The sequence below is a fragment of the Schistocerca americana genome, chromosome 1 (assembly GCF_021461395.2).
Source record: "Schistocerca americana isolate TAMUIC-IGC-003095 chromosome 1, iqSchAmer2.1, whole genome shotgun sequence".
Taxonomy (NCBI): domain Eukaryota; kingdom Metazoa; phylum Arthropoda; class Insecta; order Orthoptera; family Acrididae; genus Schistocerca; species Schistocerca americana.
Window position 1 is genome coordinate 1106315338 of NC_060119.1, and position 288358 is coordinate 1106603695.

The following is a 288358-nucleotide window of genomic DNA, read 5'->3' on the forward strand; positions in this document are numbered from 1 at the left end:
CAGTAGGTCCAAGATGTTATCTCCACTAGTCGGTTCTCTGTTTAATTGCTCGAGGTAATTTTCGGATAGTGCCCTCAGTATAATGTCACTCGATGCTCTGTCCCTACCACCCGTCCTAAACATCTGAGTGTCCCAGTCTGTATCTGGTAAATTGAAATCTCCACCTAAGGCTATAACATGCTGAGAAAATTTATGTGAAACGTATTCCAAATTTTCTCTCAGTTGTTCTGCCACTAATGCTGCTGAGTCGGGAGGTCGGTAAAAGGAGCCAATTATTAACCTAGCTAGGTTGTTGAGTGTAACCTCCACCCATAATAATTCACAGGAACTATCCACTTCTACTTCACTACAGGATAAACTACTACTAACAGCGACGAACACTCCACCACCGGTTGCATGCAATCTATCCTTTCTAAACACCGTCTGTACCTTTGTAAAAATTTCGGCAGAATTTATCTCTAGCTTAAGCCAGCTTTCTGTACCTATAACGATTTCAGCTTCGGTGCTTTCTATCAGCGCTTGAAGTTCTGGTACTTTACCAATGCAGCTTCGACAGTTGACAATTACAATACCGATTGCTGCTTGGTCCCCGCATGTCCTGACTTTGCCCCACACCTGTTGAGGCTGTTGCCCTTTCTGTACTTGCCCAAGGCCATCTAACCTAAAAAACCGCCCAGCCCACGCCACACAACCCCTGCTACCCGTGTAGCCGCTTGTTGCGTGTAGTGGACTCCTGACCTATCCAGCGGAACCCGAAACCCCACCACCCTATGGCGCAAGTCAAGGAATCTGCAGCCCACACGGTCGCAGAACCGTCTCAGCCTCTGATTCTGACCCTCCACTCGGCTCTGTACCAAAGGCCCGCAGTCAGTCCTGTCGACAATGCTGCAGATGGTGAGCTCTGCTTTCATCCCGCTAGCGAGACTGGCAGTCTTCACCAAATCAGATAGCCGCCTGAAGCCAGAGAGGATTTCCTCCGATCCATAGCAACACACATCATTGGTGCCGACATGAGCGACCACCTGCAGATGGGTGCACCCTGTACCCTTCATGGCATCCGGAAGGACCCTTTCCACATCTGGAATGACTCCCCCCGGTATGCACACGGAGTGCAAATTGGTTTTCTTCCCCTCTCTTGCTGCCATTTCCCTAAGGGGCCCCATTACGCACCTGCCGTTGGAGCTCCCAACTACCAGTAAGCCCACCCTCTGCGACTGCCCGGATCTTTCAGACTGAGGGGCAACCTCTGGAACAGGACAAGCAGCCATGTCAGGCCGAAGATCAGTATCAGCCTGAGACAGAGCCTGAAACCGGTTCATCAGACAAACTGGAGAGGCCTTCCGTTCAGCCCTTCGGAATGTCTTTCGCCCCCTGCCACACCTTGAGACGACCTCCCACTCTACCACAGGTGAGGGATCAGCCTCAATGCGGCCAGTATCCCGGGCAACCACAGTCATAGTCCGATCGGGGGATGTGTGGGACGAGCTGGCCGTCCCCGACAAACCCCCATCCGGACCCCCACAGTGATGCCCATTGGCAACAGCCTCAAGCTGTGTGACCGAAGCCAACACTGCCTAAAGCTGGGAGCGAAGGGATGCCAACTCAGCCTGCATCCGAACACAGCAGTTGCAGTCCCTATCCATGCTAAAAACTGTTTTGCAAAGAACGTCTGAACTAATCTACAGAGAGCGCAAACAAATCGACAAAATTTAAACGGTTATTAAAATACAAGATTGCCTAGTAAATGCAGTAATGCTGCTACTTGCGCACTGCTGACACTGCTCGGCGGCGGAAGGAGACTACGCGAATTTACACTATTCAGGTACTAAAACGCGATGCTACAACTCTCAAATACTATAATATGCCCAAAATTTATGAATTAAACAATGCAAGTACCAAAAAAAAGCAAAGAAATTAAGAATTAAACTATGTAACAAATGAGTGAGCTAGGAGTATACGACTTGCTGCTGCAGCTGCTTATACAACGGCGGCAGGGAGTACTGGTAGGGCACTTAGAGGGAAAATGTCCTGTGGGGAGACCAAGGTGTAGATGGGAGGACAATGTGAAGGCTGATTTGAGGAGCCTAGGTATTGAAGGTGAATGGAAGGAAATAGCCCAAGACAAGGACAGATGGCGAAAATACGTTGCTGCGGTAATGGACTCTTGAGTTCGGTATCACCAGTGTGTGTGTGTGTGTGTGTGTGTGTGTGTGCGCGCGCGCGCGCGCGCGCGCGCGCAATGCATCATCTGTTGTAACTTGTTATGTCATTTTTCAAAGCTGACGAGCTGTCTCCCATTCTTCAGTATGCCCATAAATCTGAATATTTAAGAAATATCTAAATCTATACTCTGCAAATCACCATCATGTGCATGGCAGAGGGTATGACTCATGCATGTGCCAAATTTTTAAGAAACACTTATACTTCAACAAAGAATATAGCACTTACCTTGTTGATATATTGATTTACCTGCGTATTTTATTTGAAACAAATGCACTACTTCATCTAGCTTCAGAGAGTGTTACATTAAAGCACTTGCAAAGAGCATTTATCAAACCAAGGAATAAAGTCAATGAAATACAAAGCATTTGTAACTTTTAACACATTTATTTAATTAATTAAAGTGAAATTAAATGGTTCATTTAAGTCAGTCCCATAAAAACAACAGTCTTTGCATGGTCAGAGATCTCATCCCCTAATTAACCCCATGTTGAAATATAGAGAACACTCAGTCTCCTTCCATCATCTTGTCTGAAATTAAGAAATTCTAATTTCAAGAAGTTCATGTTGACCATATTCATATTGCATGAAAACTGACCTATCCATTTGAAAGTTCTTAGGATTTTAATTATTGTACACATTTCTGACTCACTGTTGTTGTGGTATATCAGCAGTCCTCACTCTCTGCATTATAACTTCTTTGTGTTGTTTTCCTAAGCTACTTCACTGTCAAATTCACTGTTGTCGTCATTTAACATTTTTCTAATTGTGTGTCCCACTTCGTTTAATTTCAGTGTCACTTTGAATTCTGACTTTTCACTCATGAGGTATTAATCACAGGGTTTCATGTAATTGTCTTCAAATGTAACTACCCTTTCTTCTGAAAGGACTTGTCAAATGGGCTACAGCTATCAAGCAAAAGCAATTCACAAGGTTTCTCTCTGTCCAAATGACAGACTTTGCTTTTCCAGAAGTACACAGCTCATATGGTTCATTTTTCAAAGAAACTTTTACACCCGATTCATTTTGTCAGTTTCTGGTGAAGGTAGCACTTGTCTTAATGTCTCCATTCCTCATAGAAAAGCTGTAGGATGAGGCACCATCAGTGACATTTACTTCAACTATTTACTTTGGCGGAATTGGTTCAAGGTATGTCTTATACATTGTTCCACACATTCCAAAAAGTAGTATTTCATATTGATATTATTTCAATCTTGAGCTGCAAGTTTCTGAAGATTGTGGAACATGCAGAATGCTTAACGTAATTATTTCTAGATGCCTTTTTGACATTGATATTCTAATGGAGCCTTTATCTTATAACTGCCAAGTTTCCTTTCTTTCAGCTTTGTACCACAAGGACTGTCAAATTATTGATCATCTCTAATTCGTAAAATCCGGAGTGGAATACATACCTTTGAAGGTGTAAAAGTAACAGCCGACTTCAGTTAAGGTGCTGAGCAGTCAGTACGCACATAAATATCAGAGCTAACTGATACAGAACACAGTTATACATGCAATTTTTGACTCAGTACCGCACCTACACTTATTGTCAAAAATAGGATCATATGGGGTATCAAATGAAATTTCTGACTGGATTGAGGACTTTTAGGTAGGGAGGACACAACACGTTATGTTGGATGTAGGGTCATCACCAAATGTAGAAGAAACTTCGGGTGTGCCCCAGGGAAGTGAGTTGGAACCCTTGCAGGTAGTATTAATAGTAAAATCAGGCTTTTTGCAGATGATGCAGTTATGTATAAGGAAGTACTATATGAGAGAAGATGCACAAATATTCAGTCAGATTCTCATAAGATTTCAATGTGGTGCAGAGGTTGGCAACTCCTACAAATACCTGGGTGTAATACTTTGTAAGGATATGAAATGTAATGATCACATAGGTACAGTCGTGAGTAAAGCAGGTGGTAGACTTTGGTTTATTGGTAGAATACTGGGGAAGTGCAATCAGTCTACAAAAAGAGATTGCATACAAATCACTTGTGCAACAGGTTCTCGAATATTGGTGAAGTGTGTGGAACCTGTACCAGATAGGTTTAACAGGGTATATTAAACGTATACGGAGAAGGGCAGCACAAATGGTCGCATGTTTGTTTGATCCATGGGTGAGTGTCACAGAGATACTGAAGGGACTGAACTGGCAGACTCTTGAAGACAGATGTAAAGTATTGTGAGAAAGTGTATTAAGAAAGTTACAAGAACCGGCTTTAAATGACTACTCTAGCGATATACTACAACCCCTTATGTATTGCTCATGTAAGGATCTTCAGGAAAAGATGAGAATAATTACTGCATGCACAGAGGCATTCAAACAATCATTCTTCTTCCGATCCATATGTGGATGGGACAGGAAGAAACCCTAATGAATGGTGCAAGGGAACGTATCCTGTGCCATGCACCTCGCGTTGGTTTGCTGAGTGTAGATGTAGATGCAAGGCTACATTTTTCTGGCCAAGTAATTTGTACCAATGATGCAGCTAGACCAGGATGAAGAGTTGTATTTTGTGGAGTTGGTGAGGGCAGAAAGAAGGTGAGGCAATGGAGGGGAAGGGTTTGACAGTGAAGTGACTGACTACCTGTGAGGGAGAGGCAACAAAGGGACTGGATAGCCTGGATACGAATGTGGCACCTATAAGTTCACTCTGATACAGATAGGGGGACGATTTGAATGTGACACACGTTGAAAGGGAAGAGTGGATTTGGAGGAGAGATGAATAGTACAGAGGAAGACGGAGATTGTGTAAAGGAGGGTGTTAGTGAAGGGTGAATGTAGTGGCAGAAGGAAATGGGTGTGCACATGTGGGACAGGAACGAATAGAAATTGTGGCCAGGATGTTTGCAGAACTGAAGGATGTTTTGCAAGGATAATTCCCATTTATATAGTTCAGAAAAGTTGATGTTGGGGTAGAAGGTCCAGATGGCATGAATTGTAAAGAAGTGTGTTCTGCCACTGAGTGGTCAGCTCTACTCTTGGGGTCTGTTTGATGATGGACACTCATTCTGGTGGGCAGATGGTTGGTAGTCATCCCCACATAAAAGGCTGTGCTGAAGTTACAGCAGAGGTCGTGTGTGGTATGACTGTTATTACAGATGGGTATGCATGTGACAGGACTGGAACAGGACTTGCTGGGAGGATACATACAGTCTTGTGCATGGGTCTTCTATAGCGATATCACATGTGACAAGGGGTTGTGACTGGTTGTAGCATTAATACAGACCAGATTATTTTCTATATAGGATTGGCCCCCCCCCCCCATGAACCATGGACCTTGCCGTTGGTGGGGAGACTTGCGTGCCTCAGCGATACAGATAGCTGTACTGTAGGTGCAACCACAATGGAGGGGTATCTGTCGAGAGGCCAGACAAACGTGTGGTTCCTGAAGAGGGGCAGCAGCCTTTTCAGTAGTTGCAGGGGCAACAGTCTGGATGATTAACTGATCTGGCCTTGTAACACTAACCAAAACAGCCTTGCTGTTCTGGTACTGCGAACGGCTGAAAGCAACGGGAAACTACGGTGGTAATTTTTCCCGGGAGCATGCAGCTTTACTGTATGGTTAAATGATGATGGCGTCCTCTTGGGTAAAATATTCCGGAGGTAAAATAGTCCCCCATTCGGATCTCCGGGCGGGGACTACTCAGGAGGACGTCGTTATCAGGAGAAAGAAAACTGGCGTTCTACGGACCGGAGTGCGGAATGTCAGATCCCTTAATCGGGCAGGTAGGTTAGAAAATTTAAAAAGGGAAATGGATAGGTTAAAGTTCGATGTAGTGGGAATTAGTGAAGTTCGGTGGCAGGAAGAACAAGACTTTTGGTCAGGCGAATACAGGGTTATAAATACAAAATCAAAACGGGGAAATGCAGGAGTAGGTTTAATAATGAATAAAAAAAATAGGAGTGCGGGTAAGCTATTACAAACGGCATAGTGCATGCATTATTGTGGCCAAGATAGACACGAAGCCCACGCCTACCACAGTAGTACAAGTTTATATGCCAACTAGCTCTGCAGATGACGAAGAAATGTATGATGAAATAAAAGAAATTATTCAGATTGTGAAGGGAGACGAAAATTTAATAATCATGGGTGACTGGAATTCGGTAGTAGGAAAAGGAAGAGAAGGAAACGTAGTAGGTGAATATGGATTGGGGGGAAGAAATGAAAGAGGAAGCCGTCTGGTAGAATTTTGCTCAGAGCACAACTTAATGATAGCTAACACTTGGTGCAAGAATCATAAAAGAAGGTTGTATACATGGAAGAAGCCTGGAGATACTGACAGGTTTCAGATAGATTATATAATGGTAAGACAGAGATTTAGGAACCAGGTTTTAAATTGTAAGACATTTCCAGGGGCAGATGTGGACTCTGACCACAATCTATTGGTTATGAACTGTAGATTAAAACTGAAGAAACTGCAAAAAGGTGGGAATTTAAGGAGATGGGACCTGGATAAACTGAAAGAACCAGAGGTTGTACAGAGTTTCAAGGAGAGCATAAGGGAACAATTGACAGGAATGGGGGAAAGAAATACAGTAGAAGAAGAATGGGTAGCTCTGAGGGATGAAGTAGTGAAGGCAGCAGAGGATCAAGTAGGTAAAAAGACGAGGGCTAGTAGAAATCCTTGGGTAACAGAAGAAATATTGAATTTAATTGATGAAAGGAGAAAATATAAAAATGCAGTAAATGAAGCAGGCAAAAAGGAATACAAACGTCTCAAAAATGAGATCGACAGGAGGTGCAAAATGCCTAAGCAGGGATGGCTAGAGGACAAATGTAAGGATGTAGAGGCTTATCTCACTAGGGGTAAGATAGATACTGCCTACAGGAAAATTAAAGAGACCTTTGGAGAAAAGAGAGCCACTTGTATGAATATCAAGAGCTCAGACGGAAACCCAGTTCTAAGCAAAGAAGGGAAAGCAGAAAGGTGGAAGGAGTATATAGAGGGTCTATACAAGGGCGATGTACTTGAGGACAATATTATGGAAATGGAAGAGGATGTAGATGAAGATGAAATGGGAGATACGATACTGCGTGAAGAGTTTGACAGAGCACTGAAAGACCTGAGTCGAAACAAGGCCCCCGAAGTAGACAACATTCCATTGGAACTACTGACGGCCTTGGGAAAGCCAGTCCTGACAAAACTCTACCATCTGGTGAGCAAGACGTATGAAACAGGCGAAATACCCTCAGACTTCAAGAATAATTTAATAATTCCAATCCCAAAGAAAGCAGGTGTTGACAGATGTGAAAATTACCGAACTATCAGTTTAATAAGTCACAGCTGCAAAATACTAACACAAATTCTTTACAGACGAATGGAAAAACTAGTAGAAGCCGACCTTGGGGAAGATCAGTTTGGATTCTGTAGAAATATAGGAACACGTGAGGCAATATTGACCCTACGACTTATCTTAGAAGCTAGATTAAGGAAAGGCAAACCTACGTTTCTAGCATTTGCAGACTTAGAGAAAGCTTTTGACAATGTTGACTGGAATACTCTCTTTCAAATTCTGAAGGTGGCAGGGGTAAAATACAGGGAGCGAAAGGCTATTTACAATTTGTACAGAAACCAGATGGCAGTTATAAGAGTCGAGGAGCATGAAAGGGAAGCAGTGGTTGGGAAGGGAGTGAGACAGGGTTGTAGCCTCTCCTCAATGTTATTCAATCTGTATATTGAGCAAGCAATGAAGGAAACAAAAGAAAAATTCGGAGTAGGTATTAAAATCCATGGAGAAGAAATAAAAACTTTGAGGTTTGCCTATGACATTGTAATTCTGTCAGAGACAGCAAAGGACTTGGAAGAGCAGTTGAACGGAATGGATAGTGTCTTGAAAGGAGGATATAAGATGAACATCAACAAAAGTAAAACGATGATAATGGAATGTAGTCGAATTAAGTCGGGTGATGCTGAGGGAATTAGATTAGGAAATGAGACACTTAAAGTAGTAAAGGAGTTTTGCTATTTGGGGAGCAAAATAACTGATGATGGGCGAAGTAGAGAGGATATAAAATGTAGACTGGCAATGGGAAGGAAAGCATTTGTGAAGAAGAGAAATTTGTTAACATCGAGTATAGATTTAAGTGTCAGGAAGTCATTTCTGAAAGTATTTGTATGGAGTGTAGCCATGTATGGAAGTGAAACATGGACGATAAATAGTTTGGACAAGAAGAGAATAGAAGCTTTTGAAATGTGGTGCTACAGAAGAATGCTGAAGATTAGATGGGTAGATCACATAACTAATGAGGAGGTATTGAATAGGATTTGGGAGAAGAGAAATTTGTGGCACAACTTGACTAGTAGAAGGGATCGGTTGGTAGGACATGTTCTGAGGCATCAAGGGATCACCAATTTAGTATTGGAGGGCAACGTGGAGGATAAAAATCGTAGAGGGAGACCAAGAGATGAATACACTAAGCAGATTCAGAAGGATGTAGGTTGCAGTAGTTACTGGGAGATTAAGCAGCTTGCACATGATAGAGTAGCATGGAGAGCTGCATCAAACCAGTCTCAGGACTGAAGACCACAACAACAACAACAACAACAACATAGGATTGGCAATGGAATACCACTGGTGAAATGATGGGAAAAAGTTGTGTGTAGATAATTGTCATTTCCAGGCATGATAGAAGGTAGTCAAAACCCTAGCAAAGAATGGGTGGTTGTTGTCCTAGTCTGAGTGATATGGAGTAATTGGAGGCAGAGGGAGGGGTGGTGCTGCTTTGTGAATGGGTTATTGTGGTAGCTGGAGGGATCTGTTTACAGACTAGCTTTGGAGGGTTGTGGCTACCTGTGACAGCCTTATTGAGACATTCTGCATACTGAGCAAGTGATTGCTTGCTAATGGAGATGCAGTGTCTCAGGCAAGCAAGTCCATTACCATCTGGATCCCTACTTGCACTGTTGACACCACCTCCCTATATAAATCAACATCTCACACTCCCATAGCCTTGCTACCTTCACACAAAACAACTTGTAATGTCCCCCAAACCCACCACATCATTCTCCAGAAATACGACCAATCATATTCTTCTTTGAGAGGAAGACAGACAAACCGATATCCTATTTCATATCCACATGTGTCCTATCCTCCAACCACATCCACAAACCAGCTATAAAATATCATCATCTTTTCCCAAAATCTCTCAGGATTGGAACAACTCAACCTAATTCTTCACCAGGTCTTCAACTACGTATCATCATATCTGGAAATGTCCGCCTCCTTAGCTGGATGGTCAGCGCATCTGGCTGCCATGCAGCAGGCTGGGGTTTGATTCCATACCAGGTCAGAGATTTTATCCACTCGGGAACTGTGCACTGTGTTGTCATCATCAACACGCAAGTCGCCTAGTGTGGCATCAACTGAAAAAACTTGCAACTCGGGCCGAAATCGCCCAGGTGCAGACTCCCAGCCACCAGTGCCATACAACCATTTCATATTCGTATACGGAAATAAACATTCTACCTTCAATCCTTCACAGTGCTCCAAAAGTTGTATTCTGCTGTCCAATTAATAGAGGACACATCCTGGTCCTTACTTACCCCATACCTAGTTCCCAGTCCTTGCCAGATGGGTTATATTCCTGTGGAAGATCCATGCTCAAGACCTGTACCCAACCAACAGACCCTATTCTAGTACTATGATAGGGTAGAATACGCCTATAACACAGGCAGGGTCACATGTGGAGGCAGTCTTGAGATATACCAGCTCTGCTGTAACTTCTGCACACCCTTTTATGTGGGCATAGCTACCAACCAGCTGTCTGCTCAGATGAATGGCCACTGCCAAAAGGTGGCCAAGAGCAGAGTTGACCACCCAGTAGAAAATCATGCCTCCAGGCACAACATGATACCCAGCTACGCTTCCTCTAAAATGAGCTTCTCAGAATCACTTAAATGGGAACTGTGCTTACAACATATCTTCTATCCTGCACTCCTTCTTGGCAGCAATTCCCGGCCTGTCCAATATCCGCATTGACTTTGCAGTTTCTACACTGATATCCTCCTTTCCACAGTATACCCCTGTTCTACCCCCCCCCCCCCCTTTTAGTCCACTTCATTGTGTGACACCCACAACTCCTCCTGCCAGTGCCATGGTTAACTTACCATCATAACTTACCCTCACCACACTGCTATGCTCCCTTTGCCTCCCAGCTGTCAGCAACCCTTCACTCCCTCTCCCTGACACATTCCTCCTTTCAAAGCCAACAATCCATCAACCCAGTCAAGCTGCCAGTGCTGGTATAATGTAATTGGCTCTGACAGTGTATCCTATGTTGTGTATAAGAGTGGCATCATCCAAAAGCTTAGCAAAATTTTGAACAATGTTTCCGTGCTATCAGCTGCCCAGTGCCTCATGAGTTTTTACACTTACAAACTTAAATAATCTGAAAAGTTTGTCATGTCTTGATTGTTATAATCCATCAAGTTGTAGAGTTTATTTTATTTATTTATTTATTTTTTTCGGCATCATAAGCTTCTTCAAAGTAAACATTAATACAGCACTAATACCTGGAGGTGTAGTCTGGTTATTTTATTTTATTTTTCTTTTCAAGACACCCTTTTGTGTACAGTAATTCCAATTTTTTTTTAGAACTTTTAAAAAATTTGTTTTGCTATCTTGCTTTTGCTTGTCTTAAGTTACTGCTAAAATCTGTTGCACAATTTTTTTTTTTATGTCCCTGACTAAGTTTCTTTCAAACATACATAGCTAAACAGTTAATTCACCAAATCTTTTGGCAGTGTCTTTAGTTAATAACAGCCAGGTAGTCTGAAGTCTCAGATAAGCTTGGTAATGTACCTAAAAATTTTACCAGCATAAAAAAAAAGCTGGCGAAGAATATTCATTCCTAGCTACAGGTTCATTATGTAACTCATTACACAGAAAGCCTCTGAGCACTATGGGACTTAACATCTGAGGTCATCAGTCCCCCATTACACAGACTTTTCAGCCTTGCTATGAGAGGTGATACACTCATCTATTGTCCAGCAAAAGGTGAAGAAATCAGTGAAAATCTGTAGCAACCGCTCTATTTAGTTGGCTTCAAATTGCTGCTTTAAATAATTCCATGCATCATATCCATCATTCTTTGTTAGCAGCATCATTAATAGCTCTTGTTATAACAGACTTTGTGGTAAAAATGATAATATTACCTGCAGAGAAGGAAAAATCTTTTCTGTCTCAGTTATGGTTATGGCCTAACTATCATATAAAACACTGAGTTTACAAGACATTTAATTTACTAAAAAGAAAACAATTAACACAAATCTTACAACTTTATTAACTGTAGTGCACAATAATGTTATAATAATTAACATTTTGTAGTATCATTTACATAATTTCAATTTTTAAATATTTTACATTGATATCATTGGAATGGGAAGTTTGTTTGTGAATATGTACTACCAGTATTAAAATCAGGATGCATTTTCATGTTAATTAGAATACATATGAGATGCAGACAGAACATAATGAAATAACTGTTCATACAGAAAAATCTGCTTGCCAAGGGAATTAATTGTCTTTCCTTTGACAAACTATTTATTCTGTTTTATTAATGATATATGAAGACAGCTGGTATTAGAATATGGCTCTGGAATGCAATCAGTACCATGCCACAAAACAGCACAAATCACTTCACCATTCAATATAAATATCCCAAAATAACAACAGATTAGCATAATAAATATTTCAAAGGAGTAACTCTTCATAATATTTGGTCTTTTGCCATAGCTATATATAAACACAGCTCTTGCACCTCTGAGAACTCTGAAGAAAACGAAAGAATAATGGTTAATCATAACTGTATACCCAAATATCAAAATATTTCCATTCGGAACATGCATATGAGAGCAGATGTTCACCTGAGAAAGGTTTTATGCACAGACCTTAAAAAAATTCTTCAGCAGTCTCCCTAGGGCAATATACAGCATATTTATAAAATACTGACATCACATAATGCTTGTGGTCTTTAATGGTCTCAATACAAAACAAAGTATTCTTTAAAATACATGAAAAAGGAATGATTACTTAAAAGCAGAAAATACATGGCAGTAGCTGGACATCTGATGCCAAAACTGCCATCAGAATTACCATGTAAATCAGTAAAAATGTGATTTAACAGCAAAACTGGTATAATATAAGATACAACACCGGAGGAATGTGAAATAGGTCACTGAGAAGGACAGGTAAATAACAGTCTCAGGTTCACAGAAAACCACTTGTATACTGGCACTTCAGTACAAATTGGCATGCCCGACAATTTTTTTGAACCTCAGTATATAAACAAAGATTGCAAAAAAAAGATATATAAACAATCCCAATACACAGTATTCAAAACCACAAAAAAGTTGTACGTTTCCCAAATGCAAGCTGCCAATCATTTTCAAAAACTAGTTTGATGCACAATAGTGGGCCGTAATCCAAAGGGTCTCGGCACCGGTGGCTTCACACAGAGCAGATCAAACCGCTTCTTCAGCACCTGCCGTAGTTGCTGCCTCTTCTCTGTCAAATGGAGCATCCTTGCTTTGAACTCTTGTATCTCTTCTGGTGGAATATAACTTTCTTCTCCATCATCGTCATCATCGGAAGAACGCAATTCCTGTCAATACAAAAATTACTCATTAATTTTACTAGTTTCCATAAAGTATCAGCAAAGCTGCTGGAGTGGGATGTACAAAAGCTTAAATTGAAAACAAAATTAATTTCTTCAATTGAACTTCAGTCATGCAGTGCCTATAAAGCCTATGAATAGGGTGAATAACACAGTAACAGTGAAATCCAAGAAAAACTATACATAAAATAAAAGCCCCTTCATGAGGACTCTCGAACAGAGAAAGAAATACATGCAGGTCTAACAACTGCTAACAGAACACTTTACAATTTTACTAAAATTTTAAGAAAAAGTGCACTTTGCACCAATTTCAAAATTTGTTTATATCAATCCACTATAACTAGTATCATTACATGGACCTAAAGCTTAAATTTTAGGAAATAATATAGCAAAAAAAAAAAAAAAAAAAAAAAAAAAAAAAAAAAAAAAAAAAAAAAATAACTATCAACATTCAAAAGAAAATAGCAAGAAAGATTTTTGAGTTGTGACAGATGAAGATAGCAGAGAATGAAAGATTAGTAAAAATAAGAACTATTGGTGTTATACAAACACTGTGGTGATATCACAATGCTAAAGGCAATATAATGGCAAAGATACAAACATAGAAACACTCTTTGCGATCAGAAATTTGCTGGACTAGACACCACCCACCAAGGCGCGTGGAATTTGGTGAGAGACTTTTTCAGGGTACAACACTAAATTCCCACACTACTAGGACAAGATGGAGCAGTCCAGTCCTGTGAAGAGAAGGTGAAACTGATGGCCACCACACTCTCAGCATCTTTCTAGATGAAGATGAAGGGAGAACTCTTCAAATCCGACACTTGAAACCGACCATTTGAACGTATCATAATACATGAAATCACATAAGCCATCGAATTATTGGTACGCAAGGTGAATGGAAGACAGATTTGTTGGAAAATGCAATGAAATACATCTGTAAGGGGAAACACATGCAAGACACTAGTGTGACCAATTCTTGAGTATGCTCCAATGCTTGTAGTCCTTAACCAGTAGGCATCAGTTCAGGCTTACAGAAATCATGAATGCCGTCCTCAGCAACACTTCCCTGCCTTTGGAAGGTAGCTAACATCTTTATGTTCAGAATGTTAGGGAAAGAGCAGTCTCTTTCACAGAATTGCAGATCCATCAGCCTGCTGCACTCTCTCAGCAAATTGGTAGAAAAAGTAATTAAACAATGACTCACCAGACATTGTATAACAGTAACACCTTGAGGCCAGAGCAATTTGGATTCAGGTACTACCATTAAACAACTACTTTTCTATGTTGTGGCACACACAAAAATGGCTACAACACCAACAAGTTGACAGTGGTCATTTTGCTAATACTAAGAAAGCATTTGATTGTATCTGGCATAATGGTGTCATATGGGAACTAAATGTTACTGAGTTCCCTGGTAGACTTTTACGTCTCATACACTCATATGTCACCAACAGACTTTTATGTTTCATACACTCATATGTCACCAACAGAAGTTTCTAAACTGAAATTGAGGGCAAACACTCAGCACTACATGGCATGCAAGTGGAAGTATCCTCTACATGTGGAAGTAGCCTCTACATTAATGACTGGTAGCCATACATGCAGATGGCACTTTATCTTTCCACAGGACTGGAAACTATCAAACACCAATTCCCACCTACTGGCAGTGGGAGTGTTGAACCTTCATTGGAGAAACAATGAGTTAAGGTAAATGTCAGCAAATGCGAGGCAGTCCTGTTCACACAGACCAAGCCAACTGCACAAGTGCCAATTCTGCAGATAGAGTACTACTCACACAACCACTAAACTTTTCTTAGGTCAAAAACATCAGAGGCTGGCTGGATTGGAAGCTCAGTTGCAGGGATTACAGCGGCAAATAGTGTCCACTTGAGGCTCTAAAGACCATATCCAATTCTCAAAAGGCAAAGCACACTGAATAGGAGGGAGGCTAGGTCCATGTTTATATGGCTCTTAACTGACTGCTGACAATGTACAAGGCCCCAGTTTGGGGATAAGCAGCACCAACATACTTGAGCCACTTCATAGGAAACAAGGTACTAAATTAGAAGCAATGATAAATGGTACATATACACCTTGGACATCCACCTTGCATTCAACTTTGATCCTCTCAGAGAATTACAAGAAACTGCAGGTGAAAGTATTATCTTCCAAAAACACTCTTTCATAGGTGAAACTAACCAATTATGGCCAGCAGTTTTTATATACAGACAACACACATCAGCAAGTCCCTAAGACATTTACAATTCTTCATCTTGATCTTGAAAGACACTGTGAGTGTGGTGGCCATCAGTTTCAGATTCTCGTCATAGAAGTTAACTGTTCTGTCTCTTTCTCGTAGTGCAGGAGTGTAGTGTCGTTCCCTGATGAAGTATCTTGTCCAGCAAGTCTCTGATCCCAAAGTGTGTTTCTAGCTTTCTCATTATGATGCCTTTAGCATTGTGGCATTACATTTTTTGTACAACTCCCATAGTTCTTATTTTTGGTAATCCTCCATTTTCTGGTATCTTCATCACCTTTACCGGCCTGTGATGAAACTCAGCAGAGAATTTCTAAAGATGCCAACAACACTGTCACACAAATAGACCCTACACACCTAATACAATGAGAAGGAAGTTTTATCAGGCACTCTAATGTAAACTGGTTCATAACAGGAGCCGTTAGTCTGCGGGAGCAAGCCCATGAGATTTTGCAGGTGCTGATGATCACAATAACATACTGACCAACTAACTGTTAACATATTGCAATACCAATTATGAGGTGTTGTGAATGGCATATAACTTACTTTCTGCTATTTGCCCTACTGCCCGAACAAAGTCTCAGATGCTTTTTGCCTCACTGCAGCATCTTTTCCCATCTGCCATTATGCTTTTACAGTCACTTAGTCCATTATCTTCAGGTGGGACCATGTTAGTGGGAGACTGTTACAGACATATAGATAACAGAATAGACATGCATCCTGTGATCCTATCAAATTCCAGCCTGAATTTAACATTCAAAAACTTAAATTCTGTCAGAATATTGCCATTCTCTTCTGGCAACAGAGCAGAAAAAGAAAGACTACTAGCTGTGGAAACAGTTGGTGTCAATCTGTGTATGTAGTGCAAAATGGTACTTATGCAGCAAGCCTATCAGCTTTTCATCTACTTTAGTTTCAGTGCAGGCTGTTACAGCTACTTCCCACACTACACAACACATTTTGTTAAAATTCAACATATTTTCAAGGTACCAAAGTTTCTCCTAACAAAAGGACAAGTTCTAAAAACAGAGCCATTTTCTTGGTCGTTGGGTGGCTACAGTTGCTGGCTATTCTTCATCTGAAAGTGGCACCTACTCTCCACTCTTTTCTAAATGATAGCTTGAAGTTCAGTAGTAGTGTCAACTAAAGTACGTGGAGGAAAGGGCAGTGCACAGTAATGACTGAGGTGGAACTAAAGGGAATCAAAACAGCAACCTGGAGAGAAATGGCTCCAAACAAAGGGCTAATCAAGGGTAATAAGTTCTTGAACTAGTACAATGAGGAAGGTGGTTGCTTTACTCAAAACATATCAAACTCAACCTCTGTGATGCAAAACTGTGTCCATATTAAACCCTACAATAACCACCAACAGCACCTCCACTGCACATTCTCCAATTCATAACACAAAAAAAGTGTTTACAGCCTTGGTATCCATAGATATTGATGTGTTAAGCAAACTGCCTTATCCAATGTGCAAAATTTCATGTTCAGGGAATCACAAAAAGGCACTGTTTTCCCCACTTAGTCCACAAATGGATCTCAAGAGCTATATTGTTTCAGGCTGATGGTACACCTTTCACAAACAGTGACTCGCCACAAAAACCCTATTATCCTCGTGCTATCTTTTGTTGTACCCTGAAATATTAAATTCAATCTTTCGGAACAGCTTCACACCAAATCACAACACAATTCCTAATTTCAAATGTTGCACAGATGCGAAAATGACAGGTACAAAAAGAAATGAGTGTAGAATTGAAAAACAGTTAACATTGTTCAATATAGGAAATACAGGGTCTGATGGGTGCCCTTTATGATTCTATACTGACTATGCAGAGGTCATATGCCTCATCTTTTAGCTTCAGTTTACTGTAGGTTCCTGTAATGACAGAGTGTACCATGTGACTGGAAAAAGATGCAGGTAATTCCAGCGTATAGTGTACAGAACACTGAAATTGTTAGACCTGTTGGTCTAGTGGCAAAGCATGTGCCTGGAACCTGAAAGGTTAAGATGTCAATTTCCTATCAGACATTGGAATATTTCAATCTACCTCCAACTCATCTTTCATTTCTTAATGACGTGAAGATTTCACAGGAATGACACGGCCGCTGGACTGAGCACTACTTGTAATAGTGGCTTGTACTGAGGTGTCATGGTGAGATGCTCCCTGTGTTTGGATCACTGGTGTTTACTTCGTCAACCATGCGCCTTTGCCTACCAGATATTTTTGAGTCCTTACTAAATTTGCGATGTGATTGAGGCCACATGCTGCAGTTCATTTTGGCATGTTCTCTGCTACTTTGGTTGGTCTGTGTAGCAAACCTACATAATCCTGATAGACTTCAGTGTAATGTATGAACCTTGGTGAGCTCGACATTTAGCAGGTGTTAACATGTAGTGATTGTTCGCGAGAAACTTCCACACTGTTACTATTAAGTGTAGTTTGTTGTTCTTGCTACATCATTCTATTGTCCACAGTTACACCAATGCATTAAGGATAGATCAGCATCCTGAACTTGTTAAACCTAATGGTCATTTGATAGTAATTCTCACTTTGCATTATTCGTGCATGCACTTTTAAATTTAGGTATTTCATATTTCTGAAGTTAAACACTTCCACTCAAGTGTAACACTTATGCTCTACTTCTGTGGTGTTTTGGGGGAGGCTTGTGCGGTCTTTCACTTGCTACCTTGTTTGTGTTCTGATTGTATGTTTTAGAATAAATACTGGTTATGTACTGTGTTCACAAATGCAGACAGTAATGCCTTTTCATAATTTGCCAGTTAGTAGTCTAGTGCAATGGTATCTTCTGTCTATTTACAGCAAGTCAAAATTTTATTTGTCATTTCGCTATTGGTGAATATTCAATCTCAAAATCATCCACACTGGATTTAAATATTTTCTTTGCTTTAGTATTTGTGGCTCAAAAATGATTTCTGTTGCATGTTCGCGCGCGCGCGCTGGTTTTTGTGTGTGTGTGTGTGTGTGTGTGTGTCGTTTAGGGGACTGTGTACAATGTCATTCACTTACTATGTAAATCTAATTTGTATTCCGTACGTTCCACAACCTGTTCTTAATTGATCTCTCACCTGGGCACCTAAAAGTAAAGCTCTTGTTGATAACAAAGGTTTATGTTCTATTAAAGAATTCTGCTCTGTCCAATTCATAGATACGCATAATAATTTTTCTTTAAAATATTTTTATTAACATCCTCCTCTGTCCGCTTCACAGACGTGTATAGTTTGTTTCTTTTTTTAAACATGTGGTTGTTTCACCTGTGTTTTAGTATTGGTCATAAAACATTTTACTTTGTCTGCTTCCTATATGTGTACATTCTTTTTTTAAAAAAAAACTTTGGATTAATGGTTTCCATATCTGCTTCACAGACGTGTGTAATTTGTGGTTTCACTCATGCTTTGATAAGTTTGGAACATACTGTTGAGTCTGCTTCACAGACAAGTACAAATTGTTACCTTTAAAAATTATTTTGCATTTATAGTTTTACTGTTTGCCACTGACACGACAGCACCTTGAGAATCAGCTATCTGCTACTATCTGGAACTATTGCTAAAACCTTTGTTAAATTCTTGTGCATTTATCACAATCTAAAGATTTATTTTCAATTTGCTGACCCTTGTAATCAACAGTTTGTCCATTGTGGTGAATCATTCATACTTGTTTTGATATCTGTAAGATAGGTCTCCTTTGTAAATAAATAATTATTTATTTAAAATTATTCTATTGACGGTCAGCACTTTACTACTACTACTTCTTCTTCTTCTTCTTCTTCTTCTTCTTCTACAGTAGTGCAACAGCCCTTGGTGAGCGTTGGCTTCTTCTACAATCTTCCTCCACATTTCTCGATTATTTGCTGCTCTTTTCCACTCCCGGACTCCCATATTGGTGATATCCATTATTACCTCATCGATCCATCTTCTTCTAGGTCTCCCTTTTCGCCTAACTGAATGGATCATACCTTTCATCATTTTCTTTGGAATTCTATCCTCTGTCATTCTCTCCAAGTGTCCAAGCCATCGTATTCGCTGTGATTTCACAAATTTTACTATGTCCCTCCCTTGTATTAACTCTTGTAATTCGGCATTGTAGCGTATTCTCCAGCCTTCTTCCTCCCTTATTGGCCCATAGATTTTGCGTAGTATTTTCTTAGTGCATTTTTATCGTGTTCTGTCAACGTCCATACCTCTGAGCTGTATGTGATAACTGGGCGGACTAGGGAATTATATATTAGCAGTTTAGTTTTTCTTGTAACAAGGCTATTTTTGAAATAGCTGCATATTTGCAAAGTAAGCTCTGTTTCCTGCTTGTATTCTTTCCCTTATAGCCTTTCCAATACTGTTATCATTTGTTATTAGGGCTCCCAAGTAGTTAAAAGAGGACACTCCATTGAAGCATTTCCCATTGATGTTTAGGTTTTTAGGGGTTGTTCTGGCCTCAGATTGTGACATTACCATATATTTTGTTTTGTTTTCATTTACTATGAGCACTTTACTACACCCAGATCCTAGTTCCCTACCAGTTAAATTTATTTCTTACTGAATTGTGAACATATGTGTGGCTCATATGTGAAGGCTTTTGTGAAGACCAAACAACACCTACGTCAGAATTATGGGAAGCACTGATCTTGTGAAACTCAGCTTGCTCTCTGTCTGTTCACGAGATCCAGAGGGCAGTCATTAGCAGATACCAGGTTGATAGCAATTCTTATAACTTCAAATAGAATGCCTCTGATACAATACCACATCATTGTCTCAAACAAAATACAAGCACACACAGTATTCCTATTAAAAAGAATTTAGAGCCATTCCTAATGAAGAGGTACCGTCAGAATCAAATCTGGCACACCCCGAGGAAGGACACTGTTGTTGGCAATATACAGTGTGTGTGTGTGTGTGTGTGTGTGTGTGTGTGTGTGTGTGTGTGTGGAAATCCCCGTTACAAACTTCTAGGAGTTGTATAGGGCAACAGGTACATAATATTTTGAATAGTAACCTGTGTCCAGAAACGTACTGTTTCCATTCTATGATGGTTTCAATTCAGATGTGTAATATGTCCACGCTTGCTGAGGGAAAGAGAAAAGTCTCAGTGCTGCTTGTCTTGGTATGCAATGGTGTTGACAGGATGATGTGTACCGTCAGAAGATCGCCTGATGTCACTTTACAATGGTGCACCACCCCACTTCTAGTGTGCGGTTTGGAGACATCAACAGATGCTATGGTGAAAGGTGGATAGGCTGAGGTGGTCCAACGGGGTGATTGCCGCAATCGCTGGATTTAACTCTTATGTACTACTTCTTGTGGGATCGTACACAAAGTTAAATTTACGAGACTTCAGTAGACACAGAGGATCTGCTGGCATGAGTTTTGGCCCTTGCACTAGAAACTGAAGAGACATCAGGTGGGATAGAGAGTGTGTAGCAGAACATGTTTCATAGGTACAACGTCTAATGTTGGAGATCGCCACATAGAGTTGCTGTTGTAATACATCAGTGCTGCTCTGTATGTACAGTATGTTGGCTTCTTTTTTGTTCTGGATATGTTTTAGTGTTAATACGAACAAATGTGCTCAAGTCATAATAGATATTTCAATGTGTTTCCTTTCAAACTGTTACCTAATAACTGTACTGTGTCGTGTGTAATCTCATTCTCAATCAGAAGTAGATGAGTTCAAACATCCGAACCGAAACTGTCATAGAACGGAAACAGTGCATTTCTGGACATCAGTTCCTATTCAAAATATTATGATGAACTCACCCCCCTCTACAAGTCCTAGAAGTTTGTAATGGGAATTTCCGAACACCTTGTATATAAATGACTTGGCAGGTAACATCTCTAGCCCAACAAGGCTTATCATCGTTATATTCACATACAATGCCATTGTGTGGAAGGAGGTTGAAGTTAGAAATCTGTTATGAAATGCAGATACAGTTGCAGATGATCAATGTGTCATGCAAGGACTGAAATATGTGCAAAGCTGACATAAATAACTGTAATTTTATCCATATGAATGGATGGAAAGATCCAATATTGTTTGCTCAGATGATCAGTAATCAGTCACTGAAATCAGTCAGAACCTACTGGGATATGGGGACTGCAGAAAGTGATTTAAACATTAATATAGCAGTCCAAGTAACTTTTATTGAATGCTGCACTACATTCAAAGGTACACATACATGACAATTTTTCAACACAGTCATCAAGTCTCTCTAAACAACGGGCAGAAGATTTTACCAATTGTTAAATTATTCGATGACAGAAATCTTCTTCTTGTTCAAGCATATGAGCAACTGGCATTTGGCCAAAACTTTGATTTGTTTGTGGTGGCTGATCTGCAGTGTAGCCCGAGGTCCAGGTTACATAGAAAGGTTATAATTTGGTGAAACAAATGAATGAGACTGCAGAATAAAGACTGTGGTATCAGACTGACCTGTAGTGTAGTCAAATTTTTAAATTTGCACCATATAGAGTTGGTGGGCTTCAACTAAATGCCGGTTGTATCACACTTAATTGCTTGTGCTGAAAAGTCATTTGAGAAGTGCTGTGTGAACATCATCGGAAAATTTGTGATTCCTGCGAATCAGTTTCTCAATTACCTGGACCTTATAATCTGTGGTCAATGCCTTCCTTCCTGATTCAGCGACCCCAATATCTGTGCAGCCTTTGTCAAATTGTTTTGCACCATTTTACAACCGCTGGATACAACATTGCTTTTGCTCCATACACAACCAGAATTTTAATGGCGAGTATGGGTGCTTCAGATGTTTTGACCACAAGAATCATACTGTCCCACACACTTGAGCTTTGGAGTATGTTACCAGTTGCCACCCCATTTCACGCACACGTTGTGCTGTATTTATTGCCTGTACTGTCACACATCTGACAATGTGCTGCTCTTGTTGCTCAATGGTCTCAGTGTGGGATGATGTGTAATTTACTTTTTGAAGTCTCCTCATATCTAGAAGTTTCTGTATGGAGCACTCTGTGCCCTCTGCTACACGTGGTAAAGTGAGTTGAGGGGTACAAATGTTAGGTCGAGACCTCCCTAATAATGTGGAATAACCACAGAAACCTTGACATGACGAAGGCATATGTCCTACTTGATATAGGGGGAGAATCTTTTTGTTCTGATCTTCAGTTCAAAGATTGGATTGGTGCAGCTCTCCACCCAAGTCTGTTCTCTGCATAACTACTGAAAACTATGTCCAACTGACCCTGATTATTGTAGACAAACTATTCCTTCTTTTAGTCAAGTTGAGCCATAAATTTTTTCTCCTCAATTTCATTCAATACTTCATCAATTATCTGACATCTTATTCAGAAATCGTCTGTAGAAACAAATTAAAAAAACATTTGTTCTCTTCTTGACTGTACTGTTTATTATGCACGTTTTACTTCCATACAAGGCTACACACCAGACAATCCCTTTCAGAAAAGATTTCAAACATTCAAACTCATATTAGATGTTAATAGCAAAACACTGCAACAATGAGTCTCATTTCCTAATCTCATCCCCTCAGTATCCTCTCATTTCATTCAGTTATATTCCATTAGCTCTGTTTTGATTTTGTTGAGATTCATTTCATAGTCTCTTGGCTCAGTGGTAAAGTGCCAAACTACAAATCCAAAGATCTCAATTTCGATCTCCATTCAATTCTAGAATTTTTGTCTTTCACTTATCACTTCTTTCACCTCTGGTAATGTTTGCTGAAGTGAAAAATGCAGAGTTGCACAATCGGTCAGAATCCACACGAAACGGTAGGTCCCCAGACAATGGGCTGGATCTAGATCTAGGCTTACATCTAAATGGCTACTCTGCAAATCACATTTATAAGTACCTGGCAGAGTGTTCATTGAAACACCTTCACAATTCTCTATTATTCCAATCTCGTACAGCACGTGGAAAGAACGCACACCTATATCTTTCCGTACGAGCTCTGATTTCCCTTATTTTATTGTGGTGATCATTTCTGCCTATGAAGGTCAACATCAACAAAATATTTTCGCATTTGGAGGAGAAAGTTGGTGATTGGAATTTTGTGGGAAGATTCCATTGCAACGAAAAACGCCTTTCTTTTAATGACATCGAACCCAAATACTGTATCATTTCAGTGACACTCTCACCCATATTTCGCGATAATACAAAACGTACTGCCCTTCTTTGAACTTTTTCGATTTACTCCAACAGTCCTATCTGGTAAGGATCCCATGCTGCGCAACGGTATTCTAAAAAGAGGACGGACAAGTGTAGTGTCGGCAGTCTCCTTAGTAGATCTATTACATTTCCTAAGCGTCCTGCCAATAAAACACAAGTCTTTTGTTAGCCTTCCGCACAACATTTTCTGTGTGTTCCTTCCCATTTAAGTTGTTTGTAATTGTAATTCCTAGATATTTAGTTGAATTTACAGCCTTTAGATTTGACTGATTTAGCGTGTAACCAAAGTCTAACGAATTCCTTTTAGCACTTATGTGGATGACCTCATGCTTTTCGTTATTTAGCGTCAATTGCCAATTTTTGCACCATTCGGATATCTTTTCTAAATCATTTTGCAATTTCTTTTGATTTTCTGATGACTTTAATAGTCAGTGTCATCTGCAAACAACCTAAGATGGCTGATCAGATTGTCTTCCAAATCGTTTATACGGATAAGGAACAGCAAAGGGCCTATAACACTACCTTGGGAAATGCCAGGAATCACTTCTGTTTTACTTGATGACTTTCCGTCAATTACTAATAACTGTGACCTCCCCGACAGGAAATCACAAATCCAGTCTCATAACAGACGATATTCCATAAGCACGCAACTTCACTACAAGCCGCTTGTGTGGTACGGTGTCAAAGCCTTCCAGAAATCCAGAAATATGGAATCTATCTGAAATCCCTTGTCAGCAGCACTCAACACCTCATGCGAGTAAAGAGCTAGTTGTGTTTCACAAGAATGATGTTTTCTAAATCCATGTTCACTATGCGTCAACAGACTGTTTTCTTGGAGGTAATTCATAATGTTCAAACACAACATATGTTCCAAAATCCTGCTGGATATCGACATTAACAATATGGGCCTGTAATTAAGTGTATTACTCCTACTACCTATTTTTTCTTGAATAATGGTGTGAACTGTGCAACTTTCCAGTCTTTGGGTATGGATCTTTCATGAAGCGAACGGTTTTATATGATTTTAAGTATGGAGCTAATGCATCAGAATACTCTGAAAGGAACCTAACTGGTATACAGTCTGGACCAGAAGACTTGCTTTTATTAAGTAATTTAAGTTGCTTCAGTACTCCGAGGATATTTACTTCTACGTTACTCATACTGGCAGCTGTTCTTGATTCAAATTCTGTAATATTTATTTCGTCTTCTTTTGTGAAGGCACTTCGGAAGGCTGTGTCTAGTAACTCTACTTAGGCAACACCGTCTTCGATAGCATCTCCACTGCTAATGCGCAGAGAAGGCATTGATTGTTTCTTGCCGCTAATATACTTCACATACAACCAGAATCTCTTTGGATTTTCTGCCAGGTCTCAAGACAAAGTTTCACAGTGGAAAGTGTTATAAGCTTCTCGTTGAAGTCCGCGCTAAATTTCAAGCTTCTGTAAAAGATCACCAATCTTGGGGATTTTGCACCTGTTTAAATTTGGCATGTTTGTTTTGTTGTTTCTGCAACAGTGTTCTAACCCGTTTTGTGTACCAAGGAGGATCAGCTCTGTCCTTTGTTAGTTTATTTGGTATAAGCCTCTCAATTGCTGCCGATACTATTTCTTTGAATTTAAGTCACATCTGGCCTACACTTATATTATTAATTTGGAATGAGTGGAGATTGTCTCTCAGGAAGGCATCAAGTGATTTTTTATCTGCTTTTTTGAATAGGTATATTTTTCGCTTATTTTTCGAGGACTTGGGGATTACAATATTCAATCTCACTATGACAACTCTGTGTTCCCTAATCCCTGTATTCGTTCTGATGCTCATTATTAACTCAGTATGTTTTCACAACTGTTTACTATTTGCATCGGCTCATGAACTAACTGCTAGAAATAATTTTCTGAGAATGCATTTAGCACAATTTCGGGCGATGTTTTATGCTTACCTCTGGAATTAAACATGTATTTTTGCCAACATATCGAGGGTAAATTAAAGTCACCACCAACTATAATCGTATAAGTCAGGTACATGTTTGAAATCAAACTCAGGAACTATCAACATCAATTTCATGATGAGATAAACTACCTCTAACAGCAACAAACACCCCACCGCCAACTGTGTTTAGCCTATCCTTTCGGAACATCTTTAGGTCCTTTGCAAAAATTTCGGCTGAGCTTATCTCCAGTTTTAGTCACCTTTCAGTGCCTATAACGATTTGAGCATCAGTGCTTTCTATTAGGGCTTGGAGCTTTGGTATTTTCCCAACACAGCTATGACAATTTAAAACTGTTATACCAATGGTTCCTGTATGTACGTTCTTCCTGTGTGGGGTCTGCACCCTTTGTGACTGAATCCCTTCTTGTGTTTTCCCACGACCCTCTAACCTAAAAAAGTGCCCAGTCCACACCACACAGCCCTTGCTACCCATGTAGCTGTCTCCTGCGTATAGTGGACACCTGACCTATTCAGTGGAACCCGAAACCAACCACCCTTTGGTGCAAGTCTAGGAATCTGCAGTCTACACGATCGCAGAACCGTCTGAGCCTCTGATTCAGACCCTCCACTCGGGTCTGTACCAGAGGTCCTCAATTGGTCCTGTTGACTATGCTGCAAATGGTCAGCTCTGCTTTTATCTTGCAAGCAAGAATGGCAGCCTTTACCGCTTCTGTTAGCTGCTCAAAACCAGAGAGAATCTCTTCTGATCCAAAGTGACATGCATAATTGGTACTGACATGAACAACCACGAGCAGTCATTTCAAAGGTCAAAGGAAGGCAGTGGCATAACAACTCCAATAGGAGCTTGTCTAGTAAAGCACGGTTCTCAAGACAAAGTTTGGTTTGAAACTTCCTGTCAGATTAAAACTGTGTAGCAAAACCTTTGTCTTTTGCAGAAAGTGCTCTAAATGCAAGGATAGCACTCCTGGATGAAAGGATACAGTGTAGGCATGGCTTAGCCAAGCCACAGCCTGTGAAATTTTTACTCAGCGATGGAATGTGCACTGATATGAAACTTCTTGGCAGATTAAAACTATGCCTGACTGAGATTCAAACTCGGAACCTTTGCCTTTCTCAGGCAAGTGCTCTTCAGATTGATGACTGCTTTAGTAATATCTTTTTGAGACAATATCCATTCTGTTTGACTGATCTTCCAAGTCGTTTGCCATCTGGCAGAATTACAATGTCATCAGCAAGCTTTGAAGTTTTTCTTTCTTCTTCCTTGAGATGTAGCAGTGGTATGTCTGTCCGCTGTCCACACTCATCATGCCCCTTGTCCACAACTGGCTAAATTAAAATAATGAAAGAAAGCAAGTATAAGCATAACTAGCTGTATAGAGATGCTGAGTTGCGATAGGCAAAATAAAAAGATTCACACAATCATAGGTTTCGGCCATTAAGGCCTTTGTCAGCAGTAGACACACACACAAACACTCACGCAAATGCACTCTGAGACTGCAGATGTGTGTGTGTGTGTGTGTGTGTGTGTGTGTGTGTGTGTGTTGCTGACAAAGGCCTTAATGGCCAAAAGCTACAACTGTGTGAATCTTTTTATTGTGCCTATCGCGACTCAGCATCTCCGCTATACGGTGAATAGCAACTTTCCTTCTCTGGTATTGTTATATTCCATCCTGGATTTTCCATTGTTTGATTATAGCTGTATAGAGAATTTTATTAGAATAATTGTGGTGAAAAGTGCAATACGATCTGAGTAGCGAATCACATGATATTCAACTTTTAATTCAGTTGATTGATCTACATTTACAAGTGCCAGATATGAGAGGGACTGTTTTTGATTTATGACAAATTCACAGATTTAGGCAATGTCAGACAATGTGCAAAGCTTATGCCAGTCACAACGCCATTGCTGTAATTCATGTAGGTCAGTGGAGTATCTTTACTTATATAATGTTCGCTGCCTCAGTGTTGTGATGACCCATTTTGGTACTGATAGGGAGAGGATTCTGTTATTTTGTGTTTGCTGCAAAAGTGCCAGCATTTCCTAAACTATCCTAGTGGAGTGGAAGCATGATTGGCATCACAGGTACAGGTTTCAAAACAGATGGCAGATTAATATTGTGTATTCTGGTACAAGTAACTTTCTCATACATATTGGTAGTGTCTGAGGGAAGTTATAAGTGAGTGCATTGTGAATTTTGATTGAAGCATTTGTAACTTGCTGTAACGAATGTTCATCTATGACAATGGAGGACACTGAGCCTTGACAATGTATTCAGCTTCTTGGGCCTTCACAATATATTCAGCTTCTGCCAGATTTGTCTTTGATTTACTGGTGTAACAACTTCCTCAGAGTGTAATTTTCTTAGCACAATCATTCTCTGAATTCATATAGTGGTGTACAATGTCCTGGTAGCTGTCCTATAGGTAAGATCAGGTAAGTTTGACACATGGGAAAAGTGCGGCTGGACATTAAAAGATACAGCAACAAAAAGAGTGGTACATTGATGGTTAGGGTTTGGACCGCCATTATTGTCTTGTAGCAAACCGGATGTGTTATTGATATGACTAAGAATTCAAATGTACTTAAAATATATGAGAGATATGGAAATAGGTTACATCCTGAATTCTAGTATGCTTTCCAAATTTTTCCTTGGTTTCCTTCATCGCTTGTTAAAGTTACACAGCAAATAACATCAGTGATAGCCCACTACCCTTTCTCACTTTCTTCTCAACAGCTTCCCTTTCCTGTTCCTCAACTCAATTGCTGATAACGTTTTGCTCCTTGTATTTTATCCCTGCTACCTCAAAATTCCTACGATTTTATTTCAGTCAATATCATCAGAAGTTTTGTTTAAAACTGAAGATGTGATAAATGTAGGTTTCAGAATTGCCTCGTGTATCCCTGCACTTTTACAAACCTCAAAGTGATCTGCCCCAATAGCAGCTTCTATCAGACTTACCATTTTTCAGTAAATAATTTGTTTTAGTATGAGGGGCAGTCAAATGAAAACTTAACACCCACTGCAATGGGACCGTAGAATGATTCCATTCAAAAGTAATCACCACGCACATTAAAGCCTTTATCCCAGAGATCAGATGATCAATTCCAGTTTCAAAGAATGCAGTATGCCACTAATGGATCCACAACCACACCCATTTTTGCACTTCCTCATCCAACAAAACCCGATGTCCATGCATGTATTTCTTCAGGTAGCCAAAGATGGGAAATCCACACAGTGCAAGATCTGGGTTGTAGGCAAGAAGTTGGAATGTTTGCCAACCAAAATTGCTGCAGCATAGCCTTCATCCAATTGTGAGGGATGTTTCCACTACTGGCTCTACCATTTGCCCTCAGGCTTGAAATGGTGACACTACGTTGATGACCTTCTCCTTCGACTGCAGGAGCCTTTTGCTCAAAAGTCATAATGCCCAGGAATGCTGTCAGATGGAATCATCCTGTTGTACAACAACGCCTGCCTCCACACTGCCACTTTGACAACGGTTACACTTTCAACACTCAACATCCTTGATACAGCCCAGATCTTTTGCTGTGCGATTTTCACATCTTTGGCTACCTGAAGAAAGACATGCAGGATGTATTGTTTCAGTTGGATGAGGATCTGCAAGTGTGGGTACTTACATTTTGGAAGCATGACATATTAAATTGATGGTTCGGTATTATTCTCACCTTTTAGTGCCTGTCTTCTTTGGATTTTGGATTATTACATCTTTCTTGAAGTCTGAGGTTACTTCACCTATCTCATATATCGTGCATTTTAAGTGTAGTAGTTTTTGTCTTGGTTGGTTCTCCCAAGGATCTCAATAATTTTGAGTGAGTGAATATCATCAACTCTTAAGTGTTCTGTCAAATTCATCTCACAGTGTCACATCTCTCGTATTACATTTATTTACTTCCTCTTCCCTTTCCATAATACTGCCTTCAAGTTTCTTTCCTTACAGCAGCTGTTCTATAAATTCTTTCCATCTTTCAGCCTTCACTTCTTGGTACACTACTGGCTAGCCATTTGAGCCCTTGATAATCATACAGCTGCTTCTCTTGTCTCAAAAGGTTTCTTTAATTCTGTTGTAGGTAGCATCACCCCCAGGATCATGGACCTTGCGATGGTGGGATGGCTTGCATGCCTCAACAATACAGATAGCTGTACCATAGGCGCAACCACAATGGAGGGTTATCTGCTGTGATCCCAGACAAACGTGTGGTTCCTGAAGAGCCGCAGTGGCCTTTCAGCAGTTGCAGGGGCAATGGTCTGGATGATTGACTGATCTGACCTTGTAACATCAGCGCATGACCTTGCTATGCTGGTACTGTAAATTGCTGAAAGTAATGGGAACCTAAACCTGTAACTTTTCCCACAGGCACACTGTCCTAGTGTATGGTTAATGATGATGGCACCCTCTTCTGTAAAATAATCTGGTGGTAAAATAGTCTGCCACTTTATTTCCAGCAGGTTCTACTCAGGGTGATGATGTCATCTGGAGAAACAAAACTATATACAGGTCAGAGCATGGAATGTTAGCTCCCTGTATTGGGCAGCGCAAGTAGGTTAGAAAACTTAAAAAATGGAAATAGCATAATTTTGCACAGAGCATAATTTAATCATTGCTAAGAATCTTGCTAGAAGGTTGTATATGTGGAAGAGAGCAGGAGACACTGGAAGGTTTCCGATAGATTGTATAATGGTGAAACAGAGATTTCAATAAATTGTACAAAACTTCCAGTGCCAGACATGGACTCTGACTATTGTTACGAACTGTAAGTTAAAACTTAAGAAACTGCAACAAGGAAGTAAATTTAGGAGATGGGACCTGGATAATCAGAAAGAACTGGAGATTGCTGAGAATTTCAGAGGAAGCATTAGGCAACAAGTGACTACAACAGGGAAAGGAATAAAATACAAATGGAATAGGTAGCTCTTTGAAAGATGAAATAGTGAAGGCAGCAGAGGATCAAATAGGTAACAGGACAATACTTAACAGTAATCCTTGCTGGTCACAGGAGATACTGAATTTAACTGATGAAAAGAGACAATACAAAAATGAAGCAAGCAAAGGGGAATACAAATGTCGAAAAAATGAGATTGATAGGAAGTGTAAAATGGCCAAGGACAAATGACTAGAGGAGAACTGTGAGGATACAGATATTAGGGGAAAGATGGATACTGCCTATAGGAAAATTGAAGAGGTCTTCGGAGAATAGAGAAATTACTCTATGAATATCACAATCACTGACTCAAAACCAGTACTAAGCAAAGAACAGAAAGCTGAAAGGTGGAAGGAGTATATAGAGGGGATATACAAGGAAAATGAACTTTAAAAGGCAATATTACAGAAAGGGAACAGGACATGGATGAGGTGGGAGATATGATACCGTGAGAAGAATTTGACAGAGAACTGAAAGACGTAAGTTGAAACAAGGGAGTAGACAACATTCTGTTAGAGCTATTAATAGCCTTGAGAAGCCATCCATGACAAAACTATTCTACCTAGTGTGCAAGATGCACGAGACAGGCGAAATATCCTCACGCTTCAAGAAGAATGCAATAATTAAAATTCCAAAGAAAACAAGTGCTAACAGGTGTGAATATTACAGAACTATCAGTTTAATACATCATGGTTGCAAAATAAGATGAATTTTTGACAAAAGAATAGAGAAACTGATGACAGAAGCCAACCTCAGACAAGATCAGCTTGAATTCTGGATGAATGTAGGAACATGCAAAGCAATAATGACCCAACGGCTTCTCTTAAGATACGTTAAGGAAAGGAAAAACCTACATTTATAGCATTTGTAGACTTGGAAAAAGTTTTTGACTATGTTGACTGGAATACATTGTTTGAAATTCTGAAGGCACCGGGGGTACAACACAGGGAGCAAAAGGGTCTTTACAAGTTGTACAGAAACCAGACAGCAGTAGAGCGGGGCATGAAAAGAAAACGGTGGTTGAAAAGGGAGTGAGACAGGATTTAGCCTATACCTGGTGTTATTCAATCTGGACAATGAGCAAGCAGTAAAGGAAACCAAAGAAAAATCTGAAGAAGGAATCAACATTCAGGGATAATAAAGTTAAACTTTTAGGTTTGCCAATGAGATTGTAATTTTGTCAGAGACAGCAAAGAACTTTTAACAGCAGTTGAATGAAATAGACGGTGTCTTGAGAGCACAACAAGGATAATGGAATGTAGTCTAATTAAATCAGGAAATGCTGACGAAATTAAATTAGGAAATGAGAGACTTGAAGTATTAAATGCATTTTGCTATTTGGGCACTAAAGTAAGTGATGAAGGCCAAGGTAGTGAGGATATAATGTGTAGACTGGCAACGGCAAGAGAAGAATTTGTGAAGAAGAGCAATTTGTTAACTTCGTTTATAGATTAAGTGCTAGGAAGTCTTTTCTGAAGGTTTTTGTCTCAAGTATAGCCATGTATACAAGCGAAATGGTTGTCATTCCTTCGACAACCATGCCTCCATCCTTGCTACCCTCCCTGTTTTCCTTTCCCTGTTGCTTCATAACCTGAGTTGTGAGTAACTGAATCCACTTTCCCTTCTCCCCTTTCTTTCCCCTCTCTCCTCCTTGATGAAGGAACATTTGTTCCGATAGCTAGGAATGTAAATTTTCGGTTCTGTTTTTTGTGTATCTATCGGCTGTAATGAGCTGAGGTAAGTACTGGCCAGCCCCTGTATCTCTTTGTTAGAAGATAAAATAGATAGCTCTTGTAACTAATGAGGAGGTACAGAATAGCATTGGTGAGAAAAGAAATTTTTGCACATCTTGACTAAACGAAGGGATCTGTTGATAGGACATGTCCCGAACGTAAAGGATCACCAATTTAGTATTGTAAGGAAATGTGGAAGGTAAAAATTGTAGAGGGAGACCAAGACAAGAATACAGTAAGCAAGGCTCAAAAGAATGTGGGTTGCATTAGTTATTTGGAAATGAAGAAGCTTGCACAGGATAGGGTAGTACGGAGAGCTGCATCAAAAATCTTCAGACTAAAGACCATAACAACAGGTGGCATCTTTCCTGAAGTGACACAAGCTTCTAGAGATTTGCTTTGCTTCTACAGCCATTCCTGTTTTGCAATTTTGCATTTCTTATGAACCTCCTTTTTTTAGACCTCTGTATTCTCTTTTACTGGCATTTTCAAATTTTTCCTTCCGTCAGTTAAATTCATTTTATGTGTCAACCAAATATTTTTACTGGCCTTGCCTTTTTGCCTATTTGATCCTCTGATGCCTTCTCTACTTCAACTCTCAAAGCTACCTGATGGTCTCCATTGTCTATTGCTCCCTTTGAAACAACAACCAATTGTTGTTTCAATGTATCCAGATCCTATCTCCTTAAATCATAAGAATCAAATTTAATTGTAATTCATACCCAAAATAAGTCACTTACAAGTACCTAGTCTAAGCAATTCTCAAGTACTGTTTATTGGTCTGGCACCCTTACCAAATTGGACTAATGAAGGAGAAATTCAAAGACCAACTGTACAATTCTTCATGGGTTGATTTTATTTAATAAATTCAGGAAGACAAAAACAACAATAATCTTAGTTCACTGTTACCCACACTGAAACTGAGTTTATTTAGTGGTTTTGTTCCCTGTGATTCTACTAAACCCAATCAGTACCCTTAAGTAGTAGTAAGAGACCATTTAATAGTTCCTTATTAGACACAATTTCTTCAAACTCTACCAACCCAAATGTTCTGTGTAAATGCAATGTTCAAAATTTCATGTAGACTTATTCTACACATTTTGTAACACCACATCCTCAAGGCATTCAATGATTAAATACAGAATTCACTTAAAACTTATACAATTCATGGAATATTTAATAACAATTTGACAAGCCATTCTATTTACTCATTAGGCCTACATGAATGAAGCAGATAGTTACTTATCTATAGGAGAATGAAAAATTCAAACAGTGCAGTGTGATTAGCTTGACCTACCTCAAGCATCTGCTGCAGGGATAGTAACTGCACACCATTGTGATAGCTCCCATTCTTCACAGTGTTGTGACTAAGGGTGCAAGTGTGAGAGTCACTGAGCTGATCCGAAAGGTTGTCTCCTGTTGACAAAAGTTTCTTTAGATTAGCCAATCATTCAATACTACAACATAGCTACTTTTATATCAACAACTCTCAGTCACAGGTGTCATTCAGAATCCAGATTAAGGAAAGCATAAACGACTGTTTGGAACAAGCAACACTGGTACCTTTAGAAAAAAGAAAAAAAAAACTGGTGACATATTAGCCATAAGATTATTCAAGAAATTAATTTATTCTGTACATTTCATTTTTAGCATATGGAAAAACTACAGAAAAATATTAAACACAAACAACAAAAAATAAGATAGAAAAGATAAAATAATGAGATAGTATAGAACCAGTACTGGCCAAAAGAATCAAACTCCCATCCATAAAACAGCTACAAATTTCTGATTACTTTACATATAAGTTAACACGTTATATGTTTGATGTTAGGTGTGTGGGTGAGAAAAAGTTTAAGAAAGGTTTGAATTATGTTTAAATGTTTGTAGGAAACTGCTAAGTGCTCTCACTGTCTACACTGTATGAGTATACTATGGATTGGAGGGGGGGGGGGGGGGGTGATTTGCACTCTGTTTGCTAGTTTTTTTTTCATTCATCTCAATGTTTATGGAGTAATATTTCCTGAACTGCTTGTCTTACAATGATGATTCTGCAGATACATACAGTAGTATATATGTGGATACTGTTTGCAAAAGATGTTGTGAATACAGTTAGTAGCACCAGCATCATGTCTGATGCTGAAGTTTTACTGCATGAACAGCACGAAAACTTTAAGTTACGATTATACCTCTTAATGTGTAGATTATGACAGTACTTTAAATTTTTAAACTCAGTCAATAATTCTATAAAATGCTGGAACTGCTCCTAGAAGCATTACATGGGCAACGTGCAACTAGAACTGAGCACAATGAAGCACAAACCGGGTTAGCCATTTAGTAATGGCAGATTACAGCAAGTGATACACAGAGATGTAAAGGGCAATTCCTTAATGGAACACATTTTTGCATTTAGAGGAGAAAGTTGGTGATTGGAATATCATGAGAAGATTCCATTGCAAAGGAAAACGCCTTTCTTTTAATGACGTCCAGCCCAAATCCTGTATCATTTCAGTGACACTCTCACCCCTATTTCGCGATAATACAAAACGTACAGCACTTCTTTGAACTTTTTCAATGTACTCCATCAGTCCTATATGGTAAGGATCCCTACTGCACAACAGTATTCTAAAAGAGGACGGAGAAGCATAGTGTCGGCAGTCTCCTTAATAGATCTGTTACATTTCCTAAGTGTCCTGCCAATAAAACACAGTCTTTTGTTAGCCTTCCCCACATTTTCTAAGTGTTCCTTCCAATTTAAGTTGTTCATAATAGTAAGTCCTAGGTATTTAGTTGAATTTACGGCCTTTAGATTTGACTGATTTATCGTGTAAGCGAAGTTTAACAAATTCCTTTAACCACTCATGTGGATGACCTCACAATTTGATTTTCTGATGACTTTATTAGTCAATAAACCACAGCGTCATCTGCAAACAACCTAAGATGGCTGCTCAGTGTGTCTCCCAAATTGTTTATACAGATGTTGTTGTGGTCTTCAGTCCCGAGACTGGTTTGATGCAGCTCTCCGTGCTACTCTATCCTGTGCAAGCTTCTTCATCTCCCAGTACCTACTGCAACCTACAACCTTTTGAATCTGCTTAGTGTATTCATCTCTTAGTCTCCCTCTACGATTTTTACCCTCCACGCTGCCCTCCAATACTAAATCCATTGGTGATCCCTTGATGCCTTAGACATGTCCTACCAACCGATCCCTTCTTCTAGTCAAGTTGTGCCACAAACTTCTCTTCTCCCCAATCCTATTCAATACCTCCTCATTAGTTATGTGATCTACCCATCTAATCTTCAGCATTCTTCTGTAGTACCACATTTCAAAAGCTTCTATTCACTTCTTGTCCAAACTATTTATCGTCCACGTTTCACTTCCATACATGGCTACACTCCACTATACTCGATGTTAACAAAGTTCTCTTCTTCAGAAACACTTTCCTTGCCACTGCCAGTCTACATTTTATATCCTCTCTACTTCAATCATGATCAGTTATTTTGCTCCCCAAATAGCAAAACTCCTTAACTACTTTAAGTGTCTCATTTCCTAATCTAATACCCTCCGCATCACCCGACTTAATTCGACTACATTCCATTATCCTTGTTTTGCTTTTGTTGATGTTCATCTTATATTCTCCTTTCAAGACTCTGTCCATTCCGTTGAACTCCTCTTCCAAGTCCTTTGCTGTCTCTGACAGAATTACAATGTCATCGGCAAACCTCAAAATTTTTATTTCTTCTCCATGGATTTTAATACCTACTCCGAATTTTTTCTTTTGTTTCCTTCACTGCTTGTTCAATACACAGATTGATTAACATCGGGGAGAGGCTACAACCCTGTCTCACTTCCTTCCCAACCACTGCTTCCCTTTCATGCTCCTCGACTCTTATAACTGCCATCTGGTTTCTGTACAAATTGTAAATACCGTTTCGCTCCCTATATTTTACCCCTGCCACCTTCAGAATTTGAAAGAGAGTATTCCACTCAACATTGTCAAAAGCTTTCTCTAAGTCTACAAATGCTAGAAACGTAGGTTTGCCTTTCCTTAATCTAGCTTCTAACAAGGGTACCTCCCCATCGCACCCCCCTCCGATTTAGTTATAAGTTGGCACAGTCGATAGGCCTTGAAAAACTGAACACAAATCAATCAAGAAAACAGGAAGAAGTTGTGTGGAACTATGAAAAAATAAGCCAAATATACAAACTAAGTAGTCCATGCGCAACGTATGCAACATCAAGGACACAGTGCGCTCTAGAGCGCTGTGGTCCTGTGGTTAGCGTGAAGAGCTGCAGAACGAGTGGTCCTTGGTTTAAGTCTTCCCTCCAGTGAAAAGTTTACTTTCTTTATTTTCGCAAAGTTATGATCTGTCCGTTCGTTGATCGACGTCTCTGTTCACTGTAATAAGTTTAGTATCCTTGTTTTGCGACCACACCGCAAAACCGTGCGATTAGTAGACGAAAGGACGTGCCACTCCAATGGGAACCGAAAACATTTGATCCCAAGTCATAGGTCAACTGATTCCTCCACAGGAAAACACGTCTGATATATTCTATACGACACTGGTGACGGCATGTGCGTCACATGACAGGAATATGTTGTCGACCCACATAACTTGTACACTTGGCGAATGGGTAAAAAGATTCTTCTACCTTGCCCGATTTAGGTTTTCTTGTGGATGTGATAACTACTCCCAAAAATGTAATGAAAACATAAGAGTTTGTCACATAAACTGAAAATAAAAAATTAAAATTTTCACTTGAGGGAAGACTTGAACCAAGGACCTCCCGTTCCGCAGCTGCTGACGCTAACCACGAGACCACGACGCCCTTGAGCTGTTTTCGTCCTTGATGTTGCATATGTTGCACATGGACTACATAGTTTGTATATTTTACTTATTTTTTCATAGTTCCACACAACTTCTTCCTGTTTTCTCAATTGATTTGTGTTCAGTTTTTCAAGGCCTATCCACTGTGCCAACTTATAACTAAATCTGAGGGGGGTGCTATGGGGAGGTTCCGTTGTAAGATAAGTCGTAGGGTCAGTATTGCCTCACATGTTCCAATATTTCTACAGAATCCAAACTGATCTTCCCCGAGGTCGGCTTCTACTAGTTTTTCCATTCGTCTGTAAAGAATTTGCGTTAGTATTTTGCAACTGTGGCTTATTAAACAGATTGTTCGGTAATTTTCACATCTGTCAACACCTGCTTTCTTTGGGATTGGAATTATTATATTTTTCTTGAAGTCTGATGGTATTTCGCTTGTCTCGTGCATCTTGCTCATCAGATGGTAGAGTTTTGTCAGGACTGGCTCTCCCAAGGCTGTCAGTAGTTCTAATGGAATGTTGTCTACTTCCGGGGGCCTTGTTTCGACTCAGGTCTTGTACAGATAAGAAACAGCAAAGGGCCTGTAACACTACCTCGGGGAATGCCAGAAAACGCTTCTGTTGTACTCTAAGACTTTCCCTCAATTACTACTAACTGTGACACCTCTGACATGAAATCGCGAATCCAGTCTGAAATCGCGAATCCAGTCACACAACTGAGACGATGTTCCATCAGCACATAATTTCACTACAAGCCACTTCTGTGGTACAGTATCAAAAGCCTTCCGGAAATCCAGAAATACGGAATCTATCTGAAATCCCTTGTCAATAGGACTCAATGCTTCATGCAAGTAAAGAGCTAGCTGTGTTTCATAAGAATGACGTTTTCTAAATCCGTGTTCACTGTGTGTCAACGGACTGTTTTCTTCGAGGTAATTCATAATGTCCGGACACATTATATGTTCCAAAATCCTGCTGCATATCAACATTAATTATACGGGCCTGTAATTTAGTGGATTACTCCTACTACCCTTCTTGAATAGTGGTGTGAACTGTGCAACTTTCCAGTCTTTAGGTATGGATCTTTCACAGAGCGAATGGTTGTATATGATTGTTAAGTATTGACCAAAAGACTTCCTTTTATTAAGTGATTTAAGTTGCTTCACTACTCCGAGGATATCTACTTCTATATTACTCATGCTGCCAGCTGTTCTTGATTCGAATTCTGTAATATTCACTTCGTCTTCTTTTGTGAAGGCATTTTGGAAGGCTGTGTCTAGTAACTCTGCTTTGGCAGCACTGTCTTCTATAGTATCTCCAATGCTATCACGGAGAGAAGGCATTGATTGTCTCTTGCCACTAACATACTTCACATACAACCAGAATCTCTTTGCATTTTCTGCCAGGTTTCGAGACAAAGTTTCCTTGTGTAAACTATTATAAGCATCTCACACTGAAGTCCGTGCTAAATTTTGAGCTTCTGTAAAACATCACCAATCTTGGAGATTCTCATCACTTTAAATTTGGCATGTTTTTTCCGTTGTTTCTGCAAAATGTTCTGACAAGTTTTGTGTACCAAGGAAAATCAGCTGTGTCGCTTGTTAATTTATCTGGTACAAATGAACAATAAGCTACTCAAAACACTTTTAGGACATAAACACAAGTTGCTATGACTAAAAGAATACACAAATAAGATGCTTTATAATTAGAGAGACATAACAGTGACATTGCTGTGTGTCCTCTTTTTGTTGATGGAGCACAAATACATTCTCATGGTGAAGGTTGAATAAACAAGAAAGCAACCTGCAGAAGACTGCTGCTTTGCTGTTACCGCCTCACCCTCCTCCTCTGAAGGACTCCTTTCCACAAGCTCCTACTGTGAAACACACTACAATTCCATAAACTCTTTGATGGTCATTTCTTGGCTGTGGTCTTCTCATCAATATCATTGTTATTCACTTCTAGTCCCATGCTCTTGGCTGAAGACACAATCTCATTGACTGCAGGCTCCACAGTTACTAACTCAAATGCTTCAGTGTCAAATTCGTGAATGCACTCTGTCCAAAACTTCTTCCAAGCAGAATTAAGAGTTCTTTGAGTAACCCCTTCCCATGCCATTTCGGACATCCTGACACAGGCAGCAATGTTGAAGTGAAATTTCCAATATTCTCTGAAAGTGAGCTTGGGAGCTTCAGTCAACTCAAAGCAATGCTCAAAGAGTGCTTTAGCGTAGAGCTCCTTAAAAATTAGGTTAGAAATAATCTGCTGGTCCATAGGCTGGAGTAATGGAGCGGTGTTGGAGGCAGATATTGGATCTTGATGAACTGAAATTCTTCAAGGAGGTGTTCTTGTAGGCCTGGAGAATGGACAGGAGCACTGCCCACTACAAGCAAGGATTATGGCAGATTCATCTCATTCAAATATTTCACCAAAGGACCAATCACTTCATTGATGCAATCACAAAAAAGATTGTGTGTCACCCAAGTCTTTTTGTTTGACCTCCACATTGCATTTTATCTGCTCTTCTGGACATTACACTTCTTGAAGGTTCATGGAGCTTCTGAATGTAAACAAGCAGCAGTGTAATTTTCAAATTGCTGCTTGCATTGGCACAGAATATCAGTGTGACACGGTCTTTCATTGGCTTGTGTTGTAAAGGTATGCTTCAACATCTTTTTCCACAACAGACACCTCTCGTTGCAATTAAAAACCTGTTGCGGCAGATAACCCTAAGAACACACGAGCACCTTGAAGATGCTGATGAAGTTCTCTACGGCCTATGTGTCAGAAGTGGCTGCTTTGCCTCACTGTGCTGTGGATGCCAGTTCTTCTCTTAAACTTCTCGAACCACCCACAGCTTTCCTTAAACACTTCTTCAGACGCTGATGATCCTGGTATCTTCTTGACGAGGTCGGCAAAAATCACTCTCACCTTCTCACAAGGTGATGTTCTCATTAATAGTGTCACCTTGCAATTGCTTTTCATGTATCCATATAAGGAGCAACCTTTTGAAATCACCCAGAATACCAAGCCGTTGTTTAGATACCCTAGTCACTCCCTTTGAAGCATTTATCTTCTTAATCTTGTCCTTGTTCTTGAGGATAGTGCAAATAGTTGATGTAGACCAATAGTATGTGTGCTAAATCAGCAATGCTCACACCACATTTGCATTTTTCAATGATTTTACGTTTCATTTATAAGGTCAATTTCTTTCTCTTATGGTCATCATCTTGAGGCTTTATCTCTGGGAATATTTCTACAAAGGTTATTAAAATTTGCAAAAAAAAAAAAAATACAACATTGTGTGTGAACACAAGTTTAGAAAAATGTGCGATCACAAGCTGCAATAAGATGGTAGCAGAAATAGCACTAGAACCATACCCCACAGTACGTACTAAAGACATTGTTCATATGCTGCTTCTGACAATGAAGGGTGTTCAATTAGTTGAACATTTCCCTGGCCATGTGTGAGTGGTTGGTGACGTCATACTAAATCATCGTCACTCGTTATGGGAAACATCACTCGTAAAGTGAGTAATTTAAAAAAAATATGTTTTGCTCATTATGTGCAAAGCGTGTTACGGGAGGTGCTCGTTAAGCGAGGTTCGACTGTACTGCTTATTCCTCACATAGCATGTCCAATTTTGAAGTCCCAGTGCCAACTGCATTTACGTTAAAATGACTTGTTTATACATTCTCCCTCCCCAGTTAGTGTGTTCAAATTTGGTGATGTCAGTACTGTTTGGCTGCTGCAACTTTGCTGCTGAAAGTTCTGGGAGTGGTACGAGTAGGACTTTTGCTATGAGATGAGGAAACATGCAGGGATACAAAGTACTGTTCGGTGCTGGCAGCTCTGTGGGTCCTACAAATAATTTGCTACGGTAGAAATGATGTGCATAAATTGTTCATATAGTTTGGCGGTAACTCCAACTTCTGTAGCAACCAAACAATAAATTGTATGTTTCTTAGCATGTAACAAAGTCGCTGGTATTCTTCATTCATGTTTAATGTTTGACCATCCCTCAGTGCGGGATTTTTTTGTGTCGAATGGCATACCTATGTGTCATGGACAAAAAGACTGTGAGATAGTTAACAAATGAACCAAAGCAGAAAATTATTAAGGAAGTTGACAAAAAATCACATATGAAACAAGCTGATATTGCATAAAAACTGAACACTCCTTCGTTAACATTAAATACATAGTGAACAAATGAAAAGCAGTTGAAGTAGAAAGTTTGGAAAGACTTAATGGCAGATGAAAATAAGTGCATAACAGTCAGTTTTCAGAACTGGGTAACAAGCTACTGATGTGGATGAAATAGGCTTGTGCTTTGAATCTTACAATTGATGGTACTGTACTTCATGCTGAAGCAATATATTTGGCACGAAATTTGGGACTCACAGATTTCAAAGTGTCCACTGGTACTGTAAAGTTTAAAAACTGATATAATTTAGCTTAAAAATGTGTTCTGGGTGAGGCTGGAAGTGTTAACACTGACACAATTCAGTCATGGAAAAATATTTTTCCATCTATCATAGAAAGGTACAGCCCCAAAGATGTTTTTAATGAAGATGAAACGGACTTTTTTTTCTTCACTTTCTGCCTGATAACTCTCTGGAGTTGAGGGAACAGAAACACCATGGCAGAAAATTTAGTACAGATAGGCTAACTGTATTATTACATTATAATGAAATTGGAAAAGAAAAGTTGGTGCCATTAATAATTCAAAAAGGTGAAGAGCCTGTGGCACTTTAAAAATACGTGGACATTTCCAAGTAAATATATGTCATTTGTGAAATTCTTGCATGCCTGGGACACCAAGATGCATGTTACAAATGACAAACTCGTTCTGTTTATAAACCAATGTGCAGTGCATCATCAAGATACGTTGTACCTATGTAATATAAATGTAGTGTTTTTTTCTCTCAACTAGCTACCTTCAGCCACTCACCCAAGGTGCTATAAAATGCCTAAAACAAAAATACAGACGATTATTGTACAGAAGAGTGTGGCCTGTCTTCATACTACAATGAGAAAGGTAAAGAGCTCAGATGCTACACATTTTGGAAGAAGCACCTGGGTTTCCATGTAAGAAGCATAATCTCAAACTGCTTCAAGAAGGCTAGCTCTCATAGGATACTTACAGAAGGCATCATATCGCAAATAAAGGAATTGCAGCTGAGCATTGGCAGCATATGATGGGGTAAGAAGAGACAACTGACTGCCTTAGCTTTGATGCATACGTCGATGCAACAAAGATGTTTCCAACTGTCAGTCCATGACAGCTGATGGAGTCTTGCAGGAGGAGATGGCAGTAAAACAAGAAGAGACTGAAGAAGACTACGAACCAGAAACTTTGCCAGTTCCTACATTATCTAAAGTTATTGAAGCAATGGACACTGTTAAGTGTTACGTGATGAGTTTTGAAGTCGGCGAAGAAGTGATGAATGTATTATGAAGATGGACAATACAGTAGAGTCTCGATTATCCGATCTTCGGTTATCCGACCTTCTGTGTTATCTGACCCTTTCACCGCACCGTCCGTGCGCCAGCTGACGACAGGTCAGTGACTAACATGTTGTTTGTTGATACTCAGTTCATTGTCACCATCTGCTACTCATCACTCCTCAGTGCTAACTTAGATCTGCAGTGGAGTGGACGTGTTGCACTTTGTTTATTGTAAAAATTTGTGGTGGTGGCTTCAAAACAGAAAAAGGTGGTCGTTTCAAAGGAAGAAAAACTTAAAACTTTAAAAAGAATAGACAATGGTGAAACTTTATTAAAAGTGGTGCAAAATGATAACGTCGGGAAAACAACAGTTGGAGACTGGAAAAGGAACCGCAATGAAATTGAGAAGTGGTGTTCTCAGAGAGCAACCTCGGCTGTTTTGGAAGATCGGAAAACCATGAAAAAATGTGATTATGAAAAAGTAAGTGAAGCTTTGTTCCTAAGGTTTACTCAACATAGAGGTAAAGATATACCCATGTCGAGAACTATTTTGCAGGAAAAAGCCTTAAAGTTTCGTAACGAACTAAACGAAGGTGAACCTGATTTCACAGCTAGTGTAGGCTGGCTCGATAGATGGAAGAAAAGATACAGAATTCGGCAACTTAATGTCTGTGGTGAAAATCTTTCAGCAAATTTTGAAGCTGTTCAATTGTTTAGGAATAAACTTCACAAGGTATTGGACAAGGAAAATGTAATAGGTGATCAAATTTTTAACTGCGACGAGACTGGTCTTAATTACGAAATGTTACCGGAAAAAACATTAGCGTCAAAGGCCGAAAAGGCAGCGCCAGGCTACAAACGTAGCAAAGAAAGAGTGACAATTCTTGCATGCAGTAACGCCACAGCAAATTTTAAATGAAACTATGAGAGGCATTTAAAATGTATTTAAAAATGCTTTACCGGTGAAATATTACAACCAAAAAAATGCTTGGATGAGCTCAGACATTTTTAAAGAATGGTTTTTTAACGAGTTCGTGCCACAAACTGAGAAGTTTTTGAAAGCCAACAACTTGCCCCGCAAAGCACTGTTGCTTCTAGACAATGCCACTCGTCATCCTAATGAAGGTGAACTTCAAGATCAAGATATAAAGGCCATGTTTTTGCCTCCAAATGTCACATCCTTATGTCAGAATATGGGCCAAGGGAACTTACAGACACTGAAGAGAAACTACTGCAGCAACTTTCTTTCCTCTTTAATTAATGCTATGGACAAGGGAGAAGATACGCCGTATTAATTTGAAAGACGTAGCTTATGACGTGGCCCAATCTTGGGAGAGTGTTGGAGCAAATACAATTGCAAAATCCTGGAAAATTTTGCTACAGGAAAATGAAGAAAATTCTCCAGATGATGAAAATCTACAGCAGCAGACCGAACCAGAAAATAGTACCCTGCTTTCATTGTTACGAAAAGTTCTGGGATGATGATGACGCCACAGAATTTGAAATGACAGACGAAGACGTAGTCAACGTGGTAAACAAAAAAAGAAGAAGACGAAGAAGCGGATGTAGTGGAGGAAAGTGCGCCCAAGATTTCTCACAACGAAGGACACAAGGCCTTAGAAGCTGCTTTAAAATATGTAGAGCAACTGGAGGAAACATCGTTTACCAAGGTTTTACTTCTTAAGAGACTATGTGATATAGCGGCAAAAAAACGGCAAACAGCAGGCAAACAAAAGACAACTTCTTCACATAGTGTACTCCCTGCCGCCGTTGGATAAGCGGCTGCCAGCAGCAAGTCGTATACTCTTAGCTCACTTATTTGTTACATAGTTTAAGTCTTAATTTCTTTGCTGTTTCTGGATACTTGCATTGTTTAATCCAGAAATTTTGAGCATATTATAGTATTTGAAAGTTGTAGTATGGCGTTTTAGTACCTGAATAGTGTAAAATCGCATAGTCTCCTCCTGCCGCTGACCAGTGTGTCAGCAGTGCGCAAGTAGCAACAAGTGGCTTATTTAGCATTCATATAAGTGTAGTAGTCAAGCTGAAAATTTGTTTGAGTGTCCTTAGCGCACTTGTTTAGTTCAATCCGTCAATTCATTGTGTAGCTTTGTAATTAGCTGGGGCAGATTCGCATTTTATTATCTGTGACGTGTTAAGTCGCATAGTCGTCTGTGGTGTGCGTACTGTAAGACCTTCGGTACACACACCATCAGATTATTTGACTTGTCGCTCTAACAAAGTAGGCGAGTGTCAGCAATATGTCTCATGGTCTTATCGTGGCGTGTTTATCTTCTGCCGTTAGGTCAGATGATACAAATGCCACTTGCACGCTTAGAGTGGCAGATGGACGGTGACCAACTTTAAACAGAACTTGATTAATTTTCACACTCATTTATTAAAATAATAACAAGCATAGAAATTACTTGATTCTGGATGCTGTTTACAATTGACAATCTGAAGTTCCTTTGGTCTTGGTACGTTAACCTTATTCTCACATATCTCTGATGCTTGACAAAGTGTCTATACATTTCTCTTCATGGCTATGTACAGGAATATGAGAATCTTATTAGGCGCAGACTGAAACTTGTCCATAGACTGGTACAGACTAATGCAGACTGACTAAACTGAGGTCTGTACACTCGTTATAATACCTCGCGCGTTCAGGTATCACTGTGCGAGTGTGATCCGTGAGGAGAAAAGGTTCTAGGTTAGCAGCAATCTCATTGGCTGCGTTACAGATTAATACACAGATCGGCGGAAGCAGAATTTGGTCAACCTCTAAGACAGCGCCATCTCGTAGTGCTGAGATGGACGAGCGCTGCGCCTGCGCTGTTGTGCTTAGCAGGGCGCACTCTAGTGGGAAAGTTGTGTACGCGCAACTATATACACAACATCGTCTGTCATTTGTTTATTTCTTTCAAATAGTCTTTGTACGTTACTGACAGTACAGTTAGCCTTCTGCCGCCGAGCAGTGTGTCAGCAATGTGCAAGTAGCAGCATTACTGCATTTACTAGGCAATCTTGTATTTTAATAACCGTTTAAATTTTGTGTCGAATTGTTTGTGCTCTCTGTAGATTAGTTCAGACATTCTTTGCACAACAGTACTTAGCATGGATAGGGACTGCAACTGCTGTGTTCAGATGCGGGCTGAGTTGGCATCCCTCCGCTCCCAGCTTCAGGCAGTGTTGGCTTCGGTCACACAGCTTGAGGCTGTTGCCAATGGGCATCACTATGGGGGTCCGGATGGGGGTTTACCGGGGACGGCCAGCTCGTCCCACACATCCCACGATCGACTCCGGCTGTGGCTGTCCGGGATACTGCCCACATTGAGGCTGACCCCTCACCCGTGGTAGAGTGTGAGGTCGTCTCGAGGTGTGGCAGGGGGCCAAAGACATTCCAGAGGGCTGAACGGAAGGCCTCTCCAGTTTTTCTGATGTACCGGTTTCAGTCTCTGTCTCCGGCTGATGCTGATCTTCGGCTGGACATGGCTGCTTCTCCTGTTCCAGAGGTTGCCCCTCAGTCTGCAAGATCCGGGCAGTCGCAGAGGGTGGGCTTACTGGTAGCTCCAACGTCAGGCTCGTAATGGGGCCCCTTAGGGATATGGCTGCAAGGGAGGGGAAGGAAACCAATGTGCACTCCTTGTGCATTCCGCGGGGAGTCATTCCAGATGTGGAAAGGGTCCTTCCGGATGCCATGAAGGGTACAGGGTGCACGCATCTGCAGGTGGTTGCTCAAGTCGGCACCAATGATGTGTGTCGCTATGGATCGGAGGAAATCCTCTCTGGGTTCTGGCGGCTATCTTATTTGGTGAAGACTGCCAGTCTCGCTAGCAGGATGAAAGCAGAGCTCACCATCTGCAGCATTGTCAACAGGACTGACTGCGGACTTTTGGTTCAGAGCCGAGTGGAGGGTCTGAATCAGAGGCTCAGACGGTTCTGCGACCGTTTGGGCTGCAGATTCCTCAACTTGCACCATAGGATGGTGGGGTTTTGGGTTCCGCTGGATAGGTCAGGAGTCCACTACACGCAACAAGCGGCTACACGGGTAGCAGGGGTTGTGTGGCGTGGACTGGGCGGTTTTTTAGGTTAGATGGCCTTGGGCAACTACAGAAAGGGCAACAGCCTCAAAGGGTGCGGGGCAAAGTCAGGATATGCGGGGACCAAGCAGCGGTCGGTATTGTAATTGTAAACTGTTGAAGCTGCATTGGTAAAGTACCGGAACTTCAAGAGCTGACAGAAAGCACCGAAGCTGAAATCGTTATAGGTACGGAAAGCTGGCTGACGCCAGAGATAAATTCTGCCGAAATTTTTACAAAGGCACAGACAATGTTTAGAAAGGATAGATTGCATGCAACCGGTGGTGGCGTGTTAGTAGTAGTTTATCCTGTAGTGAAATAGAAGTGGATAGTTCCTGTGAATTATTATGGGTGGAGGTTAAACTCAACAACCGAGCTACGTTAATAATTGGCTCCTTTTACCGACCTCCTGACTCAGCAACATTAGTGGCAGAGCAACTGAGAGAAAATCTGGAATACATTTCACATAAATTTCCTCAGCATGTTATAGTCTTAGGTGGAGATTTCAATATACCAGATATAGACTGGGACACCCAGATGTTTAGGACGGGTGATAGGGACAGAGCATCGAGTGACATTATACTGAGGGCACTATCCGAAAATTACCTCGAGCAATTAAACAGAGAACCGACTCGTGGAGATAACATCTTGGACCTACTGATAAACAGACCCGAACTTTTCGACTCTGTAAGCGCAGAACAGGGAATCAGTTATCATAAGGCCATTGCAGCATCCCTGAATATGGAAGTAAATAGTATTATAAAAAAAGGGAGGAAGGTTTATCTGTTTCGCAAGAGTAATAGGAGGCAGATTTCAGAATACTTAACAGATCAAAACGAAAATTTCTGTTCCGACACTAACAATGTTGAGTGTTTATGGAAAAAGTTCAAGGCAATCGTAAAATGCGTTTTAGACAGGTACATGCCGAGTAAAACTGTGAGGGACGGGAAAAACCCACCGTGGTTCAACAACAAAGTTAGGAAACTAATGCGAAAGCAAAGAGAGCTTCACTGCAAATTTAAAAGCAGCCAAAACCTCTCAAACAAACAGAAGCTAAACGATGTCAAAGTTAGCGTAAGGAGGGCTATGCGTGAAGCGTTCAGTGAATTCGAAAGTAAAATTCTAGGTACCGACTTGACAGAAAATCCTAGGAAGATCTGGTCTTACATTAAATCAGTAAGTGGATCAAAGCAGCATATCCAGACACTCTGCGATGATGATGGCACTGAAACAGAGGATGACACGTGTAAAGCTGAAATACTAAACACCTTTTTCCAAAGCTGTTTCACAGAGGAAGACCGCACTGCAGTTCCTTCTCTAAATCCTTGCACAAACGAAAAAATGGCTGAAATTGAAATAAGTGTTCAAGGAATAGAAACAACTAAACAACTGAAATCACTCAACAGAGGAAAGTCCACAGGACCTGATTGGATACCAATTTGATTCTACACAGAGTACACGAAAGAACTTGCCCCCCTTCTAATAGCCATTTACCGCAAGTCTCTAGAGGAACGGAAGGTTCCAAATGATTGGAAAAGAGCACACGTAGTACCAGTTTTCAAGAACGGTCATCGAGCAGATGCGCAAAACTATAGGCCTATACCTCCGACATCAATCTGTTGTAGAATTTTAGAACATGTTTTTTGTTCACATATCATGTCATTTCTGGAAACCCAGAATCTACTCTGTAGGAATCAACATGGATTCCGGAAACAGCAATCGTGTGAGACCCAACTCGATTTATTTGTTCATGAGACACAGAAAAGTTCCATGCGGCTTTTCGCGGATGATGCTGTAGTATACAGAGAAGTTACAGCATTAGAAAATTGTAGCGAAATGCAGGAAGATCTGCAGCGGATAGGCACTTGGTGCAGGGAGTGGCAACCGTCCCTTAACATAGACAAATGTAATGTATTGCGAATACATAGAAAGAAAGATCCTTTATTGTATGATTATATGATAGCGGAACAAACACTGGTAGCAGTTACTTCTGCAAAATATCTGGGAGTATGCGTGCAGAATGATTTGAAGTGGAATGATCATATAAAATTAATTGCTAGTAAGGCAGGTGCCAAGTTGAGATTCATTGGGAGAGTCCTTAGAAAATGTAGTCCATCAACAAAGGAGGTGGCTTACGAAACACTCGTTCGACCTATACTTGAGTATTGCTCATCAGTGTGGGATCCGTACCAGGTTGGGTTGACAAAGGAGATAGAGAAGGCTCAAAGAATAGCACCGCGTTTCGTCACAGGGTTATTTGGTAAGCGTGATAGCGTTACGGAGGTGTTTAGCAAACTCAAGTGGCAGACTCTGCAAGAGAGGCACTCTGCATTGCGGTGTAGCTTGCTGTCCAGGTTTCGAGAGGGTGCGTTTCTGGATGAGGTATCGAATATATTGCTTCCCCCAACTTATACCTCCCGAGGAGATCACGAATGTAAAATTAGAGAGATTCGAGCGTGCGGAGGGTTTCCAGCAGTTGTTCTTCCTGCGAACCACACGCGACGAACAGGAAAGGGAGGTAATGATAGTGGCACGTAAAGTGCCCTGCGCCATACACTGTTGGGTGGCTTGCGGAGTATAAATGTAGATGTAGATGCAAATATCTAGTCAGTCTAATTTGATTTGTATTGTATTAAATGTTTAGCTCATTTGGCCTACTTTTAGTTCAATTTTTGTGTTTTTTTGTAATATTTTCCGTGTTACCTGACCTTCCCGCTTATCCGACCTTGCTGCGGCCGGTTTAGGTCCGATAATCTAGACTCTACTGTACTATATTAAAATTAGGACAAAAGAAACAGTCAACTATTGATATGATTTTCAGACCTCTGTGGAGAGAGAACTACACATTGTATCTTAATCTATTACAGTGCAGTTAGGCAGTGTGTGTGTTTGTTTGGAGCTTGTGGGTGCTCAATGGTGAGGTTATCAGTGCTATAACACTCATTAAAGCAAATGAGTGTGGCTAAAATCACAAAAATTGTTCCACACTCATGCACTCGAACCGACCACACAGTCACTACCTAATATGTGCTGAACTGACTGAGAAAGAGTAAAAGTAGTTTTACATGAAATGAAAACACAAGTAAAATTATGAAGGATTGTGGTACAAGAAAGGCACAGACAAATGTGACTGGCTGACTACCTACAAAAATACCCGTGAGTCAGTCACCCTGTTAACACATTACAACTATTGCCCTAAAATCTTGGGAAAAGTAGTGGACAATTGACAGAACTTTACAATTTGAACCACATTCATTTGAACGTTACTTAAAACAGAGGGTGGACACATTGTCAGAAAATAAAACACAATTCAATAAAATGTGAAGCACAGTGATCTGTGTGCCACAAGCACCACACATTGGAGGGTCCTCTCAGCAGAGCAAAATGCCATGTCTCATAGGTCTGTGATGAGGGCTGTGGCCAGTGCAAAGACGAATAAGGGGGACCTTGTCCCGTCGACATGGTAATAAGGACGTATGCCACGGTGGCATTGTGGGCTTTACTGAACTGAACTTATTGTCAGTCACTTACAGCCACTCATCCTCCACCAACACTAAACTCTGGAGTACAACAGAGAAGCTTTAGGGTGTGCGGGGATGGCATACTGAAACAGCTGAGGATCATGACATGCTTCCTTGGCTGCTAGATTTGCCTTTCCCGTTCCACGTAATACCCATATGCCCAAGTATCCAGCAGAAAGGCACCTACTTCCTCAGTCATCATAGCTGGAAGAGGGCATTCTGGATTACTTTATCTGCTGGGTACAAACGATGTAGAGACTGAAGGGAACTCAAGGAATTTGAACAAACAAGATTTTAGCACTGGAAGGACATTTCATCTGTCCCAGTGCCCACAAGATCACATATAATTATGCGACGAAGACAGTGAAGTCTTGAAGCAGTCGGACCTTGAGGACAACACAATCCAGGAGGACAACAGAGGAACCAACAGATGCCCCGTGTTTAGACCCATCCACAAAGACAGCTATATAGTTATGGTGCTCAGACAAAATGTCAGAAAACATCACATTAAAAACAGACGCAGGAGTGCAATCTCTCCTGTACTGGACCAAATCTAAAACTACTCTCGGTCTCTGAAGTAACCAGACGTTTTAAAACCCTGGATTGTAAGCTGTACTTGTCTCGCATCAACTCCACCACACGCTGCAAGCAAATCGCAAATGTCATTGTGGCTCATGGCCGGTTGAAGAAAAGGCGTTCCGGAGGTGGAGAAGCAACAGTATGGTATGTTGGTGACGTCAGAGATGTGAGGAACTTTCTTGCCTGATGCACCATGAGGAGCTGCCACCTGACAGTGAGTGGCAGTTCCCATGGCACAGCACTGAAACTGGTTATGGGAATGGCTCTATAAGCACCTGCGGCCAGCCCAATCCCTTCATGGTAGATAGCGTCAATGATCTTCAAATAACAAGGCCTTGCCAATCTATACACTGTGCACCCATAGTTCAGCCACAGATACGCGAAAGCCCTATAAAACTGGATCAGACGTGCCCTGTCCGCTTCCCAAGACCTGTGGCTATGACACTTTATGATGGACAATGTCTTCACGGTTCTCACTTTCAGGTATCTCAGGTGTGGCAACAATTACAATCTGTTGGACTGGAGGAGGGCATCCTGGACTACTTTATCTGCTGGGTACAAACGACGTAGAGACTGACTCAATGGGACTCTAAAGTGTAGAATGGTGTCCCTAATATGCAAGTCAGGTAAATTAAAAATACCGCACAAATGATTATGGCAAAGAGGGTAACACCTAATACACTGCCCGGAAAGATACCATTCTTCTGCTCAAAATGATTGAACAGCGTGTCACAGACTTGGGTTCTAAAAGACCGCCGAGGCAGGAAAGGCCGTAGGAAGATGTGGAGGCAACCACAAAAGCCCTCTTGATGCAGTTGTGTGAGAATACTTTGTCTCCAAGTAGTACTGTATGCCTTTCTGATATCAAAGAGTATGCTGATACAATGAAATACTTAGAAAAGCCTGCTGAGTAGCCGCCTCCAGCTGGTGTCAGGTTGTCGACTGAGGACCGAAATCTCCGAAGTACACAGTGAGAGCGGTTAAGCAGTTGCCTGGTCTCTAACAACAAGAGCAGACGACCGTTAACCATTCATTCCAGGGTCTTTCCTACACAGCTCATTAAGGCGATACTCCTGTAATTGCTGGGACATGAGCGGTCCCTTACTGGTTTGAGGGCAGGTATCAGAACTGCCTCCCTCCACAAATTGAGGAAACTGCCTGTCTGGCATATAAGATAAAAACATTCGAGGAGGATTTCCTTCAATGCCACTGACAAATGTCAAAGCATGCAGTACCGTATATGGATGTGATAGGGTGCAGTGTCACGAGTCTCAGACAGCGCAGGTTCCAGCTCCCACATGGAGAAAGAGGAGTTGTAGGACTCAGAACTGTTGGATCTGCAGTAGTCCAGCTTGTTCCTCTCAACAGTTGCACAGTAGTGACGAAACGCTGGATCAAGATTTTGCAAAATGCTCTGCAGTGTCTGAGTGATGTCTCTAGGCGTTGATTGGAGATACCCGTTTCAGTATTGCTGCTATTGATAAATGACCATGTTTATTGGAAATCTTCCAGATGACTTCCCAAACTTTAGTAGGACAAGTGGAACAGGCGATAGATTCCAGGAACACTTGCCATGATCATTTCTTGCTCACCTTAATGACACATCAAGCCTTGGCTCTTGCAACTCGAAAGGCTGTAAGGTTGTCCGCTGTTGGGTGGCATTTAACCGGTGAAGAGTCGCAAGCCTGTCCCGGATCGCTGAACGACACTTGTCAGTCCACCACAGCACAGGTCGCCTCCTAAGATGACCTGACAACTTTGGGACAGGTAAGTCAGTGGCATGACAGATCACTCTTATGATGTAGTCCGCCTATTCCTGGATTCTGTCGCGGTGTTTGAACACAGCCAGCTGTCTGGACAGCATCCAGTTAGCCCTGCTGACAATCCATTTCGGTGACATCAGTTCAAGCAACCCTCCATCCACTAAGTGAAAGCAGAGTGGGATGTGGTCACTGAGATGAAGGTCATCAATAACTTCCCACTGAACAGGCTTCAAAATGACTGCAGCAGGACAATTGCATGGACAAACACAGGTACTACTGCTGACACTAGCACCCTCCATTTGTGTAGCAGCATCAACTTTCTGCACAGTTAGGATAAGATGTAGGATATACTGATAGCCTGTTGAAATGACAACCTCATTAAATTACTGTTTCATAGTGTGAGACACAAAGACAGCACAGCTACGACAAACTGAATTTTATTCTTCTCCCACATAAAAGCGAACAACAGTTGAGAACATAGACAACAACACAGAAACAATCTAGGTACTGATACAAGCAGCGACTGACAATAAGTATGAACACAATATGCCAGAAATCGCCACTTGCACTGCACTTATAAAGTGGACATCTCTGGCAGATGGCACAGTGGCTGCTGTGTCATGCGTGCAAGTCATGTGGCCCACTGCAGGCTGTCTCTGGTAGCCGTTGGTAGAATATTTGAAGTGCAGTGCGCCGGCAGCCTGGTTCCACAATGTGTATCCAAGTTTTACGAGGTGCATCCAATGACTGACTAAGAACATAAAAACTTCACTAAGTAAGAAATATTTATTGGATTATTTACAATGATTCAATGGTTACTTTTCAATATAGTCACCACCAGTGCTGAGGTATTAACTTTTTCCACCCAAAAATGCTTCACTAGATGGAAGAGATGAAAGTCGCTTGGTGGCATGTTCGGGGCTGTAGGTTAGATGGTCAGAGATCTCCTATCCACAGGGATTCAACACATTCCGTGTCACCATGGCTGTGTGGGGTTTTGCACTGCCACGCCAATAGTAATGCCTCTTGTCAACATCCCCCCACCGTATCTCTCATTCTAGATCCCCTGCCCACAGATTTTTCAAAGTCTGACAATGCCAATCAGTGTTTATGGTCTCCTCTCCACCATATTATTTTTTTGATAGAGACAGTCTGCTTGATTTGGTTTTTACTAGGACTGTGTTTGAACATGACTCGAACTGTTCGAAGAGTTTCTGTCACAGTCTGGGAAATCTCAGGTTCTTTTCGTTCTTTTGATCAGGCTGAGACCTAATGACTTTTGTTGGTACTATCGCAACGACCTGTCTTAGCATTTTTAAAGGACTATGGATTTTAACAAAAAACTCTGAAACACGCAGTGCAATATCTTCTAGGGTGCAGATCACATGTAACAACGAAAACTAATAAACAAATAAAAGATTGTAATCACGATTCTGTGAAATTCTCGAGCTTCTGACCATCTTACTATCTGGTGACACCTGATGGCACATTACTTCCAAGGTGATTCATTCCACTGTAATTCATTCTCATGACAAAATTTACAACCACTTTATTATGATACATTTTTTCTGTTAGACATTTAAGTCTTGATTAGCTGTCTTGATTATTTTATCTGAATGTTGCTGTCTTGTTTTCAAACTGATTAAAATCTGGTAAAGCTTTTATCTGTTTTTCAAATTAGTGAAGAGGGCTTGAACTGCTTATTTGCAATCTACTGGCAAAATAATTACTACCTCTCATAATCATATACAATATTATACTGGGTTAAGTCAAGCAATATTTTTTGGCAGACACTATTTTCGTCTTTATCTGTTAGTTTTACTTACATCTACATCTACATGGATACTCTGCAAATCACATTTAAGTGCCTGGCAGAGGGTTCATAGAACCACCTTCACAATTCTCTATTATTCCAATCTCGTATAGCGCGCGGAAAGAATGAACACCTTTATCTTTCCATATGAGCTCTGATTTCCCTTATTTTATCATGGTGATCATTCCGCCCTATGTAGGTTGGTGTCAACAAACTATTTTCACATTCGGAGGAGAAAGTTGGTGATTGGAATTTAGTGAGAAGATTCCGTCGCAATAAAAAGTCTTTCTTTTAATGATTTCCAGCCCAAATCCTGTATCATTTCTGTGACACTCTCTCCCATATTTCGCGATAATACAAAACGTGCTGCCTTTCTCTGAACTTTTTCGATGTACTCACACAGCGCAGCAGTATTCTAAAAGAGGACGGACAAGCGTAGGTCTGTTACATTTTCTAAGTGTCCTGCCAATAAAACGCAGCCTTTGGTTAGCCATCCCAACAACATGTTCTATGTGCTCTTTCCAATTTAAGTTGTTCGTAATTGTAATACCTAGGTATTTAGTTGAATTTACGGCTTTTAGATAAGACTGATATATTGTGTAACCGAAGTTTAACGAGTTCCTTTTAGTACTCATGTGGATGACCTCGCACTTTTCGTTATTTAGGGTCAACTGCCACTTTTTGCACCATTCAGATATTTTTTCTAAATGGTTTGCAGTTTGTTTTCATCTTCTGATGACTTTATTAGTCGATAAACAACAGCATCATCTGCAAACAACCTAAGACGGCTGCTCAGATTGTCTCCCAAATCGTTTATATAGTTAAGTAACAGAAAGGGCGTCTAACACTACCTTGGGGAACACCTGAAATCACTTCAGTTTTACTTGATGACTTTCCGTCAATTACTACGAACTGTGACCTCTCTGACAGGAAATCACAAATCCAGTCATATAACTGAGACGATATTCCATAAGCACGCAATTTTACTATGAGCCGCTTGTATGGTACAGTGTCAAAAGCCTTCCGGAAATCCAGGAATATGGAATCGATCTGAAATCCCTTGTCAATAGCACTCAGCACTTCATGTGAATAAAGAGCTAGTTGTGTGATTCTTCAGTTTCTCCTGGCGTATTTGTTGCTCGAACAGTCCACGGGTGTACTGCCAGTTCATAGTGTCCAACGGGCACAACATTTCGGCGATCAGACATGTCGCCATTGTCAGGTGCGCTGACGAACTGAGCTTCTGAGGGCAGGCGGCAGATTTAAATTCCCATCCCCCCGTAGGCCGCTCTCTTCGCCGTCCGCACCCGCTCGCCGGCGGTCGCGAAGACATGGGTGTCGGAATCTGTCGTAGTGTCAATGTGCTTGCTACGTCCACCCTGGTCGCCAGTTCGTACTTCTTGCTGAGAGTCCTCTTAATTACATCCAATGCCGGGTCCCAAGCCTTGCTGAGATTGTAGCCGCAATCTCGGTTGATAAGATCTTACCTGGTGCGAATTTCTATAGCCTCCCTTATAACACTGTCCCAATATTTAGAGGTCTGAGCCAGGATCTTGGTACGCTCATAATCCATCTCGTGTTTCTCAGACAAACAATGCTCTGCTACCGCTGACTTATTTGGATATTTCAGTCGAGTGTGCCTTTGATGTTCTTGGCAACGATCTTCGATGGTGGGTACTGTCTGTCCGATATAAGTCTTCCCACACTCACAGGGAATTTGGTATATGCCGGCCTTCCTCAAACCGAGGTCATTTTTCACACTTCCCAGTAATGCCCGTGTTTTATTGGACGGGCGAAAGACGGTTTTAACTCAGTGTTTCTTTAATATACAGCTGATTTTCCCCGATAGTGCGCCATTGTACGGAATAAAGGCAGTTGCTACCTCTTCTTCCGTGACTTCATCCATCTCCACAGGTGGGACGGAGAGAGCGTCTAATCTGCCATTCCGAGTACCCATTTTTTCGGAACACCTTTTTGAGGCAGATTCTCTGGGTCTGAGGTGCTGCGCGCCCTGTGTACTAGTGTTTTTAGTACTCCATTCCTCTGAGAAGGGTAGTGGTAGCTGTCTGCATGCAGGTACAGGTCAGTGTGCATTTTCTTCCTGTACACACGGTGGCTCAGGGTACCATCAGCTCTTCTCTTGACCATGACGTCCAGGAATGGTAACCTTCCTTCTGCTTCAGTCTCCATAGTGAATTTGATGTTTGGATGTATGGAGTTTGGGTGTGTAACGAAATCCAGGAGCTTGTCCCTACCATGGGGCCAGATGACGAACATGTCATCGACATAACGGAAGAAACAAGTAGGTTTCCAATTGGATGACGCCAAGGCTCCCGCCTCGAAGTACTCCATGCACAAATTCGTGACCACCAGTGAGAGTGGGCTGCCCATTGCGACTCCATCGGTTTGCTCACAGTATTGAACAGAAAATACGATGAGGTCAAGACATGCCTAAAGAGTTCGGCGGTCTTCTCGTCAAATTTCTGTCCAATAAGCTCGACTGACTCTCATAGAGGCACCCTGGTGAATAATGACACCACGTCGAAGCTCACTAGGATATCAGTGTCTTTCCGTCTGAAGTTGACGTTAAACACCTAGTTAAAACTGTCTTTTGCCCGCCCAATAAAACACGGGCATTACTGGGAAATGTGAAAGATGACATCGGTTTGAGGAAGGCCAGCATATACCAAATTCCCTGGGAGTGTGGGAAGACATATCGGGCAGACAGTACGCACCATCGAAGATTGTTGCCGAGAACACCAAAGGCACACTCAACTGAAATATCCAAATAAGTCGGCGGTAGCGGAGCACTGTTTGTCCGAGAAACACGAGATGGATTATGAGCGTACCAATATCCTGGCTCAGACCTCTAAATATTGGGACAGCGTTATAAGGGAGGCTATCAAAATTCACACCAGGGAAGATCTATCAACCGAGGTTGCGGATACAATCTCAGCAAGGCTTGGGACCCGACATTGAATGTAATTAAGATGACTTTCAGCAAGAAGTACGAACTGGCAACCAGGGCGGACGTAGCAAGCTCATCGATGCTACGACAGATTCCGATGCCCATGTCTTTGCGACCGCCAGTGCGTGGGCGGCGAAGAAAGCGGCCCACGGGGGGAGGGGATTTAAATAGGCCGCTCGCCCTCAGGAGCTCAGTTCGTCAGGGCACCTGACGATGGCGACATGTCTGACCGCTGAAATATTGTGCCCGTTGAACACTATGAACCGGCAGTATACCTGTGCACTGTTCGAGCAAGAGCTAGTTGTGTTTCACAGGAACAATGTTTTCTAAACCCATGTTGCCTGAGCGTCAATAGACCGTTTCCTTCGAGGTAATTCATAATGTTCGAACACAATATATGTTCTAAAATCCTGCTGCATATAGACATTAATGATATGGGCCTGTAATTAAGTGTATTACTCCTGCTACCTATTTTTTCTTGAATAATGGTATGAACTGTGCAACTTTGGGTATGGATCTTTCACGAAGCGAACGGTTTTATATGATTTTAAGTATGGAGCTAATGCATCAGAATACTCCAAAAGGAACCTAACTGGTATACAGTCTGGACCAGAAGACTTGCTTTTATTAAGTAATTTAAGTTGCTTCACTACTCCGAGGATATTTACTTCTACGTTACTCATGCTGGCAGCTGTTCTTGATTCGAATTCTGTAATATTTATTTCGTCTTCTTTTGTGAAGGCACTTCGCAAGGCTGTGTCTAGTAACTCTACTTAGGCAACACTGTCTTCAATAGTATATCCATTGTTGTCACACAGAGAAGGCACTGATTATTTCTTGCCGCTAACATACTTCTCATTTGACCAGAATCTTTTTGGATTTTCTGCCAGGTTTCAAGAAAAAGTTTCCTTGTGGAAACTGTTATAGGCGATTCGATTTGAACTCCGCGCAAAGTTTTGAACTTCTGTAAAGGATCGCCAATCTTGGGGATTTTACGTCTGTTTAAATTTGACATGTTTGTTTCATTGTTTCTACAACAGTGTTCTAACCCGTTTTGTGTACCAAGGAGGATCAGCTCTGTCGTTTGTTAGTTTATTTGGTATAAACCTATCAATTGCTGCCAATACTATTTCTTTGAATTTAAGCCACATCTGGTCTACACTTATTTATTAATTTGGAATGAGTGGACATTGTCTCTCAGGAAGGCGTCAAGTGATTTTTTTATCTGCTTTTTTGAATAGGTATATTTTTCGAGGATTTGGGGATTACAATATTCAATCTCGCCACGACAATCCTGTGTTCACTAATCCCTATATCGATTTAGATGCTGGTTATTAAATTAGGATTATTTGTTGCTATGAGGTCAAGTGTGTTTTCACAACTGTTTACTATTCGCGTGGGCTCATGAACTAACTGCTCGAAATAATTTTCTGAGAATGCGTTTAGCACAATTTTGGATCATATTTTATGCATACCTCCAGAATTAAACGTGTATTTTCGCTTACATGTCGAGGGTAAATTAAAGTCACCACCAACTATTGTCGTATGAGTTGCGTACGTGTTTGGAATCAAACTCAAGTTTTCTTTGAACCTTTCAGCAACTGTATCACCTGAACTGGGAGGTCGGTAAAAGGATCCAATTATTATTTTATCCCAGTTGCCAATGATGACCTCTGCCCATACTAACTCACAGGAAGTATCTACTTCAATTTTGCGCCAAGTTAAACTACTTCTAACAGCAACAAACACGCCGCCACCAACTGCGTTTAGCCTATCTTTTCGGAACACTGTTAGGTTCTTCGCAAAAATTTCGGCTGAGCTTATATCCGGCTTTAGCCAGCTTTCAGTGCCTATAACGATTTGAAAATAAGCTTTCTATTAGCGCTTGGAGCTCTGCTACTTTCCCAACACAGCTACGACAATTTATAACTGTGATACTAATGGAATGTAGTCGAATTAAGTCTGGAGATGCTGAGGGTATTAGATTAGGAAATGAGAAACTTAAAGTAGTAAAGGAGTTTTGCTATTTGGGGAGCAAAATAACTGATGATGGGCGAAGTAGAGAGGATATAAAATGTAGACTGGCAATAGCAAGAAAAGCGTTTCTGAAGAAGAGAAATTTGTTAACATCAATTATAGATTTAAGTGTCAGGAAGTCATTTCTGAAAGCTTTTGTATGGAGCGTAGCCATGTATGGAAGTGAAACATGGATGATAACTAGTTTGGACAAGAAGAGAACAGAAGCTTTCGAAATGTGGTGCTACAGAAGAATGCTGAAGATTAGATGGGTAGATCACATAACTAATGAGGAGGTATTGAATAGGATTGGGGAGAAGAGAAGTTTGTGGCACAACTTGACTAGAAGAAGGGATCGATTGGTAGGACATGTTCTGAGGCATAAAGGGATCACCAATTTAGCATTGGAGGGCAGCGTGGAGGGTAAAAATCATAGAGGGAGACGAAGAGATGAATACACTAAACAGATTCAGAAGGATGTAGGTTGCAGTAGGTACTGGGAGATGAAGAAGCTCGCACAGGATAGAGTAGCACGCAGAGCTGCATCAAACCAGTCTCAGTCCTGAAGACCACAACAACAACATACCAATGGATCCTGCATCTATGTTCTTCCTACCCTTTGTGACTGAAGCCCATCTTGTGTATTCCGAGACCCTCTAGCCTAAAAAACCACCCAGTCCACGCCACACAGCCCCTGCTACCCATGTAGCCGCCTCCTGCGTATAGTGGACACCTGACCTATTCAGCGGAACCCGAAACCCAATCACCCTTTGGTGCAACTCGAGAAATCTGCAGCCTACACGGTTGCAGAACCGTCTGAGCCTCAGATTCAGACCCTTCACTTGGCTCTGTACCAGAGGTCTGCAATCGGTCCTGTCGACTATGCTGCAAATAGTCAGCTCAGCTTTCATCTTGCAACCAAGACTGGCAGCCTTTAGTACTTCTGTTAGCCGCTCGAAACCAGAGCGAATCTCTTCTGATCCAAAGCGACACACATCATTGGTACCGACGTGAGCAACCACCTGCAGTTCGCTGCACCCTGCGCTCCTCATGGCATCTGGGAGGACCCTTTCCACATCTGGAATGACTCCACCCGGTATTCACACGGAGTGCACATTGGTTTTCTTACCCTCCTTGTCAGCCAAGTCCCTAAGGGCCCCATAAAGTGCCTAATGTTGGAGCTCCCAACTACCAATAGTCCCACCCTCTGCGATTGCCCGGATCTTGCAGGTTGAGTGGTTTCCTCTGAAACAGGACAGGCGAAAGCATCCGGCTCAGCGACAGTGTCAGCCACAGATAGCACCTAGAACCTGTTTGTCAGACAAACCGGGGAGGCCTTATGTGCGGCTACCTGGGAAGTTTTTCGCTGCCTGCTTCGCCCTGGGGCAACCTCCCACTCGACCACAGGTGAGGTGTCAGCCTCAGTGTGAGCAGTAACGGGGTTGGACGTCCGTTGGATCCCCACGGCCGGCCCACAACAGTGGTGCCCATCCACTGCAGCTTCAAGCTGTGTAACCGAAGCCATGACAGCCTGAAGGTGAGAGCGAAGTGTCACCAACTTGGCTCGCATCTGCGCACAACAATCACAGTCCCTGTCCATACCAAAGACCGTGGAAAACTAAACTATGCAGATAAATGGACTATCGGCACGTGCTGCGCAACTCTAATGTAGACCCTTACGAAAACGCACGAACTGTGTCTAGTAAAATGCAGATATTCAAGAATCTAACTACCGAAGCACTCAGGTGAAACTAAATAATTTGCCCCTGATAAGGAACTTGTAATACGTCACAAAATTGGTTTACTTTGTGACGCAAATGAAAACGCTAGAACTGTGGCTATTAGATTTTAAATTTACACACAGAAACTCAAGAAACTGAACTATTAAAGCACACAGATGATATAATAAAATTCGCTCCTGGTTAGGAACTCATAAAAGTCACAAAAGCGGTTTATTTATCTGTCGCTGCGTCTGTCGCGGTCGGCTACTACTGCCGGACTAATTGACATATATGTTTCTTATATTCATATATATTGCATGAGAATGCATATTGTAAATATGTTCAAACCCAGTACGAGTTTGTTCAGTGGTAGGATTTAATGCACGGGTTTCTGGTCAGAAATAAGGTGGAACTTAGACCTGTACAAGAAAACATGAAACTCCTCATACCGATGTGCAAGAACTGCCCCGAGTCCATACTTAGAGAAGTCCATAGCGAAACGAGGTGGTGGCCCAACTGGAATGTAGCAAAACATGGAGTACAATGTAATTTTGATTTCAAAAGTGTAAATGTATGCTCACAAGCTGGCGTCCAGTGCAAAGGAACATTCTTGTGGAGCAACTCATAAGGGGGATGGGCCAACATAGTTGCATCCAGAAAAAATTTGTAAGGTAAGCAACTTTAACAAAAATGGCTTGGAGTTCTTCGACATTTGTAGAGCAAGGCAGAGCTGTGGCTGCAGTGACATGAGGACGTAAAGGGTACCATCCCAAGAAACCACTAACCCCAAATACTCCAATGAATGGCTGAAAAATGTGTGACTTGGCCAAGGTGGATTTCAATACTGCCAAAAGTAAGACTGCAAACAAGGTGTGTATGTTACGTAAAAGCTCTTCTGTGGACGTAACTGTTATGACGATGTTATCAAGGTAGTTGATACGCCCTGGAACGAACATCAATCAATCTCCCCAAAAAAAGCTGAGAGTTTTGGAGAAAAACTGATCCCCAAGGAGTTTATTTATTTATTTATTTATTTATTGATTTATTTAACCTGGCAAGATTAGGGCCATCAGGCCCTCTCTTACATCTAACCAGGCGTTCTACTTATTTTACGTTCATATGTTTTAGTAGGCATGTTAAACTACATCTAGTACAAAAAGTGAAATAAACAATTTGAACGGTACACCTGGAAAAATACATACATATAGAGTTTATATTCTTAGGTCACAAGTACTGTTATAATTAGACATTATTGCAGAGACAGATTTTAGATAGGAGTGCTGGCAGCAGGGAGTATGAGGGAGACTCATGGTGAAGGGAGGAGAAGAATAGAGACATGATGAAACATAATTAAGGAAATATAAAGGAAAAGAAGATTGCGTGGCTAATAGAGATAGATGAAGAGGAAGGCATCTCAGGAGCAAGATAGGAGACGCTAGCTCTGCTATTTGACAGATGAGGGGATTGTCCTTGTACATTGATTTTGTGGAGAACTTTATGAGGATGATAGTAGGAAATGCTTCAACTTCTTCTTAAAAGCAGCAGGAGATCGAATTTTGCGCAAGGTAAGGGGCAGTTTGTTCCAGAGGCGGACAGCGGCAACTGAGAAGGAGTTTGCAAAAGTTTTTGTTTTGTGAGTGGGCACAGTTAGGATACCAAGTAAGAGTGACCTCATGTTTCGATTATGATGACATGACAGGTTTTTAATCTCTGAAGCAAGGTAGTGGGGTGCTTGCGCGACGAGGAGTCGGTGGAGTAGACATAGAGTGTGGTAGTCACGCAATTTGTCCGGCCGCAGCCACCCTAGCTCGGAGTAACGCACACAGGCATTCATGGTTAGCTCTAGCCGTCTTTTGTTTTCACTACTCATGCCTTGTTGAATCACATCACAATAGTGGAGGTTCGGTAGAACGAGTGCTTGCACGAGCTGGCGTTTCAAGTCCTGTGGAAATATGTTCCGAAACTTATTGAGAGCATAGAGACAAGCAGACGTCTTTCGGCACACTGCGACTGTATTCTCCGCCCAGTTGAGATGCTCCTCCAAAGTTACACCCAAGTTCTTCATTGTTTTCTGATATGGTATTGGAGTACCGTCGAGCAGAATAGGAGGTAGCCGTTCGCGGAAATCTGAACTTATTAATTTCTGATGGGCTATTAAGATTACTTGTGTCTTTTTTGCTTTTGTTTTCTGATATGGTATTGGAGTACCGTCGAGCAGAATAGGAGGTAGCCGTTCGCGGAAATCTGAACTTATTAATTTCTGATGGGCTATTAAGATTACTTGTGTCTTTTTTGCATTTAGTTTAAGCCCCAGGTTTTTCGCCCATGTCACTACTGAAGACAGATCATCATTCATCTGAGCGATTGCAGTGTTTACATCTTCAGGTCTGGCGCTTAGGTAGAGCTGGAGGTCGTCGGCATAGAAATGATATTTACAGGAGGACAGAACCGACGAAATATCGTTGACATATAAAGAAAACAAAAGTGGTCCTAAGACTGATCCTTGTGGCACTCCCGAGGAAACATGTTTCCAGGACGATTTTTCATTTACGCAGACAACACATTGCTGTCTGTCTTTTAAGTAGCTTTCAAACCATCTCATTGCACTATCAGAGAAATTAAGCTGTTGCATTTTTCTGAGCAATATGTCAAAGTTAACAGTGTCAAAAGCTTTGCTAAAGTCCAGTAGCGTCAATATTGTTGCCTTTCGATTGTCGATGGCATATTTCAGGTCATCAGTTACTTTAATTAGAGCAGTGTTTGTGCTGTGATGTTTACGGAAACCGGATTGAAATTTGTCATATAGGCTGAATTCATGCAAGTGTTCAGTGATTTGGTCATGAACAATATATTCAAGTGCTTTTGAAACAGCAGGCAGTATGCTAATTGGTCGGTAATCACTAGGCAGTTGCGGGTTTTCGATCTTAGGGATGGGTCGAATTAGGCTTCTTTTCCATGCAGTGGGATGTATTCCGTTCACGAGGGAAAAATTAAATATGTCAGTTAAGACAGGTACTATGATATCGGCAACATTCTTAATCATGGTTATACCGATACTGTCGTTGCCTATTGCATCAGAAGAGATTCTCATTACTGCTTTTCTTGCCGTATTTGTTGTTACATGTTTTAGATGAAAGGTATCGTTGTTAGTTATCCTGTTTGGGGATTCTTGTGGACGGTAATTATCAGCTGTGCTGGTATTCAGAGGTGCAGAGAAGAATTCATTTAATTCGTTAGCTGACACATGAAAAGTAGTTTCCGATTTTGCCTTTCCGACCCCCAAGCTACGGAGATTCTTCCATAGAGTCGTGGGCGTCAGATCGCTGCACACGAGGGAGCGAGCGTGCCTGTTTTTAGCATTGCGAATGCATTGTTTCACTCTGTTCCGTAGCTTTCTATATTCTTCGAAACGCTCGGGTTTCGGATCTGCCTTGAAACGCCTGTGGGTAGCATCCCTATTAGTCATCATTTGACGTAATTCAGCTGTCAGCCATGGAGCAGGAGATTTTCTTACACGGATTGTGCGCACAGGTGCATGATTGTCATAGAGGGCAGTGAGTTTATCACCAAGTTCATTAATTTTGCCGTCGATTGGTCGATTGTGGGTTTTCTGATTATTTGATGCCATGAGATTTCTGAGCAATCGGCTGTTAGAGCGTCAAGGTCAATATGTTTCATGTTCCTACAAGTTACGTAACGCGATTTGATCCTTGGGCGCTGCACAGAGTAGGCCAGGAATATTACATCATGTGCTGAGAGGCCAGGGGCCGATGTTTGGCCAACATCTCTTACTTTGTCAGTCTGTTTCGTTGCGATTACGTCTATAAGAGTATGACTGTGCGCCGTATGGTGTGTAGGTTGTATTGGAAGAATGTTCATGCTATTGCAACTAAACAATCTTCTTAGGTTTGTTGCGGAGGGAGTGTCTCTTAGCAGGTCTATGTTCAAGTCACCCATTACGATGACATGTTCGTATTGACACTGAAGTGAATGTAATTCCGACTGGAAGGAACTCATTGAGCTTATTATTGGCGGCTTGTACACGACGCCAGTCAAGAATTTCCGACTTTGTATATTTATTTCAATGAACATGAATTCAGCCTCTTTTTCTTCAGGAGGATTTGACGTACATAAGACTTTCGCTTTGAGCTCTGTTCGTATATACGCGCCGACCCCGCCACCTCGCTTTTTTGATCTGTCTGCCCTAAGAAATGTGTACCCTGGGAGATGAAAAGATGTAGAGGATATGTGTGGTTTCAACCACGTTTCGGATAAGAGGATTACGTGGTAGTTTAGTTGGTTGAAGAGGAGGCTAAGTTCTTCGTAATGCGCAGGTAAAGACTGGATGTTGCAGTGAGCTGCTAAAAGCTCTGACGCGTTCCGTTGAGCAGCCTGCAGTAGGGTGGCAGACTGGTTTGTCCCTTTGTTAGGCACTACCTGCCGCGAGGGGCACTGGCCGCTGCTTCCGCCAAGTGACATAACACAGGGGTGTCCGAGATTTTGCGCGCCCTGTTTGTGACACCGCGAGTGCCGAAAGACAGGCGACTGCTAAAGATTTCCTGAGGTTGCGGGAGTATAGAAAATGGATTAGTGGTATTCGGTGCAAGGAGAATATGACCGAAATAGTGACGGCTGTGTGTCACTGTGTATCCTCTGTCGTAAGAGGAGAAATGTAATTAGCGTATTTGAAACAGCTTAGGGTGGAAATAAGGGAGAAGGGAGTGATTTAACAGGCCGATGCTGCCAGCAGAGAGAAGTAAGCTTAATAATTAATAGATTATCGTAGGAAGCTAGAATTACATTGAAATTTACTAAGGTGATACTGGTAGTGATTATCGTAGGAAGCTACAATTAGATTGAAATTTGCTAAAGTGATACTGATAGTGATTTTTGTTATGAACAATTTAAACCGAAGAGATGGGTGATTAATGAACTAAAGGAGAGACTAATAATTGCAATAGAACTATTTCAGAATGGAACAGAATAAACTGAGAAAATGAAACAAGTATTAGCAGTAACTAAAATTAAGTAATGGTTGGAGCTACAGACACAAAAAAAATAGTGAAAAGTTAATACAGTTACAAAAACAATTAGTTGAAGGTACAAATATGGGTATAATTAAAAAATTAATAAAATTACAAGACTATATCTGAGTATTGGGGCTGTTAAATTGCAAATGGTGTTAAGTTTGCACTTTTGGCTCGAGTAGCTTCACTTAATACTATTCAGTTCTGTCATGTTTGTGACTGTCTTCTTTCCAGCTGCTGTCTTAATGATTACTCAGCCATCCTGAGTCCACACATTCTGAAGACCGAAATGGGATATGGCACTGTTTAAAATCTTTAGCCGTTCGTGTGTCAGATCTTCCCTCATTGTAAGCCCTGTCCTTGCTAACTTCTTCTTCTGGGTAAAGATCTCTGCCCTTTTTCGGTATGAGACAAATTTAATTATTATTGGACGAGGTTTGGTGGCACCTGGTAGTTTTCGTCCCACCCAATGGCTCCTGTCAATGTCTGCCTTGGTCACTTCAACGCCTAATTTTTCACGCGCAACCTGTATAAGCAGGTTGTCCGTGTCTTCTTCCTTATTTTCTACTACTCCAAACAGTCGTAGACTATTTCGCCTTTGGTACTGTTCTAGTTCATCAGTTGCGGCAGATAGTTTCACTTCCAACTCTCGTGCCTTTTTTTCGTATTCAGACACAGACTTTTTTAGTGCTGTAATTTCGGCAGTATTGGACTCAACAGTTTCACGCATTTTGGCCAATACTGCTGTCGTTACAGTATCTGATATAGTGCCTGCTATCAGATCGAGATTGTTTTTATCGCGAAGCGCAGCGTTTACCTCAGAGCGGACCAGCTCCGCTATACCGGGAGCCGCGGCCGCACCTTCCGCCAAGAGCGGGCCCGCCGCACCTGCTGCTTCCCCGCTGCTGGACGCGCTGCTGTTCACTCTTCTGTTTACCATTTTCTCGAAGATATTGGCGGAGCACAGAAAAAAAAATAGCACTACTGCACAGAACACTGTTGTTTTCACGATTTCCACTTGTACTAGCCAACACCACCTGCGAGAACACCTTCGAATTCAACTAAATTTCGCGAGCTGAACTTAACACGTGTTACACTGCAGCCGCCATACACACATTCATTAGCCTATAACACGTCCAGACGAGAAAAGAGTAAGTGCCAATAGCAGATTGAATTTTAACTAAAACTTTGAAGTCGCAGCAGAGGCAAAGCTGACCAGTCAGTTTTTTAATGACTGCAAGGGGATAGACCACTCAATCGATATAATAGGTTGTGTGATCCTCCAACGACATCAGCCTGTCCAATTCTATTTTCACTTGAACACAGAAAGCCACAGGAATAGGAAGGCATGGAAAAAGTGTGGCCACTTCATGGCTTTCAGGGTAATGTGGCCCACTAAAGCAGCTGCACAATCTAACCCACTCAAGTAAAAAAGACGAGAACTCAGAGCACAGAGAATCTAACTGCTGGAAAGGGACCTGGCCAGGAAAGAGGTGCACCATTTCCAAAATCGAAAAACTAAAAGCACTGAAAGCATCCAGACCAAATAAACTTGCAGTGCCAGCAATACCCTCTACCAAAACAGTAAAGGAAAGACATCACAGATTTACACATAGTGGGAGATGTAAATTACCCCAAAAAATGGAATAAGCTGCTTGCTGTAACTCACCAAACGACTAACTGGAAGCAACACTGGAGACCCCAGAGCCAAGTAAAATTGCGAATTCTGTTAAGTCAGAGCTGCACCCATGTCCACTCGTAGGCTGAGCGCTTTTTCCATCACTAGCACTTTGATAAACAGTTTCTTATGATTCATAAACATTGAGGACACATATTAAACATCCATGTCCATATCTGCAGGAAGGGGCTGGGAATGACACATAAGACACTATAGGTCCTTTTCTCCTACAGTTCTTGCAAGTCGCTCAACGAGCGCGGAGCACTGCCACTGTTGTTGTTTACTACATCGCTGTAGGGTTGCCATGTTATCCTGCACCCAAGAAATTACTCATGCCTGACATCAAGGAACAGGAGCCACCATGGCAATGTGACACCAATCCGATCACCAGCAGCACAAGATATCTCAAAAGAATGAGCAATATTTAATGGTATGGAATGACTGATCTGTCAGTTCTTGGTAGAATATTTTATACATTATGAATGGAAACACACACAACACTGGGGTAACATTCTACAAATTTACTATTTATTTCACAAATTGTTTTTTGGCTGTTACGCCGCCATCAGGTACGAAGATTGGCGTCAAAGACCATACAATCAGCATAAGAAACATGATGAGCATTGACAGCAAACTGACATTTGTGATTGAGGCCAGGAAGTTTGGCTGTCCAAGCCCAGTAGGATGGTGGGGCTGAATATGGCAACAATACAAGCATTTACAGTGACAGTTAGACAACAACAACTGACTGGAAGCAACACTGGAGACCCCAGAGCCAAGTAAAATTGCGAATTCTGTTAAGCGGGGCACGTTCCTTGAGTGGGGATAACTGGCACAACAACAGGTGGATCTGAGGAGAAATCCAAGAAAGAAACAAAGCCTTACAAACGTTTCCCTTAGTGACAAGTGAAGAAGTGCTGCCAAAGCCACTTCTTCTAAGCCTCCCAGTCTTTGGCCACATTGTTTTAACTGGGAAAGGGTAACCGGTACACTGATGTTGTGGAAGCCTGCATACTCAATGTGTCCAACAAATTCGTAACAGTAAGTGTAAATGCCCGGTGCTGCTTGAAGAGAGATTGGAGCACTGTCTCCATGGACAGAAAAACCATAGGAACAACCAAATAGACTGAGCACATGAAATGAAACACCACACTTGTCGCCAGATGTACCGTACTGCAAGACACATACAGCAGCACGGCTACAATGAACCAAAGTTTGTTCTTCAAAGGAATTTGAAAGCAGTGATGTGCCATGCTTCAAACCAAAGTCTTTTTACACTACGGGCAGTGTTGACAGTAAGTATGAAAATACAAGAAAGTCAGCCAAATACTACTTTGCCAACCAACCACTAAAGCCTGATTATTCAAAGGTGATTTATGAAATGAGTATTCAAGTATAGATTTTTTTTTTTTTTTCCTCATGCACTCATTACTGTCTGACGTACTCACAATTGCGCAATGGGAAACAGACCAGGAGACTAGGAACCCAAGGAAAATAATGAAGGTTGCTGCCACTTTAATGACCTTTTTCATCTTTCCTTATGCAACGCTCAACCAATATTTTCCAACGCAAAATCTAAAGAGTGATTTGTATCAAAGTAATTCAGAACATTTCTTTCCGTTAACGAACAGTTCAACTCCCCCTACAGTCTCTCAGAATTCCCCAACTTTTCCTGGGAATTAAATTTCTTCGATAATTCCAGAGAAATGGCCACCCTGCATGGCAGAAATCCATACAATCTCTGGCAGCAAAAGATGGAGGTGCTTTGAAAGCACAAGGTTTTATCCTAATTTAAGGCATTAAGCAAACTGAATATTTTCTACAACCACACCCATAGTGCACGCCCCCTGCACCTCTGCGCGCATCCACGCGCCCTCACACACACACACACACACACACACACACACACACACACACACACACACACACACACAGAGAGAGAGAGAGAGAGAGAGAGAGAGAGAGAGAGAGAGAGAGAGAGAGAGAGAGAGAGACAAGCTTTCATATTTCATAGCTGGAAAAAAAAAATGTTGACTCACCATCATGACTGCAGAAGCCTTCAGAACATGCCACATCTGATCCTTCTGGAGAACTGTGCCAGCTACTTGAGACCGATGTCCCATCACTGCAGCCATTCAAATCCGGAGGGCTACAGTGGCCCACTTCCACCCGACTGTCACTTTCTCTTATGAGAACCACTGTTTCCTGCACATCTTTACAAGACTGGCAAGGTGACAAAGAGAAGGTGGCTTCTCTCTCCATAGAATCTGGCTTCCCAACCTCACTGTCGAGAACGTCACTTGCAGGCTGTGGAGCTGCACTATGGGGTGAGGCACTGGAACTCACTGAACTCTCTTGCGGAAAACACCGTCGCCCCTTCCGCCCTCTTCTTGCCCTGCGTCCAGCTGTAATGGACCCCGACTCGCTCGACACAGGACTCTGCCTGCTCATGTCCCCGTTCACTCTGTTTTCTTCTGGAACTACTTCACTCGTCTCTGAATCCGTACCGTTCTCTAAGTGATTCAAACTGTTTGGGGCTCCATTTGAGGTGCCATCTACACAACTCACTTCATCATGGCCCCCACCACCATCCTCTTCCATAGAACTTCGATTTAACGCTTTTCTTTGCTGACAGTCTTTACAGCAGCAAGTTGGAGAACCATCATTCTTACAGTCCAGCACCTGGAGCTGAAAATATTGATTAATGTTAAGATATTTTGTCAGTATTCACTCACAACAGTTCATAAAAGAAAATGAAAAATAACATGGTAATGACATAAAAATCAAAATGCTTAGCTTTTGCAGATGATCTTTTTTTGATTTGCTCAGCACAACCACTAAACTGATCAGTGAACCCGAAACCCAAGTTGCTAAGCCTGACCTTCACATCTTCTTTGATAAAACTGAGTTTGTAACTAAACTCTAGTCAGCTATCTTTAGAGAGACAAATAATGATTAAGGCATAAAGTTACCATGTTCAAGCACAGTGGGCAGAACCAAACATTGTTTAGAAAGAAGCCTTCAAATTGAGGATCAAAACGATAAAAACAGAACACCAGCTGACTAGAGATTTTTACTGCAAACAAGTCCTTTCTTTTAACATTGCAGCCATTCAACCAAAGGTTCTATACATAACAGAGTGCCTGCCTTGCAAAAAATAGGAAAGGTGTGAACGAGAAATTAAACATTAGGGAAGAAAGATCTTACAGAAGATCTCAGACCTAATAAGAAGAAAAGAGTGTACAGAAGATGGCATAACAATAAACCATACTTGCACGTAAAAAGTTAATAAGACACTAAATGGAAGAAGAAAAGCCAAAGTTCAAACCTGACGACTGACAAACACAAAGTAAATGTGACAATACTGGGTGTAAGTTACAGCTCGAGGAAAGACATGTTTGAAATAATGTGGTCCACTGTTGACTGAAATGGAAGAATGACAAATTATATGTTGACTGCCTCACACAAAAAGCAAAATGTATTAAATGTGAAGCCTAACATTGTTTTGTGACACTATAACAAAATAGTTAATCACATTCTCTGAGCTCACTATATTCAGAATGTACCTACAGTTAAAGGTTCAGAGTTCACAGCAAGGACCCACACACTCATCTGTGTGTCTACTTCATATTACTGAAGAGGACCAAAACTCTGTGTTGCCCTACATCTCAAATGCAGCCAACATGTCAAACACAATGTTTTCCATTACTTCATGTTAACTGTGTTCAGAAATTAGTCACTGTTATTTGATTTCTATTTGTTCAGCTCCTCCCATTAGCCACCTGACAGTCTTCTTAATGTGCACTTACAAGTATTACATGCTTTCTCAAAAATGTAAGCCCAGCATGATAATATGGAAGCCCCAGCAGAGTTTACCTCCCTGTGTGTGGCTTGGACTCTGCCCGACACTAACTACAGTATCACATTTGTTGTGTGTATCTGAGGGTCCTATGTTCTACGAAGTTTGTAAATGTTATCTCGATAGCACTAATAAAGTAATTGAGAAACAATTATGTGGGAAAAGACAGAGGGAAAGGGGACTGGGGGAGTGGGAGGTGTGTGTGTGTGTGTGTGTGTGTGTGTGTGTGTGTGTGTGTGTGTGTGTGTGTGTCAAAGCTGGGCACAAAACATAAAACTGAGTTTTTCAAGATAAATCTTACTTCTATGACACTTTTTTTTTTCTTTATAGCAAATACATATTTTCACTGAAAAAAACGGGGATTTGGAAACCCGACACTGCATGCTGTTTCATGTGCTGAATGTATGATGAAGCACAAAAAGATCTATGTGAACACACATGCTTGAAAGGCTACGAGAGCCAGGAGCAAACCTAACAAAAGTCATATATCAGACTATTCCAAGCAATTCATTGGATGTATGATGGCTATGTAACAGCTAATGCACGTGGGTTCATACCAACAAATGGCCTGCTGCTAAGTAAAAATGTTCACAAACACACACAAGTCGCCAGAAGTATTCCTAAATTCATACAGTTTGACCTCTGGTTATGCTAGCTCCAACTGCATGCAAGTCCGGACACTGCATGTCACGATCATAGCCTTTTTTTTTTGTCAGAATGGGCTGACAGAAATAACAAAAGAGTACAAGATAGTTTCCCGGCAGGCCCTTAAGTACAGAGTTTCATCGGGAAACATTGAGGAAGCACTAAACCTCATCTTCACTTTAGTACACCTAACAAATTAAGAGCAACCAGCAAATTCTAGGAAAGGGATGCACAGACCACGGCCCGCAACCAACCCGCCATTGAACTGATGTTGACTTGCCCCTCAGCATTCATTCTTGTTTCCCCCCTTTTTTTATCCCTTCCAGAAAAAGAGAGAGTGGGCCATTGTAGAGCTTGGTTGTTTTATGCTCAGTCTAGCTAGCATTAGTGCAGGGGAATACCAGTGGGAATAATAAGATGTTTCAAGCCAAATTATTTTTTAACTTGCGATTTGTATTCAAAGTGAGGGATTTGCAACCATGCAGCTGACAGCACTAGCAAGTCTGTACACACCCACTCTAGACTGTACTATGCACGCAAATTATCAGACATTTTTCTCAAATGCTAAAGCTCGATTTGTTTAAGCTAACAAAAACACAACAATTAAAAAAATAATGAGTAATGTTACTTGGAATTATGCAAACATTAGTCTCTGAAGCAGTAAATAAGATTTTACAGAGTAATGGCTTACAGTACGTGATGTAGCATTTGTATGGTTACAAGGGGGGCAGTCAAGTTCTTGAAGTGATATTTCCTTGTGGGTGGTGAACAATGTACAATTGTTTGGGATAATTTTTTTTGGTAGTGGTTCAGACCATTGGTTTTGGTCAAAATGAGCCTGAAAATGGTGTTACAAAGCCAACATGGTGTTCATAAAGCCATTTTAATGTTTCTCAAAACATAGCAACAGTTTGGAATTCCAGCTGTTCTGCACTATCACAGTAATACAGCCAATAACTGTGCTTCAACTAACAATCATGTCATAGGAAGGAAGGAAACACATCCCACCTTAGTACATAAGAACATGGTAGAAATACTTCCTCCAAAGTAGTATTCAGTTGTACTCAGTTGCACTTGTTGTAAGTCTTTTAGCAAATCATAAATGGCAGAGTGCATGCTCTCTGCTTTGGTAATCACTCGACATGAACAACACAGAATGCCTTTACTTTGACAGCCTTGTCATTCATACAAGAACTGCCTTAGTTATTAAATATGAGGTGTATGACAGATGGAGTGACTAGAAGAAAATGAATTGTTGTTAACAGAAGACTACAGATGACATAGGATCCACGAGATCCACAGCACAGAATGTGTGGAGGAGGGGGCTTTTTGGACAATTTGCAGCAAATTACCAAAGTACTCAAATTTTCAACCACGGACATGAGGAAGAAAACAAAGTCGGTTTAGACAGGAGCACAGTAAAAATGGTATAAGCTGAGAAATGGCTGAATGTGAACAAGTACTTAATGCTAGTATAAGCATCTTCAGTTGCCACAAATATAAAGATAAATACAAGCCTTTCTCCACCTGATATTGCTTGCCAGTACCTAGTGATGTGCTCTGCAATTTTCCCTTCAACTGCAATGAGCTATCTCCAAAACTCATCTACCTAAGATGTAAGGAGTTTCAGAATAATACCCCTGTTATTCATATTTGGTACATGTTCCACAGACTTGAGAAACATTCTAGAATGGGTCGCACGTGTCATTTGTAAGCAACCTCCTTTGTAGGCTGACTGCACATCCCCAGTATTCTACCAATAATCCAAAGTCTACCACCAGTTATACCCTTGACAGAACCTAAGTGATCATTCCATTTCATATCCCTACAAATGGTTACATCCAGGTGTTTGTGTGAGCTGGCTGATTCCAACTGAGACTCACTGGTATTATAGTCACAGGATACCAAGTTTTTTTGTTTTTTGAACTGCACAATTTTACATTTCTGAACATTTCAAGCAAATTGCAAATCTTCGCATCACTTTGAAATCTTACCAAGATTTGATTGAACATTTACATCTACATCTACACCTACATGGATACTCTGCAAATCACATTTAAGTGCCTGGCAGAGGGTTCATCGAACCACCTTCACAATTCTCTATTATTCCAATCTCGTATAGCGTGCGGAAAGAATGAACACATATATCGTTCCGTATGAGCTCCGATTTCCCTTATTTTATCGTGGTGATCGTTCCGCCCTATGTAGGTCGGTGTCAACAAAATATTTTCGCATTCAAAGAAGAAAGTTGGTGATTGGAATTTTGGAAGATTCCGTCGCAACGAAAAATGCCATTCTTTTAATGATTTCCAGCCCAAATGCTGTATCATTTGTGACACTCTCTCCCATATTTCGCAATAATACAAAACATGCTGCATTTCTTTGAACTTTTTTGATGTACTCCGTCAGTCCTACCTGGTAAGGATCCCACACCGTGCAGCAGTATTCTAAAAGAGGACGGACAAGTGTAGTGTAGGCAGTCTCCTTAGTAGGTCTGTTACATTTTGTAAGTGTCCTGCCAATAAAATGCAGCCTTTGGTTAGCCATCCCAACAACGTATTCTATGTGCTCTTTCCAATTTAAGTTGTTCATAATTGTAATACCTAGGTATTTAGTTGAATTTACAGCTTTTAGATTAGACTGACTTATCGTGTAACCGAAGTTTAAAAAGTTCATTTTAGCACTCATGTGGATGACATCACACTTTTCGTTCTTTAGTGTCAACTACCACTTATCGCGCGATTCAGATATTTTTTCTAAATCAGTTTGCAGTTTGTTTTCATTTTCTGATGACTTTATTAATCGATAAACAACAGCATCATCTGCAAACAACCTAAGACGGCCGCTCAGATTGTCTCCCAAATTGTTTATATAGATAAGGAACAGCAAAGGGCCTATAACACTACCTTGGGGAACACCTGAAATCACTTCTGTTTTACTCGATGACTTTCCATCAATTACTACAAACTGTGACCTCTCTGACGGGAAATAGCAAATCCAATCACATAACTGAGACGATATTCCATACGCATGCAATTTTACTATGAGCCGCTTGTGCGGTACAGTGTCAAAAGCCTTCCGGAAATCCAGGAATATGGAATTGATCTGAAATCCCTTGTCAATAGCACTTCATGTGAAAAAAAAGCTAGTTGTGTTTCACAGGAACGATGTTTACTAAACCCATGTTGACTGTGTGTCAATAGACCGTTTCCTTCGAGGTAATTCATAATGATCGAACACAATTTATGTTCTAAATTCCTGCTGCATATCGACGGTAACGATATGGACCTGTAATTTAGTGGATTACTCCTACTACCTTTCTTGAATATTGGTGTGACCTGTGCAACTTTCCAGTCTTTGGGTACGGATCTTTCGTCGAGTGAACGGTTGTATATGAATGTTAAGTATGGAGCTAATGCATCAGCATACTCCGAAAGGAACCTAACTGGTATACAGTCTGAACCAGAAAACTTGCTTTTATTAATTGATGTGAGTTGCTTCACTACTCCAAGGATATTTACTTCTACTTTCCTCATGATGGCAGCTGTTCTCAATCCGAATTCTGGAATATTTACTTCGTCTTCGTTAGTGAAGGGATTTCGGAAGGTTGTGTTTAGTAAATCTACTCTAGCAGCACTGTCTTCGATAGTATCTCCATTGTTATCACACAGAGAAGGCATCGATTGTTTCTGGCCGCTAACATACTCCACATACGACCAGAATCTCTTTGGATTTTCTACCAGGTTTCGAGACAAAGTTTCCTTGTTGAAACCGTTATAGGTGTCTCGCATTGAACTCCGCGCTAAGTTTTGAGCTTCTGTAAAGGATTTCCAATCTTGGGGATTTTGCACCTGTTTAAATTTGGCATGTTTGTTTCATTGTTTCTGCAACATTGTTCTCACCCGTTTTGTGTACCAAGGAGGATCAGCTCCGTCGTTTGTTAGTTTATTTGGTATAAACCTCTAAATTGCTGCCGATACTATTTCTTTGAATTTAGGCCACATCTGGTCTACACGTATATTATTAATTTGGAATGAGTGGAGATTGTCTCTCAGGAAGGCATCAACTGATTTTTTATCTGCTTTTTTGAATAGGTATATTTTTCGCTTATTTTTCGAGGACTTGGGGATTACAATATTCAGTCTCGCTACGACAAGCCTGTGTTCACCAATTCCTACATCGGTATAGATGCTGATTATTAACTCAGGATTATTTGATGCTAAGAGGTCAAGTGTGTTTTCACAACCGTTTACTATTCGCATGGGCTCATGAACTAACTGCTCGAAATAATTCGGAGAACACGTTTAGCACAATTTCGGATGATATTTTATGCGTACCTCCAGGATTAAACATGTATTTTCGCAAACATATAGAGGGTAAATTAAAGACACCACCACCTATTATCGTATGAGTCGAGTGAACTGGGAGGTCGGTAAAAGGACCCAATTATCATTTTAATTCGGTTGCCAACAACGACCTCTGCCCATACTAACTCACAGGAAGTATGTACTTCAATTTCGCGACAAGTTAAACTACTTCTAACAGCAACAAACACCCCACCACCAACCGTGTTTAGCCTATCTTTTTGGAACACTGTTTTTTAGCCATTTTTCAGTGCCTATAACAATTTTAGCATCAGTGCTTTCTATTAGCACTTGGAGCTCTGGTACTTTCCCAACAAAACTACGGCAATTTGCAAATATTATACCAATGGTTCCTGTATCTATGTTCTTCCTGTGTTGTCGTACGTGGCTTGCAAAAAGTCTGAGGTTATTTTTAATATTGTCTGCAAGCTCATTAATGTACAACAAAAGTAGCAAGGATTCCAATGAATTTCCTTGGGGAGCGGGGGGTGGGGGTGGGAGGGGGGGGGGGGAGGGGGCAGGGTGTGGCGGGAGGGAGCAGGGCGGACGGGGGGGGGGGGGGGGGGGGGGGGGGGAGAGCGAGGCAGGGTGTGGTGGGGGGGAGCGACGCGGGGCCCGGGGGGGGGGGGGGGGGGAGGAGAGCGACGCGGGGGGAGAGAGCGAGGGGGGGGAGAGAGCGAGCCAGGGGGGTGAGAGAGAGAGCCCGGGGGGGGGCGAGGCGGAGAGGGGGGAGGGGGGTAGAGCGAGGCGGAGGGGGGGTGGAGCGAGGCGGGGCGGGGGGTGGGGCGAGGCGGAGAGGGGGGAGGAGCGAGGCGGGGCGGGGGGTGGAGCGAGGCGGGGCGGGGGGTGGAGCGAGGCGGGGCGGGGGGTGGAGCGAGGCGGGGCGGGGGGTGGAGCGAGGCGGGGCGGGGGGTGGAGCGAGGCGGGGCGGGGGGTGGAGCGAGGCGGGGCGGGGGGTGGAGCGAGGCAGGGCGGGGGGTAGAGCGAGGCAGGGCGGGGGGTAGAGCGAGGCAGGGCGGGGGGTAGAGCGAGGCAGGGCGGGGGGTAGAGCGAGGCAGGGCGGGGGGTAGAGCGAGGCAGGGCGGGGGGTAGAGCGAGGCAGGGCGGGGGGTAGAGCGAGGCAGGGCGGGGGGTAGAGCGAGGCAGGGCGGGGGGTAGAGCGAGGCAGGGCGGGGGGTAGAGCGAGGCAGGGCGGGGGGTAGAGCGAGGCAGGGCGGGGGGTAGAGCGAGGCAGGGCGGGGGGTAGAGCGAGGGGCGGGGTAGAGCGAGGGGCGGGGTAGAGCGAGGGGCGGGGTAGAGCGAGGGGCGGGGTAGAGCGAGGGGCGGGGTAGAGCGAGGGGCGGGGTAGAGCGAGGGGCGGGGTAGAGCGAGGGGCGGGGTAGAGCGAGGGGCGGGGTAGAGCGAGGGGCGGGGTAGAGTGATCCACCCTTCCTTTTTAACCTGACATATGTTTCTCTCCTCCCGAATGAAAGAAGTATTAGTTCCCAAAGGTAGATAGCGTACCTTTTTTCTTTTATGTATCAGCAGCACAAAAATTTTTCTTGCTGAAGATAACCAAGGAACAGTATTTCTGTCTCATATTTATTAGCTTCCTTCACTGAATTTTACCTTTGATATAATTCATTTACTTAGTACGTTGTGTTCACTGTGGTAAGGGACTTTTAACTCGCTTTATATGGATTTTTGTATAGCAAATGTTACCAAAAGTAACAGCTGACCAGTCACAACACATTTTCTGACATGTTGGTTGGCTGGTTGATTGATTGGGCAGTAAGGAACTAAACAGCTAGGTCATCAGCTCTCAGTCAAGATTTTGTTCATCAGGAGCCACAACTGCCCCAGGATGAGGAAAGTATGTATGAGAGGTAAAAGTGAGGCACTGAAGGCTATACTGATGCCAGAGAAGTTAAAGTGTACAGATTGGACTGATAACGTAGTTCAGAGCAAACAAGCGGTCTCCCAGACCAAGAGAAACGCTAGCCGGATCCAACTCCCGAATATCTTCTAATCATGAGATGCAGAACAATAACAGGGAAAATGCTAAAAATATAACTGACATCATGTGGACCGCCAATAATAAAAGAAGATGAGAGAAATTGTTAAGGCTAAACACAAGCAGCCCCCGGGAGTCTACATGTGAAGGGGGCAGACCTTCCCACAGCTGTCCCACCCTGAGTCGTCATAAGCAAAATGTTAAAGACTAATCAACAGAGCACTGCTACATAAACGGGAAACAGGACGTGGCAGAGGCAGCAGGCAAAGGGGGGCAGGGGTTTGGGATCCGCCTGCCGCAGCATTTGGCAGGAGATACCCCAACCGACCCCCCCCCCCCCCCCCCCCCCCCCCCCCAAAGGTAGTGTGTAACATTATATCTGAGAATAAAAACAACTGTCATGAAGAAAACGGAGTATCAGTTCAATTGTCCATGAGTCATTCACCAACATGAGAGGCAAAGAATTCAGAAGACCATGAATAGCATGGGTAGCCAAATGGAGGGCGTCATTCTACCAGGATATGAGCAGCTATTAGTAAGGCTCCACAAACTACAACATGGAGGGTGGCTCGTTACATAAAATAAAACTATGGGTCAGTCTGGTACGACTGGTGTAGAGGAGACACTAAAAAGGAACAAAAGAAGACAAGAAAACAACAGAGAAACACTAGAACAGAAGAGAGCAAAACAAGAAAGCAGATTACAGATGCTGGCCGACCACAAGAATAAAAAGGAAAAGCCAGCCACTCTGCAACACATTAAAACCTCCACCCTAAAAGCACTAGGGTGGAGGGCACAGAGGGACATAGGACGTGCACTAAAACTTAGACCAAATGATAAAACCCACCCTCACAAATTAGCGGAAATGAGTCTGGTAACCCAAGATTTCGTCGCTGGGCAGTCAAAGTGTGACAGTGCACCACAATATGGGCCAATGTCAACTAGGCGCCACACTGACAGTGAGGCGGGTCTTCACGGCACAAGAGGTAACCGTGGGTCGCCCAAGTGTGGCCAATGAAGAGCCGATAGAGGACAAAATGTAGTCTCCTTAATGACACACAATTTGTTGTGCATACTGTTATACCATTCCACCTTCCAAAGCCGAAAAACCCTGCGGCACAAGTCAGAACGCAGGTCAGGTTCAGAGGTGGCCCATCTCCAGAAATGGATTCCGCATAGTCAGTCTGGCCAGCCTGTCAGCAAGTTCGTTGCCTGGGATGCTGACGTGTCCTGGAGTCCACACAAACACCACCAAATGACGGGACCAGTCCAGGGCATAGATGGACTCCTGAATGAATGCCACCAAAGGATGGCGAGGGTAGCACTGGTCGAAAGCTTGTAGGCTGCTCAAGGAGTCAGTACACAGAAGAAACAATTCCTCGGGGCATGATTGGATATACTGAAGTGCACAAGATATGGCCACCAGCTCTGCAGTGAATACACTGCAGCCATCGGGCAAGGAATGCTGTTCAATATGGTCTCTGTGGACGAAGGCGAAGCCAACATTACCATCAGCCATCGAGCCGTCGGTGTAAACCACTTCAGAGCCCCGGAACACTTCAAGAATCGAAAGGAAGTGACATTGGAGAGCCGCAGGGTTAACGGAGTCCTTAGGGCCACATGAAAGGTCCAGGCTAAGCTTCAGCCTACAGCTACACCACGGAGGTGTACGTGAATGGACCTCGAGGAGAGGTGGTGAAGGGAAGGACTCTACTTAAACAGAAGCGATTGAATGCGAACCACAATCGTTAGCCCTGACCTGGGCCACCTATGCAGGAAATGAACCACCTTGGTTGGGAAAAGAAGACGGTGATTAGGATGTTCAGGAGAGCTATGAATGTGTGCAACATAACTGGCAAGCAGTTGTGCACATGTGATCTTCAATGGAGGGACTCCAGTTTCCACCAGCACGTTTGTCACTGGACTCGTTCTAAGAGTTCCTGTTGCTAGTCGAACTCCGTAATGGAGCAATGGGTCCAGCAAACGCGATGCTGAGGGCACCGTCGAACCATAAATCACATTCCCATAGTCAACGTGGGATTGAACAAGGGTTCTGTAGACCTGCAGCATCGTGGAGCGATCTGCGCCCCAGTCTGTGTTGCTCAGGCAGCGGAGGGCATTGAGGTGCTGCCAACACTTCCGTTTAAGCTGACGAAGATGAGGAAGCCATGTCAAATGAGCATTGAAAACCAGACCTACGAATCAATATGTCTACACTACAGTGAGTGGATCGTCATTAAGGTGAAGTGTTGGTTCCAGATGAATGGTACAACGCCAACAGAAATGCATGACACACACGTCTTCATGGCGGAAAACTTGAAGCCATGGGCTACAGCCCATGACTGCGCCTTGTGGATGGCTCCCTGTAGGTGATGCCCAGCAACAACAGTACTGGAGCAGCAGTACGAAATGCAGAAGTCTTCTGCGTACAGAGAAGGTGAGACGGAGGGACCGACAGCTGCTGCTAGACCATTAATGGCCACTAAAAGTATAAAGACACTCAATACTGGGCCCTGGGGGACTCCATTCTCCTGGATATGTATGGAACTATGGGAGGCACCAACTTGGACACAGAAAGTATGGAGTGACAGGAAGTTTCGGATAAAAATCGGGAGCAGGTCCTGGAGACGCCACTCATACAATGTGGCAAGGATATGATGTCGTCAGGTCGTGTCATAGGCTTTACATAAGGCAAACGAGACTGCAACCAGGTGGTGGCGTCTGGAAAAGGCTGTTCGGATGGCAGACTCGAGAGACACAAGATATAAGTGGTAGAGCGACCCTGGCAGAACCCATTCTGACGTGGAGCCAGTAGGCCACATGACTCCAAGACCCAAACCAACCGCTGATACACCATACATTCCAGCGGCTTATCCCTCCACCTCCCCAAACTTGTCCTCTAAATGCTCAACAAAACACTGAGGCTTCATCGTCATGAAAGATTCCCCGTCAGCTCTCAAACATACAAGGTGTTGAATTGAACTCCTGAACGCTTAGAGACTGCTGGTGTTTCACCACTAGCAAGAGATGATGGACTAAGCTTCATTGCGTGTCACGTGTCATCCGACCTGATGCCACCCACTCTGACCAGGGGCCCTCCCCACAGGCGCCACCCAGTCGCAGCACAGGTCACCTGGCATGATGGCCTTTGCCAGGAGTCCCGATGCCCCAGGGGGATGGGCATTTACCCCTTGGCAATAGTGGGGAGTTAACGGCACAGGCATCAGCAGAGCGATCCCGGTGTGGTTAGGGGGCTACAACCCACAGGGTACATGGTGGCCCCACCACAATGGACTGGCTACTGTGCTGGTTATCAGGTGCAAAGAAGTCCACGGTCTTCGTCAATGCAGAAAGCGATACTGCATAGTGCAAGGTGGAAAACTCACCCAGAAAGGTGTCCTTGCCCAAGAGATGGAGAATGAGTGAGACTGAAATGTGACGACGAGAAAGTGGGCTAAAGATCTCAATGCACAATGGACACGATGCACCATGTAAGGCGCCCTTCCCCTATTGGCTCGCTCTTTGCGAAAATTTTGAAGAATGGAGGTCAAACCCTACAGGGAGGGGACCATCACATAAAGACCGAAACGTGTGAAACTCCTTTTAGTCGCCTCTTATGACAGGCAGGAAAACCTCGGGCCTATTCTAAGCCCCAGACCTGCAAGGAGGTGGGGGGGGGGGGGGCGGGGGGTGAAAGGGTAAATAATTGTTTCTCAAGCGAATTGGACAGCCAGTTCATTCCCTGGGATACCAAAATGACTAGGGGACCCAGAGGAAGACAACTGATTAAGTTCAGAGAGGAAATGAATAGCAGATATCGCAGGAAGACGAGAATAACACTTGTCAATGGCCTGGAGACTATTCATTTAGTCATCTGTGCCAGACACTTAAGTGTGATTTGCAGAGTATCCCTGTAGATCAAAATGCGGCCAACAGGCACGTGTTTAATGAAATGGAGTGCTCTGTTAATGGCCATCAGCTCAACTGTAAAAATAAATACGTTTTTACAGCAATGAGTGGTGTTCCTGACCAGTATGTGATGCAAAAGTTTGACCTGTCCTACCATGGCTTTAGAGCTGTCAGTGTAAAAGACAATAACACCCCGATAGTACTGAAGAACTAAAAGGAACAGACACCGAAAAATCATGGTATGACTGAGACTATAGATCCTGGAAGTAAGTAGGTCCTCATTCAAGGCCTGGGTACCTGGGTACTAACTGAGTGGGAGTGGGAGTGGAGTGGAGTGGAGTGGAGTGGAGTGGAGTGGAGGGAGGGAGGGAGGGAGGGTGCGTATGGAGTACATTCCAAGGATGTGTAAGTGACCAAGGTGTTGTACTGTTAGAACTGAAGAGGGAAGATCATGCTTCAGCAAGGAGAGTGTGTATGGAGCTGGTCTAGTACGAGTCGGTGGAAACCTGGCAACCACTCTGCAAGCAGGATGGATCTAGAGCCCAGTAGATACGAAGGAGAGTAGCATGATCTGTGTCCCAAGAGGTGTGGGCAAGAAAGCAGAGCACATTAACATTTCACATGCAGCTAGTCTTTAGTTGACGAGTATGGGGCAGCTGAATTGGTTTCTTGTCAAACAAGAGTCGCAAAAATCGGGACTGTGTGACAAAATCCAAGTGCTGTGTCAAGTGTCAAGATGGAAAGTGGAGCGATGACAAAAATGAACAATCCAGTTTTTGCTGGAGACAATTGGAAACTATGGAAAAGGGTCCAAGCAGAGGCCCATCAGATGGGTCCCAGGAGCTGGCGTTCAGCCAAAGCTAGAGCAGAAGCTGTACCCAACGTACAAGTCGTCGTCATACAGTGCAGGTGTCACTAGCCCATTAATGGTGATGAGGAAGAGTGTGACTCTCAGCATGGAGCTACGCAAGATGCTCTTCTCTTGGGCTTTCAGAGAGCTGGGTGAAGAACCAACTTGAACCCATAACAACTGGAAGGATAAGAAGTGACAAAATTTGACAGGGTGCCTCAAAAGCCCCAGTCACAGGAGGTAAGAAAGATGTGATCGTGGCAGGTGGCATCGTATGCCTTATGCAGGTCAAAACAGACTGCTATGAGGTGTTGACGTTTCCCATTTCCGCCTAACCAGATGGTAAGTTCTGAATCGCCCCTCCTGGAAAACACACTGATAGGAGGGCAGTGATGAACATGGGGACAGATGAAGAGTGGGCAGCCCTTGGACCCACAGTCTGACATTCATTCAGCCACTGGCTGGCATCAAGTCTATGATCCATGGGTTTCCAGAGAGAGGGTTCAAAGATAGAGCCCTGTCATTGGTGGACACTGGAGGAGGAACCTGTTTGTCATATCAGCAGGATATATGGGTTCGTATTTTTTATGTGCCTCAGTATATAATAGGCAGGCAATAGATTTACATTCCTGTTTTTTTATTTTCTTTCTTGAAGACTGGGCAAACTAGTGAACGTAGAGGATGGTGTTCCATGCAACAGAAACACAGAGGTGGTTGTTCCAAAGGGCTGCCTTCATGGAGTGATTGTCCAGTTACCATATTTTGGGTCCACCATGCTGCAGGATGACATATGACTAAAGTGCTAGCATCAGAAGCATCTCATGGATGATGAGATGAAAGGTTTCATGTCGTAGCTGTAAATACTGACTTAACTTTTTCTGGGAGGATATTTCCTTCAAAGTCTAACATACACATTCCTGGATCTGTTCAGTTATCCTCAGGACATTTTTGGACGTGTCAGACAATTTGTACACCTCACTGCACAAGATTAGCCCATAACTCCCTGTCAGTTTGGAGTGTAAGGTCTCTGCGACGGACAATTCCTTGGATCATATTCAAAGTTTTATGTGAGGCAATGGCCACAGGTTTGTCACTCAGGCATTTACAAGCCGGAAGAGCTGTAGGTTGTGCAGCATAGGAGGATTTAATCAATAGCGATCCAGTGAGCATTTATCCCAATGAATCAACACCTCCAAATTTATCTTCGGTATGTTCCACACAAAATAATGGTTTTGTCACAGTAAAAGTATTTCTATCAATTATAAGCATTGGACAAATTATTTTGCTCACATACATCTGGCTTGTCCCTCTTCTTATGGGGTAAACAGGGCAGTGAAAGCAGTAGGGTTATAACTGTCTGCACTGAAATTTCTAGAGCTATCTGATGAGACAACTGGATCAGAATGGCCACTGTTTTGGCTAATTTAATACGTTCGACCTGCGAAACATGCACCCTAATGCCACCCAATCTGATCAAGGGCTCTCCACATGGGTGCCACTTAGCCGCAAAGGCCACTTGGCACAATGGCTGTTGCCGGGATTCCTGATGTCCCAGGAAGACAAGTATCTACACCTTTCCAAGTCTGGAGAGTTGCCAGCTCAGGCATCAACAGTATGATCACTGTGTTGTCAGGGGGCTCAACTCACAATATACATAAAAATCCCACCATCTCAAATTTGCTACCACATGGGCTTTGAAGCACATACAAGAGCCTACGTAGGTACTGGATACAGATGACCTTTAACACTGAATGCAGTAGGCAATATTTAAGGCATTCTTCCCAGTCGGCCCACACTACAGAAAAAATTTGGAAAATGAAGATCAAACCCAAAAGGGGTCCAAAAATTACTTCAGCCAAAAGGTGATGAACGAGTGAATACTCTGAGAAAAGATAGCAGAACCTAGAAAATAGCCGGGGCTACATCAAAGACTATCACCATGAAAATAAGGGTAAGAGAAGGACGCACAGTCAGATATGAGAGACTGTTGGAAAGGAAAGCTATAGCTTGGAGCCCAGTGCTCACCACGCACACACTCACTGAAGATTCACGAGTAGGTACAGGAAAAATTCGCGGTTTGTGATAAATCTGAAATAGATGCAAATTCTTCCTCAAAATGCAAAATTACTTAATAGATGCTATTTCATACCAAATTGTATCCAGATGAACTATTTTAACACAGATATTTTGAAATAGCTTCATTTTCTGTGTATAATTTTCGAAAATGTAAACAATTTTCAATGACTGGTATCGTACATCATCCGGTGACACCAAATTTGGAAAGGTAATGAGTGTAAGAACCCATTTCCAAATTAAACATCCACGGTCGCAATGTCGTACCAATGCTCCCAATGCTCTGGTTTCATACCAAATGAGGACTATTGAATGGTCTATTTAAAACACATGTTGCATCATGCAATGTAGTACTTAACCATCGGACCTAGTATTTTATAACAAAGAAACACATACATTTGCTTGTTAGCTGTAGTTCAAAAGATGGCATAACATGGACACTTTTAACATGGCAAATTAGGTGGTTGGTATTTAAACTGTGACTGCATCAAATACTTCGAGGTTGGGGCTGAACTACATTATTAAAGATACTTTGCCATCCTCAACAAGCAATTGTGCAGTAGCCATGCCCAAATGCTTCATGTTGTACATTGCTCATTGTTTTCTCATCTTATTTTGAAATGAGTGAAGAGACTAAATCTGGTTCAGGACAGATTTCAATTACGACTCACAGGACACCAGAAGAGATTGATTATTCAAGTGACAAACTGTCAGATATTCTTTCGCAAAACGAGGGAGTAGGCTGCGATGCAGAGGCAGAACTTATTCCCTGCACTGCTTCCCACACTTCTAGTGGTCGAAATTCTAGTTTGTTTACACTTGTGGCCATGTGCCACTACAGCCTTTAGTGCTCGCACTCTGCTCTGAAGCGACTGGAAAAAGTAATGTTTTTCGACTGGGCTGTAATTCTTTCCCTAATGTTATGATAGAGTTACTTTTACTTCTACTTCCCTGCGAAGTAGCCTTGTCAGTTCAATGTGAAATACTGTCAAGCATGGGTCGCGCACAGTTATGAATGCCCACAAAAGGTCGAAATTAATAGTCTTCAGATTTTGTTATCATCGAATTGGACGGGAAAATACAAATAATGCCCAGAAACGCCTTAAATTGGAGATGCATTCAAGTTCACCAGTGGGAAAATGCTACTGCTCTTCGACAGAACATTCATTTTTGAAAGCTTAAATACAGCCAAACAAAGAAAAGATAGGCCATTTCCAAAGAAAAGGGCATTGAAATTTTTGCAAAGGCAAATATTGCTGTCAGAAATTTACCAGTCGGCTCTTTTTTAACAGCTAATTTGTTCGTTTTCACTCACACAGAGTGACAACCTTTTAATTTGTGTGTCTACTCATTTACAAAGAAAAAAAATACCTGTGAATTTAGACAAAAAGACACTAATTATGATGTGAATTTTTGCCAAAAACAGATGCTAAATTTTCCGGTCCCTAGTCATGAGTCTCCTGAGGGATCTGATGTATTGGTACAAGATACTAAGTTTATGTTTTTAAGAACATGTTAATTAGAATGTTAACAAAGTACAATTGTCAAATGGTCAAGGGCGGCCTAATGTACAGGCCACAAATCTGCAAGTTAGAGAAATTATAAGCTCTGAATATTACTCAACTAGCTTTGTATCATTTAACACAATTGGTTAGTTGGATAGATAAAAAAAACCTACTCACCAAGCGGTGGCAGAACGCACAGATAAAAGATTATAATTAGGCAAGCTTTCAGAGCCAGTGGCTCAGTCTTCAGGTTGAAGGGTAGAAGGGAAAGGAAGAGGTGTTTCCCCTTCAACCCTTCTGACAGAAGAAGAAGCCACTGGCTCCGAGAGCTTGCCTAATTGTAATCTTTTATGTGTGTGTTCTGCCACTGCATGGTGAGTAGATTTTTTTTATCTATCCAATTACCTTATTTTGTCAAGAATTTGTGTCATTTAAGCATCTTACGTTACACAGAAAATTGGAACAGCACAGTTCACAATAACAGTTTTTCTTCTCTTACCTTACGGCGGTCATTACTCTGACTAGTTCGTTTGCCATCTGAACATGTACAGGAACATGGAGATTCATCATTCACACTGTCACCATTATCCTCCGAATCACACTAAAAAGAATCACAAGCACTGTTTCATTTAAAACAAATACAAATCTATGTTAGAAATTTTTTAAAAATATTTGAAAAATACTCATTCAAGAAGTTTGGATATTATGGTTCCTTACCTCACATGTATCCTTCCCTTCTAGTCCTGCTCTTCTTTCTTTCTTCTTCTTCCTTTTCAACTTTTTATGCTCTCGCCTCTGCTGTTTCGCAATCTCTTCTTTTGTTATTTGTTCGTACAGCAGTTCTAGTTGCGACATGCCCCGTTTGACATCAACAGCCATCTAGAATTAAATAGGGAAGCATAAGACACTGTTATAGCATAGACAAAACAAGAATTTTAAGTATCTTTTTGGCAATGATGAGCACATAGCAATTTTGAGAAAGTATTAACCACAGGAATTGATATCAGCATTACAGCAAACACTGTAACTGACCGAATTTCATTATGGGTTGTGGACTTCAGTTGTCATTCAATAACACAAAGAAACATTTAAGACATATGCAAGAAAGGACAATATAACTCTCAAATATGTGGAAAAATAAACAAGGCAGATTAAGTCTTAAGTTTCACTTCCGATTTTTGGACTGTAATTCACAGTAGACTAGATAACTTGGCACATGGTAGTGGGGGTTTTTCCAGGGGGTTAATGAATCCAGTATTGGAAATAATTTTCTTTTTCTTGATCTACCTGCAAGCTTTGAACAAATTTTGTGAGAAGTTTCAAATCTTCAAAAGCAAATTTGTTTCACCCTTCAAAAATAATGATTAATAGACGATTACAACATAAATTACACATTTAATTTTCATTCTCTGCCACTTTCACAACAAAGTTATGCCCATTTTGATGTGCCAGTATACCTAACAGAAATAATAATAATAATAATAATAATAATAATAATAAAACAAATATAAGACATTGACACCTTTCAAATAGACTGTTTCTTTCTCATTGGAGAAGGGGGTAGCAGGAAGATGAAGAAGACTGGGTACAGATATCTAAGCATAGAAGTCAATCAAATCCTTACGTTAAAAAAAAAAAATTACACAAAACACATCTGCAGTAAGAATGGAACATATAGACGCAACTATAACACTATAGTGCGTTTAAAATTAGTTGCAACTTTTGACAGTTCAGTGCAGAAAGAGTGGATGGAAGCGCTGTTGCCAGCTTGAGCTGGGCGCGTCAGCAGCTGTCTGCGTGAACAGCAAGCCGCACTAGCTGGCCGATCTGCAATCTTTATCGAAATGACTGCAAGGAAACTATCAACTAAGAAATCTGATTCTCACATATCTTGTAGGTTAATTCGTTAGCTTCATGATGAACTGCATACCACTTCACTGATGCTCATAGTGATTGTGATATTTTGATATTACTGCAAGAAATTCTTAAAGTTTGCAGTGAAAAATAAGGGTTGCTATAAATTTCCGTTTTGTACGTGTTAGGTCATATGTTGCCTATATGAAATGTAGAAACATACTGAATTGTTATTTAAACTTGGAGGGATCTGTCTGCAGTCTCAAGAAAATGGAATGTATGTAAACCAATCCATCATGAAAGCACGCGCCAACGAAAAAGCCAGAAAGAAATAGTCATAAATTCCACATATCAAATAAACTGTCTGAGGTATCAAAATAAGATTTTGGCAAATTATAGCACACAATGGGCAGAGTATTTTGCCATATGATTAATATGCGAAACTTTCACATCTGCCATGATAATCAAGCAACTACAGATTTTTTCGGTGAAAGAATGTAATTTTTAAGGACCATCAATAGCTGCTGAAACAAGAACTGCTGTGGGTTTTGTGACACTATAAGTGAAGTTACGCGTTTATTTTATTCTGAGAATGGTCTGTTTCATAAACTATTGACCTGACTTGCCCTCAGTTACTAGTTTATTAGCACACTATTTCATGATTCTGTCACAATTTCAACTGTGTCAGAATGTTAGTGAGATGAATATTTGTAAACTATGCTCTGTCTTGAGAAAAGCAGCAGATTTTAACATGGCAACAAGAGAAGTTACGTATTACTCAAAACACATCATAGTCATTCGTGAATCCATTGCTCCTCAACTACCTTCTTGGTATGGCTGACAACTCGAGACCCGTCCTGTGGTGCAACGTTTCAAATGGCTTCTTTTTTCAGCATTTGGCATCACTGGGCATATTCTCAGTTGGTTTTAAATTAGTGTGTAATGGACGAAGCTTGATTAAACTATCTCAGCCAGTTTGTCGACCTGGTACTGTTGGGTTTCTAGCTTGTACAGCACTTCAAGTACCATTAACTTCGCCTTATACACGCTACGTTTGACTTTATCCAGTGGCTTGTACAGCACTTTAAGTTTCATTAACTTCGCCTTATACACGCAATGTTCGACTTTATCCAGTGGAACATTTCTTTGTACCCTGAGCCAAACATCCGCTTTCATCCACTGCATTGTTTATCCATCACAACAGAGTGGTATGGCGCAATGTCCGTTATTATTGCTGAATTCGGAGGAATATTTTGCAGCCATTCAATGTATTCCTGAACGTCCACTTTCATTGTGAATCTTGTGTTTACACAAAACACTTATTCACAATACCTGATGATGGCATAACACTTCAGCACCAGAGTATACTACGCTCCAATGAGAGATGATGAACGTAGATGCATCTATTGTGTGACAGTAATGTTTATCCATGGTGTGGCAACAGACGTGCTTTACCAACTGAAGTGCTGGCATCATGGTAGGAATAGCCTGCTTGCCACTGGTGCTACCTGGGCATCAGCGTCCCGTCCCAGCCCCTGAGAAAAACGTCAAAAGTCGCAACTAGTTTTAAACGCACTATAGTAAAACTAACACGTGTCAGCAAATGAGAAAGGAAGAAACTGTGCAATGGAAAAGCTCTTCTTTTTTTATATAAAATTCTTGTTACATGGCTATTGACATCGAATGTGCCCTTCCTTCCTCAGACTTTTGTGGTCACTTGCTTTATTACCTGGAGGCAATTTATCAAATTCTTCAACCAACTGCTGTTTGACTGACAATCTGACATTTCATCTGCACAAGTAGCTGACATTCTTAAAGAATTATCTTCTACCACTTTTTTTTGTGGCTTGAGTTGGACAAAAGATGAGTTTGCTGGTGAGGGTTTCGTGCAGTCATGTTAGTATTCTGCAAGGGCCTTTCTCTGATGAATACCAGTGTGCTTCCCCACTTTCTGCTTGCAGTGGGAGGCTGAAAGTTGAGCAAAGTGGAACATTGTGTAAAATTTTTAGAAACTGAATTTCTTTATGTAAAAAGGAATTATTGTACCTGATTTGTTCCATGAAGCCATCAAGATCTACAAGCACAACAACAAAATCAATAAGAAGAATGAAAGCCTCAAGCTAAGTGACTGATTGCAGGCAGCATGTGGGAAGGCAAACACTGACAATGAGAATGGAAAGGCCCTCAAACAATGCCATTGCAATTACATACTAGGTCCTCACCCAAATTTGACTTCTGTCCTACAGAGGCAATGGAGTATAATTCTTTGAGAACTTCAGCCAGTCAAGCTAGTGAACTAACAGATTCTCTATCGAACGGCTGTTGGTACACAAAACCAAAACAGATACCTCCTGGTAATATGCCAGCTTTTGTTGTCTTTTCGTGTTTCTTTAACTGCTGATTAGTCATTCCTGTTTCAGGACTTTTTTTTAAATATCCTGAAACTTAATTTCCATTTGTCAACCTCTGGACACTTCTTTCCTCGTATTTGCATTTTGACAACTACACCCTAATCAGAGTCTATTGACAGAATTTTAGCGACAGTTGTGGATGTCTTGCGACGAGTATATCGACAGAATATCTCCATAGCCAATTGAATGCATTATTGCCTCATTAAAGAGAAGAAATTTATGTGGTGTAACCACTGGCTTTTGTTTTCTCACGATAGATGTCTAGTTTATCGAATGCTATACAACTCTTGTTCTTAATTACACTACTATAAGCCAAAAAAGAAATCAGTTTACTTTTATAAATTAATCTCAATGCCCATAAAAGCCTGCATGTAATCCTGATACTGTTAAGACTACTGAGGATGAAGCATTAATATATCTTGTACATGACATCTGCCAATACTCGTGACATTATTTCACAATTTTAATGCTTGAAATATTTTTAATAGTAATATTAATCTGCATGAAATATTTTTAATAGTAATATTAATCTATATCCTTTACAATATTTTATTATTGTCCTTGTAGTTTAGGATATTCATTTTTCTTGCCATGAAAGAATATTCTTCACTTACCATTAGTGAACATGTTTTGCCACAGTGATTTTCTACCTACCAATTTATTTGCTCTTCCTCTTGCTTTATAACTACTTCAAAATTTTCTTCCATAATGATTTAATTTATTTTTCTGGATTTCATCTGGTGCAACAAACCATGTTTAACATTTATATGATGATACCAATTTAACTCACAAGCAGCATTACCAATTAAAACTGATCGTACGCTCAGGACCAAATTAATTAGAGAGACTGTATATCGGGAAGCATGAGATTCCATCTGAGAGACAAATTAAATAAGTTAATGTTACTGGATGTGGGATGCAACAATATCATGAGAAGGAAAGCTGCTACTCACCCTATAGCGGAGATGCTGAGTTGCAGATAGGCACAACAAAAAGATTTTCAGACTTAGAGCTTTAGGCCAATGGCCTTTGTCAACAATAGACACACAAACACATACTCACACAAATGCAACTCGCACACAACTGCATTATGCTACTCAGGCAACTGAAACCACACCACGAGCAGCAGCACCAGTGCATGATGGGAGTGCTAACTGGGGAAAGGAGGAGGCTGGGGCGGGAAGGGGGAGGGATAGTATGGTGGGGATGGCAGACAGTGAAGTGCTGCAGGTTGGGCGGCGGGCAGGGGAGAGATGGGGAGGGGGGAGGAAGTTTTTTTGTTGTGCCTATCTGTGACTCAGCATTACCACTGTATGGTGAGCAGCAACTTTCCTTCTCATAATATTGTTACATTCTTTCCTGGATTTCCCATTATTTCCATTGTTTGATTTTTGCATGTGGGATGTCTTAGACCATATACTTGTCATTCATGTAACAGATCAGTGCAAGATGTGCATTTCACTGCAGACTGCTCACATGCATTCTGCAAGATCTTGTAGTCACATCGTTCTTCACAGTGTCAAGGTTATAGTGTGACTGTCATTCTGGGGAAAAGCTTTGCTGTCACTGAACTGCCAGGCAACAATATATACATCACTGAAGTTGCCAATGGCTATTATGATTTGTAACAGCAGGTAGCACAATGCAGCAAATCACTTGCGAAGTCAATGTTGAACAAATACAGCCAGTGAGCTGCCATACAATCCCAAATCACCACCTCACTTTAGGGACTGCCTCCACATGTGTAACATTACTTTCCACACATCAGAAGGCATCCAGGGTAGCAAGGCAGAAGAGCACAATCACTGGACATTTTAAAGAGTTGAAAAAGGTGGGTTGAACTCACAAGTCATAGAATGCATTGGTACATACCAATGACAGAGTATGAAAATCACACTTGGTAATGACTCTCACATCCCAACAGGAAACTATTCAGGCAGGTGATGAAATTAATCTCTTATGGGAGATGTTTACATAGGTTGAAAAGAAGGCCCCGATGTTAGCCAGAGTATCTCACTGGTGAACAACACGCAACCTTACCATCATGTGCATCTCCTCTTTTAAACTACAGAACCCCTGCAGGCAAACTCTACAACTAATTACCATATTGCTCCTGAATTTTGTCAGAATATGTGAGGAACTCTCCTGAGATGTGGAGATACTCATGTGCCCTCATGGCCATTTGGTATCAATGTTACTCACAAATCTATTACAGCACTGAGAGAAATAAGATTTTTGAAATTTTTGAAAACATAGCCAGTGATCTTAAAAGCAGTTAAAATTACAATTTAAAACAGTCTTGATCGTAATCTTGTTAAAACATTTTTTTATTGGAGTGAGTGACCAGTTCCGACTCTATGAAAGAGTCAGCTTCAGACTCTAGAGCGGTTGATGGACACTGCTGGATGAGTTCCGCTGACTCTCGACGCTCGTGTAACTGCTCAACACATGAGCGTCGAGGGTCGGCGGAACTCATCTAGCAGTGTCCATCAACCGCTCAGGAGTCTGAAGCTGACTCTCTCACAGAGTCGAAACCGGTCACTCACTCCAATAAAAAAATATTTTAACAAGATTACGATCAAGACTTTTTTAAATTTTAATTTTAACTGAGAAAAATGTGCTTGTGTTTTTACTCAATGTCCACAAGTTTCAGGTGGTAGCTGTGTGGTCAGCTCAGGATGATCTGGAACGTTAACAGTGTCCTATGGAGTCCATTCCAGCTGCAGTCAATGTGACATGGGGCATTACAAACTACTATGTAAAATCAAACAATGGAAAGTCCAGGATGGGATAACAACAGTATTATGAAAAGGGTAGATTGCTGCTCGCTATATAGAGGAGATTCTGAGTAACAATCTAGCCTTTTCAAATTACTATGTAAGTGTGTATTTCAGTTTCTTGCACATATATTGCCCCTGTATTCTTTGCACGAACAGATTCTCAGAATTTTAAAAGCAGTCCTTATGATGATGTCCAATGCTCCTGTAAGTGTCTTATAATGGTTTGTTTTAAAATTCTGACAACAAACAATGCTTCTGTAAGAGTTTTATACTCAGTTGGTCGATTGTCTTTATAACTGTCCCATGACAACCAGGCAGATCAGACTAACTTCAGATACAGTCATTCTTATTTGTGCCATCTTTACTTGGCTCAGTTATTACCATTTGATATGGATCCTAAACAGAATAGGAAATAATCGAGGAAGGGCTGTTTAGCTTCTCTTTTTCAGATTATATACACCACCTCACAGTAAGAGGTATGTTAGAAAACTGAAAATTCCTGCCAGTTTAAAACGGTGTGCTGGACTGGAACTCAAACCCAGAACCTTGCTTTTCATGGGCAGTGCACTACATCTCATACCAGCATACATTATGCTAATAGGAAATACAAGTTCAAAAATGACAAACCATCTACTGTCCTATCTGCCACACAATGGATTCACTGCACTGGCTCTTTCTACATTCCTATGATCTAATCCAAAGCAACCATACAGAAACTCAGCCAGTGTACGTGGACATTCCAAGTTTTTCTGAGGACCTCTTGCCAAGAAAAGAAAACAATATAGCTAATTGTAATTGTCATTTGCAGAAACATAAATAGCAACAAGAACTCACAAGAATAAAGACAGAACAAGAGGTGAGTGAACACTCATTTGTCCTTTCCTGCAGATGACAGGTTAATGAATGAGGTTCCGCCTACTTTGTTCAACAAAATCGCTCTGTGGTGAGTAAAATTTGAGATTTAAATACAAGTAAACACAGGCAAGGTGGACAAACCTCAAAACTCCTGTAGAGAGCTTCGACAGCCACACCAGCGAGCACCTGGCAGGTGCACTCCTCTTCCCTCATGCGCAGGTGGATTCGGTACAGCCTCTCATATACACACAGGCCGAGACACGTCAGTACCTCCTCCTGAGCTATTTCTAATGTTTTTGCATGCCTCTCCCTTCGACTAAAAGCACAAATTAGAAAGAAATTCTCTGGTAAATATCACAGTCAAATGCACAAATATTTGAAAATATAGAACATAAATTTGCAATAACTGACAACGATAGTAAGCCGAATTATACACATTCAATTTGGAAGTTCAAATCACATTGCAGTTTCTCATATCTTTTCATTATTAGAGCAACATATGACAATCAACAGAAGAAAAGGTGTTGTTTGTGAATAATGTACCATCAATCAGCTACATCAAGAAAACTTCAGAAATAATGCTACACAGACACAAGAAATTGGCATGGCATGGCATGGTATGGTATCTACAATGTTCCTTTCACCAGCAAATACCCATATCTTCACTGAATGTTTAAAAAATGCTTTTTAGATATTAGTGTAAAATTTCTCCTTAGTAACAAGGCACATGAAATTTGTAAGGATTAAAAAATAAACCAGAAAAATATGACTAGACAAACAAGTTTGATTGCACGTCCACTTCCATAGCTAAGTGGTCAGAGTAGACGGCTGCCATGTGAAGGACCTGGGTTTGATTCGTTGATGGGAAGACTAGTATGGAGTGCACGATACCAACCGAGGGGCTACTTGAATGAGAAGAAGCACCTCCAAGGTTCAGAAAGTTGGCAAAACAGCTGGGAAAGTGGTGTGCTGACCACACACCCCTCCACATCGCATCTGCATGGCACCGCAAAGCAGAGTACACGGCATCCAGTCGATATCCATTACGCATTCATGGTGTGTGTGTGTGTGTGTGTGTGTGTGTGTGTGTGTGTGTGTGCTAATTCTGATAAACACATCTTTGGCCAAAATCTTACTTGTTTGACAGTCTTTTTGTTGTGCCTATCTGCACCTCGACATCACCACTATATGTGGTGTTTTCAAAAAGTAAGGTGACTATAGTTTTATTAAAAAAAAATTTATTTATTCAACAATATTCATGTTTTTCCCTACAAAGTAATCCCCCTCAGATACAATACACTTGTGCCTACGCTTCTTCCAATCCTTGAAGCACTTTTCAAAAGCAATTTCTGGTACAGCCTTGAGTACTTCCAGCGATGCAGTTTTTATTTCCTCAGTCATTGAAAATCTTCGTCCTTTCATAGGTCTCTTCAGTTTGGGAATAGGAAAAGTCACAGAGGGCCAAATCTGGTGAATGGTGGTTGAGGCATGATTTTCGTGTCGTTTTTGACCAAAAAAATCTCTCACAAGAAACAATTAATGAGCAGGTGCATTGTCGTGATGCAAAAGCCATGAATTGTTTTTCCACAATTTCGGACTTTTTTACGTACTGTTTCTTGCATACGGAGCATAATGTCAAGTAATACTTCTTATTGACTGTACAACCTTGAGACAAAAATTCATGATGCACTACACCACGGTAATTGAAAAAGAAAACTTTGACATTTGATCGAACTTGGCGTGCTTTTTTCAGTCTCGGCTCTCCAGGATGCTTCCATTAGGATGACTGGGCTTTGGTTTCAACATCATAACTGTAAACCAATGTTTCGTCATCAGTTATGACCCTTTTGAGCAAATCAGGATCATCATTGGCGTCATTCAAGAGCTCTTGAGTGATGCTCATGCAACGGTTCTTCTGATCAAAGTTGAGAAGTTTTGGAACAAACTTTGATGACACGTCTTATGCCAAAAACGTCAAAAAATCTCATTACCCAAGCTGACCGATATGCCAACATCCCCAGCAACTCCTCTTATGGTAATTCGACGATTTTCAAAAACAGTTTTCTTCACAGCTTCGACATTGTATCATCTGTTGCTGATTTGCTGAGGTGTCCTGAGCGAGGTTCCTAATTGATCTTGGAAGAGCCTGTACCACTTGTAAACTTAGAATAGACTCACTGTGTGCCACTGTCAACATTTCAACTGTTTTAGAGCACTTGTTTCCATTTTTCACACAAAATTTGATGCAAATTCTTTGCTCAAATTTTTATAATGATCAAAAATTGCCGAGCACACTAAAACGTGTCTAACCTTTCTATCTGTCAAAAACAAACCAAGTATGCTGTACGCTTGAAACTGCAAACATATGTTCAGGACATTTGTACCAACATAACAAACAAACAAAAAAATAAATAAATCAATCAATAATCTCTTATACATTGCCCGTGCAATTTGAAAAGTCACCTTACTTTCTGAACAGCCCTCGTACGGTGAGTATCAACTGTACGGTGAGTAGCAACTGTCCTTTTCATACTACTGTCATTAGTGAACATGGCATATATTGCAGGGAGAGTTCCCACCTGCACAGTTCCTTCACAGGCAGAAATTACCCTCTACACCTTGCACAGAGATCTCCCGTGCCTTATCCCTCCGGTCACCATACTATCTTCCAAAGCCTCACCGTCTGGTCATAGAGAAGCATTCCCCTCATGACTCAGTACCACCCAGGATTGGAGCAACTCAATCACATATTGCGCTAGAGTTTCCATTACCTGTCGTAGAGCCTGCCTACTGTCCTTCCCACTGGTATAGAGCCACCCATAATATCCTCGTCCGCTCCTGCTCAAACACTGGTCACAACCCTTTGCCTCGTGACTCTTATCCCTATAACAGACCTAGATGCATACATCATCCTCCTTCCACCACCATCACCACCACCTACTCCGGCCCGGTCACAAGCATCACCTATCCCATCAAAGACAGGGCTACCTGTGAAACCAGTCATGTGGTCTACAAGCTAAGCTGCAACCACTGTGCTGTGTTCTATGTGGGCATGACAACCAACAAGCTGCTTATCCGCATGAATGGCCACCAACAGACTGTGACTAAGGGACAGCTGAACCATACAATTGCTGAACACACTGCCCAACAAAACATTCTTCACTCCAATGACAGCTTCACAGTCTGTGCCATCCGTATCCTTCTCACCAACATCAGCTTTTCTGAGCTGCAAAGGTGGGAACTCTCTCTGCAATCTGCAATATATCCTAAACTCCTCAATAATACTGTGCAACCTGTGTGTCCTTTCACTTTATTGTGATGATTATTTGTCCCTACATAGGTGGGAGTAAACAAAATATCTTAGAATTTGATGGGGAAAGTGGGTGATTGAAATTCTGTGAAAAGATTATGTCGCAACAATAAATGATTTTATTTTAACTAATGCCACCAAAACATGCTTGCATATTCATGAGCCTCTCTTCTCTGTTTCATGATATTACAAAACAAGCTACCCATTCCTTCAACTTTCTCAAAGTTTTCCATCTATCCAATTAGATAAGGATACCATACTGCACGACAATACTCCAGAACAGGAGGAGCAAGCGTAGTAGATTTGTTGCGTCATGTAAGTGTTCTATCAATAAAATGCTGTCTTTGATCTGCCTTTCCTACAAGTTTCATTTTCTCTATTGTTTTCAATTTAAAGTATTACCAATTTCATGCCTTCTGGAAACCTGGAATCAACTTTACATCCTCTGTCAATAGCATCTTTACTTTGTGCGAATAAAGAGCCAGTTGTGTTTCACAAAAGTATTTGTTGAGCCCGTGATGGTTGTGTGTCAACAGATCATTTTCTACGAGATATTTCATAATGTTGGAACACTGAATATGTTCAAAATTCCTGCTACAAATCCCATCTATAATATGGATCTATAATTCAGATGATTACTTCTATTTTCTGTCTTAGTGTTGATACAAACTATGCAATTTTCCAGCCTTCAGATATGGATATTTTGTCAAGTAAGCAGCTGTATATGATTGCTAAAAATAGAGGTATTTCACCAGGATACTCCAACAGGGACCTAAGTGGTATACAGTCTGCACCAGAAGGCTCACCAGCTTTGGACTCTATCTACATCTACATCGATACTCTGCAAGTCACCGTACGTTGCGTGGTGGAGGGTACCCAGTACCACTACTTGTCATTTCGTTTCCTATTCCTCTCACAAATAGAGCGAGGGAAAAACAACTGTCAATATCTCTCTGTAGCAGCCCTAACTACTCGTAACTTATCTTCATGGTCCTTATGCACAATGTGTGTTGGTGGCAGTAGAATCATTCAGTAGTCAGCTTCAAATGCTCATTCTCTAAATTTTCTCAATAGTGTTTCTTTGAAAAGAATGTCGCCTTCCTTCACGAATTCCCATTTGAGTTCCCGAAGCATCTCCACAACATTATGTGTTGTTCGAACCTACCAATAACAAATCTAGCTGCCTACCTCTGAATTGCTTCAATGTCTTCCTTTAATCCGACCTGGTACCAACCCCAAAAACTCAACCAGTACTCAATAATAGGTTGCACCAGTGTCCTACATGTGGTCTCGTTTATAGGTGAACCACTCTTTCCTAAAATTCTCCCAATAAACTGAAGTCGACCACTTGCCTTATCTTCCACAGTTCTCACATGCTTGTTCCACCTCATATCGATGGGCATGCGATGTTATGCCCAGATATTTAAACGATTTGACTGTGTCAAGCAGGACACTAGCAATACTGTATCCAAACATTACAGGTCTGATATTCTTACTCATCCGCATTAACTTACATTTTTCCATGTTTAGGGCTAGCTGCAATTCATCACATCAACTAGAAATTTTGTCTTAAGTCATCTCTTATCTTCCTACAGATACTCAACTTCAACATCTTACCATAGACCCCAGCATCATTCGCAAACAACCACAGATTACTGCCCACCCTGTCAGCAAATCATTTATATACATACTGAACAGCAGCAGTCCTATCACAGCTCCTTGGGGCACTATGGATGATACCCTTGATTCTGATGAACACTCGCCATCAAGGACAACATTCTGGGTTCCATTATGTAAGAAGCCTTTGAGCCACACACATATCTTTGAACTTATTCCATATGCTCATATCTTCGTTAACAGCCTGCAATGCTTTCCGGAAATCTAGAAATATGGAATCTGCCTGTTACCCTTCATCCATGGTTCTCAGCATATTGTGAAAAAAGGGCAAGCTGGGTTTTGCACGAGCGATGCTTTCTAAAACCACACTGATTCATGCACGTAAACTTCTCAGTGTCAAGGAAGTTTATTATATTCAAACTGAGAATATGTTCCAAGATTCTGCAAGAAACAGACGTTAGGGATATTGGTCTGTAACTTTGTGGGTCTGTTCTTTTACCTTTCTTATTGGAGTCACCTGCACTCTTTTCCAGTCGCTTGGGACTTTGTGCTGGGTGAGAGATTCACGATAATTGCAAGAAAGGTAAGAGGCCAATGCTCATGCCTTTGTTAACCATGTGAAGTGTGGCACCATGTCAAACGCTTTCTGGAAATCTAGAAATATGGAATCTGCCTGTTGCCCTTCACTCATAGTTCTAACCCTGTTGTTAATACTGTATTTTTGCCAAAACAGGTATGAGTAGTGTGTTATCAGCTTAACTCAGAATCTTGATGACTTCTCTATTAAGTAAACCGATTCAAACTGAGAAGTTGCCCCAGCAAGGAGTTTAGAGTTTATTTGTTTCCCATTTTGGAATTTGGGAATGTGTACAAGGGTAAAGTCAATGGGATGTAAGTCTAATTGCAGTATCTCTCTCTCTCTCTCTCTCAAAAACAAGGGATGCAGTTTTTTTTGGATTCATGGGACCAATATCCCTTGGAGAAAAAACGCGAGGCTCAGACCGAACAATATGCCTTTGCCTTTTACCACAAACGGCAGAATAGGCTTCATCATTAAATAGGTTACCTTTTTTGTTTTACAATAGGATTCTTACAGAAAAATCAGACTACTTCTACATGTGTATTCTTAAAACTTAAAAACTGAATGACAAGGATGATAATGGAAATTATCTGTGAACCCGAACAGCAAGTGCCTTAATCAGTTTATGGAAATCACAGAAATGAAGATGACCAGAAAGCGTTTTCAGACCCAGTCGTCTTGAATGTGAGACCGATGCCTTACCAACTGCAACTGTTCACAAGATAATAGATAAACAGAGCACACCATAAGTCTAGAACAGTTATATTAGATCATCCTCTGTCAGTACTGGAATGTGACTATACCACTTAGTGCTGATAATAACAATAATAATAATAATAATAATAATAATAATAATAATAATAACTATATAACTATGCCAATGACACCTTAAAGCAGTCTCACACCTGCATGCACATACCTGCCCATAAGCTCGAGATCTGCCCGTGTGATTAGATTGCCTATATAATCAGTCTTCGTCTGTAGGTGAATATGCTTTTCCGGCAAGCAGCGTTTGATACCAGCATACAATGCAGGGCAGTAGCCCTTCTCTCTACCAGGATCTGGCTCCTCAATCAACAGGGAATATGCCCGCAGAACCTTTGTGCGGCATTCTGTACAGAACCTGAGAAAACAATTGATGAGTATTAGTAACTGCATTAGTTTATTAAACACTAGTCCCTGACAAAGTGCTGCTTAACATTTGATTACTTCAGCTGTTTACAAAATTTTGAAAGTGATAGGCATTGCCCACATCAATTCAGGCAGGCTAGGAAAAAAATTTACCTTCATAGTCTCAGATGTTAGTGAATTTAGCATGTGTTAAAATGAAGGATTAAATAAGGAACACTTTTTTTTTTTTCTCCAAAGAAATTCTGCTCCAAGATACAGCCCTCCACAGATGATACTGCGCATACCATTTTAAAGATGTGAATTTTGGAAAAAATTTTAAAATTTTTTGGAGCAGTTTTAGATATTTTGTTGGTTTCTTTTCTATTTGAAAGATAATTGCTTTATGAGTACAAAGAAGTCCTCCATTAGGACTTATCTGTCAAAGTTCATTTACTATAGTGTTCTGAATTTTTTCTTAATTTATGGAAAAAAAACTTTTTTTAAAAAATGCAGTCCATAAAATTGATTTTTTTTGTATAGTTATCATCATCATCGGTTTTCTGCTACATTAGCAGGTTGTTTGCCTCTCCATTTTCTCCGATCCATTGTGTATCGGTGCAAGGGGTACCAAATTTGTTATAAAAATGTCAGTAAATTACTCAACGGACATTATTTTTCAGTACAGGTATTTCGTTCATTCCAAGCAGGTATCGATTTGTGACGTCATTGTCCAGACACGAGTTGACTGTAATCTGAATCCGTTTTAGTGAAATAATAATTTCACTCAGGCAATAAAATTTTATTGACTATAAAATACAAGTTCTTGAAGTTTATTCAGAATCGGAAATGCTTAATTAGTAATTTCGTGCCATAATTTATTTGTTTAATACAAAAGTGTTCTGAATTTTGTATGCATAAAAAAAGTGTGAATTTATGTGTGGCTATTACTCTGAGACGAGTTATCACTTAAGAGTGCTAAAAGTGCGTGTGTACAGTTCGCTGACCTATGTGGTGACTTATTTTGTGATCTTGACCCAAATGAAGCGTACATCCAGTTTCATTTAAACTTTACGTGAAATAGAAGCATCACGTTATTACAAAAGAGTCGTTTAGCCCAATGGGGAAAACTGAAACCTATGCACTCAATTTGAAATATGTTACACATCAGTGCGTGATCGATCAGTCCAGTAAATCGCATACAACAGCTGCAAATGCATTTGGACTTAATGCACAAAGTTGGAAATTAATTTTGAGACAAATGCTGATTTTTACAAAAAAATGAAGCGCACGTTTATTCAAAATATAGAGGTCCAGTTTTATTGAGACATGTATCACCTTGTTGATTACGTTGCCTAGCAACACTGTAAAGCAGCTTGATTACTTCATTAGAACGATTGGCGATGTAGTAAGGCCCATTACACACACAAAATGTTACACGAAGTTTGCTGACCACATGAGAGTATGAGTGTGTTTTTCTTTCCATAAATGCCAATAAACCGACAGTTTCAAAAGTCAAATTATTAACTGTTGTGTAACTTCATTGATTGTCCTATACCACTACGGAACTTGCTGTATCGTGTCTCTTCACAAGAGATCTCAAGAAGCCGGGATAAACAAGAAGAAGAAAAAGACTAAAGAAGAGGCATTGGTATATTTGGCACCGCAACTTGGGGCCTGAAAAGGATATTCAGGTACTAACAACTTCAGGCCCAAGGCACGAACTTCGACCCATTGGAAAGGATAAGTACTCACAGCTGCACTATTTGAACTTGAGCTGCAACTACAGGATGACCATAATAGGGATCTCGTCTTCCAAAGAGTCCTTTTACAGACCTCACATTTCTTGATTTGTCTACCATGTACTTTGTTACTGATGGAACATGGTTCAAAAATGTTTTCTTAGAAAATATCTCTGGAATAATAGTTAAAACTTGCACCTTTTCACTGTGGGACGCACAATATTCAACAGCTGAATTGATTTTTGTGAAAAATTCCTGGCAAGAGGTGCAGGAGTGCTTTGGCTCATTTTCTTCTGAAGATGGAATTTCTACTTTGAAGAGTGTTGTCAGTTTTGCTGTAGCGTATTCATCCATAGCTTTAGTAATTTCTCTGCAATTCCTTGGTGCATAGAGCTTATGACTCGACTTCACTGACCACGGTTTCTTAACAGGGCTAACACCTACCTCTGTAATTGACTGATTCAGGTTATTTAATTCTTCCTCTATTGCTGCAAAATCTGCATCATCTGCACCATGGGAGGCTTCACCTTGTTTAGATAATATCATTGTTGTTGTTCTGTGAAAACATTTTGAACACAAAAAGTCGTCACTGGAAACATCTCCATTTTGAAACGGAGTCTTCAAATGAGAACACTTATTCCCACACTGAACGGGGTCTGTTTTTGTTTTTGTCTTATGTATCACTCTTTTATGGACATGCAAATAGTCAGCACACTTCACTCTCCTGTGACCCCAGTCAGAAGACATTTCAAACAGTCCTTTTCACAAAACACACTGCAGCTGTGTCAACTGGAAAATTCCTCACAAAAACACAGAACTAACTGAATGGTCTCAGATTTCTTACAAGCCTCTTCAGTAAACAATTAGCACTGAACAACTACAATACAGAAACCCGCATTGAACAACCACGACAAAGAAACTGACAAGAAACTACAACAGAGTGTAAGAAATATATGCAGCAACGAAAGTGAAAAGAAATAACTGCAACAAAGACAATAGAAATAAACTTTGTAAGAAGTTAATAAGAAACAACTTCAGTGAAGACAACATTATCCTTTGGAAAAAAAAAAAAAAGATTTTTTAAAATAAAACATGTCCAACTTAAAAGTGGAAGCTCTCCTTTACAGAGAATATAGTACTACATGGTGCTAATCAACAACAAAAAATCAAACTTTTCTGGATTGGCATAAAAAATAAAAATATCTTTTCTGTAAGCTGCAAAAAAATTCAAAAGGTGTCAGTAAAAGAACTGAATGATATGTCCAAATGGAGGATACCATTGTAGTCAGAAAGCAACTATCTTTCAAATAAAAAAAACTCTAACAAAGTATATAGAACTGTTACAAAGATAGAGCATTTTAAAAAAAATTCCAAAATTTAAATCTTCAAAATCTTTGGAAGCCTGTATCTCGGGACAGGAAGTTTTTTGGAGATAACAAAAAAATATGTTTCTTACTAACCCCTTTATTTTAACATATGCTAAATTTAAGAACATCCCCTGCCTGAAGTGATACAGGAGGACCGAACCTGTGACGCTGTACACATTGTTCGCCTCTCTGGGTCCAACGTTGTTTTGGAGTTCAACCTTAATGTTAATCTGAAGCAGTTCTCCATTTCCATCGTTCTTCATTTCAGCATAGATTTGGAGCATACTTAATTCTTTTCTTATACCACTCTCTTCAGCTAAATTTTCAGTAGCAATTCATGCCATAAAGGGTGCCAAACCATTCTCACTATTCATTTCTTTATTCCCTTTAGTAGACATTTTATACCACTGGCTAGTTGCTGGACATCTTTATTCCCCACTCTATCAATATATCAGGCCAAAAGTCTCCTGTAACTTCACATTACAAAGATTTCTCATTGTCTACAATTCCAACCCATACAGAGCTGTGCTCCAAACACAGCTTCTCAACAATCTTTATCTGGTCTCGGCAACTACAGTCTGGGACGTTAGCAACTGTTTCTTGTGATTCTTCAGTTTCTCCAGGCATATTTTATGATGAAATAAATCTCGGGTGAACAGCCTGGTATGAGTGTGCATAGGACACAATATTTCAGCAATTGACCCGGTTGCCATCATCAGGTCCGCTGATGTACTGTACCTGATGATAGCAACGTGGTTGATTGCTGAAATATTGTGTCCTATGCACACTCATACCAGGCTGTTCACCCAAGATTTATTTTGTCAACTGTTTTTTGGCGCCACTGGCAGTTTAACATCACTGAATTGGATCATAATTAAAAGATAAATCTACACAAAGATCCTGCTTTGAGGCTCTGTTTACAACACAATTTTAGCTTTTTTAGCCTCTTGACACTTTTTTTCCTTGAATTCTAAGCTTCACAGGGCAGTTAAAATAATTAATTTTCTCAGTCATCATAGCGTGAACATTTTAATAATTGGAAGCCTGTTCATGTAGATTTTGCAATTATAGGCAAGTCTGCAGCAGATTTGACAGTTCCTGCACCTCATTGCCCTTGTTTAGGTTGTAGCTGTTTTTATTAAGAGGACAATGCGCATCTTCTGTACATTTGACAATGAACAACCAATACCAAGGGCTGATAGGTTACCATTTCCCTTAACTGATTTGATTCATTCTGAAGCAACAAAATCCCCCGCGCGCGCGCGCCCCCCACACGCGCCCCCCCCCCTCCTCCCCCCCCCCCCCCCACACACACACATTCTCAGTCACCTTATAGTAGATAAGGATAGGATTTATGTATCACAAAATCAACTGAAAAAATAAATCAGTGAAAATAATCAATTTTTGTAACTATAATGTGATTGGATAGATAAAAAAAATCTACTCACCAAGCAGTGGCAGGAAAACACACAAATAAAAAGTATTAAAGTTTGCAAGTTTTGGGGGCCAGTGGCTCCTTCTTCTGGCAGATGGATTGAAGGGGAAGGAAGATGGGTGAAGGAAAAGGACTGGGGAGGATTAGGAAGAGAGACAGAGTTCGGAAAAGTTATCCACAACCCCAGGTCTGGGGAGACTTACCATATTGCATGAGAAGGAAGGACTGATTGTTGAGGATGGCACCGGTGCTGTACAAAATGACAGTTGCCCCTTTGGTGCCTGTTTCACCACGTGTGAAAATTTGGATTCTTGCCCCCAGACACCAGTTCCTCACAATTCTGCAGGTGGGAACTGGCACTACAACATGTCTTTGGTTCTCACTACACACCTGACCTTAATTTACATTAATTTCTTTGCTCTCATCATTTCTTCACAGTGACTATTCCTTTCTCCACTCCCTTTTAGTTTTCCACCTCTCATTTTCTGACCTATTTTTTTGCTGCAGTCCTCCCACCTCTATCACATACATACAATGCACTTAGCTTTTCAATCTTTTAGTAGTAATCTCTGTCTTGCATATTACCCTGTCTTCCATCTTTTAAGCTCTCAGGTTCTCTCATCCGGTGCAGTCCCCAATAATCAGTCAGTCCTTCTCATCCCATGCAGTAAGTCTCCCTTCTCCCTTGACCTGGGGTTTTGGGTGACTTTGCTGAACTCTACCCCTTTTCCTAAACCTTACGTCTTTTTTCGTAACCACTCTCCCTTCCTCTTCAACTCTTCTGCCACAAGGTGGAGCCAGTGGTTCCTAAAGCTTACAAACTTTAATAATTTTTATATTCGTGTTCTCCTGCTGCTGCCTGGCGAGGGGGGGGGGGGGGGGGGGGGCGAACACACACACACACACACACACACACACACACACACACACACACACACACACACACACACAAAAACTGAATGTGACTTGAGAAATTTTCAAAAATCACAGTTAAATCTAATTAACACAAATCAAGTCCTTGGTTCTCACCACCCACCTAACCTTAATTTACATTAATTTCTTTGCTCTTATCATCTCTTCACAGTTACTATTCATTTCTTCGCTCCCTTTTAGTTTTCCACCTCTCATTTTCTGACCTGTCTCAGCTGCTTCCTTTAAATTTGCTATGGAATCAACAAAAACTTTCATTAAACTGCAGTTTACAACAACAAAATTGCTACGTTTTAGAAAATAACTTGCAACTAATCACTATGGTAGTTAACTAAGGTAACAATTTGGTCATCATTCATGTATTTTATTTCAGAAAGATTCACATCTTCTGAATCATTGTGATGATAAGCATTTATCAAAAACGCAATGAGGTAATGGTCATTTTTCCTAGTTTTTGGTTGTATTTGGCATATTCAGTGTGATAAAACTCTCCTGTCAATTCTTGGGAAGGCATGGTTTGTGTCTACATATCAGAACCCTGAGGAACAATGTTTATGGTTCTAAGGCACTGTATGTAAAAAATTTACATTTAACTTCTAAGAAGGAAATTATGCGGCAACAAAGAACCAAAACTCTGACTGCAGCAACATGCAACACATGGATCAGATTTCAGTATGAGGGTTTAGTTGAAAAAGGATACTCTTCAAGTTCATTAGATTCATTTATCTAACATAATATCCATGCACTCTTTTCTTTATATCACTGCTCCCTAGTGGTAGAAACAGTCAAGTTCGAGTTAACAATCAACGTTCTTCAGCTTTTAATAACTTTTGTCACCAAACAATACTGCAGTGCAGCAGCAGCCACGATGACATGAGTGGTGAAACAGTAAAAGTGGAAAATAACTATACATATGACCCACGAGTCCTCCTCATACAAGCATTTCCCAATTACAGCCAACATTTAATCTAGCGGTAGAACTACAATGCAATAAAAGCTCAGCATGAAGTGCACCACTTCATCCTTCCTTTTCTGGGATGGGCTAGATAAAAATGCTTGAGCTCACTTTTTTGTTCCCCTTGCCCCTCCTACTGTGAGATGGGAATTATTCCATTAGCCCGTACTACCCCATACCCTTACACCTCCCTCTTCAAACAGAAAGGAAGACACACATGCGAAATATTTCTATGATATTGAAAGGCAATCAAGCGTTCTTCTTTTTCATCACTTACTTTTGCAGTAACCTTCACTGACTTAATTCTTGCCTAGAACAAATTAGTTGGCTTATAGAGCAATGGAATACAAATTATTTGTGGAATTATTTTCAGGACAATAACACTGAAACTATAATAAGCCTACAAATCACACCATAAAAAGTCATCAGTCTCACAAAACTTGTACATACCTATGCTTACGTAGATAGCTTTCCAGGGTAACAAGTAATGTCGATGATTCAATAAGCACCACTTCATCCTTGCACTGCGGCTCCATGCAGTCCCACACTTCACGCCATATGCCAGTCATTGTTCGTGGTGTCCTGTGGGATTCCAAAGAATGAAAGTTGCACCGATGGCTCTTCTTTGACCGTGTCTGACTCTCCACCAGATTGCTTAGACGAGCCCTGTCAAACATCAAGTGTACTGCTGAAAGTTTCTTATCACTATTTTTCTTCTCCGTTGAGTACGAGGGTCATGGTGAAATTATGGAAATGATAAAGCCAGCAATATATAACATCTCAAAATGAAACGGAAATGATAAAGCCAGCAAATATGACAGCTCAAAATGAAACCACAATCAAATAATTGTTGCACTTTTAAATTAGTTGAGTCTTGAATGCTGTCTTTCATTCCTGTCCTGACTGGCTGTATATGCTGGGGTCCTTAATAAGATTCGTGCCTAAGCCTGCTTCCCCCTCCCCCCCCCCCCCCCCCCCCCCCCCCCCGCAAACATATCCTTATCTCATTCCAGATAATGGATGTATGCATTCTAAAAGATCGTTTGTACATATGTAGCAGTCTACTGCTGTCCAACATATATTTACTTACATTTTCATCCCCCCCCCCCCCCCCAAAAAAAAACCTTTGTTTGTAAATCACAAAAAAGATAATCTGCAGAACAAGTTAAATATATGACTTCTTGCAGGTATTTTCCCATTTATACAAAACAATAGTGGCAACATTTGATGTTCTCTACTTAAAATTTGTCATTATATAATCCCACTTTTCTGAAGTTAAATTATTGCTAGAGTATTTCCTTTCCTCAAAAACAGACTATCATAATGAAATGCAAGCAAAAAAAGACTACATTACCAATGACTGGCTTTACAAGAAACTTAGATATCCACATACCAGCCTAAGTGCTTCTTCAACTACATTTAAAAGCATCTTTGAGCTGTAAAGATTTAACTATGCAAAAATTAACCACAGTAAAGATAGTTTTCATTGTGGAGCACAGTCCAACATTTGTGACATATAGAAAAAAAATAAAATAAAATAAAAGAAACTCCAAATAATCAGGCACCAGAAATCATAGGGCTAAATAACCAAGAAAGGCAGCACAAATGCTTGCTTTTTCATCAGACAGAGGGCCATTAAATTGGAGGAAACTATATATTCTATACAAGAATTAAACAAAAAAGTCAATCAAGACCACTGGTAAGCTTCTCTCTCTCTCTCTCTCTCTCTTTACATGACTGCTCTTGTTCTCTTATACATTAACCAGAGGTTCCCAAACTTATACTCTGATGAAACACTTTGAGACTCCTGGTACTATGATGGAAAACCTGAGTCATGTCATTATAGTTTTTCGCAGAGCACTCATTAAGTTTCGTGGAACACAGCTGGGGAACCCTGACAAACAATTTGACAGACAAGGTGAGCAGCAAACTGCGACTTTTTGCTGACGACACGGTAGTACACGGTAAGGCATTGTCATTGAGTGACTAGGGATGTACAAAATGACATAAGCAGAATTTCTATTTAATGCCACCTTCTCTAAATGTAGAAAAACATAAGCTAACACAGATGAGTATGGAAAACAATCCGTACTAATCATTAGTTTCTCCAAGTTCCGAGAGCAGCAGCGGTGTTATCCCATGACTGTATATTCAATTAATGAAAGGGGGCTCCAGTTTCTAGTATGTACTTTATTTAATTCCGTAGCCAGTTTCGACCATCACATCCACAGCAAGGTGGATCTGGAAAATGTTCTGTTTTGAAGCAATGTCAATTTATCCTGCAATGTTCAATTACAGTATTAGTGGTGTGTTGATTGACAAAGATATTTCTATTAAATATCTAAGTGTAACACTGTAACATGATATGATGTGCAACGAGCACATCAGGGAGGTTGTAGTGAAGAGAAGTGTAGCTCGTCTATAAACCACATACAGAATACTTGTCCAAGCCATTCTTAAACACTGCTCAAGTGAGGATACCCACCACGTTGGATTAAAGGAAGACATCAAAGTAATTCAGAGGTGTGCTACAATTTTTCCTAGCAGTTGGTTTCAACAACACACAAGTACAATGTAAATTCTTTGTGAATTCAAATGGGACTCCCGGGGGAGAAGATGAAATTTTTCTTTTCATGAAACATTTTTGAGAAAGTTTAGAGAACTGGCATTTGTACTGGCTGTAGAATGATTCTACTAGCACCAACACACATATACTATATGACCCATGAAGACAAGATAAGAGGAATCAGGACTTGTACAGAAGCATATAGACAAGTTACTCCATTTGCTAGTGGGGCATGAAATGGGATGGAATGACTAGCAGTAGTACAAAGGTACCTTCCATTATGCGCCATATGGTAGCTTCGAGAGTACGTACACAGATGCTGAGTTTTAGTTCACTATACCAACCAATCTATCAATCTAGAGCTCCTGATCTGCTGGTACAGTTATTTTAGACGAACGACACGGAACACAATCAGAAATATTTATGCAGTAGCTGTTACCTGCGGCTGCTCTCCCCTCTGCCAAGCTATTCCAATGCTCGCTGCATCAGCATGTGCACTGTTGCTGCTGTGTACTATATCTAGAGGGCAGGAGCGCGCATGCTACCAAAGTAGCTATACATTATACAACGTGTACATTATACAACAAGTAGTGTGAAAGGATAGAATGAGCCCACTGAAGATTGTAAAAAGCATCATATTCATTACTTTTAATGGTATCGTGCAGCACATATCAATCAATATGAAAAAGATCAAAAGTCAAAGAGTAAATAGCTTTGTCCAACGAGTAAATATTTTCCTGTAATTCAACTAATATTCTTCGAATCATTAAGTATCTTCTACTACGCACCTTCTAAAGCAGCATATGTTCTTCCTCAAGGTTCAAGCTATCTCCATACCAAATTTCATCAAAATGGGTTCAGTAGGTTAGTCGTGAAAATGTAACATAGTTACTTTCACATTTATAATATTAGCATGGATAAAACTTTCAACTATATCTTTCTTTACCTGATCCAATTTTGATGAAATAAAGCCTATATGGTGCCCCAGGCACTCAAGTTACCTGCAAAAATGCCAACAAAATTCATCTAGTATTTTCCAAGAAGTCTGTTCAAACATGGCAGTTTTACACATTAGTACTACAGATGTACGTGGGGAGAGGGTCCTGTGCAATTTGATGAAAAGCATGAAACCAATCCAAATTCATGTCTTTAAATATGCCTAAAATCTATAAATAAATTAAGACTCATTGGTGCAGCAATTTGTAAATAAATAAACACTCTAGCATGTAGCAGACTCTAAACCAGTGTATCCATGTAAAGAAGGAAGATTAGGGTTTGACAGCCCATCGTCAATGAGGTTATTACTGTTGGAGCACAAGCTCGGTTTGTTTCGGAAGAATCACCCCAGCATTTGCCTGGAATGATTTAGGGAAATCATGATAAACAAAAATCAGGATGTTCAAATGCAGATTTCAACCATCGCCTCCCAAATCCAAATCTAGTGTGCTAACGACTTCACAACCTTGCTCAGTGCCTATCCATGTAGATTATACCTGGGGGTGTATCATCCTCTCCTTAAATTTCTGCTGCGATTTCTTCATAACACTAATGTTTCTTTTCGCCAATTTTCTTTTGAACTATGTTTTAAATTTCATCTATAGCTAGATCAAGAGAAGACCATGGTTTAATTTAAGAACACATTTTAGCTAAATCCCACTTATAATCTTCTCCGTATTTAGTTATTAATGGATTAGAAATGGAAAATTTCAGAGAAGCAAACAATAATTAAATCACTGAAGACTAAGGACTCTCATAGAGTGCCTAGCAGAATATTAAAGAGCTGTGCTGAACATGTTAGTCCTATATTTAGCCATATTTGTAATTTTTTCCTTTGGGAATAGTCAGTTTCCTGAACGATTAAAGTACTCAGTAGTAAAGCCGCTTTATAAAAGGCAAGAAAGGGATAATGTAGGCAATTTTAGACCTATTTCTATGCCATCAGTGTTTGCTAAAGTTATTGAAAAGGCTCCGTATGTAAGGATAATTGATCATTTTATACCACATGATTTGCTATCAAATGTACAGCTTGGCTTAAGACGTCATTTAACAACTGAAAATGCTACATTCTCTTTTCCCTGTGATGTACTGGATGGGTTAAACAAAAGGTTTTGAGTGCTAGGCATACTTTGTGATTTAACTAAGGCGTTTGATGGTGTTGATCACAAAATATTTCTCCACAAGTTGGACCATTACAGAATACGGGGAGTACCTCGCAATTGGTTCATCTCCTACTTCAGCAACAGACAGCAGAAGGTCATTATTCACAGTGTTGAGAATGGCTGTGATATGGGGTCTGAGTGGGGGTGTCACAGGGATCAGTGTTGGGGCCACTCCTGTTCCTTATTTATATAAATGATATGCCCTCTAGTATTACAGGTAATTCTAAAATATTTATGTTTGCTTGGCAGTAAAGGATGATGTGGGCAACATTGGCTCTGTTTCAAATAATGCAGTTCATGACATAACTTCACTGCCTGTAGAAAATAAACTAAAGCTAAATCACAGTAAGACCCAGTTTTTACAGTTTCTAACACACAATTCAACAAAACCTGAAGTTTTAGTTTCACAGAATGGGCATATGGTTAGTGAAACTGAACACTTGAAATTTCTAGGTGTTCAGATAGATAGTAAACTGTTGTGGAAAGCCCACGTTCAGGATCTCGTTCAAAGACTTCATGCTGCCATTTTTACTATTCGAATGATATCTGAAGTGAATGACCGTTTGACAAGAAAATTAGTCTACTTCGCTTATTTTCATTTGCTTAAGTCATACGCCCCACCCCCACCCCCCCATGAACCTTGCCGTTGGTGGGGAGGCTTGCGTGCCTCAGTGATACAGATGCAACCACAACAGAGGGGTATCTGTTGAGAGGCCAGACAAACATGTGGTTCCTGAAGAGGGGCAGCAGCCTTTTCGGTAGTTGCAGGGGCAACAGTCTGGATAATTGACTGATCTGGCCTTGTAACACTAACCAAAACGGCCTTGCTGTGCTGGTACTGCGAACAGCTGAAAGCAAGGGGAAACTACAGCCGTAATTTTTCCCGAGGGCATGCCGCTTTACTGTATGGTTAAATGATGATGGTGTCCTCTTGGGTAAAATATTCCAGAGGTAAAATAGTCCCCCATTCAGATCTCCGGGCGGGGACTACTCAAGAGGACGTTGTTATCAGGAGAAAGTAAACTGGCGTTCTATGGATCAGAAGATGGAATGTCAGATCCCTTAATCAGGCAGGTAGGTTAGAAAAAATAAAAAGAGAAATGGATAGGTTAACATTAGATATAGTGTGAATTAGTGAAGTTTGGTGGCAGAAGGAACAAGACTTCTGGTCAGGTGAATACAGGGTTATAAATACAAAATCAAATAGGGGTAATGCAGGAGTAGGTTTAATAATGAATAAAAAAAAATAGGAGTGTGGGTAAGCTACTACAAACAACATAGTGAGCGCCTTACTGTGGCCAAGATAGACACGAAGCCCACGCCTACTACAGTAGTACAAGTTTGTATGCCAACTAGCTCTGCAGATGACGAAGAAATCGAAGAAATGTATGATGAGATAAAAGAAATTATGCAGATAGTGAAGGGAGACGCAGGGTGTATACGTGGACAAGGAAAACAAATACCCAGGTTTTTCCCGGAATTCCCGGTTAAAAATACACTTTCTGTGTGAAGTGACAGTATACTCTTCCTCGGCACTGTAAATCTCATCAATCCTTTGAATGTTTATGGTTTTATATACCGACATAGAATTTCCCAGAACTTTAGAAAATGAAACTCAGAGGGGAAAAATACGTTTTGAAAGATCTTTGATGAGCAGCAACACGTACGCTGCATATTTTCGTATTACGAAGGCATAAATCTGAATTCCAACAAACACCGCATGTCACTTTCTGAAGCACTGAAATCGAGATTGCAATGTGCTTCTGTAAGCCAGTCAGCTCATGTCAAGTGATCTCACCACCAGCTGTTGACAGCATAAGACACGTGATGCAGTCAGTCAATAGCAAGATCACTCTTAAGTAGCAAAAACACACAAATAAGGAAAGTTAATGGTTTAAATTAATATACATAGCATTCACATAAGAAGATTAATAAGCTGGAAGAGAAGCTAAGCTTCCACATATAATGTTGATCTTTTTTGCGCATGTTACACTTTAAGATACATCACACAAATGTGCCAGTAAATTTTTAATACTGATGTAAATGTCTGATCTTCTGGGCTCGAAATTCTTCTAAATGGCTGTCCTCAAATAGTTGATTTTTAAATGAGAGTCAAATGCTTCGTGATTTACGAAATTCATCATACATTTTCACACACAGTTCATCTTGCGTAAACAGAAATTTACTTTGAATGTAACGCTTCTCAAACTACCAATCGCAACATTTCCCCGCGACCTGTTAGAAATAGGTTCGTTTCAGCAGTTGCCAGAGAGTGCCAGATAATGGGCGTCACCGCACTTACGCAGCTACGATGATGCAGGAAACCCGATGTTCCTACATTTAGAACATTAAAAGATCTTACATTATGACATGAAAGAAACAAGACATCAGAGGATACTTCAAGAGCATCGGAATTTCGTGAACCATACCAAAATGCATACTTCGGCTTAAAGGGTACATCAGTATGTCCAGATTCGGATGCAAATTTTCTTGGAGTACCAGTACTGTATTATCTCATGTTTGGTTCTTTATTATGGCATAATGCCATATGTGCACTTGAAATGCAGCGAAGAGTTGAAACTAGCCAACAGTGTGAAATTAAACATTTAGTTTCAAATAAATCGACTGCTTCAGCAGAAAAGATTTAATAAAAGCCAAATCTCTTTCGCAAACTTCATTGTTCTGCAAGGCGATTAATGCTTGACTGTCAGAAAGGTGGACATAAAATCTGAAAACAAAAACATATTTTAACCTTCCATAATTATGCGAATGTATTTTAATTCATTTGTTAGCTCCTGGCCACAAATATCCGTTTTGTTTTCATTTAATGTGAGAGCAAAAAACAAGGAGGAAACAACAAAACCACTGAACATAAACACAAGTCACATGGAGACGACCCACCTCCCCACCACAAGTCAGACTGCTCTGTGCATCAGCCCCGGATTTACTATATTTCCAAACTGGGACAATACTAGATAGTGGCACCCAGCCACACTTCTGTAGCCAGAGGCAACTGCACATGCCCAAGAGCCCACCCGCAACTGCTCAAACGAATGTAATTTAAACAGTTGTCGCGTCACGCTCATTGGAGGAAATTTGTTGTTATGAAGCATTGCACAGTCTTTCTAAAGCCTTTGACACACTTTGCTGTTGACAGATGCTCGTCTGAGCACTGTGTTTTGTTGTTGTATATGGCGGATTTGCTTTGCAACGTAAGTTTCATTTCAGTTTTCTTTTTTTCTCTCATTCATGTTTTGTTGCTGCAGAATTATTCTGCAGTAGCGGGATACAGTGGGTTTTCCCCGATTTTCTCCAGGGTGAAAAAATTCCCAGGTTTTTGCCCGATCTCCCGGATGTCCCGGGTCGTATTCAACCTGAAGACGAAAATTTAATAGTCATGGATAACTGGAATTAGATAGTAGGAAAAGGAAGAAAAGGAAACGTAGTAGGTGAATATGGAGGGGGGGTAAGAAATGAAAGAGGAAGCCGCCTGGTAGAATTTTGCACAGAGCATAACTTAATCATAGCTAACACTTGGTTCAAGAATCATAAAAGAAGGTTGTATACATGGAAGAAGCCTGGAGATACTAAAAGGTATCAAATAGATTATATAATCGTACGACAGAGATTTAGGAACCAGGTTTTAAATTGTAAGACATTTCCAAGTGCAGATGTGGACTCTGACCACAATCTATTGGTTATGAACTGTAGATTAAAACTGAAGAAACTGCAAAAAGGTGGGAATTTAAAGAGATGGGACTTGGATAAACTGACTAAACCAGAGGTTGCACAGAGTATCAGGGAGAGCGTAAGAGAACAATTGACAGGAATGGGGGAAAGAAATACAGTAGAAGAAGAATGGGTAGCTTTGAGGGATGAAGTAGTGAAGGCAGCAGAGGATCAAGTAGGTAAAAAGACGAGGGCTAGTAGAAATCCTTGGTTAACAGAAGAGATACTGAATTTAATTGATGAAAGGAGAAAATATAAAAATGCAGTAAATGAAACAGGCAAAAACGAATACAAACATCTCAAAAATGAGATTGACAGGAAGTGCAAAATGGCTAACGAGGGATGGCTAGAGGACAAATGTAAGGACGTAGAGGCTTACCTCACTAGGGGTAAGATAGATACTGCCTACAGGAAAATTAAAGAGACCTTTGGAGAAAAGAGAACCACTTGTATGAATATCAAGAGCTCAGATGGAAACCCAAGCAAAGAAGGGAAAGCAGAAAGGTGGAAGGAGTGTATAGAGGGTCTATACAAGGGCGATGTACTTGAGGATAATATTATGCAAATGGAAGAGGATGTAGATGAAGATGAAATGGGAGATATGATACTGCGTGAAGAGTTTGACAGAGCACAGAAAGATCCGAGTTGAAACAAGGCCCCGGGAGTAGAAAACATTCCATTAGAACTACTGAAAACCTTGGGAGAGCCAGTTCTGACAAAACTCTACCATCTGGTGAGCAAGATGTACGAGACAGGCGAAATACCCTCAGACTTCAAGAAGAATATAATAATTCCAATCCCAAATAAAGCAGGTGTTGACAGATGCCAAAATTACCGAACCATCAGTTTAACAAGTCATGGCCACAAAATACTAACACAAATTCTTTACAGAGGAATGGAAAAACTGGTAGAAGAGTAATATATATACTGTCATTTCTTGTTAACAATATTAGCTTATTCCACAAAATAAGCAGCTTTCACTCAGTTAATACTTGGCAGAAATGAAACCCGCATTTGGATCAGACTTCCTTGACTCTTGTGCAGAAAGGTGTGCAGTATACAGCTGCATCCATTTTCAATAACGTCCACTAGAATTCAAAAATCTTAGCAGTAATCCATATGCTTTCAAATCATAACCGAAGAGTTTCCTCTTGGGTCCCCCCTCCTATTCTGTCGAGGAGTTCCTTGAAAAATTAAGCTTATTCTTGTTGTATTGTTGATTGTGTTTACGTAAACTTATGGCTTGACTTTTTTCGGGTTTATAAACATTTTATTTTTATCTGTTATTACTTATATGTTGTAATTTCATGTACCGACACGTTCCATGACCTTGAGGATTTGCTCCTGAATTTGGTCCTATGAAACTTGACATGTAAATAAATAAATACATAAATCTTCAGTTATACATCAGACGAATTGAAATAGCTTGTTGGGAAAAGAAAGAAATGGACGAAGTTGTTTGTCTTAAGATCTCCTGGCAGTCTTGTAAGCAACAATTCCTAACTTGACCATATAGTATGTTCCATCATTATTCAGGATTTCTATTGTGTTTGTGTGTTTGTTTTTACCTACATACTTATCTGTAGCTCTTACCAGGATTCTTGAGGTGTCTTATGTTTGAAGATGGAAACTTGCTCTTCCAAAATATCTGTTTTGATGTGATAAAAGTTTAAGTTTATTAACATTATTAGTGTTTTTGAGTTGCAGTATTATCTTAAATTTGTAACACCCCTTTTCTGTTTAGTCTGAATATTTTTAATTTTGTGTGTGTGTGTGTGTGTGTGTGTGTGTGTGTGTGTGTGTGCACAAAAGTATTTCCACTTAAGATGCACCACAAAGTTGGAGTGGGTGGCTGTTCAAGTTTTGCTGGTGCCAGAAAGCTTGCTGAAGAAGGTTGTGCAAGAGTTCAGCTAATTATCTCCCTCTTTTACATGCCCTTCTGCTGTTCAATGCCTTTTCTGTTAGGTGAATAGTGACTTATTTTCGTACAGATATTTACACAACAAACAATAAGTTATGTGATGTAGAATGAAGCTGATTGACTGCTAAATACTGCTACCCTTGAGATGGATTACCTATGTCCATGTAACATTGAACACAATAGTTGAGGGGACGCAAGGCGCTCCTTCTTGATTGTCAGAACACCACCTTTTGTAAAAACAAGAGGATCCAAAGCCTCATGTCCTGTTTCCATCAGCTGGCAGAACAACCTCTCGACACTGTAACAGAATGTTCAAAGAGTTTCAGGGGTGTATCAAGAAAATGACACCTAATGGCTACTGCTGCTGATGAATACACTGTACAACAACAACAACATTATACCATAAAATGAACATCACAGCAAAAAATTAAACAAAGCTTACCTTCTGCGACATCCTACACATGGTACAATCTGATTTATGATATGTAACAAATCCTTGCAGTGGACTGTAAATGCACCTGGTATGTCTTTAGGCGAAAGAAAATGGTACTTTGCAACAAATTCTTCCAATGCCTTTCCTCTAACAGGACTGTTATCAAAAATCAGTCCTATGCCATTCAAATCCATCACCATCTGAAATAAGCACAATAGCAAAACATTAAGTATGTTTACAGTGAAGGGTTTCAAAGGGCAACATTCTGATGCAAGTATGGCACCCATGAAAATGTCTGGAATGAAAAATTATTTCCCCAGAAACTATCTGAACATATTAAAGAACAAGATGTCCCATAAAAATACTGAAACAGATGTCAACCAAGAGGAGATAACCAAGGTGGAAACTCATGGCAGTTCTGAGGCGGATGACGAGATAGTTGTGAGATTTCTCAAAAATCGTTCTGAGTACACTTGCTACTAGTCAGTATCCATTACATGTTTTGCTTTGCTTCAAACTGGTACTGAATTGATACATCTATCTGTTTGAATGCGAGTTCTGTTTGTATCTTCCTTTTTCTTGGGAAGTGTTGGGAAGGGGGACGCAGAGGAAAAGAGCTGTCCTTACACCATATGCATTTGACATTTGCTATTATAGGCATAATCCGTATAACTTCAAGCAGTGGGGTTACCTCCATGCTATTGAATTTAGCGTATGTTAAAGAAACACAATTTTTTTTTGTTTTCTCCAATAAAATTCCTGCCCCGAGATACAGGCCTCCAAAGATGACTCTGCGAACACCATTTTGAAGATGCAAATTTCAGAATTTTTTTTTAAATGTATCTTTCTAACAGTTCTACATAGAATGAGATTTTCACCCTGCAGCGGAGTGTGCGCTGATATGAAACTTCCTGGCAGATTAAAACTGTGTGCCCGACCGAGACTCGAACTCGGGACCTTTGCCTTTCGCGGGCAAGTGCTCTACCAACTGAGCTACCGAAGCACGACTCACGCCCGGTCTCACAGCTTTACTTCTGCCCCGCGAAAGGCAAAGGTCCCGAGTTCGAGTCTCGGTCGGGCACACAGTTTTAATCTGCCAGGAAGTTTCAGTTCTAGATACTTTGTTAGAGTTTTTTTTATTTATTTGAAAGATAATTGCTTTCTGATACAACGGTATCCTCCATTTGGACATATCTGTCAAAGTTCTCTTACTATCACATTTTGAATTATTTTTTTGTAGTTTACAGAAGAAAAAAAATTTTTTCCAAAAATGACAATCCAGAAAAGTTAGATTTTTTTTCTGTTGATCATTACCATGTAATACTATATCCTCTGTAAAGGAGAGCTTCCACATTTAAGTTGGACATGTTTTATTTTAAAAAATCTTTTTTTTTAACTTTTAAGTATAATGTATGTCTTCACTGAACTTGTTTCTCACTAACTTCTTTGTTACAAAGTTTATTTCTATTGTCTTTGTTGCAGTTATTTCTTTTCACTTTCATTGCTGCATATATATCTTACACTCTGTTGTAGTTTCTTGTCAGTTTCTTTGTCAGGGTTGTTCACTGCAGGTTTCTGTACTGTAGTTGTTAATTGCTAATTGTTTACTGAAGAGGCTTGTAAGAAATCTGAGACCATTCAGTTAGTTCTGTGTTTTTGTGAGGAATTTTCCAGTTGACACAGCTGCAGTGTGTTTTGTGAAAAGGACTGTTTGAAATGTCTTCTGACTGGGGTCACAGGAGAGTGAAGTGTGCTGACTATTTGCATGTCCATAAAAAGAGTGATACATAAGACAAAAACAAAAACAGACCCCGTTCAGTGTGGGAATAAGTGTTCTCATTTGAAGACTCTGTTTCAAAATGGAGATGTTTCCAGTGACGACTTTTTGTGTTCAAAATGTTTTCACAGAACAACAACAATGATATTATCTGAACAAGGTGAAGCCTCCCATGGTGCAGATGATGCAGATTTTGCATCAATAGAGGAAGAATTAAATAACCTGAATCAGTCAATTACAGAGGTAGGTGTTAGTCCTGTTAAGAAACCGTGGTCAGTGAAGTCGAGTCATAAGCTCTATGCATCAAGTAAGTGCAGAGAAATTACTAAAGCTATGGATGAATACGCTACAGCAAAACTGATCACACTCTTAAATGTAGAAATTCCATCTTCAGATGAAAATGCGCCATTCATTTACTTCCGGTACAATGGACGTGGAAGAATTATGGGCAAATTTTAAACACATTGTAAATCACGCATTGGAGAAGCATGTGCCGAAAAAGTGGGTTACGGATGGAAGAGACCCACCGTTGTTTAACAGCGCAATTCGGAGAATGCTCAGGCAGCAAAGACGGTTGCACTCGCGGTACAAGAAAGATCGGGAGAATGAGGACAGGCAAAAGTTAGTAGAGATTCGTGCTCCTGTAAAAAGAGCAATGCGCGAAGCATACAACCACTACCACCGTCATACCTTAGCAAAATATCTTGCTGAAAACCCAAGGAAATTCTGGTCTTACGTAAAATCGGTGAGCGGGTCAAAGGCTTCCATCCAGTCACTCACTGATCAGTCTGGCCTGGCAACGGAAGACAGCAAAACGAAAGCTGAAATTTTAAATTTAGCATTTGAGAAATCTTTCACGCAGGAGGATCGTACAAACATACCGCCGTTTGAGTCGGATTGAGGGAGGACATACACTCCTGGAAATGGAAAAAAGAACACATTGACACCGGTGTGTCAGACCCACCATACTTGCTCCAGACACTGCGAGAGGGCTGTACAAGCAATGATCACACGCACGGCACAGCAGACACACCAGGAACCGCGGTGTTGGCCGTCGAATGGCGCTAGCTGCGCAGCATTTGTGCACCGCCGCCGTCAGTGTCAGCCAGTTTGCCGTGGCATACGGAGCTCCATCGCAGTCTTTAACACTGGTAGCATGCCGCGACAGCGTGGACGTGAACCGTATGTGCAGTTGACGGACTTTGAGCGAGGGCGTATAGTGGGCATGCGGGAGGCCGGGTGGACGTACCGCCGAATTGCTCAACACGTGGGGCGTGAGGTCTCCACAGTACATCGATGTTGTCGCCAGTGGTCGGCGGAAGGTGCACGTGCCCGTCGACCTGGGACCGGACCGCAGCGACGCACGGATGCACGCCAAGACCGTAGGATCCTACGCAGTGCCGTAGGGGACCGCACCGCCACTTCCCAGCAAATTAGGGACACTGTTGCTCCTGGGGTATCGGCGAGGACCATTCGCAACCGTCTCCATGAAGCTGGGCTACGGTCCCGCACACCGTTAGGCCGTCATCCGCTCACGCCCCAACATCGTGCAGCCCGCCTCCAGTGGTGTCGCGACAGGCGTGAATGGAGGGACGAATGGAGACGTGTCGTCTTCAGCGATGAGAGTCGCTTCTGCCTTGGTGCCAATGATGGTCGTATGCGTGTTTGGCGCCGTGCAGGTGAGCGCCACAATCAGGACTGCATACGACCGAGGCACACAGGGCCAACACCCGGCATCATGGTGTGGGGAGCGATCTCCTACACTGGCCGTACACCACTGGTGATCGTCGAGGGGACACTAAATAGTGCACAGTACATCCAAACCGTCATCGAACCCATCGTTCTACCATTCCTAGACCGGCAAGGGAACTTGCTGTTCCAACAGGACAATGCACTTCCGCATGTATCCCGTGCCACCCAACGTGCTCTAGAAGGTGTAAGTCAACTACCCTGGCCAGCAAGATCTCCGAATCTGTCCCCCACTGAGCATGTTTGGGACTGGATGAAGCGTCGTCTCACGCGGTCTGCACGTCCAGCACGAACGCTGGTCCAACTGAGGCGCCAGGTGGAAATGGCATGGCAAGCCGTTCCACAGGACTACATCCAGCATCTCTACGATCGTCTCCATGGGAGAATAGCAGCCTGCATTGCTGCGAAAGGTGGATATACACTGTACTAGTGCCGACATTGTGCATGCTCTGTTGCCTGTGGTTCTGTCAGTGTGATCATGTGATGTATCTGACCCCAGGAATGTGTCAATAAAGTTTCCCCTTCCTGGGACAATGAATTCACGGTGTTCTTATTTCAATTTCCAGGAGTGTAGAAGCAATTCAGAGGTGGGCTGCTAGATTTGTTACTGGTAGGTTTGATCATCATGCGAGTGTTACGGAAATGCTTCAGGAACTCGGGTGGAAGTCTCTGGAGGAAAGGAGGTGTTCTTTTCGTGAATCACTACTGAGGAAATTTAGAGGATCAGCATTTGAGGCTGACTGCAGTACAATTTTACTGCCACCAACTTATATTTCACGGAAAGACCACAAAGATAAGATAAGAGAGATTAGGCATATAGGCAGTCATTTTTCCCTCGTTCTGTTTGGGAGTGGAACAGGGAGAGAAGATGCTAGTTGTGGTACGAGGTACCCTCTGCCACGCACCATATGGTGGATTGCGGAGTATGTACGTACATGTAGACCAGATCCCTATTATGGTCATTCTGTAGAAGCAGCTCTAGTTGAAATAGTGCAGTCATTTTATCTGGAAGATAAATGGGACTGTTCTCACCAGAGTGCCAACAAAAAAGACACTGCAACTGTAACAGTTGAAGGTCAAAAAGTTGTGAAAGTGAAGAGGTACATGATTCACAGAATTAAAGAAACTTTTGCAAAAAGAGCAACAAGAGAAGTTCAGATATTGGAAGATCAAAATTTTATGCACTGCGACCGAAGTGGGTAGTTCCTCACCCACCTAGAGATGTCTGTTTATGTGTGTACTGCGCAAATTAAGAATTGTGTGTGGTAACTTTGAAGAACTTACTGGAGCATGTGACATATGACACCTTAGTTTGGTGTGTAAAGTCATTAGTAGTCTGTGATGTATAGAGAGAGACTTGTTTGTTTCAAGAATGTGGTGACTGTTATGGAAAGGGAGGACTGTCTTTACAGACACTTGGCCTGGAAGTCATAGCAGATAACTCTGCAGAAATTACATATGCAACATGGGAGGAAAATAAACTAATTAAGAAAACTGTTGTAGCAGTGAAAAGTTGTGTACAGGCTGAAGAACTATGTTTAGTGCTTCACTGCGATTTTGCTGAGAACTGGTCCATAGTTCTCCCACAAGAAGTACAAGGGTATCATTTTGGAACCATTTAAAATGCTTGAAAAATGAGTCTCTTACTCATCTTTCAAAACTAAAATTATGTTAAATAAGGCTAGGTTTTGATGTTTATGAGCCTGTTATGTAAAAATGTGGCAATAAAACAGATTTTACGTACGGCAAACATTTCAATTGTTTACAAAACCTGTTCAACCTAAAAGTGGAAGCTCTACTTTTCAGGGAACGTAAATCTGCAGGGTGTTACAAAAAGGTACGGCCAAACTTTCAGGAAACAGCATTGTAACATCCTGTATATGGTACTAATCAACAGGAAAAAAAATTCCATGAATTATTAAAAATTACAGATGCTGTAGTAAAAGAACTTTAACAGGTAAGTCCAAATGGAGGATTTCTTTGTAATCATAAAGCAATAACTTTAAAAAAATCTAGAACTGTTCCAGAGATACAGCATTTTAAAATTTTTTCCAAAATTCACATCTTCAAAATGGCATGTACAGTGTCATATGTGGAGGGCTGTATCTCGGAATAGATTTTTTTTTTTCTTTTGAGAAAACAAAAAAATACATGGTCCTTACTTAGTCCTTCATTTTAAAATATGGGACTACGAATGTAAAATTTTTTCCTAGCCTGCCTGAATTGATGGGGACTATGCCGATAGGAATGTACATAAGAGTGCAGAAATTCTCTGCAATGAATGAGAAGTAAAAGAATGCTGCTGCGTGAAAAATTCCTGCATTGCCAGATCATATATTAAACAATTCACACCATGGCCACAGGCACATGTATTTGGGAGTCTTCGTGGCTGTGCATGGGGGGGGGGGGGGGGGGGGTGTGTACTTCCAGTAGAGAAAGAGCTAATGCTTGAAAGCTAGTATAAATAGTTTTCTGTTGCTCGTTTCTGTGTGTCACAAATCAGTCAGCTATAGAGTGGTTGCCTTTCCATTATCTACATCTACATCACTGCTCTGCAATTCACACTGAAGAGCCTGTCCGATTTACTGTCAAACTACCTTCCACCATTTTTCCACCAATACACTCTTTAATAGTGCATGGGCAAAATGAACACTTAAATCTTTCTACACAAGCTCTGATTTATCTTATTTTATTATGATGATCATTTCTTCCTATGTAGGTTGGCGACAGTAAAATATTTCTGCATTCAGATGACGAAGTTGGTGAATGAAACTTCATGAAAAGATCTTGCCATACTTATATCTGTCACGTAGACTTCTTTATGTTGTCACGCAGACTTCTTTATGTCCTCTATCAATCCCATATGGTAAGGAACCCATAATGTACAGCAATACTCTTATCAGAGGACAGACAAGCGTATCATACACAGATTCTTTAGTGGACCTGTTGTTCCTCTTATGTGTTCCGCCAATAAAATACAGTCTTTGGTTTGCTTACCACAACATTCCACCTTCACCCCACAACATTATCAATGTGATGATTCCAATTTAAATTTGTTAGCAACTATAATTCCAAGGTACTCAGTCGACGTGACAGCATTTAGATCTGTGTGATTTACTAAGCAACTGAAATTTAGTGGATTCCCTTTAACACAGAAGTGGATGACCACAAACTTTTCCTCACTTCTAGTCAACTGCCACTTTTGCCACAATAAAGATATCATGTCCAAGTCATTTTGCAACTGGTTCTTCTAATGCTTTTACTAGACAGTAAGTGATAGCATCACTGGCAAACAATCTAAATGAGCTGTTCGGATTGTCTCCTAAATCGTTTAGATAGATCAGGAACAGTAAAGCACCTGCAACACATCCTTGTGAACACTAGATACCACTTCTGTTTTACTCTATGGCTTTCTGTCAGTTATTATGAACTGTGACCTTTCTGACAGGAAATCACGAATCCAGTCACACAACTGAGACAACATTCCACAGGCATGCAATTCTATTAGAAATTGGTTGTGGGAAGCTGTGTCAAAAGCCTTCCCCAGATCTATGGAATTAATTTGAAAGCCGCTGTCAACATCATTCATTATTTTGTGCAAATAAAGAGCTGTTCGTGTTTCATAATAACAATATTTTCTGAATCCATGCTAACTGTGTGTCAACAGACCATTTTCTTGAAGGTGATTCATAATGTTCGAACACGGTATATGTTCCAAAACCCTAATGCAAATTGATGTCAGTAATCCAATGGTTGACTCCTCTTTTCTTTCCTAAGTATTAGTGTGACCTGTACAACTTTCCAGTCTTTAGATAAGGAGAGAGCAGCTGTATATGACTGCTAAGTATTGAGCTATTGTGTCAGCAGACTCGGAAATAAACCTATCTGGTACACAGTCTGGACCACACAACTTGCCTTATCTCTCTGGAATTTCTTTCAGATTTTACAATTAATTTTTTAAAATGTTTCTTTAAAGGTACTGTTATGCAAAAGCTGCTGACGTAGGCACTACAGGGGCGGGAGTGCTAAGGCTGAAGAATGGCAGGATGAAGCAGGGGGAAATACACTGAGTGCCAAAGAAACTAGTATAGGCATTCAAATACAGAGATATGTCAACAGGCAGAATACGGCGCTGTGGTCGGCAATGCTTACATGAGTATTCAAATACAGAGATATGTCAACAGGCAGAGTACGGCACTGTGGTCGGCAATGCTTACATAAGACAACAAGTGTCTGGCGCTATAATGGCAAGTTATCAAGATTTAAGTGAGTTTGAATGTGGTGTTACAGTTGGCGCACGAGCAATGGGACACAGCATCTCCAAGGTAGCCTCGCCTGGGTCCGCCAACACCAACATTGGACTGTCGATGAGTGGAGACATGTTGCCTGGTCCTACGAGTCTATCAAATTGTATCGAGTGGATGAACGTGTACGGGAATGGAGACAACCTCAAGAATCCATGGACCCTGCATGTCAGCAGGGGGCTGTTCAAGCTGGTGGAGGCTGTGTAATGGTGTAGGGTGTGTGCAGTTGGTGTGATATGGGACCCCTGATACGTCTAGATACGACTCTGACAGGTGACACGTACGTAAGCATCCTGTCTGATCACCTGCATCCATTCATGTCCATTGTGCATTCCGATGGACTTGGACAATTCCAGCAGGACAATGCGACACCCCACATGTCCAGAAATGCTACAGAGTGGCTCCAGGAACACTCTTCTGAGTTTAAACACTTCTGCTGGCCACTCAGCTCCCCAGACACGTGTTGTAAATGTACTGTACTAAGAGATCTCAAATTTATGGACATCCCTACAGGATTCATCGTGTCAGTTCCCTCCAATACTGCTTCAGACATTGTACCAGTTTTTTTCTCTCTTCACTGTATTATGAGATGTTGGAGATACAAAGCAAGTAGGAAGCTAATCAGTCACACTCAACCACTGCATTGGGCTGTGCCCTAAATATGGCCATGTAGCAATTATATGTACACTGGAAACAATGTAATCACAAAATTGGATGCAAAAAATGCTAGACAGGGAAGGGAAAACTTCAACGAAGAACTGAATTGGCAGCATTAATAGTACAGTCAGCATAATTAAGGACAGCGTAAACTTATTATTGCCCATGGTAAAATAGATTGATGTGAATATGTCAAACTGAAACAGGAATAAAATCCAATTAAAATCAGATTCACTAAATTTTTTACTCAATTTCACTTGCACAAGATACGATTTCAAAAGTGTCATCTATTGCCTTTTTTCTGCTCATTTTTCTGTTGCAAACCAAGGATATAAGATAGGGAATTGCTAAAAAGTAAGTAAGTGAAATTTGAATTAGATCAGGTCAAATAAAATTACAAAAATTGTGACTTCCTCACAGATAAAAGTAAGTGTAACAAGCCATCTTCTTAAACATAATATGGAGATGTAAAGCAAACTTGGATTATCTGAAACCTTCGATGCAGCTTCACCAACCAACAGTCAAACTTTCAACTTTCAACATTACCCAAGCCTTGGGTTACACTACAGATCAGATCAGATCAGGAGTTCATCACAACTAACACTTTGTACGGACATTCATTCAGTTTGCTTACTCTCAATCAAATTGTCACCTTTCAACCTAATCTATACACCAGGCTATACTGTTCCTGTCTGTGCATGAAAGAGGGCACATGCCGCAACATCATTATGTCATGGGATGAACCAACATCTGGTGTCGGTAGGTCCAATTGACCTTTAGATGGTACAAAAGTGCTGAATATGTCATGGGGATTGGATGGAAGAAACATTTGATTTTTTGCATAAGGTGGTTCAAAGTAAAAACAATGTTCATTCTTCTTTTAATTATTTAATGTCAACTAACATTCTATCACAATCTGTTATCACACCTTCACAGTAACGCCAAGTATTGTGGTTTTTGGATTGTATGGAGTATTAGGGTCGACTGAAGCGTCCGATCCCACCCATCGGCTATGACCCATGACATAAGGCTGTTGTGGTGTGTGACGTCATGATGGCGCAGAATTTAGTTTGTGAGAGTGGCGTGTTTGTAGGTGTCCATTTGATGTGATCAGTGGTGCTCTCTGGTGGTGTGTTTGTGTGTTAGTTGATGTTTATGGTTTAGTATGCGTGTGTGGCATGTTTATAGGTGGCGTATTGTTGCGGTCATGGTTCTCTCTGGTCTTGTGTTTATGGGTAGCATGTTACGTGGTGTATGGGGTTCACTTGCATGGTAGCATTGCACGTGTGTGGTAGCGGTAGTGACCGTGCTTTCAGCGGGATATTTTTCAGTGAGTTAACGAATTTGGCTTTGTTATGTCGACGTTATTGTAGTTTTTTTTTCTGTTCGTCGTGTGTGAATTTTGGTAAATTGCTTTTTTTATGTCTTTGGTAGGTATGGATATGACTGGCAAGGTCAACAGTTTTCGGTTGTGGGCAATGATGGGGGACAGTGCGTTGTCTCTAATAAAATTTCTTCAACTATTTGGATTTTTGGATGAAGTCGTGAAGTGTTCAGTGTGTCGTAAGAAATGAGGCTTACTAAAGTTCCGGCATCTCGGACCAGGGACGACTATATGTGGAGATGTCGTAAGGATAACAGGTCAAGGGAAGTGTTAGATTCCAATTTTGTTGGTTTGTTGTGTTTTTTGAGGTAGTGATGATTGTGGACGTGGTTGTAATTTTGGGTTTTATGATTTGATATCGGTAGTTTCTGTTGACCTATATAGGTCAAAGGAAGTGTTCGATTCCAATTTGTGGGATCGGTAGCTCATGTTGAGCTATACACGTCAAGGGAAGTGTCCGATTCCAGAGGATGTTGTGTTTAGTGGAATTTGGGGAGTTTTGTGTCAGCATCTCTTTTCGTTGTTTTGTGTGGGTTGGTATGGTGGTGTGTGTCTAAATTTTTTTTTTTTTTTTTTTTTATCTTCTTTGTCGCCACCCAACCCCCCCCCCCCCCCCCAATTTCCCATGCTTGTCCTGTTAGTTTCATTAGATTTTTTGTGGAACGTGTGTGTGTTGGTTTTTCAATGTATTTTCAGGTTTGTGGTCATGTGTACATAATGATGTCATAGGCGCCATATTGGAGTTTTAGTGTATGGTCATTTCTGCCATATTTGTGATGTCATGGGTCAAAGCAGACGGGTAGAATCGGATGCTTCTGTATTCCTGAGTATTATACAAACACTATTAGTATTTTGTCATGCTTCTCACTCTGTTGCAGGTTTTATGAGAAGAGTACCATTTCACTGCATTTACACAAATGTTGGTGTTCCAGTTACCTGTTCAAGGACTTCTTGAATGTAGTATAGAGCCTTGGCTTGGACAAGTGAGGTAATGTTAATGGCTGCTTTGTGGCATCTTTTGGTATGTACTTTCAAAGTTTGATTGTTAGCTGCCAAAACCAATAAATGAGAAAGCAAAAAACCTGGTTTTGGTGACAGATTGATCTGTAGCATAGCTAATTTGGAAAAAAAAACACCATCACTGGCGTTGACATTACTTTATAATCACCATGGTCTTTACAATTTTTATCGTATGTTTCCTCATCAAAGACAAAGAGAAGTATCAGATAATCCTCATTCCCCATTTTTTAAGCTACCACTGCACAGCACTACGAGATCCGTAAATGTCAAGGTAAAACTCTTGTTTTCTCAAGACAGAAGGTTGATCTTTTTATGGGGAGCGCACACTTACATATTGTTCAAAACTTAAAGCAGTGCTGTACACCATAAATTTTCAATGGCTTCCACAAGAAATGAAAGTTAAAGTAGTGAAAAATATGATGTCTGATCTTTGGTCAGTGATGTTGTCAACAATGAAAATATGCATCACAATTGTGTAACCAATAAGGCAACCATGACATGATGCAGTACTACACATTTCAGTAAGACAATGGAAAATATTGGATGGAATGTAACACTATTACGAAAAGACATTGCAGAGATGCTGAGTCGCAACTCTCACACACGAATGCAGCCTCTAGCTGCCAGAGGCTTTAGTCGTGTGTGTGTGTGTGTGTGTGTGTGTGTGTCATCTGTTTTTGACAAAAGCCTTCTTGGCTGAAAGCTTATTTTGTGACAGTCTTTCTGCTGGGCCTATTTGCGACTCAGTATCTCTGCTATATGGTGAGTAGCAACTACCCTATTCATAATAATGTTACGTTTCGATCAGAATATCACAGCCGCCCTGGAGGAATATGATGGACTTTTGAGCAGGGAAACTGCTATTAACCCATTAAGTACCAGTGTCCTATTTTGAGGACAGAGCACATATTTATTTATAACTACACAATACATTATTAATTTGCAACTATTACTGTTCTATGTCATTTGCTGATGCTTTTTAGAACAAATGTATGCTTAAAGGGAATTAAAAGCAATAAATTCTACTATTAATTGATTATTGAATACTAAGGTACACTTTTCGTATTACAGGTATTTACTTTATGGACAATTTTGAAATATTTGAAATATGTAGCAAAGATCTTTTTGTGATTATATATAGTCAACAATGTGTCTTTTAAACTACTTGCATTGTTAGCTCAATTAGAGTTATATTCATTGTTTTCCTTTGTTATAAAATTTGGTGTACTCGAAATAGGACACTGGGACTTGGTGTCATCATTTCAATTATTTGTACTGCTGCATGTTCGAATATGAAACTCTGCTACTGCTGATGTTTGATGTCACTTTGAAATTTACAGCGTATTATGTAAGTATATTTATGAATATGTTACCATTAGTAAATAATACAGTTGAAAATGACAAATGAATCTTTTCAAAAATCTGGAATATTTGAGGAAAATTTGTCAATTGACGAAATGATAGTCAAATACTATGGACGAAGTGGGCTGCAACAGTTTATTAGAGGCAAGTCTATTAGATTTGGCTGTAAGTTGTGGTCTCTTTGTGGAGCAAGTGGCTGCTGTTTCAAATTTGATTTATACTGTGGAAAGGATCCAGAAGATACTGCAAGGGATGACCAACTATTGGGATCAAGAGTAGTCCTAAACATGCTGGACTGCATTGAAACACCAGAGAAGCATTGTGTGTACTTTGACAATTTCTTCACTAGCAGAGATCTTCTGATTCATCTGAGAAATTTGCATTTTCAAGCAACTGGGACTGTCAGAGAGACTCGAGTTGGTGACTGTCCACTACTGAGCAGCAACGAACTGAAAAAGACAAGTTCGAGGAAACTATGACTACCAGTTCGACAGGAATGGTGAAGTCTTATTTGTTCGATGGCCACAACAACAGATGTGTTACTATTGGTACAAATTTTGACAAAGTTGGACCTTTGAGAGCAGCTACGCGGTACAGTGGACAAGCAAGTAAGAAGACAAGTGCAACAACCTGCCGTTTTGAAGTTGTATAACTCGTACATGGGAGGTGTTGACCACCGTGACTGGTTAGTTGGAAAATATGCGACGGTAATTAGAGGGAAAAAATGGTACTGGGTCCTATTTACACGTATGCTGGAAATGGCCCTCATAAATGCCTGGCTCTTCTACAGACTAAAACATGGGGAAAATGCACTGGATTTCAGACGTGCTGTTACAGTTATATACCTGAAATTGGACACTGGAAGACCAAATATTGGACGTCCAATGGAATACCCATCAAGTCAGTTGAGAGTGATACCAGATGTCAGGTTTGATGGAATTGGTCTTATGATTGACAAAAGAAGCACGCAAAGAAGATGTGTAAGAGCTAAATGCAACAGGAAACCAAAAACATATTGTGTTAAATGCCGTGTAACACTGTGTGTGAAGTGTTTTGTACCATTTCACAAGAAATAAATAGTTAAGACTTGAATACAGTTTAGTATGCTATACGATACTGTTAGATACCAGCGTCCTATTTTGAGGACGGCCATTATATCAGCATGTATAAATATTCTTTGACTATTTTTGTACTTATTGTGGTTCATACACTATGTACATTATAATTAAGGTATAAAAAATTCAATTTTAAAAAAAAATTAATTTGTGACTTAATGGGTTAAGGACTTCAAATATCAGACTCAAATGGGAAAATAGGAGTTTCACATGTGATGATGCATATTAGTGCAAAATGAGAACACCAAACTGGATACACTGCTACTCACCTCAGAGAGGTGCTGAACAGTTGACAGACACACTAAAAGTAGACCATTAGTTATTATGTGCTATCAAATAGAAACCACCTCCCACATCTGAAGGACTGTTATTGACAGCTTCCACTTTACTTTCATTCTATGTGCCTGTCTGCTGCACAATGTGGTGGATTGTAAATCTGTCCTATTTTTTATTGTTGTTATTTCTTACTGGATTTTCCACTATTTTTACTACAGAATCAGCAATATATAAGAATACTTTACTTCCACAACACATTAATTTGTCTCACTACTTGCAACCATCGCTATCACCTAGCGTACATTTCAAGTTCCACTACAGATCAGTCTATCACAATAACTGCGACTGTAAAAATAAATGAATAAATAAATAAATAAAATGCAGTCAATGATGATATCACTGTTCAAAGCACAAAAAGAAATTCTGTAAACTTGAGAACATCCACTGAAAAACTGCTCATGACGAAGTAGATGGCCACCTCCTGGAAAACTGCTTTGATTCTTTACCGGTGTACTTCAGGTATATTGAATTGCCTAGAACAATTTTATGTAATAGGCCTATATACTTAACTGTTATTTTAATTGTTGATCTTCATATTTTAATGTTGACATTTTCAAGTTTTTCTTTGCAAACATGTTTCCCTGTACTGAGACATGATCAAAGAAAGTGGTCACTGACACACGTTGAATCTAATAAAAATAAATGTTTCGCATTGGACCCCCTTCAAGTTTCCATTTTTATGTGCAATACAAGTAAATAAAATGTATCAAAACACTTGCCAAAGATTTGTCTGTAATCTAGGCCTAATATAGATGTCTTTTGAATGGCTTCACCAACTCACAACAAAATTATGCTCTCCTTTGGCTATACTTCATATCAATCTGCCTTCAGGGGGGAGGAGCCCAATACTATAGTCTAGACAAAGTAAATGTCAAATGTTCAGAGACAATTTGTGTGTGTGTGTGTGTGTGTGTGTGTGTGTGTGTGTGTGTGTGTGCGCGCCAGCCATTTATTCTACAACTGCTTGTTAAATATTAAATCGCATGAGATGGCGTATCAAACACAGCACTTCCCTAGTATCACAGATTACAATCCAGTCATAACACCTGCCCTCTATGAAGAGATGCTGCCACATCAGGTCACTTGTTACACTACTGCAGATTTTCCATGAATTGCTAATACCATGGTGTATGTAAATGTGAAACAAATAAAGATAAAAATGTGTGTGAAGAGAATGTTCTGAAACTGGGGTGGGGCAAGCCTGTTGTCGATTTCACTCTACTCGCACATGCAATTATCATAACTGCACATATGGAGTGCAAAACAGAACAGCCTACATTAAAGCAAATGAAATGAAATCTCTACAACGTAGTAGTGGTTTGGGTACCACAGGAAAAAAAATTTCGGCTACATGTCAGTGCTTTTGCAAACGCTGTGGCTCATACGTAAACCACCCGCTTAGTAATGAGATTCTGCTTTACATTATTAGACCACTTTCCACACAATAAATCCACATAACCCACATAAGGATCAAACAATATTTATCTTTATGCTGAGAAATAGCGTTTGTCTTCAACTGCGGTAGTAGCATTTAACACCATCTGTGTATGCAAACTAGTAAAAAAAATTGATATACAGCAACAACACAATATCTCACTCCCACATTATTGATGAACTTTTTTTAAAAAATTATAAACACACTCACCAATGACAAACTATGTGCTATGGTTTAATCTACTCCTTCCTCGTATACAACTACAAACTATAGTTACTGGTAACTTGACTATGTAGACATAGGCTACATCAAGTGGTGTTCGTTATGCTTTACAGTAACAACCAGCAGTAGTTGCAGTACCCTGACATGTTACGAACAAACTAGTAGTAAAACGTTACCGCAACTTTTCTGACATTTTTTTCCCTGGCACAAAATCATCAGTGCTATACCTAGCTGAACAGCAATCACTGTCCTGATTACATTACTATTCATACTCTACTTTTTCAAATTTGTTTGGCCCGAGGAGACGATCAGTTCTCAATTTGCACTTACAACGCTTGCATTTGATGGCTCGGAAGTATGTATATCAATCGAAGTCTTCTTATTAACTTAGCATTTAACGTACGACGAAAAAAAAATATTGTCGGAAATGGAACGTCACTAACATCTGCCCTACGATTAGAAACTAAGAAAAACACAACGTTGACGTAACTGAATATATAGTCCTAGATGTCCACCCTTAAATTAATCAGGCAAAAAAATAAACAATAATACCGTCAAACTTTCGTCGACCATCAGGGGAAGCTGTCTTCTTCGCAAAGGGCTTTTACTATATCTAAACACATCAATCAGCTTTGCCATTTTTACAGCAAGTGCACTTCTTCTAACTACACAATCTAGCACTCACAACTCTGCGCACCTGCAACACTATATACAACAAAATTACCAAACATCAACTGTTAACACCAATAACACTTCGACGTGTTCCTTTGCCTTCCCACCACCAAGAATCATAGAAGTTACATTTCAAAATTCTAACACCTTTGGTAAATATTCGAATTTTGAAAACAAAACGAATCATCGCTGGTGCCTGTTGCGATCTCACCAAGTTATACTTTATTTGATTTTTGTGGTGAGACGAATGCAGTTAAAACGATAGTGATGATAAGTCTAATATGCATCCTGATGCAGTAGATGGAAAGGCCCCTGAGGTGAAGGAAGGAAATTAGATTGAGAATATTTTAGTTGCTGTCAACAGAAACAGTGACACTTTCAGATAAGATTGTTGCGAGCGATGTCCTTAATGTCCGTCGCATAAATACTTCCAACGAAAGACGAAATAAGATGTTGAATGATAAATGAGACAACAATTGCAAAGGAGCTTTGTAGATCACAGTTTATGTGGAAGTCCTCTCTACGTTTCACACATAAATGAAAAGTGTGAGTGAAATAGCTAAATTCCTTTTCTGATTCCAACCATTAGCCATACTCGTAAGTGTAAAACAGGCAAAAATTTCCCTCCTCCTATACCGGTTCACAGTTCATGTAAAACTGTAAGATAAGTCTTCATAGAATTGGCTAGGTAGGCCAGTTACAATGCTGGAGGGAAACAAGTGCATACAACTTTCAATAAGACTAAGTAGTAAAACATGGTTATATAAAATCAAACATTCAACTTAACCTACGATCATCTGCACTAGAGAAAAAAACAGAACATTCGTGATTTTACTAAAATATTTCAATATATTTGAAAGACACTGAAGTGTTGATCTAACAAATCTTTCTTAACATCTCTGTCGGCAGTCCACCCGTCTTTAGTCGGTCAGCTTTAAGGTAAAACCTCCCAGAATCTGACTTCTTTGAAGAAGTGCATGTTGTTAGATTTTTCTCGGTTGAGAGTTATTTACAAAGTATTGTGCATTCCTGCAACACGCCGTGCTTCTCTGTGTGATAGTAATGTGTAATTGGGTTAATTTTTGTACTGGACATATTATGCGTAAATTACGTCTTTTGTGAGCACAGTAAGTTTTCTTATTGTGTTTTGCTTACTGAATAATGCAGTTACGTACTTCGAGAATGTGACAAGCGCTAGCAGATGCGGAAATAATAAAATTTTATAAGAAACGGGTCGTGTCAGATGAGCAGCTATTGATGTGGCTAGAGGAACCTCTAAAAGAGAATTTCCACACAGAGGGCTTGTCTTCAGATACCGAGGCACAGTTCGAATATGAAGAGATCGACATGTGAACAGAGCTGTCTGACAGCGATTCTGAAACTGCATCTATACTCGCCATAAATTCTGCAAATCTGATATGTTCTCGATCCCAGGATGAGTTGGTTGACGTTAGAAAGCAGCTAGAAAAATACTTGAGTACTGTCAAACGACTGGCAGCTCCTGCGAATCGGTATGTCGGAAGAATTCCTGACAGATGTGTACCAGTGATACTGGTACGATAGGTACCTCAAGTACTATCGTCTCCTGCGGATCCTGTCTCCTCTGTAGAAAGTACGGGATCTGTCGTTACTCATCTACTTGACTGTAAGTGGCGTGTCAGTGGTGGAACCAGGCGTTCTGTAGATTGTGGACAGGACCCAAGGAGGACTGAGGGTGTTGTACCGATCTTCCTAACCAACAAGCTTGAGGTACAGTCTTTCACTGGAACTAAAACAGTGGGACACACTTCAACTATTTTGGGGAAACCTATTTTTTGTCTGGCATCAAGAGGAGGCAAATGCAGAAGGTAAAGTCCTATTAACTGTTGACAGATCAACCCTATAGCGAATGATGGTGCCCCTTGCGAAAATGGCAGCAAGGGACACGAAAGGACACCAGGTGTATGCTTATGCATGGGAGTCTCACTCAATGAATTGAAGAGCCTGTTCCAGCTGCTGTTGAGGGGACAGGGTGCAACCAATTGCGGACTGTGGCAAACGTTGGAGCAAATGATGCCTGCTGTCTGGGCTCAAAGGTCATACTTGGGTCATCCCAGCGACTGGCAGAGAAAGTTGAGAAGACTAGATGTGTATGTGGAGTTTAAGCAAAGCAGCACCATTGTCCTCAGTACTGATCGCGGCCTTTGGTTCTGAGTTGAGAATAAGGACTGAGCCAGAGACTTTGAAGGTTCTGTGACAAGCTAGGCAGCGACTTCCTGGACTTGCGCCATTGTTTTGAGAATCTTACGATCACTCTAAATGAGTCGGGTCAGCACTACACGTCAAAGGCTGCTTATCAGGTAGCTGACTGTGTGTGGGATGCACAAAATGTTATTTTTTCGGATTAGGTGACTCTCCATACAAACCAGATAATGATTGCTGTAGGAAACCCAGAAGAATCAGTGTAAGATGGAAAGAAATGCCCTCCACAGGTGTAAGTATCAAAATCCTAATGGTTAACTGCCAAAGCATTCACAGTAAAGCAATAGAGTTTGAAGTGATCCTGAAAAGCAGCGAAGTTCACATAATACTAGGCACACAAAGCTGATTGAACCTGAAATTGATAACAGTAAGATTTTTGGGGAAAATTTGAGTGCATATCGAAAGGATGGGCAAATGGGAAATAGAGATGGAATAGCAGTAGACAAGAAACTCAAATCCACCAAAATAGAAATTGAAGCTGCAAGTGAGGCTGGTTGGGCAAGGCTCTGTATCAGGGGTGGAAATAAAATGATAATTGAATCCTTATTGCCCACCAGACTTATCTCCTGATGTAACTCAAAACTTTAGAGAAAACCCCAGTTCATTTGTACGTAAGTTCCCCATTCATACTGTAATTGTCAGTGGAGAATTTAATCATCCAACAATTAATTGGGAAAATTACTGTTTTGTTAGGGGTGGGCATGATAAGATATCCGTGAAACATTAAAGTCGTAAAGGAGTTTTGCTGTTTGGGGAGCAAAATAACTGATGATGGGCGAAGTAGAGAGGATATAAAATGTAGACTGGCAATGACAAGGAAAGCGTTTCTGAAGAAAAGAAATTTGTTAACATCAAGTATAGATTTAAGTGTCAGGAAGTCGTTTCTGGAAGTATTTGTATGGAGTGTAGCCATGTATGGAAGTGAAACATGGACCATAAATAGTTTGGACAAGAAGAGAATAGAAGCTTTCGCAACGTGGTATGTGGTACGTAAGTATGACATATTGTAAGCTACAGAAAAAAATTTGAGCAATGCTTTATAAACTTCAGGAAATATTTTTACCATAATTCTGAAAAATACAACTTGTGGGAAATTGCGAATGAAGATACGAGTCCAATTAAACTGTGCCTCAGAACATCCTTGAATCATAGTCTTCATCCTGCAGAATTACTTCACCTTCAAGCTTCCTCTTGGTATTCCTTTTAGCACGTCTTGCTTCTCTGATAACTTGAAAAAGAATCTTTTAGCTTCATGCACCCATTGCCTGTCACAATCCAGCAATTAATCTTCCATATTAGAGCCACATTTTATGCCTAAATTTCTCAAGACTGCCAACCTTCCTATCACTCCACTATTGAAACATATCACTGCACCTATTACACCAAATTTTAATGTATTTAGTCCTACAAAAACATTCTTGGGTAATCTTTCCCATGTGCATTGGTTAAAATTTTCATTTGTATTCTGAGTGGCCCCTTGAAGACATTTACTAGGCAAAACAGATTTCTAAAAATTGGTTTTATTTCATTCATAACAGGCTCAGGAACAGAACGCTTATGATGGTATATTTGACCACTTCCTTTTCTTCTTGTAACCACACCAAGAATCTGCTCCTTTAGGGCTGAGTCTGTGAACAGGGTGGTCATTTGTGGACAATGTATGAAAGTAGGTAGCCCATACAGCTTTTCTCATTGCTGTAACATCATTCAGAGGTGCAGATCGTCTAATGGCCAATCCATAATAACTCTGAGGAAGGTCTAAATTAGTTTCTGTCAATCTGCCTCAGCCAGACAGAGATTTCCCATCAGATAGCAACTTCCCTTTCATTTCTCTTCATAGCTTCCTCAATCTAGCACCCATCCTCTTTTACACATGTCCACAACACTCCAGTTTTGTTACCAAGGCATCACCATAAACATTAAACTTATTAATTTTATTGAAAGCTTTAGAGTCCCCATCACCAAGGTACTTCATACATCCAATGTTATAAACAGGCACCGACCTCTGAAATATTTTTAGAGCTCCATCACACTCTGTACCTCCACTCTGACCATTACAATTCTTAGAACATTGATGTTCAATATGTCCTTCAGTGTTACCATGGCGGGTGTGGCAGCACTTAGATAAGCACTCAACATCAACAGTTTTTCCATTCTGCAGAGACGTAGCACTTACAACAACATTCTAGGAACGATGTCCTCGACGTTGCCATGTCCCATCAAGTGCAATAGCAATGTCCCTGGTTCCACTGATATTTAGTTTCTTCTTCTGCATGTTTCATAGATGCTTTAGACACACCGTCAAGGCACCTAAAAGTATTTTTATGTACTTGATGAACCTACTAGGCGGTATTCCTATTGAAGACATTGCATACACTAACTTCAAATTCACATAAAATGAATTATGCACAACGTTTGAAGTGATTTTCGAGGTAGGTTTATTGTAGAACAACTAATTTTACGCGAAATCCTTCCTGCTACTTTGTTGTTCAGTTATTTCCAGACAGCCTACACCATCACATTGTTCACATTTCGCCACTTCCTTTATCAAAGAAGATAAGATGCCCAAATCAACAACAACAAATCCACTACAAACAGCGCCATTGTTAACAAAAAATTTGAATCACCAGGAGGCGTGCCTTGTGGAAGCTTCTTCCCTGAAGAACTGATACGTAGGTTACTTTCAACAGTGTGGCTTGCTTTTTTTGTGAATTGATTATCACGGAATTTCTTTTTATTGAATTTCTTGATGTGTGGCATAGTTTGTATTTATTGCACACTAAAGGATATGTACTTCCACAAATATATGTGGCAGTTGGGCAACAAACATTCAGTAACATGTGAACAAACTGCTTCAGAGGAACAAAAGTAAATACTGCAAAAGTAAATACTGCAGACACTAGAAACCTGCACTGCTACCAACATTTACAACATATCATACGTATAATCGCTACAAACAGAAAGTTCACAGTTCTTTTCGAAATAATACTGGCTTCTACGACAGAAATAAAGGGAGTGTGGTGGCATACACGACCGTAACTTTAAAATTTGGTATATATAGGTAATTTTTTATCTGAAACCCTATAATGTATAAATAAATATAATCAGGATAGACTATATCATTTTAAAAAGTCATAAAAAATTCGATTTTTCATCATTTGTAAGTACCCTGAATCCTTGTTAACTAAAATGTGACAAAAATCTTCTTTGGGGTTCACAGTGGCCTGGTGTTACATGAAATAATAGCTGATGTCAATAACAAATGTGACAGAAAACATGTTTGTGGTTCAAGGTGGCCTAGTTTTACATAGCATAAACATCAAAGCTTAGAAAGTATCATAAAATATCCTTTACCTATAACTTTATACAGCACACAGAGGCCTATGCATAGTTCATAATATGTATACGTAAATCGAGATGGCGTTTACAAGAACAAAGTTAGTAAATAGTAGTATAAAAGTGTGGCTCTGTATGGCCTGTATGAATACCTGTTAGACAAATAGAATCATAGAATCAGTGTATGGTACTATGAGAGTAAAGTCAATATTTATAGGCTGTGTAGCACCTACAGGGCTTCATAAAAAATGTATAAAATGACCTATATCTCTAACAATGTGCATATCTACACGGAAGGATATGGAAATGCTTGATAAGGGTAGTGCACTTTATCTGTAAAGAAAATGATTAACAGTCAATCTTCATTCGTCTTGAATCAAGAACTGCTATGGCCAAAGCAAAAACATGTGATTATGGTATATGTAGACATAAAGGCCAGAGTACTAATACCAATATACCTTAGTGACTAGATAAATGTAACATGTTACAAAAAATGAAGCATAAAAAATGTAAATATGTGGGTGAACTGCAGAAATATTGGAACCTGGAAAAAAAGGTAGTCATGCATATTAAAATAAGAAGGCAGTAGCATAACCAATCTATTAAGGAATGCTGAAAAAAATGTTTTTAGGTGTACAGCTTCTGTGACAGTCTTCCACAAACAACTCTAATTATGTGGCACAAGGCAAGACAGATTTTCCTAGAAAGGACACAACTTACACAAATTATACTGTATATTAACATCATAGAACATCATTACGAAAATTCATTAATTTATCAATATAATCCCCATTATTGGAGTGCAGCTCATAGCATGAAAACTTATTAAACATCAATATTCCATCATTATTCCAAAAAAACTGGAGCAGTTCAGGGCATGAACACTTATTAAATATTCCAGTAATACTCTTATACCTAACACAAAATGTAGAGAGAAAAATAGCCTTAATCCTAAACCTTTATAGGCTATCTGCCTAGTGTACACTAAGAGGAAAATGTTTTTAAAATGTATGCCAGGAAACTGTGTGACAAGTGTCAACAGTGTTTAGAATTCTATATAAGTTGCTTATGTCATGCTTTCTATGTGATTCTATTTATGAGCATGATGTCTCATTTGTATACAATGAGACTCTGCTACATTGGTTCTGCAAAATATGCAAAATGGATGAGTACGTGTTATGGACATGTGTTACAGGGTACATTGATGTCATAAATCTACATACGTGAAAGCAAGTAAACTAGTGACATCATCAAGTACAAGAGGTATAACGCAAATTAAAGCACAAGACTGGGCATAAATAAAACATGGCAACATTATAGAATAAAAGAGTGACTACCCTAACAAAAAATGTAATGATAATTCATTAGACAACAGGATGAATGTCACTAGTAATAGTATCTTGCATAGTGTGTGCAATAGCAGCATAGTGGAGTAGCATAGCATCATAGAAATGACACATTACATTGTATCAGTAAAGACAAAATAGCAACTGAAATTAATTATCATAAAATACATAGAGGCAATATAGAAAAGGATACAAATTTTTACTAGGAAAAAATAGTTTGAGGTGCAGTTTGCAGCAGTCAGACCATCCAAGAGATGTGATCCACTGGACACATGTCAAAATAAATGTTGTCTCTTTCAGTTGTTTTCATGTACACCCATATGAGAATAGAAACATGTGCAAGGTCTAAACTTACGTTAAGATATCCAACATGCAAGATTCTTCCTAATGGGCACATCGCCACCCAATGAAATGCTCAATAATCAAGGAAACGTGAAGACAAGGTACAAATAGAATTTGTATAAGCATAGGATATGCATCAGGTAAAAAGATCTGTGTTGCATCATATTATTATGTACACTCATATGTAAATCAGAATAAGCATAAATACGCACATCTGTAAAATATTTTGGCAGTTAGCAGAGTTCCTGGAAAATAGGAAAAAAGATATATACAAAGCTAAAAGGCGAAAAAATAAATAGTTGCGGTATGTGATCATCAAAATTCTAACTGACTACATGAAATAAACCTAAGCAAAAGTTATTCTACAAAGTGGTTGACATTGCTGATGTGATGATTGCCTTGCGATTTTCTCGTTCGTAAAGTGAACCACATTGGGATTGGAAATATTACGTATCCTAAAAGGTCCAGAATATAAAAGTTCAAATTTACTGCAACGATGCTTTCCGCTGTTCGATAGGTAGTGAGTCAGTACCAATCCTTTTTTCCTATGTGAAATTACTGGAGGTTACTCACCTGTTTTTCTTGACGTTTGCGGCGTTCTGCTGCATGAGTTATATTGTTAAGGGCGATGTCTATAATTTCATGGTGACGTAATCTTCTTGTAGTAGAAAGAGAAACAATTACATGAATTTTATTATGTGGATCTATATTTCTCAACACAAGATGCAGCGAAAGCATGGTGTAGTCGTTTGGTATTGAATTGATGACATGCTGAAATTCTGAAATGTGCTTGTCCCAATCAATATGTTTTTTGTGACAGTAGATGTGACAAAGGTTTCCAATCTCTTTCATAATGCGCTCTGATGGGTTGGAAGAAGCGTGGTATCTGGAAATAAAAATGGGTGTAATATTTCTAGGTTGCAATGTGCCTTTCCATATTACTGATCGAGATTACCGTCCATTGTCGGAGATTACCTTCTGAACGTCTCCAACATGAGTTAGAAAGAATTGTAGCAGTGGCTTTTCGCAAGGGAGAGAAAGATACAAATTACGAAGTTAGTTCTACAGCAATGAAAATATAACAGAAACCTTTGTTAGTTCGTTGAATGGGTCCAAATACACTCCTGGAAATTGAAAAAAGAACACATTGACACCGGTGTGTCAGACCCACCATACTTGCTCCGGACACTCCGAGAGGGCTGTACAAGCAATGATCACACGCACGGCACAGCGGACACTCCAGGTACCGCGGTGTTGGCCGTCGAATGGCGCTAGCTGCGCAGCATTTGTGCACCGCCGCCGTCAGTGTCAGCCAGTTTGCCGTGGCATACGGAGCTCCATCGCAGTCTTTAACACTGGTAGCATGCCGCGACAGCGTGGACGTGAACCGTATGTGCAGTTGACGGACTTTGAGCGAGGGCGTATAGTGGGCATGCGGGAGGCCAGGTGGACGTACCGCCGAATTGCTCAACACGTGGGGCGTGAGGTCTCCACAGTACATCGATGTTGTCGCCAGTGGTCGGCGGAAGGTGCACGTGCCCGTCGACCTGGGACCGGACCGCAGCGACGCACGGATGCACGCCAAGACCGTAGGATCCTACGCAGTGCCGTAGGGGACCGCACCGCCACTTCCCAGTAAATTAGGGACGCTGTTGCTCCTGGGGTATCGGCGAGGACCATTCGCAACCGTCTCCATGAAGCTGGGCTACGGTCCCGCACACCGTTAGGCCGTCTTCCGCTCACGCCCCAACATCGTGCAGCCCGCCTCCAGTAGTGTCGCGACAGGCGTGAATGGAGGGACGAATGGAGACGTGTCGTCTTCAGCGATGAGAGTCGCTTCTGCCTTGGTGCCAATGATGGTCGTATGCGTGTTTGGCGCCGTGCAGGTGAGCGCCACAATCAGGACTGCATACGACCGAGGCACACAGGGCCAACACGCGGCATCATGGTGTGGGGAGCGATCTCCTACACTGGCCGTACTCCACTGGTGATCGTCGAGGGGACACTGAATAGTGCACGGTACATCCAAACCGTCATCGAACCCATCGTTCTACCATTCCTAGACCGGCAAGGGAACTTGCTGTTCCAACAGGACAATCCACATCCACATGTATCCCGTGCCACCCAACGTGCTCTAGAAGGTGTAAGTCAACTACCCTGGCCAGCAAGATCTCCGGATCTGTCGCCCATTGAGCATGTTTGGGACTGGATGAAGCGTCTTCTCACGCGGTCTGCACGTCCAGCACGAACGCTGGTCCAACTGAGGCGCCAGGTGGAAATGGCATGGCAAGCCGTTCCACAGGACTACATCCAGCATCTCTACGATCGTCTCCATGGGAGAATAGCAGCCTGCATTGCTGCAAAAGGTGGATATACACTGTACTAGTGCCGACATTGTGCATGCTCTGTTGCCTGTGTCTATGTGCCTGTGGTTCTGTCAGTGTGATCATGTGATGTGTCTGACCCCAGGAATGTGTCAATAAAGTTTCCCCTTCCTGGGACAATGAATTCACGGTGTTCTTATTTCAATTTCCAGGAGTGTAGATCAACGGCTGCCATATCTCTTAATTTCATGGGTACAATGGGGTACAGAGGGGCAATGTGAGATATTGTAGAAAATTCAGCTTTTTGACAAATTTTGCAAGTCGCCAAGACTCGTCGAATACACTTTTCCATGTTTGTGAAATAACAGTTCTGTCGTAGTATCAAAAAGCATTTGCAAGCACCATAATGGGCGTAACTCAAGTGTGTACACCAGATTAACTTATTGACAAGTTCTTCAGGTATGCAGAGAGTCCAATTATCGCTGTCAGGGCGAACGCGGCGAAACAGAGTATTATTGTGCACGGTGTAGTAATTTCTGATTGTTGCCTAGCTGATGTCACGGCACAGAATTTCGATCTCTTTCCAGACATCGTCTTTGCTCTGCTCTATAGCGAAGTTTTTTAACTATGCTGAAATAAAACTTTGAAAAGCTACCTGTTTAATGTAGAGAAGACTGAAATTTTACAAAAATTAGCGGCGATTTCTTACTGGTTACTGCACAGTGAACGAGAAAGCGCATCTGCTACAGTATTCTGGGTTCCTGCTATGTGGACAACTGTAAAGTCAAATTCTTAAGAATAAAGTTTCCAACGACTGAATCTGTCAGGTGTGAATTTAGCTGATAAAAGAAATTGAACAGCCCTGTGATCTGTGTATTCTGTTGTGTGTCTGCCTTATAGAAAGTGACTAAATTTAGTGAAAGCCCAAACAACACATAATTTTTAGAGTTCTGTGATAGAATAATTTCTTTCAGCCGGTGTGAGGGTGTGACTAGAAAACGCCTTTCAGCCGATGTGAGGATGTGACTAGCAAACACGATGTTCTTCTTAACTGTTGTACCATTTTCCTCTATTTCCCGAAATACATGGACACCAAGAGCAGTCTTCGAACTGTCTGTAGCAAACGAAAAGTTCTTTGTCGGGTCAGGATGTGATAGATGGGGAGCGTTAAGTAAAGTATTTTTTTAAACTGAGAAACTCGGACTGTGCTTGGTCGTCCCACGACCAGATAGTATTTATACCAGTAAGATGACACAATCTAGGCGTATCTAGTGCAGAGTGGTCTATGAAACGACGAAAAAAATTACGGAAGCTGCGAAGCTGTTTTTTGGTAGACAGAATTGTAATGTCACGTATGGCTTGTAGTTTGTCGGGGTCGGGCGTAATGCCGCGAAATTACGTGACCTAGAAATTTAATGGAAGTATTGCGAAAATGACATTTACTGAGGTTCACAGTAACACCTGTTGTAAGCAAAGTTTGCAATAGCATACAGAGAACTTACGTTCCGACCAAGAAGGCTCTGCAATTATAATGTCGACAATGTAAGTGGTGATTCTGTCTTTTAAATCATTGGAAGAATAGTATTCATCGCACGGATGAAAGCAGCGGAGCTAATGGTTAAACCAAAAGACAATTTACATAATTCATAGCAGTTTCCGAAACAAGGAAAGCAATCTATTTTCTGCAATTTGGATGCAGTTGAATTTGCCACAACCCAGATTTTATGTCCAGAGTGGTATAGATTGATGTTCCGTGAAATTTTTGTAAGAGCCTCTTCTAGCGTTTGCGGTCGATCGGTTTCAGTAATGATGATTTCGTTGATCTGATGTGAATTCAAAACAAGACGAAGTGAGCCATCTTTCTTGTTAACAATGTGAAGAGGGTTAATATTTGACTAGTGGCTGGTTCAATAATACCTTGATCTAACGTAGCCTGAAGTTCTTGTTTGACTTGATCTCTATAGATTTATCATGCAGTTTTACCTGAAATTCGTAAACAAGACTGGACATGGTTCCTGGTACATTGTTAAATACTTCAGAGTGCTGTAAAAGAATATCCTGCAACTGTTGGCGCTCTTCGTCGGTCGAATCTTTTACGTTCATTCACCTTACTAGAGATGGGCAAACTGAAACACATAACTGTTTCGAAACAAATGAAACAGTACAATGTAATGTTTCGATATGATGTTTCGAAACAGTGAAACAGTTTGTGTTTTGTAATCTAATAAACCTACACATTTTATCATCTTGAATGTCCACTGTATAAGGATGTCCATATTAACACAAATGAGGTGCGAGAGCCCTAATCATATCGCAGAAAGTATGAAACTATCACTTAGGCGCCTTGGCAGTTTCGTATTTCCTGCTTTCGTGTCATGTGATTTTCACACTTTTTAATTGGCTGAGGACAGCCATAGCTGAAGACAGAAGCACCACCATGAACGGATGTGGAGATGGGAGCAAACTGCAGAAACAACAGATATGCTACTGGGATTCCCACATTCCGTTAGTATGGGTAATATACCCATCCTGCTAATTTCCATGCACACAAAGGGAATCATTGCGGATAGTAGGCACAGTGACTATAGACTCACAAATAACGCCAAAAAATTCGAATAAATAACAAACTATAACAGAAAAATATTTTGTCTTTCAAGACGTTTCGAACAATTACTATAAATTCACCATGCTTCCCAGCCCTTCCCGTTCACTATTACACTATCAGTGATATGTCAAACAGATTGCTTGCAATTATACCTACATAAAATTTATGTATATGTCTAATAACTGTCACTCTACGCCTTTTGTTATGGAAAATGTTGTAGGCTTTTTTGCGTTTCTTAATATGATTACTGTACATGAACAGAGAAGCGTATGTTATAAACAAAGTGTAATTTAACTGAATGATTTTCACATATTTATTACTTTGAATGTTAATAATATGCGTTGTTTTATTGTTTGGTTGGTTGGTTGTTTGGGGAAGGAGACCAGACAGCGTGGTCATCGGTCTAATCGGATTAGGGAAGGAAGTCGGCCTTGCCCTTTCAGAGGAACCATCCCGGCATTTGCCTGGAATGATTTAGGGAAATCACGGAAAACCTAAATCAGGATGGCCGGACGCGGGATTGAACCGTCGTCCTCCCGAATGCGAGTCCAGTGTCTAACCACTGCACCACCTCGCTCGGTTTTTATTGTTTGGTTAGTGTTTATAAAGCAGATGTTACACCATTTCGGAATAGGACAGTCAGCTAGAAACGAAGCTTTATTTTGGGATATCTTAAGCTTCATGCTATTGCTTGCCAAAAAGATTTCGACACTCTTGAAAGTGTTTCATGAAGTGGTATGTTGTATTTCAGTACCTGTGCCGAGCGAGAATCTCGTCCGACACAGCGGAGAAACATCACTGTTTCAATATAATTAGTCCGTTCCAAGCACAGGTGGACTGAGACAGCCTTATTTTGAAACAACGATACAGTTTCTGTGTCTGGCTCAAGATTGAATCTGGTCCGGTTATCCGAGACAGGGGCGGAATGAAACACCACTATTTCGAAACAATGAACCACTGCCGTTCCGAAACACTGAAGCAGTTCCATGTATCGATACACTGTATCGACACATAGGAACAGTGGCCAAGTCTACACCTTACTGTTGATCGTCTGCACTATGCCATAAAAAATGTCTGTGAAATGTTATGGGACTTAACTGCTAAGGTCATCAGTCCCTAAGCTTACACACTACTTAACCTAAATCATCCTAATGACAAAGATACACACCCATTACGGGGCCAGCCGCAACAATGTCATAAAATACTTCCTCAGGAATATTGTTAATACGGAAATATGTGTCTGTAAAGAATGTAATATGCCAATTAGTATTTCTAGACGTTGAAATGACCTTACTCTGTTAACGTCTTGCTCCTCAGCTGACAAAGTATTCTGAAAAGTGACAGATAGTTACTCCGTATCGGATTTCAGTATAAGCAATGATTTCTGAAAGTTGGTAACAGTGTCATGTTCGACAAGGAAATCCATACCAAGGATGACGTCGGTTGTTAAGAGTGGAACGATACTGAAATTAGCATGAAATGTGTGATCAGCAAGTATAAAAGATAGATGAATTTGCAGTTTCACAGACGCGTGGAGAGGCCGCGTGGTTTGAGGCGCCATGTGACGGTCTGTGTGGCCCCTCCGGCCGGACTTTCGAGTCCTCCCTCGGGCATGGGTGTGTGAGTCGTTCTTAGCATAAGTTAGTTTAAGTAATGTGTAAGACTAGGGACCGATGACCTTAGCACTTTTAGTCCCTTAGGAATTCACGCACATTTGCAGTTTCACATCTACTCCCTTGTTGGAGACTGCGCCTCGAACTTTCATTTTGCCAAGTGGAAAAGTAGGACAGGTATTGTCGGCGTTACATGTTTGAAATGTTTCGCTATCACCGTTCGATGTGAACCAGAGTCGATCACTGCAGAAAATAAATACAAGTCAATTTTAACTATGGGATGGGAAATATTCTTTTGAGTTCGGCGTCTCTCTTGTAATAGTGTTAAGGACGTATTGGACCAATCTGCTTAGGTAGGCTAATCGATCTCTTGTAATAGTGTGTCCCTGATGTCGAAAGTTATGACGTTTTGTTGAACGGTATCATGAGTAGCAGAATAGCAATATGCGTTTTCGTATTGAACAGCGTCGGTTGTTTCTAGTCATGCATTACTAGTGGACTGACTGGTGGCAGAGGATTGCTGTGATGGTTCCGTTATATGTACTGCATGCTTGTTTTGGTCTGCAGAATGCCGCAGTGGATGGAAACGAACATTAGGTTCAATAAGAATGAACTGAGACTGCTGGGGCTGATTGTGATGAAAGTTGCTGTTGCCAAACTTAAGCTTAAATTGCTGGTTATTCGCTTAATGCTTGTTGCGAAAATATCTTTGCTGTTGATCGTTTCGATGTGACTGTGACCATTGGTTTTGTGGAGAAGTTATTCCCCTGAGGTTGCGTTGAGTTACTGGAGTGGGCTGCACTGGCGAAGTTGGGCGGTGGCACATTGATATTCGGTTGTGCTAGTCGACCGTATTGTTGTTGGATATTTCCGGGCTACTGCAGCTGCCGGCAAGAATTGCGGCTGGACACTGTGGTTGTTGGCGTCGAAATTCTGACATAGTTGTTGCTGAATGGTTATCAAAATGTTGTCTCTTGCTAGCATGTCCATAAAATTCGTTATCGGAATCAAATCTTTTATTTCTCTTGCTATGGAATGGGCGGGCTTGCTCGTTGTAATCGAATGAGTTGTTACCTTCATTGCTGTCATTAAAGTTCTTATTGACAAATGAGTAGTCCGATTGCTGAATTTCTAAAAATTGTAGTAAGTCCCTGAAAGCTGAAATGCTTTCCCTTTGCTGTCCGGTGACAAAGAAAACTCGTAAGGAGCGTGGAAGTTTTGAGATGCATAATTGTGTGAGTGCAGATTGGCTGTACGTTTCCGTCAGGTACTGGTTTTGGCGTGTTCAAAATTGGGTAAACTGATTAGCTGACCTTTAATGCCTCGCTGAGTCGTTTCCGACCAATACGCAGATAAAAAAGCATTTTGCAACTCTTCGACGGAGTGATATGGGTCTCATACGCATCGAAGGGTCTCCCTCTAAAAAGTTATATATAAAATCGAGCTTGTGTGTCACTGGCCTGTTTGGTGGTAGCGAAAATGAAAACTGTTGCACCCTATCAAGAGGATGCAGATATTTGCGGTTATTTCTAAATACCTTGAATTTCTTTACAGATACGAAATGTTTATAGTCGAATCCTTCGTGTTGTAGATTTTGAGAGGGTTCGGCGGCGTAAAAGAAGTGATTGTGAGATGAGTGGCTTGTATCAAAGTCACGCACTCTTTGCAGTCTGCTCATATTATTGTGAGACTGAAAAGTATGTGACTTGCTGTTCCACGTTAGTTTGAAACTGAATACGTGGAGAAAATTGTCTGATGTTGTCTACTCCATGATGTAAACTATTAACTTTCCTATATAGTGAACTGTTATGTGCACCCAGCTGGTTTAATGTTTGTTGTATGTACTGATATTCATGAGATTCGGTGAATGGAATGGGAGCTGTGTCGTCTGATATATTTTTGGTCTGATTTTCAAGTGTTTCTAATCTTGCCGATTGCTCATCACATCTTTCTGTGAGCGTAAGAATGTGTGTGGAATTGTTTGAATCTAAAGCGTTGACTTGCTTCTATAGTTTACAAGTAGTTTTGTTCACCTTTTTTAAATTCTGTTTTAATTGTGACAGGGTCCTTCAACGTTTTGGATTCGTGTGTTAACAGTGGTTTTGAAATCAGCTACATCTGTCGGTATTTGGTTCTGTGATTATTTTACTCTGATAACCTTGTCTGTAACGGAATTTATACTAGCCTCAACATAGATTGTAAGACTAGTGAGCAACTGCTGTTCTGCTTCCTATCTTTGTACTGCTAATGACTGCAAAAACTGATTGTTTTTGTCAGTGTGTTTACGGAGAAAGTCTTGGTATCGCTTTTCTGAGGTCTCAGTGTGAACTTTTAAGATGTACATCTAATCGAGTGTCTTGTTGATTTATTCTTTCATTAACTGATTAGTTTTGATCTGTAGCTTTTTATATGTTTCACTTCATTGATATAAAGCATTAATGTCATCTCTCAAAGGATCAATGCTGTCAGTGCATTGCCTGGCTATGACTTCAACTATACCGCAAAGACGATTCTCACTGTCCTTAATGTCAATATCTACCTGTTTGAAACGTTTATCATTAGTTTCTGTGTATGATTTAAGCTCACCATGTATGGTGGAGAATTGTTCATTGAAGTAATTGGTGGTGTTATCTTGTTTTTTCGTATGCTGAAAAATTGTTCATTGAACTGTGTATTTTGCTTAACCATCATTTCATCAGTCTTATTAACCCTCTATGGACAGAATTACGATGTAATACAAACAAAGAACTTTAATTGCTATATTTGTATTACTTAGGGTTCACTTTAAACATAATTTGATTAAAAATGCAAAATTCATGTTTAAACAATATATATTTTAAATATTACAAATTTGTTACGGTAGGCATTTATGGATATCAGGTAATTAAATGCTGGAGAGTGAATACAAACATATATACCTTTCTTACAATTGAAAATATTTATGAATTTAAAACGTTTGACTTGCATACTTCTCATTCCCTATGAAAGTCCAGAAAACATTTTCTTTTTCTCTTGATACACAAATGAACACCACACTTCTGGCACACAATTGATGGACTTCCTTTGCAGTTTGGTTTTTTACATCTACCTCTCTCGTCAGACACAACTGGCCAATGTCCTACATTGTCCTGACGAACAACCCTTTGGGGGATTGGCTTAGATGCATGTCCTAGGTTCTTCTTCATTACATATTCAACATCAATACTTGAAGAAGGTCTCCCCTTCTTTCTCCCACTCAAGTCCTTGTTCATTTTGCACAACGGTTCAGCTATTTCAGCCTAGAACTGACAAAGTTGCCTTTGTTTATTTTTGTTTACACCACATTTCTTCTGTACAGCAACCATACATTCACTACCATCATATCAAGGAAGTGAAAAAATAAACGATGGTAGTACTTTTTTGATCTGATGTTTATCTGGTATATTGCGGTCAGTGAGTCTAAAAGATCTTCTCCTCTCATAAATTGGTTGTAAACAAGAATTATTGATGGGCACTCGACTTCAACCTTTGCTTTGGCATTTTTATCCCACCATTTCACCTTACTTATTGGTTCTGCAGCAGATAAAGTAGAGGCAAGTACTACAGATCTGTTGTCAAAACCATTTGACAACTCTCACACACTGTCCATCAATATCTGCTTCTTGTTCATCGTATGCACCTCTACCCTTTTTTTTTTCAAATTTTTATCAGTTGTCAACACACATCCAGGTAATCTATTGGCTCTAACTGTGGCCAGATAAAAAATCTTCACGCATGCAAGCTCCGTAAGCAGTGGTATTGTCGTAAACCAATTGTCAAAATATAACAGATGGTTTCTTTGTTGTGGAATAACCTTACAAAGACGTATAACAACATTGGCGTTAGCACCTAAATCTTCCATTCCTTCTAGTGGATCACGTTTCCCACAATACACTTCGAAATTGTACACAGTTCCTTTGTTGTCACATAAAATATATATTTTATAACCCCAATTGTGAGGCTTTTTTGGCACATATTGTTTCAAACTAGACCTTTGAAGGGTACCATCTGCTCATCGACACATAGCATCCTATCAGTAGGTAGTTTGCTGAATTTTTCAAGCAAATGGCTTATCAATGGCCTAATCTTGAAAAGTTTGTCTTTGCAAGCACCTTCTGAATCAGTCATTCTGGTGTTGTCATTGAAATGGAAATTGGATTTTATTTCTTCCCACCGGTCTCGACTCATCAAGTATGATACACAAGAGACGCCAAATAAGCTGGACCAATACATTTGTGTACGTGGTACAGTGACAAGAGACATATGAAACACTGTTCCGATAAATTGTTCCAGTTCACTGACAGACAGTTGGAGAGCTTTACTTGGATTCTTCTGAACAGAATACAAGTTTGATTGTTGCGTTGTATGTTCAAGTAGCTGACTGTCAAATAAGTGTTTGAAATAATCCACTGGTTCCTTGATTGCAGTAGATTCAGGGATGGAGCCTAGCCACTGTGCTATTTCACGAGTCTTTGCTAATGTTTCTCCAAACTGGTCTTCGCATATTGGATGCACATGATGATGAAGGAGCCAAACTGTTGTCTGCGTCAGGAACATTAGTATCATCCTCATCACTGATGCGTGGAAGTTACAAATATAATACATAGTTTAGTGTCCTAAATTTGTACACATTGCTACAGTGCAACCAAGTGATAAGATCAAATTCCATACCATTTTCAGAACTGCTGGACACAGATTCCCTACTTGTTGGCACATAATCCTCATCATTATCGCTACAGGAGGCACTCAGGCAACTGTCCTCACTCTCTTCACCAGCTAAATGTGCCACAACACTCTTCTTCTTCCCATAAAATGCTGCAGGATTCATTTTCTAGAAAGAACAACAGATTCCATGCAAGTGCCTGAGTTGACAAATTTGTAACTTTTAAAACATAAGCTCTCAGATTCTGGCAGTAATTGTTATGGTAATTGTTTTTATCTAGATATACCTCAAAGTAATCTCTATCACACAATATTAACATGTAGTTGACAACTTATGTTTTTCAACACCAATTGTAATAAATATAGACAGCTGAAATGCACACGACCACACTTCACTCAACTCCCAAGATTAGGGTATCCATTCGTACCGGTTTTCCCGGGACAGTCCCGTTTTTTACCAAAATGTCCCGCTGTCCCGAAAGTTTTTTTGGGGACGCTCAAATGTCCCGTTTTTTTATGATTCCGCTTGGCTAGAGTATTTTACACTACTGGTTGTTTGACTTGCTATTAACTGCACAATTATTTACGCTAGGAAGCGTGTGATGACTTTCAGCATACCCCAAACATGTACCGAACTGTCAAAAACCGCAAGTAATTTTAAACGCACTATAGATTACGAATAACAACGAACATTCTTCTCTTCTAAATCGATCCACTGAATCCGTCCTTTCGGTCCAGAGATACTCTACACCACTGATACTTGCTCTCTGGCTTTCGTCACCACACTGTTAATATTTTGCACTGTGCAATCACTGTTTCATTATACCAAAACGAAACTGTAATTTTAACAGCAATGTAAAAGGCGAGTTTCCTTTTATCACTGGTAATCAAGAAACTAGAATGTACGTTGTGCAGATCATAATTTGCTATTGGTCATCGTGGAGGGTCTGACATTGTGAATCACATTAAGACGAAGAAACATCGCATGAGTGATCAAACGAAAAGAGCAAATAAATGCGTGAGTGACTACTATGTAAACTTAAAATCAGTAACAGAAATGGATAGGCAGTTGGCAGCACAAGAAGCTACGTTTGCATAACACAGTGCAATGCATAACCATAGCTTTAAGTCAATCGACTGTACTACCGCAGTTGTTTAAAAAACTTTTCAATCCTAAATTCACATGTGGACACACAAAATGTAATGCAATCATTTCAAATGTTATTGCAACGTATGCAGGTTTTAAATGAATTGAAAAGTGCTCGATTCATTTCTGTAATGATTGATACATCGAATCATCTGGATTTGAAGTTAGTTCCTCTCCTTACTAGGTATTTTCACCCTGAAAATGGCATCATGGCGAAAGTGCTCGAACTGGTTAATTTAGCTGGAGAAACTTCAGATTTACGTCAGAATTATGTGCTGGAGGTTTTAAAGAAATACGATCTTGAGGGAAAGGTGATTGCAGTTTCTGCAGATAACACCAATTTTGGTGGTAAGCAGAAGAAAGGAAAAAACAATTTGTTCTATAAACTGCAACAGAACACAGTGAATAATATAGTAGGTGTTGGCTGTCCAGCACATGTGGTGCACAATTCCTTACAAACTGGCTGTGAAATATTTGCTTACTTCAAAAGTAAAAACATTAACATGAAAAACATGATTCATTTGTTGGAGTTTTGTCTGGCAATTCCTGGGTCAAATACTGCTGCGGAACGTGTGTTTTCGTTAGTGAACTCTTTGTGGTCAGATGAAAAAAACAGAATGAAAGTTGAAACAGTGAGGGCCTTGCTCATTGTCAAAACACACTTTAATGGTGTATCGTGTACTGACTTCCATGATATAACTTCAAACAAAAATGCACTTCTTGATAAAGTACATAAAAGTGATAAGTATGGTGATAGTGTGGCAGAATGATTGTAACAAGTGATTTGGGATCATCTGAGTGCACGTTGTAAAGGTAAACTTGTATGTGTTTTCAATTTAGTCAATACAATATTTATGTCCCGTTTTTTTTCTTCGTTGTCCCAGGTTTTTCCCTAATTTATTTTAAATGTCCCCTTTTTCAATGAAAATGAAATGGACACCCTACCCAAGATGCAACTGTTGACGTAGTTGAAAAAATTTCCTGAGTGCGGCACCATTTCAATACTTGTAGTCTGAAGCGCTATGAATCTGCTACGCTAGTCATCTGAGAGAAAAAGCTTTGCACTGTGCAGATACAGCATTATATTTTAAGCATTACTAATTTGTTGAGGTCGTCCATAGAGGGTTAAATCGTTCATTGAACTTGTACATGAGATTTTGAAACATCGCTTCCATATTGCTTTGAATTGATGTGTCGTCTGTCACCTGTGTTGTCCTTTGTGACGTGGAGACATCATCTACAACCATGGACGTTTCGTTTGTTGCATTATCTGCACACATTACCTTTTATGAAATCTGACGGATTTTTTGAAACGGACTGAGTACTTTGCACTATTGTTTCCTCTGACATACTATTGGCAATCTGAACAATTGTGGCAAAAGCAAGTAAATCACTGACCTCTTTCGGTAAACAATCAAATTTTGAATTGTGCACATCAGCCATGAGCAGATCAGCGGCCTCCAGAATCTGCCATCTGATAACTAGTCAAATTAGTGGGTGAAATTATAGTGTCAGGAATCTGTACATTACTTTTGGAAACGGAACTCACGTTTACTGTGATGCTTTGCAACTGTAGCGTCACAGAGTGGTCACTATTATTCTCAATATCGTTGTCAATAATAGGAAAATCGTCTATTTCGGTATCTCTAATTGTAAGATTACGCTCCGGAACCTTGACACTTTTGCGCGGCATCGTAAATCAAATACAGAGCAGAAATCCAAAGATAAAATGTCACCACTCAACTCAATGAAAAAAAAAAGGCAGAGCATAAGAATGCCGATGAACTGTGGAAAATTTTTGTATAAGTTAGTAAACTACATCGACCCAAAAAATCTAACTACTATCATCCCTACAGAGTGGTTGAGAGAACGGAATATATATATATATATATATATATATATATATATATATATATATATATATTCCAGTCGCTTGCTTTATATTCTGTTTTTATATTCTGTTCTCTCAACCACTCTGTAGCAATATATATATATATGTTCAATGAACGATTTAACCCTCTATGGACAACCTCAACAAATCTGTAAGGCTTAAAATACATTGCTACAGAGTGGTTGAGAGAACGGAATATATATATATATATATATATATATATATATATATATATATATATATATATTCCGTTCTCTCATATATATATATATATATATATATATATATATATATATATATATATATATATATATATATATTCCGTTCTCTCAACCACTCTGTAGCAATGTATTTTAAGCCTTACAGATTTGTTGAGGTTGTCCATAGAGGGTTAAATCGTTCATTGAACATATATATATATTGCTACAGAGTGGTTGAGAGAACAGAATATAAAGCAAGCGACTGGAAGAGCTGTTGCCAAGTGTAACATTCTTTAAAACTGACTGAAATAATGAACTTTACAATTATGTAGGATGAAGTCTGAAATGTGGAATGGATACAGAACTCGAATTGTCGTGTTGTGTGTTGTAAGTGCAACTGGTGTGCTTACTCTGTCTTATTGTTAGGAAAATTTTACGAATTGATTGGGCAATGTAACTCCCAGTACCAATAAAGAAATGCAGTCACTGCAAAATTCATTCAGTTCCTTAAGCACTGAATCCTAAGGCCCTGTTCACATAATAAATTAAATTGCTTTACCTCTAAAGCAGCAATGGAATAACACGACATGTTCTGGTCTCTCATAAAGAAAGGAGAAAGAAAACTGGGGAATGAGACACTTAAAATGGTGAAGGACTTTTGCTATTTGGGGAACAAAATAATTGATGATGGTCGAAGTAGAGAGGATATAAAATGTAGACTGGCAATGGCAAGGAAAGCGTTTCTGAAGAAGAGAAATTTGTTAACATCGAGTATAGATTTAAGTGTCAGGAAGTCGTTTCTGGAAGTATTTGTATGGAGTGTAGCCATGTATGGAAGTGAAACATGGACGATAAACAGTTTGGACAAGAAGATAATAGAAGCTTTTGAAATGTGGTGCTACAGAAGAATGCTGAAGATTAGATGGGTAGATAACATAACTAATGAGGAGGTATTGAATAGGATTGGGGAGAAGAGAAGTTTGTGGCACAACTTGACTAGAAGAAGGGATCGGTTGGTAGGACATGTTCTGAGGCATCAAGGAAGCACCTATTTAGTAATGGAGGGCAGCATAGAGGGTAAAAATCGTAGAGGGAGACCAAGAGATGAATACACTAAGCAGATTCAGAAGGATGTAGGTTGCAGTAGGTACTGGGAGATGAAGAAGCTTGCATGGGATAGAGTAGCATGGATAGCTGCATCAAACCAGTCTCAGGACTGAAGACCACAACAACAACAACATAAAAAGTATGAATATGCTCATTACAGACTAAGCAGTGTGCAATGCTGGCCATAATACTTGAAATGCACATGAGATTCATTTGAATGAGAAATGAGAACATTTAAGAAATTTCAACTTCTTTAAGAAATATATGACCTGGACTGGGAGGCGCTACTGTTTGTGGTGAAGTACTAACAATCATTTTTTAAGCAAAGTTATATTGAAAGTTAAGTATGTCTTTTCAAAAACATCTGAAAATTGAAGTTACATTATCGACAATTAATTCACAAACAATGAAATTCAAACAGCAAGCATTAATCCAACATAAGTCCAGATCATCAAGCTCTGTTAACAAATCTTAAAAGCATTACAAAAATGAAATATATAACTAGCATTTTTATCAAAACCGTTTATGTACATTCTGGGGTTTCTCAACAATTTCAAATTATCAGCCAACTCATCTATACTCTCGTGCTGGCAAAAACAGAAATCATAATTATTTAAATCTTTACCTTGGTTACATGAAGACTTCTGTTTCCAAGTTCAGTAATATTGACATGCCTAAATTAATTTAACTCTTGGTGGCTTCACACAGCACACCCTCAAATCTGCCTACTCCATCGTTTTTCCCTCACAAACAGTTACTTACAATGGTGCGCCAAGCGCTCTCTTACTCCAACAAAGCAGTACAGTATCTTTTGCTCTGCTGTCGCACACAGTCAACAATGCACATTATCGAGCCTATCAGAGACATTCATTGCTTATAGTACACTAGTTTCAATTTAATTTATTAATATTCTTATCTTATTGTGGTGCCACATACAAGTATGTCCCAGTAGACGCCGTTCAACTACTTATCTTAAACTCCAACAGTTCCTTTTTAGTTTAACTTACAGTTGCAGTTTCCTCTGCTGCCTCTTAGCCTCTGGGAATCCAACCTACCATGATCTGAACAGTGGCTGAGTCCGAACTTCTAGTCACATTCCACCTCTTGTTCATGTAAACAATGACTATTATTATCAGAGTAAGTGACGCTGTGGTGTTTGGCATGATGTTGGTCAATGTTGTTTCTTTCTGGTACTGATTCTCCCAGTACTGAACCCCATGCTGCATTGATGTGTCCATGGGGATCGGCCCTCCTGCTCGTTAACGAGTTCGTCTATGGACAGAATGTTCTGGCGTAACCACAAGCGCCGGAACGAAGATGAAGAACGCAAGAGAAGAGAAGGCGGTGTAACGACGTCGGCTAATGGTGCGCTGATTAGGACCGCACCACGACAGGAGCGGCCTCTACAAGAGGAGAATGTAAGCGCCGCTCCTGCCAGCCTCTGCCACTCAGTATTCGCTTAGTATCGGGACGCTATTCGTACAGTTGTAGATCATCACTCAAAGAACAATTATTGTTGATCGATATCCACTGCTGTTTTGGACTTTATCTATAGCGAAGAAGATTATTGTTTGCATGTCACCCATCACTTGCGACGTTTGTTGTAAACACAAGTTAAGTATTGTCAATTGTCATTTTCTTGGATTTTTGTAAGGCATTCTGAGAAAGTATCATCCCTGAGGCACCCTATACATGGCGAGTGGGCAGGACCCGCATTTGGTGACGAGTATCCTCTGAATCCAGTGCCTGACGGCCAAGGACTTTTTTGTATTTTGTTGCTGACGCCTAAATTCTCTCTTGTCTTTATTTTGCAGGGGCGCTCATTTGCTTTAACAGTTTCTTGTCGTTTTTGCTAATTCGTGTTTTCAGGTGGGCATTGCAGAAATTTTCTTTGCTTTTTTTGTCTGTTTGTTGCATTTGTGCCTTCCAACACGTCCGTGCCACCTGTCCCACCCCCTGCTCAGGCGCCACAGCCGCAAGCGTTAGATGCCACACAGCTAATGCAGACGTTTCTGTTCCAGACACAGCAGATTTCTGCGTTACACAACACGGTGCAGCAGCTATTGCCCAGCGCTGTGCGCCCAATGGAACAAGCAACGCCTACTACAGCCGCAATAACACCTCTTCGATAGTTTTGTGGACAAGAAGAAGAATGGATCGAGTTCAATTCGAAGCCCACGTCATCGCCTACAATGTACCATGTAGTGAAACTTCCCTATCTACTATCAACAGTAGAAAGTGCAGTGTTTAGGCTCCTATAAAAACTGTTCCCTAACGCCACTCCGAGTGAACTCGCTTATGACGAAGTGGTAGCATCACTAACAAACTATTACCTGAAACTTCCTGGTAGATTAAAACTGTGTGCCCGACCTAGGCTCGAACTCGGGACCTTTGCCTTTTGCGGGCAAGTGCTCTACCAACTGAGCTACCAAAGCACGACTCACGCCCGGTACTCACAGCTTTACTTCTGCCAGTACCTCGTCTCCTACCATCCAAACTTTATAGAAGCTCTCCTGCGAAGCTGTGAGTACCGGGCGTGAGTCGTGCTTCGGTAGCTCAGTTGGTAGAGCACTTGCCCGCGAAAGGCAAAGGTCCCGAGTTCGAGTCTCGGTCGGGCACACAGTTTTAATCTGCCAGGAAGTTTCATATCAGCGCACACTCCGCTGCAGAGTGAAAATCTCATTCTGGAAACTATTACCTCTCCAGGGGACACCACCTAGAAGAAGCACTGTCCATGCGGGTGGAGAGCCTTGCGTGTCCACAGGAAGCTGAGGGCTATGCCGAAGGTAGAGGACGTCGCATCTTCCCTATCCACTTCTAGTCCTACCCTATTCCCTGACCCAGCCCAAGGTGTGATGCGATCCGTGCCAAGGGGTGCATGGCACATGAGAAGATGTGTTGCAAATGGAGCCTCAGGGATACCGGGTGACCTCCCTGAGTAATTAGCCTTACACCATGAGGGGTATTCATGGTGTGAACCTTCTAGATCCCCAAATCTCGTGGGACCAATATGGACACGATTATAGAAAATTAAAAAAAAAAACTGAAGGGCAAATTGAGACCTCAGATACCCAAACACTGGGGACAGAACCGTTGGAAGGCATTCCCACTGGCTCTAGATCAGAGCCAGAAGTGGGAACTGTAACCAAGAAGCTAGACCAGATCAAGATCAAATGCTTGTCTGGGGCCCAGAGGAGCAAGCTACTCATGGAACAGAGAAAAAAGGAAGGGAAAGAATGGCTTCCTAAAGACAAGTGGAGGAAATTAAAGGCACTAGAATCTAAGACCCCCAGGAAGAAACTGTCTCAGGTTAAAGGGGACACGCAGACCCCCACAGCATCAAAGACAAGTAGTAAGCGGATAAGGGAGGAATCAAAGACTCCCTCCTCCATGGATAAGCGAGTCCAGAAAAAAAACTGAGGTAAGAAATAGGGAAACAGACCTATAGTACTGCAGTCTCGGTTTTTAGGATCCAGTTATCCAGGAATGTTATCCACTGGTGGCCATCGCCTCGCAGCAGGAGGAACTGGTACAGATGGCCCTCTTTGAAAAGATTGGGGGTGGAGGTGATGCTGGCCCAGGATCCAACTTCAGGAGGGTCTATCTAGATCCTGGTGCACTCATTTCTGTCTGTGACGGGGTGCACGTGGTAGAATGGCTCAAAGACAAGGTGCCCATGATATCCCCAGGGGAAGATGCGAAGCTGCTAGTTAAGACGGCAGTGGAGCTTCTTACGACCGCAAAGATATCATTAGGGGTACCTAAGAGCCTTAAGGAAGTCTCTCCCAAGACTCTGTTTGGGAAAATAGGGGCCCAGAACCCAAAAGTCTCGACAGAAGACTGGAGAATGATTTACCAGAAGGTTGCTCCGGAAGGACGTACCCTGGTAGTGGAGGTCGGTGAGAAGTCCCTGAAGGCGATGCGGAAGCAGGACTTGAAACTATTTTTAGGGTTCTCGCAGGTCACCATCAGGATTCTCAAAGACCTCCAAGATGGCAGCAAGGCGGAGCCTGGAGGTGCAGCAGGTTAATCTGCAACGCAGTAAAGGGGCCTCTGCCGCCCTGAGTCGCTGCCTGGGGAGACAGGAAGTGGATATGGCCCTCATACAAGAACCCTATTTATACAAAGGGGCTGTATTTGGCCTCGGTGGCACTGGAGGTAAGCTGATCTATGCTAGGAATCTAAGAAACTCCAGAACATGCATCTGTGTAAAAAATAGCATTTCTTTCATGACAATGATGGATTTCCGCTCTTGGGACTTAGCGACTATTAAAATGCAGCAATGTGAGGAAGGTATCACAAGGGAAGTTATTTTTGCCTCAGCATACCTTCCTTATGAAGACAGCTCTCCTCCTCCCTTGGAGGTGAGGAGACTGGTAGAGACTTGCCATTGGCAAGGTGATCAAGTGCTGATGGGATGCGACACCAGTGCCCACAACCTAGTGTGAGGCAGCAAGGACACCAACAGTAGAGGTGAGTACCATCTTGAATTTCTTTTAGCTAACAACTTGGAGGTCCTGAATAGGGGCAATGAAACTACATTCAGGAATATCAGAAGGGTGGACCACATGTACATCAAATTCAAGGTTGAAATGGGAATCAGACAGACCATGAACTATAGGAATCCCAGGAAAACAGAGTGGAAGACATATAGGAGGGACCTTGACTTAGTCTTATCGGAGATTAAAACCTCGATAAGGAATCCAGTAGAATTTGAGGAAGTAGCAGAGGCACCTCTGCCATAGTGACCTCATATCAGGACAATTGCACAATCACCAGGAAGTGCACAAATAGAAGTGTTCCTTGGTGGAATAACAAACTGGAAATGCAACGAAAACAGGTACAGAGACTGTTTAATATTGCGAGACATAAAGGACAATGGGCCAAATATCATGAGGCCCTTGTCAATTACAATCTTGCAATAAGACAAGCAAAGGGGGCATCCTGGAAGGCATTCTGTGAGGAAGTGGAGGGCATGGCTGTACAAGCCAGACTTCACAAGATTCTCACTAGAGTACCAACCAATCCATGAGGTACACTGAGGAAGGAGGACAGGGAATATACAAAGACAGCACATTAGATGCTGGAATTGCTCCTCAAAACTCACTTTCTTCAATATGCTCTGCAGACAACACAGACCAGTATGTGACTCCAGAGAGACAACGGTTCTCAGGCACTCAAAGAGACAAGACCGCTACGGTCGCAGGTTCGAATCCTGCCTCGGGCATGGATGTTTGTGATGTCCTTAGGTTAGTTAGGTTTAACTAGTTCTAAGTTCTAGGGGACTAATGACCTCAGCAGTTGAGTCCCATAGTGCTCAGAGCCATTTGAACCATTTGAACTCAAAGAGAGGACTCGGAATCGGCCAAGGAGTGTGTGAACTTCAACAAAATCCAGTGGGCAGTGGGAACATTCCAACCATTCAAGTCACCTGGCCCTGATGGAATTTTTCCAGCTCTCCTGCAACAGGCAGGAGGAAAGCTCATAAGAATCCTATGCAGGCTATTCAGGGTTAGACTAGCAGTAGGAATCATTCCCAATGCTTGGAGGGCAGCGTAGGTTGTCTTCATTCCAAAGCCAGGGAGAACTGATCATACCAAGGCCAAGGATATGAGACCAGTCAGTCTGTCCTCCTTCGTTCTCAAAACATTGGAAAAACTGGTTAATGTATATGTTGGGGAGAGGAGGCTAAGTAGAGTCCCTCTACACCCGAACCAACACACATACCAACCAGGTAAATCTTGTGAGACCGCTCTCCACCAACTCGTTGGGAAGGTTGGAAAAGCACTTCACTTCCAAGAAATATCCCCCTGCATCTTCCTGGATATCGAAGGGGCCTACAGTAACACGACCTTCGATTCCATGGTAACGGCAGCAGAGGTACATGACCTGGGGACCACTATTTGTAAGTGGACCAGGGTCATGCTTAGTGGAAGGAAGGTACAGACTACCATTATGAATGAAAAGATGGTAATTAAGGCCACTAGAGGCTGTCCACAAGGAGGAGTTTTTCTCCTCTATTGTGGAATCTAGTGGTGAACGAACTCATGGAGGAACTAAGTTCTAGACAATGCTTCTGCCAAGGATATGCAGATGACCTTGTCGTAGTAATACTTGGCAAATTCACTGACACAGTCAGGAATATGGCAAAAGGAGGATTGTACATTGTGCAAAAATGGCGCATTAAACAGGATCTGAGAGTTAATCCTAAGAAGACTGTTGTGGTGCCATTTATGAAGAGACATATTTAACATGCAAGTTGGAATCTAAATCTCTTCGATGAAACTCTACCTGTGAAGGGGATAGTGAAATATCTAGGGGTAACCTTGGATGAGAAACTTACTTGGACCCCCTCACATTAAGAGCATCTGCTCCAAGGCAAAAAGTGCTCTAGTGAGTATTAGAAGGGCTTGTGGCAAAAACTGGGGCCTAATCACCAGGGGTATGCACTCGATATACACCACAGTGGTTGGACCTAGGAATTCCTACGGGGCTGTAGTGTGGTGGAAGAAGGTAGAACAGCGGGTTGCTGCTAATGAGCTTGCTAAGGTGCAGAGACTGGCCTGCTTAGCCATAACTGGCGGAATTAGCAGCACACAAACCGCTGGAATGGAAGCCATGCTGGATATGCCTCCTCTTCACCTTTGGGTCAAGATGGAGGCAGCAGCTGGGGCACACAGACTTAAATCTGGCAAAAACTGGGTATCATTTGGATATCCAGAATCACACACTAACATAGTGAGTGGGGTAAATATAGGAATGGCTGGGAAAATGCCTGCTGACTATATAATAACTCCCAACTGCTTCGACAAGCCTTACAACATAATAATTGGAAGTAGGGAGCAGTGAGAAAAAACAGTTCGACACCATACTGGGGACATGGTTTGGTTCACTGATGGGTCGAAAACAGACTAAAGTGTTGGGAAAGGGGTGTACAGGGTTCATCCAAGACTGGAAAGCATCATCTCTCTGGGGAAACTGGCCTCTGTTTTCCAAGCTGAAATTACTGCAATCAAGTCTTGTGTGGAGGACAATATGCATAGGTGCTACAATAACCGTAGCATCTACATCTATCCAGACAGCCAGGCAGCCCTGAAATCATTGGCAGCTCCTGCAACAAGATCTAAGATTGTTGCAGACTGCCACAGGACTCTGGTGGAACTAGGGGGAACCAATACGGTAAATGAACAAGCCGATAGATTGGCTAGGATTGGGGGAACAACTCCATTTATTGGACCAGAACCTGTCCTGATAATCACCAAGGCTATGATCAAATTAGAACTACGGAACTGTTTTAGGAAACAGCACGTAGGATATGGACCAAGGTCCACAAACAAAAATATGGTAAGGTAATGATGACCAAGCCATGTTTTAAAAGAAGCTCTGTAATCCTGAGATTGAACGGGAAAGGGATCAAACTCATGACTGGACTGATGACCGGCCATGGGAATTTCAAAAAACACCTCTACACAATGGGTATAACAGAAGAGGGCCCAAAATGTAGGCTCTGTGATGGGGGTGAATAAACTGCATCACACCTAATCTTCGAATGCATGGGATTGGAGAGTAAAAGATACAGAATCTTCGGGACAACTAGACCTGAAGAAATTGTGTCTAACAAAAAACTGGTAGAGGGACTCCTTGCACTATTTAAGGGCACTGGTTGGCTTTACTATATATACAACGAGTGATACCGCACAATAAACCTAGTTTCGGTGCGGGCAGTGGCGGGTCAGACCTAAGATGTTTTAGCTTCCCTGTCAAAATCAATCAATCAAATCAATCAACAAACTATTGTGACCAACAAGTGAATGTGGTAGGAGCTAGGTATCAATTCTTTAATTGCAAAAAACGGTCAGAACAAATTTATCGCAAGTAGGTAACAGATTTGCAGGGTATGACAAGGAAATGCAAATTCAAATGTGCTTGCGGTGCTTTATATTCAGACGGTATGCTGCGTCATGTGATCGCGTACAATGTCCCTACTGTCAAACTCGGAGAACAAATTTTGAAACAGTCCGATCCATTATTTCAGCAGGTAGTGCAAATACTAGATCAGTAAGATTCAGGTGCTCTGTCAGCCGTTAAATTTGAGCAGCCGGCACTTTGTCGACTTAACCTAAATTATCCTAAGGACAAACACACACACCCATGCCCGAGGGAGGATTCGAACCTCCGCCGGGACCAGCCGCACAGTCCATGACTGCAGCGCCCTGGACCGCTCGGCTAATCCCGCGCAGCCCTCCCTGGTCAGTGTTACGCTTGTGGTAGGGAAGGACATGTACAAACCGTAAGTTAGTAACCGAACAAACATTAGAATTCGGCCCACTCACACACATCTAGTCACAAGGCCCATGTCATTAATACTCTGTAGTTCAAGTCTGCAACAAGCGTTAGCACACCTAGCAAGCATGCAGTTTTATCAGTGATACGCCAGTCAAACAAACGTTTTGTTCATCTACTTCTTTCTGGGAAACGTCAAATTTCAGTTGGACACGGGTGCCTCTATCACATTGCCCAATCGTCACACAGCCGCGCGGGATTAGCCGAGCGGTCTAAAGGCGCTGCAGTCACGGACTGTGCGGCTGGTTCCGGCGGAGGTTCGAGTCCTCCCTCGGGCGTGGGTGTGTGTGTTTGTCCTTAGGGTAATTTAGGTTAAGTAGTGTGTAAGCTTAGGGACTGATGACCTTAGCAGTTAAGTCCCATAAGATTTCACACACATTTGAACATTTTTTTTCAATCGTCACACATATAAACTGTTGGCTCCCCACGCCTCTCTCAAAACTAGCATGCAACTGACGGCTTATAAATGACAAGACATTCCCGTTCTCAGAACATGTACTTTGCCTGCCATGTAACGCTCGCATACCCGAACAGTGAGTTTCACAGTGTTAGAGTCACGCGAGTTTGAGAACATATTTGGTCTTGATTCTTTTGATTTGTTTGGCTTTAACATTAAGGACAATGTGTTGTCCGTGTCTGCATTCAATGCGAAAGATGGTGTAGCTAGCTTGTTCAAAGAATTGCCGGAACTCTTTGCTGAAGATTTAGGCCAGGCTAACAACTTTGTTGCACACATTACGCTGAAAAACAATGCTCAGCTGAAATTTTGCCGCGTCAGAACTGTTCCCATCGCATTATGGGACAAAGTCGCTGCTGAACGTAATGAATTCCACGATAACGGAGTTATTGCGCCAATATCAGCTAGTCAATGGGTAAGTCCACTGGTTTTGCTCCTCATACCTTCAGGTCGCATTCGCCTCTGTGTTGACTTTAAGTCTATAGTCAATCCACAAACCGTCATCGATATTCATCCATTGCCACGCCCAGAGGCCCTTATGGACAAATTAGGTGCTAGACGCCACTTTTCAAAAATTGATTTGCGCGACGCATATCTCCAAATATCGCTCGATGAAGAATCTCAAAAAGTGTGTGTACCAAATACTCATTTGGGATTGTTTAAAAATTTGCGTTTGCCTTTTGGCAGTGCTTCCACACCCGCTATTTTTCAACGGATTTGGAACAGCTAAATGCGTCAGTCCAAACTGTTCAAACTATTTGGACGATATTGTAGTAGCAGGTCGTAAACCTGAAGCACACGTTGAAAATTTATGCGATTTGTTTCGTGTGTTATCTGATGCAGGACTAAAGTGTAGACTGGACAAGGTGATTTTTTAAAACCTGAGTTGCAGTATCTTGGTGTACATCCTCTTCCGTCGCATTTGTTAGCCATAGGTGACTTGCCAGTTCCTCACAATATCACAGAATTGCAGTCAGTTTTAGGGAAAATTAACTATTATATTCGGTTCATACCGAATGCTGCAAAAATCGCAGCTGCATTGGATCGCTTGCGTCGCAATAATATTCCATTTGTTTGGACAGATGAGGGCCAAGTATAAGGAACGTTCAAAAAGAAACGAGCTGGAGGCATAACTACAGAAACCAGTACCTGTATGTTAGAAGTATTTACCCTGGCTGTTGAGACACTTGTCCCACTGTGACGCAAGGCGGTGAATGGCTGTCTCATAAAATTCCTGGGGCTGTGACGTTAACCAGTTATGAACATGCAGCTGGATGTCGTCGTCCAAGGTGAATCATTTGCCCCTCAGAGCCTTTTTAAGGGGATCAAAAATGGCGTAATCACAGGGGGAGAGGTCCGAACTGTATGGATGGTGACCGAGGACCTCCCATTTGAATTTCTGCAGGAGTGCCGCGACTGTGTTGGCCGTATAACGCTATACATTATTGTAGAGCAGAATGACCCTCACGGGTGAGATTTCCTGCTTGTTTTGATTTGATCTCTTTTGGAGAAGGGTGGTCAAGGTTTGCATGTAACTTTGGGCATTCACTGTTGTCCTGTGCTGCAGGGAATGAATCAGAAGGGGGCCATCTTGGTCAAAGAAGAATGTCAGCATAACCTTTCCCGCACTCAGCCTTGGCTTTTTTTGGTGGTGATGGCCCTGGATTATTCCACTGGAGGCTTTGTCACTTTGATTCTTGATCGAAGTGATGACACCATGACTCATCTCCAGGCATCACTTGTGCCAGGATGCCAGGAACACATTCCCTTCCTGAGCATAGTGGCTGGTTCAAATGGCTCTGAGCACTATGGGACTTAACATCTATGGCCATCAGTCCCCTAGAACTTAGAACAACTTAAACCTAACTAACCTAAGGACATCACACTACACCCAGTCATCACGAGGCAGAGAAAATCCCTGACCCCGCCGGGAATCGAACCCGGGAACCCGGACGTGGGAAGCGAGAACGCTACTGCACGACCATGAGCATAGTGTTGCAGATGAGCAAGACAGAGGGCAATTCGACACGCTCCCTGGTGTGGTTGAAGACTGTGGGGCACCCATTGGGCACACACTTTGCTCATGTGCAGTCGTTCCTTCATGGTGGTGTGAACACTTCTGACGATCAATCCGACCATGGTGGCTATGACTTTCAATGTCACTCGGCGGTCCTGGGTAATGAGTGCATCCACCAGCTCGACGATGTCAGTGGTAATGCAGTGCGGTGCTCCAGACGGTGCATCATCAGCCAACGACACCCGTCCCTCCCTGAAGCGATTGTGCCACGCATTGACCCTTGCAAGGGACATGTAGTATTAGCCATACACTAGTGGCATTCGTCGGTGAATGTCCGTTCCTCCTACTCCTTCTGCTGTCAGAAAACGAACAACACCTCTTTGCTCTTCTGATGACGCCTCCATGTCACTATTTGCAATGCGACTGGCAGCATTGGACGATTGATGCATGCTGCTGCTAGCTCTGTATAGTCACGCGACGTGCATGCATGCCCTCTATCGACAGGCTGTGAACTTCCACATCCTGGTCGGAACCACACCTCTTTACACACGCCACGATATTACCCTCCTGTCACCGGTTTGCACATTCCAGACTCCGGTTCGTTTCTTTTTGAACGCTCCTTATAGTTTTTCAAAAATTTAAAGACGCATTGCTCAGTGAGTGATGCTTAGTTCACTTTGATCCTGAAAAACCATTTGTATTGCAAGTTGACGCTTGCTCTTACGGAATCAGTGCAGTGCTTTCGCACAGAATTGGTGACAAAGACAGACCTATTGCTTTCGCATAAAAAGTGTTGTCCAAAACTTAGAGTAACTATTCACAAATTGAAATAGAGGGTATTGTGTATGGTGGTACCAAATTTTACCACTATTTGTATGGCAGAAAATTCTGCTTACTAACAGATCACAGGCCTTTGCAGTCCTTGTTTCATCCAACGAAACCGGTTCCTGTACGAACTGCCCAAAAATTGCAAGGATGGGCTTTGTTTTGTCTCAATAACAGTACGAGATTGTGTATCGTCCGACAGCTAAACAGGGTAATGCGGACGCACTTTCACGTCTCCCGATTGGCCCTGACAGAGACATTGACGCTTCTGCTACATCTTGTTGCCACATCGATGCTCAGGATTCTGAATTTCTTCAATCTTTTCCGCTGAACTTTAGGCAAATTGCACAGGCCACGGAAGCTGATTCAGATTTGAACATTTTGCTAACATACATTCGCAGGTCTTGACCTCATTCCTTGCATAGCATACAGAACCCTGTAGTGCGCCAATACTTTGCACGTCAGCATAGCCTTTTTCTGCAGAAGGGTGTAATTCTTGTTCAGAATGACAGAGGACAGTCACGTGCTTTGATCCAGAAATCTTTGCAAAAAGAAGTGTTGCAGTTACTTCACCAAGGACACTGGGGGATTGTTCATATGAAACAATTAGAGCATCGACACTGTTATTGGCAGGGTATGGACGCCCAAATAGAACAGATCAACTTAATTCTTATGTCTAATCGTCAGCCATTTTTATTTCCAGCTCTGTCTAGGCCTCGGCCCATAATCCTTACACATGAAACGCACTACTGTTACTGATTCTGTACCTCGTGCTGAATGGCCTTCCAAGTTACACAGCATCTATCTGACAGTACTAGCCAACTGTGTACATCATTACCTCCAAAGTGTGATGTATCCACCGCCTCCTCATTCTTAACGAAATTCACCTTACAAAAAGGACAGGATTCATGCTTCTTTTCCATGACAAAGATACACTGACTACAACAATTAAGTTTACTGAACTCCTGAAACCAGTCATAGGATCAATATTCCCTAGTGTATTCCTACGTTTATGCAAAATGAAAATTCATCTTCCCACAAGTCGAGCTCTGTCGATCATTCCTTCTCTCTAGAAATCATTTGAGTGTTTAGCAACCACGACCGATCAAACTAATTCAGGCGTTGCACTGAAAAGGTGGTGCCAGTTCAAAATGGTTCAAATGGCTCTGTGCTCTATGGGACTTAACATCTGTGGTCATCAGTCCCCTAGAACTTAGAACTTCTTAAACCTAACTAACCTAAGGACATCACACACATCCACAACCGAGGCAGGATTCGAACCTGCGATCGTAGCGGTCGTGCGGTTCCAGACTGAAGCGTCTAGAACCGATCGGCCACTCCGGCCGGCGGTGGTGCCAGTACTTTGACACCAGTTGCAAGTGGCTTGCAGAGATGGGTTGGGGGGGGAAGCTGTAAATCGCCAATTAAACAGCTCGTAATTGCAAATGCTTTAGTACGGCACCCCATCGTAGCTCTGTACAGGAAGCAGCAGCTTCGCAGAGGCATTCAGCAGCCTCCTGCGGGTTATCACATCACAATGCTGGTGAGCATAGCATCAGATGGTCAGTGGCCCACAACGCAACTGATTCCATCAGTGGCGACTCCAGCTCTGGGCAGTCTGAGCTAGGTGCGACTGCGGCTGCATGCATTGTTGTACTACTCATGCACCCATGCTGTCCAGAAGGTGGCAGGCTGACGGCGAAATTGCAGTGATGATGGCCAGCGAGCTGCTTCCCAGGATCAGTGCTGGCCTGTTGTTGCAGTGGCTCCAAGTCCGTGGTCTCAGGGTAGACTGCCCTAATGCAGAGTCGAACTGTGGTCCATGAACAGCATTACAGACAGTGGCTGAGCAACTCGATCCCACAGTGATAGAGCTGTGAACTAACGGAAGTGACTTTAGTATAAAACGGATGGGTATTTATATGCTTCTGAGCTGCACTTGTTTGAGAATTGTCATGCCTTGTGGCACGTATACTAAATGTTTCGACGGCCGCCGATGAAGAAAGGCTCATGGCATCTACCACTTGGATACTGCTGCATCAGTTATTTAAACTCCCTGCTAGGACGACTCGCTTTGTAACAGTGTGAAAATTGTGTTATGTTTTTTAGAGCACACACCTGCACTTGCATGCAGCTGGCACTGCTGCAATTCAGTTCCAACTTCGCGGATTTATAACCAAGTATGGTTGCTGCACTTCACAAGATTTCTGGACATAATTGTTGCACTTGGTGTGTTGGTTGCATGAGAAAGCTGAAATAACCTCAAAATTCAAAATGGATGCAAGGAAAACAATTCAAAGAAAGTAAATGTTGATAGATTTGACAGATACTGAACTACTAAAACTTCCTAGCAGATTAAAACTGTGTGCCGGACCAAGACTCGAACTCGGGACCTTCACCTTTCGCGGAAAAGTGCTCTACTTGCACTTGCCCGCAAAAGGCAAAGGTCCCGAGTTCGAGTCTCGGTCTGGCACACAGTTTTAATCTGCCAGGAAGTTTCACACCAGCGCACACTCCGCTGCAGAGTGAAAATCTCATTCTGGACTGAACTACTAGGTTAATTACTCATGGTTGCAAAAGACTAAAATGAATTCGAAAAAGAAGGAATGAGTGGCAGAGATCGACCTGTCGGAAGATGAATTTACATTCTGCATAAACATAGGAATACGCTGGGTAATACTGATTCTATGACTGGTTCCAGGAGATAGGCACTAGAAACAGAAACCTATCATAAAATCTGTAGATGAAAAAGGTATTTGAGAATGTTGAGCAGGATACAATCTTTGACATTCTGAAGTTATCTGGCACAAAATGCAAATAGTGGAAGTAGACCTATTTTTGTTTTATGATGTTATGTATTCTTATTTTATTACATTTTATACATATTTGAGGATCCCCTCACTAGGGATCTATGAAAAAAGAGTGCATATCTACATCTACATCTACATCATACTCCGCAAACCACCTAATGGTGTGTGGCGGAGGGTACTTTCGGTACCACTATCTGATCCCTCCATCCCTGATCCACTCGCGAATAGTGCGTGGGAAGAACGATTGTCGGGAAGCCTCTGTATTGGCTCTAATTTCTCGAATTTTCTCCTCGTGGGCAATATGCGACATGTATGTGGGGTTGAAGTAATATGTTGTCTGACTCCTCCTGAAAAGTGCTGTCTCGAAATTTCAATAGTAAATATCTCTATGATGCACAATGCCTCTCTTGTAACGTCTGCCAGTGGAGTTTGCTTAGCACCTCTGTAATGCTCTCTCGCCAGCTAGACGATCCTGTGACGAAACGTGCCGCTCTTCTTTGGATCTTCTCTATCTCCTCTATCAGTCCTACCTGATAGGGATCCCAGATAGATGAACAATACTCAAGAATTGGGCGAACAAGCGCATTATAAGCAACTTCTTTCGTGGATGAGTTACATTTCCTTAAGATTCTTCCGATGAATCTGAGTTTTGTGTCTGCTTTTCCCACAATCTGTTCTATATGGTCATTCCATTTAAGATCGCTCTGGATAGTTACACCTAGATATTTTACGGCAGACGCTGTCACCAGCTGTTTGTCATCAATACTGTAGCTGTACAGTAGTGGATTTCTTTTCCTATGTATGCCCAATATGTTGCATTTATTTAGGTTCAGGGTCAACTGCCAGATTCTGCACTATTCATCAATTCTCTGCTGGTCGTTCTGCAAATTCTTATTATCTTCTGGCGTTGCTGCTTTTGTTATAGACAACTGCATCATCTGCGAATAGCCTTAAAGAGCATCCGATGCTTTCTACTAGATCATTTATATATATATATTGTAAACAGCAATGGTCCTATCACACTTCCCTGTGGTACTCTGGGTATTACCTTTACATCTGTCGACTTAGTTCCGTTAAGAGCGATGTGTTAAGTTCTATCTGCAAGAAAGTCTTGAATCCAATCGCAGGTCTGCTCTGATACTCCATAAGCTCGTTTTTTTTTCATTAAATGGCAATGTGGCAGGGTGTCAAATGCCTTACTGAAATCTAGAAACATGGAATCAACCTGAGCGCTGTTGTCCACTGCGCTGTGGGTCTCGTGGAGGAACAGAGCGAGCTGAGTTTCGCAGGATCTCTGTTTGCGGAATCCATGTTGATTTTTATAGAGGATATATTGATTTTCCAAAAACGTCATAATTTTTGGGCATAAAACATGTTCCATAATTCTACAACAGATTGACGTCAACGATATAGGTCTATAATTATCTGGATCTGCCTTACGGCCTTTCTTAAAAGCGGGAATCACCTGCGCTTTTTTCCGGTCATTAGCTACCTTACGTTGCTCAAGCAATCTACGATAAATTACTGCTAGAAGGGGAGCAAGTTATTACTCATAATCCTTATAGAATCTTATAGGTATCTGATCTGGTCCTGAAGCCTTTCCACTACTAAATGACTGTAGCTGCTTTTCAGTTCCGCTATCGGTTATCTCAATATCTGCCATTTCGATGTTCGGACGACGATTGACAGGAGGGACAGTGTTAGGATTATCCATGGTGAAACAACTTCAGAAGACCGAATTCAGTATTTCTAATCTAAACATTTGTCTATAGCTCATTTAGAAAGAAGACGTAATTCCATGAACAAAGCGTTCATCAAATGCCATCTGTGATATATAGAATAAAGGCGGCCTTACGATTCTTATCACATTGTGTGATTGTGTATAAAATAAAAAAGAAGCAGTTGAATTCGTAGCAACTGAGGAGAGCTCCGCCTATCATCCTAAGGGAGCCATGGGTCTGATGATGGTTATGTAAAAATAACCGAAACCGGTTACCTATGTCATTGAAACATAAAGCAGTTGACTTCGTAGCAGCTGAGGAGAGCTCCACCTACCATCCTAAGGGAGATAAATGGTGTGATCAAGACTGAACTTTACTCAAAAAATAAAAATAACTGTACTTTTAAAGGTATTGACAATTTTTCAGAACTGTCATCTTAAATACGTCCACAGAAATAATTTTTGAATGTGGTTTATTACTAAAAATAATATAATTGCTCGTATGTAACAAAATCGCTGCTCATTTGTAACAAAATCGCTGTCATCTTCAGTAAATCTACAGAAATAAATTGGAATATGGTACAGTAATGCAAATAATATAATTTTTCTGTAATAAAATTAGTTTCTAAAAGCTCAAATAGATTATATTTACACTATTAAAAATCTTAGGCTATTTAGAAAGCAATTACTACTATTTCACATGTGTGGAACCTAAGGAGAGGTGAATATAAGGGAGACTGAGATTTTATTTTTAATTAGCGAAACATTTTTCTCACATGACATCCATTACGATTCCTCATTTTTTTTCTCTTGTTGTTGAATTCGCTCCCCTGATTTCAATGAGTCGATCTTTCCGCTTTTAAGGGGAGATGGAAGGCAAATGGGCTAAAAAAAACTATTTTTGGGTTATTTTAATATTTGAAATCCTGCATAAAACAGTTTTGTTTTATATAGGTACGACAGTTTTTTGTGAGTTACATTGATTCTCCTGACACACTGTATGAGGTGTCAGATACACACAGTATTTTTTGGGACAGTGAGAACAAGGCTTATGACCGGATGTGTGCAGAACAACCCTGTGGCCCTAATGTCACAATTTCTAAATTAAAACATTGGATATGTTCAGAAGAGAATGGGGTACATTGAGCATGTTCAGAAGAGAGTGGGGTCCAGGTTGAGAAGATAACTAAAACAGCATTAAAAATAGTACTAGAAAATGGTAAGAAATTAGGTGCTAAATGCCGCCTAACAAATGTTGAAATAGGTAGATTATAAAACTATTATGGCTTGGCTATAAGAAGAAAGGTTTGGAATTCAGAAAATATGAAAAAGCTATATGGGCTATCTTTTTCCATAAGCTTTCCACAAATGAAAATCTATAGCACTGTCTTTGCCGGAATGATCCTGACACTTGCTGCAAGTACAGGAGAAGTGCAACATATGACCACAAATCTTCTTTACCTCCAGCAGTAGTGAATGAAATTAATCCTATATCCAAATTTGGTGTTTATGGGAAGTATTAAAAATACTGCAAAATGCTTGGTGCAAATAGATAAAGAGAGAATCTGCAAAGCAGAAATTGGTAATCCAAAATGCACAAATGAAGCTAGACAGAAAAGAATAGGGACAAAGAGAAGGAAGAATCAGTATGATTCAAATGATGCTCAGTATGGTACCGGAAAATATTAGTGGTAAGTAATTCCATCAATAATACACTAAATTGCAATAATAAACTTTAAATTGATTTTTCTCAGAAGTATGTCTTTTGAATTTCACTTATCATTATTTTCTGAACTGATTTGTTTAGAAATATGAAATTTGGCCAATTTGCACTCTGGATGGTAATAAGTTATTACAAGTAAATTCAGAACCACCAACCCAACAGCAACTATTTTACAATAAATAATATATATAGTACAAAGGAAAATATTACTAGTGAAAGAATAAAAAAAATTTCTTCAAATTAATAAAAGATATTTTGTTCATTTTACGTGTAAATCAAGCCATGTATATAATACACATCCAGTAAAAATTTCACTATTTTCAGACTTATATTTCTTTTGAAAAGTGTACCTTTTCACAGGGTGAAATAGTATTAGCAGAATGGAGATATAAATTACCTTCCGTCTCCACATAAATTATATAGGAGAATATTTGCAGGGGAAACACTGTGGTAGCTACTGAAGTGAATAAATAGTCGAAGGGAGAACTGTGCAAGTGCTCAACGAAAATAAAAACAAAAAAAATTACCTTGTGACAGTTATCGGCAACTGTGGATGACCTGAAGTGCTTTCGAGTAAAGGCGAATTCACATAGCCGTCACTGCACCATCATGTCAGGGTGTGTTCTCACTGTGTGTCACATCAAGGCGATTCAAGTCACCTGATCCCAGCTCACATGGCTGTCCTCAAATTTTTTTTCGGAAACTGCAATATTCTCAAGATAATTTTCAATTGTTCTTACGCACAATTGCATATATACAACATAGTAGCTTATATACATGGATGCTGGAGTGCACATTAGTACTGTATGAAAATGACATTCATTGGACTCAAATGTTTTGCAGCTTGCAGGGATAGCTTTGATATTAGAGTAGGATGGCGCAAGTGCAAAACAACATGAACAAAAGAGTGTGGTGCGAAAAATGTGATATAGAAGGGGAATTTCACTCTCTATACAAGGAGCTTGAGGGAAAGGAATCTGTATTTTATATTTTAGAAAGTCGAAGCATCAGTTTTTGCATTTGTTACGTCAAATTGTAACCAGAATTATTAAAAGGATAAAAGAGATATGAGCTGCCATCACATCCTGTGGAAAATTGTTTTAAGGTTAAGCGTAATTGCTAGTCCAGTGCAGCTTTCTGTGCAATAGTCATACCTCATTCAATGCCTTTCCATTTAAGATTTATAGGTTTTCTTTACATCTTGTATTTGGCTTTTAATACTTCAAATACCTTATTTGTAGTGGGATTAGCTAATGAAACCACATAAACATTGATCAATGGTTCTTAGAAAACTGTTTCACACACAATCCAGAACGCTACTTAACAATAAATAAGACTACAACAAACACATATTTAAACAGACAACTTGCTGTGCCTGAAGATTTCATTCCATTTCTTTATGAAACACTACAAATGCCTGACGACGTTAAAATACATTTTACCTACTAATCAATCTGATTCTACCCACAGTACTTTTTACACTTCAGAAGTTGCAGCCATATTACAGCCCATTTCGTCGTAAAATGTTCAATACAGTACCAATATGTATAAAAATCCACTTTCTAAATGTAGTAGAGGGTGAGTAGTATGCTTATGCTGCACAATTCAGACTGCTACCTCGCGATTCAATTAACCTTTTGTCATTTATTATAAATTTTAAGCTAAATAAATAACGAACAACAAACAACTGATATCAACTGCAATGGAACATAATATGGACACCTACACATGGCTGTGTATTGGGAGGAAATGAGCTTGGGGTCACATGATCAACAACAGATGGATGACATCATCTGTCAAAACTTTCTTCCGAGCAATCTTAATGGTGCCATAACGTGACATGTTGGCATGAGACAGCCAATGTGGATGCCACCATTTGAAATACATTGCAGAATGTTTTGGCAGGACATAATGTGATATCACTATCACATCACAGCACTGTCATGTCAACATGTATTAACATTGTCCCTCATGCCACAGCCCATCAACGCAATTCAAGTCATATGATCTCAACTTGAATGACTTTCCTCAAGTGTTTTTTTCACGGAAATTGTGGCCTTCACAAGATGCTTTTCAACGGTTTTACATGCGAAGTGCACATGGTAGCTTATATACCTTGATGACAGAGAGCATATTTGTACTAAAATGACATTTATTGGTCTCAAATGGTTTGCAGGTTGCATGGATAGCTTATGTATTGGAGAAAGAAGACAGAAGTGCAAAACAACATAAAAAAGCGTGTGGGTCAGAAAAGTGTTATTATGTGTTACTCAAGGGGAATATCACACACTATACAAAGAGCTCGAGGAAGAAGAATATGGATTTTCTATTTTAGAAGGTGACACATCAGTTTTTTCACTTGTTACATTAAATTGCACCTATAATTACTAAAAGGAACAAAGTGTTATGAGCGGCCATCAATTTATTTAAGTTTAAGTTAAATAGCAAATTTTTGTGCAATAGTCACATCTCTTCAATACCATTCCTTTCAAGATTTAGAGGTTTTCTATACAGCTTCTATATGGCTTTTAATAGTTCAAGTTCCTTGTTTATGCTGTGGCTGACTAGTGACACCACATAAACATTGAAAACTAATGCTTGTAAAACTGTTTCATACACAATCCAGAGAGCTACTTAACAACAAATAAACCTGCCACAAACTTATTCAAATAGACAACTTGCAATGTCATATGGTTTCAGTCCATTTCTTCATGAAACACTACAGATGCAAGACAACATTAAAATAAATTCAATCTGATTTATACACAATAATTTTTTCACTTAAAGTTGCAGCCATATTGCAGTTCATTTAATTGTAAAATATTAAATATGGTACCAGTATATACAAAAATCTACTTGGTAAATTTAGTTGAGGGCAGGTGATATAGCGTTCTTATGTGATACAATTCAGACTGCTACCTCAATGATTCAAACTATCTTTCGTCATTTCTAATAATTTTATCCGAAATAAATAACGAAACGAAACAATTCATAACGAATATTACACAACTGATATCAACAACAAAAACCATGACGAAATGAAATATGGAGATTTGTGTCTAGCAGTGCATTGGGAGGAAATGAGCTTGGAGTCATGTGACAAACAATGGACAGATGATGTCAACCATCAAAACTTGTTCCTGAGAAACCTTGTTGGTGCATGGTGTTACGTGACTGGATAGGATGTCCATTTGAACTGCATTGCAGAATGTTTTGACAAGATGGGATGTTATGTGACATGATGGCCAGTGTGAATTCACCTTAACACGAAGCTAGAAAGTTAAACGGTTTTTGAAAGGCCAATTCACACTGGTCGTCACAGCACCATCATGGCATGGCACTATCATGTCAAGGTGTATTCACACCATCCGTCATGTGATGGTACATCAAGTCAATTCAAGTCATGGGATCTCAACTCATGTGGCTGTCCTCAACTGCTTTTTCGCGGGAATCGCGATCTTCGCAAGATGATTTTCAACTGATTTTATGTGTGAAGTGTATACACACATGGTAGTAGCTTATATACGTAGATGCTGGAGTGCACATTTGTTCAGAAATTATATTTACTGGACTCAAAAGGTTTGCTGCTTGGAGGGACAGCTCGTATATTAAAGTAGGAAGACAGAAGTGAAAAACAGCACAAAAAAGAGTGTTGGTCCGAAAAATTTAGTACAGAAGAGGTTTTTCACAAACTGCAAGAGAAGGTCGAGAATAAACAATCTGCATTTTAAATTTTAGGAAGTCAAAGCATCAGTTTTTTCGTTTGTTAAGTCAAATTGCAACCAGAATTACTAAAAGTAACGCAGTGTTATGAGCTGCCATCACATCCTGTGGTAATTACTTTAAGGTTAAGTTTAGTTGCTAGTCTGGTGCTACTTTATGTGTAACAGTCACATCTCACTCAATAACGTTACCTTCAAGATTTATAGTTTTTTATATATCGTACATTTGGCTTTTAATAGACTTATTTACATGGGATTAGCTAATGAAATCACATAAATAATGATCACTGATGCTTATAAAGCTTTCACACATAATACAAAACGCTAATTGACAATGAATCTACAAATGCCTGGCAATGTTAAAATAAATTCTACCTAATAATCAATCTGATTCTACCCACAGTACTTTTACACTTCACAAGCTGCAGCCATACTGCCGTCAATTTCATTGTAAAATATTAAATACGATACCAGTATGTATAAAAATTCACTTCCTAAATGTAGTAGAGGGCAAGTAACCTATTATGCTCATATCGTACAATTCAGGCTGCTACCTCACTACTTTAATTAATATTTCGTCATATATTATAAGTTTTAAGAGAAGGAAAAGAACGAAACAAAACTGTTTATATCAAATAACGAGTAACGAACAACTGATATCAACCACAATGAAAAGAATATGGACATCTGGGTATGGCCATGTACCGGGAGGGAATGAGCTTGGGGGTCACACGATCAACAACAGACAGATGACGTCACCTGTCAAAACTTTATTCCTGAGAAATCATGATGGTGCCATGATGTGATGTGACAGGACGGGACAGCCACTGTGGATGCTGCTATTTGAAATACGTTGCAGAATGTTTTGACAGGATGGACATTACGTGACTTGACGGACAGTGTGTATTGGCCTTAATTTTCTTTGTGACAACTGGCTGCACGTAGTGCTAGTATGACAACTCAAGTTGCTGTCAATAAAATTCTTCTGGGCTGTTGACCACGTTGTCAATAAGTAAAATTGTCTGGTGTTTTTACTACTATTGCATGTGGCTTCCTCAGGGATTTGTGCTGACCTGAATTCTGAATGAAAGAGACTTTAGATCTTATATAGTAGAGGAGGAAACTGTTTGCAGAATTTAATAGAATATGGTGTATAAAACTATGATGATAAAGGATGACGGCAATAGGGAAGAGCACAAGGAAGCACAGGACATAGCCCTATTACTATATGTACAAGGGGTTACTGAATATTACTGGGGAAATTCTCTGCAAAGCCGGCATCAAGCCAATTTTTGTAGTAATAACAAAACAAATCACTTAGTGAAAGATGCGGTCGACAAGCTATAATCCACAGGAGTTTACGAAATTGGTTGCGAATGTGGACTGTAGTATGTAGGTGAGGTGAGGCAGCCAATCAGCACGTGAATTGCAGAGCATTCTAAACACTGCAGGAGTCTACGAAATTGGTTGAGAATGTGGACTGGTGTATGTAGGTGGAATGAGGCGGCCGATCAGTACATGAATTGCAGAGCATGAAAGCTATATCCATCTGGGACGACGCACCAGATCAGTAGTGACGGAATGCGTGGATGAGTGTGATAAAGAGATAATATTTAGTGAAACCCGCATACTGGCGAAACGGCCGTTTATAGCGAGGAGAAAGATTAGAGAGGCGATAGAAATAGCTAACCGACCCACCAGCATGAACAGAAAGAACGAGTGTAGGCTCCTCGGGTCCTGGTTGCCAGCAGTGGCAACGCTATTTGAGGACAGCGCGCACAAATCAACTCACACAGGCGCGTTGGAGACTGCGACAGTCATACATACCCAGAGCACAGGCACGCTGTAGCCTGCACCTGGCAACAAGTAAACAGCACAACGGCACAGTTACCGCCTGTTTCTAATTCGCCTATTTCCACCAAAGGCAAGAAATTATGTAAACACCAATCGCATGGGAAAGTGGTCGGCATGGTGCCACCTGGGAAAGGTGTGTTGCCTTCCAAAAGTGGGATAAAACCGCCAAGAGACCCTCCGATTCCTAGGAATCTTCAGATTGTTCTGAAGTACCCTTGAGGCTCAGAGGAACCTGAGTGGGGTGGGGACCGTAATGTCCTATCCCGTGGCCTTGACGTGGCCCCGGCACTCAGTAACCCCTTTAGATGGGGTGAAGATAACACGGGAAGGGCTGTCCATGCATGACGTTAAAAGGCTAGCCCTTAACTGGATTCAATCCTCACTGAACCACACTGGCCCACCGTGAATTATGAAAAGGGGTGGGTGAGACATGGTCGGCCATGATCCCCCAGTATGTGTGGAGCCCCTCCGGAGAACGTAACTTGGGTTTGAGTGCCGCACCGTCTCGATGATGTCAAACTCCACAACATAAGACCTGGGCCATAGCATCATAATCATCACATCATCACAATTTCATAACATCTGCAGGCTGTGGAATGGTGAGGGTTGACATTAAGCTCCTGTCAAGGTAGGACGTTAAACGCTCCTAACCCAAGGCGAAAGCGAAGGGTGTGTGGCACAGGGGGAGCTGTGTCTGAGGGACTGACCATCTGTCCCTCTCTCTATTCGCAGGCCACAGACCAGCAGGTGGTCCGCATGCCGGCGACCTTGTTCGTCGGCGTGGGACCTCGGCACTAGTCGGCAAGTTTGCTTCGCCACGCCCGTGGGTAACCGGGGCGTGTTCTGCCAAACCCAGGGGGTGGTGACATCGCCTTGGCCAGGTTAGCTGAGTCCAGACAGTCGAACAACTGGGTAAGCGACCCGCCACCTGAGTAGGAGTGGGTCCTAGGCCTTTAGGTGGAAGCCCGGGCAAGTAGGTGGCGAAGGACGAGGAGTACATCCACTTCTCCAGAGTACAGGGAGCACTTGCCAGTGAACACTGGGAGAAATCGTCGATGGAGGGGCCTCTGAAGGGGACCAGTATACTGGCAATGGTGTGCTGAACCCGGCAGCTCAGAGTTGCCCTTGACCTAGGAATGAGGTAGGTGGGTGATCTGCATTTTTAGTCCCCCCCATGCCTGAGGAGCCGGTCCAGGTTTTAGAGACGGGCTCCACTTGTCAATCATGGCCGACCTAGAGACAAGCGATTCGTGTGCATCTGTGATAGCTTCAGTGCCTTCTGCTCCCGACCCATTAAGGGACATGGAGCAGATCGACGAAAGGGTAAGTGATAGACACAAGGGAATTACACAACCGTTGGAGTCCAACGTTAAAAACGGGAAAATCAGTCAAACAGCGATATTAACACTGAAAAATGAGCTCGCCTCTTGGGCGATTGCTCACGTGAGGCTTGAGGGGCGAGTTGTAGATTTACAAGGAGAGAACTTCAGGCTGCGAAGACAACCAGTTAAGACATGGGCAGGTGAAGTAGCTCAGGCTGTACCGAAGACGCAAACCACGAAAGAAACCATTGCGAAGGTGTCACAGAAACCGGACACAGTGGTCTTCTTAAGACTGCTGCCCGGCCAAGACACAAAAAAAGTGCAGGAAATCTTCACCACAGTGGTCAATCCAATCAAGGTGAAAATCAAGGTTAATAAGATAAAAGCAACTAGGAATGTATTTATTGTAGATGTGGCTACAGAAGAGGACAGAAACAAAATCTTGAACAATCAAAACTTATGTAAGGAGTCAAGTGCGAACCTCCCAAAAAGAGGAACCCACTTGTGAACGTGTACGATGTACCTGTCGCAATGGACAGCAGTGAACTTTGCGAAACGATTAAGAGCAAAAACGTTGACAATATGACAGACGAACAATTTAAAAACGAGTTCAAACTAAGATTCAGGACAGGCCCGAGAGACAGGGATGTAGTACACCATGTAGCAGAAGTATCATGATCCATGTGTAAGAAGCTTACATCTATGGGCATTCCATTAACGTGCGGGACTACTTGGTGGTGCCTCGCCGTCACAATTGTGGAGACCTTGATCATATCCACAAACACTGTGATCGGAAGCCAGCTTGCCCCAGATGTGGAGCAGATGATCATATAAAGAAGAACTACGCAAAATCTGGAATTTGTATTCCATGTGTCAAAAGAGGGAAAAGGACATATAACACCTCAGGGAGGAAATGCCCAACCTACAGGATGTTGGAGCAGAGATTGATTTCAAGGACCGATTACGGCTGAAACCACATTAGTGCGCAGGATGCCAAAAAGAAAGTCCCCGGAGAAGAGGCGCAGGGATGCGGCTAGGGCTGTCAAATTCAAACAATTCCTGACCTTTGTCACGGAAAGCAAAACAGGAAGAGGAGGAAGGGTGGACGTGTGCGTCCAGACAGATCCATGGGAACAGGTGGCCACCCCCTCCCTCCAGAACTTGAAATTGCCAGAAGATCGGGCATTAAAAGCAAAGTGTCCTTCTATGACAGGCCAATTAACATCTGCAAAAAATAGCTCCACATCTGAAGAACCACTGCAAGTAAATGCAGTGAGCAGCACGAATGCCACAGCTACCTCAGATCAACCCTTGGTCAAACGCCTGGAGGTAGATCCTGTTAGGATTTATCCAAACTTAGAACTCGCTCTGCAATTATCCCGTCTGGAGGAGCCAGCTGTCCTGACTACAGCACTAAGGCACTTAGTGCTGGTGGGGCATCAGTACAGACGTAAAGTCACCTTCTCGGCCATGGAGGCTGTCGAAAGAATACAGTTAAAGACCATGAATTTCCCAACTGACTTTGGCGCCCTGCGTGACCTTGTCAAAAAGGTATTTCAAAGAAGGAATGAGAAATTTGACCTTGATGAGATCTACAATCAGGCTGTCTTAGCTAATGGTAGGATAGCATATGACTGGAGAAAACCTTCCCAGATTCATATGTTCACACGTACTTTCCATGACTGTCATGTTACAGCTAGGACAACAAAATACACACAACAGTAGACTGGTCATGCAGAAGCCCCGAAGACTGGTGGAGGAGATGAGTCTTACTCTGTCTACAGGAGCCATCTCTCTTGCGGGAAATATAACTTTCGCTGCTGTGAACTGGCAAATAGTATGCTTCGGCAATGATCCTAAAGCCACCATCATAGTAATAAATAAAGCTTTAAGAACCACAGTGCTTGCGCTCCTCTCAGACTAACATTGTATTGTTGTCGAACTCCAGACGCCCGTGGGAGTTATACACCTAGTAAATATGTACTTCCAGTATGGTGACGAAATTGAAGTATACCTCGACCAACTAGTACAGATAACCACGGCATTGAGAGGTCGAAGGATAGTGGTGGTGGCAGATGTCAACGTGAAGTCCCCCTGTGGTACAGTGGCACTCGGGATGGAAGAGGGGAGAAGATGGAGGAAACAATCATGTCTTTGCAGTACTTGGTTGCTAACAGAGCAGGAAATACCCCCACCTATACTGGCGGTGGAGGAGAAGGAACAAACATTGACTTAACATTAGTATCACGTAATATTGCCGGTCACTTGCAAAACTGGACGGTAAGAAACCAAGTCACGACATGTAATCATAATCTAATCACCTTTGAAATTTCCTGGCAGATTAAAACTGTGTGCCGGACCGAGACTCGAACTCGGGAGGTTCGCAGGAGAGCTTCTGTAAAGTTTGGAAGGTAGGAGACGAGGTACTGGCAGAAGTGAAGCTGTGAGGACGGATCGTGAGTCGTGCTTGGGTAGCTCAGTTGGTAGAGCACTTGCCCACAAAAGGCAAAGGTTCTGAGTTCGAGTCTCGGTCTTGCACACAGTTTTAATCTGCCAGGAAGTTTCATATCAGCGCACACTCCGCTGCAGAGTGAAAATCTCATTCTGTAATCACCTTTGAGTTTACTGATAGAGAGCGTCACTGGGACATAGGATGGGAATTTCAATTCAATTATAACAAAACAGACTGGGAGCGCCTCACAAGAGAGTTTGTCATTCCGACATGGCCAGATAGTGATGAAGATGTCGACAAGCACGCTGAAGACCTAGTAAGTGCCATTGCTAGAGCGGTGAAGGCAGCAATGCCAACCAGGAGGAGGGCCGTGACGGTCTCCCCGTCACCATGTTCCGCCGAACTAGGGCAGATGCGTCAGCTGGTCAGGAGGGCGAGGAGGTACTATCACCGAAGTGTCGTCTGGGAAGAGAAACAGTGACTGCTACAAATTTACAGGAATCCGAAGGAAGAGTTCCAAAGGGAACTCAAAAGGTTAGACTCCAGAGCCGGGAAAAATGCGTCCATATATAGGCTATAGACCCCTGGGGCACACCATACAAAATAGATAGAGAAAAGATTCGGTCACCTATGATATTGTCAACTGTTAGAGATGGGAATCGGATGACAGGGTCATGGCAGGAAACTGCTGAGGTCCTTCTCCGGTCCCTGCTTCTGGATGACGAGGAAGAGGAGGACACTGAAGAACAAGGCCTAATTAGGCAGGCTTTTCGAGAAGAGTACCAAAATAATACTGCAGTGTACCCATTCTCAGAGAACGAGGTGGCGACGCACATCAAATCACTTAAAAGAGGTAAAGCTGCAGGACCAGACGGCATCAAAGCGGAGGTGGTGCAATACCTCGCTCCTCAACTAGTAACACCTCTAGCAAGAATCTACAACGAGGCACTGAGCGTCAGGACGTTTCCAACCATCTGGAAACAGGCTAACTTTGTAATTATTAAAAAGGGACAGGATAAAGATCCTAAAGAAGTCAAATTTTACAGACCGATATGTCTGTTGGATCTGCTTGGATAATTGCTGGAGAAGTTGCTGGCTGACAGGCTGATGGCACACCAGGTGCTCTGTTGGATGAGCAGTAGGCAATTCGGCTTCCGGCCAGGGCGTTCAGCATCTGATGCAATCGCCATGGCGGCTGAGGTCTGCGGGTCGCCCACACATAAGTACATAGTTGGCATCATGGTAGACATCAGTGGCGCCTTCGATAACCTGTCAACCTGTGGTGGCCTTCGCTCTTCTCCCACCTACGAGAGAAGAAGTGTCCAGGGCCGCTATATGGATGTCTTAGGAGCTGTTGTATGGATAGGGAGGTCTTGCTATCATCCCATGGCGGGAGAGTGGGAAGAAGATAACGAAGGGGTGTACACAGGGCTCTGTCCTGGGGCCACTCTTTTGGGATGTCAATATGGAGCCTCTCCTTGACACCTTGGAGAGCAGTGCAGATGTGCTAGGGGTGATAGCCTATGCTGACGACCTCCTCCTGTTGGTTGGCGGCCATAGCCGAAAGGAATTGTAACCCAAAATAGAAAGAACCATGACCATATTATCACAATGGTGCCACAGAACCAAACAAAAAGTGACACCAAATAAATCACCCTATTTGCTCTTAAAAGGCGAACTGGCCAGAAACCCCACAGTCAGAATAGATGGCACACCGGTAATACGTCGTCGAGAACCACGATACTTAGGAGTAATACTAGATGAGAAATGGAGCTTCGCCCCGTACATTGAAGATACAACTCATAGGTCATTAGAGGTCCTAAATAACCTCATCACGATAGGGCATAGGCGATTCCATCTTCTCCCAAACCTCATCAAGTTGTATCACAATACAATCCTCACCTCCATCGTGGGCTACGGATCCAGAGTCTGGGCTCACAGGCTCATGAGGGTCATTCCTGCTATGGCCGTGAAGAGAGTGCAGCAGAACGTGCTATTGCGCTCAGTCGGATCCTACAGTACATCCCTTGGGCGAGCATTGTTAATTCTCATGAGGTTGTGCCCCCTAGATGTAAAAATCAGGGAGCAGGCTGCATGATACTGGGTAAAAAAGGGGTAGATTGAAAAAACTGAAGACAACATGGAGATTCGAGTGGGGGATAAACGATCAGTCAAAAGAAGAGGAATGGAATTATGGCTAGAGATCTGGGATGGGGATGAGACAGGGAGAAGAACATACCAATTTTTACCAAACATTCACGAACGATTAAGAATGAAGCATTTTTAGCCTAGAAAGGGACTGCTGCACTTCCTCATGGGGCATGGCCCATACCCAGCAAATCTTTTCGGGAAAAGAGCGACTCCCTCGTGTGACTGCGGTGCCGGGATAGGTACACCGGACCACGTGGTCTAGGAGTGTCCCATTTTCTATGACGTTGCCACAGACTTAAGGAATTCACTCCCAAACACAGATATCTTCCATCTAATCAGGAACCCGGTTACCTTCACTATCATCGACAGACTAGCCAGGGAGGTATCTGCCAAGGTCCTGAGAGAATACCGTAGGGAGATAGAGTAACAGAAGAGCGAAAACGTGACATTACACACCTATCCCATTCCGCCAGGACGCGTACTGGCCGACCTCCGTGACGATCGCGATCCGTCGTGTCCAGGACTAAGGGGAGGGTGCGAACTTCCCGATTATAGACACAGCACACCAATTATGACTCAGTAGTTAAAATTATTAGTAGGAAATAGATTCTAGGATATTCTTAAAAGACCTGCAGCGGTATTCCATTAAGGCCAGCCCAGTGCCAGGGGCGCGCCCACTGGGATTAGTTCGGTGGGCACGGCCAAGAGATAATAGGTTTGTATTTTGCTGGCACACTTGTAACGCTGCAGGATGTAGCTTAGTAGAGTAGGGTAGAGTAGATAGTATAGTAGGTTAATAGTAGGTCAAATAGTAGGCATGCCCATAGAGTAGCGAACCTTCCATCTGGTAGTTAATACTAACAATAAGTAGATAAAGTTTTGGTACATGTTGCTTGATAATTATGAATTTTGTATGTTACTTTGACCCACTAATGTCTTAGGTGGTGGGTTACTTTGTATAATATTGGTTTTGGTGAATAAAAATTTTTTTTAAAAAAACACCAATCAAACACTTCTTTATCCACCAATGACAAGGAATAATATAAAGCCAATAAACAAGGGCCAACACCCTCCCCCCCACCCCCGATCCTATGTACCCCATCAAATTACGTAAACAACTTCCTCCGCTACTATATAAGATTTTAAAGTCTCTCTCATTTAGCTGTCAGCTGAGCACAAAGCCCTGAGGACAGCCACTTGCAGTAGTGACCGAAACGTCAGACAGTTTTATTCATAGACAATGCTGTCAACAGCCCAGAAGAATTTAATTGACTGTGACCACCATCGCGCAAGCCTAGGCTTACATATTACTCAAGTTGTCCATCACTAGCGCATTATTCTGGAGGTATGGACATGCAAGCTTGTGCAAATTTTCAACGTATATTGTGTCTCGGTCTCAAGGATTCTAACATCTTTGGTCAGCCCGAGGTTTTAGCGATAAGCTCTTTGCTACTTATTCGGTGTTAGTAAACACTGTGCATCGTGTGCTGTATAGTAGTGTTGTCATCCGGTATTGAGGAGTCGGAGAGATGGTATGTGTAATATAGGTCGTAGTTTTTTTCCAATTTATTGCCCACTAGTTCATGTAAATTAAAGAACTTAGAGACCATACTGTTATGTTCCCATGGATTCAGCTATAATTGTATATCCTTAATGATGAGTGTATCATTGGGAAATTAACGTGTTGTGTGAGATGTTTCTGAACAAATTTTCTTCGTTTCTGATTCGTTGTGTAAAGAGAAGTATAACACTGGGCCGTGTACTGTGTGTGTGGTGTTCGTTGATAACATTTGGCGTTTTAAAATGTAGTGCACAATGTGAGATTGTCATGTTGTTCTTTAGAGACGCGGGAGATGTAACGACTGTAATATGTAGTTCAGAAATTTCCGTGATTGCGTCGCTCAGAGAAGTTGTGGCTCTTCTCAGCCTCTCGTAAGTATACTCCAGAATGTAGTTACGGTTCCCTGTACATTCTTTTGAAGCTGCGTGCGAAGTTGTCACAAAGCGATATGTCGGATTACGTTACCGATCTCATTTATGTAATAAACTTTCGTGTCCTGATATCATCTTGCATTAGATTCTGAGAAAAAGAAAGAGCGTTTTTAGCAATTTTGTATAGTTGTCGCTTCGCGAAAGTGGTAATGAGTAGTCTACCTTTTTAGATTACCTAACAATTATTGTATATTCTATAGGGCTTCCTCCTGCTTCACGTCTAAAATTAAAATCCGCTGTGCCTGGAAGAGAACATTGCTTTTATCCAACTTATTTTAGTTTTGAATAAAGTGTCTCGTCACTTTACAGCTTTAACAGTGAGTCAGGTTTTATGTTACCAGGCAATAGCTGCCGGCGCACTAATACAAGCTAATATCATTGGCAACTAAATTCATTGCTTTCTCTTAAAAACAACAACAACTCAGCAAGGAACTTATCGTAACATTACATTTGCTTTACTGTGAAACACAGATTACGTGAGTAGATATAGTGCTAAATATTGTTTTCACTAAATAAATTTTAAAAACCCAGCAGATCAAGAAAAGTAGTAATTCTGATGTGGCAATGTGACTACTGGAGCATCAGAATCTTTATGTTGTTGTTATGATTGTTGTTTAGTTTTCATGGAGCAGTGTTTCAGTTCTGGCCTAAACAGTTTTAACTCCTGCCTTTATAAAGGGAAGAGAAGCTAAGCACTATTTCTCAAAGTCTGCTTCACTCCTTCCCTCTTTTTTTGCGGTAGAATCCTCAGTTCAGATTGTGAAGAAGGAAGGGAAAAGGAGTAGTAGGAGGGGGGTGCCATTGAGAGCAAGATCACCATACATTACTTCTCTAAGAAAGTTTTGACAGAGCTTGATGGGTAATGTTATCCTGTTTGTGTTTTGCAGGCCTTTTTAAGGCCTTGCATTTTGTTATCTTGGAAACTAACATTTGATGGTATTAATTGCAACTGCCTTAGGTAATTATGATAGTTAATCATCAATAAAGCCTACACAAACTTTTTGTGGAAGTTACTTATCTCCATTGCTGTGTATGTTGAAATTCTCTTCATCTTTGTTGTTTCTTTTGTCTACAGGCAGACATAGATGATAACATGACAGTAACAGTTGAAGAAGAAGAACACCGTCGGAAGCCTGAAGATGAAGTTCGACGCAGAAAGAAGCGTACATACAAAGCACTGAAAAACCAAATGGAATTTTATTTTGGTGATGCTAATCTAACAAAAGATAAATTTCTCATTGATTTAATAGAAAAAGATAAATGTAAGCAATATGAATATTCACATTTCTACAGTACAAGTATAATTTAATACCACTTTCATTTCTTGTTTACTTGGTTGTGTATGTTATCTTCTTTGTTGAGCACATTGATATTCTCGGTAAACATACCCAGCGTCAAAAAAAAAAAAAAAAAAAAAAAAAAAAAAAAAAAAAAAAAAAAAAAAAAAAAAAAAAGTACAGGGTGTGAAAATGGTGAACAACTGTCAGTTATTATAGATGGTCATATTGATTGTACATGTGAAATAATTGATTTACACTGCTGCTCATCTTATCAGCATAGAGTAGAGTTTCTCAGGCCACTTAGATCCTAGGGTTCGAGGGTCTCATGTTTTGCGAAGAGAAGTGAAGGCAAAGATAATATGCTGATTTTAGATGCACTCAGCACCTGGATTCAAACTAGACTCTATCTGATGAAGAGAATGAAGTCAATTATCAAAGTATTGTGTTGAGACATGTAATTGCAAGCTTGAGGTACACCCAGGAATTTAACATCCTATAGAGATAATGTACTAACTGCATGTATGGTGTACCAGCTGCTGTTTTGTGTGCTGCCATAGCAGTTTATCATCATTGGTCATAGCCAATTCGTGGTAATATACAGTAGCCAGTGAGAGTTGCTCAATCTTGTATCATGGTTATCATAAAAAGTTGCTTTTTTTCCTGAATATGTCACAATTTCTGAGGTTATGAGTTAGTTTGGATGTAATAACACAGCTTAAATTGTTGCAAGTGAAACAAGCACCAATGAAACCCATATACAACTCCTGAATTCGTCACGTTCAGTTGTGTGACACCATCGAGCCATGATGTGTTTGTTTTGGAGTGGAGGTGAAATGTTGCTGTAGAGGGTGTGGTGTATGAAGTGGTGCCAGTTTAATTATGTGGTGACAATGTGTTTGAGAGGTATGTTTTTGTCATTTAGTGTGCTAAAGTTGTCATGATGTGGAGTGTATGATATTACGTGGTGGAAGAATCAGATGTATTGTTTAGAATGTTGTCATATAAACCAGAATATGTCATAAAATTTAAGCAATTTTCTTAGGTGCCTACATAACTACTAAGTAAGTAGATCAACATTTTTAATTAAATCATGGGAGAAGGTAGGTGGCTCAGTGTTTATTAATATATCAAATGTATGGCTCTATTGTTAATAAAAATTGATCCACCTAACTTCTCTCATGATTTAATTAAAAAAAAGACAGTGAATCAATTCAATAAGTATCATAAACTGTTTTCTCAAGGGTTCTGCCTTCTTGTTCTCTGATTCATCATTCACCGCATATAGTTACCAACTGCACACACGCCACAGAAAAGGGAAATACAGAAGTGTCCGATTCCACCCATCTGCTTTCACCCATGATGTCACAAATATGGCGGAAATGACCGTACACCACGACTCCAATATGGCGCCTATGACGTCATTACGTAAACATAGCAACAAACACGAAAATACATCGAAAAACCAACATACACACGTTCCACAATAAACCTAATGACACTAACGAGACAAGTGTGGGAAATTAGGGGTTTCTGGGTGGGGACAAACTAAATATAAACAAATTTAGATACACACCCGCATACAAAACCACACAAAAGACGGAAAAAACTGACAACACAAATTCCACTAAACACAATATCCTCTGGAATTGGACATTTCCCTTGACCTACGTAGCTCAATAGCAGCTCCCGATCCCACAAATTGGAATCAAAAACTTTCCTTGACCTACATAGCTCAACAGCATCTCCCGATCCCACAAATTCGAATCGAACACTTCCCTTGACCTATATAGCTCAACAGCAACTCCTAGTACCAGAACATCAACAGCCACAACCACATATTGTAATGGAACACTTCCCTTGACCCCAACACACAACAAATACACTAAGAACAAGAAAAATAAAAACTTACACAACAAAGTTCCGGCGCCGCAACCCAGGTCCTAGGTCGGCCACCACAATCACACACAGGCGCGTGCGCTCACACACACACACACACACACACACACACACACAAAACCACAAACCAACGAAAAAGTACACAACCAAAAGAAAGACCTAACCCACCCACACCCCAACCCAACCTTCCCCCTCACCCCAAAATAAAATACCCATAAACAAAAACCAAATGCAAAATAAAAAAATCTCAATCACACACTACAACTCAACAAAAACTGCAACAAAATAGATCCTTCACAACTAAATCACAAACTACCACACTCCCACCCCCCCCCCCCCCCCCTTGCAAACAGTACTAACAACTAACCCCCCCCCCCCCCCCCCGAGCCGCAGCCACCCACCCTAACCAACCACCTTTGGCATGTACATCTTACTAATTGTCCTTAAAGAAACCCCCCCCAAAAAAAAAAAAAACAATGGCCCTCAGGGACGCTCTTCTGCCAACAGTACTCATCTAAATTAGATTGAAGGTTGGAAGTGCGCCTCTTCCCCCTCCCAAGAACTGACTTAACGGCCCCCCACATCCCCTCTACAGTATTTGTACAAGCCCCCATCTCATAATTTTTAAACTCTAAACTATGGTTAACAACTAAATGATTGTACCCCCTCTCACCCAACCCCCTATAAGAAGAAAAGGCATCTGGAACTATAGTGGAACCCGGTTCTATAAACTCCTCAATTAATCCCACTAATTCCACCTTGGACCGCCTCTCCACAACCCTGAAAACACATTCGGAACACCCACCCCTGTTACAGCAGCCCCCAAACCCAGAGACCAACCACAGACTTACCCCTCCCATACTTCCTTTTCCCAAACTGTGACTGGTCCACCACAGCCCCAGGCCCACCCAACTTACCCCTGTACTTAATAAACTGAGAACATACTTCACAACAAAACGAAAACCAGTGAAGCACACTCCTCTCACTCAACGCCAGTCTCATGCGTGCAAAAACTATGTGAGGATCTATAACAAAAGTAATAAGCCATCAATACAATCTCGTGCATACCCGACCTAGACTTCTCAAACCAGGAACCGCGACGTATCGAGCACCACAGGCCATCCTTATGGCAATGCCACATATGACCGTCCCTGGTCCGAGACGCTGGAACTTTGGCCAGTCTCATTTCATGCCACAAATAGAGCACTTGACGATCAGCGCTGTCAAAGCAAAGAGCTGCAAAAATTTAATGAGCTCCAATGGAATCTTGCCCATCATTACATTCAAGTGAATACTATTGATTTTATCCTTCATATCCATACCTAACAAAAACAGCAACAAATTAATTTACTCAAATTAACACACAACCTACAGCAAACGGCACTACAATAACTTTCACACAAAACCACTTAATCGTTAACTCACTGAAACCAATTCTGCTCAAAACACAGCCAAAATGCAAACAAGCCACTAGAATGAGTAAGACCAAACTGAACCCATTACACCGCACAACACGAAACCCCAAAATGCACCACCAGAGGGCACCATGAACCATAACACGATGACACCTGCAAACACGCCACACTCACAAACCAAACTCCTCGTCGTCATGACATCACACACCACAACAGCCTTACATCACGGGTCAAAGCCGACGGGTGGGATCGAACGCTTTGGTCGACCCCGGAAAAGTGTCAGTACCGTAAGTGCACTTTTACTATAGGGTTGAAGTGTTTAGGTGTACCGGAGATTAACATACTAGCTTCTGTTGTTGGGGAAGGGTGTTGTTGGTATCCTGGTCAAGGGATGAGCTACATTGTTGAGCTGCAGATTGGGGTACCCGTTTTTTTAGTTGGGGGGGGGGGGGGTTAAGGTTTATTGGTCTCCTGGTCTAGGGTTGAGCTATATAGGTTAACTGGGGATTGGCTGACCATGATCTTATGATGTGTTTTGTATGGTTTTACTGTTACTTTTTGGCAGTTTTGAGTGTTGTGTCTTGAACAGTGTTATTGCTTTTATTATTGAATTTTTAGTTTTTACCAGCCCAAAACCGCCCTTTTTCCCACAGTTGTCCCAGTAATTTCATTCAGTTTAATCATTGTATTGGTTCGCACGGTATTTGTATTTTTGTGGCTGTTATGGTCAATGTTTTGGTCGCCGTGTCGGGTATGCTGAAAACTGGTTTTCAGCTTGGTGCTGACATTGGTCAAAGCAGAAAGGTGATATCCCAGTCTCCAGTAATCCCTATCCAAATTGATGTTCATGTTGATGATCAAGGAAGAAAACAAATCAGTTTAAACACATTTCATGCGTCCATTCCTAATTTCTTCATAACATTTTATTTCTGTTTAGACAAAGAATAAAGTGGTAGATAACTGTAAGCTTGTTTGTATTAATGCCTTAATAGAGGAAAATATTGAAAAAACAGTCTAAAGTTTTAGAGCTCACTCAACAAATTGTGGCACCAGTGCAGGAATGCATTTTCATTGTGAGTGCTGTGTGACACCAGCTTACGTCTACATTTACACGGATACTCTGCAAATCACATTTAAGTGCCTGGCAGAGGGTTAGTCGAACCACCTTTACAATTCTCTATTATTCCAATCTCGTATAGCACGCAGAAAGAATGAGTACCTATATCTTTCTGTACGAGCTCTGATTTCCCGTATTTTATCGTGGTGATCGTTCCTCCCTATGTAGGTCGGTGTCAACAAAATATTTTCGCATTTGGAGGAGAAAGTTGGTGATTGGAATTTCGTGAGAAGATTCTATCGCAATGCGAAACACCTCTCTTTTAATGATTTCTAGCCCAAATCCTGTATCATTTCTGTGACACTCTCTTCCATAATTCACGATAATACAAAACATGCTGCATTTCTTTGAACTTTTTCGATGTACTCCGTCAGTCCTATCTGGTAAGGATCCCAAATCGCACAGCAGTATTCTAAAAAGAGGACGGACAAGCGTAGTGTAGGCAGTCTCCTTAGTAAGTCTGTTACATTTTCTAAGTTTTGTGCCAGTAAAACGCTGTCTTTGGTTAGCCTTCCACACAACATTTTCTATGTGTTCCTTCCAATTTAAGTTGTGCGTAATTGTAATATCTAGGTATTTAGTTGAATTTACAGCTTTTAGATTAGACTGATTTATCGTGTAACTGAAGTTTAACGAGTTCCTTTTAGCACTCATGTGGATGACCTCACACTTTTTTTTATTTAGGGTCAACAGCCACTTTTTGCACCCTTCAGATATTTTTTGTAAATCGTTTTGCAGTTTGTTTTGATCTTCTGATGACTTTATTAGTCGATAAACAACAGCATCATCTGCAAACAACCGAAGACGGCTGCTCAGATTGTCTCCCAAATTGTTTATGTAGTTAAGGAACAGTAAAGGGCCCATAACACTATGCTCAAAACAATATGCACTTGGATACCACTTTCTTAACAAACCCTTATCACTGTCCATAGAAATTGTGGTTGCATTGTGATTTCTGTATCAGTCAGCTCTTGAAGAATCTCTTGAGCGTGGATTACCTGGCTGTTACTTCGTGATGCAGTATTACTGAGCAGTGACAGCTTGAAGTCAGTTGTTGACCCTTCTAGTACTTCAGAGAGCCCCAAGGTGGATGTTCCTTCTTCCATTAAGTACTACGTAGCTTGAGAAACATATTACTGGTATGATCTGTTCCCACTCATTTGTTTTTGCTGTGTTGTAAAATGCGGGACAGGTCAACTGATGAAGAAATTCTGGAGCTGCTAGAAAATGTGGTTTTGAAGTTGATGACAGTATTTTAGAAACAGCCAGTGATTTTCTTTTTTCCGTCATATTATAACCAAGAGCCACAGAGGTAAAAATATTTTTACTTCTGTGGACTGCAGCAGTCATATCATGGCCCTACAGGAATGTGCCAGTAGTTGTATAAAAAAGTTTGCAGTTTTCAGCAGGCCTAATTTTCAGTAGGCTTCCAGCAGAGCTGAGAAAAATTTGAGTGATATACTCCACGTATCAAATCCAAGTTGAAAAGTTTCCATGTGTTACACATCTTCTGTTCTGTACAAGATTTCCTTGCTGAAGTTAAGAACTTTGCTTTGTGTTGTTATTTATTTGTATTCTCTCTCAATCTTTTCCATGTTTTATTGATTCCTTTATTCTGTTGTTTATAAATTTTCTAATCAGCATTCCGTAACTATGTACTGGATTATTCCATAACCAAGTTGCTGTCCCATGGAGCCTGATAGCTAAATAAATAAATAAATAATTAGTAAACAGACACACATTCTCCATTTGGAATATGTTCTGTATTTCATACTGACAGTATCATAGTAAATGATATTGTATGCTACGCTTATGTGTAGGCTTCAGTTGTTGACCTGCACTTCCCCCACAATGCGATGGCTGTTCACAGCGATGCTCACAGCACTACCATTGTTGGCGCCCCTACTGCAGCATCTGTGTAACTGTAGGCCAAGTTATTTTATGTACACTGCTCTTCTGGTTCTTGGTGTCTGACAGGCACGATGCGTGGGTGAAGAACTCTGTTGACATCATGGGGTTCACTAACAAAGTGATCTCTTGGTGGTGTGTTGGTGCTTACATCCATGCGTCTACGGACTGTTCTGCCTTATGTTGTCTGTGCTCAAAAGTGCACACTGGTGGAGTTAGTGGCGGTTTTTTCGTGGCTACAGGCTATCTCTTTCCATCTGAAAAGAAATCTTGTTTTTACATTTGTTTGTGTGGCCATCTTCTGCAGCAGCTGTTAACATCTGTTATTATAGGTTATCTGCCTTGAGCTGACTGCAATGTAACTAGAAAGAATTACACCAGATGTGTTTCATTTTTATTTACAAAGCATCTCCTGTGGTATTCTGTAAATTGGGTACACATGTTTGTACATTTATTTTTTTATTCTTTTAGGTGAAAAACAGTGTTTTCTTTATTAAGTTAGTTTGCAAGCTACTTACGGTTTTCTTTACATAATCTGCTCCTTCCCCTCTTACTAGCAGTGGTTGGTGTCGACAGGCTTCATTTCACATCTGCAGTTTTTGGCATTTTGCATTATTTCCCGTGCTGCATTACTTATAATTGACTTTCTTAACTGTTTTCATTCATCACTGCCGCAGTATTTATGCCTATTCATTTGTTTTCATTCACATTGTGAGTTTGCCAACCTATGAAACGATTTTGTGTGTGTGTGTGTGTGTGTGTGTGTGTGTGAGGGGGGGGGGGGGGGGGAAGAGAGAGAGAGAGAGGGAGTTAGTGAAATTGTCTTGTATGTAGGTAGAGATGTTAGAGGAGTGGCTATTTTTCTTTTTTTCCAGGGGGGGAGGAGGGGGAGGAATGGCAGGGATGGCCTGGACAGTGATTGTGGGACAGATCCGGGAGGAAATGGTAGTGGTAAATGGAGCCTGTGGTTATATGTGTACTTTTAATGTTATATTAAGGGGTTAATCAGTTTAATGAGTGTGTGGTTTGCCAAGTTGATCTGATCATTTATGAGTTGTTTCTTTTCTGTTATGGGTTTTTGGATGTGGTAATTTTCTTGTAAGGTGAGTAGGTATGTTTTGTTGTTTATCATTATAATTTCCATGTCTGTGTCTCTGGTTGTAATTTTATATTCGTGTTGGTGAGAGTGTTCTGCAAAAGTCGAATGATTTGTCCTATACTTCCATGCACATGTTCTTTGTATCTGGTATCAAATGTCCTCCTGGTTTGACCTATATATCTTCCATCACATGTATTGCATTTCAGTTGGTATATTCCTGATTTCTGATACAGATCGGTTTTTCCTATTGTGTTTGGGAAGTATTTCTGAATTGAGTTGTTGGTTTGGTGCGCTATTTTTGTGCCTTGTTTTTTGAAAATATTGGATACTCTGTGTGTGTATTTTTGGTTATATTTCACTGTGTACCATCGTTTACTTTCTTTTTCTTTCACACTTTGTGTTGTTTCTATCCTTGTATTTTGTGTATTTGTTATGTGTGATTTTGTCCTTGTGTTGGTGACAGTTGGATGTTTGTTCTTTTCTGTTTCTTGATCAGTTTTGTTACTGTTTTCTTTGTATCCATTGTTTGTGGCTATTTGTATTATAGTATTCATTTCTTTTTTGTAATTGTCTGTATCTAATGGTACTGTGTTTAGTCTGTGGAGCATGTATCTAAGTGCTGCGTGCTTTTGAGAAGTGGGGTGCTGTGATGTCTTATGTATAATTGTGTTTGTTGTTGTCAGTTTTCGGTATATGGCAAATGTGTGTTGGTTGTTTTGAATCTTCATGGTCATGTCCAAGAAATTTAACTGTCTATTTTGCTCTTTCTCTATTGTAAAATGTATCTTATCATGAACAGAATGTATGTCTGTGCGTAACTGTTCAGTTTTATTTTTTGGCTCATCTATCAGGCACAAGATATCCATATGTCTAATCCAGTATAGGTTGTTGTACCTATTTGGCACTATTTTGTTAATATAATCTGTTCTACATGGTTTGTAAATATGTTTGCTATGGTTCTAGACACTGGAACTTTGTAAATAGAATACATTATTGAACTGAAAATAATTCTTTTCTGTTATTAGCTCTAGAAGCCTGACTGTTTCTTTGATGTATACTTGTGGAAGTGTGTTGTGTGTCTTAAAATTTTGTTCTGTAATGTTTATTGTTTCACTTATTGGTATATAGGAATACATATTCTCTACATCAAATGACAGGAGGGTGGCTGTGTCTGGAACTTGGATGTCTTTTATGTACTGAATCAATTGTGTGTTTTGTTTCTTATAGTCCTGTCTTCTTGTAATTTGTAGTTTTCTGATAAGATTTTCAACATGTCTCTTGCAATTGGCTAAGTGGGAGCATTTCTATAATTCACAGTAGCTCTGACGAGGAGATCTTTCTTATGTAGCTTTGGTTGGCATCGGAGTGAAGGTGCACTGAGATTTGTTTGTATCAGTTTTGTTTTTTTATTATTTTCTATTGTATGCTCATTGTGTTTCTCAGCTTCGTTTGCAATCTGTTTATTGGATCTGATTTTAATTTTATAATTTTATTTTTTGTGATGAACTCTTGTATCTTACCGATGTATTGCTCTTTATCCATGACAACCACTGTGCTTCCTTTATCTGCCTTTGTGATGCTGGTGTTGCATTCATGTAGTTTCTTTCAAAGTTTTGTCTTTGTTATAGAATCTTTATTGTTTCGGTTTCTTCTGTTTTCTTTCATCTGTGTTGTTATGTTTTTGATTTCGTTACTGACTAGCTCTCTCGTCAGACCAATGTTTACTTCACTTGTTTCATTTCTGTTTTCCTGTGTGAGAATGCTTTCTGATTAAACTATGACATTTTCTATGTGTTTTTCATCTATCTGTGTGCTGACATTGTGTTTCAGACCTATTTTGAGTAGTTCTATTTCTTCTGTACTCAAAATAGTGTCCGTGAGGTTGACTAGTCTTGGACAGAAATGGTATTTTTCATTAGACTGGGTGTAATTTATGGCTGTGTTGGGTGTTTGTTTAGCTTTTAAATTTGCAATCTTTTGTTTGTGGGTTTTTCATTTCTTCTATTACTGCATATGTACGATTTTCAACATTGCTAACAAGATGGGCAAAAACAGCGGTATTATTCAGAACACTCATAAGATTAAGGTGTGCTTTATATAGTTCCCAATTTAGGGTTTGATTTTTGGCATAAAGAGACCTGATTTCATAGTTTAGCCAAATTTTTTGAGCTTTTTGTTTCGTTTTTTGTGCACTGGCAGAACTGTTTTTAACCTGTGTTGGAATTACTGACATCAAGTAAGGGAATAATTTATTGACAAAATATGCTTGAGGTCTTGTAGAAAGGAAGCAATACTGTTTGCTTCACTGAGGCACTATTATTGTTGCACAGTTGTACATGACTTTTTGTTGATCTTTTTTTTAAACTGTGTCCACACATATGATATGCTTAATTGAAGTTGACTGGCTTGATGACAGTGAAAGTGCTGTTACTACAAAGCTTCTGGCAGAAGGTGAAGTAGCACAGCTCCTGTCAATTTCACAGGCTCTACACTGATGGTGACTGCCATTAATTGAACATGTTTGATGGATACAAAAACTTGCAGTATCAACGTCATTTATTTTGTGTCAGCAGGGACGGGTGGCAAAAGTTTAGTTCAGCCCCAGTGTTGTACTTAAAGGTTTTTTGTGCAGTAATGTTACCAGCACTCACCACAAAATGTGATGGGAAGGAAAGAGGACGTGTCAGATGCTGGGTGTATCCAGCCAGTGAGAGAGCAGCAGACAGATGACATGTTTCAAAGCAGTACTGTTACATTCTCACGTCAGTATAATGCTATCTCTAAAATCATAATACATTCAGAAGAAATGGGAGAATATTTTGACGACCAAGATTATTAATTTAAGCTATAGTATTAGATCACAGCCTAATTACAGCCATGTTATTTGTAAAATATTCAAAAGAAACAAATATATATTGCAACAAAGATTATTAATTTAATTTTTGTGAGTGAAACTGTTGTACCCCAACCTGACCTAAGCCTTGGATTCACCTACAGATCAATCTGTTACTACAACCAGGTAATTTGGCTTTCACAATTGTTGGCTTCGCCAACTCACAACTAAATTTTCACCTTGTAACCTATCCACAACCTTGTAATCATGTAAGTGGAAACAACAGTCAAATATTTATGACAACAAAAATTATAAATTTAACTGCTGCTTGTTTTACTCGCAGCAATTTAAGCTGTGTTACTAGGCCCCAGCCTAACCACAACCTCGTAATTCCTGATGTACTTGGCGCTAGACATTCATTTTCTCACCTCTCATTTATGTGAAAGTATCATCCCATTGGCTTCATGAAACTGATGTGTTGCCAGTATATGAGCAGTTCAGAATCCGGGACTGCAGCTGGCCCTGTTCTAGACTTTACCCAGAACTGGCAGTTGTCCTAGAACGTAAATAAATATAATGTATTGTGCATAAATAGGAAGAGAGATCCTATTGTTTGATTACACTAGTGGCTGAAAGCCCTGCACCAGGCAAGATGTGAGAGTTTTGTGATCTTGTAAACAAAGTCAGGTTTTAGTTATTTTTTTGTTTATCTTCTGATGCTGTAAACTTAGGTAGACCTTAAGTTTTCTTGAGTCAGAAATGTTGGACAAGTAGTTGCATATAAGCCAAATTTTTGAAAACATGTTTACATGTATTTCAGTAATTTAATTGACTTATTCGTACTAAAGTATTATTTTACAATGAATGAAAAGAGCCGATGTGCTGTAAAACAATTAGTACCAGCGTATGTTGTGTTTGATGCATTACTTTTTTCCATTGAGGTGACTGTAGTGACATGGGGATTGGGAAGTAAATGAGCCTCTTAAGTGGTTTTGTAGGTTACTGAGTAGAGATAGGCAGATAGTGGAACAGGAGGGAAAATTGTTGCCTTTCAGGCTGAATTAGACAAGGCAGGGAAAGACCTGGATGGATTGTGGAGGGAGAATGGTAGAGAGGGGTGGGAAGTGGCAACAGGTAGCATGGTAGCATGAGGAATTAGAAAATAAGTTTGACCAGTTGGTGAGCTGCAGGCAGGTGTAGATGTAGGCAAGGCTCAAAGAACTTGCAACAATAATAAGAAAAGTAAGAATGTAGGGGAGCCAATAAAAAAAAAAAGAAATTTTTGTTGCTTGGTAGTTCTCTTGCGAGATAGTATTGACAAAGATCCTGGGTACAGTATAGAATCTGACCTTGTAGAGATTGCATCAGCATCAAGACATGTCAGTGTTGAGTTTATATTTGCTCTTAGATGCCATAACCTACCTCATTTCAACACTTCTGTGAGGAGAGTTAATTTAAGAGTTGGAACAGCTGCTTATATCGGGTGCAGCATGAAGTGCGACATGACATTCTTAGAGTGGCATGTCCCAGTTTGAAGCTTCCGTGGTGACAAAAGATGTTAACCACATTTAGTGGTAGTTAAGTGTCAGGATATCTCGCTGTGGGAGATATTATTACGATATGTAGAGACGGAAGAATGGATTGACGCCATCACTGCTGCAATGTGAGACAGCGAATGTTTGTCTCCACCTGTTCTGTGGGTTTGCTTGTTTCTTGGTGGGAGGCTTTGGAGGTGTTTAGATGACAAGGAGAAAAGCACATGGCTACAATAGATGCTGCAACAAGTGAAAAACTTACTTCTTGTCTTGCATTTGTACAACATGTATGGGATGACCTGTCAGTCCACCAAGTATATGATATTGTGTTATTTTAAGAGACAATTTGAATACAGAAAGTTTAAAGTTCAGTTTTTTTATATCATTGAAGTAGCTTGGAGGACAAGTAATGCTCTTTTTCAGCACCTATCCACGCACATGGAGATGAAATTCTGGTAGTATGTAAAGGCTGTCAGTGCCACCAAAGTTAATTTCCAGTCCCTAGCAAGTGAGACAGAAACTGAAATTGAGGATAGCAAAGGAAAAGCTTACCTCTGTTTTCAAATGTTCCTTTACAAAAGAAAACCTGAGAGAATTGCCCCAATTTAATCCTCAGACCACTGAAAAGATGAATGGAATAAATAATAGTGTCAGTCTTGTTGAGAAACAGCTGAAATCGTTAAAATTGAACAGAGTTCCAGGCCCCAATGGAATCCCTGTCAGATTCTATACGGAATTTGTGGCTAAGTTAGCTCCTCCTCTAACTATGATCTATAATAGATCCCGTGAACAAAAAATCATCCCCAGTTCTTAGAAAACGGCACAGGTCACATCTGTCTACAAGAAGGGTTGTAGAAGTGATCCACAAAACTACCGTCCAATATCCTTGACATTGGTTTGTTGTAGAATCTTAAAACATATTCTGAGCTCAAACATAACGAGATATCTAGAACAGAATCACCTCCTCAGTGCCAGTCAGCAAGGATTCCGAAAACATCGATCATGTAAAACCCAACTCTCAAATTTTTCACATGACCTGCTGAAAGGTTTTTATCAAGGCAGCCGGGCAGATGCGGTATTTCTTGATTTCTGAAAAGCATTTGACTCAGTACCACCTCTATGCATATTGTCAAAAGTAGGATCATAAGGGGTGTCAACTGAAATTTGTGACTGGATTGAGGACTTTTTGGTAGGAAGGGCACAGCATGTTATCTGGGATGGGGAGTCATCGTCAGATGTAGAAGTAACTTTGAGAGTGCCCCAGGAAACTTAGTTGGGGCCCTTGCTGCTCATGTTGTATATTAACACATTGCAGTGGGCCACAGGGACTGCTGCAATCCCTTGGAAGTCGTACATTTTGCACCTTTTTTGCTTGGATCCTGACCAAAACATGTGAAGAAAAGCAAAACCTTTCAACTGATGTTTGTATTATCATCCTATATCTCAACATTAGTTTTAAGTTTTTTGAAAGATATCCCATATTTCCAGAATCATTATATTTTGAAAATTAGAAGATTCAGAGGTAGAGGAAAAGTTTGTAATTGCGATATATCAGAATTTATTATAAAATAAATGTACTTAACTATTTCATTGAATTTATACAACTCTTTTCATTGAGCAGAATTTGTCTTTGTGTGATATTGCTTGAAACAGTCAGATAGACACAATCTTACGTTACATTCTTCACACCACCATCTGGCGTGCGGTTCTAGGCGCTGCAGTCTGGACCCGGAAGACCGCTACGGTCACAGGTTTGAATCCTGTCTCGGGCATGGATGTGTGTGATGTCCTTAGGCTAGTTAGGTTTAACTAGTTCTAAGTTCTAGGGGACTAATGACCTCAGAAGTTGAGTCCTATAGTGCTCAGAGCCATTTGAACCATTTTGAACACCACCACCTGGTTTCCCTTCTCACTCATTTGCCAGTGCTGCGTGCGCCCTTCTCAGAGCAAGCAATGCAGTATCTTTATGCATACTTCTTGCTTGTTCTTGATGGGACTCGAGTGGGGAAATGCCTTGCTGTTCGCCGGTTTGCTACTGAACCCTGCTTTTCATCTTCATTGAAAGCTTCACCTGATTTCTCGAATATTTGTTTTCCCAGGTTCACCAAAAAAATAAACAAGCTGGTTTGTTTGTGAAAGACAAGCCGAAGTTTCTTGTACAGAATGTAAGAATTGACCACGCACATCATAAACACATGAAAAAATACCTTTTTCCACCATTTCATTGTTCACTGTTGAAAATAATAGTATGTCACTAGCTGATCTCCATGATCAACACCAGTTTTATTTTTATTATAATCAGGCATGAGATCAGGCTTCAGTTTTTTTACCATTCCAGTCTTGGATTTTGTCTTGTCATTGTTTAGTAGAAAGGGCAAACACATCCCTAGTATCTTTCCAGTGAAGTGCTAGCACGGAATTTTTTCTCTGGAATACTATTTCACCTCTTTAGCTTATTCTGTTTGAATTCCTGTAGTAGGCCTCTTCTGTTTCTCATTATTGTGGCAACAGCAGATGTGCCCTCATCAAACAATCTTTCAAATAATTTTACAGAAGTATAAAACCGGTCTATGTACAGTGTATGACCCTGAATCTGCACTGTTGTCTTTTTCACCTTAACCAGTGTACACTTCACAGTTCAAAACATATCCTGTTGCTGAATCACTTAGAATGGAAAAATTTGATACCACACCTGCTCGGTTTGTTCTTGATATATACTTGAAATCGAATTCTCCCTCTGAATGGACATAAACCTTCATCAGCTATGAGATTCTCACCAGGGTAAGAACTGTTCTTGCTTTTAAGTACAAAGTTATCAAAAATAGGTCGGATTTTGTGTGTGGATCATGGTTTGGTTGTTGACCCTTTCATACGTAATTATCATTGTTATTCACATGAAGCATAAAGTAAATTGACCTAAATCTGTCTCTCTTCATGATTTTTGCAGGTAAAGAGGAATTTAGTATTAGCTTGTGGACATTGTGTGTCGTAGGGTAGTAATAACACACTTTAGACATTGAATATACATTTATGAGGCACAGAAGTAAGTGAATACAACATGGCAGTACAAATGTAGCATGCCAAGAGAACATAGACAAAGATAAATCAAAGATGATTGAGTACACTGCCCCTCCATCCCACCCCCGCCCCCCTTGACACTGCAGAGCATGGCGGAGTGAACACTTGAACACAAAATCTTCATGCCGGCGCGGCAGTTGAAGGTGGTGTCCAGCGCGAGAAGCCAGAGTCACGTACGTCCGAGTGCTGCGTAGGTGTTGACTTATCCATTTCGTGGGATGCCGTATTGAATGCCGTAGCCAACAATGCTGGAGAATGATCCCAGTTACTCTTGTTCTCGTGATGATAAGCAATCGGTGCAGATCTAAGATTGCAGTTCGGGCGATCAGCATAAGAAGGGCTGGGTAATGTGGGGTTTTGGTAGTATGTTCTACCCCCATCCCTTAATAGAATTGCCTAAACACCACAGCAGTAAAGGAGCTCACATTATTTGGGACTATGGATTGTGGCAGCCCAAAGATCCCAAAAATGCTGGTTAAATTCTGGATGACTGCTCGGGTCGTCACACCTCTGGTTGGCAACCATGTAAATCTAGTACACGCATCAATACGCACCAAAAAATATCTATTCCCCTCCTTAGAACTTCGTAACAGGCGAACGAAATCGATACACATTCATTGAAAAGCTTTCTCTATGGGTTTTTACACCGAGTAACCAACCCTGGTATCCTGACCTGGCTTGTTCATTGCACGTACCTGACATCAGGCTACCCTCTTACAAATTCTCTAAATGTGCCACCTCCCTCCCCACTGGGGATTTGTGAAGATATTTGAACAACAAAGGCACCAGTTCCTTAGGTGCCACAGTCTTTGGTTGCCTCTGTCCCTGTACCTTACAACACAGGACTTTCCCCTTGAGTATATTCAGGTTAACCTCCTCGCCATTTTTAATCCTTTGCTTTATACTCCTCAAATGTGGCTCCCGGTCGTGGAAATATCTCATATCCTTAAACAGACTGGGGATCTGGGTAAGGATGGAAGTAACCTGCCCAGCCTGCTCCCATTTGCCCTGTGGGGAATGATCGGTGCAACTATCCTCTCCCTGGTCAAATATGCGGCTCAATCCATCTGCCAACACGTTCTCTGTCCCCTTAATGTTGCGAACATCAAACCAGAATGCAAGAATCCTAGTCGCCTATCTTGTGATTCACCCATTTTTTGGGCCTAGCCAAGATCCAGGTCAGTGCCTGATTATCAGTTTCCAAATGAATTTCCCATGTTCTGGATAATACCTATACTTCTCCGTCCCCAACAAAACTGAGTTTCTACTTTGTATGTGGAGTTCTTCTTCTCCAATTCATTCAAGCCCCTAGAGGCATAGGCAATAAACCTCTGATTCCCACCTCTTTCCTATAGGAGACTCTGCCAATTCCGTGTCCGGATGCATCAGTCTGCAAAGTGGGCTCCTCATTAAAATCAGATAGAACTGACACTTGTGCTGATTGCAATGCTTGTTTAAGAGCTAAAAATGCAGCCTCCTGAGGATGACCCCAAATAAATTTGGCTCCTTTCTGACACAATTCATTGAGAGGAGCCACTTTGTCAGTAACCTCATTAATGAATTTTCAGAAGAAATTAGCCATTCCTATGAACTGTTCGACCTACTTGACATTTCGTGGCTGAGACATTTGATTGATAATTTCTACCCTACCAGGATCAAAACAGACATGTTCCCCAGACACAATATGCCCCACAAACTTCATCGATGGAGAAGCAAAAACCACATTCTCGGGGTTTACTCTTAGACCTGCCTTTCTTAATTGTCCAAGGACCTCTTGCGAGTGTACCAGATGTTCTTGAATTGTTTTATGATATACAACTAAGTCATCTAATTAGTGGTACACAAACTTGAACTTATCATCAGAAAATGTGCCATCCATTAATTGCAATAGGAAGCAGTCCTTGCCACTAAATCAAACAGAATTCTATTGAATTTGAATAAATTCAAATTAATGACAAATGCAGTGATTGGTTTGGATCTTTCATCCAATGTTTTCTGAGTGTAAGCTTAGTTGGTATCCAATGTGGTAAGCACCCAAGCTCCTTCAAACCACCCAGAGCATGTGTGCAAGTCCAGTAAGTGTAAAGACCTTTTTTTATTTAACTCCCTATGGCCCACTACTGGATGATATTCTCCATCAGCTTTTGGTACTAGAAATACGAGTGCAGCATAGGGTGGTTTAGAAGGTTAAGTGACTCCCTGTTGCAACATTTTTCTTATGTTTTCCCTTAATATCTTCATCATGGAGGGTGCGGCGGTGCGGTTCTTTCCGTCCCTTTACGACGAACCTGCACCTACCTGTGAACATTGTCTCAGCAGATCATCAGTAGGAAAGCCGAGTGAAACCTACTGTACTTCGACGTGAACCAGGCTGCAATTTAAGTCACTAATCTATGTTTCAGGAGAAATTTTTCACACAAATGAAAGTTTGGAAATTTTGTCCTCAGCTAATATATTCTGAAACTTAGGTGAACAAGTATCACTGCCAAGCCCGTGCTAGTCTTAACACAGTCACTCATAATCCCTTTCACTCACGTTAGCAAGTTTATGGTGTTGCATTTCCCGAAAACATAATAGCTACAAAAATACTGATTGTTTTTGATTGATAATGCTCTCCAAATATTAAGTCTGTCGGTACCAAATGCAGTCACAATTTTTAGCCACCGACCTGCTCAATACGCCACGCAGAATATATGTCTTTTCTCGTCACACAATTCACTTAAAAATTCCGAAATTTCTACACACACATCGGAATAATTATGCCGTCACTTTCCAACACTTTTGATGTATGAAACACTGCTAGATCCGGCAACTTATCGTTTCCGTCAGAACTACTCCTACACACGTCCGATCTGTTTTACGGCTAGGCTCCCACTCTTCTCTAGAATACTCTCTGTCTTCTCTACCAGCAGAGAAAGGCACGCGAAGGATATTGCTTTACCATTGGTCAGTTTACTCAACAGCCAATAGCAAAACAACACTCAATCTGCGCTTTTCATCAATAACCAATCGCAAAATAGTAAACCTAACGACTGCACTTTTACCGATGTAATTATCTAATATGCTGAAGTTTTGCTTCTGCATAAAGTTATTTACTATTGTTATTTATACCTGAATTATCTTTCCCTTTACCATAAACTTACTTTACAAATATATTCTACAAAAATCCCCTTTGTCCACATACATACTTCTTCGAAATGTTCCCACACTAAATCCTACTACATAACTCATTAAACAATTATCTTCATACTAATCTTAAACCACACTCACGCATTATTCATACTGCTAAAATACATTTATAACATTTTATCTACACAAAAAAGACATAGTAACACTTTATGAAAATACTAGAACAGTTTATGAAAAACATTCTATTACTTTAGTGCACTCTAGTGGGCACAATCGAAACTAAAATCACAGTCCAATATTGTCCTCTATCGGCTGATACATAAACTACAAGCGCGTCCAGTCTCACGTCACCATCTGTCGCTATCCAGCTCTGAGGCACATCTCCTACTTAACCGCCTCCAAGGCAGGATTGTTATACGGCGCTACGCCTCAAGGGGGGCAGTCCTGTATGGCATAGCCTTAACCGGCATGTCATCCACCAACTCAGTGCCATATTACAGCATCCGTGTGACCCACAGTTCTGTTGTTAACACAGCAGGAAATTTGGATTAGAGAGCTCAATCTTTTTCATGACAAAGATATTAAAGTGATCTAACAGTTTGTCACGGAGTCCCACTTCAATGTGGTTCCTCTTTACCCACAGCCATGGTAACACCTTCACCATGCTGACAGAACCTGAAGAGCATCTGTGGTTTAAATTTACAATGAAATCTCTCTCCTGCCCAATCTGGGATCAAACCCACTTTCTTTAAAATATCAGCGATCGCCAGATTTCTCGCAATTTTCATATCAATTTTTTATGTAAAATCCCCCAAGACCACTTTCACTAGCTAACTTCCTTTGACTGTTAGAGTAGATTTACCTGCTGTGATAAACAGCCCCCTGTCCACTGACAGTCTTTCCCATTTTGGTGAAACAGTCTTAATCAATTGCTGACGTAGTACTGCCTAAATCCAATAATGCACGAACCGGTTCATTATTCAAGGCAATACAGCCAAACGGCACATATGAGCTTGTCCTGTCTTTGGTACAGTAATTGTCATAACTCAGGTTGCAAGGTCTTCCCCCATACAGTCTCTTTTCATATGACCTGCTTATTACAATTACATCACTTCAATGCTGAGTTATGGTCTTTTGATGAGCTAGTCTCCTCTGTACTAGCTGATCGTACCCCTGCCTGCTCGGGTTTTTTGGAAGTGCAAGCATTCTTAGTTAGCAAATTTTTCCCTACACGTTTCTTGATCAACATACTGCCTAGCTTGAATCTACCTCACAAGTTCATCCAGTTCCAAAAACGTGCCAGGTATCTGACAAAATAATGCCCTCTGCCTATTTTCAAGATTCAATCTTTCTAACAGATGTCTTACAACCTGTTCCTCCATGTTATTATGATCCCACGCACATACACTCCTTTTAGTATGATGAACATAAATCAATTAAGGATTCTTTGAAAGCTTGCTCCATTTCATAGTGGTTATACATTACTTCCATCAATGCTCGAGGTGGAATGACCTTAATTATTTGGAGCCTGCATTCCTGCCAGGATTCCTTATGTTGAACGGCTTTCAAATTTTCCTTGCACATCCAGTGTTTTACCATAATAGCTGGTAATCTAAATTCCTCAATATCACTTATTTCCATCGCCAAGGCTTTCTGCCAAATTCTAACAAAAAATAAAAAAATTCCACAATTGAATTGACTGACGCTAGCAAACTGCAAGCATACTGATTCACGACAGCTTCCAATGGATTTTGCAGCCTGGTAAACATAGTGTCCCTAATTGTTTGCCCCTTGTCCCCATCATGAACTACTGCTTTACTGTCCGAATTCACACCTGTGATGTTATCATTTTTCTTAAACCATTCTTCAATTGTCGCACTGTAATCCTGTATTTCCCTCGCCCTTTGCACATCAACACCAAACAAGTCATTCAGTCTCTCAGTGTAATGATTGAAGTGGCCCTGTACCCAACACATGTGACTAATGAAACAACTACTAATATCTTGAATAATTTCTATGATTTCTACCAATGCATCACAAAGAGCAGCAGCAGCCAAGCGTACGTCTTTGGGTGTGGTTACTTTATGTACACCAGCAGATGACTGTGCTGGCGTATTTATTCAGTCAACTCCTGTACAGTACCCCTTGGTTCTATACCACGTCACCTCAGTTCATATACAAGCTCACCTTGACTCTGACAAACTGAATCCTCAACAACACCAGGCATTTTGGAAAATACAAAATAATAGGTATCCACTTCTTAACATTAGAAATCACCCTCCACCACTCAATCAACAAACCATGCTCTGATACCAAAAAGTAACAGCAAGCTGGAAGTCAGGGGGCGGAATGATTGGTTGAGCATTATGGGCTCTATACTTTTCATGACATTTATTTAAAAAACCAAAACAAAGTCACTCCAGAAATTTATAAAATTCAACACGCAGTAGTGTCTGAAATCATTCATTAACGAAAGTTATCCATAATTGTTGAAAAACGCAACAGTAAACACATCTCTGTTAAACAATAGACTTGCAGCCCTTAGGCTCCTCAACATACACAAATGTTAAATAAGAAAATATCCCAACTATTAAATGTAAACTTGTATTTCACGAAAGATCGTCAACTGGCAATAAGAAAATTTATGCAAAGTCCTCCCTGAAATGATTTGGCGACTTCTGTATAATCAAACGTAATAACAGTACAAAGTGTGACAGAGGAACAGCTTCTTATGCTAGAGTCACCCACTGTATGTCCGTTCAGTGGCACCATTAACAGCACTACATGAAAGACAAGAATAGCTTGTAATTATGGTGCATTAAAATAAGTTCTTCAAGAGAAACAGTGCCATTAGCATTCAACAAAAGAAATCTTGCAAGTGGGCTTATGTATAAAAAAGACAGTATTCTACAACGATTTATGAAATTAAGCAATGTGTCTTCCTGTCTATCAGTGTGTTGCTGTGGAATCAAATCCTTCTGTACAATGTCAGTCTTTCTTCTTGGTTCTTGCATCTTCCATAACACTCATACACATCTACTTTAATGCTTGTGGAACAACATAGTACAATAAAATGCCACCTGTAACAAACTTGAATTAATAACTTGCATGGTCAATGTAAAGAGGTAGTCAATTCTACAGTAATCCAAAGGGCCACTTCATTGGAAGCATGATGAGCATTATAAGTGGTTTACTATGAAACCATGACAGTACCAATCTCCAATATCAGAAACACTTAGCATCCTTGGTGGCAGTACCTATTCCCTTGAACATAATCACAGCTTGGGCACGTAATCATCAGTGCATGTTCCAACCCAGTTGCTGTCAAATATGAACAGAGTTCCTCCATGGCACCACAGTAACTGAGATCGAGGCTTACTGTCTCACCACTCTCTTCACCTCATTTCACGCTTTGTGCGCCACCTCAAGTGTGCGAACAAGACTCCTGCCAGTAAACAGCTGCATCCCTGTTGGTGTCGGACACGAACCTGATGCCCTCTGAAGGTGAAGTAATGAGCCGCAAGCAGTACCAGTGCTGACCTGGCATACTATAGTCTGATTTAAAGGAGTTGTCACTTGACAGACAACAGGCTGCAGGACTCCCGCCACCAATCAACCAATGGCAGCCGGCACTGTCGGCTGCCACTGCGTTGCCACTTCGTCCCATCCTTATTTTCACTCACTGTCCTGTGATAGACTTGTAAGTGCATTATTGTGAAAATATGATTTGAAATCTCTTAAAGCAGAACTGCTTTTTGTCTATGATTACAGATGTCGATCTTGCAATTTTTTTGCGCTTCAACAAGATACGAGCATTAACTTCAAATATAGAAGATATTGCAAAAGCATTAAGAGACTCTGAGATTCTGTCCGTCACCGAGGATGGGACAAAAGTGTACCGTACAACACCAATACACATCAAGGAAAATGAGGAAGATTGTACCATATATGTGGTAAGCAGTGAAGGCTTCTGTGTTATTTGCTTAAGTTCAACAAATCTTGAAATTCAGGTCTTTGTATAAAGAACAGTAATTTTTGCAAACAATTCATCGTCTGTCTCTTTCAGGAGCAGCTCCCACCTGATGCTGATCATGAGTGGCTCAAGAGAGTATTTTCATCTTATGGTGAAGTAGTATATGTTTCAATACCGAAGTATAAACCAAGTAACAAAATAAAAGGTTTTGCATTCGTGGAATTTGACACCCCAGAGGCAGCCAACAAAACACTGGAGGTTTGTTGAACTCTCTCTCTCTCTCTCTCTCTCTCTCTCTCTCTCTCTCTCTCTGTCTCTCTGTACCAAAAGTCACTCTCATTCTAATAGCAGAATAGCAAGATATCCTTTGCAAGCCTAGATAACTGCTGTGATTCGACTTGGTGTGAATGAGTGACTCAATTCTTGATGTTGGAGACTTGGTTATGTGCATGCCTGCCAGATTGTGTAGATGCAGCACCTAACTTTTGACACATTCAGGTGGTTCCAGAGTTTTTGATCACATTCAAGTTGACTACATTTGTGGGTCATTTGACAGCAATGGTTACTCCAGAATTTTTACCATGGCAAGCAATCACAGTTTTAGCACAATCAACATGAAAATTGTTGTGTTGGAAAATATGAGTTGTAACGTTAGAGTCGGCTTGAAGAAGACAGACAAATGGTGGAACATATGTGTGAAGCCATACCTGTTATCTTAACCAAATATAGCATGTCTGGTGTCTCATCACCTGCCATTACTGCTCAGGGATGAACTTTGGTCTCCAATAGATTACTTCAAACTCTGCGTCAAATGTCAATTTTATCGATTTCCATCCAGAGTGTATACAAAAAGTTTGTGAAGAAGCCATATTGATATTCTATGGCAGTTTATGCTACAGAGACTGGGATGGACAGCATGTTTGATGTGAATTTTTAGTAGATCATAACAGTATATGGCAATATATTGGGAATATCTGCCACTGTCGGCATTTTATTACCCTTTGTATTGAACCTTTTAGTATCAACAGTTCTAGTACGTTGTGTTCCACTCCACTGATGAGCTCTGACACCATGTTCAATCACATCCCAGATGTGTTCGAGAGGTTCAGATCTGGTGAGTTGGGGAGCCAATATATCTTTTGGAACTTGTCACTGTGTTCCTCGAACTACTCCATCACACTCCTGGCCTTGTGACATGGTGCATTATCTCGAAAAATGCCACTTCTGTTGGGAAGCATGATCATCATGAAGGGGTGTACATGGTCTGCAACCAGTGTGTGATACTCCATGGCTGCCATGGTGCCTTGCATGAGCTCCACCGATACCCACATGAATGTTCCCCTGAGCATAATGGAGCTGCCAAAAACTTGTCTCCATCCCACATTGCAGGTGTCAAGGAGCTGTTCCCCTGGAAGAAGATGGATTTGTGCCTTCTCATTGGCATGATGAAGGAGGTATTGGTATTCGTCAGACCACTCAGTGCTCTGCCATTCCGCGAATGTCCAGTGCTGATGGTCACATGCTCATTTCCATCATAGTTGCCGATGTCGTGGTGTTAACATGGGAATGTGCATGGGTCGTAGGCTGCGGAGGCCCACCATTAGGAGTGTTAGGTGCACTGTGCGTTCAGACACACTTGTACACAGTCTGATGATAGTTCCGCCACAGTTTGCCACCAGTCCAGTTTTACCAGCCTACCCAGCCTATGATGTCTGACACCTGTAATAAGGTGTGGCCATCCAACCCCACGATGTCTGGACATGTTTGCACCATGGTTTTGCCAGATTTTGAAGACACACACCACAGCACTCCTCAAAAACCGGAAAAACCATGCAGTTTCTGGAGTGTTCATACTGAGCATTCGTGCCATCACAATCTGTCCTCAGTCAAACTCAGATAGATCACACACCTTCCCCAATGCACACACCAGCAGCATGCTCATCGATACTACATTCACTGTGCACGTGTCTGACTAGCAGTCATTCCTCTCCAGGTGATGCTGCTATCACCTGGACAGGTTTATATTGTCATAACATTCTGCCTGATCTGTGTGTGTTTTTTCCAGTTTAAGTTTACATCAGTATGCATGTATTTATGAATTTAGAACATGGAACCCTCCTTATCGTTTCTGGTTGGTTTCTAGGTTAATAGGCAGTGGGATATTTTTCACAGAACAGAACTGAAAGAGCTGTGTTTTTTCTAAGCGTGCCCTTTTTTACTAATCCAGTCAGTAACTATCACAAAAACATCATTTACTGTTTTCTCTGTTGATGCATCCTTACTCAGCTTCACAACAATGCTTGTATCGTCTATAAATAGGGATAATTTTGCCTACTGATTGAAATAAAATTATAGATCATGTACAAAGTCATTGTCAGGGATCTGGTACAGATAAAATTCGGAATTAGTTGTCAGTGATGGGGCACAACATCTAGAATAATTGCTCTTCATCCAAGTGTTTGGTAAATGAATTTTTAAGTAAATACAGAAAAGTACACAACCAACAAAAAAAGTGAAGCGTGCAGAAGCCATGGTCAAATGTCAATGAAACTTCATATACATACAAACGATCAATGGGTATGTAGATGAGTAGAATTGCAATTCTCTGTGACAGGTAGAATGGCCACCAGAGTGCATGAGTGTCCTTTTGTGTTCAGTGTTGTTATTAGGCCTGATAGAGTATATAAGGAGTATAAATACCATCATATGCTGAGTGATCACTGTGAAGGACACGAAGATACCACTTGCTTGTGTAAGAAAACGTTATCAGCACCTGACAAAGTGGTCTGATGTTGGACTGTATGGGAACATGGGGGGCAGGCCATACTCATTGTCAAGTTTCCAGCTGACCCCACCTGACCACCACTTGGGAGTATATCCATATTGTATACCAAGCTCATTGTAACCTCTTCACATCTGTGCCTGTTGTCTGAGATCAAATACTGGACTCCCTGTAACATTCTGTGTCATCTCGCACAATTGGTTGGAGGTCAGCAGCAGGTGGACTAGGGAATTGCATGATCTGCCATTAACACTACAGTGCGAATGACTGTATTTGGAATGGTGCCATGACTGTGAGCTGTGTACTGCTGGTGAATGGCATCAAATTGTGTTCAGTGATGAATTGTGGTTCTGCACTACCCTGGATGACCATTGTTGACAAGTGTGTGACTTGGGGAAAGGTCCCATTCTTCCAATGTTTTGAAGAAACACAGTAGTGTTACTCCTGGGATCATAGTGTGGGCACCATCAAGTGTGACTTCAGGCTACAGCTGGCATTGATTGAGGGCAGCACAGTGGTATGTAACGGACATTTTGTGTCCTCACATGTTACCTCTCATGTGACAGTATCGCGATGCCATTTTTCAGCAGGACAATGCTCATTTACACGGGGGATGTGTATTCATGAACTGCTTGCATGTTGTTGAGGAATTCCTCTGGCCCGTAAGATCCCCAAATCTCTCTCCAGTAGAAGGGTGAGACCAGCTCAGACATAAGCTCTGTCTTAGTGACAGCATCCAGGATATCAGGAACAAGTTGTGACAGTTCTCAGACAGCTTGTCGAAGTAGAACATAGTGGCTTTATGACACCTTTCCCAACCAAATCAGTGAGCACATCCAGACCAGAGGGGTGCAACATCATACTGATATGTGGGCTCATACTGCCAAGCTCTTTTTAAACTCTGTTTCTTAATCGCTGTATAACACCGCATAACTTCTCAACCCATGAAGTTTTATTTCGTTGCCTTTTCTGCTTCTGGGTGCTTCTTTTTTTCCAAGCAGTGTATTTTCACATGAGAAATATATGTCTGCAGTTTTAGCCATGTTCATTGACTGCACCAGCAGAAGTTCTATTGTGATTGTATTATAAGCAGCATTTACCAATGTCAGGGTATGATACAGAGATTGTCACTGAGGGTGAAAGCAGGTGCTTGCAATTCAAATTATAGGTGAAGTACCACATACAGGGATGATGAGGTGCATTTCTTTCTACACAGATTTAAATAGTTTTGTTTTTCATTTCTGTAGTGATCTGTTGTGAATTTAAGCAGTGTTATGAATAAGTACCTTCAGGGTTTCAGAGGACGACTGTGCGAAAATTACGTAGTGTATTTATAATAGACCAATACTGGTGGATAGGACATCTCTCCAAGCTTTCAACTCGCATTATACGTGCTCAGTATGAGCTCTGTTTGTGAAGTGGCAAACGGCAGTATGTGCATCCAATTCAGTCAAGTGGCTGACACAAATCACCTGAGTAGGTGAGACAGCAGTCCGCTATGGAAATATATTCCTTGTGTTGCCTACATGCAGGTGCGAACTAATTCATTGCAGCACCACAGAGTGGATGAATTGTTTACACATTCTGAAATGCCTGCCTCCTAGTGTAACTATGCCATTCCATGTATTATGAATCGAAGCTTGAGAGATGCTCTGTCCACTGATAAGTGCCATTTTTCTGTATGTCTTGTAACTTTCGTGTAGTCATTTTCTGAAACCATTGAGGTACTTGTGAATAGCCCCTTACATAGGCCACCAAACTTAATTAATATTATTTAGTAGTTCCAATCCTATTTGTTATACAATGTGAAGCAAGGATACCTCTGTGCTTTTGATCAGTGTCTGTGGCACATTCTAGGATGTACAGTGCTGTCGTGGTGGAGCATACAAGGCCACTTATAGCATCACATTGTCATTCTCTTGGTTCATGCCGAGGACGGCTTGAAATATCTGGCAGAAATATCAGTGGAATTTTGTTAAAAAAAGAAACTTCAATAGTAATAATAATAATAATAATAATAATAATAATAATGATACAAAGAGACATTCCTGCCAGAGTAAAGCAGTATGCTGGACCAGGACTGGAATATAGTACCTCACCTCCAAACAGAGGTACTAGCAGGAATATAAGTGTGTGGGTGGGTTGTGAGTCGTGCCTGGATAGCTCAGTTGGTAAGAGAGTTGCGCATTCTGGGTTCAAGTCGAGGTCTGACAGAGTTTTAATCTGCCAGGAAGTTTCGAAACAATACACACTGTGCTGCAGAGTGAAAGTTTCATTGTGGGAAGAAGAAAAGGTGTTTGATCTGACAGAGCTATTGGTTGGACAGAGTTGTTACAGGTTTTGTTGGCTGTGATGTGTCAGGAAGCCAGCCTAGACGTGACGGGCAGCATTAGTTTTGCACATCAACAGATTCTGGGTCACTTGCAAATTCTGCACTCCCTTTTGGCAGCAGTAGCAGAGGTGACTGAGACCACATGTTTGATGGATCGATCTCAACAAATAACAGTTGCCACCCCAGAAGATGGATGTCAATTCCTACCAAATTGTAGCAGGTTGATATTCATTTTTGTCAGCCGCAAGTGGACCCAGTTAGTTGTGGGCGGTGACTCCAAGGAGCAGCTATGAGGGATAGGTTGGTACTTACAGCTATTCCTGTGTGGCAGGCAGTTGGTGAAATAGTGCTGAAACAGCCAAGTGTCAACAGAGTTTTCTGATTTGCTCTGGGGAAGCAGCTGACAGGATGTTAAATAACTGATAAGGTGTTGATCCCACATTATGGAGAACAAGAGTTTAGATGTCTGTATTGCCATCCTGATATTTGATTGCATTTTAGATGAATGCTAGGATGACACCATGAACTAGGACATAGCCGTTACCCTCCCATATCTGTGCCTGAGTAACTCAGTGCTTGTTGCACTATTAGCTCTCTCTCCCTTTACTACTGCTCAGTCCTTTAGGTAAAAGTGGTTTCCAAAATTTATTGAGGACTGACTTGTCTGGAAAATCTGGAAAATTGCAAACTATAGTTGAAGTGTATCTACTGCTAATTAGAATATTGACTATAGACTCTGAGGTGCCACTGGAGTATTTTTTAAACAGCTTGACCAAGTTGTGTAAGAGTTCTTGCATGTTATTCCCTGAGACTACTGTGTTGTCAAGGGAATTTACAGTTCCCAAAGCCTTCTTGATTAACTGCTCAAGATAGTGTTGGAACAATGCTGGGGTCAAAATTTTACCTAAAGTCTTGTTAACAACCATAACTTTTTGACTTTCCTCTTTGGAGGCCATTGCAGGTAAGTGTCAGTCCAATCAATGTGTTAGTAATACTGTCCACAGCTTAACTTCACTGTTATCTCATTGGCTCGTGGGTTTAATGGGTACTGGCAACAAACTGTGCATTTATGATTGATTTAAAGTCCCCACACAACTGTAGCTTCCCATTTGGTTTTTCAATGACTACATTGGTGTGACCCAGAGACTGCTCAAAATGGGTTCAATTATGCCATTACCTTCTATCCTATCCAATTCCTCCTACTTGGCCTAGTCATGCAATGTGCAAGGGGTGGGTCTAACCTTGTAGAATTGCAAAATAACTTTGGGCTTGAAAGTGACATGTATTTGGTAATCTTTAACCTTTCCTGGAGTGACACAGAAAAACTTGTCTGTAGTTTTGACAGAATTGTGCACATTCCACTTTCTCGTCTGTTATGTGTGTTTGATTTGCTGAGTCCTGGACCCTGAACCCTAGTTGCTCATAAAGTCTAGTCCCATAATTTGGTAGCTGATGGAGACTGTGTCACCAGTACTGCTGCTTACACTGTCTTATTTTTCTACTGAGTAGTTAGTTTACAGCTATCGCCATCTGTTGGTTGATTGCTGTAGTTTGTCAGTGTAACCTGAAATTTGTTTGACCATGTGGAGCCAATAAAGTGATGAGTAGCACTGTTGATAATAGTGTTAAAAGAACCTGTATCAACTGGGAACCGCATGTTCTTGCCATTAAGTCTGATGTCCACCAGAACTGCTTTAGTACCACATGACATTACCTTGTAAAGTCTATTTTTGAATTCATCCTCAGTATTTTCAGTGCCTTCCCTTGAATATTGTGTCCTGAATATTCCTACATTGTTTTTGCAGGCATACTTCTGCTTTGTGCCCCTTTTTCCAACATGTAAACACTTTGTGGCTTTGTAATAACAAGATTCTCTATTGTAGGTAATGAAGAAGTTAACACAAGACTTCAACACTATTTTGCTGATTGTGATCTGCATGCCCAATGAATTCACATTTTCCACCTTCTTTATGGAAGGTTTTTCAATTCTGCCTGCTGTAGTTTACTGGAAATTTGCTGAGGCTATGATGATCTGTTTGGAACACATTGGTTATCCATGATTGAGAGCACGTTCTGGTTGTTTCATCTGCTCAAATGCCACAGTAACAGATAAACATTCTTCAAGGGTGAGATTATTTAATCTAATGAGGTCTTTCTTTAAACTCGCATCAGGAGCCTGGTCTAAGAGCATGGCCATTATTGCCATCTCTACATGAAAGATTATATTTAAATTTACAGTCTCTGGTTAGACCCTGATGCACAGCAACCCATTCCTTGAAAGTCTGACCAAGTTTCTTGTAAAGTTTGTATAACCTGTGAGAATTTTACTTTCAAAATTTCAGACAATTTGTCCTTAATCTCTGTATAACCTAATACATTTGGATCCTTACTTGGAATCAACTGTTGCATTAACCCATAAATGTTTGCCCCATTATTGGATAGCAACAAGGCTTGTTACATGACATCACTTGTTGTTCTGTGTACCATGAAGTGTTTCTCCATTTGGGTTATGTAACTTGTTCAGTTTTCCTTAATCGTGTCAAATGGATGGGCCGCTGACATGCCCTCCAGCTTCCTTTTGTCAGTGGTCCCTTTCATCCAGTTCTTTTAGCAGATTTTTCTGCATGTTGCTTATGGACTGCTGGAGGTGTAGTATTTGTGCTGTAAGTTACATTTGTTGTGTCATCTGAAATTTAACTCAACACAAATTGTTGTTCTTAACTAAGATTCCTGAAGAAAAAATAATAAATAAATAAATAAATGGTGATGGTCAAGGTAGAGAGGATATAAAGTGTAGACTGGCAATGGCAAGGAAAGCGTTTCTGAAGATCAGAAATTTGTTAACATTGAGCATAGGTTTAAGTGTCCGGAAGTCGTTTCTGAAAGTATTTCAATGGAGTGTAGCCATGTACGGAAGTGAAACTTGGACGATAAATAGTTTAGACAAAAAGAGAATAGAAACTTTCGAAATGCGGTGCTACAGAAGAATGCTGAAGATTAGATGGGTAGATCAAGTAACTAATAAGGAGGTACTGAATAGAATTGGGGAGAAGAGGAATTTGTGGCACAACATGACTAGAAGAAGGGATCGGTTGGTAGGACATGTTCTGAGGCATCGAGGGATCACCAATTTAGTATTGGAGGGCAGTGTGGAGGGTAAAAATTGTAGAGGGAGACCAAGAGATGAATACATTAAACAGATTCAGAAGGATGTAGGTTGCAGTTGGTACTGGGAGATGAAGAAGCTTGCACAGGATAGAGTAGATAAATAAATAAATAAATAAAGACAGCACAGTTGGCAACAGGGTAGAGTGAAAACTCAAAAAGGAGAGACAACTCATAAACATGTTTCATAGTTCCTGATATTGTGCCGCCCGAAACCTTCAAATCCACACCACTGTACATAGACTGTTATAACTGCACCAAACCATAGAACTGGAGTTGCCCATGTATTGTCATTGCCAGATGTAGAAGTACAGTTCTGTTTGTTCATGTCATCCGTTTCTGCTGGGATGAAACTTATGGTATCTGCTGTCTGGTAGAATATTGACAACAGACTGAGGTGCTGCTGATGCCAGTCTAAGTTGGGTACAACACTCAAATTCACATCATGAACACATTATGGAAACATTGAAATAGTTACGGTACACAGTTCCAAAAACGTAATTTTGTTAATGAACACAAATATTCAGCTTTCAGATTAGTATATGGTGCATGTCCAACACAATGCTATGTCTATACTGTTACAAACACTTTTGTTGAGTGTAAGTTCCTTTTTGGTCTGATGCCTGATGTGGCTATAGCTGCAGTGGTTACCACTGTGGACATACTTGAAGATTCCCACTGCTGGATATCTCTCTGCTGGATGAAACTCATTGCCAGCCGAGCCACTGGACACGGCTTAAGTAATAATCTGGAGGAATACTACTGTTCTCTACTGTTGCCTGCATGTGATGAGTGACATGCAGTGTAGCCTTCACTGTAGATGACCTCTGCACAGGGCCACTGGAATACCGATATACGAGTTTCGCTTGGCATATGTGCAGTCCCTTTCATCTGTTGTGACTGAAGGATAGTCTATTTGATAGGATTGTGACTCGAGGTCACAGCAATGGTAATGATGTAATTTTCATTTTAAATTTATCCAAGTAACTGTTTCAGAAAATATTGCAATTGAACAACAGTATCACTGTTTTCTTGTATATCTTGTCATCAGTTTCTAACCAAACTTGGAATAATTACTAATCAGTATGTGGCAACTCAAAATTCATTTGTGACCTCTCACAAATAATGAAAATTGGTTCAGGGAAACTTGAAATTCGACATGGAAATCTCAGTATGATCTTTTGATAAGAAAGTCTCCATGATGTTGTGGTACATACTGAACACTTTTCCTTGTGCTAGTTAAGATGCGCGCGCGCACGCACACACACACACACACACACACACACACACACACACACACACACACAGTCCGGGGGGGGGGGGGCGGGACACAATGTACCTTGAGCTGTCAGATGTTTGGAGTTGCCTGACTGGCAATAGCTTCAAGGATGCACAGTTTTGTTAAGTCATAACCAAAATTTACTGTCAACACAAACACCAAGGTCATATGTTCTGAGATGTAACGTAACTTCATAACTTTTACCACTGAACCTGCTGTAGGTCGTCTGTATCTTTGAGTAAATTTTTTTGAGGGGTAAGGGCAGGCAGAAACTGTATCTTGTTGCTCCCCTCCCCTCCCCTGCCTTTGTAAGCGGTAGAGGTGTGACTAATATGTTGTTGTGTACGCTATTCGCCGGCCGGGGTGGCCGAGCGGGTGTAGGATCTACAGTCTGGAACCGCGCGACCACTACGGTCACAGGTTTGAATCCTGCCTCGGGCATGGATGTGTGTGATGTCCTTAGGTTAGTTAGGTTTAAGTAGCTCTAAGTTTTAGGGGACTGATGACCTCAGAAGTTAAGTCCCATAGTGCTCAGAGGCATTTGAACCATTTTTTGTACGCTATTCATTATCTATATAATAGAGGGAAACATTCCACGTGGGAAAAATATATATAAAAAACAAAGATGCTGTAACATACCAAACGAGAAAACGCTGGTATGTTGATAGAAAAAAAAAACACACACACACACACACACACACACACACACACACACACACACACAAATATTCAAGCTTTCGCAACCCAAGGTTGCTTCATCAGGAAAGAGGGAAGGAGGGGGAAAGATGAAAGAATGTGGGTTTTAAGGGAGAGGGTAAGGAGTCATTCCAATCCTGGGAGCGGAAAGACTTACCTTAGGGGGAAAAAAGGACGGGTATACACTCGCGCGCACACACACACATATCCATCCGCACATATACAGACACAAGCAGACATATGTAAAGGCAAAGAGTTTGGGCAGAGATGCCAGTCGAGGCGGAAGTACAGAGGCAAAGATGTTGTTGAATGACAGGTAAGGTATGAGCGCCAGCAACTTGAAATTAGCGGAGGTTGAGGCCTGGTGGGTAACGGGAAGAGAGGATATATTGAAGGGCAAGTTCCCATCTCTGGAGTTCTGATAGGTTGGTGTCAGTGCGAAGTATCCAGATAACCCAGATGGTGTAACACTGTGCCAAGTTGCACTTCTGACCTGAAAACATTGACAGTGCTACATGTTTTCCTTGGTCATCACTGTACTTGTTTACTGTCATCACCACGTGTTTCTGATAATGGCCAACTGCAATAATATCATGGTTTCTGTCCTGTTTCCTGTCATTTGCACCAGTATCCAGCTACTCAAGGATGTAGCACGACTGGCGCACCTCTTCCATTTGTATTCGTGGCTGATGAGGCATCTGCCCTGTGTGAAAGGTTAAGACCCTATCTAGCAAAAAAGCTAGACACCTCAAAAACAAATTTTCAATTACAAATTATCAAGAGCCAGACATTTTGTTGAACGTGCATTTGGCATTTTAGCAAATACCTAAATGGTAGATTCTGCACCAGCCTATAGGCTTGAATGTTGTTGAAAACACCAATTATTGCAATGCAACAACGCAGATTTGATCCTGTTTCCACTCAAAAAGTTAATTATACAATGCAATCAACGTTTATCTCCACTGGTTTTTTTAGGGACCGATGATCTCAGCGGGAAGACTGCCTGTGGACGGTACTTGAACCCACGCCAGAGTCGAGCAACAGGGCTGACAGAACTTTGGACTCGACACAACAAGAGCAAGTCAGTAGCAACCCATGCAGCAATGAAGTGCAACAAACTGTTGACACAACACTGTCAACATGTCAAGCATGAGCCACAATCCAAATTGAGACCAAAGAGGAAAACTAATACGAAAGTGAAGTTTTTGATGGGTGGTCAGTAGTATGGTGGAGATAGTAATGAACACTTTCAGACAAAGTACATGACTGACTGTGCAGTTGAGGAGTGGCAGTATTTTTGCTGGCTCCCATGGGACGCTATTGGCCAGAGTATTCCCATGGTGAGACGGTTGTGCAGTCATTAGGCGAGTGCAGTGCTGCAGCGACACTGCTTCCTATTGCCCATCGAGGTCCATTTGCTCTGGCAGGCATTCAGCTTCCACACAGCCTGATACCAGATCTTCCACCTGAAACCAGAGCATACGGGCAGGTGAAAATGCTTCGTACTGTTCTGTGAAAGCGGGAATGAAGCTACAGGCAAAGGTGCAGTCTTGCCAACTGTAGTCTGTGGAGAGGAATTACACTCCCAGTCTCCATCGCAACGGCGCTGGAGATGGGCGTGCCAAGGGAACCACTGATCCACAGGGAGCCAGCGGAGAGGACCAGCGCAACAATGGGACATCCATGGTAGCCGCCAGGGATTCTGGCCGTTGTGTTGCATTGTCACCAGAAAGCAGTGGAAGAGGGGACTGCGGAGGGAATGCTTGTGTCTACACCTGAAGCTGGTTTTATTGACAACGCTCGAGCTCCTTCAGTATTTGGACTGACATAACTCACTGCCCAAGGGTTGACACTACTGGTACTGGCATCCAAGCCTCAGACTTGCGTGGGAGCGTGCCCACACCGCTATTCCAGGAGTGTAGTGCCAGGAAGGATGCGAGCGAGGTTCCTATGGTGACAGTGTCAGCAAATGAAGCTAGGTCCGAGCCTGGTGACCATGGAGGAGCTGCGTGAGGCTATGATTGTTAATCATTGTCATGCAGTAAGTGCTCAGAAACAACATAAGGTCCACCACAGTGGTGGTGGGTTCGATAGCTTTCCCCATCTGCTGCTTAAAACTCTTGACTAGACGTTCAGCTTCATCATTGAAGGAAGGATGGAATGAAGGGCTGTAGATGTGTTTGGTGCCATTGGTGGCATAGAAATCCTTGAAGGTAGCAGTTGAGTTACTGGCCATTGTCAGAGATCTATGTGTGAGGCAACCCTTTGATGACCAAGACTTAGGCTAAGGCAGTAAGGGTGTCCTCGGCCATGATGGATGACCTGCATATGGGCATAGGGGTATTTTGAATAAGCATCCACAATGATCAACCACATAGAACCCAAGAAAGGGCCCGCAAAATCAAGGTGGATGTGGTCCCAAGGGAGGTGCCAGGTGCATTCTGCGCGACTACGGACTGTCTTTTCGGTGTCGCTGTTGATCCTGGGCCAATACATATAGCAGCATGCCAATGTCTTTTAGTGAGACATGCCGTAATGATTCCTGTGGAGCAAACTCAATACCTGATGATGCAATTGCGCTGGAATAATCAGTAGATATGCATCTATATCAGTATGCAAAAGGATGACATCATTCACAATCGAGAGTCATTGAGAAAGCTGTTTCCAAGCACGGAGCTCTGTCGACAGCTGACAAGTCAGATAATGCGGCCAGCCATGGATTTCATAGCAAAGGACCTGTCGCAGGTTGGGGTCCCAGCATGTTGCAGCAGCAACACATGTGGCCATAAGGGGAAAACCGTCGAGTGTGTGTTGTCATTGGGCATCGATAAGGAAGCAGAAGACCTCCTGTTGGTCGAGATTGGGTTCTGAGCCAGCTGGCAGATGGGACAACACATCAGAATTAGAATGCTGGACTGTCTCCTTGTACTGGATAGTATAATTGTAGGCACTGAGGAGCAATGCCCAGCACTGGAGGCATTGGGCTGTTCATTCAGGGAGTTGGAATGTGTCCTAAATAACATCACCAATGGATTGTGATCCGTAATTAATGAGAACTGCGTCCCAAACAGGTAGACAGGAAATTTTTTGATTCTGAATACATTGGCAAGGTCTCCTTTCTGATCTGGGAATAGTTACGCTGTGCCAGGGTCAGGGTCTTTGATGCGTGTGCTGTAGGCTGTTCAGGTGCCAAGGAAGTTCAAATGCCATAGGCGGATGCATTGGCTGCCACAACCAATGGGCAACAGGGAGACAAGGGCATGACTCAGGGTGCAGATGTTGGCATGGTTGTCATTTTGACAACGGCCTGGTTGCAGGAAGGGGCGCACTTATAAGGGACCCCCCTTTTTATACAACTGATTGAGAGGTGGTGCAGTGTGGCTGCATGGGGTAAGAACTTAGCATAATAGTAGAGCGTGACAAAAAACATTTGTAATTCAGGCAAGTTTGTCAGGCGAGGTAAAGAAGTGATAGTGGCAATGTTCTGATTATTAGGCTGGATTCCCTCTTTAGAGAGCCAGTGCCTCACAAGTACTCCACTCCTGGCAAAAAATATGTACTTCTCCAAGTGACAATGCAGGCCTGAGTCCTGCAGGGTCATGCAGATGTTTTTCCAAATGCTCTTGGTGGGAGGACCCTGTGACAATAAGTTCATCAAAGTAATTGATGCAAGCTGGAATACGCTGTTTCAGAAATCGCTGGAATATTGCAGGGGCTGAGGAAATGCCAGAGGGGAGTCTCTTGTACTTATACAGTGTGTTACACAGAGGTACGGCCAAACTTTCAGGAAACATTCCTCACACACAAAGAAAGAAAATATGTTATGTGGACATGTGTCCGGAAACACTTACTTTCCATGTTAGAGCTCATTTTATTACTTCTCTTCAAATCACATTAATCATGGAATGGAAACATACAGCAACAGAACGTACCAGCGGGTCTTCAAACACTTTGTTACAGTAAATGTTCAAAATGTCCTCCGTTAGCGAGGATACATGCATCCACCCTCCGTCGCATGGAATCCCTGATACGCTGATGCAGCCCTGGAGAATGACGTATTGTATCACAGCTGTCCACAATACGAGCACGAAGAGTCTCTACATTTGGTACCGGGGTTGCGTAGACAAGAGCTTTCAAATGCCCCCATCAACGAAAGTAAAGAGGGTTAAGGTCAGGAGAGCGTGGAGGCAATGGAATTGGTCCGCCTCTACCAATCCATCGGTTACCGAATCTGTTGTTGAAAAGCGTATGAACACTTCGACTGAAATGTGCAGGAGCTCCATCACATATGAACCACATGTTGTGTCGTACTTGTAAAGGCACATGTTCTAGTGTATGAAATCGTGATAACGTGCTTCATTAAACATAGGTGGACGAAACTAAAATGACCTCTAACATGTAAATTAAGCGTTTCCGGACACATGTCCACATAACATCTTTTCTTTATTTGTGTGTGAGGAATGTTTCCTGAAAGTTTGGTCATACCTTTTTGTAACACCCTGTACAACCCAAACGGCATGTTAAGGTTAACAGTGTTCTAAAATACCTCAATGGAGGGTAGCTGGAGGTAAGCAGCAATGAGGTTGAGCTTGGAAAAATATTCCCCCTCCCCTACCAGCCAGTTTGATTAGGAGATCATCGTGCCAGGGAATAGAATAGGTTTCTACCAGCAATTGGTCATTGATGGTTCCCTCTAAATCCCCACACAAGCGAGGAGACCCATTCAGCTTTTGGATGATGACTAGAGGCATAGCCCATACACTAGATTTTACAGGTTCGACAATGCCAGCTGTCTGCGTATAATAGAATTCCTGCTTCATGGCAGCCTGTAAGGCCATTGGAATCCGTCTGGCATGGTAAAAATGAGGAGTAACGTCTGGCCAGACGGTGCTGTGCACCTGAAAGTCTGAAGCATGTCCCAAATCTGATTGAAAGAGAGGGAAAAATGTCATGCAGAGGTAATCCAGTTCCTGGAAAGGGACCACAGTGGAAACCACCTTGACTTCATCTGAGGTAGAAAATCCAGACATCATGAGCAGAGGTGCCCCTCCTTGCCACAGCATGTACAGGACCCCAGCGATCTGGACAGTCTGCTTGGGAGTGAGAGGAAAAACATTTTGGCATAAAGGTAGCAGCCATTGTAGCCTTCATCAACGGGTGACTGGAGGCTAAGAGTTCATAGAGATATTGGACAAAGACAAATCATGATGTTGCTGCAACCTGGCGGTCATCCTATGTTTACAATGCTGGATGCATGTGTGAAGTGCTGCCACTTGTGGCCTTGCTATGAGTCATGTGTTAACCACCTGTGCAATTTCAAATGAATGAGCGATGCGCAAGATGTCTCTAATGACCAGTTATCCCCTTTCAACACTGCTGTACAAAACTCCAGGTCAGGCCCATCTCAAACCACTACATCGCGAATCAAGGAATTGGTGCAGGAAGCCTTACAGCCTTGATTGGTGCATTAAAAACAGATTTTCGGCTGAGTTCTTGAAAGTCATTTACCCACGATTGGTATTATTTCCCAGATATTTATAATATTGATGTAATTCTAGTCTGTAGCCACCAAATGGTACCGCTGAGAATAATTATCAGTTAGCAGAACACATAGCTCCTGAAAGGAGAGGATGACAGGTTTAGACGGAGGTGCCAATTTTTGGAGGAGAAAAAACGTGTCCGACGATGCCCAAGACAGAAAGAGCAATTTCTGCAGTGAAATGTACATGACTTGAAATGCTGTGAAATGTTGCTTCAGTCAATGTAAATATGTGACTCAGTCCTCCGTAGCATCAACGAAAGGAAGAAACAATTGAGGGCAGAATGTGGTGTCGAGTGCAGGGGGTCGCTGGTCCCTGTGGCACAGAAGCCTCCTTTACACAAAGTTGGTCCACCAAGAGCTGAAGCAACTTTTTTACAAGTCTCTATATCTGCTGCTGGTACATCAGCTGCTGCTGTTGCTCGAGCAGGCTAACTAATTTTAGCTTCCATGCTGTGAAACAACTTTCTTTTTCCTCATTGCCAGTTGCTACATCCACTAGTAGCTGGGTACTGGTGCACACCTCAGAAAAAGAAAAGGCAGTGGAGAACCAATGATGATGGAAGGTGGGAAGACCGCCAGCAGATGTGACTCAAACTCACCCTAGAGCTGAGCAACAGGTTTCACTGAACGGCGGACCTGACACAGCAAGAGCAAGTCATTAGCAACCTACACAACAACAAAGTGCAATGAACTTCTGACACAGCCCCATCAGCGTTCACACTTTTTGTGTTCAATTGATGTTTGCCACAGCTACTAGTAAAAAAAAAAAAAACTTGTTTCAGGAACTCTTTCCTGTGTGTCTTTGCACATAGCCACACTCGTATCCGAATAATGCATACAGTCGAAGAATGACCAAGAAGAAATTCAAAGTGAAAGGAATGAGTTTCTTGGTCCTAGATAACTGAAAATTATAATCAGCATATTATAATGTATATACAGGGTGTTACAAAAAGGTACGGCCAAACTTTCAGGAAACATTCCTCACACACAAAGAAAGAAAATATGTTATGTGGACATGTGTCCGGAAACGCTTACTTTCCATGTTAGAGTTCATTTTACTACTTCTCTTCAAATCACATTAATCATGGAATGGAAACACACAGCAACAGAACGTACCAGCGTGACTTCAAACACTTTGTTACAGGAAATGTTCAAAATGTCCTCCGTTAGCTAGGATACATGCATCCACCCTCCGTCGCATGGAATCCCTGATGCGCTGATGCAGTCCTGGAGAATGGCGTATTGTATCACAGCCGTCCACAATACGAGCACGAAGAGTCTCTACATTTGGTACCGGGGTTGCGTAGACAAGAGCTTTCAAATGCCCCCATAAATGAAAGTCAAGAGGGTTGAGGTGAGGAGAGCGTGAAGGCCATGGAATTGGTCCGCCTCTGCCAATCCATCGGTCACCGAATCTGTTGTTGAGAAGCGTACGAACACTTCGACTGAAATGTGCAGGAGCTCCATCGCGCATGAACCACATGTTGTGTCGTACTTGTAAAGGCACATGTTCTAGCAGCACAGATAGAGTGTCCCGTATAAAATCATGATAACGTGCTCCATTGAGCGTAGGTGGAAGAACATGGGGCCTAATCAAGACATCACCAACAATGCCTGCCGAAGCGTTCACAGAAAATCTGTGTTGATGACGTGATTGCACAATTGCGTCCGGATTCTCGTCAGCTCACACATGTTGATTGTGAAAATTTACAATTTGATCACGTTGGAATGAAGCCTCATCCGTAAAGAGAACATTTGCACTGAAATGAGAATTGACACATTGTTGGATGAACCATTCGCAGAAGTGTACCCTTGGAGGCCAATCAGCTGCTGATAGTGCCTGTACACGCTGTACATGGTACGGAAACAACTAGTTCTCCCGTAGCACTCTCCATACAGTGACGTGGTCAACGTTACCTTGTACAGCAGCAACTTCTCTGACGCTGACATTACGGTCATTACGGACATTATCGTCAACTGCACGAAGAATTGCCTCGTCCATTGCAGGTGTCCTCGTCGTTCTAGGTCCTCCCCAGTCGCGAGTCGTAGGCTGGAATGTTCCGTGCTCCCTAAGACGCTGATCAATTGCTTCGAACTTCTTCCTGTCGGGACACCTTAGTTCTGGAAATCTGTCTCGATACAAACGTACCGTGCCACGGCTACTGCCCCGTGCTAATCCATGCACCAATTGGGCATCTGCCAACTCCGCATTTGTAAACATTGCACTGACTGCAAAACCTCGTTCGTGATGAACACTAACCTGTTGATGCTACGTACTGATGTGCTTGATGCTAGTACTGTAGAGCAATGAGTCGCATGTCAACACAAGCACCGAAGTCAACATTACCTTCCTTCAATTGGGCCAACTGGCGGTGAATCGAGGAAGTACAGTACATACTGACGAAACTAAAATGAGCTCTAACATGGAAATTAAGCGTTTCCGGACACATGTCCACATAACATCTTTTCTTTATTTGTGTGTGAGGAATGTTTCCTGAAAGCTTGGCCATACCTTTTGTAACACCCTGTAAATTTTCTCTTAGGTAGTGAGATGTAGAAACATTTAAAAAACTTAAAGGATATCTATCTGAGAACCTTAAAGTTTCTGGAAGGTAGAAGTGGAGATGCAGCAAAGAATAGGAAGCTTTACCTGTGTAGCAGGCAAATGTCCTTTCTCCAGTCATGTTTTCAGTTAAGAGAGCAAGTTATCGAGACATATTAAAAATTTATATTGAATATTTCATCACTTCTAATCAATGCAATAAGAAAACCAGTGTTTGCAGGGCAACAGGAAGCAGTGAGGACTCAGTTCCAATAGGTGATGCAGTTGCATCATCACCAAATGATTCATCAGCTGCACCTGTTTCAGTGGCTCTGAGGCTGCTGAGAAAAAGGAAATTTACTACAGACCATTAGAATAGGACATTTCAGTGTAATTAAAAATAATGTAGGATGACCTCCCCAGAATCCAGGTCCTGATGAAATATTTTTACTGTCCCAGATTCCAGTGATCAAGAAATTCAGCCAAACAGATAAATTTTATTTTCAATTGAATTTTTTACAGTTAGTGCACTGTTATTCAGAAAGAGTGATACGTCCACCAGCACAATCTAATACAGTTTCATTTGATGTCACCCTGATTAAACTTTCATTCATGCTCCAACCAAACTGCAGTAACAGAACAATCCCTAGCTGAAAGCAGTGTGGGATGCTGTAGATTCTTTCATATAATTTGTCAATTTATAACCATAATATGATACATGTCATTGTGATAAAGATTGGGATTGTATTCATTTAATTCTGTTTGTTAATAAAAGTTACCTTAGTCTTATTCTGCACTATGGAAATGTTGCTTTCCATCTGAGATAAGAGTTTTTCAAATGAATTACCTGACAATTGACGATACTCAAAAAATTTGTATGGATATTCCTGTAGTTCCTTGTGCAGGAGAACAAACTTTTCCATTGTTGACCTGTCACTTAGTAGAGAGTGGATCTGCCATTTCATCTACTTTCTTCCACAATGGCAACGACCATGTATGACTAACAAACACATTGTGAAAATTGAATTGTTATCTAATGAAGCACTATCCATTATTATTCTCATGACATTGTTTCTCTGGCATATGTACTTGCTTGTCTGATGGACACTGCTCAGCAATTTTTCCTGCTCTGTGCAGCCATCACACTTGCTGGAATTCCTGACATGTTTTTTTCCAGCCCAAATTCCACAGGAAAAAATACGTATAGGGCTGTAGCTGAAGTCGTTCATTAGATGTAGGAAATCCACACAAGTGCATCTCCTACACGCATGGCTGCTGTCGCCTCCAGGCCCTGTAGTTGTGTGGACCTAAGAAGGCAGCAGCACAGTGTGTTCTACGCAGAGAGAGCCAGAGAATATTTTGTGGCGGCGCCAGTGTGATCTCTCTGTATACAGCTCACCTCACACGTTACCTACCCTGCTTACTGGCAATGCAGGGGTGAGCACTACACCTGGCCACAGCCTCTGCTTCTGCTCGTGACTCCACTTAGCAGAACTTATGTGCTTGGAAAGCTATCATTGTCACTTCTTAACATAATACTTGTTATGTGTGCTTTATTTCACCCATAATGAGCACTATAGTAGCTAAGTAACCTTACCATATCCAGAATAACATGAAAATTAATGCTAAATGGACCCTGATGCGCTTGCTGCAGACAGACATGACAGAGTAACGCTATTTGGCTGGAGTGCTACATGGTACACTGGTCCTTGCCACTGCGAATCATGCACACTCACACTTCTTCTGTTCGCACCACTCTGAGGCCGGTCAATGACTTATATGAAGTGAGCAGCCATCTTTGTTGGAGTAGGTAATAGGGGTACAGAAGAGGCATGTGTTGGGGGGCAGGAGGTATAGCAGGTTAGGAATGAGGGAAGATACTATTGATGCCTCTGGGACGTGGTGAGGACAGGATAGGGCTGCTAGGTGCAGAGTTATGAGGCTGTGCATGGAGATGGAAGGGGGGCAGTAGATAAGGAAGGAGGACAATGGAGGTGGTTTGGCAGGATCAAAGGCACGTAGTGGGAGCAGGAAATGAGGTAGGCACCGGAGGGTAGGGACTAGTGACGGATGAGGCCAGGGGGTGTTACGGGATTGAAGGATATTTTACAAGGAGAGTTCCGACGTGCATAATTCAGAAAAGTTGGTTTTGATGGCAAGAATATAGATGTCAGACTCTTGTTTCTACTCCAGTACTACACACCTGTCTTGCCAGTGTGCCTCCATAGTCCTTTTCCCATCTATATCCCCTCCCTCTCCTGAAGATCAACCTCCTAATGCTGCAACAAGCACCCCTGTTCTGTGCCTATCATGTTCCTGCATGCTGCCGCAGGCAGCACTAGTGTGTGTGTGTGTGTGTGTGTGTGTGTGTAGGTGGGTGGGTGGGTGTTTTGCGCTTGTATGAATGTGTGTGTGTTTTCCCAAAAATATAATTTAAATGAACAGAAGTCTTTGCAATGCTGATCCACACATGTCTCAGAATAATCACAGTGTATTCAAATACTTGCAATTGTACTACACTAATCATAAATAATTGGAACAGTGCCATCTACATAGGTGCATTGTAATGCCAAGAAATTTGATTCTGCTCTACAAGTTGCCATATGGAATGCAGTTTTAAGCACATAGTTATGTAAATGTATTTTTGATTAATTATTCAGATGCTTGATTACTGAAACAGTCGTGCTGTATGGCTCATGCCTGTACTCCATGACAGAGGAACAGATTTTAGTTTGGGATAAAATATTTCACATGGACAAAAATGTGACAAAGTTTTGTTTGGAATACTATATTCTCAATTACATTGCGTTTGGAATTACTGGTCAATTTACAAAACTGATTGGGGCCTAACTGAAGTACAGCAAGTTTTTTAGTATGTTACCATAGCTGCTGATATAAGAAGAGGCTTCTTTCAGCTTTGTCAGTGAGCAAATCCACACATGCTTAACAGCATTGCATCTCCTCAAGTAATACTATGGCCATATTTTCCACAAATATAAATCATCCTCTTGATATTGTCCATTTCCAAGTGCTCAGCACTCTTGTCACTTATAAGCTCACATTCCTCACTAGGCAGATTTCTACTTGCCATGTGTGCATCACACAGTGAACAGTTATTTCATATCTGTTACAGTGCCCTGTTGACCACTCACAAAATATGTGTTGTTTACAGAAATTTTGCAGTGTAACAGCTTTCAATTATAAGATGACACGTGATTCCATGTGTATACACATTAAACAAATTTTAATGTGACAACTTACAAAAATGTAAACTTATAACATAAACAAGTTAAATAAACAGCCAATAGATGGCACCGTAAGTCTGTCAAGTGGCATTTGTGCAATGCAGCAAACATAGTTTGCAAGACATAAAATAATACCAATATTTATAGATTTAGTGTTACAAATTCACAGAGATAGAAATGTACCTGTAATGAGGTGTTGGTTTCATTTTGATTGGTCATGCTTAATTTTTCCATTGTAAAAAAATATTACACTGGGGCATGGGCTTAGGACTTAAACTTGCCTAAGTACATCCTAGCCACACTTGCAACACTGACTGCAGTCCTACCAACTAGACTAAGAGTGACTTGGCAATGAATTGACTGTTATAGTTTTATGCACTACTTATTCCTGGTCTTTGTGCTCCTTATGTTAGAACATAGTTTTTAGACATATCAGTACTTACTTTACTGGTTCATACAGATTTTCAGAATTGAACTAATAGTGGCATTGACTGTTTACACTCTATTTTAGCCCGAGAAATGCACATGCCTTTTTCAAATATGTGAAATAAGGTAAAGGCAACCACTCACCTATAGCAGTTTGGTATTTGAGCCATAGACACACATAACAGGCAATACTATTCACTCTAGCTTTCAAGCTCTGGCTCTTTTTCCAGTAAAAGTATACATATTCGCTCACATAGCCACAGAGACACCCAAACACACACTTCTGTAGCCACTGCGATTCTTGGAGTGAGGTGGTGTGGAATGAAAGGGAGGCTGACAGCTAGGGGGAGAAGCAGCATGGGAGTTGGATGGGGATGTGGTACCACTGGGCCTGCCCTCCGTACTTCTCTCAACCATTCTGTCTGACACAACCAGTGACCCTAGTCAGACTGTAGTGCCGGGACAATGTAGGCATACATGTGAATGGGGGTTGTTTAATAACTCTGAAGAAGGATGTTGCTGGACAGCTCATCAGTGTTTTCAGTCCTATTTACACTGATGTGACAGAAGTCATGGGATAGTTCCTGATATCATGTCACGCCTCCTTTTGCCCATTGTAGTGCAGCAACTCAACGTGTTGTGGATTCAAGAAGTCGTTGGAAGCCCCTGCAGAAATACTGAGCTACGCTGCCTCTGTAGCCATCCATAATTGCAAAAGTCGTGTCAGTGAAGGGTTTGTGCATGAACTGATGTCTGACTTACATCCCATAAATGTTCAATGGGATTCACAGCAGAAGATCTCGATGACCAAACCATTTGCTCAAATTGTCCAGAATGTTCAAACCAATCGTGAACAACTGTGGCTGGTAACATGGCACATTGTACATCTATAAAAATTCCATCATTGTTTGGTTTCCAAGTAGTTGAACATAATCATATCCAGTCAATGATTGGTTCAGTTGGACCATAGATCCCAGTCCATTCTTTGTAAACACAGCCCACAACACACAATAGCTTGTTGGCAACCTGGATCCAGGACTTTGTGGGGCCTGTGCCACACTTGAACTCTCCCATCAGCTCTTTCCAAATGAAATCAGGGCTCATCTGACCAGCTCACAGTTTTATAGTCATGTAGGGTCCAATTAATGTTGTCCCAAGCTCAGGAGAGGTGCCACAAGCAATGTTGCTCTGTTAGCAAAGGCACTCGCATCGGTCGTCTGCTGCCACAGCCCATTAATGCCAGATTTTCCCACATTTTGCTAAGAGATACATTCACTGTATGTTCCACATTGATTTCTGTGATTATTTCACACATTGTTGCTTGTCTGTTAGCATTGACATCTCTATGCAAAGGATGCTGCCCTCAGTTGTTAAGTGAAGGCCATTGGCAACTGCGTTGTCCTGTTGAGAAATCATGCCTGAAATTTGGTATTCTCAGCACACTCTTGACACTGTGGATCTTGGAATACTGAATTCCACCATTCAACGTTCAGAGTCTGTTAATTCCTGTCATGCGGCCATAGTCATATCGGAAACCTTATTCACTTGAGTCACATGAGTACAAATGACAGCTCTACCCATGCACTGCCCTTCAAACCATCTATGAGTGTGCATATTGCCATCCCATGCCTGTTGACCACACAGTGTAAGATGAATGGTTACCTTTTCTCCTTCCATTATTTGTATTCTGACATTGTTTCTCGACTGTACATACAGTTAAGTTGTGTAATAGTAGCAACACCAGATTGTACAACTTAAAATAATTTTATAGGCTTTTGGTGCCATGGGTTGTCGGTTACCAGCTCAGATGCCACCAGATAACCTTTGCAGCATAGCAACATTTGAGCAAACATCTGAGGAAGATAAAAATGGAGAGGAAACCACAATGACTACAGAAACCATAGAGAAATCTGATTCTGAGCAACCAACCAACCAGAAGAAAAGAAAACTGGAAAATCCAGATTCTAGCATCGATAGTGAAACCGGTGCGGATACTGGTCCGAGCAGAAAGAAGAAGAAGAAAAAGCAGAAGAGCAATGAAGGTGAGATGACTTCTCAAGAAGCTGAAAAAGACGAGGTTCCTCCATCAAAATCTACAGTGGAGAATGCTGGAAGTGGCAAGACTGTGAGGAAAAGGAAATCCAGAGACTCAAATCCACAAATGCAGGATGCTGATACAGAAAATGAAAGTAGCTATGCCGAAGTTGATAATGAGTCTGAAAGTGTGGCAACAGAAGAAGCAAAGTCAAAGAAACAAAGGCAGGAACAAGAAACGGAAGCTGACAGTGGTGAGTTAATATTATTTTTGTTGAGAGTAAATTGCATATTGCAATAAATTGTATATTGTAAACAGCATCACTACAGAAAATGGCAGATTCTTTAAAATGTTTCTGGTCTGAGAATTAATCTGGTGGAAAGCTTGTTGTTGTTTTGCAATTACATTTTTTTTGTCCACAGCCAAGATGACTACAAGGAAGGATTAGAACACCTTAATTTCCATGAAGTAGTGGTGCATTTGCCGGACTATTTGTTCATACAAGTTTTGTTAATTTTTTTTCTGTAATGTGAAAATCTTCTGGAATGGAGGCTTATTTTGTTAGTTTCTTCTTGTGATGCAAAAATATGTAGGAATGAAGACAATTGATCATGGTGGCCAGGCTTTCAACATTTTGCATATAGTTGTTTGGGAATGCTACATGCAAAACACAAAAAGCATGCTGCTATAGTGAGACAGGCCTGAAGTGTAGAACAATGGCAGTGCCAGCCAGGGCAGAGTGAACAGAAGGCTATGGGTAACCAGTGAGTGACCAGTAAAGAGATAAGAAATTTTGAGTGCGTAAATTGAAAGCATCAGTACTCTTGTAGATTATTTGTAGTTACTTTGGATCATGAAAGATTGCCTTGAATTGCCAGTGACACACCTTTTTTACGGATGTTTCATGGTTCCTATTACATGCTACTAGGGGTTGCAGAGGGGTTGATAAGGCATCCATATCTGGAAATGTAATGTTTGAGTGTAAAATAAGTTTGAAAATTGGATCACTTCCAAATCTCCTGCTTCAAATATGTACAGTTCTGACCTTTGTGCTCTACTAGAGCTACTCTGTATGGTGACCCTGCTGTTCATAGCACAAGGCATATCTGTGAAACATTCTATCACACAGTCCACAAATCCTAATGCGCATTCATGGAGCACCACACTTCCTACATACAAACATATCATCTCAGCTGTTGTTGTTATAGGACGAAAATGGTATGTGAAGGTCTGAGGCTATCTTGAAAAAGTTTTCAATACGTCCATTATGCAGCTCCACAATTATGTACAGGAAGGTGAAGAAAGAGATTAGAAAGTGATCTGATCTTCAAACTTATTTAATATCCAAACGGTACATATCCGGACATGGATCCCTTATCAAAACTTTATATACTAAGTCCTTTGTGCAACATATAGAGGCCTGTAATAAGTGTTGTGAAACACCCTATATATATTTTGGAAGGAATACTATAGTGATCGACTGATTTGTGGCATAGCCCAAAGCCAACAAATGTGATCTGAGAATAAAATTGGCTACATTTATTGAGCAGTTCAAATTGTAATTTCACCTGCATATCATGACACAAAACTATTTTAATTGTTATAGTCAATAATTACCTTATCCCCATGTTGTTCATTTTGTACTTGGATCAAGCAGAAGGAAACTAAAGAGAAAACAGCAAAAACTCAAGGAGAAGAGATAACAACATTAAGGTTTACTGGTGACATAATTTTGTCAGAGGTGGCAGAGGACTGGGAAGGTCTGTTGAATGGATTAGATACTGTCTTGAAAAGTTGGTTTGAGATGAACATCGATAAAAGTAAAACAAGGTTGATGGAGTATAGTCAAATGAAGTCAGGTGATGGTGTTAGATAAACGATTGGGATACTAAATGTAGTTGATGAATTTTGCTATTTCAATGGCAAAATAACTGATTGTGGGATGAGTACAAGGAGTATAAAATGCAGACTCACAACAGCATTAAAGCTTTTAAGGTAAAAAGAAATATTGTAACATCTAAATTTAATTGAATTGTTAAGAAGTTTTTTCCTGAAAGCATTAGTATGGAGTGTACTCGATATGGATGTAAAACATGGATGGTGAACAGCACAGACAGTAAGAGAAACAAGGTGCTACAGAAGAATGCTGAAGATTGTGTGAGGATATTGCATAAATATTGAAGAGGTAGTGAATGAAATGAGCAAGAAAAGAAATTAATAGCTAAAATGGAATAAAAGAAGGGATTGGTTGCTAATACACAGCCTGAAGTATCATAGAATTATCAGTTTGGTAATTTGGAGGGGGGGGGGGGGGGGGCAAGAGAGGGAGAGGGAGAGGGAGGACGTTGGAGAACTGTGTTCATGCACCTACACTATGTGATCAAAAGTATCCGGACACCTGCTGAAAATACTTAAAAGTTTGTGGTGCCCTCCATTGGTAATGTTGGAATTCAGTATGGTGTTGACCCACTCTTGGCCTTGATGACAGCTTCCACTCTTGCAGGCATATGTTCAGTCAGGTGCTGGAATGTTTCTTGGGGAATGATAGCCCATTATTCAGGGAGTGCTGCACTGACTAAGAGGTATCGATGTCAGACGGTGAGGCCTGGCACGAAGTTGGCGTTCCAAAACATTCCAAAGGTGTACTATAGGATTCAGGTCAGGACTCTCTGCAGGCCAGTCCATTACAGGGGTGTTATTGCCATGTAACCACTCCGCCACAGGGCGTGCATTATGAACAGGTGCTTGATCACGTTGTTGAAGGATGCAATCACCATCCCTGAATTGCTCGTCAACAGTGGGAAGCAAGAAGTTGCTTAAAACATCAATGTAGGCCTGTGCTGTGATAGTGCCATGCAAAACAACAAGAGATGCAAAAGCCCCCTCCATGAAAAACATGACAACACTATAACACCACCGCCTCCGAATTTTACTGTTGGCACTACGCATGCTGGCAGATGACGTTCACCAGGCAGTCGCCTTACTCACACCCTGCCATCGGATCACCACATTGTGTACCATGATTCGTCCCCCCACGCAATGTTTTTCCACTGTTAAATCGTCCAATGTTTACACTCCTTACACCAAGCGAGCGTCGTTTGGCATTTACCAGCATGATGTGTGGTTTACGAGCAGCCGCTCGACTGTGAAATCCAAGTTTTCTCACCTCAGGTCTAATTGTCATAGTACTTGCAGTGGATCCTGATGCAGTTTTCAATTCCTGTTTGATGGTCTGGATAGATGTCTGCCTATTACACATTACAGCCCTCTTCAACTGTCAGCGGTCTCTCTGAGTCAACAGATGAAGGCGGCCTGTACGCTTTAGTGCTGTACGTGTCCCTTCACATTTCCACTTCACTATCTTATTGGAAACAGTGGACCTAGGGATGTTTAGGAGTGCGGTAGTCTTGCATACTGATGTATGACACAAGTGACACCCAATCACCTGACCTCGTTTGAAGTCCGTGAGTTCCACGGAGTGCCCCATTCTGCTCTCTCATGATGTCTAATGACTACTGAGGTCACTGATATGGAGTACCTGGCAGTAGATGAAAGCACAATGTACCTAATATGAAAAACATATGTTTTTTGGGGGATGTGAGGATACTTTTGATCTCGTAGTGTACGTCTACAAATATACTGTGCAGAACGCCATAAGGTGTATGGTGGAAATCATTACCTTTCCTCTTCCACTTGCAGTTGAAGTGAGGGACATGCCTAACATGTGATGACAAGCAGATATAAAAAGTATTTGGGATTACAGCTTCATAATAAATTCAACTTGGAGGAGCATATGACAGAACTGCTGAAGTGTCTAAACAAATCTCTACATGAAGTGCAGATGATGTCAGACATTGATGATGTAAAAATAAAAATTCCGTGATGTCATACTGGATCATTTGGTAAAGTAACTCATAAAGCCAAACTTAAATTTTCAGAGTCCAAAAGAGTGTAATGTTAGTTATTTGTGGTGTGAACACAAGAACATGCTGCAGGTGCCCGTTTGAGGAACTGGGGATACTAAATATTGCTTTCCAGTATATTTTTTTCCAATGAACTTTGTCATAAATGGCAACAAGCTGCTCCTTTTTCTTCCCCCAAACAAACTGCTCAGTTTGTGGAATGAGTACTAGAAACAGAGTAGTATTCATAAAACTCAAAAGTCAAAAATGGAAATTCCTGTTTGGAAAAATGCATAAAATAGGGGAAAGTCAGCTTCTTACCTATAGATGATTGGTGCATGGCACACACAAATATGCAATAGAAAACAGTTAATATTAGGTTTCAAGCTCTTGCTCTTTTTGTAGCAAGAGTACACACATTCACTCACACAACCACACACTGTGTGTGCGAATTTGTGTACTCTTACTAGAAAAGGAGCAAGAGCTGGAAAGCTTGTATTAACTGTTTTCTATGTGTGTTCCTGTGTGTCACACACCAGTCATCCATAGGTAAGCAGTTACCTTTCCCTTATTTTACATCAAATTTAAAGTCACTTTTTTTGGCCCAGAAAGGTTTTCATTGTTCAAGAACACACATTATGCGTATCATGGCAGCAGCCATAAATGGTTTTCAGCTAATAAAATTTAGTTTAAGAAGATCCTAAAGAATTTGCTGGTGGCCAGCTCCTCCCACTCCACTGACAAATTTCTTAGTGGAGGCATTTTTTGCGTATATTATTAGTAATATCAAACAATGGACTGTTATGTAAAATCTGACTTCTGCACATCTCTAGTACAGTAATATGGTCAGTATAAATAAGTGTTATAAACTGCTTTCCTTTTGATGACTTGTACTGTAATAGCCTAAGAACAATTATGTGCACCTCAGTGCATTATTCATGTAAATTTTTTGTGACAAGTTTGTTGTTACCTCATAGATAAAAATATGTTACAAATTTTTGTCTAATTTCTTTCGGATCCATGAGAATTATTTCACTTAGAATCTGTGGAAGAAACACTAATGTATCTCCTTTAGTGTTATGTATAATGTATGGTTTTTATAATTGTTGTATATACTTGATAATCTTCATACTGTATCTTGTCTAAGAAACTACCTGCTCTTCATTTTTATCTGTAGTGCCTATTGTTGAAGCGAGGACTGATCTACATTTATACAGTATAAAGGCTCCAACAAGTGTCAGTATGTATAAAATTGAATTATATATATATATATATATATAGTGCTTTAAGTAAAAACCATGTTTGTGACTGGGAGCTGATTTTCTTTCCTTTAAAACTTCTCTTCACTGAGAAGTTTATGGATATGTTTGAAGGACATCTAATGTTTATTTAGTAAAGCTCAATATACTGAATGGCAGCTGATACTAGGAGCAGAAATAATACAAAGTATACAAGAACAAATACATCTCAGGCACTGACAGAAATATTGTTGGAGTTGCCCATGAATGATAAGTACAAAACCAAAACAAGAGCATGCTCTGGAGAAGTATGTGCAAGTAAGTCAATTAAGCGTGGAAAAGACACACAGTTTAATAACAAAATTCGGAAAATGCTGGGGAAAAAGATATTGCTGGACTCTCTCGAAGCATACAACTTCCACCATCATACCTTAGCAAAGAATCTTGCTGGGATAAAAAAAAATTATTCTTGTCCTACATAAAATCACAAAGCGAGTTGAATGCTTCTATCCAGTTGCTCACTGATGTGACAATAGAAGACAGCCAATGAAAGCTGAAGTCTTAAATTTCACATTTAAAAAACCACTCACACAGGAGGATCATACAGACATGTGTATGGAGGGCATAGAAATAGACATCCCTGATGTTGAGAAACAACTGAAAGAGTAGAAAACAAATTAAGTCACAAGGTCTAGACAAAATCCCAGTTTGTTTGTACAGAGAGTACTCTTCAGCATTGGCCATTTGCTTAGATTCCATTTATCATGAATCTGTTGCCAGTGCAGAGTCCCTGGCAACTGCAAAAAGGTAAAAGTAATTCCTATAAGAAGGGTAATATAACAGACCCACAAAATTGCAGGTCAATATCTTTAACATCAGTTTAATACATAATGTTGACACCCTGTTCCTCAATCAGATAGAGCTCCATGCCGACGGCAGGTGAAAAAGGGTAACTGTCAACAAGCTGCCACACACTCCCACCTTCACGCAGAGTGCTCTGACTTGAACTGAGCATTGATGTGATTGATTACAGCAGTAGTCCCACCTGGCAGTGACTGCAACCTGTAACATAAAGACATTATTCAACTTTTATACGTATTTTCCGGACAAACCTCGTAAATGACATGACGGATAGAGTGAGCAGCAATCTATGACTGTTTGCTGATGGTGCTGTAGTATATTGAAAGTATTGTCATTGAGTGACTCTAGAAAGATACAACAACAACGATAATCAGCTATTGACTATATAATGTAAATGGATAGATAAAAAAATCTGCTGGCCAAGTGGTGGCAGGAGAACACACACACACACACAAAAGGTTTAACCTCTGCAAGCTTTCAGAGCTGTTGGCTCCTCCTTTTCTCAGAAGGGGAAGGGAAGGAAGAGCAGTGAAGGAAAAGGACTGGGGAGGTTTAGGGAAAGGGGTACAGTTCAGAAAAGTCATCCAGAACCCCAGGTCAGGGGAGACTTCGAAAAAGATGAGAAGTAACTTTTCCTTCTCATTCTGTCCACTAAGTCTCCCCAGACCTGGAATTCTGGGCGACTTTTCTGAACTGTGCCCCTATCTCTAAACCTCTCCAGTTGCTTTCTTTCAACCTGTCTTCCTTCCGCTTCAACTCTTCTGCCAGAAGAAGGAGCTATTGGCACCGAAAGGTTGCAAAAGTTAAATCTTTTTGTGTGTGTATTCACCTGTCTTTGCTTGGTCAGTAGATTTTTTATCTATCCATTTACATTATATAGAAAGATACAGGATGACTTAAAATTTCTATTTGCTATGGTGAATGGCAGCTTGCTGTAAATGTAGAGAAATGTAAGTTAACACAGATGACTATGAAAAACAATACTGTAATGTTTCAGTACAGTATTAGTGGTGTCCTGATTGACAAAGTATCTAAGCGTCATGTTGCAAAGCAATATAAAATGAAATGGGTGCAGAAGAGCCGTAGTAAGGAAGGCGAATAATTGACTTCGGGTTTTTGAGAGGGTTTCAGTGAAGCGTAGCTCATCTATAAAGGAATCATGCGTCTGTGGGAGGAGGAGTGGTTACGGTTGAGGAATAACAATCTTTGGAGGAGGATCCATCAGTACGTGGTGCTTGTGGTGTACAGGTATCTGTACACCACATTTTAATAGAATGTGCTTTTTACCAAGATTTGTAGGCTGCAACCAACTTACCAGCCCTCTATTTTAGGAGATAGTGAATATAGTGTGGTCTATATTTTAATATTCTATGTTATGTATGATCTTCTCAATGGTACAGGGAAAAGGGGGGGGGGGGCAAATAAAAGTGGCCTAGAGAGAGGACAGAGTTACAGGGTAAAAAGAAACACAGAAGAGGAAAGAAAATACAGTACTAACCTGACTATAGCAGATGTTGAAAGTGACCACCATTTATCTCTTTGCACTTTTGGGCCCTGGTCAGCAAGTTGCTGAAGGCAGATTGAAGCTGGACTGCTGGAATTACTGCAATCTCGTCTGAAATGTTCATCAAACATAAAGAACAGAGATCCATGTCCAAGTCATTCATTGTTATCTCAGTGAGCACCCACTCACAAAACTGGACGTGCTGAGGAGCATCTTCTGGCTTTAATGCATTAGCAATAGACACTCAGTAGGGATGCATGTGCAGGTCCAAGTGGAGTATTAATCTGCATGATTGCCGTGATGTGCTGGTCTCTTGCAACAGGCATCTGGTTGATTTGGTAGCACTCTGAAGTATTTTGTGGTGAACTGCAGCCACATTTTCTGGTGTGCAGGCACATTTTGGAATTTGTTTTTACTTGTTCCAAACAGATCTTGTCTGATGCCATTTTCGGACTAAGTGTTACATAGCACACTTTGCTGGCACTTTGACACTGTTAAACTTCTCAGCAGACAACTGACCATACCATACCGTTTTCATGACTTTTTTGTCATGTAACTTTCCACAACGAACATTCACAGCTTCACTGTGTGTACCATCGCCCCCATTGCACTGTTCCACTCACACTGACGCAGCCCCCAGTATGCTTTGAACAGATGTGGATCACATGGTGAGCGGACACTTGATGTGCATGTCACAGGGTGTGGTTGTATGCATGCTTTCACGTCCAATCATATCCACTCGTCCTGGCCACTTTTATTTGCCCCACCCTGTATCTTACATAGAAGATTTAAATGTGCTTCCATGGTGATTGATTCATCTATTATTTACCCATTGTTCAACCAGGCACATTTTCCTGTTGCACTATTTAGATGTTGTGTAGTCAAAGTTTGTGTATTTTAATCACAAACTGCCTTTAGACATGAGTCTTTTGGTATTCTCTGTGAAAGTGTGAATATGAATGAGTGAGAGTGTCCTAAGGTGGCTGACGATTACATTTTATGTTTTCCCATTTTGGTGCATGCTTTCAAAAAACAAAACTCACCTTTGTATCCAGTTAGTCAAGTAAGGTTGCTGGTGACCTCACTGTTGAGTGTCCTATACATACCACCACTACCACCTCCACAACAACTTGTGCAACCATTCTTGAGTACTGCTCAAGTGTTTGTGATCCCCACCAGGTCAGATGGAAGGAAGACATCGAAGCAATTCAGGAGCATGCAGCTAGATTTGTTACTGGTAGATTTGATCAAAACGCAAGTCTTATGGAGATGGTTCGATTGTTTGTGAACTCACATGGGAATCCCTAGCGGGATGACAACACTATTGAGAAAATTTAGAGAACATGAACCTGCGGCTGACAGCAGAATGATTCTACTGCCACCAAAGTACATTTAGAAGTAATAGCAGTAGCAGCAGCAGCAGAAGACAGGAATGCCTAATGGGAGTGCTCAATACATTAATGAGACTGGGCACCTAGGTAGTAATTAAGGCATCTTCATACCACCAGTTTAGATGGTGTGGCCCTGCATATTAGCTTTTGCAGTAACCAACTGTGCGATGTGTTGCAATATTACTTCCGATAGGGTCGTCCTCTGCAGGAATATCTGTGAAGGCCTAGTTGATGCCTTGGTGTCTGACTAAGGTTCAACAAAACCCCACCCACCCCTTCCTTCCACAAAAAAGATAGTATGTATGACCACAAACCCCTGCCCAAGCATTTTCTTTCCTCTGTACAGATGCGGGGTTTCATCATTTTCTCACACACTATCCTGCAAACCGTGGACTAGGCAACACAAAGATTCCATTGTCCTAGATTTCTGGGAAGCATTTGACGTAGTACAACACTGTAGACTTTTAACAAAAGAGTGAGCCTGCAGAATAGGTTCTGAGATGTGTGAGTGGTTCAAAGACTTTAAGTAATAGAAAACAATATGTTGTCTTGGACAGTGAGTGTATTGAAGACAAAGGATTGTCAGGTGCGCCATGGGGAAGTGTGATAGGATTGATCTTCTTCTCTATTTACATAAATGATCTGACAGAAAGGGTGAGCAGGAATCTGTCTCTGCTGATGATGCTGTTGTGTAAGGGAAAGTGCTGTCTTGGAAAGACTGTAGGAGGATATTTAATAACTTGGATAGAATTTCTGTTTGATGTGATGAATGGCAGCATTCTCTAATTTTTGGAAGATGTAAGTTAATAAAGATGAGTGGGGAAAACAATCATGTAATGTTTAAATACAATATTAGTGGTGTGTCCCTTGATGCAGTTGTGTTGATTAAATAACTAGATGAACTTTGCAAAGCGACATAAACAGGAATGAGCACATAAAGTTGGTTGCAGGGAAGACCAGTGATTGATTGACTCTGGTTTATTTGATGAATTATAGGAAAGTGTGCTTTATCTCTACAGAAGACTTGTGCAACTTGTTTTGGAGTAATAAATGCTTGAGTTCCATGCCAGATCAGATTAAATGGGAATTCCTGGAGGAAAAAAGACATTCTTTTTGTGAAACAATATTGAGGAAGTTTAGAGCGTTTGCAGCAGACTGCAGAACGATTGTACTGCCACCAACATACATCTCACATAAGGACTTTGAAGACTCGATATAAGAAAACAGGGCTTGTACAGAAGCATGTAGGCAGTTGTTTTTCACTTGCTCCATTTGTGAGTGGAACAAAAAAAAAGGAATGACTAGCAGTGGTACAAGATACCCTCTGCTGTGCATCATACAGCAGCTTGCAGAGTATGTATGACAGATCAGTGGGTGACCAGATGCTAATGAATCAGAGTCCTGGTAAGACATTGTTGATGATGGTAGATAGGTTGATGTATGTGATCTGAGGCAATGAGTGTCCTGATTGGAGATTAGTGTCTTCTCTAGAGAGATCATTAAAAAAGCATTTGTGGCTCATTTGGAGAAGGATGAGAGAACTAATAGCCCATTAGCATTCTTATGAAGTGATATAGAGGAACCACAAAACTTGAATCAGACTGGACAGATGGGTCTTAGCACCCCAGTCATTATAAATACTAATCTACTGTCTATGTCAGCAGGTTTGAATGAAGTATAGAGCCTTTAGCTTTTGTTCTGCTCAACTGCAAATGGTCCATCTACAGGTTGTTTTAATAAGAAATATTGATAGAACATGTGCATATATTAGATAATTATTTCAGGAGATGGAAGCTGAAACCAAACCCACTTAATAAAGAAATTGCAGAATTCCATCTGAGCAACCAGTATGCTAACTACTGTCTGCAGGTAACATTCAGAGACAGTGTATTACAGTGCAACAGAAACCCTAGGTGTCACCTTGTATTAATCACTTACCTATTGGCACCTTACATAAAAAAATGGCTGCAAAACAGAAGAGCGGTGATAATTTATTGCAGTAGCTAACTGAAGTTTCTTGGAGAAGTGATGCAAACACTTTTAGAACAGTAGCACTGGCTTTATTTTATTCATCACTGGAGTACTGTTTGGCTGTATGACTCGACAGATTCCACACCTACTTTGCGGATTTTCAGCTACGACGTACCACATGGATTGTATCTGCCCGCTTGCCGAAGTCTGCTCAGAGGTCTGTCTGAAGGAATGATCAGGAAGCTTTACGATATAGAAATTTTGCTAGAAAGTGTGAAACAATCTGTGAAAGTAATATGCCTTAATGAACATTGGCTAAAATCTGAAAATATCAGTCTCCTAAATAAACTTACAGGTTATAAACTGGCTACCAGCTTTTGTAGGACCAATGGGTATGGAGGCTCTTGCATATTAGTTCATTCCACGGTAGACTATGATATCAGACAGAATTTTAGCCATCTGAATGAAGAAGGCACATTTGAAAGTTGTTGTATAGAACTTAAAGAGTATAACACACTAATTATCAGCATATATTGCACCCCTGGGTACCATATAAGCTCTGTATTTTTAGATAAGTTTGATACATTGCTACATAAATTAAAATGTGAGAAACTGTACAAGAATGTGGTTATATGTGCTGACTTCAACATAGATGTAAAGACTGATGACAAATTTTCTTCACACTTAAAGAACCTGGTAGCCACAAATGGTCTAAATCTCAATTTCGATCAGTATACAAGAATTACAGCAAGCTCTGCAACATGTATTGACAATATTGTAAGTAGTTATAATTATTATGTAAAAGAAAAGTTTCTTCTAGATTTAGGAGTATCAGACCATAAAGCACTATTTGTATCACTACTGAAGCAAAATTCAGTCTGCACAACAAAAAGATGTAGGAATTTCAGTCAAGAAAATGTGGAAGTATTTTGCAAAAAACTAAGCCAAACCAAGTGGACAGTCAGCAAACACACTTCCACAAGTGACAATTACAATAAGTTTTTAACTGAATTCTTGGGTATATTCAATGAATGCTTCCCTTTTGTAACAGTGAGGACCAGGACCCAAAAAAGTAGATCCTGGGTAACAAAAGGAATTAGAGTGTCTAGTACTACTAAAAGGAAACTGCATATGGAGGCAAAAGTAAATCAAAGCCCTCAATTTCTTAAGTATGTAAGCACATACAAAAAAACATTTGACAAAATAGTTAAACTAGCAAAACGTACTGCAAATAACGACTTCATTTCAAATGCAAAAAACAAATCAAAAGCTGTTTGGTCTGTTATAAGAAGTGAAGTTGGCAGTGAGGCAGAGAGAAAATGCCCTTCTAAAATAGTGATAAATGGTAGAGCTGTTACAGAACCCAGTGCCATTTGTGAATCATTCAATGACTTTTTCATAAACTGTAACAAATTTGGTGACTGTTCACCACCAAATACAAAGCCCAATATGACAGATAGCAATTGCACATGTTTTAAGTTTTCTCATGTTTCCATCTCAGATGTCATCAAAATCATAATGTCCCTAAAAAATTCAAAATCTGCGGGGTGGGATGAGGTCCCCACTGAAATAATAAAAATAGTCCATCACAGTATTGCATATCCACTCTCTTTCATAATCAACCAATCATTTGATGAGGGATGTTTCCCAGATCGATTAAAATATGCAGAAGTTCGGCCCATACACAAAAAAGGCAAACAAGATGAATTGGGCAACTATAGGCCAATCTCACTGTTACCAATTTTCTCAAAAATATTTGAAAGAGCTGCATGTGATCAGATTGAAAATCACAATTCATCTAACAGCATTATCTTAGGCAATCAATATGGTTTCAGAAAAGGCCGCAGCACAATCCATGCAATAAATGAATTAGTCACAAAAGTCAGCAGATGTCTTGATGATAGAATGTGTGTGTCAGGCATCTTTTGTGACCTGTCCAAAGCCTTCGACACAGTAAATCATGACCTGCTTCTCCAAAAATTGGCACGCTACGGTTTTCAAGGCAAATCTCTTAGCTGGATGTCATCATACTTGGCAAACAGAAAACAAAGAGTACTTATTAACATCAATGGCAAGAAATTTCTCTCTGGCTGGAAAAACACTCAATTAGGTGTTCCACAAGGCTCAATATTAGGGCCACTGCTTTTTCTATATTATATTAATGATATGCCATGTCAGGTCCTGTCTGATACTATCCTCTATGCAGATGACTCAACAGCTGTAGTCTGTTGTAAAAATGAGGTAGACCTAATTCGTCATATTGAACAAACACTTGGGGAAGTGGAGGCATGGGTCAAAAACAATAACTTAACATTAAACTTTACAAAAACAGAAATTGTTCATTTTACCACAAAACAATCTGCACCATCTATAAGTGAAATAAGGTATATGGACAAAAAATTAGAGACTGCAGACTGTGTCAAATTCCTTGGCGTGTTAGTCAATAAAAACCTGTTATGGAGTCGCCATGTGGACAACATACTGGGTCGACTAAATAGCCTTGTATATATTATGAATATCTTGTATAGTATTACTGATTTAGCTGTAAGAAAAACTGTATATAATGCATATTTTGTTTCAGTCATTAGGTATAGTATAATTTTCTGGGAGTCTGAAAAAACAAATTTACTTAGAGCTTTTAGACTACAAAAAAGAATCATCCGGGCAATGGTGGGAGCAAAACCAAAGCAACACTGCAAACCTTTATTTGTAAAACTGGATCTAATGAGCATTCCAAGCATATACATCTATGAAACTCTCACTTTCACGAAAAGAAACCCACAACTTTTTGAGGGCAACTTCTTCTTGCATCAATATGATACAAGACATAGAACGAGCTACATGTTACCTACCCACCGTTTAAAATCATATGAAAAAACCCCATACTATGTGGGCATGAAATTTGTAAATAAAATATGGAAAGATATGGATGACCCAAATGTAAAAGGCACCAAAAGAGACCTGGAAAAATATCTGAAAGATAAATGTTACTATAGTGTAGAAGATTTCATGAATGGTAACAATGCATTATAATTGTAATTCAAATACCTCTTTGAAGATGTTACAACATGTATATTATTAGTTTGTTGTATTTTTAGTATTATTATATATAGTGTAAAAACTGACAAGTCACCTATGTCACAATCTTTGATTGTATAAGGCATGTTATGTGATAGTAAAAATTGAATTGAATTGAATTGAATTGGTGCCCGGTGCTAAGCAGAATAAGAAAACAGCAAGTGCTCACTCAGTTATAGAGAAGAATAAAGAAGAATCATTCTCTTCCCATGCATGGTATAATTCAGCAAGGTCCTGCAGCCTGACTGAAATCTTGTCAACCAGTCTCGAGAACCATCACGAGACTGTTAGCCAATGATTTCAATTCTGTCACTGCTTGGAAATCTGAGTGGTCATCTTCATCCTAGCAAGGCCTCTTGGGATTTGAAAACCTAACTCTCCAACTCCCAGGCTTTAGTCTGTGTGGCACAAACTGAATCCAGTTAGATGTGGGACAGAGAGAGAAGCTGTTTCTCTCTACAGCTATGAACAGCGAGACCCTTCAGGCTGAGTGCAGTGAGGTGGTACAGAGAGTGGTACATCTGGACAATGCTTTTTCATGTTTACCTCTTGTTTATTTAACTGGTTGCTTATAATATCTTTGTAATTAATCAAGACTTGTGAAAGTCAAAGAACATCAAAAGCAAAATGAGTAAATCTAAGGATGGATGACGATATTGACTTAATGCTCATTATTATCTCATGGTTCATGGAGATGCAGTAATTTACTGAAAATTATTCTTGTATTCTTCATTCGTGGCCTGTAAATATTTTCTCTCTATATGCTCCTCCATATTTGTAACCTGGTATTAACATTACTGAACATGTATACTTGTTATTTATTTATTTTACATGTACTGTGATTGTATAGCTGCATATTTCTACAAGTTTTTGAAGTAGAAATTTCCATTAGTGAAATATTTGGTACCTATGTATGACTGCTACACTAAGCAGGACAGGCACAATGTTATTTATTGGTGTCAGTAGTAGAAAACAAATGTCAAAATAGAAATTTTTGCAGGTGATGAATGTGAAATGAAGTCAGATGATGCTGCTGAAGAGAGCAAAGATGATAATACAGGTGAAGAAAGGAGAAAAAAGAAGAAGAACAGGAACAGAAAGCGAAAGAAGAAAGTGAAACAAGAAAATGATCCGAGCAAACTTGGATTAAAGATTTTGTCCAAGTAAGTGTTATAAAACATGGAGTTCTTTTGGTGTAAGGAGGCACAAGAAATACCTGTGAGTGTAAGCTTGAGTGTAAGACTAACATAAAGTTAGGAACTATTAAAAAGATGAAAAATATGGTACAGTACCAGAACATTGAAGTGGCAGAATAGAAATTTGATGATTGGATTTGACTGTCATATGTTGTATTTATTTATTTTTTTGCTGGAGACCAAGACTAGTTGTATTGGGAATAAAATTATTTTTTGTTGATGCATCTGAGGCCAGTAAAATAAAGCAGAGCAGTGCAGTGCTGAAATTCATATCTGTTCACCAAGGTGGTGATAAAGCTTTATGACTACCCCTCATACATAGCCCAGGTCACAGAAACAAACTTGTGCAGTGGTACTTGACTCAGAGGTACCTGGTTCAAATCATGTTGCTGCTAGAGGCCACGCCACTCACCTCTTCATGCTGCTCAAGTGTAAGCTATGTGCTGGGTCTGAGTTTCACTCCGGACAAACACCCCCCCCCCCCCCCCCCCTCACACACACACACACACACACACACACACACACACACACACACACACACTTAAAGACACAACTCACATGCTTCATGGAAGAAAAGATGCAATTGTGCATGAAGAATGAGAAATCAAATGTGCCTTAAGACTGTACTTGGGTAGGTCAGAGCAGGACCGGTTCTTTTGGGACAGTGATGTATGGTGCTCGTATTCCTACCAGTGTTATTAATATGGGACTAATTGGACTATGACTTTTGACTGCCAGAGTGTAAAAACAACTTTCTTTTGAGATGTATTTGTATTTTTAAATACCTGTGAACTATGCACTGTTACACAAATGCAGATAACTCGTAAAGAAGCATCTGCTACTGTGTTCGGTATACTTGCTGTATTGAATAAGTTTTATTTATGGTCATTTCAGTATAATAGATATGAGCAAGTATTATCGAGTGATAACACAGGTCTGCAAAAATATATTATTTGAAAGTTGTTTGAAATTTGATAACCAACTTATGTACTTTTCAGCACTGATTTCAAAAATGCAATCCATTTTTTTCTATCACATCAGATTTTCTTTTTTTTTTTAAAAAAAAAGGAGTATTTTGGGCTATAAGAACAAAATTTAAGCAATTTATCACATTTTTTCCAATGTTATAAAATTTTATTTTATTTATATATCATGTTCTAAACTACATTTCCAGTACACTTCCATTTCTCTTTAAGCTCATAAGTCCTTATAATAACACTTTCGCTTTCTGTCAAAGCTTCTTGTATTCCTTTTGCGGCTGTGGCCTCGTTGAGAATCATCTCTTTTTATCATCCAGCAGTAGTCTGCTATCATGTTGACATTCCATCTTCCTTGATATCTTCTTTCCATTTCTTTGATGTCATGGTGGAATCTTTTGCCCTGCTCTTCACTTACATCACCAAGGTTTGTAGGGAAGTAGTCAAGATGTGAGTGGAGAAAATGAACTTTACTGCTCATGTTACAACCCAGCTTCTTAAAGTTGTCATGCATGTCTGTGATGATTGTCATGTCGTTTGGATCTCTTTTGTTTCCTAGGAAACAGGTAACAACTAATTTAAAAGATGTCCGTGCTGCCTTTTCTTTTGTTTCCATTTTGTCCACAAAGTTTGGATATGTCATTAGTTTTATAATGTCTGGTCCGACAAAGATTCCTTCCTTTAGCTTTGCCTCAGATAAACTAGGTAACTGTCCACAAAGATATCTGAAACACTCCCCTTCTTTTGGCAATGCCTTAACAAATTGTTTCATCAGCCCCAACTTAATGTGAAGTGGTGGAAGTAACACCTTTTTGGGATCCACAAGGCTTTTCCTCTCTACATTTTTAACCCCTACCTGTAAGGTTTCTCTCAAGGGCCAAGCTTTTTTTATGTAGTGTAGCTTTCTGTCTCTACTGTCCTATTCACAGAGAAAGCAAAGGAACTTTGTATAACCATTTTGTTGACCAAGCAGCATTGAAATCACTTTTAAATCAGTGTCCATTTGTGGTCTGAATAGCAGAGTTTGCTTAAAACCAGTTCAAGGTTTTCGTAACATTCTTTTAAGTGAACCGAGTGTCCAACTGGTATAGAAGCATACTGATTGCCATTTTGTAAAAGTATTGCTTTAAGGCTTCTTTTTAAAGAATCAATAAAAAGTCTCCACTCATCAGGAGCATATTCTATTTTGAAATGTGTCGTCCAGGAACATAACTGCAAAATACCAGGTCACTTTCTTGAGAGAAGAAAGATACAAACTCCTCTTCCCTTGATCGATACCAAGAAAAGGATGTACCCGGAACCAACATATGTTTATCTTTCAATCTAGATCCTAAAACCTCTGCCGATTCTTTAGAAAGGCCTGGGTATCTAACTAAATTGTTCAGTTCAGATTGTGAGAATGGAATGGGATCGGTTGAGCCAGAATCATAGCAATCTCTGTCTTTCTCACTATCACCTTGCTGAGCCAATGGCTCATGATCATCTATATCACCCAAAGAATCTGGAGGAGAGGTTATTGGTACTTCATGTTGAAATATGGCTTCCCGGCTATTACACAAGTTGAAAATATGGTCACTATTTTTTATAAACTTAAATTTGCCATATTTCGTGACAGTACCTTTTCCATTAGACGTTTGCAAGCAAATATAAGTCTTGGCTTCAGTTGTCTAAGTATGATTCCACAATGCATCGTTATCGGCTGCAGAAAATGACGTGGTTCAGCGTGTTTCTCTCATTTTGGTGTTTCAAATACAGTTTCTTCCAATGTAGTTTCTTCTTTTCAGATAATACAAAAATAATAGTTAACATAATTCAAAATTATTTATGACTGCGACCTTCACATTGTTCTTCCGTCAACACACACCAAGAGTTAGCTTCCGACTCGGACCGACTATAGTCAAAGACTACTCCAACGTCAAAGATATTTTACACAATCAGTTTCTTTGCTATTCTTCGATACATTTTCTAATAGTAATCAATATGCTTTTACTCTCAAAAACAGAAGTAAATTAACATATAATAAGACAAATTATAATAAATTCTGACAAAAATATAAGAAAACATTTTCAATTCAGTATCGACAAATACGGTAAAAAAATAACATCTCCCAGATCCATTACAACTGCTCCCCAGGGCTTTTGTTGTTATGGACATATACAACAAAATCCCGACAACATCCAGTGATGGATCTGTATTACACAATTAGTACATTAATGATGCAGTCTGATAACCTCTCCCAAATTTGGACTCTTTGAATCTGTGGACTTGTTACTGGCTATTGTTGCAATGATACTTCCCCATCAATCCCATACACAAAAATTTCAAGTAAAGAAATTATTTAACATGACAAATATACATGGTATAAAACATACATGAGAAATATTCTAACATACAGCATACAGATTGAAAATAATAGAAAGGTAAAACTCATTTCCTAGAATAAGATTTAAATTAATTTTTTTTTATATTAATGTTAATTTCATTATGCTTACATATTGTAACAGTAAAAATGATACTGGACATATATAGTGTAATGTGTTTTTCTCTATATTTGCCTTTTATATATATATATTTTAACTTCTGATTTTTTTTTTAATTTTTATATTTTTTTTATTAGTCATGGTTTTTTTGTTTTTTGTATATATTTTTTTTTGCTTATGATTTTCTTTTTAAATTTTTTTTACTCATGGTTTTTTTTTTGTATTTTGTATTTTTTTTATGATTTTCTTCTTTTAGTACAGCTAAAGATACATCAGTATTATCTAAATTTTTGCAATTGTTTATATACACTTGCCTTTCTACTACAATATTACTACAAGTCACATTCTTGTGAAGAGTACTTTTGCTCCCCACAACATCAGTATAAACAACAATAAACTGCTCATATATCATGAGGCTTTATCTAAAATTGGTTTTGAAACTTATACCTTTGCATGCATGTCCTCACATGCATGCCTTCACCCACAGGGAAGACTTAGCTTCCAAAATTAGAAAAATTCAGAAATGCTCACTAGGGAGACTTTTTTTGTAAAAAAGTAAAAATAAATCTTTCTCTCATTCTTTGTTAAATCAGTGTTTTTTCATCAGTTTCAATTAATATGTGACTTCAAATTATTAATTTATACATGCAAATATACACACTTGGTTGTACAGGCAGTTTTGTTCTAACAAGCGTATTCCAGTGGAGGACTTTTGTTTTAGATGATAATAGATTATTTAAATTTTTTAAATTATGATTTCTGTTTATACAGTTTTAAAGAGACAACATTCCTGAGACCAAATAATTTCTTTGACTTAGGATACACCAAACGATAAGCATTAGGGTGTGGATTTTCTATGACTTTTCTCATGCTTGAGCAACATTCTGCTTGCAAATGCTATGGCACAATGTATCTTAACTCCATTCTCTACTCTTTCTTGAAATAACTCTGCTCCAAGCCCATAATTACTGCTATCAGTGATCAAACAAAATGGTAAATTAAAACCAGGTCTGTGTAATAAGTGTTGCTTCCTCAACTCTTGCTTAATTTTATCAAACTCTTCCTGACAACTTTTATCCCAAACCCAAACAGTGTTTTTCTTAAGTAACTGACTTAAACATGGTGCATTCAGACTCTGATCACTTATATGTTTTCGGTAATAACCGCATAACCCAAAGAACGACTTTGTTTTTTAGTCTTAGGAATAAGAATTTCTGAAATTGCTTTAATTTTTTCTGGATCTGCCAAAATTCCCTTGTCTGTGACAACATGACCCAAAAATTTTAATTCAGAAACTGCAAATTTACATTTCTCTAATTTCAATGTCATCCCCCCTTTTCTAAGTTTTTCACAAACTGACTTCAAAATCAAAAAATGTTCCTCCCAATTTTTCCCTGTAACCAAAATGTCATCTACATAGATTATCAGTTTAGACGCAAGTTCTTGCCCCAGTACATGATCCAAAGCTCTTATAAATTCGGAAACAGAAGAATTTAACCCAAATGGCACAACACAATATTGGTAACTCTTACCATTGTACAAGAAAGCAGTATATTTTCTAGAATTAACCGAAAGTGGTACTTGATGAAAACCCGAAGTTAGATCCAAACTTGACATATATTTTATATCTGTAAATTTATAGAGTAACTCATCAATATTTTCAGGATGGTCTGTCTGTCTGAACAAAATTTTGTTTAAGTGTCTAGAGTCCAAAACCAATCTTACTCCACCATCTTTTTTCGAAACTACTACTAGAGGATTATTATATGCACTGATACTCCTTTCTATTATATTACATCCTTCCATCTTTTTCAGCTCTTTCTCAACAGCAGGTCTTTTTGATATTGCAATAGTGTATGGTTTTATGAAAAATGGTTCATGAGGTTTTACCTGAAGCTCACACTGGTAACCCCTTACCCTACCAGGTATGTCACTGAAAACATCACTGTATTCCCACAGCAGATTTTCTAACTGTTGTTTTTGCTCCCCAGATAAATTTTGTGTTTCTGAAATTTTCAAATTTACTAAATTCCCAAATTCAACTTCATCAGTATCAAATCTATGAATTTCAATATTCTCCAATCTATTTTCTTTTAGTAAATTAATACTGTCAAAATTTCCATTACTCTGATCACCAAGTGTGTTCACAAAATTTGTCTGAATGTATTCCCTTTCATTAGTTTCTATCAAAAGTTTTCTTCCAACCCAATCAAATGCTGTATTTACTTTTACTATCCAATTCATACCCAAAAGAAAATCCTCATTAAATTCCTGATTTACAAAACATCCATGTGTGAACAACTTGCCTTCAATTAAAAATGTCACTAAAGCCTGGCTTTTTACCAATTTACTGCTCTTCCCAGTAGCACCTTTTATCTTTACCCCAACAACTGGCAGTTCAACATAATCTTTCCCCACTTTCAATTTCTTGCTTAACCTTTCAGATATTCCTGAGATCTCACTTCCTGTATCGATTAAACATTTACCAATCCATGACCCAATTTGAACTTTTATATAAGGACTGCAAAATTGATCACTTTTCTCAGAACCTGTATCCTCATGTAATAAATCACTTTCAATTTCCCCAAACCTATACTTATCAGAATCATATGGCATATCATTACATGTATTATTTGTCACAGTTATAAAATTTGCACAAGACACAAAATTGTCATGAGTACTCTCTATTATCTCAAATAGCCAAGAATTTTCATCCAAATCACATTGTATACTATTGAAGTACTTATCCTTCAGCTTTTCAAAAATAAAATATCTCATCTTTTTCCACCACTCAGGACATACAATTTCATATACATTAATAAGCATCTTTCTAAAGTTCTTGTCAAAAGAAATAGTTTCACTGTTCAGCCCTATATTCATAAGAAATGTGTGTGTATCATTAGTATCTATAAAAGTTTCACTTAGGTAAGAAGTTATACATGTGTCATCGTTATTTGTGTAGTCAGATTCTTTACCAGCAACATCTAAATTCACACTTTTACATACACCCAGATTGCGAGTATTATTCATCCTGGTAACATCCCTGGGAATTTCTATAATATTCTCTCTATTTAATCCATTTTCAACCATGTGTATACCCAACTCCCTATTTAAACTAATGAAATACCTTTCCTCAACATCATCATCAATACCATTACCATCATTATCAACTTTATCAACAACATCATTATCATTACACATATTCAGGTCATACACATTCAAATTATCCCCCAAAATATTATTTCCCCTTTCTAAAGTTACCAGATCCCTTTCACCAACATTTTCATTCTCACAGCATGCATTCTCTCTTTCATTCACACACATCTCTAAACTACTACAAATTACATCATCTGACAAAGTGTTGTTCTTTTCTGCCCAAGTGTAAAACTCTGTTAAATTAAATGAATCACAATTACTTTTATCTACTGTATGTTCTTGTGTATTGAAAATGTTATCTTTATCATTATTATTTTCCTCTTGAAATTTCTTCAATAAGTAACAACTAATGACCTCATGTGATAGCGTAGGTTTGGAACTGACCTGTTTGGGTTTATGATAGTCACATCCATTGGTCCTTTCATCATGCTCACCTTCTGCCTCAACCTTGCGGACCTTCAAGGGGGCGTCTACTCGTTTTTTATTTCCGGTTCCTGTTTGAACTGCTGATTATGGTTCTGCCAATGTCTCTGATCAACATTTCTGATCCCATTCCTATGCCATCCATTACCTGATTGTTGGTAGTTTCTATTGTACTGACCTCTATCAAAATTTCTGTGATTTTGATCCCTAAAGTGTTCTCTATTTTGTTGATTATTAACGCGAAAATGTTGTTCTTGTTTTGGATAAAAATTATGGTCCTTCTTTACAAAATTGTTATATCCCCCTGAATTTTGACTGACACCATGATAATTGTTTTGTTCCCTTTTTTGAAAGTTGTCATTTCCCCAATTTTGACCATTACCTTTCTGAGTAAACCCACTGTGTGTTCTTGTTGTTACCCTATCCAACTTTTCAATATAATTGAGAAACTGCTCTACATTACTATCAGGACAATAAACTAAACTCAACTGCATTGCTGATGGCAATCTTCTCTTTAAGGTATCAATTTTGATCAAGTCATCCAAAGGTTTTGTTAAATGAATAAGTTTTTGAAGTTCACTTTTGCAAAATTGTTTCATGTTCCCATCTGATTCCCTATAGTTTCGCCCATTCAAAAATTCACTTTTGATTCTAGTTTGTTTAAGATCATGCCAAAATTTTTCCAAAAATTTTGATTCAAATTCTGAAAAGGTCATCCCCAAAGTTACAATCTGGTTTGCCCAAGTCAAAGCTTCCCCTTCCAAGAATTTTTTCACAAATTTAATTTTTATTTCATCTGGTGAGTGAGGTAAAAAAACAATCCTTACAATACTGCATAAAATCAACGGGATGTAAGGGTCCATCTACCGAAAAGTGCTTCACTGGAATATTAGATATAAGATTACACGTGTTGACATTGTAATTTTTGCTTTGAAATTCAATGTCAAAACTTTCAATTTTTTCGCTAAGTTCTTTGACAGATTTTTTGTTTTCCAAATCATAGCATTCTACTTTTTCTTCTAGAGTAAACAAACGATTGTCAGTTTCTTGTTGTACATTTTTAACTAAAACTTTTGTATTCTCATCCAAATTTTTAATTTCCCCTTTTATCTCATTAAAATCAATTAAATTTCTTTCCCTATCTATCAGTAACTCATTTTTTACAGTATTAATTTCACCGCTCAATTTAACATCAATTTCATTTACTTTTGCTTCCACAGATTCAATTTTTTCCTCAACACTGCCAACTCTGTTCGAAAGCTCACCCACTTGGGTATTGACTGCTTGGACTTGCAACAAAATGTTATCAATTTTTTCATCCCAGTATGTCTTATTGTCGTCAACTGATTGTTTAATTTCTTTCGTGAAATTTACAAGAAAACTTTTTAAATCAAATTGATCGGTTCTTTCTCTTTCATTTGACCTGTCCTGATGTTCTTAGTCTATTAAATTACTACTTTCTACTTTAGGCACAATACTCTCGAAAATCTCATAAGTCATTGTGAAGAACAAAAATTTATACACAACAATACAAAACAAGATAAAAATATTGTTTTAACAAAATACGAGGGTTTCGTGACTTATCTGGAACACTCTTCTACTGTTGCAAAACCACGTTTTCCATCCATGTGATTGTTGACCAAAATTCTTGAAGTATTTTCTTCTGTCGAAAATTATATTTTTTGCCGAAACATTTCTTCTCCAAAACTTTTACTTCCCGATGAACACAAACATTGTAACACACATTCTGAAGAAACTGGTATTAACACACAAAAATTTTCTTCCTCGTAGCACTGTTGAAGATCTCGTGAACACAATATCCCGGCTACAGTCCCCAGTTGAAATATGGCTTCCCGGCTATTACACAAGTTGAAAATATGGTCACTATTTTTTATAAACTTAAATTTGCCATATTTCGTGACAGTACCTTTTCCATTAGACGTTTGCAAGCAAATATAAGTCTTGGCTTCAGTTGTCTAAGTATGATTCCACAATGCATCGTTGTCGGCTGCAGAAAATGACGTGGTTCAGCGTGTTTCTCTCATTTTGGTGTTTCAAATACAGTTTCTTCCAATGTAGTTTCTTCTTTTCAGATAATACAAAAATAATAGTTAACATAATTCAAAATTATTTATGACTGCGACCTTCACATTGTTCTTCCGTCAACACACACCAAGAGTTAGCTTCCGACTCGGACCGACTATAGTCAAAGACTACTCCAACGTCAAAGATATTTTACACAATCAGTTTCTTTGCTATTCTTCGATACATTTTCTAATAGTAATCAATATGCTTTTACTCTCAAAAACAGAAGTAAATTAACATATAATAAGACAAATTATAATAAATTCTGACAAAAATATAAGAAAACATTTTCAATTCAGTATCGACAAATACGGTAAAAAAATAACATCTCCCAGATCCATTACAATGTCCATGAGAAACAGGGGCTAATGGCTGATTGAATGTTAGGGTAAGAGATTTCCTTTTTGTTTTTCAAATTGAAACCTCGTACATTGCAAGAGCAAAAATAGCAGTCATCACTATGATTTTTGGGCTCCCTCCAAACCATTGGTGTACCAAAATGTAAGGACTGCTTTTTACATTGAAACCATTGTCTCAGTTCTTCAGCAGACACTGAACAAACTTAGTGTGGGGCCCAAGACTTATGTTGATCGCCTAACTTTATACCAAAATAGGCGAAATATACTTTTTCAACAATATCGGAAATGTTTCTTTGTTGCTTTTTAACGGTATAGTTACCACAAATGTAGCAAAAGCAATCTGGCGAGTTTATGCATCCTCTGGTAACCATTGTCCATTGTCCATAAAACAACTTCACAACACAAGTAAACAGTCACAACTTTAAAGCAGTAGTAACAACAACATGTGAACAGCACAGAGTGAAGAGGTACTGTGAACTGAAGGACAATAGCAGAAACTCACTGCTTGGTGATGGTGGGGGAAGGGGTAGCGTGACAGGCAGGCACTGACATGAAAATACTGCTGGTTTCTACTAATTACTTTTTATTTTACCTATATCTTGTATAAAAATGGGTCAGTAACAGTTTATGGAGATCCTAAAAACCAAAATTCAGACTCACTAGAGTGCTGAAATATCGAAAAAAGCTAAAACTAGACAAGCAATTTGTGAAATAACTGTACGTGATGGAATTTTTTCACTATTTTTCCCGAAAACAGCATTGAAAACAATATAAAAATCACTTAATAAATTTGAAACAATTTTTATGTTGCAGACCTTTGTAATTGGAATGTGTGTTGCAGGCGCGAATGGAAACGCCTCCGAAATAAATACCTTGACTTGCAGCGTAGCAAAATGAAGGCAGTGAAGCAGCATCTGGCGAGAGCGAGGTGGGCATCTCAGACTCCCCGTGCATACAGCGAGGATGATGAAAATCACCATGAAGTGGCACAGCAGCAAGCAGTTGTGTCTTCAGACCCTCCTCGAACTGTGTTTACTCCGGGCGTCATAGCACATGTTACACTTGACGAGCCTCTCACAGATGTAGCGAAGTTCAAGGTAAATTTTGAGGAATCCTTACTGAATTGGTTAACAAATTAAGATACTGAATGGAGGTTCATATTGAATGTAGTCAGCCAAAAGCAATGGCAAGGTGCTATAATTGTAAAGAGACAATCTCATCAGTTAGTTTAGTTGCAGGGAGATCTACAGCAAAAACAAATTTGGGTTACAGCCCAAACGTATGTGTAGTCATTAGTCATTAAAATGAAGAGGGACGCTCACTTAGAAGTGAAAGAGCATACTTAACTGTGTACAGTGACACCTCACTGCCAACTTGTTGGAGTTGTCTAAATCCAGGCTGGAAAGTAAACCGTTGTTGGGGGCTAAAGACTACCACATGTGTGAATATGATGAATTTGTGAGAAGTGTCCATAAGAGGTTTGTTGTTCATTGGACTTGAACTACAGTTCTTCAGCACAATGAATGCAGTGTCTTTATATTTGTTTGTTAGCAGAGTTTCAACACTAACTTTTGCTGAAAAAATTGTTTTCCTAAAGATTACTGTTACTTAACTCCAAGAAAATGCGCTTTTCCTGTCTTCTTGAACTCTACTATTTTGGCATTCAAAGTATCTCAGTTATTGAGTTTTATGCTACATTTACAATATTGTACAAATTTAGTTATGCAGTTAAATAGTTTTGTATGTTATTGAAAATATAATTTTCACTTCACGCACAGCCCACTTTCAACTTTTTGTTCTTAAGATTTTCTTAGACCCACATCGTAATCAGTAACTTCACTCTTACTTTTCCAGGAGCCCTTTAACACATTCCTGTCACTACCAGTAGAAACTACAGGCATGTTGTGATTTCCCCTAACAGTAAGAGAAGAATTACGTGTGTGCGGCTTTCCTGATTGTTTCTTCATGACGCATTATTTTGGAGCAGTGACTGCTTAAAACCAGTTATTCGCTTTTTAGTACTTTGGAGTGCTACTAAATGGATGTTCCTGCTTCCATAAAGGGCTATGTGACTTGAAATACATGTTACAGGCATAATCAGTTCCCACACATTTGATGTTGCAGTGAACTTCCATAATTGTTTTGATCACAAAAGTTTATCATAAAATGGGGAACATTTTGACTGATGAAGAAATTCTGAGGCTGCTTGAAGAATCTGATTCCAAAATTGATGATAACAGTTTTGGAATCAATGACAGTTTTCCTGAAACACACAGTAATCTACTATCCTTTGTCTTGTAAGTGGGAGCCACATAAAAAGTTTCCGGCTTTGTGGGACTGCGGCAGTCACTGTGGTGTGCATGGAATGTGTTAAAATACCTTCATAGATCTTTTGCATCACAAACAGCTGTAGTCCACATGCTTTACTTTGCATAAAAATTTGGTTTCATTTATAGGATAAGTCTTGAAAATCAGTTCTCTCTTGTTTATTTCTTTATTGTCTCCTTTAGCCCTTCATAATATCATTTTTGAGAGCTACAAGTTGAATTATCAAAATGTATGATAATATAAGGAGCGTTCAAATGAAAAGGTACAATACATCATTAACTAGACCAGTTGAAATTTACACGCCACTTCGGGGTAATACAGTGAGACATCTAAGGACACGAAGGTAGTGTCGTCACTTCCACCTAAAAGAGTCAAAGCTGTGCCCTCAGCAAACAATGTGATGCTAACTGTCTTTTTTTACGTCCGAGGTCTGATACTGATTGAATTCCTCAAGCATGGAAAAACCATTAACAGTGATGTGTGCTGTGAGACACTCCATAGCCTGTGCAAGTCCATCAAAAGCAAATGGCCTGTGCTGCTCATGGAGGGAGTGATTCTACTCCATGATAATGCATGTCCACATATCTCCAAGATAACACAATGTATAATGGCCAAGTTCGAGTGGGAGTAGTGATGTTACATGTCATTCATAGAAAGACATGTTCCACATCCTCGATATCCATTGGCCAACAAAAGATATCCGTGGATTAAGGTAGTTAGTAAGCAGGAAGCACCCACTTTCGTGAGAGGTTTTGATGGTTTGTGCAGATCAGAATTGTACCAATCCTGTGGCCACAGACTGGCACTTCTACATGCTGGGTGAGTCACTTGCTCTGTAGAGCCGCAAGGGAAAGACATGGAGTGCATGTGACCTCCATAATGCCAAAGAAATAATCACGGCATTGGTGTTCAGATTTTATCACCCTAATGTTCCGAGACTTCCAGGTAATGGACACGTGACAACATGTAGCTGGAATGTAATGCATGTGTAGTCAATTCATTAAGAGAAGTTAGAGTTATACATGATAGGAAATACATTGAGTTTAACTTCCTTGGAACAAGTGAAGTCTCTTTCAGCATCTTGGACACAACAGATCAAAGTCCATGGAGAGAAGCTGTGTCACAGTTCAAGGGTACTGAATAGCAGGGCCATTGTGAAGCATTGGTATTGTATGGTGACCGCAAGAAAGAAGGAAGAGAAGCATGAAATCTAGCAAGATACGGAAGTTACTGATTGATCACTAGACTTTTTCAGCGGCCTGTTCCTAACAGCCCAATTAGGGAAATAAAGCCTAAGGAAACATTCCAGCAGCTTGAGCATCTGTCCTACAGCCCAGACTTGCCATCCTGCGACTTCAGTGAGTTTGGTCTGCAAGAAAAACATCTCTGAGGGAAGCACTTCACTTCAGACAACAAAGTGAAGGACACAGTGGACTGGCTCCTGCTATGGTGACAGGAATTCTGTGAAAAGGGAGTATTTCGGCTCGTGAAACGTGGGATAGTTGTTCTCAGGCGTCTGGTGATTACTTCTGAATAAAGACTCCAGTTATACCCACAGTATTGTTTCATACCGTTTTCTCTGAACCTCCCTCATACATGTAAAAGTCAGTCAGTTCATTGGTAGTCATCCTAAAGCTATTTGGAATGGTGTTATGAAACGCATAATCCCCTCATCATAAAATGGACTTCCACTTGTTTGATATTTCCTGTTCATAATATCAATGCTAATTGCATACTATTAACTTCTGTTTCCCCAACTTAAATCCCTTTGAGCACATATGGGATACATTAGAGAGAGATTTTGCAACATGACCACAAACATCAGTTGCCTTCCACCAGTTGTCAGCCACGATGGTGGAGGAATGGAACGCCCTATCGTAACAACTACTTACCGACTTTATGCCAGCATGAGAGTACAATGCTGCCCATGGTGATCACAAATCCTGTTAAGAACCGCCTTTTGTAATGTCCAGGGGAACATCATAAATTGTGGTGGCTTAAGTGTAATTATTGTCTTTCAATTTAAGTGTCATTTCTGTTTGTGTCATCGTGTATTTCTTTCAGTTACCTTCTGCACTATACTGTAGCAGTTCTTTCCATGTATGATCCAAGTTTCAGTGAGCTATACTACTTAGCAGTTACACATCATGCTAAAGTTACTTTCATCCTTAAATTTTGCTTATCCGTGTTCTTGAAAGCACTGTAATTTTCATTTATTATAATTGTGCATCCGACTTAGTGCAGAAATTAATAAAAACATTGTTGTTTTAGATATTTATTTTGCATTTCTAGCATTCTCTCACTTGGTGGCATACTTTATATAAACATGATAGCTATTGTGATGATAATGACTGCTTTATTGTTTTGTATGACATGACTACTTAATTGTTTGTTTATTTATTTATTTATTTACTTACATAGTTTATGCCCACATTGTAGCACTAAAATCAAACATAATACAATAGAGTCTACAATGATTAAGTTTAGGTCTTAGTAGTCAGCAATTTATTTGTTTTCCAAAATTTCTTCATTCGTTGTGATCTGGCTGCTCTTTCTTTTCCAGATATGACATACTTCTTCCATTCTGGTGGTTTGAATGTCAGCAGTGTGTATTTGTTCTTCAGAAGCAGTTTCTCTTCTCTGTGTTTAATTTGGTGTGTGGTGATGTTCAATTTGTCCAGATCACTTTGTACTTCTTTAAACCACGTGTTTTTGGTTTTACTGTTGCAGAAGTAGTCAAAAAGTTGCTTCAGGATTCTAGTATTTGGTAGGCAAGATGTGTGGCTGAAAAATGCAGTCCTCCTTTTCCGCATCGTATCAATAATGTATTCACTTTCTTTATACACTACTGATTTGGGCAGAAATCTCCATTGCTCATTAACTTGATGCTTTTTACTGGTAATTGTTTGGAGTATTCTTTTATCAACTTTCTGCAATTTGTCAGTTGTTGCTTGAGTATTTAGTTTTAATAGTGTTTCACTTGCATATGTTGCTTCTGGTTTAATGACGGAGGAGTAATGTCGAAATTTAGCACATATTGAGAGAAATTGTTTTTTGTAGGTTGGCCAAGTGATTCTCTGTGCTCACTGTAGTTTCAATGTTCTACTCTCTATTGATGCTGTTTCGTTAGCATTCCAGTAATAATCTTACCAAGCTATTTAAACTTTTTTACTGCTTTAATATTTTAATCATTATGGAGTATGATACAGGATGTATCAACTGGGAAGCTGGGCATAATTTCAGTTTTCTCAAATGAAATTTGCGATCCAACCTTTGCCGCTAATCATTCTAGTTGTTCTATCTGAACCTTTGCTTCATCAGTATTGTTTGCTAGCAGCGCCAAATCATCTGCAAATGCAAGGCAGTTAAGTCGAATCTTTTTTCCACTCTTAACAGATGGTGGACATATTTTGTTCCATTCACGCATGATTTTCTCCAGCACATAATTGAAGAATAATGGAGACAATCCATCGCCTTGTCGAAGGCCAGTATGTATCTCAAAACGTTCAGAGAATTCATTTCTGAACCTTACTCTATAGGGTTATTACAAATGATTGAAGCGATTTCACAGCTCTACAATAACTTTATTATTTGAGATATTTTCACAATGCTTTGCACACACATACAAAAACTCAAAAAGTTTTTTTAGGCATTCACAAATGTTCAATATGTGCCCCTTTAGTGATTCGGCAGACATCAAGCCGATAATCAAGTTCCTCCCAGACTCGGCGCAGCATGTCCCCATCAATGAGTTCGAAAGCATCGTTGATGCGAGCTCGCAGTTCTGTCACGTTTCTTGGTAGAGGAGGTTTAAACACTGAATCTTTCACATAACCCCACAGAAAGAAATCGCATGGGGTTAAGTCGGGAGAGCGTGGAGGCCATGACATGAATTGCTGATCATGATCTCCACCACGACCGATCCATCAGTTTTCCAATCTCCTGTTTAAGAAATGCCGAACATCATGATGGAAGTGCGGTGGAGCACCATCCTGTTGAAAGATGAAGTCGGCGTTGTCGGTCTCCAGTTGTGGCATGAGCCAATATTCCAGCATGTCCAGATACACGTGTCCTGTAATGTTTTTTTCGCAGAAGAAAAAGGGGCCGTAAACTTTAAACCGTGAGATTGCACAAAACACGTTAACTTTTGGTGAATTGCGAATTTGCTGCACGAATGCGTGAGGATTTTCTACCGCCCAGATTCGCACATTGTGTCTGTTCACTTCACCATTAAGAAAAAAATGTTGCTTCATCACTGAAAACAAGTTTCGCACTGAATGCATCCTCTTCCATGAGCTGTTGCAACCACACCGAAAATTCAAAGCGTTTGACTTTGTCATCAGGTGTCAGGGCTTGTAGCAATTGTAAACAGTAAGGCTTCTGCTTTAGCCTTTTCCGTAAGATTTTCCAAACCGTCGGCTGTGGTACGTTTAGCTCCATGCTTGCTTTATTCGTCGACTTCCGCGGCCTACGCGTGAAACTTGCCTGCACGCGTTCAACCGTTTCTTCGCTCACTGCAGGCCGACCCATTGATTTCCCATTACAGAGGCATCCAGAAGCTTTAAACTGCGCATACCATCGCCGAATGGAGTTAGCAGTTGGTGGATCTTTGTTGAACTACATCCTGAAGTGTCGTTGCACTGTTATGACTGACTGATGTGAGTGCATTTCAAGCACGACATACGCTTCCTCGGCTCCTGTCACCATTTTGTCTCACTGCGCCCTCGAGCACTCTGGCGGCAGAAACCTGAAGTGCGGCTTCAGCCGAACAAAACTTTATGAGTTTTTCTATGTATCTGTAGTGTGTCGTGACCATATGTCAATGAATGGAGCTACAGTGAATTTATGAAATCGCTTCAACCATTTGTAATAGCCCTGTAGCTTTGGTATTTCGAAGGGTGATTGCAGTGAGGTTGACAAGTTTCTGATGTAAACCAAATTCTTTAAGAATTGACAGCAGATATTCATGATGGATACTATCATAGGCTTTTTTAAAATTGACAAAGGTGATCACTAGCATCCTGCCCTTTGATGTTTCATTATCCATTTGAGACTAATAATTTGATTAGGACAGCTTTGTCCTGGACGAAAGCCTTCTTGATATTCACCTAGTTCACCATCAAACTGTTAATGAATTCTGAAATTCAGAACCTTGGAAAAAAATTTATTAGTAATATCCAGCAGGATATAACCCTATAATTATTTGGATTCCATCTATCTCCTTTTTTTGTGTAGTGGATGGATTATCACAACATTCCATTCCTCTGGTAACTTCTCAGTATTCATAACATCTCAGTATTCCAAATGTCAGTAAGGTGTTTGTCTAAGTCCAGAATAGTTTGTACATTTGCATATATCCAAAGTTCTGCCACTAGTTGGTTCTCACCAGCTGCTTTATAATTCCGAAGTGAGTTAATCGCTGCTTGTACTTCATCTGGATGTGGTGGTATAACTCTTTCTAAATGCGTTTTGTTTCTTGGATAGGGGTCAAATTCCAAATGATGTTCAGGTTCCCCACTATTTAGTAACTGTTTGAAATATTTAGCTTATGTCATTGAAGTGTCATAATTGTTATGTGCTACCTTTCAGTTTGTATCCTTCATCATAAGAGTAGGTGGAGTGTATTTTGACTGGTACTGTTTGAATGTCTGATAGTAATCTCTTGTCTTGTGGCATTAGAAAGCATCCTCGATAGATTTTAGCGAGGTCTTATGAAATTGCCTTTTGACCCTTGTAATTTCTTTGGCAGTGGACCGTCTAGCATTTATTAATTCCTCCCTGTAGCTTTCAGTTCTCTTTTGTTGGTCATGTAATCAGGCCTTATGTCTATGTTGAATTGCTACATCACATTTCTCATTCCACCAAGCGTGTTTCTTGCATTTCCGTACAGGAGCTACTTTTTCAGCCAAGGCTTTTAATCTGTTGACAGTGGCTTCTAGATTGCCACTTAAAGGTATTCTTGATTTCTCGTAATATATCTGATTATTAATAATATAACTAGGGTCATGTGTTCTCTTTGTATCTAATTAACTTTTGAGGTTTGCTTTTTCTTTTAGGTGTCAGTTTGATTTTAGTTTTTGAAATGTAGTGGTCCAAATCAACATCGATGCCATGCAGCACTTTAACATTATAGATTTCCTTATGGAATTTCTGATCCATGGCCACATGATCTATCTGGAACTCTCCTAGCTTGACGTTAGGGCACTTCCATGTCATTAACTTATGTGGTCTTCTCTTAAACCTTGTTGTCTTCAAAACCAATCCATTTGTAGTACAAAATTCAATTAATTCCCCCATTCTTGTTTGTAAGTTTAGCGCTGGCCATCGCCTCACCACATCTCGAAATTTCTTCTCTCGTCCTATCTTCACATTACAGTCCCCAAGCAGAATTTTAATGTTAGTATCCAGTATGGTCCTTACTAGTTGATCAAGTTCATCCCAGAATTTTTCCGTTGCGTCCTTGTCAGTTCTGTTTTTAACATTAGTTTGAGCATGAACACGTATCAGTGTGTATCTTGTGTTTTCCACCTTAATTGTTAACAATGCCATTCTTGAGGAATTGGATGAAAAATTCTCAATGGAATCCAATATTCTGTTATGTACCAAGAAATCCACACTGAATTGGGGAACATTTTCTATTACCCTTTCTCCTGGTGGTCCCTTACAAAGTCGATATCCTCCTTATTCAATCGGGTCCTGGTCAGTATTGCATAACTCTTGAAGAGCTGCGATAACTATGTTCTGTTGATCTAAGACATCTGTTAAATGTTTCAATTTACCAACTTTCCTTGAAGAATTAATATTTACTGTTGCAAAATACAAAAATCTTCCTGGTTTGTTAAATTTTAGCACCTTCTTATGTGGGAGATGTTTCATGTTTGTTTGTTCATTCAGTGCATCACTAGACGCTCCGACTCATCTTTGTCCTATATGTGACATCCCACCGTATCCGAATGGTGTCTTCGACTGGATAATCTCATAGTGTCTGTCCAAACCGGTGGATTCTTTCACTAGAAGACTCCTCATATTTGTTTGATTGTCTGATCAGTGATCAAGTATCTGACCAAGGTCTGGGTTAATTGTTTAATACAAAGCTTTACAATGTTTGTCATATGTACAAGCTGAAAAACTTGTAATTTCATAAAAAAAAGTATTTTAGTGCCACATACCTTTCAAAGATACTGTAGCCAAATCTCTATATACATTTCAAAGATACACTGTGGCCAATCCTCATGTTTGCCACTATCTAAACCTCTCATTTCTCATAATGTATTGGCACAAGTTGGGAAAAACCAAAGAATGTATTAATACACCTGTGGAAAAAACAGTACACTCTACAGAGAAGTAAGTTTGTTTTGTATCCATACTTTCTTCTGAAACCTACGGGGCAAAACCATGTAATGTTGCATAGTTATAATCATCAAAATTATGATAAATCTTGTTATTTCATTTTTTTATATTTTTTTCATTTCTATCTGAACAGAGTGATGTAAGAGGATATTCTGATGTGCAGTACGTTGACATCTTAGAAGGGACGAATGAAGCATATGTGAGATTTTCTACACCATCATCTGCTGCACATTTTGTTCAAGAGAAGCCTTTTGGCAGTATGGAGATCCTCTCTGGTAAGTGTTGCCTGTAATGATGTAACACAGAATTCCAGGTAAGATTGTTGTTCCTATTTGATATTAGATGTGTGGATAAAAAAGGGGTGGTCGTGCGGTTAAAGGCGCTGCAGTCTGGAACCGCAAGACCGCTACGGTCGCAGGTTCGAATCCTGCCTCGGGCATGGATGTGTGTGATGTCCTTAGGTTAGTTAGGTTTAACTAGTTCTAAGTTCTAGGGGACTAATGACCTCAGCAGTTGAGTCCCATAGTGCTCAGAGCCATTTGAACCATTTGATAAAAAAGGGGATATCTGTAAGGAATTGTGTGCTAAATTTAGTCACAGTATTACTTGTAATAATAAGATTGTCACTAAATTTGGTACAAAATTGGAGTCTGATTGTTGTATTTATCCATTAAACATGTCAACCTTTATGCATGAACAGATTTGTCATCAAAATGAAACTGCAGTCAACAAAAATATTGTGTCTATCAAGGTTGTAAGTCAATCTGTCTGTGAAGTTGCTTGGACTCGACTACCCAGTCTAAATGAACTCAATGTAATCATCGGATGTTTATACCCACCAGCCGATTTCACTGTAACACTTGTAGGATCATTCAAAGAAAGTCTGCATGTACTAATGTGGATATACCCAGAACATGCAGTATTAGTTGGGAGTGGCTTTAACTACTGAGTATAGATTGGGACGTCTATTAGATTCATTTTAGGTAGTACAGACAGACAGTCTTATGAAGTAGTTCTTAACACATTTTCTAAAAACTGTCTTGAGCAACTAGTTAGACAATCCACATGCAGTGGCGGCAATATAAAGGGTGATCAAGTTTCTACTTGAGGGTGTTGCTTCAATGTATGTACAACATAGTGCAACTCCATTGCGGGTATACAAGCGCCTATATTTCGGAAAGGGGTTAATGTGGCATGCGTGTGGTAAATGCAGAAATGTGAACCGTGACGACTTTATTATGAAATACTTCCAAGCAGGACCAACGTGTTGTTATTCCTTTCTAGACTGCTGAAAGATAAATACTGGTAGACATCTGTCATAGAATGAAGAATGTGTATGGTGCAGAATGCCTGTTGAAAAGCACAGTTATGGAATGGGGTGTCGAGTTTGGTGCTGGTTGCGATTAGACACAAGATGCCAGTGAATCTGGGAAGCGAACCTCAAGTGCGGGACTCAAGTGGAAGACACCGAGCACCTGCCCTAGAGTCCTGATCTCCCCTCATATGACTCTCATGACTTTAATCCCCTAAGAAAGGCCTTTAATGGTTGACAATTCCTCAGACGAGGATGTGCAGCAGACAGTTACAGACTTCTTCACACAGCAGGACATGGTGTTTTACCAAATCAGTATCTTCAACCAGCTACATCTGTGGGATCATTACCTCAGTGCTCACAGCAATTTTGCCTGATTGGCACGCGGTTTTTGGACTGTATGGCCTTCGAACAGAAACTTTTTTATTGGCCCCTTACATTTTATATCTTGTAGCTACAATCAAGCCTGACCTTGACTCTTCGGTATAGAGATTAGGATTAGTGATCATGAACTAATCTTTGTGATGGATGGGTACTGAAGTTAATGAAGCCACTAGAGGCTAGAAGAGTTTTTATGCTGGAAGAAACAGATGGGCAGTTGTTGGCAACTCCACTTACAAAGAAACATCACCAACTTGACCTCATACTTTATGGAGAAAAAAGCAAACATGCAAGAAATCAGCTGCACAAATCGATCCTGTGGCAAAATTTGGGCCATAATTTTTATAGTATGCAGTTATGACCTTCTGAAAGTACAGCTTTTAACTCCCGTGTGCACCGGTTGTTTGTCACTCATTCCACCTTACTGCTGTCACCTAATGCCTGAGCACCACGTACTGTGCAGTGGACAACAGAGCCCTCCTATTCATGGGATGTTGAAGGTGAGGGAATTGGAGGAGAGAAATTGGATACATCTAACCAACTTGTTTTGAAGTCTGCGCGAAAGTAATATGAGTACATAATACGTCAACCTCATACACACACATATACCTTCAATATTATTGAAACAGTATTCTTGTATTGATATTCTGCAGAAGCTATACCTTCAGAGGCTCGTAACTGCGTACTGTCAGAATCATGCCCAAAGAAAGCACAGGATCGATTTCTAGGGCTGATATCTCGCAAGTGCGCTCTTTTCACTTTGAAATATGGGTGATATATATATATATATATATATATATCAGAATTAAGAAACCCAAGTAACGGAAGAATTATTATGAAATAAAGGTAATGATATTCAGTTTACAGTTTAATCATGCCTATCACATTGAGGAATAGCAGATCTCCTGCAAATGTCTTCTGCTTTAACAATGCCAGCTATATAATCCAAAGAAAATAATGCACAACAGAGATGTTGATAATTAAATAGTGCTGCACTACCTCTTTATTGGCACACTGACTCATTTTATTCATTTAGATTGCATTTACAAATCTCAACAAAAAAATTTCGGAGCAAGGAGATCTCTGACACAACTACCAGTTAGAAACCACACACATTGATACAATAAACAGAGTGTGTTACCAAAATGGAAACAGTATTTCACAAACCTCTAACTCACTCCACTGTACAGCACTTTGTGTTCAGCATTAACTGACCGCAATGGTGTGGATGAGTGACAAACAATCGGTGCATGGAAAAGTTAAGAAGCTATACCTTCAGAGGCTCGTAACTGCGTACTGTCAGAATCATGCCCAAAGAAAGCACAGGATCGATTTCTAGGGCTGATATCTCGCAAGTGCGCTCTTTTCACTTTGAAATATGGGTGATATTTCCTGGTTAGGCAGTGAATGGCTTCCATTTAGTTCCAGTATGATGGATGTAGAGGAATTATGGACAAAGTTTAAACTGATTGTAAATCATGCCCAGAAGAAATGTGTGCCGAGTTAGTAGGTTGAAAAATGAAAGGATCCACCTTGGTTTAATAATAAAATTTGGAAAATGCTGCGGAAGTAGAGATGGTTGTACTCTTGGTTTGGAAAAAGAATTGGAAATCTCAGGAGGCAAAATTTTCAGAATGTGTGAAGCATGCAGCTGCCACCATTATAAGTTAACAAAGGATCTTGCCAATAATCTGAGGAAATTATGACCCCATGTAAAATAACTAAGTGGGTTAGCTCATTTCAGTCACTCGTCGATAAGTCTGGTGTGGCAACAGAGAATAATAAAAGGAAAGCTGAAAATTTAAATTTTGCATTTAAAAAAAAAAATCTTTCATGCATTAAAGTTGTACAGTCACACTATCATTGCCATGCATATTTCCTTATGGAGGACATATAAATAGATATGCCTGGCATTGAGAAGCAACTGAAAAAGTTGAAAACAAGTAAGTTGCTACGTCTGGAATGAATTTCCACATCATCTTGGGCAACATGCAGAATCCATTTTCCTAAATTTCCAGAAAGAGTTTGACACTGTGCCCCGCTGCAGAATGTTGATGAGATAGTTTCTAAGATATGGTAGTGATTCGGAAACTTCTCAAGTAATAGAAACCAGTACCTTGTTCTGGACATTGAGTGTTCATCAGGGACAATGATATCTTCTGATGTGCGCCAGGGAAGTGTGGTAGGAGTGCTCATGTTCTTTGTATACATGAACAATCTTATGGATAGTGTGAGCAGCAAATCGCAACAGTTTGGGGATGGCACTGTGTTGTACAGGAAAGTTTTTTGTTGTTGATTGACTGTAGGATGATACAGGATGACTTACAAGGGGACCATCAGAAGTGTAAATAACGGATTTTGGAACCACGCGACCGCTACGGTCGCAGGTTCGAATCCTGCCTTGGGCATGGGTGTGTGTGATGTCCTTAGGTTAGTTAGGTTTAAGTAGTTCTAAGTTCTAGGGGACTGATGACCTCAGAAGTTTAAAGTCCCATAGTGCTCAGAGCCATTTGAAGTATTAACGGATTTTGATGGGTCTTGGATATGTTATAGAGGGGCATGTCCCAAGTGTGAGGCCCGTTTTATTTTACAGAATATCAGCAAACAGTGTAAATTGTGTGAAATTATTAAAAAATATTCAGTTTTGCATAGTAATTTAATTTTCACATCATTATTACAAAATAAGTCCCATAGTGCTCAGAGCCATTATTACAAAATCTTACTCGCTATCGCCTGCATCGCTTATTATGCCACAACAGAAATTCAGATGTTATTTGTCGTAAAAGCAACCAAAACACAATGTTTTACAGCACCAAGCACATTTCATAAAAGCTACGGTCTTGCAGGCACATGGAGTTTTTAAAAGCGATACAGGAAAACATTATTAATTTACATTCAAAAAGGTTTCTCTTTCATCTGTTAACTTTGATGCGAACCATGTGTATTTGATCATATTTGAATAAGCAGGTGCCCTGAATTGATGCAAAATTAATGAGTGTAGTTTTATGAATTGTCCCTGGACACGATTGCTGTGTTGGTCTTCAACAAATCAGGAGCATTCTGAATTTTCTTCATGAAAATTTTAACCTGTCAGTAAAAGTATACATTGCAAGGCTGGCAAAGTGCAATACACTTTGGTGGAATAACTTTTACGGTGCAAGTGCATGCTTTCCTTTCATCCACTAAGATGTGATCGTATTCAGTCAGATCAGTCTGCCCTCCACACGTATCGATGATTTACAGAAATGTTTCGTGTCTGACATATGGAAAATCACGGATTTTAAAAAAGTCTTCATACACCAGTTTCTTGAGCTTCCCTGATTTTGTGCAGGACACAGTTACGGTTTTAAATTTGAGGACTAATTCATCCACTCTTTTCTGAACATTAGGGCCAAATTTTCCCACCAGTTCCTGCATACATAAAACAACATACAGGATCACCTTTCCTGGTGCAGTTAAGAGTGTACTGTGCTGTGTTCAGATGACTTATCTTGTTTAAATCTTTTCTCTGCATGAGAATGGTTCTTGCCCCTTTATCTGAGAGGGATCTATTGTATGTTGATCGATTATGACAGCCTGTTTGATTGGTGCTGATTATGTAGTTGAGGTTAAAATTACCAATAAGTATTTTCATTTGTGTGTGGAATTCTTCCACAGCTACTAATACTTCTTCCATCGTTGCACATTCTTTGGAACTGATGAACTTCACAATCTTCCTCTGCCTGATTTTATGCTTTTGTTTAAATCTTTCGACCCATGTCGAGCTGGCTACGAAATTAAAGGTATCCAATAAAAGTGGAACAGCGGTGTTCATCGCCCATTGCTATATTTCTGGTTGTCACATGCTCGCAGAAGAAATTATATTATTTTCACAAGCCAGTCCCTTTCTTACAATGTATTTGACATATGTTTTTATATGATTTACCTGTTCCAAATTCTGTCTCGCTTCGATGAACCATTCATACATCTCATGATCAATACTGTTCAATTTATCACAACGAGTTCTACCTCATGTCACATCCTGTTTTCATCGATATAGCATTGATTTATGTATTAATCGAGAGACGCTGTGGGACTGCAAACTCTTTAGGCTCAATTTCGGATGTAGGCCTACTACTGCAAGAGCGACTGATTGTTCTTTGTATGATAGAGGCACATAATCTGCTGGTTCATGTGTGCATTCATCGGCAATGAAATCGCCATCTCCCTCTACTCCTGTATACTGCAAAGTAAATAGCTTTATATTATGTTGATTCGTTCACAAGGAAGAGAACATCCACACAAAAGTGAAACTTACCGCCTCATATTACTGCACCTCGCCTTGTTCGTTGATGTTTATTAACTCATTGTCATTGATGATCCATCTCTCGGCCAACAGGTCTTGTATTGCAATACATATCTCGTTGACAATTCCAATTGAATTAGCAGAGATTGTGCTGGGTGGTGTATTTGCTAGAAGATTTAGATCACGAAGCAACTTTTCGGTGTATTTGATGGCATTACTGATTTCACCTCTCGATTGTTCATTCAACTCCTCTACGTCTGATTTGTCTTCTTCTGGCTGCACTTCTGTAGACACATTTGGGTCGTCCATTTCACTGTTTTCTTCGAACACGCACAGCACTAACGACGGACATTGAAGACAAATGTAAACTAGTGCTTTAGGAGCTAGGCTTTTGTCGTTTATTTGACTATGATGATACATTTTCATAAAGCGCAGAGGACTGTCCATGCAAACTTTGTGGATCATGAAATTATATTGCCATAATCAAATAAAAGGCGATGACCAGGATGATATACTGTCACAATACACAGAGTTCGCACGAGATGTCTGCACGGACAGTCCTTTTTCTGTTTGATTGAGCCTACACAGTTTAAAATTCTTAATAATGTCACACAATTTACACAGTTTGTTGATAGTCTGTAAAATAAAATGGAAAAATGTCGGACTATTGTAAAAAAAAAAAAAAAAAACACGGAAAGGACCCGAACGCAGTACCTCCAGCGTGTAAGCTGTAGACCTTAATCAATGCGCCATGCTCACTTGGTTGGGACATGGGTAACGTTGCGCGTAGTACAGCGCGCAGTGACCTTCAAAATCAATTTTCTCGAAAAACAAGGCCCATCATTAAAAAAGCGGATAGCCTCGTACTCGGGGCATGTCCCTCTACAACATATCCGAGACCTATCAAAATCTGTTATTTACATTTCTGATGGTCCCCTTGTTAGACAGAATTTCTATTTGGTGTGAGAACAGCAGCAATGTAATTTTAGCAAATGAGTAGGAAATTCGATTCTGTAGTGTTTGAATACAATATTAGTGATGTGCTGATTGATATGACTGAGCACATAAGATTGGTTATAGCAGAGGCATATTATTGACTTCAGTCTATTGGGAGAACTCTAGGATATTGTAGCTCAGCTATAAAGGAGACCATGTATAGAACACAACTGCCACCCATTCTTAAATACTGCTAGAACGGTTGCGGAGCCCCACTAGGTTGGATCACAGAGAGACATTAACTTAAATTCAGAGGTATGCTGCTTGATTTGTTACCAGTATGTTTGACCTGCATGTGAGTATTATAGAAATGCTCTGTGCACTCAAATTGGAATCCCTTTTGGGAAGACGACATTTTTGTGTGAGAAAATTTACAGAATTGGCGTTTGTGGTTGACTGCAGAAGGATTCTAGTGCCACCGTTGTACATTGCATTTAAGGATTGTGAAGACAGGATAAGAGACATTAAGGTTCATATGGAAGCATATAGACAATAATTTTTCTCTCACTCCATTTGTGAGTGGGACGTGAAAAGGAATGGCAGATAGTGGTACAAGGTATGCTCCACCATGTATCGTATAGTGCCTTACAGAGTATGTATGCAATTATAGATGTTGATGAAAATAGAATGTAATACTTATAGATGTTTGCTTTTTTATTGCATGAGAAGCATGCGCTCACAGTCCCAAAATATTCTAGCTTTTATAACCAGGGACTCCATTTGTCAAATGAAAGGAAAAGGTTTTTGGGAGCAAGACTAATATGGGTTGACTAGGAAAGTCAAGATAGGATTGCAGATTAAGGAAGCAGTAAGAGGAAAACTTTAGAGGGAAGTATGCAACAAAACACACTGACAAAAACAGTGAACCACCCAGAAGACGTGGTCAACTGTCAGTGTAACTTCATACAAATATTGACTATCAGTGGGTATGTTAGAGTTGCAATTTGCTGTAGCCAACAAGGTGTTGTTACTTGGCCTGGTAGAATATATAAGGGACATGACAGCAATCAATGTTGAGGGGTCTCTGTGAAGAGCACAAGAGATGCCACATAATTTTGTGACACAGCATTGTTAGTGCCTGAGAGAGTAAGAAAGTGGTCTCATTGCGGTTCTCCATTTGGACAACTGATCGAACCATGCAGTATCCAGATTTGAGGGGCATGCAGATGTGATAGTGCCCTGATATTGGAGTGCATGGGAACTTGGCAGGCATATGCATAAGGTTCCAGCTGACCGTGTGTGGTGGTGGTGGTGGTGGTGGTGGTGGTGGTGGTTAGTGTTTAACGTCCCGTCGGCAACGAGGTCATTAGAGACGGAGCGCAAGCTCGTGTTAGGGAAGGAAATCGGCCGTGCCTTTTCAAAGGAACCATCTCGGCATTTGCCTGAAACGATTTAGGGAAATCACGGAAAATCTAAATCAGGATGGCTGGAGACGGGATTGAACCGTTGTCCTCCCGAATGCGAGTCCAGTGTGCTAACCACTGCGCCACCGTGTGTGACCACAACGGAGGATCACCCTATTGTGCACCAAGCACATTGCAATCCTTTGACATATGCACCTCCTGTCAGAGAAAAAGTATTGGACTCCCTGCAATATCCTGTATCATTCCACACCATTGGTCAAAGACTAGCAGCAGTTACCATCCCAGGCATAGAATGTCACTAACACAATAACAAAATAACAAAAATGGCTGTGTTTGGAGTGGTGCAACTGGGAAGCATGGACTGATGTAAGGCACCGTATTGTGTTCATTGACGACTAACAATTCTGCATTACTCTGGATGACCATCATCAGCGAGTATGTCGATAACCTGGGAAGAGGTCCCATTTTTCCAGTGTTTTGGATAAGCACTGTGGTGTTACTCTTGGCATCATGATGTGGAAAGCCATTGGCTATGACTTCAGCCCATGGCTGGTAGTGATTGAGGGGAACTTTGAGAGTGCAGTGGTACTTCATGGGCAGCTTGTTTCCTCATGTGTTCTTTTTCATGTGACAGTATCGTGGTGCCATTTTTCAACAGGACAATGCTCATCCACATATAACAGATGTGTTTATGAACTGTCTACTTGACACTGAGGCACTCTTGTTGCCAGCAAAATCCCCAGATGTGTCCCTGATAGGGTGGGGCCAAGTTGAACGTCAACTCTGTCCCAGTGCCAGTGTCCCGGATATCGAGGACCAAGTACGACAGTTGTGAGTTAGCTTGCCCCAGGGGAGGGAACAATGACTTTATGACATCCTTCTGAAGCAAATCAGTGAATGCATCCAGGCCAGAGGAGATGTAATGTCATATTGATAAGTGGGCTAATATTGCCATGTTTTTTTGTAAATTTGACTCAGTTTTACAGTCATTGCTATAACGTCACTTAGCATCTCAACTCATGAAGTTTCACTTAGTTTCCTCTTTCTCTTCTGGGTGCTTCACCTTTTCTGTCAGGGAGTATAGCTCATTTCTTGTTTGCTGCCCCAGTTGTCCTGTTTCACCTTTAGACCGGAATCCTGGCTGATTATCCTAGCTGAACCTTGATTAATTTCATTTTTTGTGGTATCTGCAATATGGTACTGAAAAATAATGGAAGCAGTAAAAGTTATCACTCATCGTATATTTTAGATATTGACAAGCAAATAAATAAGATTACAAATATTGCTGAGTGTTCAAAACACGTCTCTTTTTAAAAATAATCTTACAAGAAACGTACACTTGTTTTTATTTTAGGTACAATCACATAATATGATAACAATCACACCCATACATTGGCCATCTTCAGATACTGTATTAAACAGTATATTTAGTCTGATTATAGATATTGTCAAGCTTTGATCACCAAATGATGTCTACAATGTATAGTACACTGTTGCAGTTCACATGTGCAAACAGATGCACCCGAATGGGCATGGGCATAGGCACAGGTCGGCAAACAGCTGACGCAGGGCAGTCCTGCAGCTAGGCCATAATGTGGAGTACCATACTGATTGGCCGAGTGCAAGCAAGTAGTGGTGGCAAAGCAGCTTGCGCATGTACATAATGTGTGCTGTAGGGCTGCCTGGTGGATAGCTAACACTACCCACAGCTGTCTGTGAGTGTGGTGAGGGACGTCTGTGCCCCTTGGGGCAATATCAGAACAGTGTGATGGATCTAAATATGGCCAATGTATGGTCAAGATCAGTTACGGTTATTATGTGTTTGTATCGAAAATAAAAAGCAGTTTTGAGTACCAAACAGCTGCATTAAAAAAGATTGCTAGATATTATTCAGCTATCGGACTTCGTTCTTCATCAGAATTAGCCAAAACAAAACTCCATTCACATTCACAACTCACATATGTGGCCTCTTGCAACTTCCCCCACCTCTGTCTCGCTATTCCTCCCTCTCCCTGTACCACCTCAGTACCCCCACTACCCACTCCTGCGAAAGTCATTTCCCACCTTAGATGCAGTCGTGTCTTAGTGCCCAGAAATGCAGTGGACGTATGTGTGGGGTTTGTGAATCGTGAGAATTCTGTTTTTTCTACATCTGATGAAGGTCTGCGTCCTTTAGGTGAATAATATCCAGCAATCTTTTGCAATGTGTCTGCCTACCCCTCTGTGTCCCCATCTGTGTTGTGAGTAGCAATCTATCCTTTTCATATTGTTGTTATTCCATTCCCGATTTTCCATTGTTTAATAAGAAGTGTGCTGGAATGTAAAATCCATCTTCTGTAGTTGGCCGAAGCTAATACGGTGTGTTACTTCCACAAATGATCTGTCACCTTGATGATATGACACTAATTTTTACTATAATTATGTTTGTATGGCCACCTTTTTGAAGTTCCTCGGTGTAGTGAGTCTGCTATGCAATGCCACTGATCCATGCCACTTCACTTCTCCATCTGTAAGAGAGCTCCGATCTGCGCAAGCTACTGTATGACATATCCACTTTGTAAATAACTCTTCTGTGTTTTGTTGCTCGTATATAACAGTTACAATGTTGTTGTTGTTGTTGTTGTTGTGGTCTTCAGTCCTGAGACTGGTTTGATGCAGCTCTCCATGCTACTCTATCCTGTGCAAGCTTCTTCATCTCCCAGTACCTACTGCAACCTACATCCTTCTGAATCTGCTTAGTGTATTGATCTCTTGGTCTCCCTCTACAATTTTTACCCTCCACGCTGCCCTCCAATGCTAAATTTGTGATCCCTTGATGCCTCAAAACATGTCCTACCAACCGATCCCTTCTTCTAGTCAAGTTGTGCCACAAACTTCTCTTCTCCCCAATCCTATTCAATACCTCCTCATTAGTTATGTGATCTACCCACCTTATCTTCAGCATTCTTCTGTAGCACCACATTTCGAAAGCTTCTATTCTCTCCTTGTCCAAACTATTTATCGTCCATGTTTCACTTCCATACATGGCTACACACCATAAAAATACTTTCAGAAACGACTTCCTGGCACTTAAATCTATACTCGATGTTAACAAATTTCTCTTCTTCAGAAACGATTTCCTTGCCATTGCCAGTCTACATTTTATATCCTCTCTACTTCGACCATCATCAGTTATTTTACTCCCTAAATAGCAAAACTCCTTTACTACTTTAAGTGTCTCATTTCCTAATCTAATCCCCTCAGCATCACCCGATTTAATTTGACTACATTCCATTATCCTCGTTTTGCTTTTGTTGATGTTCATCTTATATCCCCCTTTCAAGACACTGTCCATTCCGTTCAACTGCTCTTCCAAGTCCTTTGCTGTCTCTGACAGAATTACAATGTCATCGGCAAACCTGTAAGTTTTTACTTCTTCTCCATGGATTTTAATACCTACTCCGAATTTTTCTTTTGTTTCCTTTACTGCTTGCTCAATATACAGATTGAATAACATCGGGGAGAGGCTACAACCCTGTCTCACTCCTTTCCCAACCACTGCTTCCCTTTCATGCCCCTCGATTCTTATAACTGCCATCTGGTTTCTGTACAAATTGTAAATAGCCTTTCGCTCCCTGTATTTTACCCCTGCCACCTTCATAATTTGAAAGAGAGTATTCCAGTTAACGTTGTCAAAAGCTTTCTCTAAGTCTACAAATGCTAGAAACGTAGGTTTGCCTTTTCTTAATCTTTCTTCTAAGATAAGTCGTAAGGTTAGTATTGCCTCACGTGTTCCAACATTTCTACGGAATCTAAACTGATCTTCCCCGAGGTCCGCTTCTACCAGTTTTTCCGTTCGTCTGTAAAGAATTCGCGTTAGTGTTTTACAGCTGTGACTTATTACACTGATAGTTCGGTAATTTTCACATCTGTCAACACCTGCTTTCTTTGGGATTGGAATTATTATATTCTTCTCGAAGTCTGTGGGTATTTCGCCTGTCTCATACATCTTGCTCACCAGATGGTAGAGTTTTGTCATGACTGGCTCTCCCAAGGCCATCAGTAGTTCTAATGGAATGTTGTCTATTCCCGGGGCCTTGTTTCGACTCAGGTGTTTCAGTGCTCTGTCAAACTCTTCACGCAGTATCTTATCTCCCATTTCATCTTCATCTACATCCTCTTCCATTTCCATAATATTGTCCTCAAGTACATCGCCCTTGTACAAACACTCTATATACTCCTTCCACCTTTCTGCCTTCCCTTCTTTGCTTAGAACTGGGTTGCCATTTGAGCTCTTGATATTCATACAAGTGGTTCTCTTCTCTCCAAAGGTCTCTTTAATTTTCCTGTAGGCAGTATCTATCTTACCCCTAGTGAGATAAGCCTCTACATCCTTACATTTGTCCTCTAGCCATCCCTGCTTAGCCATTTTGCACTTCCTGTTGATCTCATTTTTGAGACATTTGTATTCCTTTTTGCCTGCTTCATTTACTGCATTTTTATATTTTCTCCTCTCATCAATTAAACTCAATATTTCTTCTGTTACCCAAGGATTTCTATTAGCCCTCATCTTTTTACCTACTTGATCCTCTGCTGCCTTCACTACTTCATCCCTCAGAGCTACCCACTCTTCTTCTACTGTATTTCCTTCCCCCATTCCTGTCAATTGTTCCCTTATGCTCTCCCTGAAACTCTCTACAACCTCTGGTTCTTTCAGTTTATCCAGGTCCCATCTCCTTAAATTCCCACCTTTTTGCAGTTTCTTCAGTTTCAATCTGCAGTTCATAACCAATAGATTGTGGTCAGAATCCACATCTGCCCCTGGAAATGTCTTACAATTTAAAACCTGGTTCCTAAATCTCTGTCTTACCATTATATAATCTATCTGATACCTTTTAGTATCTCCAGGATTCTTCCAGGTATACAACCTTCTTTCATGATTCTTGAACCAAGTGTTAGCTATGATTAAGTTATGCTCTGTGCAAAATTCTACAAGGCGGCTTCCTCTTTCATTTCTTCCCCCCAATCCATATTCACCTACTATGTTTCCTTCTCTCCCTTTTCATACTGACGAATTCCAGTCACCCATGACTATTAAATTTTCGTCTCCTTTCACTACCTGAATAATTTCTTTTATCTCGTCATACATTTCATCAATTTCTTCATCATCTGCAGAGCTAGTTGGCATATAAACTTGTACTTCTGTAGTAGGCATGGGCTTTTGTGTCTATCTTGGCCACAATAATGCGTTCACTATGCTGTTTGTAGTAGCTAACCCGCACTCCTATTTTTTTATTCATTATTAAACCTACTCTTGCATTACCCCTATTTGATTTTGTATTTATAACCCTGTAATCACCTGACCAAAAGTCTTGTTCCTCCTGCCACCGAACTTCACTAATTCCTACTATATCTAACTTTAACCTATCCATTTCCCTTTTTAAATTTTCTAACCTACCTGCCCGATTAAGGGATCTGACATTCCACGCTCCGATCCATAGAACACCAGTTTTCTTTCTCCTGATAACGACGTCCTCTTGAGTAGTCCCCGCCCGGAGATCCGAATGGGGGACTATTTTACCTCCGGAATATTTTACCCAAGAGGACGCCATCATCATTTAATCATACAGTAAAGCTGCATGTCCTCGGGAAAAATTACGGCTGTAGTTTCCCCTTGCTTTCAGCCGTTCGCAGTACCACCACAGCAAGGCCGTTTTGGTTAATGTTACAAGGCCAGATCAGTCAATCATCCAGACTGTTGCGCCTGCAACTACTGAAAAGGCTGCTGCCCCTCTTCAGGAACCACATGTTTGTCTGGCCTCTCAACAGATACCCCTCCGTTGTGGTTGCACCTACGGTACAGCCATCTGTATCGCTGAGGCAGGCAAGCCTCCCCACCAACGGCAAGGTCCATGGTTCATGGGGTTACAATGTTGGGTAACCAGATTTCTTATTAATTCATAGATGAGAGCAGCAGCTCTGAATAGAATCTTAGAACTCAATGATATGTTACAATATATCTCTTCAACTGTTTATCGAGCATTGACATTATCACTTGCCCATCTGCTCCTTAATTTCCAATTCACTGCCAGACTGTGGCGCCAAAGCCCAAGCAGCCCAATCACAGCAGGTGTAGACATTCAATTGCTGCCATGCCTTGGTGACGTTCTGTGCTGGCGCAACTTTCTCCAAATCTGCATGTATCGGCGTGGTGCGTAAGTGTGTAGCCATAAATGTAATAAATAATAATAAAATAAAACACAACAGAATATATTCTTCTTCACTATTTACTACAGTCTGCCAATGTTGGGGTAAATTTTCAATTTCATGGCTAGAAATGACTTGGTTTTGATGCGAAGAATTGGCCGAGCCGTTTTCAGAGTGCATTCACACCTGGAGAAGAAGTTCCTCGAAAGTTGTTCGATATGTCGTGGAAAAGGTGAAAATGTGAGGGCACAAGATCAGGTGAATAAAGTGGGTGTGGAATGACTTCCCAACTCAATTCCTTTATAGTGTAGTGTTTATCAATCTAGCAGAATTCAGGTGGGTGTTATTGTGGAGTAGCATCACTTAATGCAGTCTTCCTGGTCATTGTTCTTGGATTGTGCCTGCAATACATCTCAGTTGTCGACAGTAAATGTCAGCAGTGATGGCCACATCTTGGAAAAGCAATTCGTAACACACCACACCATCGCTGTTCCACCAGATGCATAACATTAACTTTTGTGGATGCACACAGATCTTTGTAGGGGGAGTTGCTGCTTTGTTTGGGCTCAACCATTGTTTTCTCTTGCTTATGTTAGCATAAAGACATTAGCATAATGCAGGGTGTATATGCCCCGGGACAACTGGGAAATCAGGGAACAATCCAGGAGCTTTTTCATCCGGGAGAAAACTGGCAAAAACCCCTGGGAATTTTTCATTGTCTTAGTTTTCAGTTAAATTTTTGTAATTTTGGTTGGTAAGAACTGATAATCCAATGAAGATTTTCACTTTAGCCCGCTACAGAATAATATTTAGCAATAAAACATAAATGAGAGAAAAACACCAAAATAAAACTTATGTTGCAAAGAAACTGCTCCATTTACAGCAACAGAACACAGTGCACAAACAAACATCTGCTGACAGCAGAATGTGTCAAAGGCTTTAGGACGGAGACTATGCAGTACTTCATAATGATAAACTGCTTTCGATGAGCATGACATTGCAACTGTTTACATTTCTAACAGGTCGTGGGAAAATATTGTGAATGATGGTTTGAGAAGTGTTACTTTCAAAGTAAATTTACTTTTATGCAAGATGACTTATGCTTTGTGTGAGAATGTGCAATGAATTTATTAAATCACAGAGTGTTTGAATCTCATTCAGAACTTAACACTTTGAGGAGCCATAATACCAGAAATTTATATCATTACTTAAAATTTTACTGGCACGTTTGTGTTAGATATATCTTAGAGGATGCAAAAAAATATCGATATTATATGTGAAAGTGTAGCTTTTCTTATTGGTAGACTTTATGTATATTAACTTTTCCTATTTGTGTGTTCACACTGTTTAACAGTGATGTTGGTATGGGCTAACTACATTGTATGTCCTATGCTCTGAATATCAGCTGTGATTGGCTGACAAAAACACATTGCTAGCTCGATCTCAGTGCTTCAGAAACTAACATGCTGTGTTTTGTGGACTTCGTATTTATACATTCTTAATACGAAAAATGCAGTGTACATATTGCTGTGGATCAAGGATCTTCCTAAAATGCATCTTTTTTTATGCTGAGCTTAGTTTTGTAAAGTGCCAGGGCATTCTGCACTGGTGTGTAAAACCTAGACCAATCAAAGAATTGAGAAGTTTCCCAGTTCCAAGGGAAGGTACTGTCACTTAAAATGGAAAAGTGTATTTTCACTCAGGAAAAAGTGTCTTTTTAATTGGGAAATGCAGGAAAGACCCAGGAATATTTTTTCCTTGTCCGATTATACACCCTGACAGAGACACCATTCTCGTCATTAGTAAATACAGGATAGGAATGGTTGATGTTCACGATCCAATTGACAACGAGCAAGCAGAGATAATTATATGGCCACCAACTGATTTTTGCGATTTTTGGCTTGGAACATGCAGTACCCATACACCTGATTTTTTAATGTTCCTCATTGCATGAAAATGTTGCATGATGTTGAAATGATCACAGTTCATCACATTTGCCAGCTCTCGAGTACACTGATTTGGATTATTGTTTAAACGATCTTTGTCAAACCCTGAAGGTCTTCCTGAAAATGGAAAGTCACTATGTCAAAACAATCCTCCTTAAAACTAGCAAACCATTTTCTTGTCATGCTCTGTCCAATGGCAGGAGCACATATTTCTGGCACCTCCCTGCTGTCTCCCCTCCACTGAACTCAAACAGAAGAATATGTTGGAAATGTGATTTCTCCACTTAGCACTCCATTTTCTAGTGTCCACAGCTCCACTCACTATTTCCAAATCACAAAATGACAATACATAAACTCAGATAGCAACAATGAACTACAAATAAAAATGACAGTTGATAAATAAACCAATGACAACAGAAAAGCAATATGGAAAAAAAAAATGAACTAATGTACCAACCTAATACAGCAGCCCTGGGCACTCACAGTGGGAAATTCTGTACATACTACTTATTAAATAACGGTTTTACTTGGGCATCTTTCATTGGCTTGTGAGGAAGATGTGAAATGTTATTGTGGATGAACATCATGTTCGATTGCAGTACTTACTCTTCTCCATAGAGAGAACACCCCCCCCCCCTCTCTCACCCCCCCCCCTCTCCCTCCCCCCCCCCCCCTCTCTATACATTGTCCCTGCAAACTGCATCGTCCTGCTGTTGAACAGCTAACTTTCACACTAATTTATTTACCTGATGAGCACTCACTGTCAACTATTCATTAAATATTTACCTTTACTTTCCATTATATGGTAATCTTTCCAGACAGAATTGTAATGTAGATGATCATTTATGTGTCCCATTTGTAAGCTTCCTCCATGGTCAAATGTGCACCTATCACATTTTTGGTAGGCTATATTGATGTTACTCTAGTGGATTAATTGCACAGGGAGCAGTTTGCCACTCCTTGCCCATTGTAGATTTAGCACTTATTGGCTGAAAATAATGTCTGTTGCATGTGGTTAATATTTGATGGTGAGTTACGATGGAGGTGACTCGTATATTAAAAATGGATGTCATTAATTGATATTTACTTGAGGTAGCCAAATGCATGGCAAAACTTGTACAGAACTCTCATTCCTTTGTGTACTCTGATCATTATGCTAACTAGATACATAGTACAAAATTCACTCATAATTTCAGTCCCATCTCTCTATCTCAAGTAACAACCGATGTAATCGCACATAACATCAAAGTACACCAGCAGAAAAAAAAAAGAAATCGCAACACTAAAAAATAATGAGTAATGAAATTTCAGGAATACATTTGTCTGTTTAAGCGAATTCCAAGAATACATTTGTCATATTTTAGTGATTAACATTGCATGATCACAGGTTCATGTAAGTATGAGATAAACATTTGGCACCATGAAATGCTGGTACATTAAGAACTACTGTATCTGCCAGGCTGTATATGCCAGACTGTTGAACGCAAGCAAGCAAACATGCATGCATTGTGTTGTACTGGTGACAATGGGATGGAGTTGTATACCTGTTGCACTTGGTCGTCAATTTGTGGGATGGAGTTCTATACCTGTTGCACTTCGTCAGTCAATAAAGGGATAGTTAATGCTGTTTGTGGATGATGCTGGAGTTCTCATCAGATGGCAGACCATATGTGCTCAATTGGAGACAGATTCTGATGACTGAGCAGCCCAAGGCAACATGTTGACACTATAGAGCATGTTGGGTTACA

The 288358-nt window shown here is 40.6% G+C and overlaps 2 protein-coding genes across 2 annotated transcripts in view; one reads left to right on the forward strand and one right to left on the reverse strand.

The window, feature by feature from the left end:
* Nucleotides 1-11537: 11537 nt before the first annotated feature.
* LOC124550727 (gametogenetin-binding protein 2-like) lies at nt 11538-134425 on the reverse strand. Its single transcript, XM_047125450.1, has 11 exons — nt 134195-134425; nt 118291-118481; nt 118003-118146; nt 107924-108139; nt 100857-101060; nt 94572-94746; nt 87248-87409; nt 87030-87131; nt 69372-70020; nt 33190-33308; nt 11538-12830 (listed from the first exon to the last, which is right to left on the reverse strand). Exons 1-11 carry the CDS (start codon nt 134279-134281, stop codon nt 12615-12617), a joined length of 2265 nt encoding a protein of 754 aa, XP_046981406.1. The 5' UTR covers nt 134282-134425; the 3' UTR covers nt 11538-12614.
* Nucleotides 134426-187966: 53541 nt separating this feature from the next.
* The window catches only part of LOC124618455 (la-related protein 7), a 101838-nt gene continuing 1446 nt past the window's right edge, over nt 187967-288358 (forward strand). Inside the window, exons 1-8 of the mRNA XM_047145349.1 lie at nt 187967-188074; nt 189610-189796; nt 211596-211777; nt 211891-212055; nt 235578-236094; nt 250787-250949; nt 261304-261559; nt 270274-270415. Coding sequence (XP_047001305.1) covers nt 188072-188074; nt 189610-189796; nt 211596-211777; nt 211891-212055; nt 235578-236094; nt 250787-250949; nt 261304-261559; nt 270274-270415 — 1615 coding nt within the window. The 5' untranslated portion in view covers nt 187967-188071. The remainder of the gene's footprint in view (nt 188075-189609; nt 189797-211595; nt 211778-211890; nt 212056-235577; nt 236095-250786; nt 250950-261303; nt 261560-270273; nt 270416-288358) is intronic.

Coding starts and splice junctions, on each gene's coding strand:
- LOC124550727 (XM_047125450.1), bottom strand. CDS start 134,281: ATGGCAAAGCTGATTGATGTGTTTAGATATAGTAAAAGCCCTTTGCGA. Junction 101,061..107,923: donor AGCTATCTACGTAAGCATAG/GTATGTACAAGT, acceptor TTGTTTTCTCAG/GTTCTGTACAGAATGCCGCA. Junction 12,831..33,189: donor CCCTGCAGCAGATGCTTGAG/GTAGGTCAAGCT, acceptor TTGTATTGACAG/GAATTGCGTTCTTCCGATGA.